The sequence below is a fragment of the Pectinophora gossypiella genome, chromosome 29 (assembly GCF_024362695.1).
Source record: "Pectinophora gossypiella chromosome 29, ilPecGoss1.1, whole genome shotgun sequence".
Taxonomy (NCBI): Eukaryota; Metazoa; Arthropoda; class Insecta; order Lepidoptera; family Gelechiidae; genus Pectinophora; species Pectinophora gossypiella.
This window is the reverse complement of record NC_065432.1, coordinates 4,580,115-4,784,144: the sequence shown is the minus strand read 5'-3', so window position 1 is coordinate 4,784,144 and position 204,030 is coordinate 4,580,115. Positions and strand designations below refer to the sequence as shown.

The 204,030-nt window shown below is 40.0% G+C and overlaps 8 protein-coding genes across 10 annotated transcripts; 4 read left to right on the top strand and 4 right to left on the bottom strand.

The window, feature by feature from the left end:
• Positions 1–12,124: 12,124 nt before the first annotated feature.
• LOC126379690 (collagen alpha-1(V) chain-like) lies at positions 12,125–16,504 on the bottom strand. The gene is made up of 3 exons (XM_050028510.1): positions 15,559–16,504; positions 13,331–14,410; positions 12,125–12,288 (listed from the first exon to the last, which is right to left on the bottom strand). The coding sequence occupies exons 1-3, from the start codon at positions 16,502–16,504 to the stop codon at positions 12,125–12,127; spliced, it is 2,190 nt and encodes a 729-aa protein (XP_049884467.1).
• An 11,963-nt stretch (positions 16,505–28,467) lies between these two features.
• On the top strand, positions 28,468–38,265 carry LOC126379689 (uncharacterized). The gene is made up of 6 exons (XM_050028509.1): positions 28,468–28,471; positions 33,032–33,260; positions 33,691–33,852; positions 34,182–34,742; positions 35,840–36,082; positions 36,930–38,265. Exons 1-6 carry the CDS (start codon positions 28,468–28,470, stop codon positions 38,263–38,265), a joined length of 2,535 nt encoding a protein of 844 aa, XP_049884466.1.
• Positions 38,266–47,306: 9,041 nt separating this feature from the next.
• LOC126379688 (uncharacterized) lies at positions 47,307–69,824 on the top strand. The gene is made up of 18 exons (XM_050028508.1): positions 47,307–47,374; positions 48,728–48,850; positions 54,726–54,854; positions 55,295–55,417; positions 56,521–56,652; positions 57,722–57,976; positions 58,124–58,240; positions 58,883–59,197; positions 60,518–60,724; positions 61,307–61,588; positions 62,032–62,203; positions 62,469–62,572; positions 62,664–62,866; positions 64,187–64,314; positions 65,113–65,555; positions 66,239–66,446; positions 67,869–68,060; positions 69,023–69,824. Exons 2-18 carry the CDS (start codon positions 48,754–48,756, stop codon positions 69,822–69,824), a joined length of 3,909 nt encoding a protein of 1,302 aa, XP_049884465.1. The 5' UTR covers positions 47,307–47,374; positions 48,728–48,753.
• Positions 69,825–75,524: 5,700 nt separating this feature from the next.
• On the top strand, positions 75,525–165,482 carry LOC126379388 (catenin alpha). 2 transcript variants are annotated; one of them, XM_050028121.1, is made up of 24 exons: positions 75,525–75,685; positions 81,445–81,624; positions 83,658–83,804; positions 85,420–85,586; positions 87,791–88,000; positions 88,418–88,541; positions 89,414–89,475; positions 90,055–90,173; positions 92,126–92,210; positions 92,595–92,710; positions 94,188–94,305; positions 95,540–95,632; positions 97,903–98,059; positions 99,663–99,768; positions 100,782–100,876; positions 137,363–137,514; positions 140,419–140,491; positions 142,113–142,180; positions 143,170–143,351; positions 145,530–145,635; positions 147,223–147,357; positions 149,098–149,214; positions 153,466–153,630; positions 155,973–165,482. In XM_050028121.1, the coding sequence occupies exons 2-23, from the start codon at positions 81,450–81,452 to the stop codon at positions 153,628–153,630; spliced, it is 2,772 nt and encodes a 923-aa protein (XP_049884078.1). In that variant the 5' UTR covers positions 75,525–75,685; positions 81,445–81,449; the 3' UTR covers positions 155,973–165,482. The 2 variants fall into 2 exon arrangements, with proteins under 2 accessions (XP_049884078.1, XP_049884079.1); XM_050028122.1 differs by lacking the exon at positions 140,419–140,491 and adding an exon at positions 138,434–138,503.
• LOC126379631 (larval cuticle protein LCP-17-like) lies at positions 103,233–110,560 on the bottom strand. Its single transcript, XM_050028463.1, has 4 exons — positions 110,443–110,560; positions 106,412–106,615; positions 105,384–105,488; positions 103,233–104,598 (listed from the first exon to the last, which is right to left on the bottom strand). The coding sequence occupies exons 1-4, from the start codon at positions 110,443–110,445 to the stop codon at positions 104,503–104,505; spliced, it is 408 nt and encodes a 135-aa protein (XP_049884420.1). The 5' UTR covers positions 110,446–110,560; the 3' UTR covers positions 103,233–104,502.
• On the bottom strand, positions 122,877–129,917 carry LOC126379539 (peroxidase-like). The gene is made up of 7 exons (XM_050028333.1): positions 129,740–129,917; positions 128,802–128,999; positions 126,857–127,001; positions 125,720–125,876; positions 125,023–125,190; positions 124,219–124,417; positions 122,877–123,035 (listed from the first exon to the last, which is right to left on the bottom strand). Exons 1-7 carry the CDS (start codon positions 129,915–129,917, stop codon positions 122,926–122,928), a joined length of 1,155 nt encoding a protein of 384 aa, XP_049884290.1. The 3' UTR covers positions 122,877–122,925.
• A 1,800-nt stretch (positions 165,483–167,282) lies between the features above and the next one.
• On the bottom strand, positions 167,283–172,074 carry LOC126379609 (PCNA-associated factor-like). Of its 2 annotated transcripts, none has more exons than XM_050028428.1 (4): positions 171,896–172,074; positions 171,034–171,102; positions 168,780–168,923; positions 167,283–168,624 (listed from the first exon to the last, which is right to left on the bottom strand). In XM_050028428.1, the coding sequence occupies exons 1-4, from the start codon at positions 171,927–171,929 to the stop codon at positions 168,275–168,277; spliced, it is 597 nt and encodes a 198-aa protein (XP_049884385.1). In that variant the 5' UTR covers positions 171,930–172,074; the 3' UTR covers positions 167,283–168,274. The 2 variants fall into 2 exon arrangements, with proteins under 2 accessions (XP_049884385.1, XP_049884386.1); XM_050028429.1 differs by having other exon boundaries at positions 167,283–168,621.
• A 513-nt stretch (positions 172,075–172,587) lies between these two features.
• Positions 172,588–202,909, top strand: LOC126379687 (uncharacterized). The gene is made up of 3 exons (XM_050028507.1): positions 172,588–172,722; positions 173,799–173,921; positions 190,597–202,909. The coding sequence occupies exons 2-3, from the start codon at positions 173,807–173,809 to the stop codon at positions 201,267–201,269; spliced, it is 10,788 nt and encodes a 3,595-aa protein (XP_049884464.1). The 5' UTR covers positions 172,588–172,722; positions 173,799–173,806; the 3' UTR covers positions 201,270–202,909.
• Positions 202,910–204,030: the final 1,121 nt, after the last annotated feature.

The following is a 204,030-nucleotide window of genomic DNA, read 5'->3' as shown; positions in this document are numbered from 1 at the left end:
TGACAAATTGAACTGTAAGTCTCACTAAATGTCAAATATGTTAGTGCGACAGAGTCCTAAAGCGGGTACATTATATTGCTCATGACTGTATACAAATGCAAAAGCAACTTATGTTTTATACCGGGAAAACTTTGAGGGATGACTCAGACAATAATTTAGTCGTCGTAAAAGCATAGAACTCAGTTTTTTAGGAAAACTATTTTCAGTAAGTACAAAATTTAGTTTCAGTTGGCCGGTCAAATTAAAAAGTACACATTAAATTTGTACCTGTTACTTTGTACCCTATTTTTGTTACCTTTTACTTTGTAAGGTACTATTAAAAACGTACAAAGTAAAAGGTACAAATTAAATGTGTACTTTCTAAATTGTACATCTTTAATTTGTACCTTTTTAATATGTACCTACCTTTTTAATTTTTAATTTGTTATGTGACCACTTGTCATGTTCTTTTGCCACTGTTTTTATGTTTGCTTAGTTCGTAATAAATATCAATTCGTCAAAAATATCAAACAAAAAGGATTCAAAGCGGAGAGTGTACCTTCAATACGTGCAGTAATTGTAAAGGCTATGTTACCCCGATACCGACCCCGCCTGCGTGGTCGACGATTCCCCTCATTCAGCGCTTATCGCTATCGACCCGGGTCGATTAATTCTTTCAAATATTTTTCCTCTCAGACGACGCCCTGAGCCGAGGTTCGCGCCCAACTGGGCACCCTCAGGCCTGTTGTCTTAAACGTTGTACCGGGCGAGAGCCTAAATCTAAAATACGAAAAAAAAAGAAAAGGCTATGCTTACTTGGGCGGTGGGACGATTATCATGCCGCCAAATCTCTTCGACATTAATGTGTTCAGTGACACCGCTAAAATCTTCAGCCTCTCATTGCCCGCTAACGACTGCAGCTTTTTGAATACTAGCTGAAAAAAAAAATATTGCTGAAAAAGTTCGCATAAACCATATCTATTATCTACTACCGAATCCGACAGACTTCGTCCTGACAAAAAGATTTATAATGTGCAGGAACACACCTACTGTTAGAATGTGTGTGGACTGATTATTTACAACTATGCGTATGCGCTTACAGCTATGCGTACCAGACAGGTAATATGGAGGCGACGGCGCCCGCGCCTATTGGCAGTACCGACGGCCCGCACCAACCTTCTGTCAAAAGACCCATTTGTTCGAACGTTGCGCACAGTAAATGAGATAGCTGAGAGAGTGGATCTGTTTTCGTGTTCCAAGAGTGAATTCGCAAAAATAGCAATGAGTGTGATCCGTTATACTTAAATAAGGAAATTGTATATTGTACTAGTAAAAAATAATTAATGATTAATTTTAAATATGTATAAATAAGTCCCCAACTCTGACGCATTAGGTTATCCTGTAAAGATAGTTGTTGTGAGTGAAATAAATAAAAAGAAAAAAAAATCACCACTCGCAGACTGTATTAAAAAAAACGCTGATTGTTTGCCACTTCGTATAAAATTCGGTTTTAGTATATAATTACAAAGGTTATAAACATGTCCGACAATAAGAGAAGATCGATGATTTTTTGATTTTTTTTTTGTTTTGGTTTTCCCCGAAGGGTAAGGCAAAGGGGTAAGGCAAAGGGAACTATGCCCATACAGCCATGTCTTACGTATTTTTTTTTCTTGATGATTGATGAAATGATGAAAGATGATGATGATGAAACCTAAGCCCCGACCCTCGGAGTAGACTCCTACTCCGAACCCCAAACGAATTAATTCAAAAGTCCGCATAACTTTCGAGTTATGAAGCGGCTTCCTGCCACGAAGCGAAAATAGGCAGATACACTTTGTTTATTGAATACTCCGATATAATAACACTCGCGAATGTCTTCCGACTAACTTAATGCGATCATTAACCACAAAATACCACTTCGTATTAATTATTTAGATTATTCAATGAAGAAAGCAACTTTCTGTCCCGTTCCCGTTTCCCGCCAAAAAGCCGAATACAAAATTAATAATTTAAAAATAGTAAAGAATTATTATTTTTTATAAACTTTTTTTTTAAAAGGTATTTTATGTTGCAATTGTCAACACCTACTTTGCTTAAACAACAGTGACTGCTTGCAATATGAACTTCGAATATTCAATAGGTATTCTTTATTTGCATACTGTGATGGTGTACAAGTTTCTAAGTTAAATATGAGTTTCACTTTATACAATAACGATAAAGCTCAAATTGACTGTACCTTTTAGTTAGAAAACGTTTGTATGGGAACGCAATAACGCGTTCAGGGTGCTGTTTGGGCTGCCGCGTTTTTGCAGTGCGTCAAAAATGTTTGCCGATCACAATACCAGATTGTTTCTTTGCAATTATTAGGAAGAGGTGTGCATCGCTATTGAGGCGCTTACGTTCCAGCTCAAACGGCATTCTGAGCGTGTTGACTGATAGGTGGGACTCCCCACTGCTGGGCCACTGGATGCGCTTACATACTGAAGTGGACTTGCAGATACCGGTACCAGGCGGTGGGAACCTGCTTATTAGTAATGTGTTGTATTAATGTGTACGTTTTCTTGTTGTTTATAATTGTCGAGCCGTGTCGTGTGTAAATGTTATTTTATTTTTATCGTTCTATTACTAACGCTAGATTAAGTTGTTTATTGCTTGTTACTAACCACTATGGAACATGTCCGAAATAAACTCTTTTTATTTATTTTATTTATTTAAAAAGAAAAGGGCTGTTTTAGCGTTTTAGAACTGGTGTTCTGGTTCTCTATTTTTACGCATAAATTTTTATGTAATAATTTACCATGGCATAATATTACTTGTCCTATTATTAGTTACGCATAGTATTAATTTGTCATAACTTTTTAAGCATAATTTTAAAAGTCATAACTACTATAAGCATAATATTTAAAGACAATAATGTTATATAAGCATAATTATTATAAGCATAAAAACTATACTCCAAATAAGAAAAGTTTTGGCACAACTTTGAACATTTCCGAAACTTACTTTTTCCTTAGCTGCATTTGGTTCATGATTGTGACTTTTTATATTTTTTGACTCTATTTCATGCTGTTGGTCAGCATACTTTTCATGTGTAAGATAAACATGTTGGCGGCGTAGGGGTGGCCCAAGAGCCACCCCCGCCGCACTCTAACCTACTGTTATGCCTTGTAAAAATTATGACAAAGCACTATTATTCTAAAAAAGAATTATGGATACCTATTTATATGCGAATCAAATTTATACCAAAAAATATTAGTCCAAAAATAAGTTATACCTAAAAAACCAGTATTCTTAGATGTTATTATGGGAAAGTACTATTATGCTTAAAAACGTTATGCGAAAAGGATTATGATAATTAAAATTATGACAAAACCATTTATGCATTTTAAGGGAATCCCGTTCTCGGACACCGGGTGAGAGCCTCACTCTTAGAGCATCAAAGTGCTTCAGCAACTTACATTTTGCAGTAGTTTATCAGCGACTTGAGTGTAACTTATGTAGCGGGTCTCTTCATACAGATCCTGGAGGACAGCAAGCATGGGAGGAACATCGGAGTCATCGTATATATCGTCGAGAAAGTCAAAGATGGTGTTCAAATCACCCGCTAGGTAAGACCCTCTAGCATTCATTGCGTGACGCACTAAGACGTATATATCTGAAAGAATATGAAAATCTTCTCTTCTATCGTGTGGGTTGTGAGGTGGAGTACCAACCTCATCAACCCTGGTGTCAGGGTTACTATTGAGCCGCCAAAGGCCCCTGACATGACTCATATAACGAGTACATACTGACATCAGTAAGTAATAACCGGGACCAACGGCTTAACGTGCCTTCCGAAGCACGGATCTTTTTACTTTTTGGACAATCAGGTGATCAGCAAAAAAAAGGTGAATATAAAAATGAAAAAAAAAAAATGAAAATATTTTTATTTCACTTTACAAAGTAAATTCTAAGTTGGGGTTGATGACTCCTTTTAAGCATAAAAGCCTGCAGACACCGAAATATATCATTATACAGGTTGGCCCAGAAGTTCAGGTTCATAATGAAACATTAGATAGAGGGGCTCATTGGCTACCAGAAACACCCCCATATATGTTCAGATTATTTAAGGTTTAGGAGATATGACCCATTATGTACCTCTTTCTACATTTTTACCTTACTTCAGAAATCATCATTTTGTCGCTATCTCTTTCTTATCTAATAATTATTTTATTTTACTTTATAACTATTCCTAACATAGAACACGTTCAGCTGCTTCTCTTCCCGGGCATGTCGTAAAAACCGACAGAGGGATTGTGTCCTCTAACATGATGGACTAATGTTATGGGCGATAGGCTGATCCCTTATCACCATAAGGTTCATCATATCCATCTTTGGACTTCGTATCAACAGTGGCTGCAAGTTGTCTTTGATTACTTGTGGCTCTGCCCACCCCATTAGGGATTACGGGCGTGAGTTTATGTATGTATATGTACGTATGTACTATTCCTAAGGATGTGTACCTCTAGGTGAAAAAATAAAAACAGTCAAATCGTTCAAAAAATTGGAAGTTAAAACAGCCTATATATGATGATGATAATGATCTCTCCGACCGATTTCGGCCATGGCGACCACTTCGACTCCTAGTCGGCACGACGCTGATGCGCCCGAAGATGGCTTATGTAGCCTATCTTTACAGTGAACTCTCGCGCACAGTAAGGGCACGTGAGCACACCGTTTTGGTAATTATAATGAATAGCGGCAGGGGGACGGGCCTTCAACTCATCACGTTTAGCGTCGAGGTCTATATATATATCCCAGTGCTGACACAGGCCGCCTCTCGGTCAACCATGGAGCATGGACCATGCTGTTCCACTGCGGGTTGGTGGAGGTGTTTTAAATTTAAACATTCCTTCCGAATCACGGAATCATTTTACTATCATTATACATCAGTAAGTTAGTAACCGGGACAAATGGCTTAACGTGCCTTCCAAAGCACGGATCATTTTACTTTTTGGACAATCAGGTGATCAGCCTGTAATGTCGTAACCAAACTTGGGATCATACATAAACATACATAAACTCATGCCTATTTCCCAACGGGGTAAGCAGAGACTATAGAATTCCATTTGCTTCGATCCTGACACACTTCTCTTGCTTCCTCCACATTCATCAATCGCTTCATACACGCACGCCGGTTCAGAGTAGATCGTATTGAACCTTTTCTAAGGACATCTCCAATTTGGTCACAAAGAGGTTTTTGTGATATGTCCCCACCGAGATACGAACCTAGGACCTCCGGATCGTGAGCCCAACGCTCAACCACTGGACCACGGAGGCCGTACAGGCGCAAAGCTGTTAAGTTACACATAAGACTTACATTTAATTTCTTCTTTCGGTTTAATTTGCAATTTGTGGAGATATTGCGAAGTGTGTCGAAGGAAAGGTTCCCCTAACGCATTGAATTTAGTCTCATGGTAATATCTGAAAAAAAAAAACTTACTATACAATACAATACAAATACACTTTATTGCACCAAAATAAAAAGAAATAATTACAAAAAGACTCTTAACTAAGTAAATGGCAAATGGCGGCCTTATCGCTTAAAGCGATTTCTTCCAGACAACCATAAGGTGAGGAAAAATGTAAAGAAAATTGAAAGATTGCGGGTACAAACTATAAGTACAACTTACCAATAAATACATTCAAATAAATATATAACATACTTACAAATAGATATAAGTACCTAACCTATACATAACCTAACATTATATACCTACTTAAACTTATTATTTATTATTTCGAAAAGAATATACATACATATATTATAGACGTACAGGGTGTTAGTCACATCGTAACGAAAACTTTCAGCTATGATTCAGACCATGATTCTGAGTTGATATCAAGTAGAAATTTCCGTCGCAATTTCGCAAAATGGAGCGGAAAATAATTTAAAAATACTCAAATCAAATCAAATCAATTTATTTGCGAGAACACATAAAATACAAAAAGGTGGTAAAATTATTCAGATATTGTTATCTGAATAATATTGTTGTGATGTGTTCGGCTGCATGCAGGCGTACCATCATCATCAGCCGTACGACGCCCACTGCTGGGCATAGGCCTCCCCCAAGGATCTCCGCCCCAGCGGCCGTCGGTTCTCCTCGCTATGTGTCCTGCCCACTGCTACTTCAGCTTTGCAATTCTCTGAGCTATGTCGGTGACTTTAGTAGCAGGCGTACAAATATACATAAATAATAATAATAAAGAAATAGCTATTGCAAAGAAAATTATAAAAAAATATACTTATTATTAAAAAAAATACAAAAAATACAAAATTTACCCTAAAACCCCTTTTTTACTATAAAATTTTCTTGATTTATGTACATCTCATAACATATTATATAACATAAACGGCTTATATACGTCCCACTGCTGGGCACAGGCGTGGGAACGCTGTAAACCGGAGGGGGTATGAAGCATACTCCACCACGCTGCTCCACTGCGTGATAGTGGAGGTGATTTTACGGCTAATAGCCGGTACCAACGGCTTAAAATGCCCTCCGAAGCAAAGAATCATCTTACGTTTCTTTTTGTCAGCTCACCTGTCAAATAAAACCACAAATCTGTGTAGAAATCTGTTTTCTCCGGCGGAAGAATTGTGCCTAATAAACGCATCCATTAGAGATACAACAAAGTTTGTGAATGTTCCCATTTTCTTTTCGAATTTCCTTTAAAAGAGAGAAAAAATCGGTTTAAAGTTACTTTATTCTCAAAAAAGACATACAGTCACTTACATGAGAAGAAAGAAAGAAAGAAAGAAAGAAAAACATTTATTTTAGAAACAAGTAGGTGGTACACACAATAGAAAACAAAACAATGAATTTAAACCTTATCTCTAAAAAGGGACATCAGCTCAGCAAGATGTTGTGACACTCCTACATTGAGGGAGAGCCACAACGCTGATTTTCAGCTGAACCCCAAAAAATATTAAAAATAATAAGCTTAAAACTAAACAATCAAATCAAATTAACTGTGTTAATAAATTGTATACATTTAACGGTATATAAAGAATTTAAGTTCGAGGGTAATTTAACTTAATAACTAAGTTATTTATGCTGTGTCGTACGCACCGCCATACTTGATAGGTATCGCTCAATAGGTATACCTGCTTAGATCAGAAACCACCGCGCAAAAAACATCACAAAAACTAAATTTATCATCCTCCTGCTCTTATTCCACTCTATCATCTATATTATAATAAATCATCATCATCATCATCAGCCCATTAACGTCCCCACTGCTGGGGCACGGGCCTTCCCTATGGATGGGTAGGGAGATCAGGCCTTAAACCACCACGCGGGCCCAGTGCGGATTGATGGTTATTAACGACTGCAAATGCAGCCGGGACCAACGGCTTAACGTGCCTTCCGAAGCACGGAGGAGCTCGAGATGAAAACTTTTTTTTGTGGTCACCCATCCTATGACCGGCCCTTGCGAAAGTTGCTTAACTTCAACAATCTCAGACCGTTTACCGCTGCGCCACCGAGCTCCTCATCCTCATAATAATAAATAAATAATAAAAATATTTATTAACTCAAAAAAATTGCATATTTAACATAAAAAGAAAACAAAAATAAGCATTACAATGGAATGGTCGAAGGTGATTAACCAGTCTGTTAACACGGCATATTTGCTACCGGAATGCATACGTACATATATAAACAGCCTATATACGTCCCACTGCTGGGCACAGGCCTCCCCTCAATCAACCGGAGGGGGTATGGAGCATACTCCTCCACGCTGCTCCACTGCGGGTTGATGGAGGTGTTTTTACGGCTAATAGCCGGGACCAACGGCTTCACGTGCCCTCCGAAGCAAGGAATCATCTTACTTTTTCGGACAATCAGGTGATTCAAGCCTAAAAAGTCCTTACCAAACAAAGGACAGTCTCACAAAGCGATTTCGACAATGTCCCCATCGGGAATCGAACCCGGACCTCCAGATCGTGGGCCTAACGCTCTAACCACTAGACCACGGTGACTGTTAGACCACCGGAATAGAGCAGTCTATAATACAGCAGGAATTAGTTACTGCATTGTTATTATTGTGTGATTATGATGTTTTTTTTCTTTTTTTTGCGTGGCGTCCTTTTTTAATAAATATTTCTATTCTATTCTGTTCTATTAATATGTACTTAATATAATTAAATGGAGTGGTGCTAGATAACCATGAGTGCGCGCATGCTTTTGCTGAAAACTTTGAGTCAGTGTACGAGCGGGAGAGTCCTCTGCTCGATCCTGAGGCAGCTGCGGCAGCTGCTAAGCCATCGGCTTACAGAGTACATATCAGCCAGTTATCACTGAGTGATGTACAGGTGGCACTGCGCAGACTTAAGGCTAAGAGTTCAAGGGGACCTGATGGAATACCAACGTTTGTAGCGAAGGACTGCGCAGCGGTATTGGATCGGCCTCTCCTACACTTATTTAATTTAATTATAGCAACGGGTACATACCCCGAGCCATGGAAAACCACTAGAGTAGTTCCCGTGCCGAAGAGTGGTGGAGACTCTGATGTGTCTGAACATCGGCCTATAGCCGTATTGTCAACTTTTGCTAAAGTTTTCGAATCCATCCTATATAATAATATTTACGCTCAGATACAGGTGCTACTGTCGGATTCCCAGCATGGCTTTCGGCCGGGTAGAGGGACCCAGTCTAATCTCTTGGTCTTCATGAAATACGCCACTAACGCTATTGACTGTAGAGTTGGGGGACAAGTAGATGTTGCTTACTTTGATTACAAAAAAGCATTTGATTTAGTGAACCACGATGTATTATTGTTGAAATTGGCTGAAATTGGTTGCACACCTGCTCTACTTAAATTCTTTGTGAGTTATTTAACAAAGAGGAAACAATATGTGGAGTACGGAGGGTATGAGTCAGATACATATGAAATACGATCCGGTGTAAGTCAGGGTAGTAACTTGGGGCCCTTGCAGTTCCTTATTATGATAAATGACTTACCAAGCGTAATACGGGATGCAGGCTGCCTACTATTTGCGGATGACTTAAAGTTATACTTGCAGGTAAATGAGGTTTCGTGTTGTAAGCTCCTGCAAAATGACATTGACAGGGTAGCCGAATGGGGCCTTAAAAACAAATTAGTTTTTAATATAGCTAAATGTAGTGTCATGTCGATTACTAGAGCACAAGGACCTATAGACTACCAATATAGTATTAACGGCGACAGTTTGGCAAGGGTGCACTCAGTTCGTGATTTGGGATTACGTGTTTCAAGTGATCTGACGTTCAAAGCTCACATTGTGGATATTTGTAAAAAGGCTTTCCGAAATCTGGGTTTTGTACTCAGACAAAGTAGAGAATTTCAGGGGGTTGGAACCATAACTACACTGTATAATGCACTGGTAAGAAGCCGGCTAGAGAGCTGCTCTATCGTGTGGGACCCCAATGAGGCTAAGTACATAGGCATGCTTGAAAAGATACAAAATAAATTCTTGCGCTATCTTTATTATAAAAATTACGGGGTATATCCGTTTTATCCCCTTATGTATCCTACCCTTTTTGTTATGGGAATGGTGGGGTATAATAAGTTAGAAGTTAGAAGAAAGTTGGCTCTCGCTATATATATATTCAAGGTGTTTAGGGGATTTCTGACGAATCCGCAAATATTGGAAGGTATAGGCCTCAAAGTACCTAACACAAGACTGCGTAGGGGGCCACGAAATGAGGTGTTTGTGGTTCCGACGGCGAGAACTAACGTGCTACGCTATGCGCCTCTCACCACTGCCCTCCATATAATTAACGCAGTGTCCATGGAATTGGATGTATTTGTTTGTACTCTGTCGAGATTTACGGTTGTCACTTTAGAGTACTTAAGTAGGTAAATGGAATTTAAGATCTAGGAACTAGGTATTCATTGACTAATTTAAAATATCAATTGATTGTAAATTTGACTAATTGTTAATTTTTGAAATAATAATTTAATAATGTTCTAATTTTTTGTTTTTATGTATGGGAATTATTAATGATGTATTTGATTATTATTTTTGTTATCTATTGATTTATGTTTAGTTGTAATTGGATTGTATTGTATTAAGCATTATCGAATTGGGCCTGGCCTGTTATGATAATGTGTGTGAATATGTAATAAATAAATAAATAAATAAATAAATTATTATCATCTTTATTTGACTATTTTTCTAATTTGATTTAGTTTTAACTTAATATAATTTTACTATTTTGTTTTATTGATTTTGGAATTTTTACATTATAATTTTAATTTTATAATTGCTAATGTACTTAAATGTAAATATGGGTTACATGCCTGAAATAAAATTATTTTATTATTAAGAGAATAAATATTATAAATTATAATAGTATAGTGTAGTGTGTGTGTGTGTGTGTGTGTGTATAGTGTAGTGTGTAGTGTAGTGTAGTATAGTTTTATTATTTATTTATTTATTAAATTACCTTTTATAAAACTCGTCTGCGTGTGTTTTAATTTCAATTATAGTCGTCTCGACAGATGCGGTTACTAGAAAGGAAGAATAGTTAAGTTTAAATAAAGAATAATATTTATAAAACGGTCATTCTACGGACCCCGATACCGACCCCCCGGCGTGGTCGACGATTTTCCTCATTCAGCGCTTATCGCTATCGACCCGCTAGGGTCGATTAATTCTTTCAAATATTTTCCTCTCAGACGACGCCCTGAGCCGAGGTTCGCGCGCAACTGGGCACTCTCAGGCCTGTTGTCTTAAACGTTGTACCGGGCGGGTGAGAGCCTTCAGCGCTCCCCATTTGTCCGGCCAAGTAGTTAATACCATCTGCCCCGCACCATTTCGTATCGGTTGCCGAATCCGTGTTGGTTGTCCGTGGTCGTTGATCCGTATTCTAAGATGTTCACAGAGCAGTTTTCACTAACACAGTTGGCTCGACCATTATAGATGGCGATACGGCTCACCTATCACATTGGTCTAACAGAAAGCTCGGTCCTCTATCGTGTGGTATGGTGCCGGTGTTACTACCTCCTCCGTGGTCGTGCGTTAGGCTCACGATCCGGAGGTCCCGGGTTCGAATCCCGGTGGGGACACATCACAAAAATCATTTTGTAATCCCTAGTTTGGTTAGGACATTGCAGGCTGATCACCTGATTGTCCGAAAGTAAGACGATTGGAAGGCACGTTAAGCAGTTGGTCCCGGTTACTACTTACTGATGTAAGTACGTAGTCGTTACATGAGTCATGTCAGGGGCCTTCGGCGGCTCAATAGAAAGCTCGGTGAGGCGTGGGTCTTAGTTCATCTTGCGATGGATGTACCTCTAACTACCCCAATTGGGATAAAAATATAATCGTACGAAACATTAGAAAAAATACGTACCCACTGTTTTCTCAGTTAATCCTGTACTTTGGTCATAAGCTGTTAAAAAAAAAACATACATCAGACATGCTTACAAAAAGTATGGATGAATTAATAATAATAAAAAAGTTTATTTAGGTAAAACCTTCGACACACATATATACATTTACAACATTAAAATATACACACATTAATATTTAGTTGGAAAACATAAAGGTGTATGGGTGTCTCAGTTCACCAAAAAAGGCCAGGGTTCAGTGAAAATTTAAGAAAGAAAGAAAGTATTTATTAGTATTTGGTTTTTATTAGTTTTTTTAGTATTTATTTACCCAGAGGGCAACACTGATTTTCATTACTGATCGGTGAAACGCGAGTACCCGCACAATAAATTAAAAAAATAAATAAATAAAGAGTATAGCTAACTTTGAGGGATGATCCAGACGCGCGGAATTTTCCGTCGCAAAAGTATGGAACTCAAAAAAAGCACTAATATTTTCATTCATTTTCCGACAGCAAATTTCACTTCATAATCAACTCAAAATCATGGTCTTCGTTAGTATTCGTTACACATTCTCATTATTTATCATACATTCTTTAAGTACTTTAATTTTAATTGATATTTATTACGAACCAATCAAACACAAAAACGGTGACAAAATAACAAATTAAAAATTAAAAAGGTACATATTAAAAGGGTACAAATTAAAGGTGTACAATTTAAAAAAAACACATTTTAATTTGTACCTTTTACTTGTAAAAGGTAAAAGTGAATTTCCCTCATTGCCTTACAAACCTGCTATCATGCTGGAAAGTCTCTCATACTCATTAAGCGTGGCGTTGGTGACGTAATCATAAATCAAGGGATGAACGAGTACTGTCATTTTGGATGGCGCGTTGCTGTCCACAGTACCATAGTCATTTGGATCTGGCTGTACAGGATCCAGGGTCCCTGAGAATAAAAAATAATCAGTCGAAAAGGGCTTGCTTCTCAAAGGGGCAGCGCCGGTTAACCCCAGCATCGGACTTGCACCAATGAGTAGTTAATTTATCTGTTCAGTTTCCCTTAACTAACACAGTTGGCTCGACCATTACAGACGGTGATACGGCTCACCTATGCATACATATATACCATCTCTTTCTTTATTTAAGAGCTGCGCTCTTGTCGGTGGAGTAATCGCCATTCCTCTCTTCTTCCCGCCAAATCTTTCACCTCATGATACGACACGACCTGCACCTAGGTATACCCCTTCCTCTCTTCTCTTAAATTTTTCCTTCTATGTTGTTTGTTATAAATGAATCGTGTCGTATCAGGTGCCCAATCATATTTCCTCTCCGGTTCTCTATATGAGTACCATAAACGATCTATATACGTCTCATAGCACAGAAATGAGCATGGTAGAGGTGTTTTTATGCACGGAATTATCTTACTTTTTCGGCCAATCAGGTTATTCAAGCCCACAATTTCCTTACTAAACAGGGACAGTCTCACGAAGTAATTTAATTAAAACTGTATTTTTTTTACTAAAAGGCAATTGCCTTGCAAAATAAATTAAAAAGCATTAGTCGTGGGACTTTTTTTTATAAACTGGCAACGGAGTGCGAGATGGCGTCAGCAAAACAAGGTAAGTATTTCAATTTCAATGTTAACTTTTGAGCATTTCAATGTAAGCTGTCACTTTTGAGCATTTCAATGTTAACTGTCACGTTTGAGCATTTCAATGTTAGCTGTCACTTTTGAGCATTTCAATGTTAGCTGTCACTTTTGAGCATTTCAATGTTAGCTGCCACGTTTGAGCATTTAAATGTAAGCTGTCACTTTTGAGCATTTTAATGTTAGCTGTCACTTTTGAGCATTTCAATGTTAGCTGTTACTTTTGAGCATTTCAATGTTAGCTGTCACTTTTGAGCATTTTAATGTTAGCTGTCACTTTTGAGCATACCTTGTTTTGTTGTCCCCATGGGGTTGGAATTATTAACAGTAAAATTATTACCTAGAGGGTCTATGGTGGTCGTCATGGGAAACCGCGTATTAGGTGCTGTTGTGGAGATAATGACGTATTTAGGGTCTATGCTAAATGTAGTTGTATTTGCATAGTCATCAGTAACATCTGTAGTAGAGTCGCTATTAATAGTAGCCGCATCGGTAGTGGTAACAGAAATAGTAGTAGTATCAGTTGAAGTAGTGTCGGTGCTAGAACGGAGTCCTCTGTATTTTAATGTGCTAACCGGACTATTTTGAGATTTGTTAGTACTTCCTTTATTTGTCGGTTTATATGTCGATTTTGTGTCTAGTGGACTGTATTGAAAAGGTTTGCCTGAAAAGAAATCCTTTTCTTTTTCAGGTTTGTATCCAAAAATGTCACTTTCCGTAGGTTGATCCTCGGTTCCAAAACCGAAAGTTCCTCCTTTCGTTGGTTTATCATAGTCTTCTGGTCGGTAGTCCGCCGGGCTGCCAGGATTATCCGGTCCACCAGGTCCATATGGTCGACCAGGTTCATAATGTCGATCAGGTCCGTTAGGTCCACCAGGTCCATAAGGTCCACCAGGTCCATAAGGTCGACCGGGGACATAAAATGGATCAGGTCCGTTAGGGCCACCAGGTCCATAGGGAGGTCCTCCTTTCGGTGGTCTAGAATAGCCTGGCGGAAGACCTGCGTAGTTAGGGTTTTCATATGGATTATTTGGGTCATAAGGCTTCTTTGAACCACCAGGTCCATTAGGTCCACCAGGTCCGTTAGGTCCACCAGGTCCATAAGGACGATCAGGTCTATAAGGTCCACCAGGTCCATAGGGAGGTTGTCCTTTCGGTGGTTCAGCATAGCCTGGCGGAGTACCGGCGTAGTTAGGGTTATCATATGGATTATTCGGGTCATAAGGCCTGTTTGGTTCACCAGGTCCATAAGGTCCACCAGGTCCATCAGCTCTACCAGGTTCATTTAGTCTTTTAGGTCCCCATGGACCTTGGATGTTACGTCCTTGTGATTTTGGGGGATGATTCGGATTCCCAGGAAAGTTAGGTCCAATTTCTGGTGGCACGTTTTCTCCACCATAGTCTCCACCGATCAGTGGGTCTGAAAATATTAGAAATTTTAGATTAATGGAGAGTATCTGGCAACGTTACCATCTTCGTAGCCTGCGATCTCAGTGTGAGGGTCAAAAATTCCACTTCTTCCACACTGGGCTATTGCGGCATTTTTAGAATAAATAGAATGGTCCAGACACGTCAGAATTTTATTTTAACACGTAAGTACAGTCATGAGCATTATCATGTACCCACTTTAGAACCCTGTCACACTATCATATTTGACATTTAATGAGACTTAAGGTTTCATTTGTCAAAAAAGTTAATGTGATATGGTTTCAAAGTGTATACATATTAGTACTCGTGACCATACACTGGCCCCGATTCCTGCAGACACCTAATTTTACTTTAGGTTACTTATACCTGTCATCTTCTTATTCGCCGAAAAGCAAAGGGACGGATGATTGACAGTCGTAATTTTTAGGAAGAATGTGTAAATGAATGAATAACCCGGGCGAATCAAAAAGTATCTCGCTGGTATGCAAACCGTTTGACGTGTGCTGTCAACTTAATTCTGTCGGTTTATTGGCTGATGTAAAATGTTTAGACGGTTGTTTTAGATTCCTGCTTAAAATTGACGTATGTTCCATAAATTTTATGCTTGCCGATTACCCATCTCTTTCCTTTTCGGCGGATAAGAAAATGACAGGTATAACTTAAAATAAAATTAGATAGCGTCTGCAGGAATTAGCACCACTGTGTATGAACCACTTATTTATATTAAAGTGGCCAGTATTCGGGGACTTTGCCTCGATGTGGTGAGCTGGAGGACTTTTTTTATTTGTAGCTTTCATTCTCATTTTATATTTTGTTTATGATAATGTGTGTGTTGTTACGATTGTATTTGTTTAATGTATTTTTAATTTATACAAGATTTGAAACTTATATGTGCATGTGAAAATGGGAAAATCCGACCTGAAGCTTTTCAGATTGTTTTTTCTTGTCATAGTGTCTCTATGTAAGTACATAAAACCCAATGTGTTTATCGAAAAATAACATTACACGTGAAGGACTGATGTCTAATTTTTAGTCACACAGTGGTGTTAATTTCTGCAGACGCCATTTAATTTTATTTTAAGTTATACCTGTCATTTTCTTATCCGCCGAAAAGGAAATATAATATTATTTTAAACGCACCTGGTGAGCCTTTCCCCGATGCAAGGACTCCGTTTTCGACTCCGAGTTTATCCGGATTCCCTAGTCCACTGAAACCTCCAGGACCCGTTAGGTCGCTGGACCGCATATTGCCATCTGGGCCCACTGAAGCCATAGGACCATTGGGACCCATAGGACCATTATGCCCCATAGGACCATTGGGACCCATAGGACCATTGGGCCCCATAGGACCGCCAGGCCTCATAGGACCGCCAGGCCTCATAGGACCGCCAGGCCTCATAGGACCGCCAGGACCCATAGGAACATTGGGACCCATAGGACCATTGGGCCCCATTGGACCGCCAGGACTCATAGGGCCACCGGGACCCATAGGGCCACCGGGACCCATAGGACCCATAGGACCATTGGGCCCCATAGGACCACCAGGAGCCATAGGGCCACCGGGACCCATAGGTCCATTTGGACCCATAGGGCCACCGGGACCCATAGGGCCACCGGGACCCATAGGGCCACCGGGACCCATAGGACCACCGGGACCCATAGGACCACCGGGACCCCTAGGTCCATTTGGACCCATAGGTCCATTTGGACCCATATGGCCACCACGACCCATTGGACCGCTGGGACCCATTCTACCCCGTGGACGCATACCACGGCCTGGCCCCATGGCACCCCTTGGACCCAATAGAGCCATACCACGTGCTGGATTTATGGGGTCCATACCACCGCCCGGACCTACAGGTCCCCTACCACCAGAACCGGCGTCACTATCTTCTGAGCTCTGGAATGCACCATTAGGACCTATGCGAGCAGGCGGTCTCGCCAGTGGGCCCATATCTTCAATACCGGCTCCGGGACCCATACCACCTCTTGGACCCATACCAAATCCTGGGCCCATGCCTCCTCCGGGGCCCATACCGCCGGGACCCATACCACCCCCTAAACCCATAGGTCCTGGTGGGCCCATAGCATTTCCGTCACCATACTCCCCGTATCCACCAAAATCTTTCCTTGCTCCTCTAAGGTATTTGGTTCCATTTTTATCTGTAAGTAATTAAATTAATGACGAATATTAGAAATTGTCGTATGGTCAACAGCCACCGTGGTCTAGTGGTTAGTGTTGGGCTTGCTATCTGTCCAAGTTCGATTCCCGATGGGGACATTGTCAAAATCACTTTGTGAGACTTTCCTTTGTTTTCTGGCAAAGACATTGCTGGCTTGAATCACCTGATTGTCCGAAAAAGTAAGCGTAGAATAAGGAATACTACGCATAGAACGGCAACTCTGCGCTCCCCACCAGCGGCTGAGTTAGGTTTACCTCACCCCCTCGGCTTTACTTTAGTCTTCAATCGTATGACGTCAGACGTCACACACACACAGATACGCGTGTACGATAACGTCAGTGTGTGGTATAACTTAACTATTTAATAAAGAAATATAGGGCGTCATTAACATCGTAACGAAATCTTTGAAGGACGATTCAGACCATGATTCTGAGTTCATATCAAGTAGAATTTTCCGTCGCAAAAGGATGGAACTGAAAATAATTAAAAAAGCACTAAAAGTTTCATGAATTTTCCGACACGAAAATCCACTTGATATCAACTCAGAATCATGGTTTGAATCATTCCCCTCGGTATTCGTTACGATGTCACTAACACCCATATGTACTTGTATGGCTACTTGTATGGATTTGTACGGGGTGTAAGTGATAGCGTAACGAATACTGGTGGCGATGATTCAGCTCATTATTCTGAGTTAATATCAAGTGGAATTTTCCATCGCAAAAGTATAGAATTTCAAAGTAATTTAAAAAAAGAAACATGAATTTTGCGACGGAAAATTTCACTTGATATCAACTCGGAATCATGGTCTGAAGTATCCCCCTGAGTATTCGTTACGATGTCACTAACCATTGTAATCATTTATATATAATTTTAAGCATACAATGCCTGTATTAGAAGACTCCGTTCTTTAACAACATGTACGGTCACGAGTACTAATATGTATACACTTTGAAACCATGTCACATTAACTTTTTTGACAAATTAAACCGTAAGTCTCATTACATGTCACATTATGATAGGGCGACAGGGTTCTAAAGTGGGTACATGATATTGCTCATGACTGTAGGTATACCTGTAGGTATATCTTTTTTTCGTCGAGGCGCACTAGCGCAAACCGGTCGCGTCCCGTGTGTGTTATTCGCTCGCTTGTAAGTGCATTAGGTACAACTAGTACCTACCGGCCCGCGCGCCAGTCAGCTGCAGTGAGTGCGATAGCGACGTGTTACCGGCCGCACAGAGTAGTGTGCCATCAGAGGGATCAGAATGAACAGCACATTCCAACAACCTAGTAAATCGAAGATGCTGGGAGAGATGAGTATTGATGATTCGCCCATAGAAAATGAGTCCCCACCGCCATTTGTGACTCAACGCAGGGGAAAAGTCATGGACGAAGAAGTATCATCTGATTTTCATACGGAGATGCAGCAGTTTCAAAACAGTATTGAAACAAGCCTACAAAAATTCTTCAAGAAACAAGATGACAATTTCTCCAAATTCATAGTAGAATTTACAGAATTAAAAACATCTATTCAATATATGAGTGACAAATACGACGACCTAATAAGAAGAAACGAACTCACGGATCAGCGCTTGGGCAAACTTGAAGATAAGGTCAATGCATCTTTGCCGCAGACACAAGCAATTGCTCAACTTGAATACAGAATTGACTCTCTAGAGCAACAGGCGCGGCAGTGTAACGTGGAAATCAGTAACGTGCCAGAGAAACGATCTGAAAATCTGCTTGACATCCTGGAAGCAATAGGGAACATTATAAAGTGCCCTATAAATAAACAGGATGTTGTGGCTATTCACCGTGTTCCTCAAGCTAGCCAAAATGTCTCAAGACCCAAGAACATCATAGTCAAGTTCTTTACTCGTACACTCCGTGATGATTTCGTGTCCTCGGCAAGACGCATAAAAGGAGTAACTTCAGAGCAATTGCAGATTCCCGGAAGATCACAAACAATCTACGTTAATGAACATCTCACACTGCAAAATAAGAAATTATTTCGTGAAACGCGAGATTTGGCCAAGAACTGTGGATTTAAATATGTTTGGATTAAACACGGAACCATTCTTACTCGTTGTAACGACACTTCCCCGGTTATTGCAATCCGCTCAAAAAATGATTTATGCAAAATTGAATCGCCCTCCAAATAACCGTAAGTTAATATCTAAAAATGACAAACGAATTGGTATTTCAGTTAATAAAACTACAGTAGTATTTATATCTGTACTGATCTGTATGTTACTTTTCTCAATCAAACACGTTGAATGTCTCGTACCCGTGCATTACTCTATGTGTTTACAACTAACGATAAGGTCTTCTAACCTCTCGCGTATTACCCACCATTATGTTATTATAATGAACAATTGCGACAATTATAAAATGTACCCAAAATCCTTACGTAAAATTAAAAACATTAAATTGCATTGTATAAAATACAATAATGTTAATGGATGTATCATAATAGCAACAGGCTTGTCTTATAATATTTTGAACAGTATGTCAATTATTTCTTTATTTCTGTGTCTAAAAACTAATACTTTGAACCCACATAATACTACCTACTATACACTATTTACATTTTTATTCGAAAATGGATAGTACGCATACCTCTTTTTATCTATGGCAGTCACTTACAAATATTAGAATGTTACGTACGAGTTATATGTCATTTTTAATTAAAAAAGATATTGAATCGCTGGTAAATCTTCAAGTAATTCTCTTCATTATTTGTTTTAGTAAACAGTACGTCGTCATCAATAGTCCTCTTGCTACAATAGTCACTTATACTGGTTCTATAAAAATAATTAAAGAGTTGAATACTACTACGTTATACCTAACTTCTTTCTATAAAATGTGTGTTCCTATTTACCTTAGGTCGTTAATTCACTTTGCGAACCATTACGTAATACTTTTAATACACTACTTGAATCTGGGCAGGTCTAAATTTAATAGTAATAATAACAATAACTTACACATTAATTCTATATCGTTTATACTGGTTTGATTAAACATGCATAAAACAATACTGTCTGTATATTACCAGAACTGCCGCGGGCTTAAAACCAAACTCCATACTATTTATATGGGCATATTGCAGCATAACTATGATGTCTTAATACTTACAGAAACTTGGTTTCAAAGTAGGATTTTGGACAGTGAGTTTATAGATGATAGATATCGAGTGTTCCGCTACGACAGGGACCTTCCGAGGTGCGGGCGGAAGGACGGCGGGGGGGTACTCATCGCCGTGCGGCGCGAGCTGGCCGCGACGCTGTGCGCCCCTCCGCCTCCGCCGGTACCTGCGCTCTCGCCACTTATTGACCATATTATGATTGAATTACGCATTCGAAATTATTGTTGTTTGATAGGCGCCGTATACATCCCACCGAGTCTCGACTCAAATTCCTACGAATCCTGCTTTAAATACCTAAGCTTGTATTTACAGTCTCCCGATGTCAATAATTATATAATAGCCGGAGATTTTAATATGCCAACACTTGGATGGCAAGATTGTAACAACATACATGTCATTCCTATAATTCGTGCGGATAACAGCCCACAAAGCAAACTTTTCATAAACTTTTTATCATTAATAAATGGTTACCAATTAAACACATTCAAAAATAATCTTGATAGATTCCTAGACCTTTTTATAACAAATTTAGTCGATAGCAGATCTTTCTTAACACCTGTCACGCTGGTGCCGATAGATGACCAACATCCTGCATTCTATTGTGTCATACCGTTCAGTAATAACTTGCTGCCTTTACATAGGAAACCTCAAATCAGGTTTAACTTCGCTAAGGTCGATTATTCCAAGGTTTGTGCCGAATTGGCTGGAATAGACTGGAGCAACTTGTATGGCTCTGCTTCTGTGGAGGAAGCGGTATCAACATTCTATGAAACACTTTATGCGGTAATACGTAAACATGTACCTACTACATTGGTTAAGTCATCTCAGTACCCAATCTGGTTTACAAAGTCGTTAATACACATCTTTAAAAACAAAAATCAGGCCTGGATAAAATGGAAAGTGTACCAAGACATCTCGCATTATAATGAATTTTCTCTCTACAGAGACAGATTTAAGGCTGAATCGCATAAGTGTTACCAAAATTATATTAAGACAGTTGAAGATAGTATAGTAGATAATATAAAATACTTCTGGACATACATAAATACAAATAAAAAATCTACATACATACCAAGTAAGATGCACTATAATAACACTAGTGCTACTAATCCTGACGCCATATGCGATCTGTTCTCTTCCTATTTTAGTTCAGTTTTCGAACCATCGCGTATAACAAATAATTTCGACATTGACATGATCCCAGATACAAATACTTCTTCTGATTTAATCATAAGTAACATCGTTTTAAGCTTAGAATCGGTACACAAGGGATTATTGTCTATCAACGCAACAAAGGGTGCAGGTGTGGACAACATTCCCCCTTCCTTTTTTAAGTATACTGCTGATATAATTACTAAGCCGTTACACTATTTGTACAATAGAAGTTTGCGTGAAGGATATTTTCCTAAAATATGGAAATCTGCACGAATTGTGCCAGTGCACAAAGGAGGATCGAAGGATGATATTGAAAATTACCGGCCTATCTCAATTTTACCCGCCCTGTCGAAGCTTTTCGAAAAACTCGTACATAGTAACATATATCCATCATTACATCCTATTATTATACAACAACAGCATGGCTTTGTTCAGCGTCGATCAACTACCACAAACTTAATCTTATATACTTCATATCTTTTTGAAAAATTAGATGAGAACATACAAACTGACGCCATTTACACGGATTTTCGGAAAGCTTTTGACAGGGTGGATCATAGAATTCTTTTGGAGAAGTTAGCCTACAATGGTATCCGGGGTAGTTTGTGGCGTTGGTTCAAGTCTTACATTTCCAATCGCACACAAAAAGTGGTCATCAACGGTTACGAGTCTGCATTTGTGCCAGTGACCTCCGGTGTTCCCCAGGGGTCCATACTGGGACCGCTGCTCTTTATCCTGTTTATTAATGATGTCCATCGCTGTTTTAAGTTTTGCAACTTTCTCCTATATGCAGATGATATTAAAATATTTCATACCATTAGCTCCTATGATGATCACATCTATATCCAGCAGGATTTGGATCGTTTTTCTATCTACTGCATTTCAAATAAGTTATCCCTCAGCTTAAATAAATGCAAGAGTATAACTTTTACTAAGAAAAGGATTGTAAGCAACTATTCTTATGTGTTGTGTGGTGTGCATCTGGATTCCGTCAAATCTATCAGGGACCTTGGCGTGATACTTGACGCTAAGCTGCATCTTGATACTCATATAGAGACAATCACTGCTAAAGCCTATAAAATGTATGGCTTTGTCATGCGTTCATGTTCTCAATTTACCCGCCTATCTACGTTTTTATATATATATAAGTCACTCATTCGACCACAACTCGAATATGCAGTACCCATTTGGAACCCCTATTATGATAAATATGTAAAAATCTTAGAATCCTTACAAAAAAAGTTCTTTCGACGTACATCTTTCAAGTGCTGCCGTAGTCGTATGTCGTACCCCGTACAATTGAATAAATTTAACTTACTTACACTATCATCCAGACGTCTGTATCTCGAGACAATGTTGCTGTATGATATATGCCATCATAAGTATGACTGTATCGACCTAATTGGTGGGCTTCACTATAATGTGCCACGACGATCACATGTTCGTAATACTCATAAACTGTTTGCATATAAACATTGCCGTACTAATTCTGGAAAAAGGTCACCCATATGTCGTATTGTGAATACTTACAATATACATTTCAGTCATCTTGATATGCAAAATTTGCGAGTTGGTACCTTTAGGCATATGTTATTGGAAGGGCTCCGAGAACGGGACTCAACTTAATATTTAAAAGTAACAATTTTATTGTTTCTTCCATGTAATTGCTGTCGTCGGGGTAAACGCACCCGTCCAGTGGTTTTACACTGATCCCAAGATAATCCTTTATCGTAGGGCTGGGCGGGTGCGCAACCGTTGGTACAATCATAGTATTGCAGTATCATACTATCATCTTGTAATTTACTCTAATTAACTCTACTTCATCAATACTAAGTAATAAGCAATAGTTAAAACTTATTGTCTATTGTATTGATACATTTCGTTACATTTTTCTCTTTATTGTATTAATTAATTACTGTAATAGTGTGAGGTTCGATCTGCTTCCTCTTTACTTATTTAGTAAAATGCGGTCAACGCCGCTGGTGGTACAATTACCAAGTCAAATATTGTAATATTAATTATTAAACCATATTGTATCATTGTTGGTTGATCCAAATAAATAAAAAAAAAAAAAAAAAAAATACCTTTTTTACTTAAGTATATAGTAATGTAAGTATATAATAAGCTTATTGAGAATACCAGGTGTCTGTGTGTGTGTGTGTGTGTGTGTGTGCGTGCGTGCGTGTGTGCGTGTGTGCGCGCTTGCGTGCGTGCGTGCGTGCGTGCGTGCGTGCGTGCGTTCGTGCGTGCGTGTGTATATGCCGGTGGAAAGAAGAATACTTACTTTTGGAATCGTAGTTATCTTTGTTATACTGTTCCATGTTGACTGCATCAACTGGTATTTTGGCATATATCTTCTCTTCGTAGTCATTTTCATAATATCCATAGGCGGCCTCATCTAGATTCAGTAAACCTATTTTTGAAAATAAATAATTTCACTTTTACCATAGAATATGGAATTATTACGCTCTCGTACTATGATGACCCTAGTAATCATTGAATATTAAATAAAATTAAGTTATTAAATAACTTGTAATGTACCCACATTGATTTAAAAGATGTGTTGCTGTTGCAGTTTCTTGTCATTTCTTCTCCTCAGCCATAACACCTTGCGAAATGACGTAAATTCAAAAATGTTACATTGACCTTCAACAAGTTTATCCATGATAATTACGTTGAATAAATGATTCTGATTTGTGAATAATCAATGATGACTAAGGTCGTCATTTATTTATTTATTCTTCTCTTCTTCTTCTTATCGTGTGGGTTGTGAAGTGGAATACCAGCCTCATCAACCCTGGTGTCATGGGTACGATTGAGCCGCCAAAGGCCCCTGACATGGCTCATGTAATGATCACTCACTTACATCAGTTAATAGTAACCGGGACCAACGGCTTAACGTGCCTTCCGAAGCACGGATCATCTTACTTTCGGACAATCAGGTGATCAGCCTGTTATGTCCTAACCAAACCAGGGACCACAAAATGATTTCTGTGATATATCCCCGCGGGGATTCGAACCCGGGGCCTCCGGATCGTGAGTCCTACACTCAACCACTGGACCACAGAGGCCGTTCTATCTATTCATATATCTATATTTATCTATTCTAACAGGGTGTTAGGGACAACGTAACGAAAACTTTAAGGGATTAAAACCATGATTCTGAGTTGGTATCAAATGGAATTTTCCTTCGCAAAAGTATAGAACTGAAAATAATTACAAAAACACTAACCATGAATTTTACGGCAGGATTCCATTTGATATTATCTCAGAATAATGGTCTGAATCATCCCCCAAAGTTTTCGTTACGATGTCACTAACACCTTGTACAGTCATGAGCAATATCATGTACCCACTTTAGAACCCTGTCGCACTATCATATTTGACATTTAAAGAGACTTACGGTTTAATTTGTCAAAAATGTTAATGTGACATGGTTGCAAAGTGTATACATATTAATGCTCGTGACCGTACCCACTTTAGGACCCTGTCGCACTATCATATTTGACATTTAAAGAGACTTACGGTTTAATTTGTCAAAAATGTTTATGTGACATGGTTGCAAAGTGTATACATATTAGTACTCGTGACTGTACATTGCAGTATCGTAAAAAACGGTATACCAGGTTGATTAAACTCTCCGGGTTCATCGAAAGCCTTTTCAAATTCAGCAAGTTGGTCAGTTGGTGTGTACCCCAAGGCAGAATCGATCCCTGGGTAAGTCACTTTCCTTGACGGTTTCTTGATCTTCCTTCTTCGACTATTAGGATTTCTATTGCCAATTTCAGGTTTGGGCACAAACTCGGCACGCCTGTTCATTAAACCTCTTTGAGTTTTAGCAGCTATTAAATGTTTCTTTCTTGGAATAGTTCGTATTGAGAACTTAGTTTTAAGTACTGTTGTTGTGGTAATACTTTCTTTGTTTTTATTTTTCGTTGTTGTTATTTGTTTTGCTTTGTTTTTGTCATTTTGTGTGTTAAGCTTTTTCGTTTTTGTTGCAACATTTCTCGAGTTAATTCCCGCGCTGTTTTTTGATTTCGCTTGCTGTTTCTTATGTTGATTTTTGTTGTTAACCGGACGATTTCTAGCTTTGAAGTTTCTTACTTGTTTCAAAGCGTTGTTGTTAATTTTCTCTTGAGTTTTATTGCCGTTAACTTTGTTTTGAGCATGAACGTTTTTTTCTTTTTTCTTAACATTATTGTTACTCCCTTTTTTGGTTTTATTTGCATTATTACCTTTAGGCTTTTGATTATTCATCTGTCTTCTGTATTTTAAGCTTTCTTTGGCTATGTTATCAATTTTTTTGTGGCCTTTCTCGTATTTTGGCCAGAGCGGTTTCTGTGTCGTTGTTTGTTGTGTGGACGTGTTTTCATGATCTTGGTAGTAATGGTCGTATTCTGGGTAGTTAAGGTTGCTTCTTCGCGTGTCTGTAAAGAAATTTGAATAATAGACATTGGTGCTAATTCCTGTATACACTATTTAATCTTATTTTAAGTTATACCTGTCATTTACTTATTTACTGAAAAGGAAGGGGATGGGAAATCGACAAGCATAAAATTTATGGAACTCACGTCAATTTGGTATTCTGTCGTCTTCTGTATTTCCGAATGCATATAACCCGGTTGCTTTCTAGGTCAGAGTGAAAAGGCACCTTCTGGGCGAGCTCGCTCCATTTTATTATTTCAAATTGGGAAATATTCATCAATGTTATTGCATTTGTCATTATATGTCCTCGTCAATGCCTTCGGGGCAAGTCTGAGGCCAAGAGCAAACCCATCAAAGATAAAAAAACAGATATAACTTGAAATAAAATTAGGTGGCGTGTATTGGGAGCAGCACTATTGTATTTAGTTACAATACAATGCAAATACACTTTATTGCACCAAAATAAAAAGAAATAATTACAAAAAGACTCTTAACTAAGTAAATGGCAAATGGCGGCCTTATCGCTTAAAACGATTTCTTCCAGACAACCATGAGGTTAGTAAACCGTAAGGTTAGTTGTTGTTTACCAGGGGGCTTGTCGCCTCCACCGTCGGGTTTCTGCCAGTCAACTACATCGCTGGGCACACCGACGCTGCCGTCGCTTTCTCCTGGCTCCAGAGCCCTGACACCGTACGCTGAGAAGATCATGTCCATGGAATCGTTTTGATCCGCGCCGTAAGCTCCGTAGTTTTCTGGAACAAGTCGGACTCTATTGTGTTTCTTGCAACAGGGGGGTTAAAATGGCCACATCGAAGCAATTCATCTAAGAAAGCAATTTTGCCCTCAATCAGTGTTGCCCTCTGGGTAAATTTTCACTGAACCCTGGCCTTTTTTGGTGAACTGCGGCACCCATATACCTTTATGTTTTCCAACTACTTAAATATGAATGTTAATGTGTGTATATTTTAATGTTATAAATGTGTGTCGTAGATTTTACCTACATAAACTTTTTTACTTTTTTTTTATTATTTTGCTATTTGACATTTGTTTGCATTGCGCACGTATCTATACCATAACATACACACATACACTCACGCCTATATCCCACCGGGGTAAGCAGAAACCATGGAATTCCATTTGCTTACACTATAGCAAATGTATATATGGAGACAGACAGGTATATATGGAGGCGACGGCGCCCGCGCCTATTGGCAGTAGGTACCGACGGCCCGCACCAACCTTCTGTGAGAAGACCCATTTGTTCGAACCTTGCGCACAGTAAATGAGATAGCTGAGAGAGTGGATCTGTTTTCGTGTTCCAAGAGTGAATTCGCAAAAATAGCAATCAGTGTGATCTGTTATACTTAACTAAGGAAATCGTATATATAATCGTTCTAGTAAAAAAATATTAAGGATTAATTTTAAATATGTATAAATATCAGCCTCCGTGGTCTAGTGGTTAGAGCGTTAGGCTCACGATCTGGAGGTCCGGGTTCGATTCCCGATGGGGACATTGTCGAAATCACTTTGTGAGACTGTCCTTTGTTTGGTAAGGACTTTTCACGCTTGAATAACCTGATTGTCCGAAAAAGTAAGATGATTCCGTGCTTCGGAGGGCACGTTAAGCCGTTGGTCCCGGTTATTAGCCGTAAAAACACCTCCACCAACCCGCATTGGAGCAGCGTGGTGGAGTATGCTCCATACCCCCTCCGGTTGATTGAGGGGAGGCCTGTGCCCAGCAGTGGGACGTATATAGGCAGTTTATGTATGTATGTATGTATAAATAAGTCCCCAACTCTGTCGCATTAGGGTATCCTGTAAAGATAGTTGTTGTGAGTGAAATAAATAAATAAATGTTTTCCGACTAACTTAACCACAAAACACCACTTCGTATTAATTATTTAAGCAACCATATCGTTCACGTTCCCGCCAAAAAGCGCGGTAAGAATCAGATCTGTCAAAATACCTTTGCTCTAGTGTTGTGACGTTCATTAGCAAGTTGATATTAGGTCGATCGATTCTTTTCTGTTTAACAGTATTATGTATTATTTCAGAAAACTGATGATAAGATGTGATGTCCTCGCAGACGTATTCGTCTTTTTTTTTACTTATTGTAGATTTGTCGCAGGTGGCATTAACTACTTGGCCGGACAAATGGGGAGCGCTGAAGGCTCCCACCCGGTACAACGTTTAAGACAACAGGCCTGAGGGTGCCTAGTTGGGCGTGAACCTCGGCTCAGGGCACCGTCTGAGAGGAAAAATATTTGAAAGAATTAATCGACCCTAGTGGGTCGATAGCGATAAGCGCTGATTGAGGGAAGTCGTCGACCACGCCGGCGGGGTCGGTATCGGGATCCTGAAGTGTTTGGTGTCGCGAGCTGATTGGCTGCCTCTATGGCTAGACTAATTGGGTCGTCGGGATCGTATATTACATCCTTCGGACGCCGATACTTTTCAATATATGGGATGTATTCGGAAGCCGCAACTACCAGGGGATTTGGGAGCCATTGGGCAATGGTTGGCAGACCTAGGTCAATGTGCAGATTTTTATTGCGAAGGAACTACGGAGCTTCCGTGGCTTTCCGCATGAAACGATTTTGTATTACCTGTACACGGTGAATTTGAGAGGGACTCGTGTGAGCGAAAACTACCCCTGCATAGGTCATGATCGGACGGATGCAAGTCGTGTAGATTTTCACCTTATTCCTAACGGACAATTTACTACGCTTGTTAAGGAGACAATGAAGACGGCCCATTACAAACGCGGCGCGATCGCGCACACGTTTGATATGGGCCTTGAAAGTAAGACGTCTATCTAAGACTACGCCGAGATATTTGACTTGCTCCTCCCAAGGGATCGGCTTGCCAAACATCTTGATGACATTAAGTTGACGGCGTGACCGTGGCGTGTTATAATAGCCCTTTGAAAAGTACACCGCTGCACTTTTCTCCGGGTTTACCTCGATTCTCCATTTGCGAAACCACTTGCCCAAGGCATTGGCCGCGCGTTGGAGGATTCCGGTCATCATAACTCGACCACGGCACGAAGAATAGATGGCTGTATCATCCGCAAATAAAGCTAATTCGGTATTAGGGAATTTGGGAATGTCACTAGTATACAATGAATGTCTGCACACACAATGAGTAAGTACAGTCATGAGCAATATAATGTACCCACTTTAGGACTCTGTCGCACTAACATATTTGACATTTAGTGAGACTTACAGTTCAATTTGTCAAAAAAGTTAATGTGACATGGTGCCAAAGTGTATACATATTAATGCTCGTGACCGTACACAATGAGTGTCTGTGTAAAACGAGGTTGTTTGTATGAAGTTCAAATTCAAATTCAAAAATATCTTTATTCAGTAGGTAACAGTTACACTTTGAATCGTCAATTTTACATAACGAACGTCTTATCCGCCTAAAACTACTGCAGCTTCTCACAACCTACTGTATAGCCGGGGAAAAGAAGCTGCAAGAAAAACCTCGGCACAGGGCCCTAGACGTTCTTTAAAAAAATAAAAATAAACATAAAATATTGGTATACAATTGAGTAATTTAGCTGCCTAATATCAGTTCTCAGACAGTTAATCCCATGCATTCATATCTTCTAAATTATCACTTAAGTACTTTATAATAACCTTTTTTGTAAAGTTTTTGTTTAACTACTGTCTTAAAACAGTTGAAAGGCAAATTGTGAAGTGTCCGGGGTGTGACAATGTTAATGATCTTATTCTAAGTCTTACAAATAAATAATTGATTATAATAATTAAGACCAAACCCACTTACCATAATCGTTATAAGCACTTATGGAATATATTTTATATAAAATAAATATTAAAAATAAATTAAAGTTGAACATCATTTAAACTATCACTCAAAGTTTCAAGTAAAAGATTTAATTAATTAAATTATACATTAAAAAATTTAATTTTATTACATAATAGGTTTTTATTTTTTTAACAGTGACTTTGTAAAGTACATTTCTATGCCTATATAACATTTTATAGTATTTTTATCACAAAAGGAAACGTTATATTTGTCGTAAAGTTACATTTTAATGTTTTTTTGTAACGAAATATATTCAATAGTTTGTTTCTGTGTTGAATTTGAATAACAAAATGTAGTTTGGGCAAAATGATCACATTATTGTGTGTGTTTATTATCAGCTGCTATTTAGGTATTTTTTATTTGTTTTTAATTTGTAAAGTCACTGTGGTGTTGTGGTTTACCGGCTTGGTTCTTAAACGGGGAGCGTCGGTTCGGACTCGCACCAATGAGTTATTAATAACACAGTTGGCTCGACCATTATAGACGGCGATACGGCTCACCTATCACGTTGGTCTAACAGAAAGCTCGGTGAGGTGTGGATAGTTAATTCATCTTGCGATGGATGCACCTACCTCTGACTACCTCAATAACGTCCTAACCAAACTAGGGCTCACAATGTGATTTTTGTGATATGTCTCCACCCGGGATTTGAACCTAATTACGTTATCAAATAGTCAAGTAGAATATATCTTTACTACTTCTATCAACTATTTATACAAACATAACTTGCTAGCTACATTAACCTGATGAAATTAGCGACCGAATGCATACGACAGTGAAGGAGATAGTTATGCATAATTTATCTCAAGTGCAATTTTCACTAACACAGTTGTCTCGACCATTATAGACGGCGCACATTGGGTCGAAAGTGCTATTGCAGGGACTTACGATTCAACTTTCGATTATCACATATTTGATTATGCCAATAGATAGAGCTAATCAAACACAATAAATGTTATGTTAGGTCATTTTTTCCTAAACTTTATACTTTGGTCAGAAAAAAACATTTTCTGTTTTTTTTGTATGAAACGTATCAAAGACAGTAAAATTTCTGCCAAGTCCATACCGATCCAGCTGCGAGACCTTATTTTCTGTAATCTTTGTCTAGTTGACTACTCAAATGCAAAATCAGCATCTTCCTAAAGTTGCAATTCTTTGAAAGAAATGGGTCAGAAAAGGACAAAAAATTCAACATTTCAAAATTCAGTTTTATGTTTTATTAATTTATTATAAGCTTAGTTCTATGTTAAATACTATACAGAAATACATTACAACACAAGTGACAAAGTTAAAATGAACAAAAAATTATTTTGAAGGTACCTACCCAGAACATATAATTAAGGAATAACCTTTACTTATGGTTTTTCGTTATAAAATTTCTCAAAATTAATTAACCTCTATATATCACTATTGCTCGCCATAAATTGTGACAATACATTCTTACAACTCTTATTAATTGGTTACCTACATAAGTTTTAACAAGATAATAATATAATCTTAAGAGATAAACAAAAATATACTAAGTACTTAACTTGTAAAAGACAAAAGATATTAAATACAAAAAAGTTAGCCATTATTTTAAAATGCTATTCACTTCACTATCACTAGAACTATCTTCTAAGTTACTTATGTCTATAAATTCTATATCAGATTCAAGCGGATAATGCAGCAAAAGCTCTCTGGCTTCAGAAGAAAGAATCATTCCCTTTTGCTTTGTCATTCGACGTCTAAGACTCGTTATCACTGGATCAGAAGACAATAGAAGATTATGCAAAATGTCTTCATTTGTCGCTGTCCTACTTATTTTTCTGGAATGGTTTTCTCTGTATTTCCGGAAGTCTTTGTTACGAGCTTCTGCTGCTTCTTCAGATAGTTTTCCTATGGGCATAGCACCAAAATGTTTAATTATATCTGCTCCATGGATCAATAACTCGATGGCATGTAATACCATGGATAAAATTCCACCAGTGTTTTTACAGTACTGAGAAAATTTTGGATTTTATCCATTTTTGGTGCTATGCCCATAGGAAAACTATCTGAAGAAGCAGCAGAAGCTCGTAACAAAGACTTTCGGAAATACAGAGAGAACCTTTTCAGAAAAATAAGTAGGACAGCAACCCTGACACCAGGGTTGATGGGGTTAATCCACCTCACAATCCACACGATAGAAGAGAAGAAGAGAGTAGGACAGCGACAAATGAAGGCATTTTGCATAATCTTCTATTGTCTTCTGATTCAGTGATAACGAGTCTTAGACGTCGAATGACAAAGCAAAAGGGAATGATTCTTTCTTCCGAAGCCAGAGAGCTTTTGCTGCATTATCCGCTTGAATCTGATATAGATTTTATAGACATAAGTAACTTAGAAGATAGTTCTAGTGATAGTGAAGTGAATAGCATTTTAAAATAATGGCTAACTTTTTTGTATTTAATATCTTTTGTCTTTTACAAGTTAAGTACTTAGTATATTTTTGTTTATCTCTTAAGATTATATTATTATCTTGTTAAAACTTATGTAGGTAACCAATTAATAAGAGTTGTAAGAATGTATTGTCACAATTTATGGCGAGCAATAGTGATATATAGAGGTTAATTAATTTTGAGAAATTTTATAACGAAAAACCATAAGTAAAGGTTATTCCTTAATTATATGTTCTGGGTAGGTACCTTCAAAATAATTTTTTGTTCATTTTAACTTTGTCACTTGTGTTGTAATGTATTTCTGTATAGTATTTAACATAGAACTAAGCTTATAATAAATTAATAAAACATAAAACTGAATTTTGAAATGTTGAATTTTTTGTCCTTTTCTGACCCATTTCTTTCAAAGAATTGCAACTTTAGGAAGATGCTGATTTTGCATTTGAGTAGTCAACTAGACAAAGATTACAGAAAATAAGGTCTCGCAGCTGGATCGGTATGGACTTGGCAGAAATTTTACTGTCTTTGATACGTTTCATACAAAAAAAACAGAAAATGTTTTTTTCTGACCAAAGTATAAAGTTTAGGAAAAAATGACCTAACATAACATTTATTGTGTTTGATTAGCTCTATCTATTGGCATAATCAAATATGTGATAATCGAAAGTTGAATCGTAAGTCCCTGCAATAGCACTTTCGACCCAATGTGCGGCGATACGGCTCACCTATCACGTTGGTCGAGCAGAAAGCTCGGTGAGGTGTGGGGGTACTTAGAAAAGTTAATCTTCAACATCACTCTCTCTCTATTTAAGAGCTGCGCTCTTGTCGGTGGAGTAATCGCCATTCCTCTCTTCTTCCCGCCAAAACCTTCACCTCCCGATACGACACGACCTGCACCTTCTCTTTTATTTGTTTCATAAATGTTCTCCTAGGTCTACCCCTTCCTCTCTTCCCTTCAAATTTTCCTTCTATTATGTTTGTTATAAATGAATCGTGTCGTATCAGGTGGCCAATCATATTTCCTCTCCGGTTCTCTATAGTCTTCAATATGGTTCTCTTTTCTTCAAATCTTTCCAGCACTTTTTCATTTGACACCATTTCAGTCCAGCTTATACCCTCCATCCTACTCTTCATCCTAATCTTCAACATACTTACTTAATAATTTTTTTGGTTCGTGAAAAAGAGATAGCCGATAGTTATTTTTGAATTAAGCCTCGTTTTACACAGACACTACAAATTGATATCGTACACACGCATCTGTGTGTGACGTCTGACGCCTATACGATTGAGGACTAAAGTAAGACTGAGAGGAAGGGGGGGTGTGGGGGGGGGGGGGAGGTGAGGCAACCCTAGCTCAGCCGCTGGTGGGCAGCGGAGAGTAGCCGTTCTATACGTAGTATTATTCGTTATTTTATGGTGGTATCCAAATTAATTTATTTCTTCTTTCCAGGGTCCACAGAAGCAACATTGAACATTGGCAGCGTTAACGTGGCACTGGAAACAGTCCTGGAGTTCGAGAAGAAGGACATCCCGTCCGACGTCAAGGTCCTCGACAGAGTCCAGAAGTTTCTGGCCAGAGTACGAAGCATCCTGAACGAGTCTATGGATACTAGGAGATCAGATAGAAGGGACAGAATAAAGTTCACCGATTTTGTCGAAAATGCATTGATTATATTGAGGTATGCGCTAGTCTTTATTATCCCTTAGGAATAAGGTGAAGATCTACATGACCTGAATCCATCCGATCGTGACCCATGCAGGGGTCATTTTCGCTCAGGCGAGTCCCTCTTTAATCCATCGCCAAGAATCAAGAAGAAGGGAGAAGACGTCGAGGGTGGAGGAAGAAGTCTTGGCTGCGGAACATCCGCGAATGGACCGGCGTTACAACCGTGGAACAGCTGTTTCGTCTTGCTTCTGACAGAGAAGAGTTCTCAAAGCCGACGGCCAACGTCCAGTAATGGACAGGCACTGGAAGAAGAAGAAGAAGAATCAAGAAGAAAATATTTCTCTGAAGGTCTTCTTGAGATATTAGGAGATAGCCGTGGTTGTACGCCAATTGTCGTTACCACAGAATTCTGTTTGTTTTTAGTTAGTCATTTTTATTGACAGGTCATTCTCTGACGAGGACCTGGAGGAGCTTGTGGTGGTGGTCGACGACGAGCTGAGGAAGTACCACTACAAGGGCTGCAAGTTCTACGAGCTGGTACAGAACGATGACCTCAGGAGCTACGTCACCACCAACCTGGAGCTGATGCGGGCGACTCCTGCCAAGTGGGTACCTCCGTGGTCCACTGCTTGAGCTTTAGACTCACACAATGACAAATAGCAATATTGCTTTTTTAGATGAATTGCTTTTATCTGGCCTTTTGAACCCCCCAGAACAAGTCTCTTGAAATATCAGTTGATTCAAGCCTCGAATGTACTTTCCAAATAAGGGACAGTCTCACAAAGTGATTTCGACAATATCCCCATTGGGAATCGAACCCGGGCCTCCAGATCGTGAGCCCAACGCTCTGGAAATCTCGGCCGTAACAGGTCATGTATGTGTATTACTTACTATTATAGATACACTAAGTAATTAACAATTATTTTACTCACAGACATCTCAAAACATATATCGCCAATGCGCAGAAGAAACTCCAGAACAAGTCTTTCAACGACGAGGAGAATGCTTTCATCGAGTACATCAACTCTCTGTACAGTGGAAACACTTCGGAGACCATGTACAACATCTTGCAGAACCTCCAGCAGTACAACACTGCTTCCAAACGAAGCACCACAGGCCTCCAGAAGATAGTCAAGGACGCTATCAGGTCCGTTGTCTTCGACCACTACTCCAACCTCAACGTCAACGCTAGGAGAGACTTGAGAATCAAAGTGGCCACGTACTTAATAGACTATTATGCTAAAGATAAAAAAATGAATTCGACTATCGTCAGATTTAGTACTGAGAAAGTTGATTATGAAGCTGTTACTCCCGTGACGCCTGATAGAAATTTAGTTGAGACGTTGAAGAACAAGTTATCACCCTTCAGAGAGTTGACAAATGAGTCGGTAACGAATTTGGTCGCTGAAGCAAAGACGCCGTATAGGCCTATCATGACTTTGTTCCCTGAAGACATAACGATGGAATCGAAGCCTTTAAAGAAAAGGAAAAAGAGGTGAGTATGTTTTTTGATGCGCGTGGCTTATTTGTGAGCTGATCTGATTTGTCCCTTTCCTTTCAGCGCTTATCGCTATCGACCCACTAGGGTCGATTAATTCTTTCAAATATTTTTCCTCTCAGACGACGCCCTGAGCCAAGGTTCGCGCCCAACTGGGCACCCTCAGGCCTATTGTTCATAGTCTAGGCTATGGCACTATGCTGAGGTGGAACCGTTTCGGCATACATTCATAACTGTATTATTTTATGTTATGTTAAAACAATAAGTATGTCGAATAAATATTTTTTCTTTCTTTCTTTTTTTCTGTTGTCTTAAACGTTGTACCGGGTGAAAGCCTTCAGCGCTCCCCATTTGTCCGGCCAAGTAGTAGTAGGCGGATAAGAAAAACACTCCAGTCACCTGAAAAGATAACTCAAAATAAAATTAGATGTTGTGTACTGGGGGGTTAAAAAGGCCACATCGAAGCAATTCACCTAAAAAGCAATATTGCAATTTGACATTTGCGCATATAAAAGGAAGTGCACATTGCAAAGAAATGTCAAATTGCAATATTGCTTTTTTAGATGAATTGCTTCGATGTGGCGTTTTTAACCCTGGGATCAGCATCAATAGCTAACTCTCTCTCTCTGTTGTCGGTGGAGTAATCGCCATTCCTCTCTTCTTCCCGCCAACACCTTCACCTCCCGATACGACACGACCTGCACCTTCTCTTTTATTTGTTTCATATATGTTATCCTAGGTCTACCCCTTCCCCTCTTCCCTTCCATTTTCCCTTCTTAAATGTTTGTTATAAATGAATCGTGTCGTATCAGGTGGCCAATCATTATTTCCTCTCCGGTTCTCTCTAGTCTTCAATATGGTTCTCTTTTCTTCAACTCTTTCCAGCACTTAATAATAACACTTAATAGCTAACTATAGGTGACATTAAATATAGGTATAAAAAAAACTTATTATTGTTTCTATTTTTGAAAGTTACGACAATAATAATAAAACTCTCGAAATAGGTGTTTTCCAGCCAAGAAGATAATGCAAATCTACGTCAATTTAAAAAAAAAGAAGAACCCAGTTAAAAGAAAATTGGTATTTTCTTTCAGGGGGAAGAGGAAAATGACGTCTCCGATGCCAATGCAAACGTTGTGGGAGGAAGAAAACGCTGCCAGGAAGAAGTCTGTCGAAGACCAGCCTAAAACCAAGAAGACCAAACAACCCAAGGTCCATCGGAAAGATAAAAAGAAGCCTCTGAAAGAGATAAAGATATTTTCAGAGCAGAACGCGATTATAAACGTTGGAAGCACCAAATTACCTGCTACTGGTGCTTCTGTTAGCAAAAAGAAAAAGTAAGTACAAGATATACTACTTACTACAGATCAATGATAAAATGCAATAATGTGGTTTGGTGGAACTAACATGTTGACCAGCTAGTTCCGTCGACATGCAACAGATGGCACGTAGGTATTTGGTAATTAACTTTAGTAATATTTCATCATCATCATCAGCCGTACGACGCCCACTGCTGGGCATAGGCCTCCCCCAAGGATCTCCACGACGATCGGTCCTGCGCTGCCCGCATCCAGCGGCTTCCCGCGACCTTCACCAGATCGTCGGTCCACCTTGTGGCGGGCCTGCCCACTGAGCGTCGTCCGACATTAGTAATACTTAAAGTAGTATTATTCAAGTAATATTCAATAATAAAATCAGATATATTAATAACCTACGTTAAACACTCATAAAAGTTTTAAAATCGTATAATAATTCGTCATTGTTTTGTCTTATTCTCAATTGGGGAGAGCCGGTTCGAACCCCGGTACTGGATTTGCTTCAATAAGTTATTAATTTATTTTTTTTATAATTACCAAAACGGTGTGCTCACGTGCCCTCACTGTGCGCGGGAGTTCACTGTAAAGATAGGCTACATAAGTCATCTTTGGGCGCATCAGCGTCGTGCCGACTAGGAGTCGAAATGGTCGCCATGGCCGAAATCGGTCGGAGATCATCATCATCATCAATTTATCTTAAGTGCAGTTTTCACTAACAAAGTTGACACGACCATTATAGACGATACGGCTCACCTATCACATTGGTCTAACAGAAAGGTCGGTGAGTCGTGGGTACTTAGTTCATCTTGCGAAGTGCCTTGGTAACTAACAAAACTGCTCACATTGAATGAAGTTACTTAATTCACAGGCACAAACACAGGCACAGACATGGTAAGAGGCATAAGTCTAAGAAAATCAGAGCTTCTACCGACAAAACAACTGCGGAATCTAAAGTATCTACTGAAAAGAAGAGTACAATAAAAATGAAAACATCCAAAGAAAAGACAGCTTCTAAAGAGGACTTAATTGAAAAGACCACTAAAGTCCAACCCATTCGTAAAGCTATCGACAAATCCGTGGACATAGATGGATTGTCTATCGAAATGTTCCCAAGACGGTTTTTGTCTGACAAACATAAAGCGGTACTTAGCAAACGATCACAAATACGAAGAGACGAGCTTAGATTGAAACGGAGGTCCAGAAATATTACTTTATCGAGGTTTTTGACGACCAAACATGCTAAATTGAAGCGACGGTTCAAAACGATCACCCGTCGTGTTTCAACTCCATCCACAACTGACACTAACTTTATATTAAAAAAGATAAATAATTTAGAAAAAGAATTAGAAAATGTTAAACACAGAATGTATGAAAGTACCAGTACAACTGGAGTCACTGTGACAACTGATTTGCCACTCTGGGAACGTAATCGGGAGAAATTAAAAACAACGAATAGGGTCACGACGTCTACAACAGAACCTTCGGATTCCGAAGAAGTAACAGAGAAAAGTGTAACAGTTACAAAAGCCACCCCTAAAACGTTTACAACTGCTCCTGCTAGCAAGGTTACAGCACCTATTACAAAAAAGATCACAATTACCCTTCCAAGAAACGGTACTTTAGCAAATATCTCTGTTCCATCAACTACTGTTGCTTCTTCAACAAAACTGACTACAAATTCAACTTTGACTACACCGACTCCGACCACTGTACCTCCTACTACAACAACACCAATGATTGCAACTATAGTATTCAGATCATCTGACAACTCCACATTTCTACCGGTAATCTTACACAAAAACGAAACGATAGCTAAACAACTAAAACCAGTTATAGAATTCGCTGAAAACGAAGATATTAATGAGGTAACAGACAATTTAATTACAAAACAAAACGAATTTAAGTACAATGAAACAGAGATCCTAAAGAAAGGAAAAGTAAAATTTGAAATCAAAGAAAAGAAAGATGCCAATCTATCTTTATACAGTAAGAATACAACCAGAAAGGATCTTAAATCTACTTTGAAGGAAACAGTTAAGAAAACTACTTCAAAACAAGAAGTCCAAACTCTACCCTTCTTTAGTCTGCATAAAACGGTAAACAATTTGACACAGAATGATAATATAAAGTCCAATATTAAGCTACTGAATAAAACAAGGATATTGAACTTTTCAAGCCCTGACTGTGACGCACCTGGAGCCTAAACGACCATTTAATTCACGCTATCAAAAATATAAAATAAATACCTGGTGGTTTAAAAAGGCCACATTCACATAAAAAAGCAGTAATGCTATTTGACATTGCTTGCATTCGCAAATGTCCAATTGCAAAATTGCTTTTTTACATGAATTGCTTTGATGTGGCTTTTTTTAATATCTACTACAATATTAACTAGGTACTTAACTAATATTCTCTTGAATATTAACATAAGTACAAATCATTCCAATATTGGTGGCTAATATACAAACGATTTTAAGTAATATACGAAAATTTCATCCGCGCTTTTGAATATTAAAACAGATATTTTGAAATAAAAGTTTCATTTTTAATAATTTATTAATGACGAATTATTAATTAAGTACTAACGACCTCCGTGGTCCACTGGTAGAGCGTTGGGCTCACGATCCTGAGGTCCCGGATTTGAATCCCAGTGGGGACATATCACAAAAATCATTTTGTAATCCCGATTGTCCGGAAGTAAGATGATCCGTGCTTCGGAAATGAAGCTAAGGAAGGTAATCGTTATATGAGCCATGTCAGGGGTCTATAATAACCCTGACACCAGGTTTGATGAGATTGGACAACCCACACGATAGAAGAAACTGATGACTGAATCGATGGCTTATGACATACATAAACTCACGTCCATATTTCTTAATAGGGTGGGTGGATCTACAAACAATCGTAGACAACTTGAATTCACTTTTGATACAAAGTCCTAAGATGGTTGTGATGAACCTTATGATGACATGCCTCAGCCTTTCGTTCATATAAATAATCCATAATGTTAGTAAGGACATTTGGTATGTTGCCGCCAACGGTTTTCGTGGTACCCAACTGAGAATAGTACCCCGCTAGCCACAAGTTGGTAGTGTGACTAGGGATCGACGATCCACTAGTGTTATGTTGGATGTTGTATATATGCGTCGCGCTGTGTAAACTTCGATAGCGCGTTTCAGGACTGCATTATTGAATGGTGGCGCCATCTCTTGAATGTGGGTGGAACTAGCTGGTCAACTAGTTGGGTCCGCCACAGACAATCTTTCTGTTAGTTATGCCCGTTAAGACAAGCAGCTGAACGATTTCTATTTTTTTATTCGCTCTCAGTTCAGCATAGTAGCTAATGGACTATGAATTAAATTGAATGAAATTACTTGGTTGTCCACGTCACAGCCCACACGATAGAAGAAGCGTGAGGTACCTATCTATAGTAAGGCCAAACAGACGAGATAAAAAACGTAAACAAGCGGACCATTACTGAGTTACATTGCGATAGCCAGGGATTATTATCTCTGTCCTTATCACTCGTACGCGCAGTTATGGCGTCAGTTGGTCGACGACAGCTGTCGTTATGTGTTTCGTGGTACAGGAAAGCAGTCAGTACCGCAGCTGTCAACATTCCTCTTCCGACGAATCATCTTTGTCTAGTAGTACAGACGACAGCGATAAAAAAATCAAACTTTATAATAATTTATTCAAATAAAAATGTTTTGAACCCCTGAAACTTTGTTTACATTCTTTATCTCGTCTGGTTGGCCTTATAGTCTATTCTCAAGGTTTGTTACATACATACATAATCACGCCTATTTCCCGTTGATTGACTACGATCCTGACACACCATCTTCGCTTCTTCCACTTCATCAAAGCCTTCACGCATATTCGCCGGTTTAAAGTACTCTTGACCAGACCTTTCTTTAAAACATCCTCAATCTGATCGCGGTACGAACGCTTAGGGAAAGGATTCTATGCTACTAGGAAATGATATTTAGTAGAAAAATAAAACAACTTTTCTAAGTACTTATTTATTCTTTGTTGAAAGCTGGAGGTTTATCAGAAAGTATTCTACGTAGATAATATCTGCGATATGGAAGAACTTGTTGTATACTTATCTAATTATACACGGTGTCAGTGGCACCGTAACGAATACTGAGGGGGATGATTCAGCTCATTATTCTGAGTTAAACTGAATTTTCTTTTAGAAAAAGTATTCATCATCATCAGCCTATTAACGTCCCCACTGCTGGGGCACGGGCCTTCCCTATGGATGGATAGGCCGATCGGGCCTTAAACCATCACGCGGGCGCAGTGCGGATTGGTGGTTATTAACGACTGCTAATGCAGCTGGGATCAACGGCTTAACGTTCCTTCCGAAGCACGGAGGAGCTCGAGATGAAAACTTTTTTTGTGGTCACCCATCCTATGACCGGCCTTTGCGAAAGTTGCTTAACTTCAACAATCGTAGACCCCGTAAACCGCTGCGCCACCGAGCTCCTCAGAAAAAGTATTTATTTTGCATTAATACTCAGAATCATGAGCTGAATCATCGCCCTCAGTATTCGGTACGGTGTCACTAACACCCTGTATACGATGTTGACATTTAAGCGATCACATTTTTCCAGTCTTATTCAATTTTTTCTCTTGCTTTTTTCGTGTATTAGTTTCGTCTTGGACGGGTTTATGCAATCCATAGACAGTTACTGTGGTAGCGTTGGTAATTAAATCTTTTATGGTAGAATTAGAAACGTAAATTTTGGTAGTATTTTTAATGTTTACTGACACATCGATATTTTTTCCATCTTTCCTTTCAACATTTAGTGGCTTGGCACCAGTATTTTTATCAGTTGCATTACCTTTTGTTTGTTTGTTTTGTTCTATCGAATCTTTCTTAGTATTGACTTCAGCAAATTTTACTATTAGATTCAATTTCTTTGCTATTGTGTCGTTTTTGCGTGGAATTATCGGTAAGAAGGTAGAGTTCTCAAATGATCTGAAGAATACCATATTTTTAATAATTGTTGTTGCTGAAGTTGTTATATTTTTAGTCCGTTTTGGGGCAGTAGGTAACAATTTAGTTGTATTTGAAGTTTTAGGAGCAGATTTAGCTGAAGACATTAACAAATTAGCTGTACCGACGCGCCTAGGAGTGCTTGAAGTAACTTTCGCTGTTTCGTCATCATCTTCTTCGTATTCTGAAGCTTCTGTAGTTCTAGTGGTGGTTGTATTTCTTTTGTTTCTCAAGAAATATACCGGCTTACGTTCCCAAAAAGGTAAATCAGTATATTTAGTAGTAGTTGTTTCAGTCGGTCTGGTTGATTTGGTTGCTTTGGTACTGGTTGCGTCTATTCTATGTTTGACATTTTCTAATTCCTCTTCTATGTGGTTTATCTTGTTAAGTATAAAATTGCTGTCAGTGGTTGATATTGTTGAAGTGGTTGGAGCTCTTGTAGTTGTAATAATAGTTGTTGGTTTAAACTCTTTGGGTCTTCGCTTTAATTTTGCATGTTCTTCTCTTCGTCTCTGCGATCGTTTGCTGAGTTCGTAGTTGCGTTTTCTGAAATAGAAACGCGGTAAATGGTGTCTCTGGTTCGTGGCTTCTATAGATATTCCATCTTCCACGGACTTGACGAAGGACTTTCGAGGCGATTTCTTCTTTGTAATCTCACTAGAATCTTCAACATTTTTAGACTCTTTATTTTGTCTTAAAGTTCTCTTTGCCTTGGTAGTTTTTGGTTTTTCATCAGAAGCATATTGTTTAGATCGCGTATGTCTTTTTGAAGTTTTTCCAAAGGATTTTCTAGGTAGTTTTCTCTTAGTCGTTGATTCTTCTGACTTTTCTTTAGATGTTTTAAGTTTTTTTGATGTTTTTTTATTAGCCTTAGTAGTTTTACTTTCTTCAATAGAAGCACTATTTTCTTTTGATGGCGTGATAATAATTGTTTCAAAACTTTTGACAAAGAATTTTTTAGGTACTTTTTTCTTAGTGGTCGCTGTTTCTGAAGCTTCGGAATCTGATTCACTGGGTTCTTCGACTTTTTTCGATGTTCTTTTTGTCTTCGTGGTTATTGTGTCTTCGTTTGAAGTCTCAGTTTCTGTAGACGGTGTAGTTTTTTTTAAATTCCTTTTCTTGGTAAGTTTGTATTTTATAGGAGTTGTGTTTTCTGTAGCTGTATTTCTGTTTGTTTTGTGTTTTTTATTATGTCGCTGTCTGTGCCTGTCAATTAATTAATATATTAATTTCATACGCATGTTTATATTTATTATTTATTTAGGATATGTGTGTGGTGAAAGGTGATGAGTTAAGGCGACTCTCACACTGCCCCGCATGATGCAGCGTAGCGCATGAATGCGTGTTCTTCCGTTGCTTGTAAGTATCTCCGTTTGTATAGAAAACACGCACGGTCTAACACGCATTCACGCGCTACGCTGCATCATGCGAGACAGTGTGAGAATCGCCTAACGCGTTAAATTGTTAAAAGAGCATAAGTATACTCAATCGCCGTGAGTCAGTCGACCTACATATTTCTCATTCGACCGATTAAACCAGCTCATCTTGGTATTTGCTTCAGGGTTCAGTGCCGAAAGGTTCGTAATTTGAATTATATTTATTTATTTATAATGAACTGTAATAAATCCGTGATGAACCGTGGTAGCCCAGTTGTTAGAACGCTTGCCTCTAACTTTGAGGTCGCAGGTCGAATCCAGCACAGGCCTAAACCATTGATTCTCGAATGTGTAATTAATTTTATGCCTGTCGATTACCCGTCCCTTTCGTTTTCGGCGGATAAGAAAATGACAGGTATAACTAAAAATAAAATTAGATGGTGTGTACTGGAATCAGTAACATTATATACTTATAATAGTATACTTACTTTCTCTTCGTAGTGGTACTAGGAGAATGTACGCTTTCGACTTTTAAAACGACATTGTGTTCTGTCAATATTTCTCTTAAGGGCTTGTCCTCTCGCACCACCATCTTTGTTTTTTTAGTATGGCCCTCCCATGTCCTCTTCCTCGTGGCCCTCGCCTCCTCCCAAAGAGTTTGCATCGGTATCATCGGTGTTATGTCCCTGGACCTTTGAAGACACATTGGACATGAAATCCAACAGCTTTTAAATAGTATGTTACGTTTTTGTTGTACAGTTATGAGCAATATAATGTACCCACTTTAGGACTCTGTCGCACTAACATATTTGACATTTAGTGAGACTTACCGTTCAATTTGTAAAAAAAGTTAATGTGACATGGTACCAAAGTGTATACATATTAATGCTCGTGACCGTACAATACAGATCCCGCCGGCGTGGTCGACGATTTCCCTCGTTCACCAAGCCGGCGGAGTCGGTATCGGGGTTCTGAAGTTGCAGTATTGGAGACAGCATTAGGTTTAAAGGATTAGAAACTTCACCTACCTCTGTGCTCTTATCTTCTTCTGTGAATCTGTCGTAAAATCTTCAGGAATCAAAGACATAAAAGGTTTCCTTGCTTCGATAAAAGGAATGCCTATTTCAGTCTGTGTCATTTGCGTGTCATTCAATTCTCTTATAGGCAAGAGTTTGTGTATTTTCTCAATATTAAAACCTTTAGGAGTTGTACCTTCTACTTCCACCTTCATAGTGCTGAATCTGATACTGGAATTCTTATTCTTTCCAGTATACTCGACTAAATAAGTGGCCACTTTGATCCTCAAGTCTCTTCTAGCGTTGACGTTGAGGTTGGAGTAGTGGTCGAAGACAACGGACCTGATAGCGTCCTTGACTATCTTCTGGAGGCCTGTGGTGCTTCGTTTGGAGGCAGTGTTGTACTGCTGGAGGTTCTGCAAGACGTTGTACATGGTCTCTGATGTATTGCCGCTGTACAGAGAGTTGATGTACTCGATGAAAGCATTCTCCTCATTGTTGAAAGACTTGTTCTGGAGTTTCTTCTGCGCATTGGCGATATGTGTTTTGAGGTGTCTGTGAGTAAAATTATTGTTAATTACTTATTGTATCTATAATATGTAGTAGTAATACATATACATGAGATTTCCAAAGCGTTGGGCTCACGATCTAGAGGGTCGGGTTCGATTCCCGATGGGGATATTGTCGAAATCACTTTGTGAGATTGTCCTTTGTTTGGTAAGTATGTTTCAGGCTTGAATCACCTGATATTTCAAGAGACTTGTTCTGGGGGGTTAAAAAGGCTACATCAAAGCAATTCATCCAAAAAAGCAATATCGCTATTTGACATTTGTTTGCATTTTGTGAGTCCAAAGCTCAAGCAGTGGACCACGGAGGTCATTTCAAGTACCCACTTGGCAGGAGTCGCCCGCATCAGCTCCAGGTTGGTGGTGACGTAGCTCCTGACGTCATCATTCTGCACCAGCTCGTAGAACTTGCAGCCCTTGTAGTGGTACTTCCTCAGCTCGTCGTCTACCACCACCATCAGCTCCTCCAGGTCCTCGTCAGAGAATGACCTGATAATAAAAATGACAAAAAAAATATTTGTTTTCACTAACACAGTGGACTCGACCATTATAGACGGCGATACGGCTCACCTATCACGTTGGTCTAACAGAAAGCTCGGTGAGGTGTGGGTACTTAGTTCATCTTGCGATGGATGTACCTCTGACTACCCCAATTGGGATATAGTCGTGAGCTTATGTTATGTCTTAAATAATTTCACATTCAGATTAACATTCAGAACCCGAAATGGAATTTATTCCACACCGCGTTTATCTTTTCAAGAGTGTTATCATTCTGAATAAGTACTTGTATATTGATCACTTGAAACGAATTTGTTATGGCATTTTACCTGAGTTTTTTTTTGACGTGACTTATGGCAGATGGCATTAACTACTTGGCCGGACAAATGGGGAGCGCTGAAGGCTCTCACGCGGTATAACGTTTAAGACAACAGGCCTGAGGGTGCCCAGTTGGGCGCGAACCTCGGCTCAGGGCGTCGTCTGAGAGGAAAAATATTTGAAAGAATTAATCGACCCTAGTGGGTCGATAGCGATAAGCGCTGAATGAGGGAAATCGTCGACTACGCCGGCGGGGTCAGTATCGGGGTCCTGAAGTGTTTGGTGTCGCGAGCTGATTGGCTGCCTCTATGGCTAGAGTAATCGGGTCGTCGGGATCGTATATTACGTCCTTCGGACGCCGATACTTTTCAGTACCGTCCCTAAGCGGAATGTATTCGGAAGGATATTTACCTGAGTATAATCAAAGCATTTTCGACAAAATCGGTGAACTTTATCGAGTCTCGATGCGATCTCCTAGCATCCATAGACTCGTCCAGGATGCTTCGTACTCTGGCCAGAAACCTCTGGACATCGTCGAGGATTATCACGTCAGACGGGATGTCCTTCTTATCGAACTCCAGGACTGTCTCCAGCGCCAAGTTAACGCTCCTACTGTTCAGTTCTGCTTCTGTAGACCCTGGTGTGATGAAGAGGTTTATTAAACATCATCTTTTTACCAAGTCCGAAGTACTCTAAACCGGCGAGCATGTATGAAGTCTTTGATGGGAGTGGAGGAGCGAGAGAGAGAGGGAAATTATGATGGGCCATACGAGTATACTGGAAAGAGCAATAAGGTCGCATTTTGCACTGCATTACTGTTTGTGTGTCTATGTTTATTTGCTTGTGTACTCTGTAGCTCCAATGCGGACCCGCATTGGAGCAGCGTGGTGGAGTATGCCCCATACCCCCTCCGGTTGATTGAGGGGAGGCCTGTGCCCAGCAGTGGGACGTATATAGGCTGTTTATGTATGTGTATGTGTACTCTGTAGTAGTCGTTAGTGACATCGTAACGAAAACTTTGAGGGATGATTCAGACCATGATTCTGAGTTGATATCAAGCGTTATTTTCCGTCGCAGAAAGTCAATTTGCACAAACCTTCTGACAGGAAAATCCACTTGATATCAACTCAGAATCATGGTCAGAATCATCCCCCTCAGTGTTCGTTACGGTATCACTAACACCCATACGCATTTGTATTGCTGCCTGTACTGGAACGAGGTGTAAGTGACATCGTAACAAATACTGAGGGGGATGATTCAGCTCATTATTCTGAGTTAATATTGAGTGAAATTTTCCTGTAAGTACCTACGTGAAAGGGCACAGCCCCCCTGCCTCTGTCGGATTTTACGATATTATGATTTAGTAAGCAGGTTGGAATGTCGTTCCATATCTCGCGCGCTTATGCGTTCTAGCCAAGTTGCCAAACGGTTTAAAGGAAGAAACTGCCGATAAAATATTTATTAAAAAACTAAAAGAAATCCTGATAAATAAATACTATTATAGTAATAATGAATATTTTAATGATACGGATTTAAACATTTAAAAGCCACTTTCTCACTTGTTTTTTCTTTTGTTGTGCCCGAAAGGGTCTGTGATGTGAGACTCAAATGTAACAGACCAACTTGTACACCATCATACTATGCAAATAAATAAAGAATATCTTTATTTCCCTAATATCTTAGGTACTAATTGACAGCTACGGCTCACCACCTATCACGTTGGTCTAACAGAAAGCTCGGTGAGGTGTAGATACTTAGTTCACCTTGCGATCAATGTACCTCTGACTATCCCAATTCGCATATAGACGTGAGCTTATATGTTTTTTTATGTTAATTAACATCGATTTGTCGTAGTGAGTTTGGTGCGAGTTCAGATGGTTCCGAACATTCCGATATCAAAAACATAAACAAGCGGCAAAGAAATAGGGTAGACAGATATGTCTGCCCGTAGAAAATTATGGATCTACCTACTCCACTCCAATCTCATCAGTCATCCCGTGATCATGGCACTTGCAACAGTGTCGAAATATCGGGAGTCTCATATCCCCATTTAAACGCGGTAAGAACCCGTTATTATGTGCTTTAATTAACATGAGACTGAAAATATTAACGAAAATATTTTTACCTAAATAGTTGATTATTAACACACACAATAATGTAATCATTTTGCCCAAACTACATTTTGTTATTCAAATTCAACGCAGAAACAAACTATTGAATATATTTCGTTACAAAAAAACATTAAAATGTAACTTTACGACAAATATAACGTTTCCTTTTGTGATAAAAATACTATAAAATGTTATATAGGCATAGAAATGTACTTTACAAAGTCACTGTTAAAAAAATAAAATCTTATTACGTAATAAAAAAAAATAACATTTTTTTAATGTATAATTTAATAATTTATTTTCATATTTAAGTACATAACTGAAAACAACAGAAGTCAGACATAATGGTGTTAAATTTTAATTTATTTTTTCTTATTATTATTATTGACAAAATTTATTACACTTTGGCTTTACATGACTACGGTAAGTAGTAATTTTACGTACGGTAAATAACATACATAACATAGACAGCCTATATACATCCCACTGCTGGGCACAGGTCGCTTGTATAACATATTAGATAGATAGATAGATAATACGTTTATTTGGGACAACAGTACAAGTAGGTTACAAACAATCAGTAAAACATACAGTTTGAAACATAACAATAACAAACCACTTAGAAGTCAGAAAGAGTAATCTAGTTAAGTACCGCCGTCCCAAAATAGGCCCTAGCTCAGCATTTGCTGCGGAAACGCAGAACGAGTCGCAGCGCTTTTAATCTGCTAGTACCTGTCGCGAGTAGTACGTACGTGCGCGCAAACAAATCGAACTAAAAATGGATACATACTTAGGTACATAATATATGATCACGCCTGTTTCGCATTAGGGCATAGGTTAGAGACTACGAATATAAAAATAGATAAAAAATAAATACAAAGGTTTACACACATATTATTATTAAATAAAATTGAACATATATGTAACGAGGGGTAAGTGTCATCTACCTGCCTGCCTGACAGGAATGTTTCATGTAAAAAATAAATAAATAAAAAAAGTAAAAAAGTGCGGGTGGAATCAAATATGAAATAGAGTAATACCGAGTGTTCTTTTAAAATCCAAAACCCATTGTTTAACTATTGTGTCTGGAAATCTCGGTGTTAATAGAGATGACGACAGGGTCAAAGATAAGTTGTAAAGTGGTAATCTAGAAATCTAGAAATAGACGCCAGCTTAATAAATGATAATCTAAATGATATTATAGAACGTTAACTCTTCGCCTCGCACCAATTTGTATCAATTGCCTCACCCCCCCTGGGTTTTACGTTAGTCTTAATTGGCCATAGGCCGCGAAGGAAGTAAAGGGGGCAAATTCTTGCAGATTGTTTGTTTTGCTTGAAGTTTTTGCACGGGTGTCTGGGGTGTGCAAAGAAAATAAAAATACCGTACCGTACGTAACCGCCTGTACCGGCTGTTAGCCGTAAAAACACCTCCACCAACCCGCATTGGAGCAGCGTGGTGGAGTATGCTCCATACCCCCTCCGGTTGATTGAGGGGAGGCCTGTGCCCAGCAGTTGTACGTATATAGGCTTTTTATGTAATGTAATGTAACATATATTTTACGTAGCTTTTGCCGGCGACTTCGTCCGCGTGGAAGGATTTTTCCCGCTAATTTCCGTTCCCGTGGGAATTTCGCGAATTCCTTTCTTAGTGCACCTCTACGGTACCTAAGCTACGTCCCTTCCAAATTCAAGTGCCTACGATTAGCCGTTTAGGCTGTGCGTTGATATGTCAGTCAGTCAGTTACTCCTTTTATATATTTAGATTTTATTTCAGAGAACTATGACTCACATAATGACTCGATGGAAGTGGAAAACCAATACTCCAGCTATGAGGTCGCCGAGAACAAAGATCCCAACTACGGAGACTTTCTCGGGTCCCCAGATCAGGACCCATCTGGTAAGTTTTATAACAATTTAACATAACATAGAATAAGAATAAAATAAATTTATTGCCAGTAACAATTTACATTCGCTATATGAACTAGGTAATTATGAATATTGCGAATACGGGCAAAAGGAAATGGCTCAGCTTGTGCTGCGATGGAGCCATGCTATGGCGCCATCCAGCGCTGGTTTTCAGTCATTTCCTTTTAACATAAGCTTACAACTGCCTCCGTGGTCCAGTTGAGCGTTGGGCTCACGATCCGATGTAAGTTGCAGAAGAACTTTGATGCTCTAAGTGTGAAGCTCTCACCCGGTGTCCCGAGAACTGTAGTTCTTGGGATACCGGGTGAGAGCAGTAGTTCTCGGAATACCATTAGTCCGGCAAAGTATAAGTCAAGTGGACAACGGCCTCAGTGGTCCAGTGGTTGAGCGTTGGGCTCACGATCCGGAGGTCCCGGGTTCGAATCCCGATGGGGACGTATCACAAAAATCACTTTGTGATCCCTGTTTGGTTAGGACATTACAGGCTAGTCACCTGATTGTTCGAAAGTAAGACGATTGGAAGGCACGTTAAGCCGTTGGTCCCGGTTACTACTTACTGATGTAAGTAAGTAGTCGTTACATGAGCCACGTCAGGGGCCTTTGGCGGCTCAATAGTAACCCTGACACCAGGGTTGATGAGGTTGGTAATCCACCTCACAACCCACACGATAGAAGAAGACCTAGATGGCGTATGTGTAGCGCATTCAGTGTAAAACGTAAATAATTTAGCCTTTTTCTCATTTACTATTATTTTTGAGGCTTCATTTTATCTGTTCCACAAGAGGTAAAATGTTAATGTATTTTCTTTATATTATTTGTTAAATACATATTCCCATACAAAAGAATTTAAGACCCTAATAGGCACTTTAGTTAATAAACAAGCATGATAACCTATGTAGGTATTAAAAGCAGAATCACCAGTTTAGAACAATAAGTGATTATTTCAATAAGATATCATAATTTTACAATAGCCTCAGTGCGCGGAAGAATTAGATCTGTCAAGTACAGTCATGAGCAATATAATGTACCCACTTTAGGACTCTGTCGCACTAACATATTTGACATTTAGTGAGACTTAAAGTTCAATTTGTCAAAAAAGTTAATGTGACATGGTACCAAAGTGTATACATATTAATGCTCGTGACCGTACGTCAGCTAGTGTAGTGACGTTCATTAGCGTAGTGATGTATAAGTCGGGAAAAGGCCGATCGATTCTTTTCTTTATCAATTTCGCCTTTAATCGTCATTTACTAGGAGAGATTGCAGTTAAATAGAAGCTTATTTTTATAAAAATGAATATTTGGCAAGAGAAATCTTGAAAACTAGTACGTTAAGTATATCAAATATATATGATTCGAATTTAAATTCAAACTCATAAAATGTAATTCAGTGGTTTAGGGTGCGAGTCGGAATTCCTTTTTTTTTTGACGTGACTTATTGTAGTTTTGCCGCAGATGGCATTAACTACTTGGCCAGGCAAATGGGGAGCGCTGAAGGCTCTCACCCGGTACAACCTTTAAGACAACAGGCCTGACGGTGCCCAGTTAGGCGCGTATCTCGGCTCAGGGCGTCGTCTAGAGGATTATATTCGAAAGAATCCAGTAAACCATTTCCTTACAGGATATCGAAGAAGCAACTTACTCCACCGAGACGTTTACTCTCCCAACCATACACAACCACGAAACACTCCAAAACCAAGTAGACCTCACCAGACACCCACTTGGCCAAAGTATGATAATGACCATTGGAAAACAGATAAAAAACTGTTACAAAATATACCAAACAATGCTAGAGAAGTTATCCAAATGGCTCAAAATGCAAAGATCATTGCCAAAAATATCGATAAAAAAATAAATATCGAATCTAAGAAGGAAGTAAGCAATGTCAATGTTAATCAAAAAGGAAAAAATACCATTAAACAACTTCAGAATAACAACAATAGACTGCGTTCGGATCTACAAAATGGCGGTCGAAAACTGACAATCCGAATAATTATCACGCCAAAAGCGCAGAATGTTAGAAAAGTGACTCGAATGATAACACCCAACACGAAACAACTGATCATCAAGCCAAATGACAAAACGAGGTCTTTTATAGGTCAAAATAACGGCAAAAACAAAAAAATATACGTTGTTAGAATCACAACACCATCGGCACCCAATTTTAACATCGCAACACGTTCCAAAGGAAGACATTTGAAAGTCTTAGAAAGAGATAGAAACATGCCTGAACTGGGTACAAATGAGACCAAAGTACCCGATACTCGTAGGACAAAAAGAAAAAGACAGAAGATATGGAAGAGGGTGACGTATGGGGCGATAGAGTCAGCAATGGGATATAAACCGACTGATGAGATGGCAGAATTTGAACAGGCCTTCGAGGCCCCTGGACAGTTCCAAATCCCTGGTGAAGGTAAGTATTTGTATAATAAACACATAACACAAAACTGCTGTATCCCAGAAGAAGTAAGCAGAGGTATAGTGTAGAGTATACCTTTTCTATACTTACTGCCATGATTAGACTCCACACCATCACTGTACAGTCATGAGCAATATAATGTACCCACTTTAGGACTCTGTCGCACTAACATATTTGACATTTAGTGAGACTTACAGTTCAATTTGTCAAAAAAGTTAATTTGACATGGTACCAAGGTGTACACATATTAATGCTCGTGACCGTACAGGCAGACCGTCCTGCATTGACTGACTGTTTGTTTTGTCTTGCTCTGTATTCAGATGACGTATGCGTGAGACAAGGATAGCAATATCAATACACTACATATAGTATACATGATGTTAAAGACACCGTACCGAATACTCAGGAGACCGAATACTGAGGGAGATGATTCAGCTCATGACTCTGAGTTAATATCAAGTGGAATTTTCCGTCGCTAAATTATGTAAATGAAAATAATTTAAAGACACTAATATTTTCATCATGAGCTGAATCATTCCTCTCATTATTCGATATGGTGTCACTAACACCACAGACCCATTCTTCGACAGCTATATTTAAGTTCCATGTAGCAGGCGCGAGCCTATTGCCATTCATCATCATCATCAGCCCATTAACGTCCCCACTGCTGGGGCACGGGCCTTCCCTATGGATGGATAGGGAGATCGGACCTTAAACCACCACGCGGGCCCAGTGCGGATTGATGGTTATTAACGACTGCTAATGCAGCTGGGACCAACGGCTTAACGCCTTCCGAAGCACGGAGGAGCTCGAGATGAAAACTTTTTTTTTGTGGTTATTCATCCTATGACCGGCCTTTGCGAAAGTTGCTTAACTTCAACAATCGCAGACCGAGCGCGTTTACCGCTGCGCCACCGAGCTCCTCCTATTGCCATTAACCGGGCACAAATCCTAAAAACCAGGTGATATCAAAATTATCTATGACCTAAATGTGAATTCACAAAACTCATAAAGTCGAATTCAGTTCTTTAGGGCTCGAGCCAGGGACATTATGAAGAAAGTCAGGCATATTTTTGAATAGTTTAAGAGTTTTTTTTTTTACGTGACTTATTGTAGATTTGCCGCAGATGGCATTAACTACTTGGCCAGACAAATGGGGAGCGCTGAAGGAACTCACCCGGTACAACGTTTAAGACAACACGCCTGAGGGTGCCCAGTTGTGCGCGAACCTCGGCTCAGGGCGTCGTCTGAGAGGAAAAATATTTGAAAGAACTAATCGACTCTAGTGGGTCGATAGCGTTAAGCGCTGATTGAGGGAAAAATAGTTTGAGATATTGGTGCTAATTCCTGTAAATACATCTAATTTTATTTTAAGTTATATCTGTCATTTTCTTATCCGCCGAAAAGGAAAGGGACGGGTAATCGACAAGCATAAAATTTATGGAACACACGTCAATTTTAAGCACAAATCTAAACCAACCGTCTAAAAATTTTACATCCGTCAATAACCCGACACAGTTAAGTAGACAGCACGTCAAACGGAATGCATACCAGCGACGTACCTTTTGATTCGCCCGGGTTATTCATTCATTTACTCATTCTTCCTAAAATTAAGAGCTGTGAATCATCCGTCCCTTTCCTTTTCGACGGATACGAAAATGACGGATATAACCTAAAATAAAATTAGGCGGTGTCTGCAGGAATCGGGGCCATTAAGTAATGAAACATTTGAAAATACAGGTTATTCAAGAGAAAGGGAAGGCACTAAAGATGAATATGAAGATGCAAGGTCGCTGAAGCTAGCAGGTATGAGAAACTGAACTAAAATAAAATGGGTCTCAGGCTCAGGGAGAAAACAGGTGACTCCCGCTCCGGCTCGTTCCTGGTCCAAAGGCTGGCCATTGCCATTCAGCTGGGTAATGCGGCTAGTGTTGTGGGCACCTTTGCTCCGGGAACAGTGAGGGGCGGGTTATTTAATGACTAGTTTTTCAGTTTTTGTAACGTAATGTTATATTAATATTTACAATTTACTTATAAATATGAATATACATTGGTGCTAATTCCTGTAAATACCATCTAATTTTATTTTAAGTTATATCTGTCATTTTCTTATCCGCCGAAAAGGAAAGGGACGGGTAATCGACAAGCATAAAATTTATGGAACACACGTCAATTTTAAGCACAAATCTAAAACCAATGGAACGCGCCCAACTGGGCACCCTCAGGCCTGTTGTCTTAAACGTTGTACCGGGAGCCTTCAGCGCTCCCCATTTGTCCGGCCAAGTAGTTAATGCCATCTGCGGCAAATCTACAATAAGACACGTCAAAAAAAAATCGAAAACTTCTAGTCTCCGGGCCAAATGGCCCCATTGTTTCTTCGGCAAAGCGTCCACACAAGTCGCATCCCACTCCAAACACATACCAAACCTCCAAGGTGTCTAAGACAAACCATCGGGCCTTTTCCCATCTGACCGGAAAATTCCACTAACTATTTGACTTATTTATGAATTTAAGTCAAGAAAACGTTATAATAAGTTAGTAAGATTTTTGTTTTTTATTTATGCATTTACCTATTTTTTTTTTAAAAGGATTATTATTATATCATCAAATTTTACACTATAGAGATCACCGTCTCTTTATAGTTTTGCCTACTCCATTAGGGTTGTCTGGCGAGGGTATGTGTAAGTATGCACTACATAACATAAACAACCTATATACGTCCCACTGCTAGGCACAAGCCTCCCCTATATCGATGTGCCCTCCGAAGCACGCGTTCATCATAGATTTTCGGACAATCAGGTGATTCTAGCCTGCTCAAAAAGTGATTTCGTTAATGTCCGCATCGGGGATCGAACCCGGACTTCCAGATCGTGAGCCCAACGCTCTAACCACTACACCATGGAGACAGTATGAAAGAAAGAAAGAAACGTTTATTATAAAGGGACACCACAGTAACAAATATAAAACAAATAACAAATATATAATATAAAACACGGAGTAACACATAACTTACAATCAAAACACATAATAAAAACAACTTACACGAGAAATACAAATAATTGAGTGTATGAACTGGTCAACGATGGTGGTGGTGTCCTTTATAAAAGGGCCTCACTCAGCATAAGCCGCGGCGCGAGCCACGACGCTGGTATTCTGTGGACCCTGCTAAGCGAGGCACGGAAGCCGTGTCTCCCACAAATACACGTCCCACTGCTAGGCACAAGCCTCCCCTATATCGACGTGCCCTCCGAAGCACGCGTTCATCATAGTTTTTCGGACAATCAGGTGATTCAAGCCTGCTCAAAAAGTGATTTCATTAATGTCCGCATCGAGAATCGAACCCGGGCTTCCAGATCGTGAGCCCAACCTTCTAACCAGTACACCATGGAGACAGTATGCACTGGTATATTTGATTCATTTCATTGCAGACAAACGTCAGAGGAAACAGTTGGGGGCTCGTAAACAGTGGGATGATTATGAAGAGTATGCAGGTTCTGGAGGTCCCGGAGGTCCTATAGGTCCGGGACCTATGATCCCTGAAGCAGCCATGGGTCCAGGTGGGTTCAAACCCTGGAATAAACTAGAATAACTTGTAAAATGTTATCCCGTTTTCACAGGGTCCTTTTTTTTGACGTGACTTATTGTAGATTTGCCGCAGATGGCATTAACTACTTGGCCGGACAAATGGGGAGCGCTGAGGGCTCTCACCCGGTACAACGTTTAATACAAAATCAAAAGTCAAATCAAATAAACCCCAACCTAAACCTAAATAAAGATTATATCTATCTATCTATCTAAATAAACTTTATTGCACACAACATATAAAACAAATTTACACAAATGGACGAAAGATGCAGATTGAGGGAAATCGTCGACCACGCCGGTGGAGTCGGTATCGGCGTTTTGGAGTGTTTGGTGTCGCGAGCTGATTGGCTGCCTCTATGGCATTAGTAAATGACTGAAGCTTGTATTAATATATTTTTTTGTTTATTTTCAGGACCTGGCCCCGGTGGGGGAGGATATGGGCCTCCAGGCCCAGGGCGGTCAGGGTTTGGACCAGGTGGTCCCCCCGGATACCGTCCTCCCGGACCTCCAGACTACAGGAATGGTCCGCCTCTAGGTATTTTATTGTTATTATTTGAGTGTGTTATTTATGTATGCAGAATAGAATAGAATGGAAATAGTTTATTATAAAAGGACGCCAGACACAAAAAAAGACAACAACATCATATCAAATTTCCACTTAAACGATTACAAATAAGCAAGACGGATGTTAGTCGAAATGATCATAAGGTGGTGGTGGACGTCCTGAGATAAAAGGGCCTCACTCAGCACAAGTCGCGGCGTGAACCACGACGCTGATATTATGTGGACCCTGTTGGGTGACGCACGAACATCGTGTGTCATAATTTGTGAGGTTGCGTAGAACGCTTGCCTCTCACTTTGAGTTCGTAGGTACGAATCCAGCACAGGCCTAAACAAATGATTGTCGAATTTGTTTTCGAATTCATGTTTGGATCATAAATTATTATCGCGTGTTCAACGGTCAAGGAAAACTTCGTGAGGAAACCCACATTCCTGATGCATTTTCGGAGGTACGTGACCTAACCTGTATTGGGCTGGTTTTCCCTTCGCGGGTTGGAAAGTCAGACAGGCAGTCGCTTCTGTAAAAACCGGACCTGTCTACAGGTTAGGTAAGCGGACCCTGTGAACAACCTGACAATGCTAAGGAGATCAAATCAAATATACTTTATTGCACAGAACTAAAATTTCAACAATCAGACATAACACATGAAAACAGTACAATTTGGGCGGCCTTATTGCTCTAGAGCAATTTCTTCCAGGCAACCACCAAAAGGAAACAAACATTTACAAACAACTTGAATGCGGGATGGTGCAATAAAAAATAAATACCTATAAGTAAAACTAAACACAATATAAACCATAAAACCACAACCATATAACCATATAAACCATATATACTAAAAAATATACCTAACCATAATCAGAGAAAACTATAATAATAAATAAAAGACTATACACACACATACAAAACAAGTATTGAAATAAATAAAATACATCATATATACGTAATAGTAATATCCTAAGAATATCCGCATAAGGATTCAAAATGAACTCGCAACTGGTTTTTGAAGCTCTGAAGAGAGTGATGATTGAATCGTATTTTCTACCATATAATAAAATATTTCCATTTAATTTCAGGGATGGGACAATATGGCCCAGGGAATGGACCAAACATGGGAGGTCCTGGACCTGGATATGGACCATATCAGGGCGGACCACCAGGGCCAAGATATGGACCTGGTCCAGGCCAGATGGGCCAAGGCGGTCCAGGTAAAAAAATATAACCTTTCTTTTTTTTTAATCACGCGCTGGTTACTACGAGTTCAAGATGCATATGGAGGTAGGCAGATCAATGGAATCAAATAGGCTAGTACCAAAAATAAAGTGAAATAATAAAGTGTATTCATTATTATATGCTTATAATAATTATATATTATGCTTATATATCATTATTATATTTTTAGATTATGACATACAAATTTGCTATTTATTTATGTTACTATAAGTACTTAATTTGATTTTTCTACACCTTAATTATATTATCCCAAATTATACCAAATTATTATTATATAGATTTATGTAGATTTGCCGCAGATGGCATTAACTACTTGTACTTACCCGTGCTTACGGAAACATACAATAGAATAAAATGGACATAGAAAATCTGTATTTCCGAATGCATATAACCCGGGTGCTTTCAAGGCCAGAGTGAACAGACACCTTCTGGGCAAGCTCCATCTTAGGCCTCGTGATAAATTGCTATAAAATGTGGAGCAACGTGGAGTGTATCCCGTCTGAAGGATGAGTTACGAAAAAGAAAAGCCATCAGTTGAAAAAAGGCAGTTTCGATTGTGAATAAGTTTTTCTAAGTTTTCTTCTTTCTCATCTTTAGGGAATAAATATAACTATGATTTTCCAGTTAAGTGTGGTTCTGTAATTGAAGTTCAAAGATCCTTTAAAAATAAAGTAATAAAAAAAATAACATAAATATAAACATAAATAGCCTATATACGTCCCACTGCTGGGCACAGGCCTCCTCTCAATCAACCGGAGAGGGTATGGAGCATACTCCACCACGCTGCTCCACTGCGGGTTGGTGGAGAAAAAAAAAAGTTTATTTTCCAAATCAACATAACAAATTGTGAATAAGTCTTCCCATTAAGTACTAAAAAGACTTGTGTCGGGAATGACTCGCTTGTTTCTATCCTTATTTATATATAATTTACACTAATGAACTTAACCAGATGTATTAGACGTAATTTAATGTAAAAAATAAAAAAATAAAATTTTGGAGAAAACCTTTGGAGAAGAAATATTCGATTTAATTTTCTATTTGTAGGTGGAGGCATACCGGACTACGCTAATGGACCAATGGGGCCACGGGGTGGACCTATGGGCCTTCCTCCAGGTGGACCTATGGGTCCTATGCAGGGTGGGCCAGTAGGTCCTATGCAGGGTGGGCCAATGGTGCCACCTCCAGGTCCAGATTATCAAAGAGTTCACCCTGAAATAAGATACAATTACGGGGACCCTAATAATGACCCTAATGGACCAAGTCCTCAGTTCATACCGAGAAGTCCTCCAAATAGACCTGGTAATTTTATTTATACATACACACAGAAATAATAATATTTTTTTGTCAATAAATGCTTTTCATGCCTAAAACTTACAAACTGTTGCTTTCTTAGATGAATTGCTTCGATGTGGCCATTTTAAGCCCCATTACCCCATGTCAATACAGGTATGGCGAGACAAGGTCCATCATTTAACCCAGGAAACTATGGACAACCTCCCGGGAGCAGTGGCCCAGGATACGACTACGGAGAAGGGCCTACTCCAGACCACGGGTACACGCCAGGTAAAAGATTATCCTTACTATGGTCCCAAGCACTCGAGTAACGTATTTTCCCGACGACCTGATTACTCTAGCCGTAGAGGCAGCCAATCAGCTCGCGACACCAAACACTTCAGGACCCCGATACCGACCGACGTGGTCGACGTTTTCCCTCAATCAGCACTTATCGCTATCGACCCATTAGGGTCGATTAATTCTTTCAAATATTTTTCCTCTCAAACGACGCCCTGAGCCGAGGTTCGCGCCCAACTGGGCACCTGATTCAGACCATGATTCTGAGTTGATATCCTATGGAATTTTCCGTCGATAAAATAAGGAACATAAAATAATTTTAAAAAACAAAAGAATCGTGATTTTTTTGACAGGAAATTTCACTTGATATCAACTCAGAATCATGGTCTGAATCATCCCCCTCAGTATTCGTCACGGTGTCACTAATTTCACTTTGTATGTGTCTTCTTCTTTGCGAGTCGATGGCGATCGATACTAAATTTTTGCTGACCGATAATTGGCCACGCTTACGGCATTGTCAGTGGCTTCGTCAAGGTCTTTAATAGTGCAGGTGTTAGGGCATTTAGGACAGTACAAAAGGTGTAATCTACGCAATAAATGAATAATGTTTGAATTTTGTTTTTTTTTTCGCAGGCGAACCTCAGTTACAGTATACTGATCTTTATGGCCCCGACGCTAATGGACAGAACATTGGACCAGAATACGGTCAAGGTGGACCACAATATGGTCCAGGTGGATCTCAGTATAATCCAGGTGGACCGCAATATGGTCCAGGTGAACCACAGTATGGTACAGATGGACCACAGTATGGTCCAGGTGGACCACAATATGGTCCAGGTGGACCACAATATGGTCCAGGTGGTCCCCAATATGGTCCAGGTGAACCACAAGATCAATCTATCTACAGAGTTTCACCGCCAGGTTATGGGCCGCCACCAGGATTAGGAGGTATAGAGACAGCTTAGCATATTAAATTTTTGCTTATTTAAAAAAAGGAAGAAAGTTTATACAGGGTGTTAGTGACATCGTAACGAAAACTTTGAGGGATGATTCAGACCATGATTCTGAGTTGATATCAAGTGGAATTTTCCGTCGCAAAAGTATGGATAGGAAAATAATTAAAAAAAAACACAAAAAAAATTATGAATTTTTGACAGGAAATTCCACTTGATATCAACTCAGAATCATGGTCTGAATCATCCCCCTCAATATTCGTTACGGTGTCACTAACACTTGTACTTGTACGGGGTGTAAGTGACATCGTAACGAATACTGAGAGGGATGATTCACCTGATTATTCTGAGTTAATATCAAGTGGAATTTTCCGTCGCAAAAGTAAAGAATTGAAAATAATTTTAAAAAACTAAAAAAAATCTTGTCACGTAGGTCAGCTGGAAGAAATCTCTTTGTTTAGAGATAAGCTTGCCTGTACTATCTGTTTTCTTTGTATGTTTCCTGTGTCTGTTTCATTGTGTACAAATAAATAAATAAATAATAAATAAATAAATAAAAATACATGATTTTTGCGACGGAAAAATCCACTTGATATCGACTCAGAATCATGGTCTGACTCATCCCTCAAAGTTTTCGTTACGATGTCACTAACACCCTGTATATTGTCTTCTCTCGTGTTGTAAATAACCGACCTCGTCAATGCGCTGTTGTCAGGGTGGCTATGTAACGATTACTCACTTACATCAGTAAGTAGTAACCGAGACCAACGGCTCAACGTGCCTTCCGAAGCACGGATCATCTTACTTTCGGACAATCAGGTGATCAGCCTGTAATGTCCTAACCAATGTAGGTATCTCAAAGTGATTTTTGTGATATGTCCCCACCGGGATTGGAACCCGAGACCCGAGATCGTGAGCCCAACGCTCATTTAGCGGTTATCGCTATCGGCCCACAAGGGTCGATTGACTGGATGAGAGCTCAGCGCTCCCCATTTGTCCGGCCTAGTAATTAATGCGATTTGCGCCAAGACTACAATGAGTCATTTCAAAAAAATAAGGTCAACTTGGCGAAGGTGGTTAGGCTAGTATAACCTGCCTTCCGAAGCACGGAATCGTCTTACTTTTCCAGACAATCAGGTGATTCAGCATGCAATGTCCTAGCCAATCAAAGGACAGTCTCACTAAGCGACTTCGAAAATGTCCCCTTCAGGAATCGAACCCAGACCTCCAGATCGTAAGCCCAACGCTCTAACTAGACCATGGAGGCTGTGTATTTTTAATCTACTTATGTACTGTGTTGTTCGAATATTTTTAGGACAATTCAACCAACATTCTCCACCTGGTTACGGACCTGGTCCAGACCATAACCAGCACAAAAACCCTGGAAAACCTGGTCCAAAGAACTACGGTTCCGGAGGACCTTATGGCGGGAACCTTGCCAATCCTTACACCACCCCGAAGAAACCTCCAGCCAGCAAGCGTGGTGCTAAGACCACGACAAAAGCTGTTGCCAGAAACAAAGGTAGCTTGTTAACGGTATCTTCTATCGTGTGGGTTGTGAGGTGGAGTACCAACCTCATCCGAAATTTCCGCCAAAGTGAAAACTGCACTTAAGGTGATGCATTTCAGTCAGCTAGGTGACCTTGCGTCAGTAGATGGCGTTACTTCTGAAGATTTCGTATTTTTTTCCATTTATTCGTTTAGTGTTGAGTTCTGACCCTCTGAATGTTAGTTTGCGAAAATAATACACCAAAATATTACTATTTATCAGTTTTAAAACAATATTCCTCTGTCCGTTTTCCTGTAGTAGTGCATCAACTATGGGTATGGGTATGTAAAAAAAAGAAAGGAAAACATTCTTAACAGTAGGACTACGGCCCTGTGCTGGGAGGTTTTCTGGCCACGTCTTTCCCTCAGCGTTACAGATTCCGATGTGGTAGTAGTTTTACAGCTAGTTACATAAATACGTAATTAAATTTTTTGACGTTCAAAAAGCGCTAACTTTGTAAGCCAATTTTGAAAAATAAATATTTTTGTATTTTTTGAATGGGAAACGGATCGCATTAACTTAAATTATAAGCTAATTATATCTTTCCTCCTAAAGCTGCGAAAAACGTGACGCAGTCTAAAAAGCCGATCAAAGTCAAAGAGAAACCAACACCTCCCAAGCCTTTTACCACCACTGCCACCTCTGCCAGCATAAAATATAAAACGACCACAGTGGACCCTGATGTAACAGAAGATCCATTTGAGGAGTACAAAGATTACGACCCTTTGGGGACCACTAAAGGTTTCGAAGGGATGGACAGTAAAACTACAAGAGAAAGGCAGACCGAAACTCCATCGACGAGGAGCGAAGCTGAAAGATTGTCTAGTTTAGTAGATTGTAAGCACACCCCATCTTTTTACTCAGACACTCATCATCATCATCATCATCAGCCCATTAACGTCCCCACTGCTGGGGCACGGGCCTTCCCTATGGATGGATAGGGAGATCGGGCCATGAACCATCACGCGGGCCTAGTGCGGATTGATGGTTATTAACGACCGCTAATGCAGCCGGGACCAACGGCTTAACGTGCCTTCCGAAGCACGGAGGAGCTCGAGATGATTTTTTTTTGTGGTCACCCATCCTATGACGACCGACCTTTGCGAAAGTTGCTTAACTTCAACAATCGCAGACCGAGCGCGTTAACCGCTGCGCCACCGAGCTCCTCTGAATTGCACACTTACTTTTATATGTGCAAATGTCAAATTGCAACATTGCTTTCTTAGATGAATTGCTTCGATGTGGCCATTTTAACCCCCTGTTAACCCCCATTTTTTCAGCGTTCGACCTCCACCCCAAGTTCGCGTTCATCAATGACTACCATAAAATGAAGAAAGAGAAGAAGCTCGGTATATTCACCAATTTTGTGGTGCATGTCATGGACATTCTGGCGAAGAAGGACATAGATTTCGTGGATAGAATTTTGATGAGCTTCACGAATGTTTATGAGAAGTGAGTCAATAGCGCCCGATATTTTTTTTTTCACATATAGAAATAGAAATACTCTTTATTTGCTTTTGAAAAGGGTATATTAATAGATGGATGCTCATAAAAGTCTCTCCTTATCAGCTATCAACAATAGCATGCAAATATTGTTACATAAACATTTCCAATAATTATCATTATATACCTTGTAGCGGGTCTACGCACTGAGCGTCGTCCGACACGTGGTCGCCATTTCTTGCTCTGCTTTACCCTGGTGGAATGTTATCCTCAGATACTACAACAATGGCGAGTTGTCGGCTCTAGGGGAGCCAGCTGGGCGAATGGCTATGGACTATCTGTGGGATATAACCATCCATTATCAAGAGGATCCGAGGGGTGAGTGAAATTTACCGGTTCCTCATTCTCCTACCAGTAGAACCACACGACAAAAAGACATACGATAAAAAAAACAATGTTATTTTTTCAGATGTATTCAAAGTTCTTTTCACCGCAGTAAGCGACCGGATGGCGTACTTGCCTGATGATGTGAACATATACCTCACCTTTCTCGACAGTCTGTTCACTCATGATGATGAGCAGGATATTCTGGACGTGGTACACAGCCTGTATGAGTACCCAAACAACCCAAAAATGACGTGTGACATTATAACTGAGAACATGATAAATAAAGTAAGTGATCATCATCATCATCATCATCCCGTTTTTCACAGGGTCGGTTTACCTAACCTGAAGATTTCACAGGTCCGGTATTTTCCGGTTTCCGGTGGCACGTGATTAAAAAAAGAAAAAAAAAGTATATATTTATTTACCTGGTCCACCTTGACCCATCTGCCCTGAACCAGGTCCATATCTTGACCCTGGTGGTCCGCCCTGATATGATCCACATCCAGGTCCAGGACCTACCATGTTTGATCCATTCCCTGGGCCATGTTGTCCCATCCCTGAAATTAAATGGAAATATTTTAAAATTTGATAGAAAATACGAATGAATTATCATTATCCCGTTTTGCACAGGGTTCGCTTACCCAACCTGAAGATTTGACAGGTCCGGTTTTTTACAGAAGCGACTGCTTGTCTGACCTTCCAACCCGCGAAGTGAAACCAGCCCAATACAGGTTAGATCACATACCTCCGCAACGCATTTCTCGGAAAGTGGGTTTCCTCACGATGTTTTCCTTCACCACTGAACACGTGATAATCGTTTATGATCCAAATTACTGTTGTTTTCCTAGATATTGTGTTTTATTATTAACATAAAATACACGGGCACATTAAATAAAATGCTTTGTTTTTGACGTGACTTGCTGTAGATTTGCAACAGATGGCATTAATTACTTGGCCGGACAAACGGGGAGCGCTGAAGGCTCTCACCAGGTACAACGTTTAAGACAACAGGCCTGAGGGTGCCCAGTTGGGCGCGAACCTCGGCTCAGGGCGTCGTCTGAGAGGAAAATATTTGAAAGGGTCGATAGCGATAAGCGCTGATTGAGGGAAATCGTCGACCACGACCACGCCGGCGGGGTCGGTATCAGGGTTCTGAAGTGTTTGGTGTCGCGAGCTGATTGGCCAGAGTAATCGGGTCGTCGGGATCGTATATTACGTCCTTCGGACGCCGATACTTTTCAGTACCGTCCCTCAGCGGAATGTATTCGGAAGCCGCAACTACCAGGGGATTTGGGTGGTGCGGAGCAGAATCGAAAAAACGTTTTGAAGTTAATTTAAACAATTGGGCAATGGTTGGCAGACCTAGGTCAATGTGCAGATTTTCATTGCGTAGGAACCACGGAGCTCCCGTGGCTTTCTGCATGAAACGATTTTGTATTACCTGTAGACGGTGAATTTGAGAGGGACTCGCGTGCATTTTTTGGCTGGAGTAATCGGGTCGTTGGGATCGCATATTACGTGCTTTGGGCGCCGATACTTTTCAGTACCGTCCCTAAGCGGGATTAAATAAAATGCCTATTTATCTATGGTATTTATCTTCTTCAGGTATATGTCCATAAGGTGAAACAATTAGCCGGGACTCCGAAGATTAACATATTGACAGTGTCTCTTAACACTATGCTTACTAACAGATTCGGCGGCAACATTAAAATTACCACCCAGAAGGTGCCAAAGTAAGTACCAACTCAACGGTGCTGGGGGGGTTAAAATGGCCACTTTGGCAGCGTGGGTGTGCTGTCGTCAAAGGATGTTTTCGGGGTACCGAACTGAGCATAGTACCCCGCTAGCCACAAGTTGGTAGTGTGACTAGGGATCGACGATCCAACAGTGTTGTGTTGGAAGTTGTATATATGCGTCTTGCCGTGAAAACTTCGATACCGCGTTTCACGACTGCTTGAAGATTCCATTATTGAATGTGGCGCCATCTGTTGCATGTGAGCGGAACTAGGTGGCGAACTAGTTGGGTCCGCTACACTTTCTTAGATGAATTGCTACGATGTGGCCATTTTAACCCCCCCTGATTTCAGTACACATCATCTAATAACTTCCCAGGCTACGTTCCTCAAAAATAATATAGATGGCGCTGTGTAGATTACAGATGGCGATACGACTCATCACCCGTCTAACAGAAAGCTCGGTGAGGTGTGGGTACTTAGTTCAACTTGCAATGGATATACTGACTTTCCCAATGAGGGGTTCAAATCCCGGTGGGGAACTCTCGCAAAAATTACTTTGTGATCCTAGTTTGGTTAGGACATTACAGGTTGATCACCTGATTGTCCGAAAGTAAGGTGATCCGTGCTTCGGAAGGCACGGGCGTTGGTCCCGGTTGTAAGTAATTAGTCGTTACATGAATAGATGAGTCATGTCAGGGGCCATTGGCGGTTCAATAGTAACCCTGACACCAGGGTTGATGAGGTTGGTATCCCTCACAACCCACACGAAAGATGAAGAAGAACGTTTTATTTCAGGAAATACAGAAGGATGAACTATGAAACAACGGTGCGCGTACGCACAACATCAAACCCAATAATCTTACAAAACGCAACTTCATTTAGTCTGTATACTTATTTAAAGAACATAACTCTCCATTCTAATTTGACGTCAAACTCGACGTCAACGTCAAATTCCAACGCCACATCGAACTCTTCATCGACACCAAACTCTGCATTGACTTCAAACTCTACATCAAAGTTAAACTCTACTTTGACCTCGAACTCTACGTCAACATCAAACTCTTCATCCAATTCGACGTCCTGTACATGGCCACAGCAGAAGCAGATTTTAACATCTGCGATTAATAATACCGTTGATAGACTGGGAAATAATTTCAAATTCGTATTAAAAGTTAATAATACAAGGAAAGAGCTTCTAGAATCAAATGGCGATGATTTTGATGAAGGCTCTTCAAGTGGTAAGTTCATATATATTCATATTTATTTATTATCACAATTATATGTGTATTATATAATATTGTGTTATATAATATTAAACGTCTCCTATCTTAAAGGTTGCCTGGAAGAGATTGCTACTTAGCAATAAGGCCGGCTATTCTACTCTTACTATTTCTCTTTTGTTTTGTATTTTGAATTTACTAATAGTGCAATACAGTATTTGTTATGTTATGTGGTAAGTGTAAAGTTTCAACGGACCTCCACCACAGCAACCGCACGCAGTAGCCATTGAGGCGGCCAATCTAGCCTTAGAGGCGGCCAATTTAGCCCTGGAGGCTGCCAATCAGCCTTAGAGGCGGCCAATTTAGCCACAGAGGCGGCCAATCTAGCCACAGAGGCGGCCAATCTAACCACAGAGCCAGCCAATCTAGCCATAGAGGCGGCCAATTTAAACATAATCCACCACGATGCTTCAATGCTGGTTGGTGGAGGTGTTTTACGGCTAATAGCCGGAACTAATGGCTTAACGTGCTCTCTGAAGCACGGAATCATCTAACTTTTCCGGACAATCAGGTCCATTACAAACAAAAGACAGTCACACAAAGTAATTTGGACAATGTCCCCATCGAGAATCGAACCCTAAATCGAATTCTAAGCAGACGGAGGCTGTTAAATGAGGTATAACATTTAAATCTGATTTCAGGTTTGGATTTAGCCGCAGCTTTAACGGGAACCAGAAGGCTATTGGAACCAAGAAGAAGCAGGCACCATAGAACGAAGCAACGCAGCCACCGCTACCGACCCCGCAACAGACACAAGCACACTCACCAACACAGGAACACACAAAAACATCACAAACATGAACACACGAAGTCTCAAAACCACGAGAGAAAACGCCCGAATATTCACAAGTGAGTAGTTCTACCAACATGCACAAGTGAGTAGTTCTACCAACATGCACAAGTGAGTAGTTCTACCAACATGCACAAGTGAATAGTTCTACCAACATGCACGAGTAAGTAGTTCTACCAACATGCACAAGTGAGTAGTTCTACCAACATGCACAAGTGAGTAGTTCTACCAACATGCACAAGTGAATAGTTCTACCAACATGCACAAGTGAGTAGTTCTACCAACATGCACAAGTGAGTAGTTCTACCAACATGCACAAGTGAATAGTTCTACCAACATGCACAAGTGAGTAGTTCTACCAACATGCACAAGTGAGTAGTTCTACCAACATGCACAAGTGAGTAGTTCTACCAACACGCACAAGTGAGTAGTTGTACCAACATGCACAAGTGAGTAGTACTACCAACATGCACAAGTGAGTAGTACTACCAACATGCACAAGTGAGTAGTTCTACCAACATGCACAAGTGAGTAGTTCTACCAACATGCATGAAGAAACTTTGTTATAAGCCCCTAAATCATCATCTCCCTAGCAGAAATAAAACGGGATATTTTAAATATCTTTACTCCTTTTATTTTAATTAATTTTAACAAAACAAAAAAATAATCTTCCCTTATCCTCTAACCCTTACCTACTTTTTAAAACTGCCTTACGTCCCATTCATTAACCATCCTCCATTCATACCATAAACAATCAAATTCCCGTTAATTATCCTTCCATAGTATTCTCACTTTCTTACAGGACTGTTATCCCGTTTTACACAGGGTCCGCTTACCTAACCACCGTTAGGTTATTAAATAGAGACACATCTATAGGAGATGTGCATTGGGCTGGTTTTCGCTTCGCGGGTTGGAAAGTCAGACAGGCAGTCGCTTCTGTAAAAAACCGGACCTGTCAAATCTTCAGGTTAGGTTAGGTTATTAAATAAAGACACATCTACAGGAGATGTGTATTGGGCTGGTTTTCCCTTCGCGGGTGGGAAGGTCAGACAGGCAGTCGCTTCTGTGGAAAACCGGACCTGTCAAATCTTCAAATTAGGTAAGCGGACCCTGTGAAAACGGGATAATGGAGATGATGACGTATGATGATAATACTACTGCTCTCAGTTGGGGGGGTGCTCGATGTAATCAAACTTCAGCAATTATCTTGAATAATCTTATATTTTGTAAATCAATGTTAACTGTCTAGCTATTCGTTCCAGAATGCCGCAACCGACCTAAATTGCCGCCTCCGACCTTTTTAAAAAAGGCGGGAAAAACGTTCCTCTTCGAAAAGAAGAAATCAAAAGTCAAAGCAACTGCCAGTGTCAAAATATCAATAATAAAGTCGTGACACAAATTCACGACTTTATTCCGGCTGTTATTAATTATTTAATATAATAATCATAAAATAAACATACGGACCCTAACACGTGTTACAGGCAAGTAAGAGACAAGATACATAAATATGAGAAGTTGATGGAGAGATTAGAAAGAGGAACAAGAGAGGCCCACCTCAAACCTGATCCATATAGTGTCATAAGCAAAGAGGACCTAAGACACCATCACAGGAAGAAGCACCACAGTAAACGCAGGCACAAACGTAGAAACAGACACCATGGGAGAAAACACAGGTATTTAAAAAGTAAATACCACATTGTTTTAAGTTTACGCGGTTATTGGTGCTAATTCCTGCAGCCGCCATCTAATTTTATTTTAAGTTATACCTATCATTTTCTTATCCGCCGAAAAGGAAAGGGACAGGTAATCGACAGGCATAAAATTTATAGAACATACGCCAATTTTGAGCAAAAATCAGGTGTCAGGGTTACTATTGAGCCGCCAAAGGCCCCTGACATGGCTCACGTAACGGCTACTTACTTACATCAGTAAGTAGTAACCGGGACCAACGGCTTAACGTGCCTTCCAAAGCACGGATCGTCTTACTTTCGGACAATCAGGTGATCAGCCTGTAACGTCCTAACCAAACTAAGGACCACAAAGTTAATTTTGTGATATGTCCCCACCGGGAATCGAATCCGGATCCTCCGGATCATGAGCCCAACGCTCAACCACTGGACCACGGAGGTCGTCATTATTATGTTGGCAGTATGACATGCTCGACTCCAGTGAGTGAAGTCCTCGATTCGACGACGTAAATGTCAACTTGAAATACCAAAATGCTCAGCTGAGGCCGTGTCGAGTGGAGGAAGAGTTTGTTACCGCCCGATCTCGTACTATAAAGCTGTATTGCAATCATCATCATCATCAGCCCATTAACGTCCCCACTGCTGGAGCACGGGCCTTCCCTATGGATGGATAGGGAGATCGGGCCTTAAACCACCACGCGGGCCCAGTGCGGATTGATGGTTATTAACGACTGCTAATGCAGCCGGGACCAACGGCTTAACGTGCCTTCCGAAGCACGGAGGAGCTCGAGATGAAAACTTTTTTTGTGGTCACCCATCCTATGACCGGCCTTTGCGAAAGTTGCTTAACTTCAACAATAGCAGACCGAGCGCGTTTACCGCTGCGCCACCGAGCTCCTCCATATTCCTCCTGTATTGCAATAAAAGCTTTTATATTTGAATTTCAGAAATTGGAGAAGAGAAGTAAAAGGAGCTAAGTTATCCAAACTTGATCTTAGTGAGAGCGAAGACGCTAGTTCAGAACCAGAAATGTTCGGAACAAAACGGTTTTCTGTCGTACCCAAGCATGACAAACCGGACGAAACGCCGCCACCGAAACCAGCAGAACCACCGAAGGCTCAACGGTATAAATTCATGAACCCAGCCCTGAGAAGACCCGCTAACCTTGGAAAAAAACCTGAGAATCCTGAGAGTCTAAAGGAAGCAAAACGAGAAGGGAGTTACAAACAAGGAATTTACGTCAAGCCTGTGAAACCTCCAGATAATAAGTCAAATGAAGACAGTTTATTAGACTTAGACAATGATGATGATGCGTCCGCATCAGCTAGCACTTTTAACCAGAAGAATGACGCGAGAAAAATGGGTATAAAACTCAAACGGCGTCGACGTCGCGCCGCAGGTTTTACAACAACAACTTCAGCGGAAAAAATCCGATATCCTATTGACGAAAATCGTTATAACGTTATAAAATTAAATGATCTGAAAGTTTCTAAAAAGACAAACGCTTCAGCGGCTTTGAAGTATATTAAAAGGAATATTCTGAGGAAGATTAAGCAGCTGTCCAGAGGCTTGGTGGCGAATTTTAAAAAGTTAGCAAAGAATCTGTCAGTTCCTTCCAATGAGAGTGATGAGTATCAGATCGGAAAGTCTAATATGTTTAAAGCGTTGGGGAATTTAAATTATTTAACGGATATAACTAATTCGCCGGCTACGGTTTCAATTACTCCTGTAAATTTGTATCCTGATTAAAGTTACTTTTCTATTTTAGTTCTTTGCCATAAACATAATAATCACTTTACCTTACCCTACTAGTATATTCTTTTATCTATAATTTTCATAGATTAAGGTAGCAGAAGGTACTTTTTGTCTGTAGCTACCTAAACAAGTATTTTCTAGTAAAGCGAATGAAATATGGATACTTGGCAACGTGGTCATATGTCCCAAATATGTCCGTAGTCTGATCGGCGAATCGTAAACAGAGTTCTATGAAGCGACTTATTAAAAAGAAAAACTTAAAGAACTTGCTTATCGCTTTCGCCCTATTCGCCATTTGCCCGAATTATGGCGTTGATAGCGAGTCCTCGAGTGTCGATTACAAAAAGGGGTAGGGCTCTTACTTACAAGCCGATTATCCATGGTCCGTGCCAAGAACGTCCTATTTAAAACTATTAATAAATTGGCAATACTGGGAAAACGGTAAACTAATTTATGGATGTCTTGGCGGGAACTTCAACAAAGGCGCAACTTTTGAAATTTTTTTGAAAAATTTTATTAATTTCTTTGTTAAAAATTGTATAGAACTTCATTGTATTATAGTGTAAATAGTGTTTCTGTCCTCCTATCATGGAGGGAAATGAGGATCAGGGGGATGGTCCCCCTAATCCTGCTAAAAAGAGGAAGGACTTGTCCCTGTCCTGTAGCGGCGTCGGCGGTGAGGATAGTGACTTATATAAACCTTACTTGAAACCGAACTATAAAAGACAATATCCAGAAAATAGTTTCATGACTGAATATAAAGTGTTTATTGAAAGTTTGGACAAAGAACGCTTAGGCAATAAAAGTCCAATATACTTGAACCATATTTTTGCAACGGAAGTGAAAGGTGTAATGGCAATTCGCAGGATTAATGCCAATAAAATTGCGGTGGTATTTAAGCAGCACAATACTGCAAATAATTTATTGAACAATAGTGCTTTTTTGGAAAAGTACAAGCTGAAGGCATATATTCCGGCAGCACAAATTGAGCGCGTTGGGGTGATTCGCTTTGTCCCAACAAATATCTCTACCAAGGAATTATACACTAAACTGTCCTCTGTGTACGACATTGTCGCAGTACGGCGCTTCACGAAGAAGGTGGGGCAGAACCGTGTCCCACTGCAGACCGTAAGCATAACGTTTCTGGCGAATTCGCTTCCTGATTGTGTACAATATGATTTATTTTCGTACCGTGTGTTCGATTACATCCCACCTCTGCAGCAGTGTTTCCGCTGCTTTAAATTTAATCATTCAGCCAAAGTTTGCAATGGCAAGCAAAAATGTAGTATCTGTTCCGGGGAACATATTTACAAGGAATGTGACAGGCCTGATGAGCTTTGTTGCTCGAACTGCGGCGGACCTCACCTGGCCGTGTCTAGGACGTGTCCGGTAAAGGTTAAGAAGATGCTTGAAAAGAAAAACAAAATTACTTATGCAAGTGTAGCAAACACGAAAACATATGAAACAGACTTCCCTCCTTTACCAGACAAGTCTAACACTAATAATACTATAAATAATAACAATGTAAATAAACCTACAAAAAAGTCCCCTGTAAATAAAACCAACCCTGTGAATATTGTAAATAAGGCTTTCCCTGAGGAATATATGGTGTCGTCAGCACCCTCCACGAATATTCGAACTCAAATCGTTGAGAATAAAGACGTGTTACAAGCTCTCGTAGCTACAATAGTTCAGTTAGGTAACAAGACTGATAACACGCCGATTACGGCAGTGTTAATACAAGAAATGCTACTAAAAAACTTACCTACTAATAATGGATAATAGCTTAGTATCACAGTCACAATTACGTATTGCGCAGTATAATATTCAAAGTGTTTTTAGCAAAAAAGAACTACTAATAAATTTTCTACATAATAATAATATCGATATATGTTTGCTTAACGAAACTTGGCTTAAAGATCATCAGCACTTTAGTATACCAGGGTATAACTTTTATAATAAAAATTCTATTAATAGTCATAACGGTGTCGCTATATTAATAAAGCCATATTTAAAATATAATATCCTAAATACTAGATTTTATGAGGACATTCAAACTGTTGCATTGTCTGTCTCTTCAGTAATTGGTAACATTACTATTCTTTGTGTTTATTGTCCACCTACAAGTAGCCATATCAGGTTAAATAGATTGCGCAATATTATAAGGGATCTCCCGAAACCTATATTAGTTAGTGGCGATTTTAACGCACATCATATTGCATTTGGTTGTATATCCACCCAGGGCCGAGGTAGAGATTTATATGATGTAATAGATGATTGTGATTTATGTATTTTAAATGATGGAAATTATACCACTATTAACTATCCTACACGTAATCCATCAGCAATTGACGTTACTTTTGTAAGTTCAAATCTTGCACCCCTTTGTGATTGGTTGGTACATGACGATGCTATGGGAAGCTATCATTACCCTACTATAACTACTATTGCGCTATCTATAGACAGATATCAAATAAATCCCCCTGAGGAAAAATTTTTATATAATAGAACGGATTGGAAGAGATTCCAAGAGCTCTCAGAGTCACATTTTCGGGACATGACGATAGATGAAAGCAATCCTTTAGATTCGTATTTTGATTTTTGCGCACGTCTTGATTCACTGAAACTAATATTGATACCCCGTTTTGTAAGAACAGACAACTTTAGAAGTAGGATCCCCGCCCCTTGGTGGAACGACACATGTCGTAAAAGCGTTATTGCTTCATATGATGCTTTAAAAGTTTACAGGCAGGAACCCACTATAGAAAATTACATTAATTATAAACGATTAGATGCCTTGAAGAAACGAACTTTAAAGGAACAAAAAAGAAATGCATGGAATAATCTTTGTGAAAGCTTTAACAGAACCACTCCATTAAGCAGAATATGGAATCTTATTAAAAGATTTAGGGGTGTTAGGAAGTCTAACAATTCATGTCAGGATGAGTTTATTCAACCTTTTCTTTTAAAACTGTCTGATAATACTAATTTGATAAACTTTAATGCAGTTGGCACCTACTTTAATCTTAATAATGATAATCCAAAATCTAGATTTCTGTTAGATCGTTTTTCTTGGGAAGAATTCATATTTAGTCTAAAATCTAGGAAAAATACTACTCCAGGTCTTGATAATTTTCCATATTTACTTATAAAAAATTTACATATTACTGTACAGAAATTATTTCTTAAAATTCTAAATAGTTTATGGCTTCAAAAATCTATTCCAAACTCATGGAAAACGCAATGTGTTGTTCCAATATTAAAGGCTGGTAAACCTCCTGATCTTGCAACTTCATATCGACCTATTTCATTGTCGTCATGTCTGGGAAAGATATTTGAGAACATGATTAAAAACCGCCTTGACTGGTATGCAGAGTCGAATTGTGTCTTTCCATATTTTCAGTATGGATTTCGCAGAGGGCGTAGTTGTGCTGATAGTTTTATCTCACTTATCACGGACCTGAAAAAAGCCAAAAATGCTAATTTAAATACAATTTGTGTCTTTTTAGATGTGCAAGGAGCATTTGACTCTGTTGATCCTGGCATACTAGTCAAGATTTTGACTGAAAGTATTGAAATACCTGGACAAGTCTCTAAATGGATTTATGACTTTCTCAGTAACAGAACATTATATGTTAAATACAATAATGTCCTTCATGGTCCTAAAATGGCATCCAAAGGGACAATGCAGGGCGCTACACTCTCGCCCTTGTTGTACAACATGTACACATCGGAGATATGTAAATATGTAGATACTAGTAATGTAAATATTTTACAGTTTGCTGATGATTTAGTGGTGTATAGCTCTCATTCAAATTTATTAATTGCAATGCGTAATATTAATACGGCCTTGTGCCAATTGGACAATTACTATAGTAACAGATTACATTTAAAGATAAATGCTTCTAAAAGCAGTTTGATGATATTTGGTGATGACAGTCCTACTGTAGATATTAGGTACAGTGGGGATGTCATACAAAGAGTAAATCAGCACAAGTTTTTGGGTGTAGTTATTGACCAAAACCTTAAATTTGAGGACCATATTAAATATATTAGTAAGAATGCTTTAAAAGGTCTCAATGTTCTGAGATGCCTTGCAGGAGTATCTTGGGGTGCAGACCCTAATATATTGTCAATGTTGTATAAATCCATTGTACGAAGTCACTTTGATTATAGTACTTTAGCATATTTGAATAGTTCTTATGTACATAGACTAGATATTATACAGAACAAAGCTTTGAGAATTATATCTGGAGCTATATGTTCAACACCTATAAGAGCCATGGAGGTTGAAACCAAAATCATGCCTTTGGTTTTGAGAAGGATTGTGTTAGCTGAAAGATACTGTGTAAAATTGTTGTCATCTCAAAACAATTATGTAATTGAAAGAGTGGTTCCTCACCTGATACCAGTCTCGGGTCCATTGGCTGATGCAGTTGACATCTTGCAAAGTGTCTCTCCACATTTGTGTCGTATTTATCTGGAAATGCATAGAAAATGTTCTAATATCATTAAGCAGTCTAAATGGCCTTGTTACAATCACTCTTTTAACAGTATAATACATCCTATCACAGTTATCAAATCCACAGTATGTTGTAATAATGACCTGTTAGCATTTTTAGATGATAACCAACCATTTTATACTTTATACACTGATGGCAGTAAGGGTGATAATTATGTAAGATCAGCTGTTTATAATCCCCAAACTAAGTTTGCTCAAAGCTTTGTTCTTGATAACCAATGTTCTATATTTACAGCAGAGGCTTATGCAGTTTTAGAAGCTATAAAACTGATTCGACTTGTAACTATTAGTAAAAGATTTTTAATTTTAACTGACTCTTTGAGTCTTATTGAAAGTTTAAAAAAGATAAATATCTCCTTTAAAACTAATTATTTGTTGTATATAATTAAGCACTATATATATGAACTATATTTAAAAGGAATAGACATAGCTTTTATGTGGATTCCTTCACATAGAGGAATTTCTGGCAATGAAATAGCGGATAAGACTGCATTTGAAGGGATTAACGCATTAGATGTTAAATGTATTGTAAAGGTTCCATTAACTGATTACTATGGTTTGATAAGAAGCGACGTACAACAGCTCTGGAAGGACGCGTGGAAAAAGGATCAAGAACAAAAGGGCAAATGGTATGGAGAAGTACAAGAAGACTTACCAACTAAGCCATGGTATTCGAAGCCCGAATACAAACGTGCTAGCCGAGAATTCATATGTACCATCAATAGACTGAGATTTGGCCACCATAAGACACCAGCACATCTTACAAGACTGCGAATAATTGAGCAGCAAACTTGTCCGTATTGCAATAGTGAAGACTCGCCCGACATAGAACATATGATTTTTGTGTGTCGTCAATTTTCTATTCAAAGATTAGTGCTTGCGAGTGAAATCAGTGACATTATTCAAATTGACAATCAAGTAACTTCCTCCCGCCGCCTTATTGACCTACTACATAGTGAAAAATGTCTCGCTCCACTATATAAATACATAAAAAACACTGTTGTGAATTTATAAACATATTTTGTGCTGTGCTTGTGCTACGTACAAACTAAAATAATTTAAAAGACATGAAACGAAGACTTGGCCCAAAGGACTTGATTCCAGGCCATAACCCTTATAAAAAAAAAAAAAAAAACTAATTTATTTAGTGTGACAACACAGTGTATGTGGTTTTTGACACGCCTTGAGTTTGTTGTGCGAAAATCTCGTAATTTTTGTATTAATTCGTCAGATTTTTACTTTAATAGCAGTGTGTTTTAGTGAATTATCTATTTGTGTAACGTAATTATAGTGTATCATTGAGAGATCATCGGGGAATCGGCTGAAAAATAAGGTAATTATAAACCTATGCAGATGTCAATATGCTATCCGATCAAATTAAAAGCAACCTATGTGTAGTAATAGGTTAATCCATACAACTTCTTTTGAATTCGGTCGCGTTACATTAATTTTCGTGTTCTTAATTTTGTTTATTTATACACTCGTTTTTGTAGTTTTTACGTGAACGTTAGTGTTTTTGGCGTCAAAACTATAATTTAAAGTAACTAAATGTACGTTTTGTGCTGTTTTTACGTGTTAATTAGGCCAATTTCGTTGAATTTTCTCAAGAGAATGTTACCATGACTCATACTACTTATACATTTTTACATTATTGTGTGAATACCCTTATGTTATCAACATTAACACGGTTCTTAAACAAATACACCATTGTCTTGCCTCGAAATAATGCTTACACACGATAGAATATGCATAAACATTGATTTCTTACCAGCTTAAAATAAATCAATACTGTATTGTCTATAATTAGTGCTCTGAAATTTTTATGAACTTAGTTTTGGTACTGTGAAGAGATCGTATACCATCTCGCTTCTCTTGTTTAGTTTATTACTGTGGTTGCTATGGTGTTGTTTATACTTTGACATGTTCTTCTATTAAAATTGTCCTATTTTATAATGCTTGCATATTACTTATTCACATTATAAAAATTTAATATGGTAGCAGAGCGTGGTTCCAAAAAAATCCACTTGAACAGTGAACAGTGCTAAAAGCAAAAAGTATACCTACCAAAATGTCGGTCATAAAAATTGAGCCTTTGAACAAGGACAACTACGACACCTGGGTTATTCAAGCTGAAGCAGTACTGGTTCGTAACAAATTGTGGAAATATGTTGAAACGTCCTTAACTGAGAGTTCCGCCGCTGCAGATCAGACGGGAGACAAACAGGCTAAATCCGAACTTATCCTAATGATCGCTCCCTCTGAACTAAAGCAAATTAAAAATTGTAAAACTGCGAAAGAACTCTGGGATAAACTAAAAAGTATATACGCAAGCGAGGGACCCGCAAGAAAAGCATCCTTGCTTAAACAGTTGATTTTGACAAAACTCGAAGATCAGGATGTGCGATCTCATGTCAACAAATTTATGGACATTGTTGGTAAACTTGCCGACATGGACATCAACATACACGAAGACCTATTGTCGATAATGTTGTTATACAGCCTCTCTCCAGACTATGAGAACTTTAGGATTGCTATTGAGTCACGCGACGATCTCCCTAAGCCCGAATTGCTTAAAATCAAAATAATTGAAGAAGGCGAAGCCCGCCGTTGCCAAACGACCAATACACCTGAGTCCTCACTACATGAAGAAGACGCACTCTATGCTTCTTGCAAAATCTGTAAGAAAAAGGGACGCCACATCTTCCAGAAAAAGACGCACAAGATCTGCTCTAACTGCTGGAAGAGAAATAAAGAAACAGACTCTAAATCTAAAAGCTCCTACTACGCCGAAGAGTGCTTCCTTACTTCAAACAATAGCGACCAGAACGACTGGGTACTTGACAGTGGCTGTACCTCTCACATGACATTTCAACACGGGTACTTCGAAAACTTAACTACAGTTTCAAGAAAACTTAACTTTGCCTCAGATGAGCACTCTACTGAAATTAAAGGTCAGGGCAGAGTAACACTGAAAACCAAACACAGTACGATCAATCTTGAAAACACTCTATATGTACCGTCACTTAGCAAAAATCTACTCTCAGTGACCAAGATGACAAAACATGGAGCTTCTGTAACCTTTGAAAAAGAGAAAGCGTTCGTACGCAATAAGACTGGAGATCTTGTTATGACTGCAGACAAATGTCAAAACAGCGGACTCTACTATGTCAAGTCGCAAAGCATTGAACGAAATTACGCAGCTACGTCTGAAACAACTGCAAACAATGGGAAGAAAAACTCCTTACTGGAATGGCACAAAAAGCTTGGACATATGAACGTCAAAGACCTCCGTCTAGCGCTCAACAACGAGACATTGGTAGGTTTAAACTTTGAAAAAACAGAGTCACTGTCTGACTGCGATGCATGTATTCAAGCAAAAATGACGCGCATTCCAAGCCCTCCACAAAGAACAACTCCTCGAACAACTGAACGTTTGGAGATAGTTCATAGCGACGTGTGTGGCCCTATTACTCCTTCCAACGGAAAGAACCGCTACTTCGTCACTTTTATAGACGATTACAGCAGATATGGGCGCGTATACTTAATGAAAAACAAATCCGAAGTCCTAAATCACTTCAAATCTTATAAACACGAAATGGAAACATTTACTGGAAATAAAATCAAGCACTTGCAAACTGATAACGGGACTGAATACATTAACAGTAAATTTCAAGCCTATCTACAAGAGAGTGGGATAGCAAGACGCTTATCCGCGCCCTACACTCCACACCAAAATGGAATCGCGGAACGCAAAAATCGCACTCTACTAGAAAAAGCGAGAGCAATGCTAATTGACGCCAAAGCACCTATGTTTCTATGGGGAGAAGCCATCAATACGGCGAATTACTTATCAAACAGAAGCATAAACAGTGCTATAGAAAACAGAACGCCATTTGAGAAATGGGTTCTAAGAAAACCCTGCGTCAACCATCTTCATACTTTTGGAGCTAAGGCATTTGTGCTTCTAAAAGGTCCAAATAAAGGTTCTAAGTTTGCCGCTAAAGCAATTACAGGAGTATTCGTTGGATATTCAGACACCAGCAAAGCCTACAGGGTATTTATTCCTAATAAACGCAGGACTTTGATTTCTAAAGATGTAAGAATTGTCCAGACAAACTTCTACTCAAATACTACAGATAATTTCGACAATCTTACACACTCCGTCTCGACTATGTCAAAAATTCAACTGAACGTTGAAGACATTCCTGATAAACCAACTTCAATTCAAATGCCAGTCGCTCCAGATTCCACTCAAGAAATAGGTGATGTTGATCAATACACTGATGATGATCAACTAGAATTTCACGATTCTGAACCCGTTGTTCACGATACTGAATCCGAATCGAACGAACATGATACTGAAGACGAAATTTCACCTGAACCTGAGCTGGGACATTATAATTTGAGAGACAGATCAACAATAGGGCGACCACAAAGGTTTGATGACTTTGTACTGGAAGCCGTAGCTGAAGTTGAAAACTTACCGAAGGATCCAATAACTTATAAACAAGCAATGGAATCCCCTTACAAAGACGAATGGCTGAAGGCCATGTTGAGTGAGATAAACTCATTACATGAAAATCAGACTTGGGATTTAGTAGATCTACCTCAAGGAAGAAAAGCACTGCCTTGCAAATGGGTCTTTAAATTGAAAACTAATCCAGATGGATCCATAGATAAATACAAAGCAAGGGTAGTTGTTAAAGGCTACTCCCAACAACAAGGCGTTGACTATGATAAAACATTTAGTCCCGTAGCTCGCCTTAGCACGATTCGAGCTATCATAGCAATTGCGGTCAAAGAAAATTTAAAGCTTCGACAGTTTGACGTAGCAACTGCCTTCCTTAATGGATCAGTCGAAGAAGAGATCTATGTTAAACAGCCTGAAGGTTTTCACGATGGAACCAAACGAGTTTGCAAACTCAAACGCAGCTTATACGGACTGAAACAGGCACCGCGTTGTTGGAATTCGTGCATAGCCGGTTTTTTACAAGAGGTTGGCTTTCAGCAAAGCGAAGCAGATCCCTGCCTATACGTCAGAATTAAAGGAAAGTCCAAAGTCCTAATAGGATTGTATGTAGATGACGGACTGGTTGCATATAATTCAACTGCAGCAGGAGATGAGTTCATAGACGAACTAAAAGCCAGATTCAAAATTACAACCAAACCTGCTTCCTACTTTCTAGGAATGGAAATTAATATGAATGATGATCACTCCATCTCAATTTCACAAAAAGCCTATACAAAAAAGGTGCTACAAAAATACGGCATGACTAATTGCAAAGCAGCACCAACTCCTATAACTAAAGAAAACTACACGGCAGATGAGGATGTAGTAACTGGAAAATTCCCTTACAGACAAGCTGTTGGTGCTTTAGCATATCTATCAGTAGGCACTCGACCAGATATTTCATATGCTGTTGGTGTAGCATCCAGAAACCTTGCGACACCAGAAAGGAAAGACGTTATACTAGTAAAACGTATATTCAGATACCTGAAAGGGACACAAGACAATGCCCTAACGTATACAGCAAAATCACCTTCACATATAGTCTGCTACAGCGATGCCGATCTGGCTGGTGATCAAACAACTGGACGATCGACGTCGGGATATGTCTGCATGTACTCTGGCGCAGCTTTAAGCTGGAGAAGTCAAAGACAAGGAACTGTCTCAATCTCGTCGACAGAGGCAGAAATAATGGCCGCTAGTGAGACTGCACAAGAAATACTGTGGCTGAATGCTCTATTTAAGGATTTGGATTTGATCTCTTTGATCCCCCTAGAAAAGCCTATACTTTATTTGGATAACGAATCGGCTGTAAAACTAACCCATAATCCAAAATACGAGTATCACAAGCGTACCAAACACATTAAGCTCAAACATTTATTTGTACGCGAGTGTGTCACCAATGGAGAATTGGTAGTGAAGCAAGTACCGTCCGCATTACAATTGGCAGATATGCTCACTAAGCCACTGTATGGTCCAAGACTAGAAGAGCTGAGTGGAAAAATTGGTCTTAAAAGAATTTCCAAATAGAATTTCAAATTCTTAAAAGTTCGGAGGCTGTGAAGAGATCGTATACCATCTCGCTTCTCTTGTTTAGTTTATTACTGTGGTTGCTATGGTGTTGTTTATACTTTGACATGTTCTTCTATTAAAATTGTCCTATTTTATAATGCTTGCATATTACTTATTCACATTATAAAAATTTAATATTATGCAAGCATTATAAAAATTTAATAGGTACGACAATTAATTTTCGTTGTCAAAGACGAAGAGAAATTTTTAGAATGTTCCATCATAATGCTTATTAAGAGGGATGAAAAAAGTTTTTTTAGAAAATGTATGTATTTCTTTATTTCCTTGTCTGAAAGTAAGATGATCCGTGCTTCGGAAGGCACGTTACGGCCGGTTACTACTTACTGATGACTTACGGTTACTACTAAGTGAGTAATTGTTACATGAGCCACGTCGGGGGCCTTTGGCGGCTCAATAATAACCCTGACACCAGGGTTGATGAGGTTGGTAATTCACCTCACAACCCACACGTTAAAGGAAAAAAAAAGATTGTGAGACCATGCTGTGACCCTGGGTGATCAGCCTCCTAGGTATTTTAGCGTAACCCTTAGCCAAAGAAATGGTATTAAACCCTCACCTTTGTGCAATGTCTGTCTTCTGACAGACATACCATACAATCTTGCATTGTGCCCAGAATTCAGACGGGTGAAGTATTTTTCACTCTTATGGTGTAATTTCCCTTGGCAACAGAGAAGTCAATGGCCGGTCGGCAGAGCCACTCTTGTGTAAGGCTTTTAGTTTATATTATCTGGTTGACCAATTCAATTTCATTTCAATTCCATTTAATTCAATTTCAATTCGTACAATCAGGAGATTCAAGCCTGAAATGTCCTTACCAAACAAAGGACAGTCTCACAAAGTGATTTCGACAATGACCCCATCGGAAATCGAACCCGGACCTCCAGATCGTGAGCCCCACACTCTAACCACTAGACCACGGAGGCTGTTACATCATTAATATCATTATTTATTAGAATAGAATAGAATAAAATTCCACACACATTACCTTCCAGCCACGATGACGACCCTGGTCGACCCCTACGGGCAGACCAACACGGGGACACTCACCCTCAAATGGGACCCCAAGAACCTGGAGATACGGACCACGTCCGTGGAGCGGACCCTCGAGCCGCTCGTGTTGCAAGTGACCACGCTGGTGAACAGCAAGGATAAGGCTGCTAAGAAAAAGAGACGTAAGTATTCCATCTATTACGTATGGATCTTTATTGCTTAATGGGTATTAAACCTTCACCTCTGTGGCACGTCTGTAATAAGACCGATTACCTTTACCATATATTGTTGGAATGTGCCTGGAATTTTTTGAAGAAGGGTTTTTCGCTCTCATGGTGTGATTTCCCTTTATTATTATTATAAGCCTTTATTTCAGACTTTTTTATTATTATTATTTTTGTTTTGTTTTATTTTCGCCTGTGTGCCTTCTGCAGGCAAAGGCCTCCCCCAGCTCCTTCCATTTTTCTCTATTCGATCACCCAATCGTCGAACCTCACTTAAACTGGCCAGTTTAAGTTTGTAAGGGCTAGCATTAGTTCAGCCAGGTTCTCGCTAGTTCTCAGGGACAGCGTATTGAGTGTCGCAATATGAGTGTCGAAGTATGTTGTTGCTCTGATGGGGTGCTTCATTGTGTTCTAGTATTTGATGGCTGGTTGTATCGGTGGGGGTTGGGGGGAATCAATTGCTTATCTAACATCCTTGGAATGTTGGAGATACCAATTTAATGGTACCTGACACTTACGATATCAACGGGCTATCAATATATACCTGGTTTTCTTATAACAAGAGTACAAAGTACATACTTTAAGAGCCACGCACTTGTCGGCGCAGCATTTTCCATGCTACTTTTTTTAGGGAAAAATAGGGCAGTGGTTTTCCTCTTGCCTTCCGCCCAATAAAGTACATCATCATCATCAGCCCATTAACGTCCCCACTGCTGGGGCATGGGCCTTCCCTATGGATGGATAGGGAGATCGGGCCTTAAACCATCACGCGGGCCCAGTGCGGATTGATGGTTATTAACGACTGCTAATGCAGCCGGGACCAACGGCTTAACGTGCCTTCCGAAGCACGGAGGAGCTCGAGATGAAAACTTTCTTTTTGTGGTCACCCATCCTATGACCGGCCTTTGCGAAAGTTGCTTAACTTCAACAATCGCAGACCGAGCGCGTTAACCGCTGTGCCACCGAGCTCCTCAATATCAATGCTAGGTAGACGACATTGTTAGTTGCTACTCTGCTGTGGTTGGTTTATACTTGTCATCGGTCAAAGCAGTCGATCGGTCAGCGTTTTCCCTGTCCAAGGAGGTTCTTTTGTGTTTTTTTGTGTCTGCCCCTTGATTAGAATATAATTGGGGGTCAAACCACGCAAAGTACATAAACGTAATAAAATGCATAAATAAGAGTTATTTGTATACTTAATACTGCCTCATGATATCCGTTTAGATCTATTTATTGAGTTTTAATTCTGTAACATACCACAACTGATTAAGTATGTTATTACGTTGTTCAATGTCTTGGAAGTGGCCGAGAGGATACATGAACTATGTAAGTATAATAACTATATGTTTAACTAATCCATAGAATAAAGATTGATTCTATGTACAGAACGGACACGGGATTTAAGAGTCACGCTCTTGAAGGTGTAGCATTCTCCATGCTACTTTTTAAGGGAAAAACAGGGCAGTGGTTTCCCTCTTGCCTTCCGCCCCGCAGTACTCTGTCTGACGCGAGCGGAATGGCTCCCGTAGTCTCTTTCAAAGTCGTACCAAGACCTAACTCAGGCGCTGGTCTTCTATCGTGTGGGGTGTGAGGTGGAGTACCAACCTCATCACCCCTGGTATCAGGGTTACTATTGAGCCGCTAAAGGCCCCTGATATGGCTCATGGTAACGACTACTTATTTACATCAGTAAGTAGTAACCGGGACCAACGGCTTCCGAAGCTACGTGCCTTCCGAAGCACGGATCATCTTACTTTCGGACAATCTGGTGACCAGCCAGTAATGTCCTAACCAAACTAGGGACCACAAAGTAATTTTTGTAATATGTCCCCACCGGGAAAAGAACCCGGGACCTCCGGATCGTAAGCTCAACGCTCAACCATTGGACCACGGAGCCACTGGTGGGAAGCGGAGAGTTGTCTTTCTGTACGTAGTATTATTCCTTATTCTATGCCAATGTTATGCTTATGTTATAAATGTGATTTCCCCAACAGCGGGCAAGTCGAAGAGGGCCAGCGCTCTGGTGGCCACCGTGGAGCGAGCCACTGAGATCTTCATCGAGCGAGGACAGCAGATCGCTTATGAGAACCCGGAGATCACTCAGGAGATGCTGCTTGCTGTCGAAGAAGTTAGGAAGGCTGGTGAGTTGACTGTTAAATATCTCTCTCTGGGATCAGTCCTGCATGTCTGAAGGGTAGCATCTTGATGATTTGACTCCGTCAGATCCTGTCCCTAGTAGAATTAACATCCGTATTATAAGATGTTAAGTCGAACCTTCCTCGACGGAAGGAACCTTAAGTAAGACCTTGAACTCAGCTCAAAATCGGTATTCTCAGACGTCGCCACAACAACTATCTCGAGTTTACCCCAGTAAGGTTGAGTGGAGGAATGGCGTCATTATTTTCGTATTATTATGTTGGCAGTATGATGCTCCGTACAGTAACAGCCTCCGTGGTCTAGTGGTTAGAGCGTTAGGCTCACGATCTGGAGGTCAGGGTTCGATTCCCGATGGGGATATTGTCGAAATCACTGTCCTTTGTTTGGTAAGGACTTTTCAGGCTTGAATCACCTGATTGTCCGAAAAAGTAAGATGATTCCGTGCTTCGGTTGGCACGTTAAGCCATTGGTCCCGGCTGTTAGCCGTAAAACACCTCCACCAACCCGCATTGGAGCAGCGTGGTGGAGTATGCTCCATATCCTCAGGTTGATTGAGGGGAGGCCTGTGCCCAGCAGTGGGACGTATATAGGCTGTTTATGTATGATATGCTCGAGTCCAGTGGGTAAAGTCATCGAGTCTCAACTTAAAATACTAAGATGATCAGCTGACCCTGAGTATTAGTATCACCATTCACATACCTAATACTGAGATGGATGATCCAGTTCATGATTCTGAGTTAATATCAATAATGGAATTACATACATACATAAACTCACGCCCGTAATCCCTAATGGGGTGGGCAGAGCCACAAGTAATCAAAGACAACTTGCAGCCACTGTTGATACGAAGTCCAAAGATGGATATGATGAACCTTATGGTGATAAGGGATCAGCCTATCGCCCATAACATTAGTCCATCATGTTAGAGGACACAATCCCTCTGTCGGTTTTTACGACATGCCCGGGAAGAGAAGCAGCTGAACGTGTTCTATGTAATGGAATGTAATGGAATTACCTATCGCAAAATATAATTTTAAATAAAAAACACGAATTTAGCACGGGAAAATTCTACTTGATGTCAACTCAGGATCATGAGCTGGACCATCCCCCTCAGTATTGGGTATGGTGTCACTAACACCCTGTACAGCCATAAGCAATATAATGTACCCACTTTAGGACTCTGTCGCATTCCCTCATTCAGCGCTTATCGCTATCGACCCACTAGGGTCGATTAATTCTTTCAAATATTTTTCCTCTCAGACGACGCCCTGAGCCGAGGTTCGCGTCCAACTGGGCACCCTCAGGCCTGTCGTCTTAAACGTTGTACCGGGTGAGAGCCTTCAGCGCTCCCCATTTGTCCGGCCAAGTAGTTAATGCATCTGCGGCAAATCTACAATAAGTCACGTCAAAAAAAAAAAAAAAAAAAAGGACTCTGTCGCACTAACATATTTGACATTTAGTGAGGCTTACAGTTCAATTTGTCAAAAAAGTTAATGCGACATGGTAGCAAAGTGTATACATATTAATGCTCGTGACCGTACATATTTGGGGAGCCCCTTAAGACCGTGGTAAGGGCCAGTGTAACCGGCTACCCCGCAGGCGCGGCCATGAGCGTGGCGGCGCGCGAGTTCAGCGAGGAGCCGTGCGCGTCCACGGTGCGCGGCGCCATGGTGCGCGCGGCGCGGGCGCTGCTGTGCGCCGTCACGCGGCTGCTCATCCTGGCAGACATGGTGGACGTGCACCTACTACTCAACAAGCTCCGGACGGTGAGGACAACCACAACAATCTATCACCCCTGATCACTCCTCCCTTCCTTCATTCTCTCGAACTATCTAGGCCTCATATCTTGTAAGGTTCTAGTTGTTTAGAGGAACAAGTTACCTCGTCGCTGGAGCTATCCTTTTTCACGTCGGAGCCCAATTTTTCGCGGAGGAATGGTGTGGGGGTTCGACGCCGGACTTGGCACATTTTGATTTTCACCCTTATAATAGATTGTAGTAGATGTTAAGGGTCGATGGGGCTGGCATGTTTTAGAAACAAAAGTTCCTAAAAATAATGAGAAAAAAAAATATCTTGTAACTAGCTGTACCGCGCCAAAAGAACCCCGCTATCGACCTATTAGGGTCGATTAATTCTTTCAAATATTTTTAGAATAGAATAGTATATACATAGTTTTTTATAAAAGGACGCCACACACAAAAAAACAAACAAAATCATAAAATTCCACTAAACATACATACATACATAAACTCACGCCTATTTCCCACCGGGGTAAGCAGAGACTATAGAATTCCATTTGCTTCGATCCTGACACACTTCTCTTGCTTCCTCCACATTCATCAATCGCTTCATACACGCACGCCGGTTCAGAGTAGATCGTATTGAACCTTTTCTAAGGACATCTCCAATTCCACTAAAACAATTACAAAAAAGCGAGACGGATGTTTGTCGAAATGATCATAAGTTGATGGTGGACGTCCTGAGATAAAAGGGCCTCATTCAGTACAAGTGGCGACGTGAACCACGACGCTGGTATTATTTTTCCTCTCAGACGACGCCCTGAGTCGAGGTTCGCGCCCAACTGGGCACCCTCGGGCCTGTTGTCTTAAACGTTGTACCGGGTGAGAGCTCTCAGTGCTCCACATTTATCCGGCCAAGTAATTAATGCCATCTGCGGTAAATCTACAATAAGTCACGTCAAAAATAAAAAATAAAAATGTACCGCGCCACTCCGTGTGCCCAGCTGCGCTAACCCTAAAGAGTCATAGCGCGATGATTCCTATTGGAGATGTTAATCAATCCGCCTAGTGCTTCTGGCGTGGGTTCTCTATTTTTACGCATAATTTTTTATGTAATAATTTACCATGGCATAATGTTACTTGTCCTATTATTAGTTACGCATAGTATTAATTTGTCATAACTTTTTAAGCATAATTTTGAAACTCATAACTACCATAAGCATAATAATTAATGACAATAATGACATATAAGCATAAGTATTATAAGCATAAAAACTATACTCCGAATAAGAAAAGTTTTGGCACAACTTTGAACATTTCCGAAACTTACTTTTTCCTTGGCTGCATTTGGTTCATGATTGTCACTTTTTATATTTTTTGACTCTATTTCATGCTGTTGGTGATCATTCAGTATACTTTTCGTGTGTAAGATAAACCCTAACCTACTGTTATGCCTTGTAAAAATTATGACAAAACACTATTATTCTAAAAAAGAATTATGGATACCTATTTATATGCGAATCAAATTTATACCAACAAATATTAGTCCAAAAATAAGTTATACCTAACAAACCAGTATTCCTAGATGTTATTATGGGAAAGTACTATTATGCTTAAAAACTTTATGCGAAAAGGATTATGATAATTAAAATTATGACAAAACCATTTATGCATTTTAAGAGAATCCCTCTGGCGTGATATGCGAACATCTTGGAATAGTTAGAGATTTATTAATGTACTAGCTTTAGAACTCAAGTACTGGACTTGCACCAATGAGTTATTAATGTATCTTAAGTGCAGTCACTAACACAGTTGGCTCGACCATTATAGACGGCGATACGGCTCACCTATCACGTTGGTACAGAAAGCTCGGTGAGGCGTGGGTACTTAGTTCATCTTGCGATGGATGTACCTCTGACTACCCCAATTGGGATATACTCGAAAGCTTATGTTGTGTCAAATCAGTTACTTTTTACTAAACATCAAATTACTATGGAATCTGTAAGACAAAACACACTGTGACGTCATAGAAAGTGATAAGTATTCGTTGTGTATGGAGAGAAATAACACACTAGTGATTCGTTAGACGGCCAATTGCAAATGTTTTATTGTTGGCACATACACTCGTTCGGGGCTAGGTGTACCTATACTTATAACTATGCATACATAACAGAAAGACGTGATAAAATTTAATTAAAATTATGCGTAATACTTCCTTTCTCTCCCAACAGGTGGAGACAGACCTCGACAAGCTGAAGTCCGCGTCATCTCAATCAGAACTGGTGGAGTCAGCGCGCCAGTTCGGCCGCTCGGCCAACGAGCTGGCTGCGCAGGCGGCTCGCAGGCAACACGAGCTGAAGGAGCCGAGGATGAAGGACGAGCTGGCCGCTGCCAGGGCCGTGCTGAAGAAACACTCAACTATGCTGCTTACTGCTTCCAAGGTAAGCCATTTTTGTTGGGTTGGAGACTGAAACTGACTGATATTGTCTGTGGCTGAGACTGTCTACGACTCAGACTGTCTGTGACTGAGACTGTATGTAACTGATACTGTTTATGACTGAGACTGTCTGTGGCTGACACTGTCTGTGACTGAGACTGTCCGTGACTGAGACTGTCTGTGACTGATACTGTCTGTGACTGACACTGTCCGTGACTGCGACTGCATGTGACTGAGACTGTTTATGACTGATACTGTCTGTGACTCAGTCATCTATAACTGATACTCTATAACTCAACTGTCTATGAATGAGACTGTCCATGACCGAGATTTTCTTCGCCTGAAACTGTTTCTGACTAAGACTGTCTTTGATTTATTTTATATGTATCGTATTAATACAGTGTTATATGTTTTACTGTAGGTGTACGTGCGTCACCCGGAGCTGGCCGCGGCGAAGGCTAACCGCGACTACGTGTTGCGCGCTGTGTGCTCGGCCGTGGATACCATCTCCGCTGTGGCCCAGGGGCGACCCACGCCCGGAGGCGGTGAGTGTCAACATAAATTCAAATAGATCTTTATTCAGTCGGCAACATAGTTACTATTTACCACACACATAGTCAAGCCGAGCAGCAGCGGTATCAGTACTGGTTGGAGGCCGAGGAAACGGATTCTAGTAGGGCTCTAGCTAGAACATCACCGATTGAGAAATTGGTCGGTGTACTGCGGAACGGAAGGCGATTGGGGTAACCACCGTTCTACACGCCCTATGTATGGAGTAATGAAGGCGATTACTCCAGCGACAAAAGCGCAGCTCTTAAATAAAGAGCGAAAGAGATAGTCACACTCAGCACAGGTCCCTGAAAATATTGCCTATAAACAGCCTATATTATATCTCTTAAAGCGTTAATAAATATACCAAATGATCTATTTTTCTTTTCTGCTATTCAAAATTCTAGATTATGTAAATTAAATTCATCTTTTTTGGGGTTATAAAAAAAAAATTGTTTATTTCGGATCAAAAAATTACATCCATATTATGTTAGTAAGAAGTGACTTATGTATACGTTTTTACAATAAAATACCAGGTAATATTTTTAATTTGTCCGAAAATAAATTTAAAGCTCATGTGAAGCTTACTTTATGTAAAAAAGCTTATTATAAGATTAATGATTACCTAAATGATAAAGTTACTGGTATTGAATGTGTTCCTCTAGTTATTAAATAACTTGTAATTTATACCGTCATTGGTTTTTAAAAGATGTGTTGCTGTTGCAGTTTCTTGTCATATCTTCTCCTCAGCCATAACACCTTGCGAAATGACGTAAATTCAAAAATGTTACATTGACCTTCAACAATTTTATCCATGATAATTACGTTGAATAAATGATTCTGATTTCTGATTCTTTCCCCAATGCAGGTAACAATCGGCCCCCAGTGGAGGGCCCCGGAGAACTGGCTCAGGCTCTCGACGACTTCGATGTAAGTATAACAGGTTGCCTGGAAGGAATTGCCACTTTAGCGATAAGCCCGCATTTTGTACCACTTATTTGTTTGTTAGTTTATCAAGCAATCAATAATTCAATTCTTTAATTTACAATTCATTTTTTTTGTGCTTTGGAAGGCACGCCCAAACACCACCAACCCGCAGTGGAGCAGCGTGGTGGAGTATACTTATTACTCCTTTACGAAAAGTTCAAAATTTCCTTGCAAAGTAAATACAAAAACGTTGGTCGCGGGTAATTTATTTTTTACGAAATGGCAACACAGGGTGGGATGACGTCAGCTGGGCTAACCTTGAAATGTTAGCCGTCACTTAAACATATCTGGTTTTGTTGTACCATGATACAAACAACCTCGTTTTACAAAGACACTACGTTGACGTTATCGTACACGCGCGTCTGTGTGTGTGACGTCTGACGGCGAAGACTAAAGTAAGACCGAGGGGGTGAGGTAAACCTAGCTCAGCCGCTGGTGGGGAGCGGAGAGTTGCCGTTCTATATGTAGTGTTATTCCGTATTCTATGCCAAGGTATTAACATTCGTTTTGTGTTTGTTACAGGAGCGCATGGTGATGGAGCCCCTGGCCTACTCCGAGCTTCGCACGCGGCCCTCGCTGGAGGAGCGGCTGGAGTCCATCATATCTGGCGCCGCCCTTATGGCTGACAGCTCCTGTACTAGGTAATCTTCTCTTCTATCGTGTGGCTTGTGAGGTGGTCCAGGTGGGCCACAATATAATCCAAGCGGGCCACAATATGGTACAGATGGACCACAACATGGTACAGGTGGACCACAACATGGTACAGGTGGACCACAACATGGTACAGGTGGACCACAGTATGGTACAGATGGACCACAGTATGGTACAGGTGGACCACAGTATGGTACAGGTGGACCACAGTATGGTACAGGTGGACCACAATATGGTACAGGTGGACCACAATATGGTACAGGTGGACCACAATATGGTACAGGTGGACCACAATATGGTACAGGTGGACCACAATATGGTACAGGTGGACCACAGTATGGTACAGGTGGACCACAGTATGGTACAGGTGGACCACAGTATGGTACAGGTGGACCACAGTATGGTACAGGTGGACCACAATATGGTACAGGTGGACCGCAATATGGTACAGGTGGACCCCAATATGGTACAGGTGGACCACAGTATGGTACAGGTGGACCACAGTACGGTACAGGTGGACCACAAGATCACTCTATCTACAGAGGTCCACCGCCAGGTTATGGGCCGCCACCTTGATTAGGAGGTATAATACAGAGGCAACTTAGCATATTTTTGCTTATTTAAAAAAAAGAAAGAAAATATACTGGGTGTTAGTGACATCGTAACGAATACTGAGGGGGTTGATTCAGACCATGATTCTGAGTTAAAATCAAGTGGAATTTTCCGTCGCAAAATTCATGTTTTTTTTTTAGTATTTTTAAATTATTTTCAATTCTATACATTTGCGATGGAAAATTCCACTTGATATTAACTCAGAATAATCAGATGAATCATCCCTCTCAGTATTCGTTACGATGACACTTACACCCCGTACAAGTCCATACGGTAGCCATATAAGTAGGTATGGGTGTTAGTGACACCGTAACGAATACTGAGGGGGATGGTTCTGACCATGATTCTGAGTTAATATCAAGTGGAATTTCGTGTCAAAAAATTCATGAAAATTTTTCTTTTCTTTTTAATTATTTTCCAATCCATACTTTTGCGACGGAAATTTCTACTTGATATCAACTCAGAATCATGGCCTGAATCACCCCTCAAAGTTTTCGTTACGATGTCACTAACACCCTGTATATTTATTGTCTTCTCTCGTGTTAGTTGTGAGATAAAAAACCGAGCTCATCAACACTGGAGGGTTACTATTGTGCCGCCAAAGGCCCCTGACATGGCTCATGTAACGACTACATACTTACATCATTAAGTAGTAACCGGGACCAAAGGCTTAACGTGCCTTCCGAAGCACATCGTGCCGTTCGACCATTATAGACGGCGATGCGGCATAGTTCATTTATTTATATATATAAGAAGAAGCAAGCTAGTCATTCCCGACACGGCCTCCGCGGCCCAGTGGTTGAGCGTTGGACTCACGATTCGGAGGACCTGGGTTCGATTCCCAGTGGGGACATATCACAAAAATTACTTTGTGGTCCCTAGTTTGGTTAGGACATTACAGGCTGATCACCTGATTGTCCGAAAGTAAGACGATCTGTGCTTCGGAAGGCACGTTAAGCCGTTGGTCCCGGTTACTACTTACTGTGTAAGTACGTAGTCGTTATAAATGAGTCATGTCAGGGGCCTTTGGCGGCTCAATAGTAACCCTGACACCAGGGTTGATGAGGTTAGTAATTCGCCTCAAAACCCACACGATAGAAGAAGAAGATTCCCGACACAAGTATTTTTAGTACTTATTCAGATATTGGTGCTAATCCCTGTAAACACCATCTAATTTTATTTTAAGTTATATCTGTCATTTTCTTTTCCGCCGAAAAGGAAAGGGACGGGTATTGGGTATATAATGGGTATTTATATATTATGTTGATTTGGAAATAAACTAGTTTTCTTATATTTTTTATTTTTTTACGAATTGTGTTTTATTTTTCAGAGATGAACGTCGCGAGCGCATCGTGGCGGAGTGCAACGCCGTCCGCCAGGCGCTGCAGGATCTGCTGCACGAGTACATGACTAATGTGAGTTCATATCTAACCAACTTCCCGAACACTTCATACAAGACACCTCGTTCCACCTTGCGATGGATGTGCCTCTGACTACCCCAATTGGGACATGACTGTGAACTTATGATCAGGTTCATAACGAGCGTTGCATAACTACTAATAGTTGATGTTGGAAGTCATCTATACCATTTTGCTACTTCAGTCATCATCTTCATTTTTTTCATCTACCATCTGGGCGAGCTCGCTCCATCTTAGGCCTTGTCAATGCCTTCGGGCAAGACCGGGGCCAAGAGCAGACCCATCGAAGGTAACAAACAAACTTCCGATTACACCCATGGATGTACCTCTGACCACCCCAATAGGGATATAGTCGTGACGTTGTTGTTTGTGATCCTCCAGGCGGGCAAACCGGAGCAGTCTGAGGGTCTGGAGCGCGCCATTGAGAACATGTGCCGTAAGACGCGCGACCTGCGGCGACAGCTGCGGAAGGCGGTCGTCGACCATGTCTCCGACAGGTGAGGTTGTGGTTTGTATGTGGTATAGTGTGTGTGTGTGTGAGAGAGAGATAGAGATAAAAAGAGAGAGTGTGTGTGAGAGAGAGAGAGAGAGAGAGAGAGAGAGAGAGAGAGAGAGATTGGAAGAGCGAGAGAGATGGAGAGACATGACGATTGTATGCTTAAAAGGAAAACAGCCGCGGAAGGCGGTCGTCGACCATGTCTCCGACAGGTGAGGTTATGGTTTGTGTGTAGTGTGTGTGTGAGAGAGAGATTGGAAAGAGAGAGAGATAGAAGGAGAGACATAACCATTGTATGCTTAAAAGGAAAACAGCTGCGGAAGGCGGTCGTGGACCATGTCTCCGACAGGTGTGGTTATGGTTTGTGTGTCGTATAGTGTGTGTGTGTGTGAGAGAGAGAGATAAAAATGGCAAGAGAGAGTGATAGACAGAGAGAGATGGGAAGAGAGTGAGTTAGAAAGAAAATATGGAAAGAGAGATAGATAGAAGGAGAGAGATATGGAGATTGAGATAGGAAGAGAAAGATGGAAAGAGAGATAGGTAGAAGGAGATATGGAAAGAGAGAGATAGATGGAAGGAGAGAGATAGAAAGACAGAGATATGGAGCGAATAACTTCTGACTTCTGATGGGAAGAGAGAGATGGAAAGAGAGAGATATATATGGAGCAAATAAATGATTTCTGGTGGGAAGAGAGAGAGAGAGTGATGAAAGGAGATAGATAGACAGGAGCTAGATAGAAAGACAGATATGGAGCGAATAAATCATTTCTGATTTCTGATGGGAAGAGAGAGAGAGATGGAAAGAGATAGAAAGAGAGCGATGGAAAGAGGGAGACAGACAGAGATATGGAACGAATGAATCATTTCTGAGCAAGAGAAGTGTATCAGGATCGAAGCAAATGGAATTCCATAATCTCTGTTTACCCCAGTGGGAAATAGGCGTGAGTTTATGTATGTATGTAAATCATTTCTGATTTCTGATAGGAAGAGAGAGAGAGAGAGAGAGATGAAAAGAGATAGATAGAAGGAGAGAGATAGAGATACAGAGAGAGATATATGAATCCCATTTTTATTGCAAATAAAAGATTATGAATTATGGAGCGCCGAGCGAATAAATCATTTCTGATATATATATGGAAAGAGATAGATAGATAGAAGGAGAGAGATGGCCATTGTATGCTTAAAAGGAAACTCCAGCTACTAGATCCAAATGTATACTTTTGTTAATGCAGATAAAATATACTTATTTATTTATTTTTTAACTTTTCTTGGTGTCCCAAGCAGAATCAAAACAAAAAGTATAACTCAAGGAGATTCGCCCAATCCCGTAAATCTCGAATGGGATCTCTTAAAAAAAAAATATGCTTCGGGTTTGATCCCGAAAAATTTGACGCGATCTCGCGAGATCGGGTTCCCGGTATCGGGAATGCATTCCCTATTGTCAAGTAGCCTATTAATATAATCATTGTTTCATACAGTTTCTTAGAGACGAACGTGCCTCTCCTGGTGCTGATGGAGGCGGCGCGCAACGGCAACGAGAAGGAAGTAGAAGAGTACGCGCTCGTGTTCACCGAACATGCGAACAAACTTGTCGAGGTACGTGTAATAAGCAATCGTCACTGTTCGCCACTAATTGATAGTTATCGCCGCCTATCCTCAGTGATCACCGGCAATCGTCACAGATCGTTTCCAATCGTCACTGATCGTCACCATTCGTCACTGTTCGACGCCAGTAATTACTGATCGTCACCAATCGTCACTGATCGCCACTAATTCATAACCTATCCTCACCGATCTCCGGCAATCGTCACAGATCGCCGCCAATCGTTACTGATCGTCACCTATTTTTTTAACGGCCTCCGTGGTCCAGGTTTTGAGCGTTGGGCTCACGATGGGTTCGAATCCTTGTGATCCCTAGTTTGGTTAGGACATTACAGGCTGATCACCTGATTGTACGAAAGTAAGACGATCCGTGCTTCGGAAGGCACGTTAAGCCGTTGGTCCCGGTTACTACTTACTGATGTCAGTGAGTAGTCGTTACATGAGTCATGTCAGGGGCCTTTGGCGGCTGAATAGTAACCCTGAAACCAGATAGAAGAAGAAGACACAAATTTTTAGTTATCGCCGCCTATCCTCACCGATATACGGCAATCGTCACAGATCGTCACCAATCGTCACTGATCGCCACCAATCGAGACAGATCGCTACTAATTTTTAGTTATCGCCGCCTATGCTCACCGATATCCGGCAATCGTCACTGATCGTCACCAGTCGCTACTGATCGTCACCAGCGGGCCTAGCACCTTTTTTTACGTGACTTATTGTAGATTTGCCGCAGATGGCATTACCTACTTGGACGGATGGGCCTAGCACCGTAAGCACGCGAATCTTTCTCGCCGCGACAGAGATCATTTCTTATCTTATCTAGCCTAAAGTGTCCCACTGCTGGGCAAAGGCCTCCCTCCATTTCATCCAGGACTCTCTATCCAGTACTTCATCCGGTCAGCCTTCCAGGAAAGCATCCAAGTCGTCGCGCCATCTCCGCCTGGGCCTGCTACGGCTGCATCTGTCTCTATTCGGAGACCATTCTGTGGTGATCTTAGCCCACAGGTCGTAGGCATCCGACAGACGTGACCTGCCCAATCCCACTTCAACTTGGCTCCTGCGTGGACCACGTCCGCAATTTGAGTCTTAGAACGCAGCACTGTGTTTCTGACACGATCAGTCCGTTTCAAACCCAACATGCTGCGTTCCATCGCTCGCTGGCAGACCTGAAGTTTGGACCTCATCATCAGAGATCATTTAATAATGTCAATTGTTTGTTTGTCAGGTGGCCAACCTGGTGTGCTCGATGTCCAACAATGAGGACGGGGTCAAGATGGTGCGCCACGCCGCTGGCCAGATCGAGACGCTGTGCCCACAGGTATCTTCACATTTATTTTATTACGTATTTATTTATTTTTATTTGGGATATCAACAGCGTAATCAGTAATAAAGGACGTATTAAAAGGACCTGTGTATGTGCAATGTCTCCGAGAACGACACGTCCGATAGAGCGAAGTGGAAGAGAAGTACGAAGAAGGCAGACCCCACCATCAGATGGGAATAATAAATGCCAAGGAGAGAGAGAACAACAGCTTAATCTATAGAATAGAATAGAAATTGTTTATTATAAAAGGACGCCACACACAAAGACAAGACAATAACATCACTTATTTTTTTTTACAAAACAATTACAAAAAGCATAGAAGGATGTTCATTACAAAGATCATAAGGTGGTGGTGGACGTCCTGAGATAAAAGGGCCTCACTCAGCACAAGTCGCGGCGTGAACCACGACGCTGGTATTATGTGGACCCTGTTGGCTGAGGCACGAACGTCGTGTTCCATAAATATACGTTAATATTCGTACATAGATTAAATATTACCAAATTACTTAAAATAGAATTTAGGTGTACATATAATATATTTTATATATTTATCACAAAAACGTATACATAAATGCTTAATGTTAGTATTATAATAGTAATTAATGCAAAATCTAATTGTTTTACAATGTTACTTTTGCTCTGCTGGACTGGGAGTAAAGAAAAAACATACAATGCGTTCAGCTGCCTATCTTCCCGTGTATGTCGTAAAAGGCGACAAAGGGACAGCTACCTGTCGAACATGATGGATCATCTGTAAGAGCGATAGGCAGATCCCCTATCATCATACGGTTTATCATTATCCACCTTAGGACTATGTATCAAAAGTGGCTGCGAATAGTTTCTTGATTATTTCTCTCTCTCTCTCTATTTAAGAGATGCGCTCTTGTCAGTGGAATAATCGCCATTCCTCTCTTCTTCCCGCCAAAACCTTCACCTCCCGATACGACACGACCTGCACCTTCTCTTTTATTTGTTTCATAAATGTTATCCTAGGTCTACCCCTTCCTCTTTTCCCTTCAATTTTTCCTTCTATAATGTTTGTTATAAATTAATCGTGTCGTATCAGGTGGCCAATCATATTTCCTCTCCGGTTCTCTATAGTCTTCAATATGGTTCTCTTTTCTTCAACTCAAAGTAAGTGTAAGTAAGTAAAAAGTTTATTTCCTCCACAAAAAAAAAACAATCCATAGCGAAAGACATTTGGTTTGTGCATACAATTTTTGAGAAGAGGCTGGTGCCTAAGCTAGGTAAAACCTGTCATATAGGACACCGGGTCTCCACCTCCAGATATTAAATAGTTACATATACAATTATGTAAAATTTGCAGAGCAGCTAGTAAATAATATAGTAAAAGAGTAAAATTAAAGGAAGTAAAATAATAAATTTCTATATACTCCTTTTCTTCCATAGTATATGTAGTAGTTTAAGTAGTGATATTTATTTATTATAACAATTATAATTATGTGTATTATTATTATGTAGTTTATGTAGTCGAAAGTGTATTTATTTTTATATGCACGAGTATTCCCATGCTGCACTATCCCGCTACATTACATAATATTCAATATCTCCTATACTTAAAGGTTGCCTGGAAGAGATTGCTACTTAGCAATAAGGCCGCCTATTGTACTAATTCTATTTCTCTTTTGTTTTGTATTTTGTTTTTTCCTGTTTGTGCAATAGAGTATTTGTTACGTTATGTTATGTTATTTCAAACGTGTGTGTGTTTCATTAACGCGCAATGCGCAAAACGACTGCTTCGGTGTTGTTGCGAATGCGGGGGAGCGATAACGGAGTCCTGAGGATGATTGCCGAGAGGGTGGACTCGGCTGTTCTACGTCGCTTTACCGACTTACATTTTCATAAGCGCGTAAATCGGTAAAGGGGCCAAAACTTGTTTGATTGTCTTATTTACTCACTAACATAGATACTAAGTTTGTGTAACTGGGTGAATCTCAAAATTTCAAGTTTGGTGGCGAAATTTCATATTATTTTTTCGTGAAAAATTGGGTTCCGACATGAAAAAGATCCAAAAGGATCCTCGGTTCCGACATGAAAAAGGAATTTTTCAATTCCCAATTTTCCCAATTTCCCCAATTTTTCACGAAAAAATTATATGACAGTCGCCACCAAACTTGACACATTTTGATATTCACCCAACTACTAACATCTTATGGACAATCTTAGTCTGAAATAAAATATTATGATTTTTACTTTTTATTTTTTTATTTTTATTTATTTATTAACACATTTTTTCTCCGCAGGTCATAAACGCAGCGCGTGTGCTAGCGGCCCGCCCCCGCTCGCGCGTCGCCCAAGAAAACGCTACCGCCTTCGCCCGCGCCTGGGAGTCTGGCGTCAAGCTGCTCACAGAAGCTGTTGATGATATCACCACCATTGACGACTTCCTGGCTGTCAGCGGTAAGGAGCACCCTTACGCAGAGATCATTATGCTAAATACACTGTTAGTGACATCGTAACGGCCTCCGTGGTCCAGTGGTTGAGCGTGTGGCACACTGAGAGGTGAGGATATGGTATCCCGACGTGCCGGTAGAGTAGGGGAATGATTGGTGATGACGATGATAAAGTAGAAGCAATAGCAATCAGGAATATATACAGTTTATTAAAAACACTTCACAAAAAGGATAGGAATATACATAGTTCGCAATATTACACACTTCACAAAAGAATCAAGACTTAGGAATTAGAGGGCACGGCCCTAAACAGTATAATATACTTGTTGTTTTAATGAAGGTCGGGGATGCAGTGAGTCAAAAGAGAGTAGAATGAAAGGAAATGCGAATGGAATGGAATGAGAATTTCGTAATTTAAAATGATGATGGTCCGAACAAAAGGCCAGTATGTGCAGAGTTTGTACTCTGCTACAAGCGTTCGCCTCACGATCCGGAGGCCCCGGGTTCGAATCCCGGTGGGGACATATCACAGGAATCATGATCCCTAGTTTGGTTAGGACATTGCGGGCTGATCACCTGATTGTCCGAAAGTGAGATGATCCGTGCTTCGGAAGGCACGTTAGGCCGCTGGTCCCGGTTACTGCTTACTGATGGAAGTATGTAGTCATTATATGAGCCATGTCAGGGGCCTTTGGCGGGTCAGTAATAACCCTGACACCAGGGTTGATGGGGTTGGTATTCCACCTTACAACTCACACGATAAGAGGAAGTGACATCGTAACGAATTCTCATGGGGACGATTCAGACCATGTTTCTGAGTTGATATCAAGTGATGTATGTTATGTTATGTATCCCCCTCAGTAATTGTTACGATGTCACTTACACTCCGTACAAGTACATACAAGTAGCCATACAAGTGGATAGGGTGTTAGTGACATCGTAACATATACTCAGAGGGATGATTCTGAGTTCATATCAAGTGGATTTTCTCTTTCTACAACTATAGTAAGACCAGATTAGAGTAAGATTTGGAGCGAGACAAAAATGTTTCTTTCTTTCTTTCTATTTGTTACGATGTCACTTACACTCCGTACAAGTACATACAAGTAGATAGGGTGTTAGTGACATCGTAACAAATACTGAGGGGGATGATTCAGACCATGATTCTGAGTTGATATCAAGTGGATTTTCTCTTTCTACAACTATAGTAACACCAGATTAGAGTAAGATTTGGAGCGAGACAAAAATGTTTCTTTCTTTCTTTCTATTTGTTACGATGTCACTTACACCCTGTACAAGTACATACAAGTGGATAGGGTGTTAGTGACATCGTAACAAATACTGAGGGGGATGATTCAGGCCATGATTCTGAGTTGATATCAAGTGGAATTTTCCATCGCAAAATTAATGTTTTTTTTTTCAATTTTATATTTATGCAATGGAAAATTCCACTTGATATCAACTCAAAATCATGCTCTAAATCATTCCCTTAAAGTTTTCGTTACGATGTCACTAACACTCTATATACGTACAGTTTTTAATGTCTTTGCGGTTATAAGTATCACTAGATTGCAAAGTAACGCCCTGTATGTGTTTTTTTTTTTCGCCAGAGAATCACATCCTGGAGGACGTGAACAAGTGCGTGGTGGCGCTGCAGGAAGGGGACCCGGACTCGCTGGAGCGGACCGCCGGAGCCATCCGGGGCAGAGCCTCTAGGTTAGATCACAATCAGAATCATTTCATCATCATCAGCCCATTAACGTCCCCACTGCTGGGGCACGGGCCATCCCTATGGATGGATAGGGAGATCGGGCCTCAGAATCATTTATTCAACGTAATTATCGAGGAGCTCGGTGGCGCAGCGGTAAACGCGCTCGGCCTGCGATTGTTGAAGTTAAGCAACTTTCGCAAAGGCCGGTCGTAAGATGGGTGAAAAAAAAAGTTTTCATCTCGAGCTCCTCCGTGCTTCGGAAGGCACGTTAAGCCGTTGGTCCCGGCTGCAGGAAAGGGACCCGGACTCGCTGGAGCGGACCGCGCCGGGGCCATCCGGGGCAGAGCCTCTAGGTTAGATCATCATCATTTCATCATCATCATTATCATAAATTTAAGCGTCACGCCCCCCTGACATGGCTCATGTACCGACTACTTACTTACATCAGGAATTAGTAACCGGGACCCTGTGCTGGGAGGTTTTCTGGCCACGTTTTTCCCTTAGCGTTACAGATTCCGATGTGGTAGTAGTTTTACAGCTAGTTACATAATATGTAATTTAATTTTTGACGTTCAAAAAGCGCTAACTTTATAAGCCAATTTTAAAAAGTAGATATTGTTGAATTTTAGAGGAACACTTTTAATACCAGACATTTTTATCATTTAGGTAATCATTAATCTTATAATAAGCTTTTTTACTTAAAGTAATTGTTGAAGTTAAGCAACTTTCGCAAAGGCCGGTCATAGGATGGGTGACCACAAAAAAAAAAAGTTTTCATCTCGAGCTCCTCCGTGCTTCGGAAGGCACGTTAAGCCGTTGGTCCCGGCTGCATTAGCAGTCGTTAATAACCACCAATCCGCACTGGGCCCGCGTGGTGGTTTAAGGCCCGATCTCCCTATCCATCCATAGGGAAGGCCCGTGCCCCAGCAGTGGGGACGTTAATGGGCTGGTGATGATGAATTTACTTAATCTAGAATTTTGAATAGCACACATATGTAATGTAAACGTTTGTCGACAGAGTGTGCGCCGTGGTGACTCAAGAAATGGACAACTACGAGCCGTGCATATACACGAAGCGGGTGCTGGAGGCCGTGACCGTGCTGCGAGACCAAGGTTAGTGAGGTTTTAATTTACAATGGTGCTAATTCCTGCAATCGCCATCTAATTTTATTTTAAGTTATGACATGTATACGTTTCAACGTAGAGCAAAACATTGGAGTATACTCCAACATAGAGTAAGATGAAACTTGTGAATTGATACTGATTATTGCACTATGCAAGGATCTTCAGTGGTTTCCCATTCCCGGGAACGTTCCCAAAGTGGGAATATTCCCGTTGTAAAAACTCTTTAATAGTAAGGAGACTGGTGCTAATTCCTGCAGACGCCACCTAATTTTATTTTAAATTATACCTGTCATTTTCTTATCCGTTGAAAACGAAAGAGACGGGTAATCGACAGGCATAAAATTTATGGAATACACGTCAATTTTAAGCAGAAAACTAAAACAACCGTCTAAAATTTTATATCGGCCAATAACTCGACAGAGTTAAGTAGACAGCGCGTCAAACGGATTATTTATTATATTCGCCAGGGTTATTCATTCATTCAATATTACCTTGTTGACAATCATCCGTCCCTTTCCTTTTCGACGGATAAGAAAACGACGCATATAACTTAAAATATAATTAGGCGCTGTCTGCAGGAATCGGGGCCATTATCACGGGTAGATGGCGCCCGCGTCGGCGTTGTGACAAAACAGGGTGTTAGTGACATCGTAACGAATACTAAGGGGCATCCCCCTTAGGCCATGATTCTGAGTTGATATCAAGTGGAATTTTCCATCGCAAAAGTATGGAATTGAAAATAAGTAAAAAAAAAATACATGAATTTTGCGACGGAAAATTCCACTTATTAACACAGAATCATGGTCTGACTCATCCCCCTCGGTATTCGTTACGATAATTAAAACACATAATAACGGGTTCTTACCGCGTTTAAATGGGGATATGAGACTCCCGATATTCCCCATTTAAACGCGGTAAGAACCCGTTATTATGTGTTTTAATTATGATAATAACCGCGTAAACTTAAAACAATGTATTCGTTACGATGTCACTAACACCCTGCATAGGTCATTGTCATAGATTAAGAAATACTATGTATAGAACGGCAACTCTCCGCTCTCCACCAGCGTCTGAGCTAGGTTTACCTCAGGTAATGGCCCCGATTCCTGGAGACACCGTCTAATTTTATTTTAAGTTATATCTGTCATTTTCATATCCGTCGAAAAGGAAAGGGGCGGATGATTCACAGCTCTTAATTTTAGGAAGAATGAGTAAATGAACGTGTCGGGTTATTGACTGAACTAAAATTTTTAGACGGTTGGTTTAGATTTGTGCTTAAAATTGACGTGTGTTCCATAAATTTTATGCTTGTCGATTACCCGTCCCTTTCCTTTTCGGCGGATAAGAAAATGACAGATATAACTTAAAATAAAATTAGATGGTATTTACAGGAATTAGCACCAATAACCGCGTAAACTTAAAACAATGTATTCGTTACGATGTCACTAACACCCTGTATAGGTCATTGTCATAGATTAAGAAATACTATGTATAGAACGGCAACTCTCCGCTCTCCACCAGCGTCTGAGCTAGGTTTACTTCAGGTATTTTGTATGACGTGTCCGGGATGAGTCATTGTTATACAGGGGGTTAGTGACACCGTAACCCCGGCCACTTCATACAAAAAACCTCGTTTTACACAGACACTACACATTGACGTTATCGTACACGCGCATCTGTGTGTGTGACGTCAGCATACGATTGACGACTGTAGTAAGACCGAGGGGGTGAGGTAAACCTAGCTCAGCCGCTGGCGGGGAGCAGGGAGTTGCCGTTCTATACGTAGTATAATTCCTTATCATATACCGGTGTTGTAATCATGAATAGGTCACGGGTTATACGCGACCGTTTCTAAAAGATAAAAAAAAAGATATTTTACTTACCAACTTTATCGTTTTTATTAATTCTATTGATGTGTGTTCTTTACAAGTTTAATTTGTAGATTTCTCGTAATTACATACATACATACATAAACTCACGCCCGTAATCCCTAATGGGGTGGGCAGAGCCACAAGTAATCAAAGACAACTTGCAGCCACTGTTGATACGATGTCGTAAGCTGGATATGATGAACCTTATGGTGATAAGGGATCAGCCTATCGCCCATAACATTAGTCCCATCATGTTAGATGACACAATCCCTCTGTCGGTTTTTACGACATGCCCGGGAAGACAAGCAGCTGAACGTTTTCTACGTTTTTTATTTGCTCCCAGAACAGCATAGAAGCACCTCTCTCGTAATTCAGGTAATAAAAAGAATTAAATTGTATAATGGTATGGTAGCCCAGTTTGACTTAGCTTGTGTGGATGCCTTTTTTTATTAATTGAATGATTTCACAAAGAAGAAGTATAACATAATCTTTATTGAAAGCAAAAATTTATTTACAATAATTTGCAAGTTACAATGGCACTTACTGAGAAGCTTCACAGATTTTTTTGACGCCTGAACACCCCTTAAAGCTAATAAGCGTGATGCGTCGAGCATCAAGATGTGGAAGACAATTTTCGAAGCATTTTAAATTCCTCACAAAATCAAATGTATAAAAACAATTAAACTTGAGTATTTTATAAAAAAAAATACTTACAAAATATATTACAACTTACATTTTGGCATTAAATACTTGGCCGGACAAATGGGGAGCGCTGAAGGCTCTCACCCGGTACAACGTTTAAGACAACAGGCCTGAGGGTGCCCAGTTAGGCGCGAACCTCGGCTCAGGGCGTCGTCTGAGAGGAAAAATATTTGAAAGAATTAATCGACCCTAGTGGGTCGATAGCGATAAGCGCTGAATGAGGGAAATCGTCGACCACACCGGCGGGGTCGGTATCGGGGCCCTGAAGTGTTTGGTGTCGCGAGCTGATTGGCTGCCTCTATGGCTAGAGTAATCGGGTCGTCGGGATCGTACATATTATGTCCTTCGGACGCCGATACTTTTCAGTACCGTCCCTAAGCGGAGCCGACAGTAAAAAGGCGTAAAACTTGTGTAAAAACAGCTTTATTACTTAACCTTTAGGCAGATAAGACTAGAGAACAAGAAAGAACAATTTGAAAAAGAAAATCAGCCAGTAGCCCCGATTCCTGCAGACACCTCCTAATTTTATTTTAAGTTATACCCGTCATTTTCTTATCCGCCGAAAAGGAAAGGGACGGATTGTCTTCAAGTTAATTTTAAAACGAATGAATAACCCGGGCGAATAAAATAGGCGTCTCGCTGGTTTGTAATCCGTTTGACGTGCTGTCAAACTGTACTTAACTCTGTCGGATTATTGGCCGATGTAAAATTTTTACACGGTTGTTTTAGATTTGTGCTTAAAATTGACGTGTGTTCCATAAATTTTATGCTTGTCGATTAGCCGTCCCTTTCTTTTTCAACGGATAAGGAAATGACAGGTATAACTTAAAATAAAATTAGGTGGCGTCTGCAGGAATTAGCACCAGTCTCCTTACTATTAAAGAGTTTTTTACAACGGGAATATTCCCACTTTGGGAACGTTCCCGGGAATGGGAAACCACTGAAGATCCTTGCATAGTGCAATAATCAGTATCAATTCACAAGTTTCATCTTACTCTATGTTGGAGTATACTCCAATGTTTTGCTCTACGTTGGAGTGAGTTAATCCTGCTCCGGTTTGGGGGGGTGCTCTTGTATGTACTTCAGCGCGCGAAGGATGGCTTCCGGGATCGGTGGGGGGGTGGGAAGGTGCGAGCCCTGGGGGAGAAAAAAAATGTTATTTATTTTTAAAAAAATAACGGTTTGAAATGAAGAAGTCGTGCGTGATAAAAGAGAAAAAAGAACACAACAAAAATACAGTCGTACAAAAATACAGTCGTACAAAAATTCAGTCGTACACAAATACAGTCGCACAAAAATTCAGTCGTACACAAATACAGTCGTACACAAATACAGTCTTACACAACTACAGTCGTACACAAATACAGTCGTACACAAATACAGTCGTACACAAATACATGTCGTATACAAATACAGTCGTACAAAAATACAGTTGTACAAAAATACAGTTGTACAAAAATACAGTCGTACACAAATACTGTCGTACACAAATACAGTTGTACAAAAATTTTGTCGTACACAAATACAGTCGTACACAAATACAGTCGTACACAAATACTGTCGTACACAAATACAGTCGTACACAAATACTGTCGTACACAAATACAGTCGCACAAAAATACAGTCGTACAAAAATACAGTCGTAATCAAATACAGTCGTACACAGATACAGTCATACAAAAATACGTGGTAAGGACATTGCAGGCTTGGATCACCTGATTGTCCAAAAAAGTAAGATCATCCGTGATTCGGAAGGCACGTTAAGCCGTTGGTCACGGTTACTACTTATGATGTAAGTAAGTAGTCGTTACATGAGCCATGTCAGGGGCCTTTGGCGGCTCATTAGTAACCTTGATACCAGGGTTGATGTGGTTGGTACTCCACCTCACAACCCACACGATAGAACACCCGCTAGTCCATACCTGAGGTTGGTATCCGTTCTCGTCGGCGGTGTAAGCGAGGTGTACCACCTCACCCTCAGGGGACGTCCACTGAGCTTCGCCAGCAGCTGATTGGGCTGCGTTCTCCTGTAACAAAAAAAAAAAAAAAAATTTAAAATTTAAAACTGTTTATTTCAAATAAAAGAATATTACATTTTAAGGTTACATGCTGAATCTTAAAAGTATAAAGATTATTTGCATGCAACATAATACTGTTGAGTTCATTTCACTCGCAGTTATCTAGTGATTGTAGGTATTTATCTACTGTAAAGTGGCGCCTGAGTAGGTTTTTTATATAGTTGTCTTTTTTGACCGTTATTTTATTGATAATGTTGTTAGGTAGGTTATTATATACAAGACAAAGGGATTGTTACCCTTGATTCAGAATTTACCTCTGAACAGTTTCACATACATACATACAGGGTGTTAGTGACATCGTAACGAATACTAAGGGGAATGATTCAGACCATGATTTCCCGTCCAAAATTCCAGTGGAATTTCCCGTCGCAAAATTCATTATTTTTTTTGTTTTTGTTTTTTAATATTAGAATTTGACAATAATAGAATATGACATTTCCAGAATCTGTCTTTTACAGAATAAGTCATTAATAGAATGTGGCGTTTTCAGATTTTGTCATTTATAGAATTTGTCGTTTTAAGACTAGTGTGTCATTTCCAGAATATGGCATTTATCGACTAAACCATTTTAAATCACATACTTTTGCGATGGAAAATTACACTTGATATTAACTCAGTATAATGAGCTGAATCATTCCTCTCAGCGCAGCGGTATCAGTACTGGTTTGAGGCCGAGGAAACGGATTCTGGTAAGGCTCTAGCTAGAACATCACCGATTGAGACATTGGTCGGTGTACTGCGGAACGGAAGGCGATTGGGGCAACCACCGTTCTACACGCCCTATCTATGGAGTAATGGCGATTACTCCACCGACAAGAGCGCATTAAATAAAGAGAGAGAGAGAAAGTGTATTTATATTGTATTGTACTCACTGAGTTGGGGTTGTTGAGTTGTCCGTGCTCGTGCGCAGCTATTCCGTTATCTGTCTCGATGGCCCACTGGTACTGTCCCTCGAGACCCACATCCAGCTCCTGCTTCAGAATCTTCGCGTCCTTGTCAGGCCCACTGCTGGACTTGACTATGTGGGATACATCGGCCGCTGCGCAGGCGACGCATAAGGCGAGGATTAGGAATTTCTGTTGGGAGAATATAATCGATTATATACTTTATGAAAACACAAATATGACTTATATTATCTTACCCTTCTACTTACGGGCTTTGTAACTGGTATAGTATACAGGGTGTTAGTGACATCGTAACGAATACTCAGGGGGATGATTCAGACCATGATTCTGAGTTAATATCAAGTGGAATTTTCCGTCGCAAAATTCATGTTATTTTTTTAGTTTTTTTAAATTATTTTCAATTCTATTCTTTTGCGATTGAAAATTCCACTTGATATTAACTCAGAATAATGAGCTAAATCAGCCCCCTCAGTATTCGTTACGATGTCACTTACACCCCGTACAAGTACATACAGGTAGCCATACAAGTAGGTATGGGTGTTAGTGACACCGTAACGAACACTGAGGGGGATGATTCAAACCATGATTCTGAGTTGATATTAAGTGAAATTTCCTGTCGGAAAATTTATGATTTTTTTTTATGTTTTTTTAAATTATTTTCCGTTCCATACTTTTGCGACGGAAAGTTCCACTTGATATCAACTAAGAATCATGGCCTGAATCATCCCTCAAAGTTTTCGTTACGTGTCACTAACACCCTGTATATTAAGGGTGTTGGGACCCTCGACCATATACGTTTCGGCGACAATAGATAGCGTAAGTGTAGTCACACTATTCGGTGATCGATATAATAATAATAAATAAAAATCTTTATTCGTTTTAAACAATATTTTCTTATAAATGCTAGTTGAACCATCATATAACTAAATCTACATAGCTAGCACAAACACGGCCGTAGAAAAAGAACCCCGGGACAGAATCTGATAGAACTTTCCCAGAATCACAGGGACAGCATAAGCTTTCATTCATTACATATAAGTCTCATCAGTGGAGGTTCTTGGACCAGTTTCTTCGGACCCATTCTCCTTTATTGTAGAAATAGGTATTGTTTACATAATATGTCGCAATAGGCATGTACGGTCACGAGCATTAATATGTATACACTTTGGTACCATGTCACATTAACTTTTTTGACAAATTGAACTGTAAGTCTCACTAAATATCAAATATGTTAGTGCGACAGAGTCCTAAACTGGGTACATTATATTGCTCATGACTGTACCTGTAATGACTATGTGTATTGAATACTTTAGTAAATAAATAAATAACAGTATACGGGGTATTGCTCTAGAGCAATAAGGCCGCTCAAATTGTACTGTATTCAAGTGTTGTGTCTGATTGTTGAAATTTTAGTTTTGTGCAATAAAGTATATTTGATTTCATTTGATTTGATTTGTATATCATTGGAATTTATTTATTTATTTATTTTATTTATTTACTTTTAGGAAGATTAACAGCTGAATAGTACAGTAAATATAATCATTAGTAACTATATGCTAATTACAAATCTCCACCTATAGGTTTCAATATAGTTACTCTATAAAGTAGGCTAATGAAATTAACATAAAAAGAACGTTAATAAAATAAATTTCAAACATGCGTTCATAAAAGAGACAATAACAATCACAAACAGTGCCAGTTTACTCACTTTATCTATGCAATTCACTAAGTGATGGTGTTAAAATAGCCTTGTGTCAGTAGTCTTTTCACAGTGGTTGTGCTTGTGCTAAAGAGGTCAATATCCACGTTACTGGAAGCCTCGTTGAAACTTCTAGCTCCGCGCAAAAGAAATGCATTACGCCTGTAATTTACTCGCGTAAAGGGTGTGAACAATATGGGACGTTTCCGTAAATTCATTAAGTTAGTACGCAGCTTGACGTTACTAAGCAGCTCCGGACTATTAATGGTACCATTGGCAATATTCATAAAGAAACAGACATCGCCAATGTAGCGTCGGGCATGTAGCGATAAAAAATGGTAATTCCTGCATCGGTTTATGCACCAACAGGCATCGTAGGTTCGAATACTTTTACACATTCACTAAACAAACATACAATCGCAATACCAAACAAGTCGCAATGTATGGTCCGAGTTTTACCCGCGTGGGAACTTAGAACACTGTTTACATCCTTTCTACGACCAAGGACGCTAGTCGACATTTACTGAACTTTGACTAGCGCAGCACATCCGCGCGACAGGCCCCCATCGGCCCGTGCTCATGAATTAAAACCAGTGACTTGCCGTTTCCAGGGATATTCCCAAAGCTTTACCACGCGGGTAATAATAATAATAAAATAAAAAATTAAAAAGTGTTTACTTCAATCAATCAATCAATAATACTTTATTGCTCTCTCTCTCTATTTAAGAGCTGCGCTCTTGTCGGTGGAGTAACCGCCATTCCTCTCTTCTTCCCGCCAAAACCTTCACCTCCCGATACGACACGACCTGCACCTTCTCTTTTATTTGTTTCATAAATGTTATCCTAGGTCTACCCCTTCCTCTCTTCCCTTCAATTTTTCCTTCTATAATGTTTGTTATAAATGAATCGTGTCGTATCAGGTGGCCAATCATATTTCCTCTCCGGTTCTCTATAGTCTTCAATATGGTTCTCTTTTCTTCAATACCCTCCATCCTTCGCCAACACCACATCTCAAACGCTTCCAATCTCTCTCTGTCTCTCTGTGTCATAGTCCACGTTTCACTTCCATAGAGTGCAATGCTCCAAATATATGATTTAATAAAATACTTTATTGCACAACAACAAAACAAAGGACATAAACACTACTACTACTACTTCTCGTTTTAAGCAACATAAAGTTATGAGGCAACCCCAGGAAGCAAGGTTAATGCTTAAGTTGGGGATGTCTCTCTCTTACCCTAGTTGTTAACACTAAATAGTTGACTAGCAAAGCAAATATAAATAAATTATAAAAAAAAACAAAAAGAGAAAAGGTATCAATTAAAATTAATGATAACATGTCTAAAAGCCAATAACAAGACTACCAACCAAAGGGTAAAGCTCGGACTTTGCGAGTTGTAAGGAAGTGCGATTGTATGTTCGTTGAGTGTGTAGGCTACGTGCGTCGTCGACGCTAGTCATACCTACCTGACTAAACACATTACGTATATCGTTAAAAGCAATTACATAATAACATAATACATCAATAGCCCATATATATGTCCCACTGCTGGGCACAGGCCTCCCCTCAATCAACCGGAGCGGGGATTGGAGCATACCACCACGCTGCTCCACTGCGGGTTCGTGGAGGTATTTTTACGGCTAATAGCCGGGACCAACGGCTTAACGTGCCCTCCGAAGCACGGAATCATCTTAATTTTTCGGACAATCAGGTGATTCAAGCCTGAAAAGTCCTTACCAAACAAAGGACAGTCTCACAAAGTGATTTCGACACCCGGACCTCCAGATCGTGAGCCTCACGCTCTAACCACTAGACCATGGAGGCTGTTATGTATTTTATTTTTGCAAAACTAATAATTCTTTGACATCATCGAAGTTCAGCCTGACTCTATGATTTTCGAATACATGTTTGGACCATAAATTATTACCACGTGCTCAGCAGTGAAGGAAAACATCGTGAGGAAACCCACATTCCCGAGAAATGCGTTTCGGAGGTGTGCGACCTAACCTGTATTGGGCTGGTTTTCGCTTCGCGGGTTGGAAGGTCAGACAGGCAGTCGCTTCTGCAAACGACCTGCCAAATCTTCAGGTTAGGTAAGCGGACCCCGGGAAAACGGTACGCTAGGGAGATGATGATAGACTTTCACTGATTGGCCGGACAAATGGGGAGCGCTAAGGCTTAAAGATCTCACGCGTGATATTGCTTTGCCTCGTTAGGCGTTCACTATAGGGCCGGTCAAACGCAGCCGAAAAGTTTCTCCAAAAAAATCCACAAGTTGGTAATCGTCACAGCACTCACCATGGTAAAGCAGTGTCCACACAATACTACCTGCGCAAGCGCAACGCGACTCTTATATAGCCTCTGACATGCGCACTAAGCAAGGACGCGGGAGCTTTGTAGTGTGTGAACGGATGCGCGTCGCGGCTTAGTGTGGAACTTTAATATTGACATAACATAAGCTTACAACTATATCCCAATTGGGGTAGTCAGAGGTACATCCATCGCAAGATGAACTAAGTACCAACACCTCACCGAGCTTTCTGTTAGACCAATCAATGTTATCTGTCTTAAAAAAACTCACAAAGAGAAAATTAAATCAGAAAAATATCTGACTCAGACGGGATTTGAACTCTTTTTTTTTGTTTGCCGATGGCCCCGATTCCTGCAGACACCTCCTAATTTTACTTTAAGTTATACCTGTCATTTTCTTATCCACCGAAAAGGAAAGGGACGGATGATTGACAGCTTCATTTTAGGAAGAATGAGTAAATGAATGAATAACCAAATTAAATAAATAAATAAAAATAAATAATAATAAATAAAACGAATAGGCCTCTGTGGTCCAGTGGTTGAGCGTTCACGATCCGGAGGCCCCGAGTTCGAATCCCGGTGGGGACATATCACAAAAACCACTTTTGTGATCCCTAGTTTGGCAAGGACATTACAGGCTGATCACCTGATTGCCCGAAAGTAAGATGATCCGTGCGTCGGAAGGCACGTTAAGCCGTTGGTCCCGGTTAATACTTACTGATGTAAGTACGTAGTCGCTACATAAGTCAGGGCCTTTGATGGCTCAATAATAACCCTGACACCAGGCTTGATGAGGCTGGTATTCCACAATACAATACAAATATACTTTCTTGCACCAAAATAAAAAGAAATAATTACAAAAAGACTCTTAACTAGGTACATGGCAAATGGCGGCCTTATCGCTTAAAACGATTTCTTCCAGACAACCATAAGGAGAGGAATTTAAAGATTGCGGGTACAAACTCACAACAAACATGATAAGAAGAATGTTCTAACATAAAGAATTAAGGTATTTTTTTTTCATAATGGCCTCCGTGGTTTGCATTAAGACCTCGACCTTTCGAACATTCGGATTTTTAAAGACGTGACTTATTGTAGATTTGCCGCAGATGGCATTAACTACTTGGCCGGACAAATGGGGAGCGTTGAAGGCTCTCACCCGGTACAAGGTTTAAGACAACAGGCCTGAGGGTGCTCAGTTGGGCGCGAACCTTGGCTCAGGGCGTCGTCTGAGAGGAAAAATATTTGTAAGAATTAACCTCTCATATGCCGAGATACCAGACACAATAGATTTTACATTGTGTCTGGTCGAGATCCGCGTTCCGGCGTTTAAGGGGTTAATCGACCCTAGTGGGTCGATAGCGATAAGCGCTTATTGAGGGAAACGGAACATTCGGACACTCAGTAATCTCTGTGTTATTTCGTGTTACTATTACTTGTCACATATTGTACAGAAAGTTCAAAATTTCCTTGCAAAGTAAATTAAAAACATTAGCCGTGAGTAGTGTTGGGTTCTTACCCGGAAAATTCCCGCGATTTGGGAATTTTCCCAATTCTGAGGGAAAAAACCCGAAAAATTCCCATTTCAAGGGAAAATATTTTTTATCGCATATATTTGTATTAAAAGTAAGGATTTCCAACAAAGACCATTTGAAAAAAATGTATGCCTACTTTATGCCCAATTTATCTTCTGTCGTAGTGTCGTATGAACTCTTAAAAAACTTAAAAGAGATCATCGGATGTCAAAGTGCCGGCCAAAAAATAATTTTGCTATATTACGTTAGATCTTATCCATATGAATATGAGCATTTATTACTATGGACCAAAGCTGTAGGGTCAATATCTTCGGTTTTATTAAATTTTAAAAAACTGTATTTTTCATACATGAAACAATATTTGTATATCCCGTTAGAACTTATCCATTTGACCATTTATTATTAGGGCACCAAACGTCTATGACCATTATTTTGACTTTTGTTGGACTTTACGTTATAGTTTCTGTGTGAAAAGTGCCGGTCAGCAAAAAACACGTGTCAAAGCTATCGAGAAGATACCTGTAAACATTATTCACTATGACAAAAACGTGTATGACCATTAATTAGTTTGGCTTTTGTTGGATTAAAAAAAAACTTGAGTTTTGATTCATTTTGTATAAAAATTAAATATAACAGGCGCGTTATTTAAAGGATCGTCAGAATGTTTATTACTATGGCATTAAACGACTATGATCAATATTTTTAACTTAATTCGATTTTCCAAAAATCAAAAAAAAGTTTTATCTAGTGATAATGGAACTATCTTGCTAAAGGCGTAATATGGTGGTCGTCTTTTGAAAAATAGGTTTGCGTTTGACCACTACCTTATCTGATGGTGATACACGCTTAAGAAACTACTTTTTTTAAAGAAAAGTGTATACAAGTAATAAACAGTGGGGTGATAGAGGTACCTACTATGTTATCGGCCGAGTAGCACCAGGATATTGTGATAGGCATACTTGCAAAGTACAACTACCCGACTCCTGTTTTCCCTAACAGATACTTCAGACGTCATGCCAATATACGAGTTTCGTCACTAGATGACAAGCTTATCTTTGGAGGGTGGTAACCATTTACGGTCGAGGTGAATCAATACCATAATTCAACCTAAACTTAGGCCGTAACGTTGAGTCGAATGCAAAAACTACAGCCAACGTCATATCTAAAATCAGATAGTATTAATATAGAAGTTCACCTAACAACACACAAAACAAAAACACAAAGTAAGTATTTATCTGACTAATAACTAGCCATTGGGAAAGCTCTGCTTGTTGTCATTGTTAAAATGTATAAAACAAAGTTTTTTTAAAAAGTCCAATAAAAGCCAAAGTCGACATTTGGTAGTATAGTAAAAATACGTCGTTCAAGTCGTTTACCAAAAGATTTGACTTATTTTGTTTCGCTGGCTGACATTTTCCCACTTGAACCAAAACGGAAAGAGAGACGAATAAAAAGTCAAGATAACGGTCAAAAATGTTTTGCGCCAGATTATTAAATGTTCTAAAGGTCCTTTGTAATCCGCCGTACCGCATTTTTACCCAAAGCACTTTATTTTCATACAAAATAAATAAGAAACAAAATTTTTAAAATACACTAAAAGCCAAACCAATGGTCATACAAGTTTGGCGCTATAGAAAAAAATGTTAACAGACATCTACTCGATACTCTCAACATGATATTTTTGCTGGTCGGCATTTTTCATATTTCAACTAAAACGTAAATTCCAAAAATAATGTCAAAATAATGGTCATAGATGTTTGGTGTTATTAAAAAATATTGAGAAGCAACTATTAGACAGATTCGACGTATTTTTTTCGATGGCCGGCATTTTAACGTATTAACCAAAACTGAAAGTCCAAATAATGGTCATAGAAGTTTGGCGCCATACTAATAAATGTTCTAACGGTCCTTTGTAATACGCCTGTATACCTTTTTTTCCCAACGGACATAATATTATTTTTTATAAAATGTATGAAAAGTCGAGATTTTTAAAATCCAATTAAAGACAAACTAATGGTCATACACGTCTGGTGTCATAGTAAAAAATGTTCAGAACAATCTACTCGAAAGGTTTGACACATTTTTTTTCTCTGACCGGCACTTTCAAATTTGGGCCGGCCAAAGTATGGAAAGCCGATGATCTCCTTTGTAATATATTTTGAATGGAATGTTCGATTTTAATAATTCCATGCAAAGATATCTACATATTATAGGATATATAGGATGCTTTTGGCACGAGAGAATGTCATCATCGAGGAGCAACATGGTTTTGTGCAAGAAATTGGGAGGCACGAATACCTACAGATATTATTTACTTGAACTATGGAAAAGCTTTTGATCGAGTTCCTGTCACACCATTGATTGCTAAATTAGAGCCCTTTGGAATCAGAGGCAATGTCGTGAAGTGGATTGAAGACTTCCTGTCAAATCGCACATTCTCTGTGCGTATCGGAGAATCATACTCTGTTCCCAGAAAAGTCCTCAGCGGTGTGCCGCAGGGATCGGTGTTAGGACCTATTTTATTCAGTATCTACCTTACATATCTTAAACATGGTATCATGTCTGATATATCACTCTTTGCAGATGACACGAAAATAACGGGGAATCCACTTATTAGCCATAATATAATCCAAGATGATCTTGATAGAGTAATTGCTTGGACCCGAGATTGGCTAATCACATTAAACGTAGACAAATGCACTGTGTTGCATGTTGGCAGTAACCACCCCACGTTGAGTTACACCATTGACTCAAAACCTCTCGAGTGTGTTAAAAAACAAAAGGACCTTGGCATAACGATAACACATAATCTAAAGTGGGACGAACACATTATTGGAATCACTAAGAAGAATAACTCCCTTTTATACATAATTAGAAAAGCTTTTTATCATATAGATACGGAATTGTTTCTTAGGCTTTACAAAACTTACTTACGTCAGACCGCTGTTAAAACATGGGTTTCAAATATGGAGACTTTACTATCGGAAGGACATTGCACTACTAGAGAGAGTCCAAAGAAGAGCAACAAAGATGGTGACAGTACTGGTTGGCCGGAGTGGACCTTAGCGGGGGCCGCAGGACTCTCACCTCTGGCTTGCCTTCATTGGCCAGCCAGAGTGGGGCGTTAGAGCTATACGCTCGCAGGGTGGAAGTGAAAGATGCATAAGTCGCGAGTTGGTAAGGCGGGTAAACCGTCTCGCAGAAAGCGGTGTACACCTCTTGACACCCTGAGATGCTCACAACCATGTTGCTGTCTTGCCGTCCAGTCGCGTCGGCTAGATAGGTGGCCCAACCAGTGAGTGACGAGTCACCGCCTGCCCAATGTATCTCTGTTATTAACATTGGTCGAGCAGGCGCAGTAGCCCCAGTATATACGTAGGTTCACTAATAGCCCAGTTCCTTTTGTTCCCATAATCTGCAATAGTCCTACACGAACCAGGGATTGTCTTTGGGTGCACTCCCAAAGTGCATACAGGGATAATCGCCGGTTGGTGTCACAACACATTTAGAGTAAATTGTCTTAAGGGGCCTCTACGTGTTGGCTTCGGCCCCACGCACACCTTCCAAAAGTCCGGGACTCCATTACAGACCCGACCCGAGACATGGAAACGACATACAAATAATAATAAGATTAAAAATAATTAAATAAAAAATATTTTCCCATGATTCGGGAATTTTTCGGGTGTTTATTTTATTTTCCCATATTTTCCCGATATTTTTTCTTTCCCACCCAATTTTTTCTTTCCCTGCCCATCAATAGCCGTGAGTAATTCATTTTTTACGAAATGGCAACGCAGAGCGGGAGGACGTCAGCTGAGCTAACCTTGAAATGTTAGCTGTCAGACTTTGGCGGGAACGGGACGGTTGCTTTCATTGAATAATCTAAATAATTAATACGAAGTGGTGTTTTGTCGTCAATGATTGCATTAAGTTAGTCGGAAAACATTCGCGATAGTGATATTATATCGGAATATTCAATAAACAAAGTGTATCTATGTATTTTCGCTTCGTGCCAACAAGCCGCTTTATAACTCGAAAGTTTATGCGGACTTTTGAGTTAACTCGTTTGGGGTTCGGAGTAGGAGTCTGCTCCGAGGGTTTAGGTTTCATCATTCATCGTCATCACCTTTCATCATTTCATTAATCACCATCAAGAAAAAAAATACTTAAGACATGGCTGTATGGGCATAGTTCCCTTTGCCTTGCTCTTAGACGAACACAAGACATTTGATATCATCTCAGAATCATGGTCTGAATCATCCCTCAAAGTTTTCGTTACAATGTCACTAACACTGTATATAACTATAGGTATACAATTATACATAGACTAAGAATATTCTACTGATACTGAGAATTATTGAGGACAGAAGAGGCAAGATGATTGGACACCTAATAAGACACGACGAATTCATTAACAACATCATAGAAGGAAAGCTAGAAGGAAAGAGAGGAAGGGGAAGACCAAGAAGAGCTTACATGGAACAGATTAAAGAAAAGGTTAACGTCGTGTCTTATAGGGAAGTCAAGGAATTGGCCTTTGATAGACTGGAATGGAAAATGCTACACCGACAAGAGCGTGGCTCTTAAATTGATGATGATGAAGAATATTCTATAGATATAAAGTTTATGTGAGGTGAGGAGCTCGGTGGCGCAGCGGTAAACGCGCTCGGTCTGCGATTGTTGAAGTTAAGCAACTTTCGCAAAGGCCTGTCATAGGATGGGCGACCACAAAAAAAGTTTTCATCTCGAGCTCCTCCGTGCTTCGGAAGGCACGTTAAGCCGTTGGTCCCGGCTGCATTAGCAGTCGTTAATAACCACCAATCCGCACTGGGCCCGCGTGATGGTTTAAGGCCCGATCTCAATATCCATCCATAGGGAAGGCCCGTGCCCCAGCAGTGGGGACGTTAATGGGCTGGTGATGATGTGATGATGAAAGTTTATGTATGTATGTTTACGCGAAGCCGCGGGTAATAACTAGTACGTAATATTCGGCCGGTTGGAATACAAGTAGGTAGGGTCATGGTCGGCTGCTGTGACGTCATAAGGGGACATCTCCACATTTTGGACCAAGGTATTCTCCATACTTATCGACACCATCATCTTCTGTGACAAGCTAGAGTCGCATAAATCTTGTTAGGGTTCCGTTCTTTTTTTTCTTTAATATCTTCTTCTATGTGGGTTGTGAGGTGGATTACCAACCTCATCAACCCTGGTGTCGGGGTTATTGTTGAGCCGCCAAATGCCCTGACTCATGTACCTAACGACTACTTACATCAGTAAGTAGTAACAGGGACCAACGGCTCAACGTGCCTTCCGAAGCACGGATCATCTTACTTTCGGACAATCTGGTGATCAGTCTGTAATGTCCTAACCGAACTAGGGATCACGAATTTTTGTGGTATGTCTCCACCGGGATTTGAACACGGGACCTCCGGATCGTGAGCCCAACGCTCAACCACTGGACCATGGAGGACCCGGTGGTTGAATGGTTAACACGCTCGTCCCGGCTGGACAAGACCTGTGGGTTCAAGTCCGAGTCAGATTTTCTTTTGATTAGTATTATGACTGATAATCATTTATGATCCAAACTTGAATTCGTAAACAAATTCGCCTATCATTGGTTTAGGTATGTGTTGGATTCGAACCTGCGACCTCAAAGTGAGAGGCAAGCGTTTTACCAACTGGTATTCAAATTCAAAAATATCTTTATTCAGTACACTTTGAATCGTCAATTTTTAAATAACGAACGTCTCATCCGCCTAAAACTACTGCAGCTTCTCACAACCTGTATAGCCGGGGAAAAGAAGCTGCAAGAAAAACCTCGGCACAGGGCCCTAGACGTTCTTTAAAAAAATAAAAATAAACATAAAATATTGGTATACAATTGAGTAATTTAGCTGCCTAATATCAGTTCTCAGACAGTTAATCCCATGCATTCATATCTTCTAAATAATCACTAACTTTATAATAACCTTTTTTGTAAAGTTTTTGTTTAACTACTGTCTTAAAACAGTTGAAAGGCAAATTCTGAATGTCAATGGGAATCTTATTGTAAAAACGTATAAATTGCCCCTTAAAAGATGTAGTAATCTTATGTAATCGACTGACTTGTAAAGCAAGTTTATTTTTATTCCGGGTATTAACAATGTGCCGACATATTACAGTTCATCTATACTTATAATAAATCTGTAGAGAGGTCAATTCTGTACATTAAATATTTTTTCAAAATAACTATCAGGGGGTGATAAGTGGTCGATACTGATGCCAAAAATGCAATCAGTAAAATTTTTGTCTGTCTGTCTGTCTGTCTGTCTGTCTGTATGTTCCTTATAGAAACAAAAACTACTGGACAGATTTTAATGAAACTTGGTACAATTATTCTTCACACTCCTGGACAGGTTATAGTATACTTTTCATCACGCTACAATCAATAGGAGCAGAGTAGTGAAGGGAAATCCTTTTGTATGAAAAATCTAAACCACTCAAGTTAGACGTTTAAAATTTGGCATGCAGGTACCTTAGATACCGTAGAGGTGCACTAAGAAAGGAATTCCCGAAATTCCTACGGGAACGGGAATTAGCGGGAAAATCCTTTTGTATGAAAAATCTAAACCACTGAAGTTAGACGTTTGAAATTTGGCATGCAGGTACCTTAGATACCGTAGAGGTGTACTAAGAAAGAAATTCCCGAAATTCCCACGGGAACGGGAATTAGCGGGAAAATCCTTTTGTATGAAAAATCTAAACCACTCAAGTTAGACGTTTGAAATTTGGCATGCAGATACCTTAGGTACCGTAGAGGTGCATTAAGAAAGGAATTCCCGAAATTCTCACGAGAACGGGAATTAGCGGGAAAATCCTTTTGTATGAAAAATCTAAACCACTCAAGTTAGACGTTTGAAATTTGTCATGCAGGTACCTTAGGTACCGTAGAGGTGCACTAAGAAAGGAATTCCCGAAATTCCCACGAGAACGGGAATTAGCGGGAAAATCCTTTTGTATGAAAAATCTAAACCATTCAAGTTAGATGTTTGAAATTTGTCATGCAGGTACCTTAGGTACCGTGGAGGTGCACTAAGAAAGGAATTCCCGAAATTCCCACGGGAACGGGAATTAACGGGAAAATCCTTTTGTATGAAAAATCTAAACCATTCAAGTTAGATGTTTGAAATTTGGCTCGCAGGTACCTTAGATACCGTAGAGGTGCACTAAGAAAGGAATTCCCGAAATTCCCACGGGAACGGGAATTAGCGGGAAAATCCTTTTGTATGAAAAATCTACACCACTCAAGTTAGACGTTTGAAATTTGGCATGCAGGTATTTTAGTAAACTTAAAGCTTAGTTGCAACAGGATATTACAAAATTCCCACGGGAACGGTAGTTAGCGGGAAAAAACATTTGTATGAAAAAATCAAATCTAAATAAAAGGAGAAACTGACTGACTCAGTGACTGACATATCAACGCATAGCCTAAACGGCTAAACGTAAGCATTTGAAATTTGGAAGGGACATAGCTTAGGTACCGTAGAGGTGCACTAAGAAAGGAATTCCCGGAATTCCCACGGGAACGGAAATTAGCGGGAAAATCCTTTTGTATGAAAAATCTAAACCGCTTAAGTTAGACGCTTGAAATTTGGCATGCAGGTACCTTAGTTAACTTAAAGCTTAGTTGCAACTGGATATAGCAAAATTCCCATGGAAACGGGAGTTAGCGGGAAAAAACATTTGTATGAAAAAATCGAAACCGCATAAGATAGATGTTTTCAATTCAATTTAATTAAATTATTTATTGCATTCCATGTAGTACAATGGGGTGTTACATAGGCATAGGAACTTAAACATGGACCCTGTAGGGCACAGCAACGTTGAAGGGAAGAGAGGAAGTGTGTATTAAAATTAAAACTCAATGAACAATCAATTAAAAAAAAATCAATTCAATCAATTGATTCAATCTAGCATGCATGCATACCTTAGTAAATATAAAGTTTATTTTTGGCTGTATTTTCAAAAATGGGAGTTATTGGGAAAAAATTGTATGAAAAAATCTAAACTGCATAAGTATGCACTCCCACACACACAAAGATCTCTCTCTTATATAACACGCCACGCGGACGAAGTCGCGGGCAAAAGCTAGTTGTAAATAAATAAATATATTTCAAATTACGAACCTTTCGTCACTGAACCCTAAAGCAGCAAATATCAAGATGAGCTGCTTTAATCGATCGAATGAGAATTATGTAGGTCGACTGACTCACGGCGATTAAGTGTACTTATACTTTTTACGGTTTAACACGTTATACTTAAGACGGCGATGCGTGTGCGCTTAATGATTCATTTTCGTGTTGAATTACACGTATACAGGGTGTTAGTGACATTGTATCGAATACTGAGGAGGATGATTCCGCTCATGATTCTGAGTTAATATCAAGTGGAATTTCCTGTCGGAATATTCATGATTAGGGTTTTTTTTATTATTTTCAGTTTCATACTTCTGTGACGGAAAATTCCACTTGATATCAACTCAAAATTATGGTCTGAATCACCCCTCAAAGTTTTCGTTACGATGTCACTAACATCCTGTATAGGCTGTTTATATCATGTTATGTAAATGTACGAACTTAAAAAAAAAATACTCATCATTACAAAACTCATACCAAACAATTGCATAACATCACAATCAAAATGTCATATCACAATAATTAGAAGATGCCAGATAGATTGACATTAGGATTGCGCAGGCGCCGCTTAATGAGTGTATAGAAATTATTTATCACTAGGTCAAATTGAATTTGAACGACTGTTGTGTGGTAATCTACACAGACATTTTTTTTACATACATACATAATATATATAACACATGATTATATCCCAATTGGGTTAGTCAGACCAAGGACCCACACCTCACCGAGCTTTCTGTTAGACCAACGTGATAGGTGAGCCGTATCGCCGTCTATAATGGTCGAGCCAACTGTGTTAGTGAAACATGCACTTAAGATAAATTAATACCTCATTGGTGGAGGAGCTCGGTGGCGCAGCGGTTAACGCGCTTGGACTGCGATTGTTGAAGTTAAGCAACTTTCGCAAAGGCCGGTCATAGGATGGGTGACCACAAAAAAAAAGTTTTCATCTCGAGCTCCTCCGTGCTTCGGAAGGCACGTTAAGCCGCTGGTCCCGGCTGCATTAGCAGTCGTTAATAACCATCAATCCGCACTGGGCCCGCGTGATGGTTTAAGGCCCGATCTCCCTATCCATCCGTAGGGAAGGCCCGTGCCCCAGCAGTGGGGACGTTAATGGGCTGATGATGTTGGTGATGATGAATCCAAAATGGCGTCTACGTCTTTTTTCCACGTCTTCCGCAACAAACAAAGTCATCTCCAACCTGACATTGGGTTGACATTCAAACTGATGTCACAACCAACGTTATTACATCAAATATTATTATTATGTAAACACTTCCTGAATAATAAAACACATAATTATTAATATTATTAGCCTATGACCTTACCACGGATGAGTCTAACTGCTTGCGATTGATTGGTTTAAACGGGTTTTGGACTTAATGGTAATAACAATACAATTTATTTGTTTCTAAGGTTTCCCTTGCCTGGCCCCAGGGGGGACAGAGCCATCATCCGTATATTGACGTAGAATAAGGAACCGAAGGCCGAATTTAAGGGTCCGAAGTAAGGACAACTTGTTCAGGTGGGGTTTCGGTTTCGGATTTACATCATCTCCCTAGCATCATCCCGTTTTTCACAGGGTCCGCTTACCTAACCTAAAAAAATGACAGGTCCGGTTTTTTTATAGAAGCTTATGCCTGTCTGACTTTCCGTGACTTTCCAACCCGCGATAGGAAAACCAGCCCAATGCAGCTTATGTTACATACCTCCGAAAATGCTTTTCTCGCGAATGCGGGTTTCCCAAACGATGGAACATCTTACATAGTTCTTATCTTATCTTATTTAGCCTATACGATCCCACTGCTGGGCAAAGGCCTTCCCTTGATTTTTCCACTCCTCTCGACTTTGCGCGATCTCCGGCCAATCCTTGCGATAAGCATTGAGGTCGTCACACCATCTTTTACGCGGTCTGCCTCGACTTCTAAGCCCGCCCTGAGGTACCCAGTGAGTAACGACCCGTGCCCATCGCTCCGGATGCATCCGACAAACGTGTCCGGCCCAGTCCCACTTCAGTTTGGCGGACTTTTTCCCTACTTACATAGTTCATAAAACAATATAAACTTGAGATGGCTGAAAACGATGAAAACAGCTTGTTTGAGATAGTGAGGTTAATTAAAACAAAATATTTTTTGAAAGAAAACAAAAACCTTTATTCTTCAATATTACTAACTAAGTAATTAAGTTTTCTTTGGAAATCAGCATAATCAAAACGAAAAGTATAACTCAAGGAGTCTCGCCCAATCCCGTCAATCTCGAATGAGATCTTGTCATATTATGCTTCGGGATTGATCCCGAAAAATTTGACGAGATCTCGCAAGATCCGGCTAAATGTAGAAAAATCGTATTTTTTATTATTTATTTATAAATTTATTCATTATTTGTTTATTTTGTAATTTATTTACAATTTATATACAAATCTGTCTGCCTGTCTGACCCGCTAGTGTGTGTCTTGTGGCATGGGCGTGATGCCCAGTTTGCACTTCTGGTCTCTCCAAGGCTCCAGGCTCGGCTTGGGCAGCTTTTCGCAGTCCGTCATCTCGTTACTGTCAAGACAACAAATATTGAGGACTAGCAGGGCTAACACGCACAACGACAACAACCGCGCGCGTACTATAAACAACCTTTTTAAAAAAATAACGTTATGACGTTGCTTTTGACAATGACAGGCCGTGAAAAGGGCGGAAAAGGATTTGCGATAGGGGTCGCTAAATGTAATAGAAAAGTATATCGAGACAAATCCAAGGGAGCAGCCTAACTTACCCAGGACCAGCTAAGAAGAATGACCAGGGTTGTATGGTGTCGACCTCATCCCCGTGGTCGCAAATGACACGTGACATGGTCATGTGACGAATCTGGTACAGTTGCTCTGAAACAGCAGATTTAGCATGGAATATAAGAAAAACAGATGGAAAGGCCATCCCACTCTCTTACTTCTTCTTCTTCTTCTTGTCGTTTCGATGGCATTCAGATTTTTTCACCCCAATATTTTGCCACTCGGACAGCATTTTCGGTGGCATTCATCAGCTCCTCTCGCGTACAGGTATCAGGGCACGTCGGGCAAGATGTTAGATGAGCCATAGTCTGTGGCGTAACACCACACACGCAGCTCAGGTCCGATCCGTTGAAAAAGCCCCACCTAGACAGGCTATCTTGACTTCAGCCAACCTGTGTGCGGAGTCTATTTAAAGATTTCCAGGTCGGCCTGGTCAGCTCATAACCTGGAAGGTTCTCCGAGAGGGGGACAAATGGAGTAGGTAACGTCGCTGTCCTGCGCCAAAAACTGCATCTGGCTTTTGGAGCCTCACACTCACTCTCTTACTACTACTCCTGCAAACGGATAACTACGACAGCTCTAGTCATCTCATCTCTCTGGCGTTATCCCGTTTTCCACAGGGTCCGCTTACCTAACCTGCAGATTTGACAGGTCCGGTTTTTTTACAGAAGCGACTGCCTGTCTGACCTTCCAACCTGCGAAGGCAAACCATCCCAATGCGGGTTAGGTCACATACCTCCGAAAACGCATTTCTCGGGAATGTGGGTTTGCGGCAAGCGTTCTATCAACAGGGCTTCGGCTCATGCTGCGTAACAATAGTATGGAACTAAATGAGGTTTTTGAGGGATTTTTTTTTATAAACATCACATCACCATTCGATAGTCAAACCTACGAAAGTCTTCCGAAACCAATCTACAATTCTTCTTCTATCGTGTGGGTTGTGAGGTGGAGTACCAACCTCATCAACCAAGTCAGGATTACTGTCGAGCCGCTAAAGGCCCCTGGCATAAGTCATTTAACGACTACTTACGTACATCAGTAAGTAGTAACCGGGACCAACGGCTTATCGTGCCTTCCGAACCACGGAATCATCTTACTTTCGGACAATCGGGTGATCAACCTGTAATGTCCTAACCAAACTAGGGACCACAAAGTTATTTGTGTGATATGTCCCCACCGGGAATCGAACCCAGAGCCTCCGGATCGTGAGCCCAACGCTCAATCACTGGACCACGAAGGTTGTTGATCTACAATTAAGTCACGTTAAAACCCCTACCTTCAGTAAACGCCCCAGGGTGCTGTTGGTTCTCATACCAGAACCTATCAGCCTGTCTCCAATGCTTGATCTGATCCGTCATCATGCAAGCGAGGGTCGGGCCGAAGGCGGCTTCCTTCATGGGATACTCGGATGTGAAGCCAGCCACTATGTCTATGTCGTCGACTGTTTCATAGTGCTGGATCATTGCGTCCACTTTCTGAAAGAGGAAGAGACTTAACAGCAGTTGTACCACGCGCTACTTGATAAAATTTTGTCACAGTCATTTTATCGATTTTGATGATAGTGCAGGGTGTTAGTGATATCGTAAAGAATACTGAGGGGGGGATTCAAACCATGATTCTGAGTTGATATCACGTGGAATTTTGCGTCGTAAAATTCATGACTTTTTTTTTCCACTGGATAATAACTCAGGATCATGGTCTGAGTCACCTCTCAAAATTCTCGTTAAATAATCAGTCGTTTCATAGATGCACGCTGGTTCAGAGTAAATCGTACTGAACCTTTTCTAACGACACCTCCAGGTTAAGATTAAGAAGGGAATGTTAAGTTGATTTATTGAGCCTTCAAAGACCCCTGACATGGCTCATGTAACGACGCCGTGCTTACACCAGGAAATAGCTTACCAACGGCTTAACGTGTCTTACGAAGGACGGATCGGTTTTCTTGCGGACAATCAGATGATCAGCCTGTAATGTCCTAACCAAACGAGGGATCACAAAGTGATTTTTGTGATATGTTCTCACCGGGTTCGAGCCCAACGCTCAACCTGGACCATAGAGGCCCTATGCCACCCAAACTCACATCATCCGGCATCCACTGCCTTAGGTCTTCGAAGTCCTTGGCCACAGGTAGGTTACAGATCTGACGATACTTGTTGTACGCCGGTAGACCATCATCACGACCCTTCATGATGTCACTGGAGTACACGTCTGAAGCCGTCTGCAGGCTTCCGAGCACTCGCTCGCCCATCTGGAAGGTCATGAAGATCATCATAGCGTTATCCCGTTCTTCACAGGGTCCGCTTACCTAACCTGAAGATTTGACTTGTTTTTTTTTATAGAACAACCCGCGAAGGGATAACCAGCCCAATACAGGTTAGGTCACACTTCCAAAACGTATTTATGGGGAATGTGAGTTTCCTCGCGATGTTTTGCTTCACCGCTGAGCATGTGATAACCATTTATGATCCAAACATGAATTCGATAAGAATTTCAACGCTGATTATCAGCAAATCACAAATCATGAACCACATACCCGAAACATTTACGGACTGGTTTTCCCTTCTGGTTTGAAAGTCAAAGCAAAAAGGCTTCTGTAAAAAAGGACCTGTCAAATCTTCAAGTTAAGCGGATCCTGTGCAAAATGGGATTACGCTTCCAGTCTTGCATGGAAGGTGATTGATAACCATCATCTTCTTCATCGTTCCCTCATTATTGAGGATCTGAGGACCATGCGTGACCACAAATTATTTCCTTCCATTCATCATCATGAAACCTACATCGGGGTCGATGATATAATCCTCAGCAGCTGTAGCCTGGCGGAAGTAGCCCTGGGTCAGACCCTGGATGGTTCTGTTGAGGGGAAGGATGCCGGTCCTCAGGGTCAGCTCCACAGAGTCCAACTCATTGATCAGTTTGCCGTCTCTGTCGTAGAGCCTGGAACAGATACGACATTGTAGGAGTTAGAGAGAGACAACAGATTACAAAAAGGCAAACTTTTTCCAATTTTATATCATCCCAACGGTTTCTGTGCTCCAGTGGTTGAGCATTGGCTCACTATTCGGAGGTCCCGGGTTCCAATCTTGGTAGGGGCATATCCTAGCCATCTATCTAGCAATGTCCTAGCCGAGCAAAGGACAGTCTCACAAAGTGATTTCGAATATGTACCCATCGGGAATCGGACCCGGACCTCCAGATCGTGAGACCAACGATAGGCTACTTGACCACCTAGTCAAATGAGATACATTTTACGAAACGTTTTCTTCGAAGTTTGTATGGAGATACTATCCTGTGACGTCATTAATAAAAGCGGTCAAACGTTCACATTGTTACTTAATTCATAAATAAAATAGGCTACTTTCCAACTAGTCAAATCAGTTACTTATTACTGTACGTCAAAACACGATATTACCATGGTGTTGAAAACATATAATAAACATATATTTTAAATATGAAATCACTATTTATTGTCATCACATGCATTCGCGGAGCTTTCGCTCTTCCCTTCTCTCAATACAACACAAGACAAGACGCTGCTGTTTTATTTCATAAATATAATTTCACCGTCCCGACACCCAAGGATTTCTTCACATGGAATTTATATAAAAAAGCACACTGTGACGTCATAGAAAAACTATAAAATGTCGGACTTATTATTACGTTCTTGATTAAAATTCATAAATAAGTTAAATAGAAAAAAGAAAATGTTTTCGTTAGTTTTACATCTTTGTATGAGTCTTTATTTAGTAATCAGAATTTCACAATTTATCTTGAACTCGTGTTCGAGAATTCGAAAATAATTCGAATAGTGAAATAAAATTTATATTTGATTTTAGACTGGCTTCTATTTCTACGTTGGCCTTTTTTAATTTATCTTTGACTCAGTCAAATACCCAATTTTCGTACGTCAGACTTACTTGGAGCGGCCTTCCTGTACTGTATGGAACCAGCGAGTGCCGACGACGTATTCAATACTGACTGCTGGCTCCAGCTTGGGGTTGTAATCATTGATGTGTCCCCAAGTGCTGTATATCGCTTTGTTCTTCAGGAGGTAATCGTAACCTGGCGATTTTATAATAACATTTCAAATTCAACGGCCTCTGTGGTCCAGTTGAGCGTTGGGCTCACGATCCGGAGGTCCCGGTTTCGAAGCCCGGTGGGGACATATCACAAAAATCACTTTGTGACCCCTGGTTTGGTTAGGACATTACAGGCTGATCATCTGCTTCGGAAGGCACGTTAAGCCGTTCGCGTTGGTCCCGGTTACTACTTACTGATGTAAGTGAGTGATAGTTACATGAGCCATGTCACGGGCCTTTGGCGGCTCAATAATAAATAACCCTGACACCAGGATTGCTGAGGTTGGTAATCCACCTCACAACCCACACGATAGAACAAGAATTCGAAACTATCTTTATTCACTACGTAACATAGTTACACTTTGAATCGGCAATTTTTACACAACGAACGTCTTATCGGCCTAAAACTACTGCAGCTTCTCACAACCGGTATAGCCCGGGAAAGGAAGCTGCAAAAAATACCTCGATACAGGGCCCTAGACGTTATTTATTTATTTATTTGTACACAATAAAACAGACACAAGAAACATACAAAGAAAACAGATAGTACAGGCAAGCTTATCTCTAAACAAAGAACTTTCTTCCAGCTCTTTCTTAAAAAAAACGACGTTCGTTCGTTCGTTTGACGTTCTTTTTTTTAAAAAAAAAAACACTTATACAATTAAGAAATTTGGCTGCCTAATATCAGATCCCAGACAGCTAAACCCATGCATTCTTCTAGATAAACACTAATTAAAGGTTCGAATACTTTTACACATTCACTCAACAAACGTATAATCGCACTTCCTATCAAGTCGCAATGTGAAATGAAATCCTCCCGCCTGAAAGCAATCTAGCGTGGTCGACATGGAAGTCCTTAAATAGGCTCCGGACTCAGGTTGACCGCTGCAGGCATAATCTCTGCAGGTGGGGATATCTGGTTGATGGTTGCGATGAGTGCGAGTGTGGAGTATCACCACAAACTATAGCGTTCTAGGTGTGATGGTTGAGTGGTGTCCTGGTAATTAAACAACCACATAAAGTAATATTTTAAAGTTTATTGTTTTTTCACTTATTCACACATTGGTGCTAATTCCTGTAAATACCATCTAATTTTATTTTAAGTTATATCTGTCATTTTCTTATCCGCCGAAAAGGAAAGGGACGGGTAATTGACAAGCATAAAATTTATGGAACACACGTCAATTTTAAGCACAAATCTAAACCAACCGTCTAAAAATTTTACATCAGTCAATAACCCGACACATTAATTTACTCATTCTTCCTAAAATTAAGAGCTGTGAATCATCCGTCCCTTTCCTTTTCGACGGATATGAAAATGACGGATATAACTTAAAATAAAATTAGGCGGTGTCTCCAGGAATCGGGGCCATTTTACACTTTTATTATTAATATTTTATAAATCGCCATGTTTTTCGTATTGTTTGAATTAATCTTTTTAACACAAGAAAAATATTAAATATGCATCCATTTTTTATGCTAAGAAGTCTCTTTTTGTATATGACAATACCTTTTTTATAGTAGCAAAAACCATAGACATTTTTATATTTTGTTCGTGATCCGAACACAAACTATGGCTCATCTTTTGTGCTGTCTTAAGTGCCCTAACACCTGCACTATTTAAGACCACGAAGCCACTGACAATGTCGTAAGCGTGGCCAATTGTTGGTCAGCAAAAATTTTGTATCGATCGCCATCGACTCGCAAAGAAGAGAAGTGCAGCCGTTTGAACCGACGCTCGCGTACTACAGGACCACAGCAAAAAATACCAATTAATATTTACCCAAAACAGCCGGATATAGCTCGTAGTACCATATCTGGTTGACGAAAGCGATCACAATTTCCCTTGCTTCGTAGAAGAGCTTCTCGTCGTCCCAGCATGGGTTCATAGATTGGAGCTCGCGAGCTACCGCGTTATGCATTCTATAAAACCATAGGTACATCACGCTTCCTCCCATTATTATTTGGGCACCTATAACAGCTGCAAGAAAAGAAAGCATTGGTCTTTGATGGACAAGAATGGAGAATTTTGTTTTTATAGCACAAAGAGAAAAATAAATCGAAATATCTGACTCGGACGGGACTTGAACCCTGCTTGACAAGAGCTGGTTAACGGCCTCCGTGGTCCACTGGTTAAGGGTTGTGGGGACATATCAGAAAAATCACTATGTGATCCCTGGTTTGGTTAGGACATTACAGGCTGATCACCTGATTGTCCAAAAGTAAGATGATTCCGTGCTTCGGAGGGCACGTTAAGCCGTTGGTCCCGTCTGTTAGCCGTAAAAACACCGCATTGGAGCAGCGTCGTGGAGTATGCTCCATACCCCCTCCGGTTGATTGAGGGGAGGCCTGTGCATAGCAGTGGGACGTTTACACTGGTTATGTTTTTTTTTTAACATAGTTACACTTTGAATCGTCATTTTTTAGATAACGAACGTCTCATCCGCCTAAAACTACCGCAGCTTCACAACCTGTATAACCAACCAAATGTTCATCATCATCAGCCGTACGACGCCCACTGCTGGGCATAGGCCTCCCCCAAGGATCTCCACGACGATCGGTCCCGCGCTACCCGCATCCAGCGGCTTCCCGCGACCTTTACCAGATCGTCGGTCCACCTTGTAGCGGGCCTACCCACTGAGCGTCGTCCGACACCAAATGTTCACTCAATTTCAATCAGAACCAAAGAGTGGTATAAGTGCAGGAGGATAATCTACTTACGAATATTGTGGCATCGTGTCTCGCCTTGTAGAGGCTGGTTCTGGATGCACGCGTAGGACCCAGACGGCGGCCATTCCTTGCCGTTGATGACGTCAGCGAGGAACCTACCCCCGCGCATCTCTCGAACTTTCCTCGTGTCGTTCTCGTTGAGTCCGTAAACGATTGACAACTCCAGCATCGGGGGTGCTGTGTTTATCTGCAAGCGAAAGGCTTTGGTCAAATCTTAATGGAACATAACAGCAACGCGTTTGTGCAGGTAAAAGGACACCCAGACTTCGCCAGTGTGGGTTGTGAGGTGGAGTACCAACCTCATCAACCCTGGTGTTAGGGTTACTATTGAGCCGTCAAAGGCCCGTGACATGGCTCATGTAACGACTATGTATGTCCTTCTGCCGTCTTCTGGGATATATGCCTGTTGCTGTGTATCTCAGACAGAACTTACCCTCTCTGGCGTATTTGTAATCGGTGCACATCCCAAGTCCTGGTAAGTTATGACCTTTGTCAAGTTCAGGCATCGAATATTGGACCTTCTGAGATGCACGTCATCTTCCGGTACCCTTATAGGTCTGCACCGAGGGTCTGCTTCCCCACCGGGCAGGCAGCAGGTTGTGGTCACCGCTACATAGTTGGCAGTGTCGTGGATTGATGTTATGTCTCCGGTTATGAAAACGGCACCTGAAAGGTGGAATCAACTGAGGAGTTTTCTTAACAACTTAAAAATTTCTGGGCATTTTTTGCGGTCAAAAAATGAAGAAAAAAAAAGAATTGTCTTATGAGGAAATCGAAGAGTTAGCCTTTGATAGACAAGAATGGAGAATTCTACACCGACAAGAGCATGGCTCTTAAATTGATGATGATGATGATTATTATCCTTCATGCGCTCTACGTGTCCAAACCAACTTCATTCCCTTCTCAATCTTAGTCACTACATCACCTTTCTCCTCTTATCGTGTCGATGGCAAACTAAATAGTATCGGCCCAAAACTTGACAACACGTATGGCGCTATCTGCAGCGCACACCACGTCTCTCTCTTACCACACTTTCTCTTATTCTATCACTCACGGTCTTCCTCTGCCAGTCCTACCGTTACCAACAACCGAAGAAGATTATAATCTCCACTCCTATACAGGGTGTTAGTGACATCGTAACGAATACTGAGAGGGATGATTCAGCTCATTATTCTGAGTTAATATCAAGTGGAGTTTTCCACTTTCGGCGGATAAGAAAATGACGGGTGTAACTTAAAATTAAGTGTCTGCAGATCGGGGTCACTATGTCGCTAGGTCTAGGATAATCACCATTAGGCACTAGTGGAGTATACTTCTTGCTGGAAACCCTTCCATCGGATATAAGAGCCGTTCTCACGGCTCGAGCGTTCGGGAGCGGAGCACCGGATGTTGAGGGACGGTGGTAGTTGAAAGCGTCATACTCGGCAGGCAGCATGCGTCGGTACGGAGTCATGGTGGTGCCACGTTGGGGCGAGTGCAAGTTGTTGCAGCTCAGGTCCAAGCGGCGGCGTTCGCGCTCGTCGCATTCCTTAATCTCTAACACGCAGTAGCTGGGGAGAAAATCATCATCACCACTGCTGGGGCACGGGCCTTCCCTATTTATTACTTATTTACTTACTTACTTATTTATGGATGGATAGGGGGATCGGGCCTTAAACTACCACGCGGGCCCAGTGCGGATTGGTGGTTATTAACGACTGCTAATGCAGCCGGGACCAACGGTTTAACGTGCCTTCCGAAGCACGGAAACATCTTACTTTTTCGGACAAGCAATTCATCTAAGAAACCAATATTGCAATTTGACATTAGCGCATATAAAAATAAGTGCGCAGTGCAAACAATAGGGTATTCAGATTGCAGAGCCTGCAGCTTATGTTAAGTATGTGACTTTCGAAAGGTGCTTACCCTTCCAAATTCAGAGCCTGGTACTGTCGAAATCTGAACTCGGAGATCTGTTCCCCGGTGTAGGTGTTGTAGTAAGCGGCCTCCGCTACCCTGAGCAGGATGGCTGCGACACACACAAGCGTGGAGTGCGCCATTGTCAGGGTTCAGATGTCTATAAATGACAAATCAAATTCAAATTCAAAAATATCTTTATTCAGTAGGTAACATAGTTACACTTTGAATCGTCAATTTTTACATAACGAACCTCTCATCCGCCTAAAACTACTGCGGCTTCTTACAACCTGTATAGCCGGGGAAAAGAAGCTGCAAGAAAAACCTCGGCACAGGGCCCTAGACGTTCTTTAAAAAAAAATCAAAATCAAATATACTTTATTGCACAGAACTAAATTTCAACAATCAGACATTACACACAAACAAAAAAACAAAGTACAATCAAAAATAAAAACAAAGTATTATGCAATTTGTATTTTTTTTTTAATTATCTTCTTCTATCGTGTCGGTTGTGAATTACCAACCCCATTAACCCTGACGGTTTACTATTGAGCCACAAAAAAAAAGTTTTCATCTCAAGCTCCTTCGTGCTTCGGAAGGCAAGTTAAGCCGTTGGTCCCGGCTGCATTAGCAGTCGTTAATAACCATCAATCCGCACTGGGCCCGCGTGGTGGTTTAAGGCCCGATCTCCCTATCCAGCCATAGGGAAGGCCCGTGCCCCAGCAGTGGGGACGTTAAGGGCTGATGATGATGATGGGGAATTACCCCCATGTTAGGAATCACTCTCACACTCTCTCTAACCACTAGACCACGGAGGCTGTGTACACTAACCTGCTAAGATAAAATCCTTTATCACAAGTCACAATCTGTATTCTTCACATCACGCCACTCACAAGATTGGACTATTGCATGTTCCACATATTTATACAGCATAAACGCTCCTGCAATGTATTACAGCCACATCCTGCTATCATCTCGAGATTATAGTGTTTCACGGCCATACATACATAAATAAATTCACGCCCGTAATCCCCAATGACGTGGGCAGGGCCACAAATAATCAGCTACTCTGCTAAGGACATTGCAGGCTGATCAACTGACTGTCCGAAAGTAAGATGATCCTTATGAATGTGGAGAAAGCAAGAGAAGTGTGTCAGGATCGAAGCAAATAGAATTTCATGGTCTCTGCTTACCCCATTGGGAAATAGGCGTGAGTTTGTCTATATACGGGTTGTTAGTGACATCGTAACAAATACTAAGGGGGATGATTCTTCATCATCATCATCTAACTTCTGGATAATCAGGTGATCAGCCTGCAATGCCCCAACCAAACTAGGGATCTCAAAGTGATATTTGTTATATGTCCCCACCCGATTCGCCATGACCATGATTTGAGCCATGTCAGGGGCCTTTGGCGGCTCAATCGTAACCCTGACACCAGGGTTGATATTCTACCTCACAACCCACACGATAGAAGAAGAAGACTCGATTCGAACCCGGAACCCCCGGATCGTGAGCAGAACGCTCAACCACTGGGCCACGGAGGCCGTTATATCCAGTACCGGGGCTCGAAGGCGCTCCCCATTTGAGCAAGTCCTAGTAACACAAAACCATAGGACTACTAAAGTTTTGTTTTGTTTTTCATAGTTCTTTATTAGTAATAATAATTTAAATGTTAACTCACAAAAAACATAGTCAGCGTGAAAGTAAACATCAAATTAAAATAAAACGTTTTCAGGCTATATAGCCTTTACACACACTCACACTCTATAGCACTCTATGGAAGTGAAACGTGGACTATGACACAGGGAGACAGAGAGAGATCGGAAGCGTTTGAGATGTGGTGTTGGCGAAGGATGGAGGGTATAAGCTGGACTGAAATGGTGTCAAATGAATAAGTGCTGGAAAGAGTTGAAGAAAAGAGAACCATATTGAAGACTATAGAGAACCGGAGAGGAAATATGATTGGCCACCTGATACGACACGATTAATTTATAACAAACATTATAGAAGGAAAAATTGAAGGGAAGAGAGGAAGGGGTAGAACTAGGATAACATTTATGAAACAAATAAAAGAGACCTGCACCTGCAGGTCGTGTCGTATCGGGAGGTGAAGGTTTTGGCGGGAAGAAGAAAGGAATGGCGATTACTCCACCGACAAGAGCGCAGCTCTTAAATAGAGAGAGAGAGAGGGAGCCTTTACGTACACTATACACTCACTGTATAACTCACTATATAATTTATAATCAACTTGGACGACGATTATTTTTGACTAGGTAATACTAGAAATTAACGCAAAGGCTTTTGAAAGGGATGTTATTATATTTTTTGACTGCTGAAGTAAAACCTTGAAAAGAATTAGGTTAGGTTACGCTAAAATGAATATGCAATCCACTAGCGTAGTAATTAGTACATTCTGCCTTGAAATCGGATCTCTCACATCATTGTAATTGTTTCATTAATTACTTGTAGGATAATATAATTGCAAAAGCGGTATATAAAGCGAAAGTTGATGGTAGGGCTGGCAAGAAAGACCTAGAAAGACTTACATTGACCAAATTGGAGATGTCCTTAGAAAAGGTTCAATACGATCTACTCTGAACCGGCGTGCGTGTATGAAGCGATTGATGAATGTGGAGGAAGCAAGAGAAGTGTGTCAGGATCGAAGCAAATGGAATTCTATAGTCTCTGCTTACCCCGGTGGGAAATAGGCGTGAGTTTATGTATGTAATTACTTGTAGTGTGATTGAAGTGCGTTTATGTATACATAACTGTTATACTAATAATCGACAGGCATAAATAAATAGGCTGGGTTTACGTATGTATGTGTGTTGACGGGTTCGATTCTCGATGGGGACATTGTCGAAATTGCTTTGTGAGACTGTCCTTTGGTAAGGACTTTACAGGCTTGAATCACCTGATGGTCTGAAAAAATAAGTTGATTCCGTGCTTCGGAGGGCACGTTAAGCCGTATATAAAACATTGACAACAAACAACCGGCGGGGTATGGAACATACTCCATTATGCCAAGAAGCATGTTCTTCTATCGTGTGGGTTGAGATGGAGTACCAACCTCATCAACCCTGGTGTCAGGGTTACTATTGAGCCGCCAAAAACCCCTGACGTGACTCATGTAACGACTACTTACTTTCATCAGTAAGTAGTAACCGGGACCAACGGCTTGACGTGCCTTCCGAAGCACGGATCATCTTACTTTTTGGACAATCAGGTGATCAGCCTGTAATGTCCTAACCAAATTAGGGATCGCAGAGTGATTTTTGTGATATGTCCCAAAATTCGAACCCGGGACCTCCGGATCGTGAGCCCAACGCTCAACCACTGGACCACGTAGGCCGTTAGAAGCATGTTAACACTTGTAGTTGACAAACATACTGCTTGCATCTAAGTATTATTTCACCTAATGTATAATGCAATTTTAAAATGTCAGTGTACTCAGCCGGTATTGAAGTTGCGTAAGGATATATCCATGTTTTTAAGACTAACACAGTTGGCTCGAACATAATAGACGGCTCACCTATCACGTTGGTCTAACAGAAAGCTCGGTAATGCGTGGGTACTTAGTTCATCTTGCGATGGATGTACCTCTGACTACCCCGATTGGGGTATAGTCGTTAGCTTAGGTTATGTTACATCAGTATATGGACGTGATTTTATCACGACCTTATGTTTCCGTCGTTCATAGAATCTTCAGCTACGCAACTTTTCAAGGAGTCTCATCTACATAATGGTTAAGATAAACTCTATATTGAGGTTGTAAGGTTCTGTATACACGGTGTTAGTGACGCCGTGGTCCGTGATACGTCTTTTGTGGTCCAGTGGTCGAGCGTTGAGCCTGGACCCTGACAGAGAGCAGCAGTAGCCAAAGGCCCCTGACATGGCTCATGTAACGATTACTCACTTACTTCAGTAAGTAGTAACCGGGACAACCGGCTTAACGTGCCTTCCGAAGCACGGATTATCTTACTTTAGGACAATCAGATGATCAACCTGTAATATCCTAACCAAATTAGGGACCACAAAGTATTTTTGGGATACGTCCCCACCGGGAATCGAACCCAGGACCTCCGGATCGTGAGCCCAACGCTCAACCATCATCACCATCATCAATTTAAGAGCCAAGCTCTTGTCGGTGCAGCATTTTCCATGCTACTTTTTAGGGGAAAAATAGGGCAGTGGTTTCCCTCTTGCCTTCCGCCCCGCAGTACTCTGTCTGACGCGAGTGGGATGGCGCCCAGAGTAGTCTATTACAAAGCCATACTAGGACTCCTGTCCTCCGCCTCTGAATATTACTGACAGTTACTGCTGCCCTCTGTCAGGTTCCAGGTTACAGTCCCTGTGACTTGCCCCTTCCGTCCTGGATTGCCGTACCGATGGCTCCCATCTTCGCCCCTGCAACCTGAAATATATTTTTTTAAATAGTTCCATTTTTATTTAACAACAGAACCCTAAAATTTAAAAGTACAAGTAGGTAAATGTAAATATACCAAGTTATGGTAATGAACCCAAGTTGAGTTTACCACGACTGTAGGTCAAGGTGGCTTGTTGTGGTCCGCAAGGGCCAAGGGTCATGCCCGGTTTAGACATTTACATAATGTTGTACTCACTAATCCGCACTGACATTTTTGTTAGATAGATAGATAGAATCTTTATTATTTTTATTTAAAGGTCAGTAACAGATAAAATGAGGAGCTCGGTGGCGCAGCGGTAAACGCGCTCGGTCTGCGATTGTTGAAGTTAAGCAACTTTCACAAAGGCCGGTCATAGGATGGGTGACCACAAAAAAAGTTTTCATCTCGAGCTCCTCCGTGCTTCGGAAGGCACGTTAAGCCGTTGGTCCCGGCTGCATTAGTAGTCGTTAATAACCATCAATCCGCACTGGGCCCGCGTGGTAGTTTAAGGCCAGATCTCCCTCTCCATCCATAGGGAAGGCCCGTGCCCCAGCAGTGGGGACGTTAATGAGCTGGTGATGATGAATAGATAAAATAAGAATAATATGAGTAATAGATAAGTAGCATGGAAAATGCTGCACCGACAAGAGCGTGGCTCTTAAATTGATAATGAATAGATAAAATAACATTAACTTATAGAAATAAAAAAAATATACACAAACAAAATATTATCACAAGTATTAGGCTCTCAATCTAGAGGTTCAGGTTCGATTTCGGATAGGGGCATTGTCGAAATCACTTTGTGAAACTGCCCTTTGTTTTGTAAGAACATTGCGGGCTTTAATCACCTGATTGTCCGAAAAAGTAAGATACATCTCCACCAACCCACAGTGGAGCAGCGTGGTGGAGAATGCTGGTGACCCCCTCCGGCTGATCGAGGGGAGTCCTGTGACTTATATAGGCTGTTTATGTATACTTATTAAAAATATTTAAAAAGGTAATTTTTTACGTATCATACACATACGTACATAAACTCACGCCTATTTCCCACCGGGGTAAGCATAGACTATGGAGTTCCATTTGCTTCGATCTCGATTATTTTGGAAGGCACATTAAGCCGTTGGTCCCGGCTACTTACTAAGTACGTAGTCGTTACATGAGCCATGTCAGAGGCTTTTGGCGGCTCAGTAATAACCCTGAGACCAGGGTTGATGGGGTTGGTTATCCACCTCACAACCCACACGATAGAAGAAGAAGAAGGACCACAGAGACCGTTATGTTACTAATTAAATTTCTCTCTTCTTTCCAGTGATGTCGAAGTTCGCGGTCCGCGTGGACGCAGCGGTGTCTGCCCTCGGCGGCGGCGCGGGCGCAGGCCTCGACGAGAACGACTTCATCGACGCGTCGCGGCTCGTTTACGATGCCGTCAGGGAGATAAGGCGCGCCGTGCTCATGAACAGGGTAAGTTAGGGGGGGTTTCTACTATGAGGGGGGGAGTACACTTATTACCTACTTCATAAGTCAAGGTAATGATTGTCATAACTGGTAATAGAGTTGTTGGACTCATTGCTCTTAAGTTACAGAATTCATGTAAGAGTTGGGTTAAGTATGCGACAACAAATTGTATGAAGGGTGGAGGGGGGCGTAACTGGTGATAGAGTTTTTGGAGCCATTGCTCTTAGTAAAGAAATTCAAATAAGGTATACTCTTCGCCTTAATTCGGATGTGGTTTCCTCGCGATGTTTTCCTTCATCGCTGTACACGTGATCATTTATAATATAAACATGAATTCGAAAACAAATTCGACAGTCATTGGTTTAGGCCTGTGCTGGATTCGAACCTGCGACCTCAAAGTGAGAGGCAAGCGTTCTATCAACTGGGCTACCACAGCATTTGCCATGGTCGGCCGTGATCCGCCGTTGCCCGCGGCTTTGTTCGCTTTAAATTCGGGGTAACACGGGTCCCGTTTCCTAACGTTCTAATTTTTAGCTTCCCACCTTGAAAACTGCGAAAAGTGGCATATAAAATTTCAACCCCTCTTCGATAGGGTTGGGGGCAGATTTCCAAAAAAAAAAAAATAATGCACGACTTTTTTGTAAATCACAAATAGTCCGCATATGATTTTTTATATTTCTTACTTGAAAATTGCGGAATGCTCCATACAAACTTCCACCCCACCCCCCCATTATAGGAAAGGGGGGGAGGGAGTCAGAAAGAGACAGAGCAGCCTATGTCACTCTCCATCCCTTCAACTATCACCATTTAAAATATCACGTCAATACGTCGCTCCGTTTTGCCGTGAAGGACGGACATACAGACAGACACGTACAATTTCGCATTTAAAATGAGTATGGATTACATTGTATAACATTGAATATAGGAAGAAGAGGAACTGGACCCTGAGGATGTGGAGTTAGACGAACAGTACACATTGGAGACACGCAGCAAATGTGAGCGAAGATGACAGATTGTGGGGGGTTGTGCCTGGGGGGGATGTGCTTGGGGGGTTTCTAATTCCAACTGGGGGTGTCGGTTTTTTATTTAGTTTGTGGTTTTTTTTTACGGCTTAAAGCTAAGCAAAGCTAAGGTTTTAAAAAGGCTATAAATCAATATTGCAATTTGATATTTGCGCATATAAAAGTAAGTGCGCTTTGGCGGCGAAGGGGTGCTGCCGCCAAAAGCTGTTTTCGGGGTACCGAACTGGGCAAAATACCCCTATAGCCACAAGTTGATAGTGTGACTAGGGATCGACGATCCAACGGCGTTATGTTGGAAGTTATATATATATGCGTCTTGCTGTGTAAACTTCGCGTTTCACGACTGCTTAAAAACAGCATTATAGAATGTGGCGCCATCTGTTGCATGTGGGCGGAACTAGCTGGCCAACTAGTTGGGTCCGCCACATGCGCAATGCCATGAAATGTCAAAAAGCAATTTTGCTAAATTTGAAAAAGAAAAAAAAGAGTGTCTTTACTATTAAAAGAGTTTTTACAACAAGGACATTCCCACTTTGGGAACATTCGAGAGATCAGCGCATCATCAGTCTCATTCTCTGTTATTTTTGTTTTTGAATCTTCTTCTATCGTGTGGGTTGTGAGGTGGAGTACAGTCATGAGGACCCACTTTAGGACTCTGTCGCACTATCATATTTGTCATTTAGTGAGACTTGCAGTTCAATTTGTCAAAATAGTTAATGTGACATGGTACCAAAGTGTATACATACTAATGCTCGTGACCGTACCAATCTCATCAACCCTGGTGTCAGGGTTACTATTGAGCTGCCAAAGGCCCCTGACATGGCTCATGTAACGACTACTTACTTACATCAGTAAGTAGTAACCGGGACCAAAGGCTTAACGTGCCGTGCGTGTGTGTTTTTGAATAGGAAAAATTTAAAAAAAAGCCGACACTTCCATAAGAAACCGTTGTGTTTGTGACTAGTGTCATCTCATCGCATGATTTCCGTTCTAATGTCGTTGTCATTAGGTGTAATATTGATTTTATGTTGTCATGTCCATTTGTTTTCAGCTCAATAAAAAGTTATAATTTTACGATTAAAATGGCAACATTGCTGCGAAATGGTTTATTGTTATCAGTGTTGCCAGAATTGATGTGTGAAATTGTTGCTTTGTTTTGTGTACAAAATTAAGTTTGAATCTGATATAAAAATGAATTTATCTAAAAAATCTTATCTAAACCGGAAATATATCTATTGAGCAATATTTTTGACAATTTTTAGTTGTATTAGTGAAAAAGTAGTGTAAATAATGATTTCGTAAGATTTTTTTATACCAGATTCAAGCATAATATCGAGCTTACCTTTAAAACGTGTTGAAATACAAAATCACGTAAACTCACGACTGTTACCAATTGAGGTAGTCAAAGTAGGGTAGAAAATGACCACTTACCACATTGCCAATTTCCCCAACGACCACTTACCACATTGCCAATTTCCCAAAACGACCACTAACCACAATGCCCGTTTCCTAAAACGACCACTTACCACATTGCTAACTTCCCAGAACGACTACTTACCACAATGCCCATTTCCCAGAACGACTACTTACTACAATGCCTGTTTCCCTAAACGACCACTTACCACATTGCCAATTTCCCAAAATAACCATTTACCACAATACCCATTTCTCAAAATGACAACTTACCACAATGCCAATTTCTCAAAACGACCACTTACCACATTGCCAATTTACCAAACTGACCACGTTCCCTAAAAACGTCATAAATGTTACGTAACAATTCGCAATTTCTTACCCGAAAGTGCTCAACACGTTCTAAAGGTGGCGTCTCACTAGCTCCATCTCATGCCATCGCATGCTAAATGTCTGTCTGTTGTGTGCACGTTAGACAAGCGACGACCTCGACACCGACACAGAGTTCGAGCCCGTCGAAGATATGACCATGGAGACCCGCAGTCGATGTGAGTTACGCCTTTTGGTTCAACCTGGGGCCTTATTTCATCTCACGTTCGAAAATATCCAGATTGTCAGTGACATCGTAACGAATACTGAGGGATAATGAGGGAGGGATGATTCAGACCATGATTCTGAGTTGATATCAAGTGGAATTTACCGTCCTTTCCTTTTCGGCGAATAAGAAAATGACAGGTATAACTTAATCAAGTGGAATTTTCCGTCGCAAAATTCATGATTTTTTTAGTTTTTTTTTTTTAATTATTTTCACTCCAATACTTTTGCGATTGAAAATTCCACTTGATATTAACTCAGAATAATGAGCTAAATCAGCCCCCTCAGTATTCATTACGATGTCACTTACACCCCTTACCAGTACATACAGGTAGCCATACAAGTAGGTATGGGTGTTAGTGACACCGTAACGAATATTGAGGGCGATGATTCAGACCATGATTCTGAGTTGATATTAAGTGGAATTTCCTGTCGGAAAATTTATATTTTTTTTTATGTTTTTTAAATTATTTTCCGTTTCATACTTTTGCGACGGAAAATTCCACTTGATATCAACTCAGAATCATGGCCTGAATCATTCCTCAAAGTTTTCGTGACGATGTCACTAACACCCTGTATTATATTTAATCTGCCTCAGTTTTTAAGGAAAAAAAATGAAGCAACACGTCATTTAAATCGTTGATTGTTTTTTTTTCTTTAATGTATTTTTAATTCAATATTTTCAAGGGATGCTTCAATCCTTTCATGTATGCATGTGTGTATGTGTATTGTTCAGTAATACAATTTAAAATGCATGGCTTTATGTTTTAGTTACAAGAAATATTTTTATGTGGTACCAATATTATACAGGGTGTTAGTGACATCGGATAATTCAGACCATTATTCTGAATTGATATCAAGAGGAATTTTTTGTCGCAAATGTATAGTATGGAAAGCAACAAAAAAAACACTAAAATTTTCATTAATTTTCCGGCAAGACCCACTTTATATCAACTCAGAATCATAGTCTGAATCATCCCCCTCAGTGTTTCACTACGATGTCACTTACACCCTGTACAAGTACATACAAGTAGATAGGTGGACACAGTACCGAATACTGAGGGGAATGATTCTGAGTTAATATCAAGAGGAAATTTCCGTCGCAAAATTCATGTTTTTTTGGCTATTTTCAGTACCATACTTTTGCGATGGAAAATTCCACTTGATATTAACTGGACCTCAATCATCTCCGTTAGTATTCGTTACGATGTCACTTACACCAGTTACACCCCACACATGTACGTACAGTCATGAGCAATATAATATACCCACTTTAGGTTTCTGTCGCACTAACATATTTGACATTTAGTGAGACTTACAGTTCAATTTGTCAAAAAAGTTAATGTGGCATGGTACCAAAGTGTATACATATTAATGCTCGTGACCGTACGGGGTGTAAGTGATATCGTAACGAAAACTTTGAGGGATGATTCAGACCATGGTTCGAAATTTGTTTTTGAGACGGAAAATTCCGCTTGATATTAACTCGGAATCATGAGCTGAATCATTCCCCTCAGTGTTCGGCACGGTGTCACTTAACACTCTGTATAAAAAATATGTTTTGTCCGTTTGCAGCGAGCGCACATACCGGCGAGCATGGAGTGGATGAATACCCTGACATCAGCGGAATTACCAATGCTAGGGTAAGTATCATTAACTTGCCTTTCTTTTACTTTTGATCAAACTCTTCCAAACAACCTTCGGCATAGGATATTGTACGGAGTTCCTTATATTCCATACAATTCCATACAATTACACCATTAACATAATGTTTATGGAACACGATGTTCGTGCGTCAGGCAACAGGGTCCACATAATATCAGCGTCGTGGTTCACGCCGCGATTTGTGCTCAGTGAGGCCGTTTTATCTCAGGACGTCCACCACCACCTTATGATCATTTCGACAAACATCCGTCTTGCTTTTTTAAATTGTTTTAGTGGAAATTTGATATGATGTTGTCTTTTTTTTGTGTGTGTGTGTGTGGCGCCCTTTTATAATAAACTATTTCTATTCTGTTCTAATTAAAACACCTAAACAGACTTGCCAACGTTGCTTGCTTGTCTTGGAAGGTTGGCCGGAGGAAGCATTGGAGAGAGAGAGTGCTGGAAGAAATGGAGGGAGGCCTTTGTCCAGCAGTGGGACACTTTAGGCTAGATAAAATAAGAACAGACTTGCCATAACGTGAATTCACATAATGATTAGAAAGTATATCATGACATCATATACTTGTGATCTTCTTCTATCGTGCGGGTTGTGAGGTGGATCACCAAACCCATCAACCCTGGTATCAGGGTTACTATTGAGCCGCCAAAGACCCCTGACATGGCTCATGTAACGACTACTAACTTACATCAGTAGGTAGTAACCGGGACCAATAGCTTCACGTGCCATCTTACTTTCAGACAATCAGGTGATCAGCCTGTAATGTCCTAACCAAACTAGGGACCACAAAGTGATTTTCGTGATGTGTCCCCATCGGGATTTGAACCCGGGACCTGCGACATTCATATATTCTAACATTATTGATTTCAATGATTATGGATTTTAATGATTAGGATTCTCACGGATCCATGTTATACACTTGCACAACTGTAGTGCGCAGATTTTATAGTCATTCCATTTGAATCTCAGGAAGCCATGCGCAAGATGACAGAGGAAGACAAGCGTAAGATCCTGCAGCAAGTGGAGCTCTTCCGCCGCGAGAAGATGACCTTCGACAACGAGGTGGCCAAGTGGGACGACGCTGGCAACGACATCATCATGCTGGCCAAACACATGTGCATGATCATGCTCGAGATGACCGACTTCACCAGGTCAGTGCCGGCTGCATCCTTCTGAAATCGGCTACTCCCTTCTGAAATCGACTTCGTCCTTCTGAAATCGACTACATGCTTCTGAAATCGACTACTCCCTTCTGAAATTGACTACTGCCTTTTGAAATCGACTTCGTCCTTCTGAAATCGACTACTGCCTTCTGAAATCAACTACTCCCTTCTAAAATTGATTACATCCTTCTGAAATCAGCTACTCCCTTCTGAAATCGACTTCGTCCTTCTGAAATCGACTACTCCCTTCTGAAATTGACTACTGCCTTTTGAAATCGACTTCGTCCTTCTGAAATCGACTACTGCCTTCTGAAATCAACTACTCCCTTCTAAAATTGATTACATCCTTCTGAAATCAGCTACTCCCTTCTGAAATCGACTTCGTCCTTCTGAAATCGACTACTCCCTTCTGAAATTGACTACTGCCTTTTGAAATCGACTTCGTCCTTCTGAAATCGACTACTGCCTTCTGAAATCAACTACTCCCTTCTAAAATTGATTACATCCTTCTGAAATCAGCTACTCCCTTCTGAAATCGACTACATGCTTCTGAAATCGACTACTCCCTTCTGAAATTGACTACTGCCTTTTGAAATCGACTTCGTCCTTCTGAAATCGACTACTGCCTTCTGAAATCAACTACTCCCTTCTAAAATTGATTACATCCTTCTGAAATCAGCTACTCCCTTCTGAAATCGACTACATGCTTCTGAAATCGACTACTCCCTTCTGAAATTGACTACTGCCTTTTGAAATCGACTTCGTCCTTCTGAAATCGACTACTGCCTTCTGAAATCAACTACTCCCTTCTAAAATTGATTACATCCTTCTGAAATCGACTATTCCCTTCTGAAATCGACTACATCCTTCTGAGATGGACTACTGCCTTCTGAAATCGACTACTCCCTTCTGAAATTGACTACTCCCTTCTGAAATCGACTACAATCCTTCTGAAATCGACTATTCCCTTCTGAAATCGACTACATCGTTCTGAAAATCGACTACATCCTTCTGAAATTTACTACATCCTTCTCAAATCGACTACTCCCTTCTGAAATTGATTACATCCTTCTGAAATTGACTACATCCTTTTGAAATCGACTACATCCTCTTGAAATCGACTACTCCCTTCTGAAATTGACTACTGCCTTCTGAAATCGACTACATCTTTCTGAAAACCGACTACATCCTTCTGAAATTGATTTCAGAAGGGTCTGAAATCGACTACTGCCTTCTGAAATCGATTACATCCTTCTGAAATCGACTACATCCTTCAAATCGACTACTCCCTTCTGACACCGACTATATCCTTCTGAAATCGACTATTTCCCTTCTTCAATACTCAAAGACCCCAATACCGACCCCGCCGGCGTGGTATAGGTCTTTCACGCTTCGTGTGGACTTCTGGCCCAAGACAGTGGAGTTCCGACGCTTAAAGGAGACGAAGATGAATAATTAATTACCTAAATAGTTTAATTATAATATTGTATAGGTCACCTGATTGTCCGAAAAAGTAAGATGATTCCGTACTTCGGAGGGCACGTTAAGCCGTTGGTCCCGGCTATTAGCCGTAAAAACACCTCCACCAACCGCATTGGAGCAGCGTGGTGGAGTATGCTCCATACCCCCTCCGGTTGATTGAGGGGAGGCCTGTGCCCAGCAGTGGGACGTATATAGGCTGTTTATGTTATTGTATAGGTACATTCTGTTACTGAATGGTGGCCAAGGAATGGTATGCGATATAGAGGAAGACCACCAGGCAGGTGGTCGGATGACATTGTGAGGTATGCCGGAAAGCAATGGATGAGACTTGCACAGGACCGGAACGGATGGCGTGAAAGAGAGGAGGCCTATACCCAGCAGTGGGTGGATACAGGCTGAGTAAATAAATGTATTCTTAGGTGAAGGTATGTATTTTATGGGCCTTCATCATCATCATTGGCCTCATACGTCTGTTTCAGACGATTTATGACGTCATTGCCTCGAACGCACTTTCTTTCATGGCAGTGCAAGCCAATCCTAGAGCGGCAAACTCTACCGCACACTCTGCAGGAGAAGTCTCCAACTGGTGGATTGTTGTCGGTTTTATGGCGTTTCATTCTCCTGCTCGCCAGTGTGTGTGTGGGCCTTAGTTGGCTGGATTAAATAAATAAATAATGCTTACAGAGGTCGTGGTCCCCTCAAGACGACAATGGACGTGATCAACGCAGCAAAGAAAATCTCGGAAGCGGGAACCAAGCTCGACAAACTCACCAGAGAGATTGCTGAGCAGGTTAGTATCAAACCATAAAAGCCTCTAAATGTAACGTGTGTAACGGCCTCTGTGGTTCAATTGAGCGTTGGGCTCACGATCCGCAGATCCCGGGTTCGAATCCCGGTGGGGAAAACAAAAATCACTTTGTGATCCCCAGTTTGGCTAAGACATTACAGGCCGATCACCTGATTCTCCAAAAAGTAAGATGATCCGTGCTGAAGCCACGTTAAGCCGTTGGTCCCGGTTACTACTTGATGATGTAAGTGAGTAGTCGTTACATGAGCCATGTCAGGGGCCTTTGGCGGCTCAATAATAACCCTGGCACCAGGGTTGATGAGGTTGGGAATTCACCTCACAACCCACACGATATATTGTGAGCTACCGAGAATTCGAGTTAGTGAATAAATGGCGTGATCCGTAATAGACGTTTCATTGTTACTTCAAATCAAATCAAATATACTTTATTGCACAGAACTAAATTTCAACAACACAATCACAACACATGAAGATGTTGGCCCCGATTCCTGCAGACACCTCCTAATTTTATTTTAAGTTATACCCGTCACATTCTTATCCGCCGAAAAGGAAAGGGGCGGATGATTGTCAACAAGTTAATTTCAAAATGAATGAATAACCCGTGCGAATGAAATAGGCATATCGCTGGTGTGCAATCCGTTTGACGTGCTACTTAATTCTGTCGGGTTATTTGGCCGATGTAAAATTTTTAGACGGTTGTTTTAGATTTCTGTTTAAAATTGACGTGTGTTCCATAAATTTTATGCCTGTCGATTACCCGTCCCTTTCTTTTTCAACGGATAAGAAAATGACAGGTATAACTTAAAATAAAATTAGATAGCGTCGGCGGGTTTATCACGATATCTCACTATTAAGCCGCGACTTGTGCTGAGTGAGGTTACCGGGTGAGAGCCTTCAGCGCTCCCCATTTGTCCGGCCAAGTAGTTAATGCCATCTGCGGCAAATCTACAATAAGTCACGTCAAAAAAAAAAAAAAAAAAAAAAAAAAAAAAAAAAAAAAAAAGCTGAGTGAGGCCCTTTTATCTCAGGACGTCCACCACCACCTTATGATCATTATAATTAACATCCTCCTATGCTTTTAATAGTTTTTTTTTTAATTGTGATGTTATTGTCTTGTCTTTGTGTGTGGCGTCCTTTTATAATAAACAATGGTGCTAATTCCTGTAAATACCATCTAATTTTATTTTAAGTTATATCTGTCAGTTTCTTATCCGCCGAAAAGGAAAGGGACGGGTAATCGACAAGCATAAAATTTATGGAACACACGTCAATTTTAAGCACAAATCTAAACCAACCGTCTAAAAATTTTACACCCGTCAATAACCCGACACAGTTAAGTAGACAGCACGTCAAACGGATTGCATACCAACGACGTACCTTTTGATTCGCCCGGGTTATTCATTCATTTACTCATTCTTCCTAAAATTAAGAGCTGTGAATCATCCGTCCCTTTCCTTTTCGACGGATATGAAAATGACGGATATAACTTAAAATAAAATTAGGCGGTGTCGGGAAATTAGGCAGGAATCGGGGCCATTTTCTATTCTATTCATCTTCTTCTCCTAACAGTGTCCGGAGTCGTCAACCAAACAGGATCTGCTGGCGTACCTGCAACGCATCGCGCTCTACTGCCACCAGATACAAATCACCAGTAAGGTCAAGGCCGACGTGCAGAACATCTCCGGCGAACTCATCGTTAGCGGGGTGAGCAGACTGAAATACAGGGTGTTAGTGACATCGTAACAAATACTGAGGGGCATGATTCAGACCGGGATTCTGAGTTGATATCAAGTTAAATTTACCGTCGCAAAATTCACGATTTGTTTTTAATGTTTCACTTGATATTAACTCAGAATAATGAACTGAATCATCCCTCTCAGTATTCGTTACGATGTCACTTACACCCCGTACAAGTAGTCATACGCAGTTATGGGTTTTAGTGACACCGTAACGAATACTGAGGAGCATGATTCAGACCATGATTCTCGATTGACGCCACTAACACCTGTGTGTAATTTCCACGGGTGGCTGCGTTTTCCTCCGTAAGCAGATCACGGATGTCGGTAGGCAGTTTCCAGCGATGGTCTTCCATCTCCGGAACCTGTTTTGAACTTTCGTTCAAAACCGACCTCACGTGATCCTTGAGGGAGTTCATACCTGACGAGGCCTCCTCCAAAGTGGTTGTTTCTACTAGGACACTCTCTAAGGGTGGTATTAATAAACTAATCTCAGCTTCGACACTGCCCTCAAGATCATGTCAATGTGACAGTTCTCATATAAAAACAGAGACTTGAGCACGATCTTGAGGGCAGTCTCAGCTGAGATTAGTTTATTAATACCACCCTTAGTGTTTTTCATGTTATTTATAGTGTAATTTTTTTTTGCTTCTTTTTTTTCATTCAATATTTATTTTTGTTGTATTAGTTTGTATATTGTTTTCTCGTCATACAGCGCATTGGGCCATACTGTAATGTTGTATGTACCTTAATAAATAAATAAATAAATGGAACGGAAAAAAAATAAAAAACAAAAATTTTCTCGAATTTCCCGAGAGGAAATTGCACTTGATATCAACTCAGAATCGTCGTCTGAACCATCCACCTCAGTATTCTTTACGGTGTCACTAACACCCATACCTATACAGGGTGTTAGTGACATCGTAACGAAAACTTTGAGGGATGATTCAGGCCATGATTCTGAGTTGATATCAAGTGGAATTTTTCGCAAAAGTATGGAATGGTAAATTATTAAAAAAAACACAAATTTTCATGAATTTTCCGACAGGAAATTACACTTAATATCAACTCAGAATCATGGTCTGAATCATCCCCCTCAGTATTCGTTACGGTGTCACTAACACCCATACGTACTTGTATGGCTACCTGTATGTACTGGTACGGGGCGTAAGTGACTCGTAACGAATACCGATAGGGCTGATTTAGCTCATTATTCTGAGTTAATATCAAGTGGAATCTTCGATCGCAAAAGTATAGAATTGAAAATAATTTAAAAAAAATAAAAAAAAAAAACATGAATCTCGCGACGGAAAATTGCACTTGATATCAACTTAGAATAATGAGCTGAATCATCCCCCTCAGTATTCGTGAAATTTCACTAGCACCCTGTACAATCAATATGTATGTTATCTTGAACAAAAAAAACTTTTTTTTATATTGAGTTATGCAATGAAATATTTGGAAAGGGTAGACCTAGGATAACATTTATGAAACAAATAAAAGAGAAGGTGCAGGTCGTGTCGTATCGGGAGGTGAAGGTTTTGGCGGGAAGAAGAGAGGAATGGCGATTACTCCACCGACAAGAGCGCAGCTCTTAAATAGAGAGAGAGAGAGAGAATGAAATATTTGATTTTTTTTTTCTTTTTTTTACTTTTGACATTTGCTTTTTCTTGGTTCATGGCTAAATAAATTATTTCTACCTCTCCAGCTGGACAGCGCCACATCTCTGATCCAAGCAGCCAAGAACCTGATGAACGCGGTGGTACTCACCGTGAAGGCTTCATACGTCGCCTCCACCAAGTACACGAGACAGGGAACTATTGCCGTGAGTATTATCATCATCATCACCAGCCCATTAGCGTCCCCACTGCTGGGGCACGGGCCTTCCCTATGGATGGATAGGGAGATCGGGCCTTAAACCATCACGCGGGCCCAGTGCGGATTGATGGTTATTAACGACTGCCAATGCAGCCGGGACCAACGGCTTAACTTGCCCTCCGAAGCTCGGAGGAGCTCGAGATGAAAACTTTTTTTTTGTGGTCATCTATCCTATGACCGGCCTTTGCGAAAGTTGCTTAACTTCAACAATCGCAGACCGAGCGCGTTTACCGCTGCGCCACCGAGCTCCTCATGAGTATTATAATACATTGTTTCTACCTACTCCACTCCAATCTAATCAGTCGTCCCGTGATCATGGCACTTGCAACAGTGTCAAAATATCGGGAGCCTCATATCCCTGATTTAAACGCGGTAAGAACCCGTTATTATGAGTTTTAATTGTGAGTAATATAATGGTGCTAATTACTGTAAATACCATCTAATTTTATTTTAAGTTATATCTGTCCTTTTCTTATCCGCCGAAAAGGAAAGGGACGGGTAATCGACAAGCATAAAATTTATGAAACACACGTCAATTTTAAGCACAAATCTAAACCAACCGTCTAAAAATTTTACGTCAGTCAATAACCCGACACATTAATTTACTCATTCTTCCTAAAATTAAGAGCTGTGAATCATCCGTCCCTTTCCTTTTCGACGGATACGAAAATGACGGATATAACCTAAAATAAAATTAGGCGGTGTCTGCAGGAATCGGGGCCATTGTTGTAATAAAAGCCAGCGCTGCGGCGCGATGGGTGTACGTAGCCCGGAGTCCCGACGTGCTGGCAGAGTAGTACGATAGGAAAAGGCAGTGGTAGTAATACAGGAGTCGAACTGTAACCAGTTTATTATTGGCAATTCAGAAACAGGAACTTATTTATTTTATTTACTTATTTATTAAGTACTACTACATCATATATATAAAACATTAAAAACTAAGACAATTACATACTAAAAATAAGACTTATATATGTCGCAGCTCACTGAATGACACAACAAGGAGCAGTTATTTTGTTTATTCTTTTTTTTTGTGAGGAAACGTCAGGTTTGTACCTGGGTGAAATCAGAGATGGCGTGACTGTCAACTAGTAATTTTAAGGTGAATTTGTTTGTACAAAATGGCAACACTGGCGATGTCAAAGTTGGTTGACAGGACGTCAACGAGGTGGTGTCACTGTCACTTTTGACAGGAGAAAGGATTGCGTCACGTTATCTCTGGGATCGCCACGTTTTCGTCCGTTAATATCTAAACAATCAACTTGCATTGTAACTTCTCGGTGTCTTATTAAAGTAAAGTGGGATTTGATCAAGCAGCTCGCATCGTTATTTCTTCTGATTATGGACGGTGGCCGGTTTGAGGAGACGAGTGATGGACTCTCGTCTGAGGGGATTCCCCCGGATCCTCCGATATATATATGACAATTACAGTGTACCTAGCATCTACAAATTAATAATTAAATTAACAAAGCAGTCCCTATTTACCCTTGACTGACAAATAAGAATATGAAATATGAAACTTAAAGTCACAGTCAATATAAAAAAATAAATCTAAAGAAAGGCCAACCAGCAAGTATAACAAGTTATCTAATAACTAGAGGAACACATTCAATACCAGACATTTTTATCATTTAGGTAATCATTAATCTTATAATAAGCTTTTTTACATAAAGTAAGCTTCACATGATCGTTAAATAAGTTTATAACGTGTATGCTATGTTATGCTCTCCGGACAGAATAATTATGTAAGTTATCATTCGGTGTGAGAATGTTATTTTGTATTTACATCATCTTCATCATCATCATCACCAGCCCATTAACCTCCCCACTGCTGGGGCACGGGCCTTCCCTATGGATGGACAGGGAGATGGGCCTTAAACCATCACGCGGGCCCAGTGCGGATTAGTGGTTATTAACGACTGATAATGCAGCCGGGACCAACGGCTTAACGTGCCTTCCGAAGCACGGAGGAGCTCGAGATAATAAAATAAAAAAATAAAATAAAAAATAAAAATATTTTATTTGCATTAACAATAGTGTACATTTAGAACTAGTAGCTGGAGTTTCCTATTAAGCATAGTAATGCCTGTGCCAGGAAACTCCGCTCCTTCATAGCAGAGGTTATACACATAAAATAAACAAAAAGACACTAAGTAGGTATAACAAATAATTGTTATTGTTAGTAGAGAGAGAGCATGCATGTGCGTCTGAGTGTGCTAGAGATGTAAACTTTTTTTTTGTGGTTACCCATCCTATGACCGGCCTTTGCGAAAGTTGCTTAACTTCAACAATCGCAGACCGAGCGCGTTTACCGCTGCGCCATCGAGCTCCTCATATTTACATCACATAACATTAAAACATTCACCTCATCAGCTCATGTATTGTCAACGATATCACGAAACCGCACCAATGTGGTGTCATTTACATTTTTTTTTAAATAACCACACCACAATATTGAAGTTCCTATGTTTAATTACTCCACCGACAAGAGCGCAGCTCTTAAATAAAGAGAGAGATGTTTACTTATTGATAATGGCCCCGATTCCTGCAGACACCTCCAAATTTTATTTTAAGTTATACCTGTCACATTCTTATCTGCCGAAAAGGAAAGGGACGGATGATTGTCAACAAGTTAATTTTAAAACGAATGAATAACCCGGGCGAATAAAACAGGCATCTCGCTTGTATGCAATCCGTTTGACGTGCTGTCTACTTAACTATGTCGGGTTATTGGCCGATGTAAAATATTTGGACGGTTGTTGTAGATTTCTGTTTAAAATTGACGTGTGTTCCATAAATTGTATGCCTGTCGATTACCCGTCCCTTTCTTTTTCAACGGATAAGAAAATGACAGTTATAACATAAAATAAAATTAGATGGAGTCTGCAGGAATTAGCACCATTAGATTGTCAACTGCTGTCATATACAACTTATTATTATTCCTTGCACATAAAATATTTTTGAAATTGTTTTGTGTTTAACACCTGATTTGTTTTTATACAAATCATATAAAGGTGGCTACAGTTGAGATGAATCAAACACTAGAATATGCATCTGCATATATATAGCATATGTAGACAGATAGATAAAATACTTTATTGAGCAGAATGGACACAAAATACAGATATAAGGACAGCATATACAGAAAAGCACAACAGGCGGCCTTATTGCTCATGCAGCAATTTCTTCCAGGCAACCTTTGGTTATAGGAAACTTATAGTCGATCATCTGATCCACTGTTCACTGTTGTCACACCACAGCTCCATGTAACTTTATTAATATTATTAACATCACTGTTTCTTTTAATAGTTGATGTAGAAATCGCACAATTATCATCACATTTCGCATTGACACCATAGTTTTTAATATAGTAATCTTCTTCTCATCTCGTGTGGTTTGTGAGGGTGGAGCACCAGCCTCATCAACCCTGGTGTCAGGGTTACTATTGAGCCGCCAAAGGCCCCGGACATGGTTCATGTAACGACTACTTAATTACATCAGTAAGTAGTAACCGGGACCAACGGTTTAAGCTGTCTTTCGAAGCACGGATCATCTTACTTTCGGACAATCAGGTGATCAGCCTGTAATGTCCTAACCAAACTGGGGATCACAAAGTATTTTTTGTGATATTTCCCCACCGGGATTCGAACCCGGGACCTCCGGATCGTGAGAAAATATAAAAAAACACGAATTTGATACAATCATCATCAGCCCAGCAACGTCCCCACTGCTGAGGCACGGGCCTTCCCTATGGATGGATAGGGAGAAAGGGCCGTAAACCACCACGCGGGCCCAGTGCAGATTGATGGTTATTAACGACTGCTAATGCAGCCGGGACCAACGGCTTAACGTGCCTTCCGAAGCACGGAGGAGCTCGAGATGTCATTTTTTTTTTGTGGTCACCCATCCAATGACCGGCCTTTGCGAAAGTTGCTTAACTTCAACAATCGCAGACCGAGCGCATTAACCGCTGCGCCACGGAGCTCCTCGAAAAACATAATAAAACCAAGGTGGCCGTCGTTTTCACTCCATGTATTACGTTTAAAACACCTCCACCAACCCGCATTTGGAGCAGCGTGGTGGAGTATGCTCCATACCCCCTCCGGTTGATTGAGGGGAGGCTGCCCAGCAGTGGGACGTATATAGGCTGTTTATGTATGTATGTATTACGTTTATAATTATCCTATCTCCTCCACAGTCGCCGATCGTGGTGTGGCGCATGAAAGCCCCTGAGAAGAAGCCCCTGATTAGACCGGAGAAGCCTGAGGAAGTCCGCGCGAAGGTCCGCCGCGGCAGCCAGAAGAAGCAGCCGAGCCCCATACACGCGCTGGCCGAGTTCCAGTCTCCCAACGACAATGTTTAAGTGAGTTGACACAATAAGCTATTTTTTTTTTGTTTTGGTTTTCCCCGAAGGGTAAGGCAAAGGGTACTATGCCCATACAGCCATGTCTTACGTATTCTTTTTCTTGATGATTAATGAAATGATGAAAGGTGATGATGGTGAAACCTAAGCCCCCACCCTCGGAGTAGACTCCTACTCCGAACCCCAAACGAATTAACTCAAAAGTCCGCATAAACTTTCGAGTTATGAAGCGGCTTCTTGGCACGAAGCGAAAATAGACAGATACACTTTTTTCATTGAATACTCCGATATAATAACACTCGCGAATGTCTTCCGACTAACTTAATGCGATCATTAATCACAAAACACCACTTCGTATTAATTATTTAGATTACTCAATGAAGAAAGCAACTGTCCTGTTCCCGTTTCCCGCCAAAAAGCCCCAACTAGTCAAATCAGTTGCTTTTTACTAAACATCAAAACACGAAATTACTATGGATTTTTTTTCAATCCGTTGTCCAGTGGTTGAGCGTTGGGCTTACGATCTGGAGGCCCGGGTTCGAAACCCAGTGGGGACATATCACAGAAATCACTATGTGATCCCTAGTTTGGTTAGGACATTACAGGCCGATCACCTGATTGTCCAAAATGTAAAATGATCCGTGCTTTGGAAGGCACGTTAAGCCGTTGGTCCCGGTTACTACTTACTGATGTAAGTAAGTATAAATATACTGATGTAAGTGAGTATAAATAATAAAATTATTTATGAATTTAAATAAGAAAAAAACGTAAGAAGTCCGACATTTTATCACGTTTTTCTATGACGTCACAGTGTGCTTTTCATACTGATCCCATAGTAATTTCGTGTTTTGACGTTTAGTAAATGGTCTTGAGGAATTACGCCTTCAGGTAGTATTGGAAATAAAATGTAAAATCGGAGTAAAAAATCAACGTCTAATTCAGTGAAATGTGAAAGTACAAGTGAAAGGGGTTGCGGGCGGAGGAACAATGTCAACTTAGCGCCTATTAAATAAAAATAGCAATCCGTCTTCTTCCTGTCGGGATTAATAAATATGAAAAGGCGTCGATCCCCAACAGTAAAAAGGAACTGATTTGCCTAGTTAGAAACTACCCCATTATAATGATTTATTTTTTACCCACGACGGAACGGAACAGGTATATATACAGGGTGTTAGTGACATCGTAACGAAAACTTTGAGGGGTGGTTCAGGCCATGATTCTGAGTTGATATCAAGTAGAAATTTCCGTCGCAAAAGTATGGATTGGAAAATAATTAAAAAGAAAAGAAAAATTTTCATGAATTTTTGACACGAAATTCCACTTGATATCAACTCAGAATCATGGTCTGAACCATCCCCCTCAGTATTCGTTACGGTGTCACTAACACCCATACCTACTTATATGGCTACCGTATGTACTTGTACGGGGTGTAAGTGTCATCGTAACGAATACTGAGAGGGATGATTCATCTGATTATTCTGAGTTAATATCAAGTGGAATTTTCCATCGCAAAAGTATAGAATTGAAAATAATTTAAAAAAACTAAAAAAAAATCATGAATTTTGCGACGGAAAATTCCACTTGATTTTAACTCAGAATCATGGTCTGAATCAACCCCCTCAGTATTCGTTACGATGTCACTAACACCCAGTATATATGCGTTTAGGGTGAGAGATGTTTGTTTGTGTGTGCGTTTGTGCAAAGTAATGTTCCTACCTATCTTCTAAACTAACGATCCGATTTTGATGCGGTTCTCAATAACGGGTTTGTGTTTGATGAGTTCATGTTCTTAGGGTGCTTACCAGACCAATCGATCGATCATCGATCGACAGCATCGATCGATGGTAGAATAGAATAGTCGACGTCGATCGATAGTTTCTACCAGACCAATCGATCGACCATCGATCGACTGCATCGATCGATGGTACAATGGTATAGTCGACGTCGATCGATAGTTTCTACCAGACCGACGGATCTATTATTGTCATCGCCCGGCAATCGATCGATTGCTTAATCGAACAGTATCTGTCGATCAATTAAAGTTACCAGACCAGTCGATCAACTTCGATCGACGTTGATGATTGGTCTGGTAGCACCCTTAGACAGGTGTCATGGCTGTAACTCACTAGGGAGCGCCACAATATTAGTACTAAACAATGTTGCAATATAATCAAAACGAAATGTCCGATTACAATTCTGTTTTCAGCAATGTGTACGTGGTAGCTTAATGCATGTTCCCAAATAATAAAAATTACGTCTTTAACTCACTAGAGGGTGCTACAACATTAGGGCAAAACAATGTTGCAATATAATAAAAACGAAATGTCCGATTATTGTTTCAGATATCGAAAGGAGAATGGATTCGTCATGACATTCGTTATGGCTATTATTTATTATATAATAACATTTCAAAAGCTCATTGTGAAAATTCCATTATTTAAATTTATAAAAAAGAAACTTTAAAACGCTCACTACCATTCGGTTGTAGGGACAATGTGATTCTATATTTTTTATTTGTACAATTTTTCTTTTTTATTATTTTCAAATTCTGGGTGTGATCTCAAAAGAAATGTCTCCATCAGGAACGGAACCTGGATATCCAGATCCCACGATCAATGTTTTTATACTTTGCAAGGAAATTTTGAACTTTCAGTAAAAGTTTTAAATATAGTTTTAATCATTTGTATTTGTGTGACAAGGAATAGTAATTAAATACATTAGTCAGTAATTCACTTAATTTTCAATAATAAAATTTATGTCGTTGGAATTTCGGAGATACCAAATTAATGGTAACACTTACGTCATCAAAGGGCTAGCAATGGCGGCTTGTCATAGGATTGGGCATATCTGGGAGATTAAAAATGCCATATCGAAGCAATTCCATCTAAAAAAGCAATATGGCAATCTGACATTTGCGCATGTAAAAGTAAGTGCGCAATGCAAACAAATGTCAAATAGCAATGTTGCTTTTTTAGATGAATTGCTTCGATGTGGCCATTTTAAACCCACTTGTCTTCTGACCGTGGAATTACCCACGTCATTATTTTTGAGATTACACCTACGGTCACGAGTACTAATATGTATACACTTTGAAACCATGTCACATTAACTTTTTTGACAAATTAAACCGTAAGTCTCGTTAAATGTCAAATATGATAGTGCGATAAAGTCATAAAGTGGGTGCATGATATTGCTCATGACTGTACATAGTTTTAATTTTATGGGACCGAAACTGATTTGTTGTATTAGCTTCTAATATACACAGAATATTTGTCAACTTCCAAAAGCCGGGTTATCACTCACGAGTTGTATTCTCTTGCCGGACTCAACTAGTTGGCCAGCTAGTTCCGCCCACATTCAACAGATGGCGCCACATTCAAATTCAAATATATCTTTATCCAATAAGTCAACATAAACATAACATAAACAGCCTATACATGTCCCACTGCTGGGCACAGGCCTCCCCTGAATCAACCGGAGGCAGTATGGAGAATACTCCACCATGCTGCTCCACTGTGGGTTGGTGGGGGTGTTTTTACGGCTAATAGCCGGGACCTCCGAAGCACAGAATCAACTTTTTTTTCAGACAATCGGGTGACTTCAGCCTGTAAAGTCCTTACCAAACATAGGAAAGTCTCACAAAGTGATTTCGACAATGTCCCCATTGAGAACGAACCCGGACCTCCAGATCGTGAGCCTAACGCTCTAAGCACTAAACCACAGAGGCTATTAGTAGGTCAAAAATTTGAAAATATTTATTCTTCAAAAATGGTTTACATAGGTAGCTTTTTGAACGTAAAAAAATATTTACATATTATGTAACTAGCTGTAAAACTACTACCACATCGGAAGCTGTATCGCTGAGGGAAAGACGTGGCCAGAAAACCTCCCAGTTGTTAACATAGTTAAACTTTGAGTCGTAATTTTTACCGACTTCAAAAAAGGAGAAGGTTCTCAATTCGACCGTATGTATATTATATATTTTTTTACATAACGAACGTCTCATCCGCCTAAAACTACTGCAGCTTCTCATAACCTGTATAGCCGGGGAAGCTGAAGGAAAAACCTCGGCACAGGACCCTAGACGTTCTTTAAATATATGTATATATATAATTTAGTAATTTGGCAAATGAGCACTCGTGTTGTGAATACTCGGCTTAAGGCAGCTATTTCGGCAACTATTTTTGTCAAATCAGTTTTTTTTCTTATTTACAAAAATCCGGTCTCTTCTTAAATTCATAGTACAACAATACAAAGTATGCTCAAAACTGACAGCTAACATTTCAAGGTTAGCCCAGCTGACGTCATCCCACCCTGTGTTGCCATTTTATAAAAAATAAATTACCCACGACCAATGTTTTTAATTTACTTTGCAAGGAAATTTTGAAATTTTAATGAAATATTTGACAAGTAATAGTAATTAAATACATTAGTCAGTAATTCACTTAATTTTCAATAATAAAATTTACGTCCTTGGCTTGGAATGTTGGAGATACCAATTGAATGGTAACACTTACGTCATCAATGGGCTAGCAATGGCGGCTTGTCATAGGATTGAGCAAACCTTGTTTGTACTTTGTACCATGATTAAATTAATTATTATTTTATAAAAATGATCGAAAAGGAAAGGCTTAATATTGAATGTACAATAAGCGACAGCCAAATTTTATTAATAATATAATAATAATTATTATTACACTATTATTAATTATTGGTATACACAATGTATAATGGTAGATTTTACAATTAATTAGTTTTAAGTACTTTTATATATTCGACAGTATTTACTCTTAAAAGCTGGGCGGTTCAAACGCCCACATCGAAGCGATGAAGAACTTTCCAGCCAACGGCTTAACGTGCCTTCCGAAGCACGGAGGAGCTCGAGATGAAAACTTTTTTTTTTATGTGGTCACCCATCCAATGACCGGCCTTTGCGAAAGTTGCTTTACTTCAACAATCGCAGACCGAGCGCGTTAACCGCTGCGCCACCGAGCTCCTCATTATTTCGTTATTACCTATTCTCTATTAATATTTGTTTATGTATACCAAATACTAGATGTCGCGTGGTTCGCTCGCTGCAAGCAGCTCGCGTGTCCTGTATTTGTTCGAAACTTTGTATGGCGGCCATTTTGTTTTTTTTTTTTTTTACCGGCAACTGTATTCGACCAAGATTTTAATAGGTCTCATGAAAACCAAAACGTTCCAGGTGTGATATGTTTGCCAGGCCGTAAGGTGCCCCCTGATGCGGAGCAGTTTTCAAAGATGACGTTCCGATCACACCCCTATACATCATTTTTACCTCTGAGACATTTTCTGGAAAAACAAAAATTTGTATGGCGGCCATCTTGTTTTTCGGCCATTTTGTTATTTTTTTCACCGGCGATTGGATTTGACCAAGATTTAAATAAGATTCCAAAAAGAAAAATTGTTTCAGGTGCGATAGTTTTGCCAGGCCGTAGGGTGTCTCCCTGATGCGGAGCAGGTTTCGAAAACCTGGAAGTATATCCTTACTCTACATCATATGCATACTTTCTACCCCCGAGGCATTTTCGGGAAAAACGAATAGATGAATTGCTTCGATGTGGACTTTTTAATCCCCGGGTCTTATGTTGGAAATCTTCACGTAATTACCTCTGCGGATTGGACAGAATCGATGAAGCTGTCTACAAATGAGGTGACTGCAAAATACCTTACACAATTACCACCTTACTAATAGATAAACAATTGGTGGACATGGTTTTTGACAGCCAAGAAAAGTTCATGGGGGTTAAAGTGGCCATATCGAAGCAATTCATCTATGAAAGCTATATTGCTATTTGACATTTGTTTGCATTGCGCACTTACTTTTGTATGCGCAAATGTCAAATTGCAATATTGCTGTCTTAGATGAATTGCTTCGATGTGGCCATTTTAACCCCCCAGGTCGAATTATTTGATTAACATTCAATTTTAAGTGGGCATTTTTTTGACGTGACTAGTTGTTTTGTCGCAAATGGCGTTAAATACTTGGCCGGACAAACGGGGAGCGTTGAGGGCTCTCACCCGGAACAGATGCACACTTTCGTGATGTTTTATGAAGATTTCCAACATAAAGACTTATTAAAATAATACATAATCTTTAGGTTATAAACATCAGGGCGAGAAAGCGGCTAAGGTTTCGATTAAAAATGAAAAATAATAATAAAAAAGTTTGATTAGGTAAAACCTACGACACACATATGTATATATTTATAACATTAAAATATACACACATTAATATTTAGTTGGAAAACAAGGTAGATTCTTCTTCTTCTATCGTGTGGATTGTGAGGTGGAGTACCAATCTCATCAACCCTGGTGTCAGGGTTACTACTGAGCCGCCAAAGGCCCCTGACATGGCTCATGTAACGATCACATACTTACATCAGTAAGTAGTAACCGGGATCAACAGCTCAACGTGACTTCCGAAGGGGTCATCTTACTGTCGGTTAATGAGGTGATCAGAAGGGCAGTGGTTTCCCTCTTGCCTTCCGCCCCGCGCACACACAGTAGCAGGTGTGGCGGACCCAACTAGTTGGCCACCCAGTTCCGCCCACATGCAACAGATGGCGCCACATTCAATAATGCAATCTTCAAGCAATCGTGAAACGCGCTATCGAAGTTTACACAGCAAGACGCATATATACAACTTCCAACACAACGCTGTTGGATCGTCGATCCCTAGTCACACTACCAACTTGTAGCTAGCGGGGTACTATGCTCAGTTCGGTACCCCGAAAAACATCCTTTGGCGGCAGCACACCCTCGCCGCCAAAGCAGGTTAATATAAGTTATATAATTACTAACCGGTAAAGTACCTTAACCGCTTTCGGATCCTGTAAAAAAAAAGTATTGATTTATTTTGTAAAACTAGCTAGCAGTACTTGGGCAGGTGTCGATCTGAAGAACAAAATTTTCTTTTAATTTGACAACTCTAGACAGATTTTTGCTGGTACAACGCCTAATTAGCTTGCCATTTTCAATCCAGGTACAAACTGGAGGTCTCAATTTTTTCCCGCATTGAAATTTATAGAGATAAAAAATCGAAGCGCAAAAGCTCAAATGTAGGTGGTATCACAGTTGAGTGTTCCTAAATTTTGACAGTTCTCCATACTGTCCAGCTGAAATACGTGATCATCATCACCAGCCCATTAACGTCCCCACTGCTGGGGCACGGGCCTTCCTTACGGATGGATAGGGAGATCGGGCCTTAAACCACCACGCGGGCCCAGTGCGGATTGGTGGTTCCTAACGACTGCTTATGCAGCCGGGACCAACGGCTTAACGTGCCTTCCGAAGCACGGAGGAGCTCGAGATGAAAACTTTTTTTTGTAGTCACCCATCCTAATGGTCATCCATCCGGCCTTTGCAAAAGTTGCTTAACTTCAACAATCGCAGACCGAGCGCGTTTACCGCTGCGCCACCGAGCTCCTTGAAATTCGTGATAAATTGCTATAAAATGTGAAACAACGTGGAGTGTATCCCGTCTGAAGGATGAGTTACAAAGAAGAAAAGCGGCCAGTTGGAAAAAGGCAGTTTTGATTGGAAATATTCTTCTTTCCGATGTTCAGGGTATAAACATAACACTATGATTTTGCAGTTAAACGCCGCGCAAAGGGTTATAGTGTAAAAATGCAACTAAAAGAATATGTTAGTTCACTCAAATAGTATGGGGAACTGTCAAAATTTAAGAACACTCAACAGTAGCGACACCTGATGGATTAAAAAGGCCATTTCGAAACGACTCATCTAAAAAAGCGATATTGCAATTTGCCGTTTGCGCTTATAAATGTTAGTGCGTAACGCAAACAAATGTCACATAGCAAAATAAGTGAGGTGGAGTACTAACCTCATCAACCCTCGTTCCAGGGTTACTATTGAGCCGCCAACGGCCCCTGACTTGGCTCATGTAACGACTACATACTTACATCAGTAAGTGGTAACCGAACCGAGAAGATAGCAAAATTGCTTTTCAGATGAATTGCTTCGATGTGGCGTTGCGCGTTGTTAACCTCCCTGATGGGAGAAATAGACAGTTTTTATCGACATTGATAGAAATCAAGGTTTTGTTAAAGACAATCACATTATGTGATACATTGTTTTAAGTTTACGCGGTTATTATCATAATTAAAGCACATAATAACGGGTTCTTACCGCGTTTAAATGGTGATATGAGACTCCCGATATTTCGACACTGTTGCAAGTGAGTTTGGTGCAAGTCCAGATGGTTCCGAACATTCCGATATCAAAAACATAAACAAGCGGCAAAGAAAGAGGGTAGACAGATATGTCTGCCCGTAGAAAATTATGGATCTACCTACTCCACTCCAATCTCATCAGTCATCCCGTGATCATGGCACTTGCAACAGTGTCGAAATATCGGGAGTCACATTATGTGATATTTCAAAAAGGTGCTTATGTGGTTTTCACTATAATGCGTTAATTACGATCGAAGGTTGTCAAAATAAAATTAAGTTCGGTTTAACAGAATTAACATCAAAATTAAGCTTAAAATTAGTACCATGTACTCAAAACATGTAATTATTAGGTATATTTGATAATTTTGTATTCAATATACGTACTAAGATATAGTTTTTTTAAATGCCAATTCTTCAACTATTCTTTCATTCCTATTCTAAGATGTTGACTCCAACCTACCTCGACTCTGCCCAGTTGAGGCGACCTCAAGGTCTTCTTCGAAATCAGCTCAAAACCGCGACTCCAGTAAGTCGCCATACTGTGCATGTGGTCATCCGGATTAAACCCTATCTCACATAGTGAACGAGTGCCCTCTGCACCGGTTCCTAGGTAGCATAGCCGAGCTGCATTGTGTGACGGATGCGGCAGAGACTTGGTTAGGGGAGCATAGGTTGGATATATGATCCACGCAGGATATTTTATTTTTGTCTGCAATACGCAATGATACATACATACGTACATACATAAACTCACGCCTATTTCCCACCGGGGTAAGCAGAGACTATAGAATTCTAGAATTCTGTTTTTTTTTTAGAATTCTTGTTTTTTTTTATGCAATGATAATACTCCAGTAAGGCATGACGTTAATTTCGTGTTATTATGTTGGCAGTATGATATGCTCGACTCCAGTAAAGTACTCGAGTCGAGGTTGTAAATGTCAACTTGAAATACCAAAATGCTCAAAGGCCGAGTCCGGTGGAGGAAATATCGAGTTTGATGGAGGACGTAGATCGGCAGTGGCTGTGATTAGCACCATTAGCAACGCGGTAGATAATTGAAAACAGTTGATTCACACCAAACGTATATTTTATTCCTCAAGAATACCAGTACACTTGTCACGATAATGTCAGTATTTAAGACAATTAAATTAGTCACAAAAGTTAAAGCACATAATAACGGGTTCTTACCGCGTTTAAATGGGGATATGAGACTCCCGATATTTCGACACTGTTGCAAGTGCCATGATCACGGGATGACTGATGAGATTGGAGTGGAGTAGGTAGATCCATAATTTTCTACGGGCAGACATATCTGTCTACCCTCTTTCTTTGCCGCTTGTTTATGTTTTTGATATCGGAATGTTCGGAACCATCTGAACTCGCACCAAACTCACTACGACAAACCGCACTCACTGTGTCCTCACGTTTTTTCACCACATTAGGCCGTTTCAAGCTTTTTACAACACCTACTACTGGAGTCCACATGGTCGATAATTTGAACCCGTCTTCCCTGATGAAATTTTTATTAATATATAACAGGGAAGACGGGCCCCATAAGGCATTGCCAGTGTCAAAAATCATTATTAAACAATATAAAGCCATACACAGTACTACAACTATCATAGTGAGACCATAGACACATTAACAGAGTTAACATCTTAGTATAGGGGTGTTTATCTATAAAGCAAAAGAGAGAGTTCTCTTTTACTCTTAGACTATTGTATAACTCTATATAGCTATATTATTTGTAAATTCCATATTTATTTTACTGAACCCAATTTTTAAATCTGGCAAAAAATGTTAGAATTAGTCCATACTTAGATATCAGTCCCCGCTACATGGGTTACGCTGTCGTCCGCGGCGCGATATATCACACACGCCCACTATTTACATAGACATACATATATAAGATCACGCCTATTTCCCAATGGGGTAGGCAGGGACCACAGAATTCCATTTACGTAGACATCAGGCAACAATGTAGGATGTTTAAAAAGGCCAAGACATTTGCGCATATAAAATTAAGTGCGCAATGCAAACAAATGTCAAATAGCAATGTTGATCTCTTAGAGGAATTGCTTCGATGTAGGCGTGACTTTATCGTAGATTTGCCGCAAAATGGCATTAACTACTTGGCCGGACAAATGGGGAGCGCTGAGGTTTCTCATCCGGCGCAAGATTTCAGAGAACAGGGGGGTTTGAAAATGGCCACATCTAAGAAAGCAATATTTGACATTTTGTTTGCATTGCGCACTTACTTTTATATGCGCAAATGTCAAATTGCAATATTGCTTTCTTAGATGAATTGCTTCGATGTGGCCATTTTAACCCCCCAGGCCTGCGGGGGCGCAGTCCCTCATTCAGCGCTTATCGCTATCGACCCACTAGGGTCGATTAATTCTTTCAAATTAATCCTCTCAGACGACGCCCTGAGCCGAGGTTCGCGCCCAACTGGGCACCCTCAGGCCTGTTGTCTTAAACGTTGTACCGGGTGAGAGCCTTCAGCGCTCCCCATTTGTCCGGCCAAGTAGTTAATGCCATCTGCGGCAAATCTACAATAAGTCACGTCAAAAAAAAAAAAAAAAGGGGGCGCAGTAATTCAACCCTAAACCGGCATGCTTGAAGACTGATGTGAGTGGTGTCAGGAGGGTATGCCTACCCTTATGAGATATAGGCGTGATCCTATACACTCGTATGTTTAATTTCAAATTCAAATTATTTATTTTGGACTGTATCCATATATGTTAGTAACACACAACTTATATGCTAATGTTGGTAACAACTTATACAACATAAGCTAATACACACGCGCGACCCTCGGCACGGCAGCGTGCAGCTGCCTCCAGCGCTTCAGCAGCGGGGAGTCCCACCGGTCTGCTAACACACTCAGGATACCGCTCGAGCTGGCGCGCACGCGGCGCAGCAAGGAGGCGCAACGTTTCCTCGTGATGTTTAATAAAAAGGCCTAAATATCTAACTTTTCTTGCATAGAATTAGAATATAGTATATTTAAAACCACATTCTAAGATGTTCACTCCAATCTTCCGGACGGAGTTGACTCCGTCATCAGCTGAGCCGACCTCAAGGTCATCCTCGAACTCTGCTCAAAATCGGTATTCTTAGGGTGGTATTTATAAACCAATCTCAGCTTCGAGACTGCCCTCAAGATCATGTCAATGTGACAGTTCTCATATAAAAACAGGGACTTGAGCATGATCTTAAAGGCAGCCTCAGCTGAGATTAGTTTATTAATACCACCCTGAGACGCCTCAACGTTAACTCGAGTTAACTCCAGTAAGTCATGACGTCATTTACGTATTATTATGTTGGCAGTATGATATGCTCGACTCCAGTGAGTAAAGTCCTCGAGTCGACAACGTGAATGTCAACTTGAAATACCAAAATGCTCAGCTGACGCCGAGTCGAGTGGAGGAAGTATCGAGCGAACATCTTAGAATAAGGTTGTTAGTTTTAAGATCAATTTATCATTTTGATTTGTAAGAATAATTAATAACTGAAATTCGCGAATAATGATGTTAGTACCCCGTTAGGAGATTTGGAGGTTTTTCAATTTTCTACAAACCTTTTAAAAGTATGTTAGTGGATTTTAATAGATCAATAAAGTTTATAAAGTGACTATGTAGTTTTAATTTTATTCTTCAGTAATACAGGGTGTTAGTGACATCGTAACGAATAATTAAAACATAATAATGGGTTCTTACCGCATTATATCGGGAGTCTCATTTCCCCAGCATCATATCCAGTATTTCGGGAGTATCATATCCAGCTTACGACATCGTATCAACAGTGGCTGCAAGTTGTCTTTGATTACTTGTGGCTCTGCCCACCCCATTAGGGATTACGGGCGTGAGTTTATGTATGTATGTATGTCTCATTTCCCCATTTTAAACGCGGTAAGAACCCGTTATTATGTGTCTTAATTATGATAATAACCGCGTAAACTTAAAACAATCGTAACGAATACTGAGGGGGACGATTCAGACCATGATTCTGGATTTTGCCGTCGCAAAATTCCTATTTTTTGTGTTTTTTTAAATTATTTTCAATTCTGTACTTTTGAGATGGAATATTTCGTTTGATATTGACTCAGAATGAGCTGAATCATCCCTCAAAGTTTTCGATACGATGTCACTAACACCCTGTATAAGCGTAATCTATTTTTTTTAACGTGACTTATTGTAGATTTGCCGCAGATTGCATTAACTACTTGGCCGGACAAATGGGGAGCGCTGAAGGCTCTCACCCGGTACAACATTTAAGACAACAGGCCTGAGGGTGCCCAGTTGGGCGCGAACCTCGGCTCAGGGCGTCGTCTGAAAGGACCATATTTGAAAGAATTAATCGACCCTAGTGGGTCGTTATTGATAAGCGCTGAATGAGGGAAATCGTCGACCACGCGGGCGACATCGTTTATTGATTTCATGGTGAAAGGTCGCGGGAAGCCTGGATGCGGGCAGCGCAGGACCGATCGTCGTGGAGATCCTTGGGGGAGGCCTATGCCCAGCAGTGGGCGTCATACGGCTGATGATGATGATTGATTTCATACGTTTGAATTTCGTCCATTTTGGTCAGTCTGATTAAAAAAGATAAATCTTTCTGTCGGTTTTTACGACAACCGACACGATATATAGCTGAAAATAGTTTTATGCACTTGTAAATCGAGGATAGAAATAAATAAGAAGCATAAGGTCACGGCTATATCCCAATTGGGGTAGTCAGAGCCTCGAGTACGGTCACGAGCATTAATATGTATACACTTTGGTACCATGTCACATTAACTTTTTTGACAAATTGAACTGTAAGTCTCACTAAATGTCAAATGTGTTAGTGCGACAGAGTCTTAAACATTCATCGCAAGATGAACTAAGTACCCGCACCTCACCGAGCTTTGTTAGACCAACGTGCGCAGTCTATAATGGACGAGCCAACTGTGTTAGTGAAAACTGCACTTAAGATAAAAATAAATACAACATTTTTTTTATTTTTTTGCACTATCACGCTACACTTTTCATTAAATTCATATCCTATACCTAAAGGTTGCCTGGAAGAGATTGCTACCTTAGCAATAAGGCCGCCCGTTGTACTACCAATTTAATTATAATACTAATGTATTTTTAATGTAATTCAAGTGCAATAGAGTTTTTGTATTGTATTGTTAGCGAAAGTTGATGGTAGGGCTGGCAGAGGAAGACCGAGAAGGACTTACGATGACCAAATTGGAGATGTCCTTAGAAAAGGTTCAATACGATCTACTCTGAACCGGCGTGCGTGTCTGAAGCGATTGATGAATGTGGAGGAAGCAAGAGAAGTGTGTCAGGATCGAAGCAAATGGAATTCTATAGTCTCTGCTTACCCCGGAGGGAAATAGGCGTGAGTTTATGTATGTATGTATTGTATTGTAAATAATAAAGAGTATCAGTTCAATTTTTTTTTATTTCATTACAGAAGTTAAACTTAACATTATTAATTACAAAATGAAACAAAAACAGGATTATTTTTAGTAATACTTATGATTAACAGATTCACAGAAATGCATACATAGAACACAGTAATCTCATTCCAACAATGATGCTTTCCATTGACGCGGAGCTAAGCGGAAATGTGCAGGAATCGACCAATCACCGTAAGGGAGAGAGTGACAGAGCGTCTTCGTTTTTCGCTCTCTCGAACGCTGTGATTGGTCAAATCCGCACATCTCCGCACATTTGGATCACATTATGTAGAGAATGATGTTGCTACCTATATTGCTTCTCTTTATTTTGTACAGAATAATAATGGGTGGAAGATGTAATTGTACCTTGGTGTAATAAAAAGGGTCATCATTTATACCCAAAAACAAAGATATAGGACGCATGTCTGTTATCCGTGAAATTGAAGTTAAACAGAAGAAAAAAACTTAACGCCGTCTACTGGAAAGTCCCTTTCCTTTTTCCTTTCCAATCGGCGTACCCCAAAAACGTTCGTTTAAAGTTCTAATTTCATGGATAACAGACATATTATGCATCTTTTATCTTTGTTTTTGGGTATAAATGATGACCCTTTTTATTACACCAAGGTACAATTACATCTTCCACCCATTATTATTCTGATCAAAATAAAGAGAAGCAATATAGGTAGCAACATCATTCTCTACATAATGTGATCCAAATATCAAGCAACAATTAGTTTTATGTATGCTTCTGCCATTACATTTTTGAATAATTATTTAATTATGTATCCCAGCAATGAGAAAATAGGTAATTATCACGTTAAAAGTGAACAGCGCCATCTAGCGTGTGTTTGGGAAACGTCGATTGGAAAGTTGTTCATTTACTGTCTTTCATTTAACACTTTAAAATGTCTTGCATTTGTCTTTCTTATTTAGTATACTTTCATTTTACACTTATGATAATGTCCTGCATATTTATTCAATTCACCTTAATCTTTTTACTGACTTGTTCTTCGTCAAAGTTTACATCTTCCAAATCTCTTTTCATTGATTTTCGTCTTTCATTGCTCGTGTCAATGTTTTCTTTATTCGTTTTTTTACCCTTCCCTTTGCCTTTGACCCCATTTTTGGGGTAATATTCCTCTATTTTGTGACTGTCCTCCCCATTAAGAGGTTCTAGTTCAATTGTTTCGTCTAAAACATTGTTTTTCGCTGGTTCGCCTGTGGTGGCTTCCGATGGAGTGTCTGCGTCTGTTGAAGCTTCTATCTGAGGAGTATCCTCGTCATCTGATTCGATGATGTTACGTTTCTTCGGCTTTGAGCTGCCTGCTGCAAAAAGAAATCATGATTTTTTTTCATTCACAAATCATCACCTTGGTAGACAAAATTACGTAATAGCTTAAATGACAGTTAAACGGCTTTAGATAAATCGCTTTCTTATATAAATTGCTTTGATGTGGCCATTTTAACCCCCCATATCTTACCAGCACTGTCTTCATCTTCATCGCTCCGTTGGCTTGTATCCTTGCCTATGAAGAAGTTGGTGATTGGCCGCTGCCACTTCGGAGTCTCCCTGGGACACACCGGATTGCCACCACCGTGACTGCGGGTTGACCGTTCACCACCACCTACAGATAATAGTATTTAAATCGGTCAAAGGCAAATTATAAAATGATCTTATTATATTAGTTAGTTAGTCGGCTCAGCTTTCCACATTTAGAATAAGATGGTCCATTATGTGGTCATATGAGAATGAAAATACACTGCAAATGTTGTGTGCACCTGTAATTATGCAACAGTCTAATTCCTGATGCAACTTTTATTTTACTTAATGTTTTATTATACAGGGTGGCCCAGAAGTTCAGGTTCAAAATGAAAAATTAGAAAGAGGGACTCATTAGCTACCAGAAACACCCCCATGTATGTTCAGCAATTATTTACGGTTTCGGAGATATGACCCATTTTGTACCTTTTTCTAGATTTTCTACCTTACTTACTTCAGAAATAATCATTTTGTCGCTATCCCTTTCTTAATAATTATTTTATTTTACTTCACAACTATGCCTAAGTCTGTGTACCGCTCAATCAAATATAAATCAAAGTGAAATCAAAGATAAAAAAAAAGTTATCGGAAGTCAAAGTGAGAATTCGACCAAAATTGTTACAGTTGTTAAAACTTCGCCGAAGAATAATAAACACATGAGATTGTCATGGACCCTCAAAGTACTTCTGAACATACATGGGGGTGTTTCTGGTAGCTAATGAGCCCCTCTTTCTAATTTTTCATTTTGAACCTGAACTTCTGGGCCACCCTGTATAAGCTGTTGGTGTACCTTTTTATTCGACGCACAACTAAGGTGCGCTTGGTTCGGGCTCTGGTGTTTTCCATATTTATGTACGGTGCCGAAACTTGGAGCTTGAAGAGCCGCGATTGCATTAAGATCGATGCTTTCGAAATGTGGTGTTGGCGTAGGTTGCTACGCATACCTTAGACTGCGATGCGTACGAATGAGTCCATATTAAAAGAGCTCAAGATCACGACGCGGCTCTCCTCAATATGCCGGAATCGTGCCCTAAGCTTCTTCGGACATATTATGCGGTCTCCGAAGCACAGTCTGGAGAAGCAGATCATCGTTGGGCGAATGGATGGCAAACGTGCGCGAGGAAGGGCTGCTACGAGGTGGTCTGACATTGTGAAGAAGACGGTGGGCGGCAGCATACAGAGGGCGGTGCACGCAGCATATAGCCGTACCGAGTGGAAAACCTGTGGTCGCGATCCTCAGCAGTCAACTGACCATAAGCAGTTATTATGACTGGGTTTTAAGTGGTCAGAAGACAGGCCCCCTCATTAGAGAGCACCTTTTTATAAATATACTAGCTTTTGCCCGCGGCTCCGTCCGCGTGGCGTGTTATAAAAGAGAGATCTTTGTGTGTGTGGGAGAAAGGTTAAAAATGCTTAATTTTATTATATTTAAATGAGGTTAGAGTATGAGCTCAGTTAAATAATGAATTGTTATTAATTTTTAGATTATTAGTTTATGATAATATTTTGGTTTAATATAAATTTAGGAAAATACGATCAGAGGAGGCTAACCCTAAAGTACCTATAAGCTTTCGTCTGGAATTCAGAGATGAGAATGTTTTTTTCATACAAATGTTTTTTCCCGCTAACTCCCGTTCCCGTGGGAATTTCGAGAATTCCTTTCTTAGTGCACCTCTACGGTACCTAAGCTACATCCCTTCCAAATTTCAAGTGCCTACGTTTAGCCGTTTCGGCTGTGCGTTGATATGTCAGTCAGTCAGTTTCTCCTTTTATATATTTAGATATATGTAGTATAATATAAAAAGGTGTTATGTTTAATTATTATTTTCATGTAAGATTAATGTTATCTCAGCTTAAAGCTGGTATATGTATAATATTTACAGGCTGGCGCCAAGTAAATAACATAGGTACTAAGGATTTGCAACTGTTGTCGATGTGTCGCATTCATCTGTTTAGAGGAGCTTTGTAACTATCCGGCAGGTGTTCAGAATTGAGGCTTTCTGTAAGTTTATGTATGTATTTCTATTCAGATCTATTTCTATTTTTTTTTTTTCATTTTTGTGCCCAAACATGCGATCGGTCGACTGACCATAAGCAGTTATGATGGATTGGTTTCATTAACGTGAACGTGGCCCCCTCATTAGAAGGCTGCCTTCATTATTATTATTCTTAATAAATAAATCAAATAAAAGTACCTGAAGATGAAGAACTGCTAGGGGGCGGAGCAGCGCTGCACCGCGCTTTGCTGCTTTTACCTGTCGATACTGAAAAAGCAAACAAATATTTTTATCCATTAATCTGTCGGTGGAGGGACGAGCTGGACGCCTTCCGGCACACTTGGCAAAACGATGCCCAAGACAGGGAGCATTGGAAAGAGAAGGAAGAGGCCTTTGCCCAGCAGTGGGACATTAATTAGGCTACAGAAAAAAAAAACTGTCTCTTATTAAATTTATTTATTTTATAGCCAGACATACAAGTTACGCCTTAAAGGTTTTCCTTAATCTACGATAACCAAATCTGTGTGCGAAGGCACTTGCTCGAAGGAGCAAAAGCCTCTCCCATTTTCTCCATTCTTCTTAAAGTACGCATCGTCTTTTTACTATGTATATTAGCGCGTGGTGCTTCGTAACGCGGTCGGGTTATACTGCGACTCGGATTGACCGGGGGTATTTGTTTTAGTGTATATTAAACTAAAATAATAATTTTGGTGGGTTTTACTGCGAAAATTAAAATGTTTTTAATATGATAACATGCAGTGTCATTACTTATTAGAACGTGAGCCATGTCGGGGGCCTGGCGACTAAATAATAACCCTGACACCAGGGTTGATGAGGTTGGCATTCCACCTCACAACCCACACGATAAGAAGAAGACATCAAAAAGTAGTAGCCGGATATGAATTTGTTACCTCCCAAAAAACTGGCTAAAACTTACAATTCTCGTCTACTAAGTACTTCTATGAAGATGTGCTTGTCAAATTTCGACGTTATTGATAGAAAGTTGTTATTAATAATATTACTGAAATGTTTCGTATTGCATACTATATTTTTAGGTTACCTTTAGCACCGACGGAGGCCTTTGTCCGAGCCATAGTCTTGTATGTTTGAGCACCTTCTTACAATTATGCGTAGAAAATGGCAATCAGTAAAAACACAATGAATAAGAAATAAAGAATGATGGAACACAGAAAGAGTAACAAATATTATTTTAGCCGCAAAAACGCGCGAAAAACTCAATTGACAGGTAGTTGTTTATTTTGTTTTTTTTTTCTAATAACAGTATTGCCATGAAATATAAAAGGTACGTTCATTTCATTTCGCATTAACCGGTCTACCGGAGGGCGCACTATTTCGATTCTTATCCAATCCGAGATCAAATGACGGACTGATCATCATCAATCACTTCAGATCCATCGATCCGAAGTGGTCCAGGAACTATTTGTATGGTATACACACTATTCATATACTTACAACACAACATATTTATGGTTGCAATAAAACATTTATATTTCTATAATATTCGTCTCCTGATCTCTCAGTAATTTTCTACTGCCCGTCATTCACGATCAAGGATCGGATAATTCTTTCTGATTTTTGATAAAAGTATCGGATATAGTGTGGAACGCCTAAATTGTTTGTAAGGATTTGTATGGATGACAGTGGATGATACATATGGCAGTTTAGCACACAGCACGTTTGCCTTCTGATGCAAGCATTATAAAGTTGATCTTCTGTCTATGGTTCGCGGAAAGTGAATGTTTTTATCGAATATTTTACATGATTTTCTATAAAAATTCTAGTGTTTTTCTGTGTTACACGTTAAAAATAATACGAAATATGGATTGAAGCTTCCCTCCGGTGATATTTCATTGTTGCATAGCATCAGTAAGTATTTGACCCGTACTCTAAATACAAATCACTGTACAAATGAATCCGTTATTTCTGTGCTTTATAAAACGCTGATTGACACAATTTTCAGCCACATTGATAATGGATCAAGGGACCTTCCGCACAGGAAGCAGAATTAATGAAATCCCATGCGTTGACCGTAAATTACTTTAATAACCATATTTGCTAGTTCTCTTTGATCCCGAAGAACGAAGCGTGACATTTTCATGCTGTACTGGTATAGAAAGCAGAAGTTAAAGTTGCCTTCTGAAAGGTCCCTTTGGACATGCCAAGAGAGCTACCAAACCATTAGATCAATGGTCAAGAAAACAATTATCATTAAGTTTAAGTCATCAATGCTTCTTTTGCCTTTCGTTTCGCCATCTGCACGTCAAATCTTCAAATCTCGAACGTCGCCGAGGGGTGGCATGTCTTTGTGTTTTTAACAGTGTGCATTTTGGTGAATGCAAAGGAATTGCACGAACTGAATCCACCTGCACCTTTCTATCTTCGGACGACACGGCGCAGGGAAGGATTCCATTATGTGGTCGACATTCTTCCTCTTCGAACCGCTAGACTCACTTCTTTCCTCATTATGTAATCTGCTAAAGAATGGAATTCTCTCCCTTCATCATTACCCGCTATTATTATACTTGTACAAAATTTTCCTGTACCCAAAGTTTGCCTGGAAGAAATTGCTGCATGAGCAATAAGGCTGCCCGTTGTGCTTTTCTGTATATGTTGTCCTTATCTCTGTATTGTCCATTGTGCTCAATAAAGTATTTTATCTATCATTATCCCCAATTTATTGGGGATTTCAAGAAAGAAATTACAACTTGGGGCATTTCAAGAGTAAATAGGCAATACCTATTTGATTTTGTATACATTCTCGCACCTATGAGGCTGGCATGATAGCTCAGGGCATTAAAGCCTTGCAAAAAACTGGAAAAAAAAGAAAACACTATTGGTGTAGAAATCTTAATCAGACGTATTATGTAAGCTCCCTAAGTACGTCACTCAGCATACCCTACTTGTGGACGCTGGTTATATAAAACCTACTTTCCCTCTTCCAGGTTTCAAGATGGAGGACGATATTGACATAGAGGAACATGATGTTCTCGAGCATCCCCGGATACGGAACATATTTCCGGACATCACGCAGATCAAGACTGAAGTGCCAGACGATGATTATGAAGGTAAGTTTTTTAAATTTCATTCTACTTGGTATCGGTGCAAGCCTAAGCAGTCCCCGCGGCACGGCAACGGTATCGCGCGCTTGGCGAATAGGCTAGTTTCCAACTAGTCAAATCAGTTACTTTTTACTAAACATCAAAACACAAAATTACTCTTCTTCTATCGTGTGGGTTGTGAGGTGAATTACCAACCTCATCAACCCTGATGTCAGGGTTATTATTGAGCCACCAAACGCCCCTAACACGGCTCATGTAACGATTACTCACTTACATTAGCAAGATGATCCGTGTTTCGGAAGGCACGTTAAGCCATTGGTCCCGGTTACTACTTACTGATGTACCTAGTCGTTACATGAGTCATGTCTTGGGGCCTTTGGCGGCTTAGTAGTAACCCTGACACCAGGGTTGATGAGGTTGGTAATCCACCTCACAACCCACACGAGAGAAGATAGATGTCGTAGGGCTAATGGCTGAAGCCCTCGATATAAATCGCGACAAGCGCGGCGCGGTAGCCATGACGCGAGGGCTGGGCGGAAAAGTCAATTGCTGGTTGGCAGAGCCACTAACAAGTAAGGCTTTTAGGTTATATTTTTCGGTTGGGCTTCTTATCTAGACGCCAGGTTAGCTGTTATTGTGATTTTTCAATAACGTTAGCTGGAAAGTCTAATTCCTGTAAACCATCTAATTTTATTTTAAGTTATATCTGTCATTTTCTTATCCGCCGAAAAGGAAAGGGACGGGTAATCGACAAGCATAGAATTTATGGAACACACGTCAATTTTAAGAACAAAGCAGGAATCGGGGCCATTGTAAAACTATAGATGATATGATGGTATTGATACATCGAAAATGTCTGATTGGGACGGAAGAAATGTCTCTATTCGGAACATAATTGCACTTCGGAAGGCACGTTAAGCCGTTGGTCCCGGTTACTACTTACTGATGTAAGTACGTAGTCGTTATATGAGTCATGTCAGGGGCCTTTGGCCCTGACACCAGGGTTGATGAGGCTGGTAGTCCACCTCACAACTCTCACGATATGAGGTTCGGTGTCTCTGGAAATATGGTTCACAGGAGGATATTTGGCGCGATCTCACATGGAGAAATTCAAATTTCTTGGGGCTTAAACTCATACATTCATACATACCAATTACTGAACGAAATGAAAATGTCGTCATCATCATCTCCCTAGCATTATCCCGTTTTCACAGGGTCCGCTTACCTAACCTGAAGATTTGACAGGTCCGGTTTTTACAAAAGCGACTGCCTGTCTGACCTTCCAACCCGCGAAGGGAAAACCAGCCCAATACAAGTTAGGTCGTATACCTCCGAAAATGTATTTCCCGGGAATGTGAGTTTCCTCACGATGTTCTTCACCGCTGAGCACGTGATAATCATTTACGATGAAAACATGAATTCGAAAACAAATTCGACTATCATTGGTTTAAGCCTGTGCTGGATTCGAACCTGCAACCTCAAAGTGAGAGGCAAGCGTTCTACCAACTGGCGTACCACGGCTTGGAAAGGAATTAAAATGTATTTAATTATTTTTATAATCAACCCTTAGAAAGGAGTGAATATAGGCAATGCAATAAAGAAATAAATAAATAAAAATAGGGGGTGTAAGTTTTTTCCCTAAAAAAAGTAGCACGGATAATGCTGCACCGACAAAAGCGTGGCTCTTAAATTGATGATGATGAAGTTACTAAAACATCAAATTTTTTAAGCGAACAAAGTCACGAGTAGCAGTTAGTTTATAGCACAAGACATGCTCACGACTATATCCCAATTGGGGTAGTCAGAGGTACATCCATCGCAAGATGAACTAAGTACCCACGCCTCACCGAGCTTTCTGTCAGACCAACGTGATAGGTGAGCCGTATCGCCGTTTAAAATGGTCGAGCCAACTGTGTTAGTTACTGCACTTAAGATAAATTAATAACTCATTGGCGTAAGTTCGGTACCGGGGTTTGAGTCGGCGCTTCCCGTTTGAGAAGCAAGCAAGTGGACCACACGACTATTGGCTAGTTTATAATATTTCTGGAATAATACTCCGTTGTAAAGAATTCAGTCTTCAGCTCACGGTGTTGACGTCTGATTTGAATTCCTGGTGGGGAAATTGGCAAAATTGCTGTGAAACTATGACATATTCTTTATTGTACACATAACAAGGACAAACAAAACAATGAAAACATATAACAAAAAAGGTGGGCTCATCATTAAAAGAGATCTCTTCCAGACAACCCTGCATGATGGGGAATGTGAGGTTTAGGAGGAACTGTTCTCAGTTTTGTCAGGACAGGATTGCGTGTTAGATCATCTGATTGACTGAAATAATTTCGTGCTCCGGAAAGCAAGTTTCCCGGCTGGTATTTACTTAAATGCAGTTGTTTATGGCAGCTTAATATTGGCGGCCCTAGGGCGGTGCGAGGTACCACCGAACGGGGCGCCGAAATAGCGGGGGCGCCAAAATCAACCAAGACCCTGGCCGCAAACTAAAGTTATCAGGTTAGATTGCGGCCACATTGAAACTCATACCTGGTAGCCGTAAACTAATCAAAAAAAATTGTATTTTACGGAGTTATGAGGTCCACTGTGAGGTGTCGCACCCCCTAAATATTTTGCTGAAGCGCTACTGCAGCTTAATAATGATTCTCGCTCAATCAAAAGGACAAAACATATATCTATCGTCTCGTTACATCCTGCCCTAACGTGTATTTTCTTCATTACGTGATACTGGCAGAATTGTGATCACACAAAAACCATTAATCAAGAATTGACTCTTAGAATTACTAAGGGTACTTCCAAACCTCGGAAAGAAGAAGAATTCAACATTTGTTTTCAACTTCCAGACGAAACAACGGACTACGCTCCATACTCTGATACGGAGGCCGCTGACAATGAAGACTTTTCTACTCACCGAGACGACCGACGCCACGGTAACAAAATTATACTAGGCTCCAAACCAAATCACTCGATTCAGGAAAGAGATCATAACGGAGACCCCGATCTCTTTGGTCAACAACAGATTACTATCAAAGAAGAGCTGGATATTAACTATGAATGCGAGGAGATTCCTGAAGATGCTGAAGAGGAAGTGCAAGCTTCATCTTCTGTAATTATTGTAGGAAACAAACCCTCCCTTCCTTATTACGAGCACATCCAAACTAACAGTCTTCCTGAGGACGACAACGAGGAAGACAAGGACTGCGAGGAACAATCGAATAATGCTGATGATAATGAAGGAGATACACAAGTGTCCAAAGACGACATTAAAGATTCTGCAGTGCTGTTAGAGAACTGGGGACCTAGGCTAGAAAGTAGTTCGTGCTACTGTAAAGATTGTCAAATTCTATTCCCTACAACCAACACATTGGAAGTGCATAATATGACTGCTCATTCGTTTTTGATCGCTGTGAATACTAATAAAGCTGTTAAATCAACAGCCAGAGGTAATAAGGCCCATGCTAGCCAAAGTACACCTGACAATGGTAGGTTCTGCAATCATTGCCAAAAGATATTCCCCGACCCGGATTCGCTTATCAATCATTTGTACAAAAACCTATCTTTTGACGAAAACAATCCAATACTCAAGGTTAATGAATCAGCAGTACCTGCACCCCAAAAAGTGTTAGTAACTCCACCTAAAATTATTGTAAAAAAAGATGAGTCTAAAGTTATAGTTAATAAGCCATTACAACCGAAAGACCAGGAGAGTGTAAAAGATTGTAACCATCTGCAATGTAGAATCTGTGGTTGTTTTTTTAAAAGAATGAAATTGTATATCAGACATATGAACAATTTTCACTTGAGGAACGACATTGATACGAGGCGAGTGCCCTATGACGGGAATTGCCCTCATTGCAAAGCCTACATCAAGACCGATTTGAACAATCATATTTATAAAACACACCACTCAATTTTCAATGCTAAAGGCAAATCTATCCAAAAACTCATTCCGAAACCTCCAACAGAATCTTCTACGCACTATAAATTTAAATGCATGAGATGCCATGAGATTTTTCCAAACTACTATGCTACCCGAAACCACAGGTTGTCCAAGCACCCTTCAATGAAGGAAAGGCAGAATTTGTTCGTCAAAATAATGACGACGTCAACAGCGCCTTCATTCGTCGCTAAAAAAGTAGTTTTGCCGCCAAAACTGCCAAAGAAACAGTTACCAACACAAATTGCTGACCGTCTTCCCATTACTAACTCGCCAATTCCAAAATCAGTGCTATACAAATGCGAGCGATGCCCATTACACTTTACATCTTGCACAGTTGCTATAATACATTCCAAACACTGTTTACAGCACAAAGACGCTGAAAATACGAGATGGAAATGTCAAATTTGTCACCGCTATTTCAAAGTTGGTGACAGACTGATACATCAAGTTCAACACCAACACACGTTCGATTTCAACGTGTACGTTTGTGAAGAGAATATTTACGGGAAAGTCCTAAACGAATGTCCTAAATGTGGACTTTATTTTTGCGAGAAAAAATTCTTCAGTCACGTAAAGGCTGAATGCAAAGGCGCTTCAATCAAGTGCGAGAACTGCAGTCTACCGATACACGTGTCAACTATAGAGGAACACAACGATTGGCATCAGATGCTGGATTTAACGAAACAGGATTTAATCTTGGTTGAGTATATAAAACAAAATAATATGAAAGTGGGCTCAGAAGTTGGAATAAAGAGGAAACTAACAGAAGAACCTGAGCCATCAACTTCAGCAAAACGACAGAAGGTCGTTGCGAATATTTCTGAGAAACTGAAAATGTACTACTGTCAGTACTGTAGCTGTTACTTCGTAGGGGTACGACACATGAAAACACACGAACAAGAGAAATGCAGAACTAAATCGCTTCTGTCTAAAAAGCGAATCTGTAAAACTTGCGGCCTCATGTGTTCCGCGAGTAGCCACTTCAAAATTCACGAAATGTACCCAGAATTAACGATATTCGACATTAGATTCATTTCAGTAGTTGGCAGAAAAACTATCATTCCGCCAATGCCAATTTTCCCACAATGTAGTAAGTGTGCTGTCTATTTCTGCAGAGTCACAACGGTTGTGGCTCACAAATGCACGGATTCTTACAATACCTGTCATATTTGCACTAATTCATTCAGTGATTTGGCTTTTAAACTGCATATGCGTTTTCATGAATACTCGCAGAGATTTAGAGGTCCGAAAACCGTGGCAACTTACACAAAACGAGTCCCGCCCCAAGCATCTGGATCGCAACAAACAGTTGGTCGAGAGATGCCCGAATTGCTAAAGAAGTATGAAATGCTGACTGATATCTGGAAAATACTGTATCTGTGTAAAACGTGTGACATTCTGTATGATACCTACGACCGAGCCGTCGACCATTGCCAGAAACATTTCAACAATATGGAAAGCTACGACGTCACAGTGAAACACTGTGTCATTTGCGACCTGAAGTTTGACAGCGTTTGCTTTAACAAACACAAGGAATTACATGAATGGAACAACAAAATTAAGAAGGGCTCCTTCCAAATCATTACCTTTGTTTATACCGAATTGTTTACGCCAAAGTGGTTAGACATGTTTTCGACGTTAGCCAATGTGCCGAAGAAGCAAATCTTGTCGGGGAGTATTTATTACTACAACAGAGGTGTCAAATTGAGGGTCCTGAAGAACGGGCCGTCTGAAGCGGTTGTATACCGATGCGCTAAGTGTGATTTGCACGTTTATCCAGCATCCCTTGCTGACCATGTTGTTCTTTGCAACGGCAATGGTGAAGACAAATTTGTCTGTGCGTTGAAAAATTGCGGACTGCAATTCTGTGGCCCCTTAGCCAGAGACATGCATCAGGGACAGCACAAATTGGCTAAAACATTCAAAACTGTCCTCTTCAACGAAGAAAGAGACAAGGAGTTCAATGAAACACTGAGACGGAACAACGTTGGAACCCAAACAAAAACGAAGTCTAACAAGGCGGGTAGGTTCCACTATTATCAATGTACAAAGTGTAAATGCTGCTCAGAAATCTTAAGCGACAAGACGCCACATAGATGCCATTATGGGACGAACAGAAAACGCTGTGAAACATGCAAATTATTTTTCGTCAAGCGTCATACGAAGCATGAAACTTTGCATAAAACTGTTCGTTTAAACAGAAAAATGATTAAAATCACCCCATTCACTCCCAAAACCATCATAGCTCAAAAATACAAGCCTATTGCATCTCAAAAAATTAAAACGATTGTAAGACTTTACAAATGTGAGTGTGGTCTACATTTCACATCGACAAAAGCTATAGAACGACATTCAGAATCGTGCTCCGAGGGCGCTGAGATTTCTAAGGAGAAGTGTAGTAAATGCAATCGACTTTTTGACACTACCCAGCTGGTCACGCACCTGTGCAAGCATCATAGTAATGAGAAAAATACTACTTTTGAAGTAGTAGTTTGGAACAAGAGCAAAGATAGTGATTCTAAACACGCAGTCATCCAATGTAGCGATTGCGAGTCCTTGTTTTGTAGTAAACATGCATTTTCAGTCCACGAGACTACATGTGGGTCGAACAATACCTTCTGTTCTACTTGCGGGCTTAAGTTCCATTCGCCTCTGACGCACCAGCTGCGGCACAAGGACTGTACAAACCTTTCAATTGAGGATTATGACATCACAATTACAGTTCCAGTTAAGGACAAGATGAGACGTGTTTACAAATGCGAAAAGTGTGACGTTTATTACTTGTCGTACAGTGGAGTCATGTACCATATAACTGATGGTAATCACGACATGTCAAAAGTGGCTCCGTGTCCAGAATGTGGACTTAACTTTATGCCAAAAACTTTAGTCAAGCATATTGCTGTGCAACACAAGGAGCGTAAGTACACACGCGATGATTTGATCATCGAGATTGTTCCTTATAAAGCTGATAATAAAGTTGATTCTGTTAAGAAAACTCTTCAAATAGAGCAACAGAACAGTCCAAAATCTGCCATCAAAGAAAAAGTAAAGGCACAATCTGCTGCTGGATCCAAAGCAAATAATGCTGCACGTCAGAGTCCGACAGAGGTGCATTGCTCTAAGAAAACGTTGTCAGCTATGTCATGGAACTCGTACAGCAATAATTTGTTTAAATGTCACATATGCAAAGTCCATTTCATAAACCGTTACGCTCTACGCGCTCACTTTTTCAGAGAAAAACACAATGTCAAAACGGCACCGTGTCCAATATGCGGTTATGTATTCAGTATATATACTCTAGACAGACACAAGTATATTCATCACGTTAAAAAGAAATTGAAACGAGAGAATTTCAAGCTGAAATCTGTTGGGCCCGTAACTGTTGTGGATTACAATTCTGATGGCGAATATGGTCAAAGTCGCGAGGTTGCGAAGGCCAGAGACGTTGAGCCGATGGAAGTTGTGGACGACGTGGAGGATTCAGTCGTCGATTCAGACAATGGAGACAGATCTGACTCTGAACTGAGTACAGGTTCTATAGACGCCGCAACTTTGTCTTTCAATAAAAAAATGAAAGGCCAAATAATCAACGTTGAAAATATTTTGTACAAATGCGGTCACTGTACGCTACATTTCTTAGTGGAGATGACTGTTTTCGGCCACATATCTATAGTGCACACCCAAAACACGCCGTCTTCTAATAAAGAGACTTGTCAATTCTGTCATCTCGACTTTACTGATGCAACTCTTAAGAAACATATACCAATGCACCATGAAAATCAGAATTTAACTAAAGATGATTTTCATGTGATTTCGTTGGCTAAATTGTCGGAGAAGGGGCTTAGCTGTAGCAGTATCTTCCAATGTAACATTTGCTTTGCTAACTTCATAAGACTATATCAGTTAACGGAACACATTCACACGACAACTCCGCACGAATCGCCGAACTTTACATGCAAACATTGCGGATTACGTTTCCTGAACTCCGCTACTTTGTGCCGACACATAGAATACCATCATAAATTTATGAAGCTTAAACGAGATGCCGTGTGCGTCTTGCAATATTACGATGAAGGAAAATTGGTTTTCCTTGGACCGCCAAACATCGATTCTACTGAAGACGCTGAACCCACGCGCAGTAACGACGTCGATGTTGCTAATGCTAGTACTGATGTTGAGATAGATACCGACATTGATGTTTGTAATGACTCAGTTAATTCGGTAGACTGTGACGACGAACAAACTACACCAAAGAATGCGGTCGATAAAACAACCAAGAAAAAGTATCGATCGCTTCATCCTGACGTTTTATCCAAAATAGACCTGGGTCTATACAACCGGAATATATATAAATGCTCTGTATGCTCATTACATTTTATAAGACAACGTGGTCTCCTGTCGCACCACAGCAAGCGGTTTGGACACACAGAGGTGAAACATAAAGATAAATGCGAAATTTGCGGTTTGACATTCACCGAACTTAGTCTACCCTCACATGTGTATATACATCACGACCAATTTAAATTCACTCGTGAAGAATTGAACATTATTGACGACATCGAATTAGATGCAAAAGGCGGCGCCAATGAGACAACGAAAGGCGATATTAATAAGCTTTATCATTGCGAAATTTGTTCAACTAACTTCGTCCTCCGCGACACGTTTCTAAAACACTCGACGAGTTGTAAGAATACCATTGCCAAAAGCAAATGCGATATATGTGGATTGTTGTTTTCTAAAGCTACGTTGTTGAAGCATAGAAGAATCCATCATATAGAAAACAACTTTGCATACAAAGATTTTCTCATATTAAATTTAAACTTCGAAGAGATTAATTTAAGGGAAGAAGATTTGACAAATACACAACAAAATGATGTGGAGAATGTTGCTGAAGATGAAATGAAAGAACTGACTGAGAAAGTGTCAACATTAAATACAGATTTATACACCAATAAGCTGTATAGGTGTGATAGATGTTCTATTCACTTCCTTACAGCTGATATTTTGGATTTGCACACAAGAAATGACAAGCATGATGTTCCGAGGTTGACTTGTACATCTTGTGGGAACGATTTCACTGAGACTGATCTTGCAACACATGTAGTCATTCACCATGACAAAATGGAATTGGCAGCAGAAAACTTTGAAATTACAAGCAATAGCGAAATTTTAGGTGACTGCACGCTAACTTCTGATGCGGCATCAGATAATGCAATCTCCAATGACAATTCAGAAGTTTTCAACGACGTTAAAAGCTTAAGTTCGGACGTGGAAATTGTGGAACCAATTATAGAGACAACTGAGCCAGGCGATGTTGATTTAGAAGAGAAAATTGAAGAAGATGCAGGCGACATCAGCGACAGTAGCATACAGTTGATTCTAGACGGCGCTGAAGGATCAGCAATAGATAACATTGCATCCATAGCCGAAAATACGATTCGAACCTTCGAAAGCGAAGAACCACACATAAATACTCAACCTAGCGTTGCCACCGAAGAATTTAAAGATGAAAATGCGAGCCAAGACAATGTAAAATCGAACATTCCTTTAACAGAGAGTAACGGGCCCACAGAAAATGAGCCAAAAGAACAGACGTCTCATAATACATGTATAACTAGCGATTCCGATAAAAAATCTTATAAGATAAAATTGTACAAGTGTGGAGAATGCAATGTTTGCTTCCTAACGCAACGTAATTGCTATAAACACGTTTTAAAACATACACCATTAGACCAGAAAGATTATATAGAATGCAAGCTATGCGGGTTCCAATTTCTTATATTCAATTCCTTAGGGAATCACATAACTAAACATCACCGTGAGCCATTTAAACTGGAAGAGGTTTTAGTAGAGGAATACCATCCAAACGTCATTTGCCACGGAACTCCAAAGATTGAACTTTACAATGGCATTGACAAGATACAGTCGAAGCTAGTGAGTACAACGAGCGAAGGCAACGTCAGTTCTGATTTTGACTCGGAAAATGAGAAGGACGTTTCTAGAACGTCGGACACAGCTGATGATGTTGACAGAATGTCCCTTGACGATATCGTGGTCTTGGATTGACAGGCTTTATTAAATGTTAATGAAATTTAAGGTAGTTTCCAACTAGTCAAATCAGTTACTTTTTACTAAACGTCAAAACACGGAATTATCATGGAATTTGTATGTAAAAGCAACCTGTGACGTCAAAGAAAAACGTGATAAAATGTCGCACTTATTATATACATTTTTCTTTATTATTTATAAATAAGTTGAATAGATGAAAGAAAACGTTTTTTGTCAGCTTTAGATCTGTCTTCATTTAGTAATCAGAATATCATAATTTGTCATTAACCTAGGAAACTACCCAATAATACAAAACTGTGACGAATTTAACCACCTTAGCACTATTGTTTTCCTACAAAGTTTTAGGGGTTATTACACTATTCAATCTATCAGACGATGCGTTTGAATCGGGCAGTAGCAAAGCCACAACTTCAGTATACGTTCAATGTCTTCACCCAACATATGGGTAGAGTGATCGGGTGTGTAACCTGAACACCTGAGCAAAATCAACCAAGATTGCTTCACCGTGGCCGCGAATTAAAACTTCATCGGGTTAGATTTCGGCCACATAAAACTCATACCGGGTGGTCGTAAACATCAGTTTTCATAGATTTAAATAAGAGAATTTCGGTGGCCATAAATGAATCGAAAAATTTTGTATTTTAAGAGGCTGAGCGGTGCCACTTTGAGGTCTAGCACCACCTAAATATTTTGCTAGGGCTGCCACTGAACCCGAGACATTGAGAATAATGTGAGAATTATAATTAAACTGTAAATATATTTTTTTTTGTATCAATGACTGTAAAACCATAATTATTACGTTTAACCATAAGTTAGTGTTAGTGACGAAAACTTTAAGATGACTCAGACCATGATTCTGAGTTGATATCAAGTTGAATTTCCTATCGGAAAATTGTAGTGTTTTTACGGAAAATTCCACTTGATATCAACTCGGAATCATAGTCAGAATCAGAATTATCCCTCAAAGTTTTCGCTACGGTGTCTCTAATACCCTGTATATATCGCGAAAGAACCGGCTTCCTCTTCTGTGCGTGTTTAAAATCATTATCGCCATGATACTTGATTGTTTTTTAATTAGCATATTCACAAGATATTTATGTTTAGGAATATGTAGAAGTAATGATTTTACTATCACCTCGGACACTTCATACAAAAATCCTCGTTTTACGCAGACTTTTATGGTATAAGAAAACCAGGTATGCTCAAAAGTGACAGCTAACATTTCAAGGTTAGCCCAGCTGACGTCATCCCACCCTGCGTTGCCATTTTGTAAAAAATAAATTACCAACGACCAATGTTTTTATATTTACTTTGCAAGGAAATTTTGAACTTTTAGTAAAAGATTTACTTACAGTAAATGATTTTTATATATGTGATAAGCAATAGTAGTCAAATACATTAGTCAGTAATCTCTTAATTTTCAATAATAAAATTTACGTCTTTGGAATATTGGAGATACCAATTTAATGGTAACACTTACGTCATCAAAGGGCTAGCAATGGCGGCTTGTCATAGGATTCCTCTATTCTCAGCAGTTCCTTTAGCAGTTCCTCTGAAGGAACTACTGAGCATTTTCTGTCCTTGTAGTTCCTTCAAAGGAACTAAAGGAACTACTGAGACTACCAAGTTCCTTTATTTCTGTATCAAGTGTCAGGAAAGAGATTATATGCAGTTTATGCACAGAAACTCATTAGAAAGGTTATCATCTTTGAGCATCCAAGGTCTTCTTACACCATGATCTACATTAGAAATAGAAATGTTTTATTGCGACCATGTGTTCGTAGAAATTGTGGTGTTACAAAAATACAGAAGCAAGTGGGTCGTTCTTCTTTTTTATCGACAATGATCTGTCCTTCGTTCTGCTTCTGATAAGTTATGTTTTAGAATTTTATTTCATGTTTTGATTGTCCAAAAATATAGTTATCTTATTATACTCAAAATACAAGCAAAATACTAATCGGTTCCTCAATTAGTTATTAACGTAGCTTGATCGTTTTTCACAAAATTCTGTGACAGAGTGGTAAATTGAAATGCTGTCTCCGATGAAAAGGGCCACTCTGTCACAATATTTTTTGGAATGCGCCTGCAAAGAAAAGTATGTTACCAAGATAAAGAGAACCACGAAATAGTCCTCTACAGACACATATTTATATGATGTTTTAAAATAATTATTGCCGTTATAATTTTAAAGATGTTAAATCCGATAAATCGAGAAAATGTCTTTTTATTGTCGATAAAAAAGAAGAACGACCCAAGTATCAAAATGATCGTTCACGCGCATCTGTGTGTGTGACGTCAGACGCCCATACTAAAGTGAGACCGAGCGGGGGTGGGGTAAATCTAGCCGAGTCGCTGGTGGGGAGCGGAGAGTATGCGTAGAATTATTCTTTATTCTACGCTCATAGTTTTAATAAAATCGACACCAGCGTGTGTGTCTACGTCTAAATGGTTGCTTCGGTGAATAGTTCATTGTACAGATTGATTTACTCAAGCATAATACAAACCATTTCATTTTCTAAAGGTTTATTTATAAATATAATAACTTATTTGTTATAGGCATCTTACTTTATAAATAATTTCGAAGAATATTACCACCTATTGTCCCTTATTCCTGCAGACACCTCCTAATTTTATTTTAAGTTACACCTGTCATTTTTAATCCGCGCGAAAAGGAAAGGGACGGATGATTGACAGCTGTCAATTGTAAAATGAATGAGCGAATGAATGAACACGGGCGAATCAAACAGGCGTCTCGCTGGTATGCAATTAATTTGACGTGTGCTGTCAACTTAATTCTGTCGGGTTATTGGCCTATGTAAAATTTCAAGAAAGTTGTTTAAATTTCTGCATATAATTTTATGCCTGTCGATTACCCGTCTCTTACCTTTTCGGCGGATAAGAAAATGACAGGTATATCTTGAAATAACATTAGATGGTCTCTACTGGTATCAGCACCATTGAATGGTGTGTTTAACCTTAAGTTATTATTACTTTGTCAGTTAAAACTATTTTAAGAAAATAAATTGTAAATGTTATGACATCTTAACGAAAAATTTAGTGCATGATTCGGACCATGATTCTGGGTTGTCAAATGAAAATTACCGTCGCAAAAGTATAGAATTGAAAATAAATTTAAAGAACAAAAAAGTCATGAATCGCGACGGAAAATTCCACTTGATATTAACTCAGAATCATGAGCTGAATCATCCCTCAGTATTCGTTACGGTGTCGCTAACGTCCTGTATAATATAGGTGAAGTCCAAAACTCAGATAGCAATGTAATTCTACACACACACACACACTATGTAATTTAATACAATATTCTATACAGGGTGTTAGTGACATCGTAACGAAAGCTTTGAGGGATGATTCAGACCATGATTCTGAGTTGATATCAAGTGGAATTTCCAAAATAATATAAAAAAGCACTAAAATTTTCATGAATTTTCCTATAGGAAATTCCACTTGATATCAACTCAGAATCATGGTCTGAATCATCCCCCTCAGTATTCGTTACAGTGTGACTAACCTGTATAATAACCATAAATATATAAGTATCGTAGATTGAACATCCCACTCGCGTCAGACAGAGTACTGCGGGGCGGAAGGCAAGAGGGATACCACTGCCCTAATTTTTCCTAAAAAGTAGCATGGAGAATGCTACACCGACTCTTAAATTAGTGATGTGATTGAGTATGAGCGCTCAAATGTGGGACGAAAAGTTAGAACAGAAATAGCGATGCATTCTCTGACTTTCCGAAGTACGCGTTTAGGTCACGAACTGGCAACATGTAGATATTTATAACCCGATCGCGTTACGAATCACCACGCGCTGTGATGGTAATAGGTCGACCGTACGGTCACGAGCACTAATATGTACAGGGTGGCCCAGAAGTTCACGTTAAAAATGAAAAATTGGATAGAGGGGCGCATTAGCTACCAGAAACACCCCCATATATGTTCAGCGATTATTTACGGTTTAGGAGATATGACCCATTTTGTACTTTTTTCTAGATTTTCTACCTTACTTCAAAAATAATAATTTTGTCGCTATCCCTTTCTTAATAATTCTTTTAAATTACTTACAGTCACAAATTAAACCGTAACTCTCATTAAATGACAAATAGTGCGACAGGGTTTTGAAGTGAGTACATGATATTACCTAAGTGATCACGACTGTACCTAAGTGATTTTTGATCTTCTATAGTGTGGGTTGTGAGATGGATTACCAACCTCAGCAACCCCGGTGTCAGGGTTATTATTGAGCAGCCAAAGGCCCCTGACATGCCTCATGTAATGATTACTCACTTACATCAGTAAGTAGTAATCGGGACCAACGGCTTAACGTGCCTTCCGATGCACGGATCATCTTCCTTTCGGATTTTTCATGATTTTATTAATCCTATACCGCTGCGTATGAATATATAAGTTAATATTTAAGTTAGCGTCAAGTTTTATATGGCGCTTTCTCTACGATACTTATATATCAATAAATTTAATACAAAATTCTCTATGACATGTGATTATGCTGATTAACGTATAATGTATATTTGTAAGAAGAAAGTCAATAAATTACTTTGTGTTATAAATTGCTTTTCATTTATCCGAAGGACGTAATATACGATCCCGACGACCCGATTACTCTAGCCATAGAGGCAGCCAATCAGCTCGCGACACCAAACACTTCAGGACCCCGATACCGACCCCGCCGGCGTGGTCGACGATTTCCCTTATTCAGCGCTTATCGCTATCGACCCGCTAGGGTCGATTAATTCTTTCAAATATTTTTCCTCTCAGACGACGCCCTGAGCTGAGGTTCCCGCCCGACTGAGCACCCTCAGGCCTGTTGTCTTAAACGTTGTACCGGGTGAGAGCCTTCAGCGCTCCCCCTTTGTCCGGCCAAGTAGTTAATGCCATCTGCGGCAAATCAACAATAAGTCACGGTAAAAAAATAAAATCATTTATATTTTAGTAGCTTTTGCCCACGGCTAAAATTTAGTTTACTACGTCCCATATAAAATAACATCCCCTCTTTGAAGGGGTTGGAACAGATTTCTACAAAAAAAATGATGCAAATAGGCGACATATCAATTTTTAGCTTTCTACATTGAAAATTGCCTAACTTCTTTCACCCTAAGGTTGCCTGGCAGAAATTGCTATTTAGCAATAAGGCCGCCTATTGTACTTATGTTTTTATTCGTATGTTTATGTCCTTTGTATATGTCGTTGTGCAATAAAGTATTATTGATTGATTGATTGATTGAATTGCGGAATGCTCCATACAATCTTCCACCCCCCATTTTAGGGAAGTTGGGGGTCAGAAAGAGACAAAATATAGCCTGTGTCACTCTCCATCCCTTTAACTATCTCCACTTAAAAACACGTCAATTCATCGCTCCGTTTTGTCGTGAAAGACGGACTAAAAAAACACACTTTCCCATTTATAATATGGAAAATAACTTTCCGTTCACCAGAAATCTTTGGTTACATGTCCCTCTAAAATATTAACCGTACACCCATAAAACTCTCTCTTTTTATTTAAGAGCTGCGCTCTTGTCGGTGGAGTAATCACCATTACTCCATAGATAGGGCGTGTAGAACGGTGGTTGCCCCAATCGCCTTCCATTTCGCAGTACACCGACCAATTTCTCAATCGGTGATGTTCTAGCTAGAGCCCTACCAGAATCCATTTTCTCGGCCTCCAATCAGTACTGATACCGCTGCTGCCCGGCATCAGGGGTGCGCTTTTGAAGTAGCGGCGCCTAATCGCTACGTTACAAGATCGTCATAGAACCTAAGTAGTATTTTATAGGTTAGCCCGTCCCAGTGAGCTACCCACTACGTTCTGCTAATCATGTCGCTGTTTGGTCGGGGACTGCTTATTTCTATATTCGCATCAAACCATTTTATCTGATGGCCGTTCCACTATCCGCCACCTGTGGACCACGTAGATGGCCTACAGCTCAGCCTACTACCAATACCCATAAAACTATTTTTCTACAAATAAACAACTCTACCAACAAATTATGTAGCACTAACAAGTTCAAAAGTAGCACCAAAATTTAACACTTTATTATTTATACCTCGCAGAAAATATTCGAATTTTACAACAAATATATTATTCGTGCACTAAAAATACTAATCTTGCACCAAATATTCCAATTCTGTTCTGCGGGCAGCGCAGGACCGATCGTCGTGGAGATCCTTGGGGGAGGCCTATGCCCAGCAGTGGGCGTCGTACGGCTGATGATGATGATGTTCTTAAATACCTAATGTGCGTCCTATAATTTTATATAAGTAGTGCTTAAGTTTAATAAATAAAAGTACATACATTAAATATACTTCTAAATATACTATTAAATATACACCAATTGAATATAGTGCTAAATATACTATTTAGAAGTTTTTTTTTTATTTGAAGCTAAAATATTGGGTGTTCCTTTAATATTAAAGACTACATTTCATTTTTACAAGTATGCAACAGTTAATAAATAAGTGCTCGTTACGAACTATTTTAGTTAGCATATTTTGGTGCACAATTAGTATTTTAGGTGAAACAAAGGTATAATTTGGTGAAGATAATGGGAATAATTTGAGATACGGTTAAATACTATTCTTAAAATAGATGGATGGATTTATTGTACCTTTATCCTTTTACAGACGACACAATGGACCTCGAAGCTGACGACGACGAGGATTCTCCCCACAACCAAAGACAAGACAAAACAATACTAGGTTGCAAACGAAACAATTTGCGAATACATGAACGATACCAGAATGGTGAATCCGTTCTGGTTTTTCGTCGGAAACCAATTAAAGTAAAACAAACTGCGGTCAAAGAAGAGGTAGAAGGTAATAACTGTGAACGCAAGGAAGCGACTGATATATCTACAGAAGAGTCGACTCGGTCTATCGCTCTAGGAAGGGCTATCCCTTCCGATTGCACCCAAACTGACAGTATTCGTAATGACTGCAGTAATACCGAAGAAGACGACGCAAGAGGTTCAGATAACGATGCTGGGTATAATGATCCACAAGTGTCCAAAGAAAAAGATACAGATGTGGCCAAAAATGTTGTAGTGTTACTACAGAACTGGGGACCTTGGCTAGAAAGTAGTCCTTGCTACTGTAAAGAGTGTCAGATTCTATTCCCTACAACCAATACGTTGCAAGTCCACAACAGGACTGCGCATTCATTCGATATCCATGCCAATGAAGCCATAAAATCAACAGCCAAAGACAGAAACCATACTGACAAAAACACCGGTGCTGTTGGTAAATACTACAGCTATTGCCAAGTAAATTTTCCCGACTCAGAATCGCTTATTGATCATTTATATGAAAATGATGATATATATGTGGACAAGGAAAAATCTGCACTGCAAAAAGTATCAATTCCAACGAAAGGGTTTGGTAAAAAAGGCACGCTCAAAGTCCAGGGCAGTCAGCAAAGTTTAAACACTGAATCTAATCGTCGCTTTTGGCACTGCATCATCTGCGGATTCTTCTTTAAAATGAGGAGGTGTTACATAAAACACGTGATACATAATCACTCTACAAGTGATATAGATTTGATTCAAGTGGCATATAATGGACAGTGCCCGCACTGTGAGCTTGTCTCTGACCAACCAACGGCCCATAACTTACACATTACCACTGCACACAAATCGATTTTCACAGCGAAAGGCAGCTCTTCGGAGAAGACTGACACAAATCCCTCTAAACTGCCCCAGAGAGAAACGCCAATCCCAACAGTTGGCCGTAAGAAACAACCTGTTCCAAAATCAGTGTTGTATAAATGCAACAAGTGTCCGTTGCACTTTACATCGTGTGCGGTTGGTGCACTGCACTCCAAACACTGTTTACAGGACAAAGACGTGATAGATAACTGGCAGTGTACAACGTGTCTTCGCAATATCAAAGTTACAGACGCACTGGTACACCAATTTCAACACCAGCACACGTACAATTTCAACGTTTACGTTTGCGAAGACAATATTTACGGGAAAGTCCTAAACGAATGCCCTAAGTGTGGACTATATTTTTGCGAGAAGGAATTCTTCAATCATGTCATAACTGAATGCAAAGGAGCTTCAGTAAACTGCGAGAACTGCAGTCTACCGATACACGTTTCATCTGTAGACGAACACAAACATTGGCATCAGACGCTGGATTTAACGAAGCAGGATTTAATCTTGGTTGAGTACATAAAACAATATACAATTGAAATGGACTCAAAAGTTAGAGTAAAGAGAAAACTAACAGGAGCTAAGCCATCAACTTCAGCAAAACGACAGAAGTTAGTTGCGATGACTCGGAAGAAGTTGATAGTGTATTACTGTGAGTATTGCTGCTGCTATTTCACAGACTCACGACTGCAGATACACGAGGAACGCAAATGCACATCTAAATGGTTTCACGCTGTAAGGGGAATCTGTAAAATTTGTGGCCTCACCCACTGGTCCGATAAACTTTTCACAATTCACGAAGACCCAGGTATGCCCGTTTTGGACTTCCAGTTTATTTCAGTGAAAACCAAAAGATATATCGTACCACCAATGCCCAATTTCAATAAATGTAATAAGTGTGAAATCTATTTCCTTGATGACCAATTTCATAAATGCGCGCGTCGTTACAAAACTTGTAATCTTTGCAAAAATCAATTTAGTCATCTAGCTTATTTAATACACATGCGCTTTCACGACTACCCGCAGTTAACAAATGTCTGGAAAATACTGTACCGGTGTCAATCATGTGATATTCTGTACGACTCCCACGACCAGGCCGTCGACCATTGCCAGAAACATTTCAACAACATGGAAAGTTACGACGTCACAGTAGAGCACTGTGATATTTGCGACTTGAAGTTTGACAGCGCTTGCTTCGACTACCACAAGGATATCCACGAATTGAACGATACAATTAAGAAGGGTTCCTTTCAAATTATTACCTTTCTTTACACCGAACTGTTTACGTCAAAGTGGGAAGACATGTTAAATTCAACCAGTATACCGAAGAAGAATTTATTATCGGGAAGTATTTATTCCTATGACAGAGGTGTCAAATTGAGGGTCCTGAAGGAAGATCAGCCAGCTCTCGGCGCAGCAGCTTCACCACCTGATCCTAGAAAAATATCTCCCAAAAACAATTCTTTGGAAGTTTTTAATACCCACATGAAATGCCAAAAAAATAAAAAACCAGTATTCCAATGCGCTAAGTGTAATATCCATGTTCACCCATCGTCCCTTACAGACCATGTGATCTGTTGCAGAGGAGTTCAATTTAAACGTGTGGCTAAATCTCGCAAGTTTTGCAGTCCTTTAGCTAGAGACATGCACGAGGCCCAACACAAATTCACAAACACATTTAAAACTGTCATCTTCAACGAAGAAGGAGACAAGGAATTCAATGAAACATTGAGACAGAACAACATTGCAACACAAACAAACACCATGTCTGACAATGAAAACCTCCATGGCGAGGTTGAAGGTATAGCTAGCACATATCAGACCCAACACAAATTGGCTAACACAGTTAAAACTTACTTCAACAATAAAAGAGACAATGAATTCAATGAAACATTAAAACAGAACAACCTTGGAGCACAGATAAATACAAATTCTGACAATGAAGGTAGGTTCCACTATTATCAATGCAAAAAGTGTAAATGCTGCTCAGTTCATAGACACCCACATAGATGCAAATATGGAAAAAAAAGAAAGCGCTGTGAAATATGCGACTTGTTTTTCTATAGGTGCAATAAGAAGCATGAAACTTTGCACAAAAATGAGATATTAAGCAGAGACATGATTAAAATAACTCTTTTCCATCCCACCTCAGGCAAAAAATATAAATCGATTGCAACTCAACGAACCAAAGCCGTTGTAAGACTTTACAAATGCGATTGCGGCCTACATTTCACGTCGACTGAAGCTATAGAAAAACATTCCGAATCGTTTTGCAAGGGAGCGAAGATTTTTAAGGAGAAGTGTAGTAAATGCAATCGACTTTTCGACATTACCCAGCTGGTCACGCACCTGTGCAAGCATCATATCAACGGGCGAAATGTTACTTTTGAAGTAGTACCGTGCAGCAAAAGAAAACTAAGTGCTCCTAAATACCTTGTATACCAATGTAGCGATTGTCAATATTTATTTTGTGATAAAAAATCATTTTCAATTCACGAGCCTACTTGCGGGGCGGATGGTGGCTGCTGTTCTATTTGCGGCTTCAAATTTCTCTCAACTTCCACACATAACAGTATACACAAGAATTGCTTTGAACTCTCTATTGCGGATTACAACATTGTGCATCTAACCCCAATAAAGGAGAAGTTTAGACGTGTGTACAAATGCAGCGATTGTGATATTAATTTCATATCATACGATGAAGTTAACAACCACGTTTACTCTGAAAGACATGACACATCTTATGCTGTCCCTTGCTTGGAGTGTGGACTAAAATTTAAGTCTGTTACTTTACCCACGCATATTTCTGTCCAGCATAAAGACCACAAGTGTACACGTGATGACTTAGTAATCGAACTTGTTCCGCACAGACCACTTGATTTCGTAGATAAAACTGTTGAGATAGAGCAACTAAATTCAGGAGCACACAATATCATTTCTGAAGGTGAATATGGCCAAAGTCACGAAGCTGTCAATACCAGGAACTTTGCGCCAATGATAACTGTCGACGACAAATTGAACGAGACTGAAAACTCAGACACTGAAGTCATATCAGACCCTGAAGAACCATTTACAGGTTTTACCGATACTACAACCTCGGCTATAGAATCTTTGAAACTATCCCTGAAAGCCAACCCAAAATCTATAATTGGCCCGAATAATGACGTGGGCAACCATGCTAATGCTGATGAAGACATCGATAATGATGTGTGCTATATTGCTAATGCTAAGGAAGATACTGATAGTGCCTTAGACAAAAAAGCTAACGCTAATGAAGATACTGATAGTGCCTTAGACAAAAATGCTAATGCTAATGAAGATACCGATAGTGCCTTAGACAATAATGCTAATGCTAATGAAGATACTGATAGTGCCTTAGACAATAATGCTAATGAACACACTGATAATAATGTGTTCTATATTGCTAATACTGATCAAGATACCGATAATAACATATGCAACAATGCTAACGCTGATGACGACATCAATCATGATGTGTGCAATAATGATGCTTATGCTGATGAAGACTCCGATAATAACATGAGCAACGATGCTAATGCTAATGAAGATGCTGATAGTGTCTTGGAAAATAATGCTAATGCTAATGAACACACTTATAATGATGTGTGCAACGATGATAATGAAGACACCGGTAATGACGTGTGCAATGATGCTAATGAACATACTGAAAATGACAATAATGCTAATGATGATCAAGATACTGATACTCACTTGAACAATGACTCTAATACTGATGAACACACCGATAATTGTGTATGCAATGACGCTTATGCTGATGAAGATACTGCTATCTGTATCCAAGATACTATTGTCGTGGACAATAATGCAAATGAAAACACTGATAATGATGTGTGCCATATTGCTAATACTGATCAAGATACCGATAATAACATATGCAACGATGCTAATGCTGATGAAGACACCGGTAATGCTATGTGCATTGATGCTAATGAACATACTGAAAATGTCTTGGACAATAATGCTAATGCTGACACCGATAATGATGTATGCTATATTGCCGATGATGATGAAGATACCGATAATAACATATGCAACGATGCTAATGCTGATGAAAACATCGGTAATGATGTGTGCAATGATGCTAATAAACATACTGATAATGTCTTTGACAATTATGCTAATGCTGACACCGATAATAATGTGTGCTATATTGGTAATACGTATCAAGATAACGATGACAACATATGCAACGATGCAAATACTGATGAAAGCATCGGTAATGATGTGTGCAATGATGCTTATAAACATACTGAAAATGACTTGGACAATAATTCTAATGACACCGATAATGATGTGTGCTATATTGCTAATACTGATCAAGATACCGATAATATCATATGCAACGATGCTAATGCTAATGAAGACATCGATAATGATGTGTGCAATGATGCTAATGAACATACTGAAAATGACAATAACGCTAATGATGATCAAGATACCGATAATAACATATGCAACGATGCTAATGCTGATGAAAACATCGGTAATGATGTGTGCAATGATGCTAATAAACATACTGATAATGTCTTTGACAATTATGCTAATGCTGACACCGATAATAATGTGTGCTATATTGGTAATACGTATCAAGATAACGATGACAACATATGCAACGATGCAAATACTGATGAAAGCATCGGTAATGATGTGTGCAATGATGCTTATAAACATACTGAAAATGACTTGGACAATAATTCTAATGACACCGATAATGATGTGTGCTATATTGCTAATACTGATCAAGATACCGATAATATCATATGCAACGATGCTAATGCTAATGAAGACATCGATAATGATGTGTGCAATGATGCTAATGAACATACTGAAAATGACAATAACGCTAATGATGATCAAGATACCGATAATAACATGTGCAACGATGCTAATACTGATGGACACACTGATAATTATGTATGCAACGATGCTTATGCTGACGAAGGTACTGCTATCTGTATCCAAGACACTATTGTCTTGGACAATAATGCTAATGCTGACACCGATAATGATGTGTGCTATATTCCCGATGATGATCAAGATACCGATAATAACATGAGCAACGATGCTAATGCTTATAAAGATGCTGATAGTGTCTTGGACAATAATGCTAATGCTAATGAAGTCACTGATAATGATGTGTGCTTTATTGCTAATACTGATCAAGATACCGATAATAACATATGCATCGATGCTAATGCTAATGAAGATATCAATAATGATGTGTGCAATGATGCTAATGAACATACTGAAAGTGACAATAATGCTAATGATGATCAAGATACCGATAATAACATGTGCAACGATGCTAATACTGATGGACACACTGATAATTATGTATGCAATGATGCTTATGCTGATGAAGATACTGCTATCTGTATCCAAGACACTATTGTCTTGGACAATAATGCTAATGAAAACACTGATAATGATGTGTGCCATATTGCTAAGACTGATCAAGATACCGATAATAACATATGCAACGATGCTAAGGCTGATGAAAACATCGGTAATGATGTGTGCAATGATGCTAATAAACATACTGAAAATGTCTTTGACAATAATGCTAATGCTGACACCGATAATAATGTGTGCTATATTGGTAATACGTATCAAGATAACGATGACAACATATGCAACGATGCAAATACTGATGGAAACATCGGTAATGATGTGTGCAATGATGCTTATAAACATACTGAAAATGACTTGGACAATAATTCTAATGACACCGATAATGATGTGTGCTATATTGGTAATGGTTATCAAAATACCGATAAAAACATGTGCAACGATGCTAAATCTGATCAAGATACTGATAGTGATGTGTACAATGATGCTAATTCTGATGAAGACAGTGATTATGACGTGTACAACGACGCTAAATCTGATGAAGACACCGATAGTGAGATGAGCAATGAAACTGTAAGTTCAGTAGAATCAGACGACGAACATACAACGCCAAGTAAACCAACTGTCACCAAGAATAATTCAATTGATTCTAGCAAAAGCGCACACGAGAGTAATCCTAGTTCCAAACCTGATATATACCGAAATATATACAAATGCTCTTCTTGTTCAACTCATTTTTTACTAAAAAGCGATCTCACATTACACGGTATCACTAAGAGCACATTACGTAGTTGCAATACAGGCCGCCCTAATTGCGAAGCATGTAAAATTTGCGGTTTAACTTTCGCAGCAAAAGTCCTGCCTGCTCACATTCATATACATCACAAGCAGTACACTTTCAGTCTTAAAGATTTTAACGTTATTGACAGTGACAAGTTAGCACATAATATCGTCAATTATAGTGTTAGTAAATCGATGGAAACCGACGATGGTGTTTATGCTGATGAAGACTCCGATAGTAACATGAGCAACGATGCTAATGAAGATGCTGATAGTGTCTTGGACAATAATGCTAATGAAGACACTGATAATGATGTGTGTTATATTGCTAATACTGATCAAGATACCGATAATAACACATGCAACGATGCTAATGATGATGAAGACAGCGGTAATGATGTGTGCAATGATGCTAATGAATATACTGAAAATGACAATAATGCTAATGATGATCAAGATACTTATAATCACTTGAACAATGACGCTAATACTGATGAACACACCAATAATTATGTATGCAACGATGCTTATGCTGCTGAAGATACTGCTATCTGTATCCAAGACGCTATTGTCTTGGACAATAATGCTAATGAAAACACTGATAATGATGTGTGCCATATTGCTAAGACTGATCAAGATACCGATAATAACATATGCAACGATGCTAATGCTGATGATAACATCGGTAGTGATGTGTGTAATGATGCTTATAAACATACTGAAAATGACTTGGACAATAATTCTAATGACACCGATAATGATGTTTGCTATATTGGTAATGATTGTCAAAATACCGATAAAAACATGTACAACGATGCTAAATCTGATCAAGATACTGATAGTGATGTGTACAATGATGCTAATTCTGATGAAGACAGTGATTATGACGTGAACAAGGACGCTAAATCTGATGAAGACACCGATAGTGAGATGAGCAATGAAACTGTAAGTTCAGTAGAATCAGACGACGAACATAAAACGCCAAGTAAACCACCTGTCACCAAGAATAATTCAATTGTTTCTAGCAATAAACAAATAGCACTAAACAAAGCTATCGACAAAAGCGCACACGAGAGTAATCCCGAGAGAAATATATTATACAAATGCTCTTCTTGTTCAACTCATTTTTTACTAAAAAGCGATCTCACATTGCACGGTATCACAAGGAGGACATTGCGTAGTTGCAATGCAGGCCGCCCTAATTGTGAAGTATGTAAAATTTGCGGTTTATCTTTCGCAGCAAAAGTCCTGCCTGCTCACATTCATATACATCACAAGCAGTACAATTTCAGTCTTACAGACTTTAACGTCATTGAGAGTGACATTTTAGCACATAATATCGTCAATTGTAATGTTAGTAAATCGATGGAAACCGACATAAAATCGCGATCTCAAGTTGCCGTTCCTACTCACAACCGAAACATATTATACAAATGCTTCATATGTTCCGTTCATTTTATGTCTTATGACAGTCTACATAAACACGTTAAAAAACATGAAAGTGGTCAGGCTTTGACCACGAGTGTCACATGTAAAATTTGCGGCTTGTGTTTCTTCGCCAACACTTTAACGAAACATATGCACATACAACACAGACAGATGAAATTAAGTTTAGCAGATTTTAAAATTGTTGAGGAGTCTTTAAGACGGAGTGCGCCGAGGCTGTACCATTGTGAAAAATGTTCTAAAAATTTCTTCCGTTACATTACATTAGACATTCACGTGGAGAAGTGTGACGGCGCCAGTAGCGGATTTACCTGTGTATGTGGTCTGTCCTTCTCTAAAAAAAGTTTCTCGAGACACAGGAGGCTACATCACAAAGATAATAACTACGCATTGGAAGATTTTGATATAGTCAATTTGAATTTTGAAGACGTAAATTTAATGCAGACAAAAATGCTCCCACAGATTCAGAAACGTGTACAAAATATAAGCACAAATAAAGTGTCAGCATTAGATGCAGAAAAGGCTGTATGTTATAGTAATAAGTTGTATAAGTGTAATATATGTTATATTCACTTCCTAACGGGCGATATCTTGGAGTGGCACACAAGAAATGGCAAACATGATATTCAAAGGTTGACTTGTACTTCTTGTGGGTACGATTTCGCTGTGGATCACCTCGCAACACATGTATTCATTCACCACGACAAAATGGGACTAGCAGCAGAAAACTTTGAATTTACAAACAGTGCCGAAATGTTAGATGACTACGCGCAAACTGCCTATAGGGCATCAGACGCTCACGTACAATCCACCGAAAATTCAGAAGATTCTAACAGTATTCAAAGCTTGGATTCGGATATCGAAATTGTGGAACACATAACTGAAGCGAGAGTTAGAAGTGACGCTGAAGTAGAACCGGGACTTGAAAAAGAATCAGGTGATATCAGAGATGTACATAACGAAGCAACAAAGCAAGTATTAAATTTAGGTTTATACACTAATAAACTATATAAATGTGCTAGATGTTCCATTCACTTCCTAACAGCCGATATCTTGGAGTGGCATACAAAAATTGGCAAACACGATATTCAAAGGTTGACTTGCACTTCTTGTGGGTACGATTTCGCTGCTAATCATCTCACAACACATAAATTCATTCACCATGACAAAATGGGATTAGCAGCAGGAAACTTTATAATTACAAACAAAATGGAAATGTTAGGCGACTGCACGCGAACTGCCGATGCGGCATCATACGCTAACGTACACCGTGACACTAACCGTGACAATACAGAAGATTTTAACGATGTTAAAAGCTTAGGTTCAGATGTCGAAATTGTGGAACAAATTACTGAAACGACAGAAGCAAACGTTGCTGAAATACAGACAGTAACCGAACAAGAAATAATTGATATCAGCGACGATCGCGAACTCTTGTTTCTAGAAGGCACTGAAGGATCAGCAGTAGATAACGCCGCATCCACCATCAAGGATACAGCTTCAACTGAAAGCGCTGTCATATCGGTATATACTAAACCTAGCATTGATACCGAAAGATGTAATGTTGAAGATGCTGTTGAAAATAACGCAAAATCGAGCGAAACGGTCAACAATGGCACATGCAAGGAAAATGGCGTAAACGTTTCCATTGAATCACAGAGAAAACAAACGACTCAAAACACGTATTTAACTAGGTATTCCGGTGAAAAACCTTATAAGATCAAATTGTTCAAATGCGGAGAATGCAAAGTCTGCTTTTTGACTGAAGATGTTTGCTACAAACACGTTGTTAACCACGTTCCGTTAGACGTGAAGGATTATATCGAATGCAAACTTTGTGGATTCCAATTCCTTATAGTCGATACTTTATCAAGACACATAGCCAAACACCACCAAGAGCCGTTTATGTTCGAAGATGTACTAATAGAGGAATACCAACCAACTGCACATTGTAACGATACACCAAAAATTGAACTCTACAGTGCGATTGAGAAAATCCAGTCCAAATTAGTAAGCACAACGAGCTAAGGAAACGATAGAATTAAGATGTGTGTTTAAATGATGATCATAACATAATATAAACAGCCTATACAGGGTGTCAGTGACATCGTAACGAAAACTTTGTGGGGTGATTCAGACCATAATTCTGAGTTGATATCAAATGGAATTTTCCGTCGCAAAAGTATAGAACTGAAAATAATATAAAAAAACTCATGAATGTCCGAAACGACAGGAAATTCCACTTGATATCAACTCAGAATCATGGTCTGAATCATCCCCCTCAGTATTAGTTACGGTGTCACTCACACCTATACCTACTTGTATGATTACCTGTATGTACTTGTAAGGGGTATAAGTGACATCGTAACGAATACTGAGAGGGATGATTCAGCACATTATTCTGAGTTAATATCAAGTGGAATTTTCCATCGCAAAAGTATATAAATGAAAATATATTATTTTTTAAATATCATGAATTTTGCGACGGAAAATTCCACTTGATATTAACTCAGAATCATGGCCTTAATCATCTCCGTTAGTATTCGTTACGATGTCACTAACACCCTGTATACGTCCCCCTGCTGGGCACAGGCTTCCTTGAAAAAGGAAAGCGTTGAAAATTAAAATAAAACCTCATTTATTTTTTATATACTTAATAAGTTTTTTATGGTAGACAATTTTCACGCCGTTAAACCCGTATTCTAAGATGTCCACTCGACACGGCCTCAGCTGAGCATTTTGGTATTTCAAGTTGACATTTAAGTCGTCGACTCGAGGACTTTACTCACTGGAGTCGAGCATGTCATACTGCCAACATAATAATACGAAAATGACGTCACGCCTTGCAGGAGTAAACTTGAGTTAACGTTGAGGCTTCTCAGGGTGGTATTAATAAACTAATCTCAGCTGAGACTGCCCTCAATATCATGCTCAAGTCTCTGTTTTTATATGAGAACTGTCACATTGACATGATCTTGCGGGCAGTCTCGAAGCTGAGATTAGTTTATTAATACCACACTAAGAATACCGAATTGAGCTAAGTTCCTGATCTTCCTTGAGGTCACCTCAAGTTGAGAACAAAGTCAAGGAAGGTTAGAGTTAACATCTTAGAATGCTGGTGTTAGTCTTAAGAATTATCTATTGTTATAAATAAAGTGTTAATCCGTGATAATGGTGGTGATTCCAATATACACCATCTAATTTTAAGTTATACCTGTCATTTTCTTATCCGCCGAAAAAGAAAGGGACGGGTAATCAACAGGCATAAAATTTATGGATACGTCAATTTTAGGCAGGAATTTCAAATACCCTCCAAATATTTATAGAGGTATATTGGCCAATAACCCGACAGAATTAAGTTTACAGCACACGTCAAACGTGCATACCAGCGAGAAGCCTATTTTATTTTATTTTACGGGTTATTAATTCATTATAAAATTAACAGTTGTCAATCATCCGTCCCTTTCCTTTTCGGCGGATAAGAAAATGACGGGTATAACTTAAAATAAAATTAGGAGGTGTCTGCAGGAATCAGGGTCATTATTTAACAAAGAAACTCAAATAAAACTTGTTAATTTTGAATTTTTAATCATGTTTACTTCAAAATGTATATTTTTGATAATTCTGTAAATATTAAGATAAAAATAATAAATTGGTCTTATTTACATAACAAATCTAATGTAACTCACCCCGATAGAGATAGAGGCAGCCAATCAGCTCGCGACACCAAACACTTCAGGACCCCGATACCGACCCCGCCGGCGTGGTCGACGATTTCCCTCAGCACTTATCGCTATCGACCCACTAGGGTCGAATCATTCTTTCAAATATTTTTCTCTCAGACGACGCCCTGAGCCGAGGTTCGCGCCTGTCTCGGCACCCTCAGGCCTGTTGTCTTAAACGTTCGGGTGAGAGCTTTCATCGCTCCCCATTTATCCGGCCAAGTAGTTAATGCCATCTGCGGCAAATCTACAATAAGTCAAGTCAAAAAAATATTACCCGATGTGGATTATGAGGTGGATTACCAACCCCATCAACCCTGGTGTCAGGGTTATTATTGACCCGTCAAAGGCCCTGACATGACTCATGTAACGACTACTAACTTATATCAGTAAGTAGTAACCGGAACCTACAGCTTAACGTGCCTTCCGAATCACGGATCATCTTACTTTCGGACAATCAGGTTCTTCTTCATCAATTTAAGAGCCACGTCGTGTCTTATAGGGAAGTCAAGGAATTGGCCTTTGATAGACTGGAATGGAAAATGCTACACCGACAAGAGCGTGGACAATCAGGTAATCAGCCTGAAATATCCTAACCAAACTAGGGATCACAAAGTGATTTTTGTGATATGTCCCCACCGGGGTTCAAACCTGGGACCCCGGATCGTGAGCCCAACGCTCAACCAACCACGAAAGCTGTTAGTTCCAGTAATATCCGGGGATTTGTTTAGTGGCGCTAACTCTACAGAAATATTCATTATTCAGTTTGCGAGGTGTTAAATAAAATATCTAATCCAGTTATTAGAATAATGCTTTATTATTTATTGTTTAAACAACAAATATGTAATTGAATACCTCTTAATCAGCAGATATACACTTCTCATCAAAAAAATCGAAACACTTCCGTTTTCATTGTTTCTGTCCGAATTTAACACAAAAAAGAATTCATACGATGAAAAAAAATACATAAATGTATAGCTGGCAGTTTGGCCATTACAGTAATAAGCGAAAATTCTAAATTCAAAATTAGAATTTCATTTGTTTATCTTATAAACGAAATGAATCAC

Coding starts and splice junctions, on each gene's coding strand:
- LOC126379690 (XM_050028510.1), bottom strand. CDS start 16,504: ATGGGCCCACCAGGACCTATGGGTTTAGGGGGTGGTATGGGTCCCGGC. Junction 14,411..15,558: donor ATCGGGGAAAGGCTCACCAG/GTGCGTTTAAAA, acceptor TAATATTTTCAG/ACCCACTGATCGGTGGAGAC. Junction 12,289..13,330: donor GACCACCATAGACCCTCTAG/GTAATAATTTTA, acceptor TTTTATTCTCAG/GGACCCTGGATCCTGTACAG.
- LOC126379689 (XM_050028509.1), top strand. Junction 34,743..35,839: donor TTAAAGAAAAGGAAAAAGAG/GTGAGTATGTTT, acceptor ATTTTCTTTCAG/GGGGAAGAGGAAAATGACGT. Junction 36,083..36,929: donor TCTGTTAGCAAAAAGAAAAA/GTAAGTACAAGA, acceptor CTTAATTCACAG/GCACAAACACAGGCACAGAC.
- LOC126379688 (XM_050028508.1), top strand. CDS start 48,754: ATGGAAGTGGAAAACCAATACTCCAGCTATGAGGTCGCCGAGAACAAA. Junction 59,198..60,517: donor GCCGCCACCAGGATTAGGAG/GTATAGAGACAG, acceptor GAATATTTTTAG/GACAATTCAACCAACATTCT. Junction 68,061..69,022: donor CACCATGGGAGAAAACACAG/GTATTTAAAAAG, acceptor TTTGAATTTCAG/AAATTGGAGAAGAGAAGTAA.
- LOC126379388 (XM_050028121.1), top strand. CDS start 81,450: ATGACGACCCTGGTCGACCCCTACGGGCAGACCAACACGGGGACACTC. Junction 88,542..89,413: donor GCGACCCACGCCCGGAGGCG/GTGAGTGTCAAC, acceptor TCCCCAATGCAG/GTAACAATCGGCCCCCAGTG. Junction 89,476..90,054: donor AGGCTCTCGACGACTTCGAT/GTAAGTATAACA, acceptor TGTTTGTTACAG/GAGCGCATGGTGATGGAGCC.
- LOC126379631 (XM_050028463.1), bottom strand. Junction 105,489..106,411: donor AACTCAACAACCCCAACTCA/GTGAGTACAATA, acceptor TTTTTGTTACAG/GAGAACGCAGCCCAATCAGC. Junction 104,599..105,383: donor AGAACGGATACCAACCTCAG/GTATGGACTAGC, acceptor TTTCTCCCCCAG/GGCTCGCACCTTCCCACCCC.
- LOC126379539 (XM_050028333.1), bottom strand. CDS start 129,917: ATGCTGGAGTTGTCAATCGTTTACGGACTCAACGAGAACGACACGAGG. Junction 125,877..126,856: donor GTACAGGAAGGCCGCTCCAA/GTAAGTCTGACG, acceptor TATCTGTTCCAG/GCTCTACGACAGAGACGGCA. Junction 124,418..125,022: donor GGCAGTGGATGCCGGATGAT/GTGAGTTTGGGT, acceptor TTCCTCTTTCAG/AAAGTGGACGCAATGATCCA.
- LOC126379609 (XM_050028428.1), bottom strand. CDS start 171,929: ATGGCTCGGACAAAGGCCTCCGTCGGTGCTAAAG. Junction 168,924..171,033: donor TAGCAGTTCTTCATCTTCAG/GTACTTTTATTT, acceptor TATTATCTGTAG/GTGGTGGTGAACGGTCAACC. Junction 168,625..168,779: donor TGAAGATGAAGACAGTGCTG/GTAAGATATGGG, acceptor TTCTTTTTGCAG/CAGGCAGCTCAAAGCCGAAG.
- LOC126379687 (XM_050028507.1), top strand. CDS start 173,807: ATGGAGGACGATATTGACATAGAGGAACATGATGTTCTCGAGCATCCC. Junction 173,922..190,596: donor GCCAGACGATGATTATGAAG/GTAAGTTTTTTA, acceptor ATCCTTTTACAG/ACGACACAATGGACCTCGAA.